At 36.7% G+C, this 288,358-nt stretch overlaps 2 protein-coding genes and 1 pseudogene across 6 annotated transcripts; 2 read left to right on the top strand and 1 right to left on the bottom strand.

Moving 5' to 3' along the window:
* Positions 1-52,759: 52,759 nt before the first annotated feature.
* DCAF12 (DDB1 and CUL4 associated factor 12) lies at positions 52,760-203,117 on the top strand. Of its 5 annotated transcripts, none has more exons than XR_012471338.1 (10): positions 56,034-56,250; positions 56,607-56,861; positions 147,752-147,958; positions 158,784-158,844; positions 164,420-164,613; positions 165,776-165,841; positions 169,686-169,848; positions 187,855-188,033; positions 188,529-189,047; positions 197,597-203,117. XR_012471338.1 is itself a non-coding variant. In XM_074200102.1 (10 exons), exons 2-10 carry the CDS (start codon positions 85,418-85,420, stop codon positions 188,685-188,687), a joined length of 1,209 nt encoding a protein of 402 aa, XP_074056203.1. In that variant the 5' UTR covers positions 56,774-56,861; positions 85,414-85,417; the 3' UTR covers positions 188,688-190,717. The 5 variants fall into 5 exon arrangements, 4 of the variants coding, with proteins under 4 accessions (XP_074056202.1, XP_074056201.1, XP_074056200.1 ...); XM_074200102.1 differs by lacking the exons at positions 56,034-56,250; positions 197,597-203,117 and adding exons at positions 85,414-85,464; positions 106,637-106,769 and having other exon boundaries at positions 56,774-56,861; positions 188,529-190,717; XM_074200101.1 differs by lacking the exons at positions 56,034-56,250; positions 197,597-203,117 and adding an exon at positions 52,760-52,852 and having other exon boundaries at positions 188,529-190,717.
* On the top strand, positions 153,150-154,896 carry LOC141497449 (elongation factor 1-alpha 1 pseudogene; annotated as a pseudogene).
* On the bottom strand, positions 156,659-157,290 carry DNAJA1 (DnaJ heat shock protein family (Hsp40) member A1). The gene is given in 6 exon segments (XM_074208567.1): positions 156,659-156,759; positions 156,762-156,819; positions 156,821-156,916; positions 156,918-157,147; positions 157,150-157,233; positions 157,236-157,290. Coding segments are annotated over 6 exon segments (624 nt in total).
* Positions 203,118-288,358: the final 85,241 nt, after the last annotated feature.

The following is a 288,358-nucleotide window of genomic DNA, read 5'->3' as shown; positions in this document are numbered from 1 at the left end:
CCAAAAAAAAAATGAAAAATTAGAAGAAAATGTGAAATATCTCATTGAAAAAACAACTGATATGGAAAACAGACTTAGGAAAGATAATTTAAAAATTATTGTAATACCTGAAAGTCATGATCAGGAAAAGAGCCTTGACATCATTTTCAAAGAATTACTACAGGAAAATTGCCCTGATATTCTAGAAGCAGAGGGCAAAATAGAAATGGAGAGAATCCACCAATCCCCCAAGAAAGAGATCCCAAAAACCAACCCCCAGGAATATTATAGCCAAGTTCCAGAACTCCCAAGTCAAAGAGAAAATATTACAAGCATCCAGAAGGACACAGTTCAAATATCATGGAGCTGCAGTCAGGATCACACAGGACTTAGCAGCAACTACATTGGAAGCTCATAAGGCTTGGAATATAATATACTAATGCAAGAATGAACTACCCAGAAAGACTGAATGTCCTCTTCCAGGGAAAAAGATGGACTTTCAATGAACCAGGGGAATTTCCAATGTTCCTTTTGGAATGGCCAGAGCTGAACAGAAGGTTTGATCTTCAGATACAGGACTCAGGTGAAGCATGGAGATTGGAGGGGGAGGGGGGAAATATGAGGGACATAATGAGGATGAACTGCATGTATAGAAAAATGATACTGATAATATTCATATGAACCATCTCAGTTAATAGAGCAGGTAGAGGGAGCTTTTATAGTTGAAGCACAGGAGAAAGCTGAATTCGAAGATAAAATATGGTGTAAAAATGGAGTCACTAGGGAAAAAAGCGAAATGGAATGGGAGAAAGAAAAAGGAGAGGGGGAATAGTCCAAGATATTTCACATAATAAGATTTTTTTTTATTACAATGAGCTATTGCAATGATATGGAAGTGGGGAGGCAAGGGGGAATGAGGGAACCTTTGCTCTCATCAGAGATGGCTAGGAGAGGAAACAGCAAATATACTCAATGGGGTATAAACATCTAGAGTAAGAAGGAGGGGGGAGCAGGGGGAAGGGGTGGGGATGTGAATAAAGGAGGAGAGGATGGACCATGGGGGGAGAGTGGTCAGATATAATACATTCTCTTTTTTACTTCTTGCAAGGGACTGGGATTGGATGGCCTGCCCAGGACCATAGGGCCAGGTGGATTCTGGGCCTAAGGGGTGGTATGGGGGCTCAGGGATTCTTGGCCCCAGGACCAGGGATCTATCTGCTGTGCCATTCAGCGACCCTACAGCAGAGTCAGAGTGAAAGGAGAGAGAAAATATAGTACATGGTGGTGGAGAAAAAAGAAAGGAGGGAGCTGTGATTAGCAATGGCAACATTGGAAAAATATGGAAGTAACTTTTGTGATGGACTTATCATAAAGAATGTGATCCACCCGTGACAGAGTTGTTGGTGTTGGAACAAAGACTGAAGCACATTTTTTGTTATTATTATTTGGGGGAGGGTGCAGGGCAAGTGGGGCTGGGTGGCCTGCCTGGGGCCACATAGGAGGGTGATCTTTGGGTGTCTGGGTCTGGATTTGGACCCGGGTGCTCCTGGCTCAAGGGCCAATGCTCTGTCTGCCACCCAGCCACCCCTACTATTATTACTATTTTATTTTATTTTGGGTCTTTTTTTTTCCTTCTTTTTGGTTTTTGCAGGGCAGTGGGGATCGGGTGGCTTGCATGTCACATGGCTGGGTGATTGTTGGGTTTACAAGGCTGGATATGGACTTGGGTGCTCATGGCTCCAGGGCTGGTGCTTCGTTCATTGCGCCACCTGGCCATACCTACAATTATTACTATTATTTTTTAATTTTAATTTTTTTTCTCTCCCCTTTACTTTTTTTGCCCAAGCAAGTCAATCTATATTCATGGGGGAGGGGTATTCACTATTTGTGACATTCTGCAATTGATTATTAGGTTTCTATGCCCTAGTACATGGTCAATTTTGTGTTAGTGCCATGTACTGCAGAAAAGAAAGTATATTCCTTTCTATCCCCAAGCAATTTCCTCAATCAGTCTATCATGTATGGTTTTGGGTTTTTTTTTTTTTTTTAGGATTTTGCAAGTCAATGGGGTTAAGTGGCTTGCCCAAGGTCACACAGCTAGGTAATTATTAAGTGTCTGAGGCTGGATTTGAACTCAGGTACTCCTGACTCCAGGACTGGTGTTCTATCCACTGTGCCACCTAGCCACCCCTATGTCTGGGTTTTCTAATAATCTATTTACCTCCTTAACTTCCTTCTTGTTTATTTTATGATTAGATTTATCTAAATCTGAGAGCAAGAGGTTGAGGTCTCCCACTAGTAGAGTGTTGCTGTTTATATCTTCCTGTAACTCCTTCAAATTCTCCTCTAAGAATCTGGATGCTATACCACTGGGTGCATACATTTTTAGTATTGAAATTACTTTATTGTCTATGGTACCTTTTAGGAGGATAAAGGTCCCTTCCTTATCTATTTTAATGATACCTATTTTTGCAGCTGCTTTGTCTGAGATAAGGATTGCTACCACTGCTTTTTTCACTTCGGCTGAAGCAAAATATATTTTGCTCCAACCTTTTACCTTTATTCTCTCTCTCTCTCTCTCTCTCTCAATATATATATATATAGATATATCTATAGATATCTATAGATATATCTATATCTATATATATCTATATCTATATATCTATATATCTGTATATCTATATCTATATATCTATATATCTATATATCTATATCTATATCTGTATATCTATATCTATATCTATATCTATATCTATCTATCTATATCTATATCTATATCTATATCTATATCTATATCTATATCTATATCTATATCTATATATATATATATATATATATATATATATATATATATATATATATATATATATATATATACATAAAATACCTGGGAGTCTACCTGCTAAGGAAGACTCAGAAACTTTTTGAAAACAATTCCAAAACACTTCTCAGATGTACAAAATCAGACATAAATAACTGGGCAAATATGAACTGCTCATGGATAGGTCAAGCAAATATAATAAAAATGATAATTTTACTAAAATTAAACTACTTGTTTAGTGCCCTATCAATCAAAATTCCAAAAAAATACTTTAATGTTTTAGAAAAAATTGTAAGTAAATTTATATGAAGAAATAAAGTCAAGAATCTCCAGGGATTTAATGTAAAAAAAAGTTTAAGAGAAGGTGGCTTAGCCCTACCAGATCTAAAATTATATTATAAAGCATCTGTCATAAAAACTGTCTGGTATTGGCTGAGAAGTAGAGTGGTAGATCAGTGAAATAGACTAGGTGCAATAGCAGGAAGTCATTATAGTAATCTGCTGTTTGATAAACCAAAAGAATCCAGCTATTAGTATAAAAAACTCTTTCTTCAATAAAAACTGCAGGGAAAATTGGAAGTTAGTATGACAGAAACTTGGATTAGACTAGCACCTCACACCCTATACCAAGATAAGATCAAAATAGATACAGACTCTAGACATAAAAAAAACAATATTATAAGCAAACTAGGAGATCAAGGAATAGTTTACCTGTCAGATCTTTGGAAAAGGAAGCAGTTTATGACCAAGGAAGAGATGAAGAACACCATTAAAAACAAACTGGACAATTTTGATTATATTAAATTAAAAAGCTTTTGCACAGACAAAACCACTGTAACCAAGATCAAAAGAAATGTAGTAAATTGGGAAACAATTTTTATGACTAGTATTTCTGACAAAGGACTCATTTCTAAAATATGCACTGAACTAAGTCAAATTAAAAAAAAAAAAGACAAGCCATTCCCCAATTGAAAAATGGTCAAAGGATATGCAAAGGCAATTTACAGATGAGGAAATCAAAGCAATCCTTGGTCATATGAAAAATAGCTCTAAATCACTAATTATTAGGGAAATGCAAATTAAAACATCTCTGAGGTATCACCTCATACCTCTCAGACTGGCCAATATGACCAGAAAGGTCAATGATCAATGATGGCAGGGATATGGGGAAATCTGGGACATTAATACCTTGTTGATGGAGCTATGAACTCATCCAACCTTTCTGGAGAGCAATTTGGAATTATGCCCAAAAGGCAGCAAAAAAAGTGCATACCCTTTGATCCAGCCATACCACTACTGGGTCTATACCCTGAAGAGACTATGAAAAAGTGTAAAAACATCACTTGTACAAAAATATTCATAGCAGCCCTGTTTCTGGTGGCAAAGAATTAGAAATCGAGTGAATGTCCATCAATTGGGGAATGGCTTAATAAACTGTGGTGTGTGTATACATACATACATATATATATATATATATATATATATATATATATATATATAATATAGGTACATATATATATATATATACACATATATATATACACATACATATATGTGTATTTGTGTGTGTGTGTGTGTGTGTGTGTGTGTGTATGTTTGTGTTATGGAACACTATTGTTTTAGTAGAAACCAGGAGGGATGGGAATTTAGGGAAGTCTGTAAAGATTTGCATGAACTGATGCTGAGTGAGATGAGCAGAACCAGAAAAATATTGTATACGCTAACAGCAACATGGGAGTGACAGTCAAACTTTATGGACTTGCTCACTCCAACAGTGCAACAATCAGGCACAATTTTGGGATATCTGCGATGGCGAGCGCCATCTATATCCAGAGAAAACATTGTGGAGTTTGAACAAAGAACAAAGATTAGGGGGGAAATTGAAAAATTCAAAATAAATAAAATGTCTATTAAAAAATTATCTCTAGGTGGCACAGTGGATAGAGTACTGGCCTTGGAGTCAGGAGTACCTGAATTCAAATCCAGCTTCAGATACTTAATAATTACCTAGTTGTGTGGCCTTGGGCAAGCTACTTAACCCCACTGCCTTGCAAAAATAAATTATCTCCCTAACCAAAGATACCTCTTTTTTTCTACTCCAATGTTATGATAATGTGATCTTATCTACTTAGGTCATCTATCATTTGAAGCTTGTTATGGCATATAGTATAACTTGTAGACTTGAACCTATTTTGTATTAAATTGATTTCCAGGTTTCTCAGTGTTTCTTGTCAAATAAGAAATATTCCTTCCCTGAGTAGTGTCTATTCTTGGGTTTATTGACTACTAGGTTACTGTGTTGGGTTACTTCCAGATCTCATTTATCTATGCTATTGCACTGGTCTACCTATTTTTTCTATTCTTTTTTTTAAACCTATATGATATCATTTTGACAGCTTCTTTAAAATATAAATTGATATCAGGTCTTATTAGATCTCTTTTATTCTTGCATCTTTTTTCATCATTTCCCTTGAACTTCTTGATTTCTTATTTTTCCAAATAAGTTTAGCTAATATTTTATCTAAAGTAGGATTTTGTTCATTTAATTGGTAAAATATCAAATCTTTAAATTAAGCAGTATTGTCATTTTACCATATTCCTATGACCTAACTATAAACAATCAATACCTCTCTGATATTTGGCTTCCTTTATTTCTAAAAGATTGTTTTATTGGTACAGCCATTCTAAAAAGTATTTTGAAATTATACTTAAAAAGCAAATAAACTGTGTATATTCTTTGAACCAGAAATACCATTATTAAGCCTAAATTCCAAAGAGACCAAAGATAGAGGAAAAGGACCAATATGTACAAAAACATTTAGAGTTCTTTTTTGTATTGGTAAATAATTTAAAATAGCATGATGTCCATCATGTGACAAATGACTGAATAAAGTATGGTATTTGAATGCTATAGGAAATACTATTATACTATAAAAATAATTAAAGGGACTGTTTCAGAGAAACCTATGTATACTTGGATGAACTGAGTGAAATGAGAACAAGAACATTTATATGATTTATATGTATTTTACAACAACATTGTAAAGTGAATAAGAACACTGATATATCCAATAATCAAAGATGAACCCAGAGGACTAAGGAGAAAGATTATTGCCTACTTCCTAACAAAGCAGTGATGGATTAAATTATTCAGAATGAACACATATTTTTGGATATGACCAATATGGGAATTTGCTTTGCTTGGGAATTAGTGCATGTTTGTTACAAAGATTTTGTTTTTCTTCTTCTTCACCCCACTCCCCCCAGATGGAGGGAAGTAAGAGGGAGAGAAAATAAATTTGAAATAAAAGTAAGTGATTTGAGTCTATCAATAAATCAGCATTCACTAAATTCCTACTATGTGCCAGGCACTATGATAGACTAGATATATAAAGACAAAAGTGAAGGTGTCCTATCCTCAAGGATATTATTTCTATCAGAGAAATAATATGTACAGATACAAGCATCCAAAATAGTTTTAATGCACATCTACCCAACCAAACTGTAATTGCATTTAGATAAATCCTGAAAGGAATATCTTAACTCCCAGATATTTTATGAATTTGAAATGATTTTGTGGACTCATTTTCTATCCTGCTGCTTTACTGATTATTGTTTTGATTAATTTTTTCATCCTTTTATTGGGGTACTCTAAGACAACATATTATCTGCTGAGATAAGTTTGCCTCTTCATTGACTATACTTATTCTTTCAATTTTTTTACAAATAAAATGCTATAACAGTTACTAAACAGTGGTTCACTGGAACCTATGACTGAAAGATAGCTCTGCATGGATATGCCACATTCAAGCAAAAATAAAGGCAAAAGCACACAGTAGCACTGTAATTATTTCTTTAATTTTTATTATTATTATGAATTTGAAATATTTCCTTATATACATACAGTTTCTCTAGCACTACACTTTTAGTATCAATCCTGTTATATTTTACCCATGTCTCAGGATACTCCTGTATTCTTTTCTCTGCCTTGATCTTGAACTCCAACCAATTGTGAGGGACGTTCTCTCATTTCAAGGGCCAGTTCTATTTAACCACTTATCATCAGATTAGCTTTTACAAAGGGTAATCTACTTCAAGACATAGAAAGAAAAAATATGCAGATATTTCCCACAGTACTTCAGGGTATAATCCCCCCATACCATATAAGTCTCAGGGGAGGGGAAGGGGATTACATTTTCAATTTAACATCTAAAAACTGAAAGCATCTTATACAGTGGTTGTAGATTTTTTTGCTTGCATTTCCCACTTCCTCCATGCTTGTTAACTTTGCGCTCATAGTTTCGCATTTGTTACCAGTATATTAGGTTTTGTTTTGCCTCGTTCTGAACAGAAATAGTTCAGAAATCATTTTCATACAGTGCTGAATTCAAGTTCAAAGTGATCCAGTTTGCAAAAGTGAATGGAAGGGGAGGCTAGGTGGCTCAGTGGATAGAGCACTGGCCCTGGAGTCAGGAGTGCCTGAGTTCAAATCCGGCCTCAGACACTTAATAATTACCTAGCTGTGTGGTCTTTGGCAAACCACTTAACCCCATTGCCTTGCAAAAAAACCTAAAAAAAAAAGTGAATGGAAATTGTGTTGCTGAACATAAGTTTGGACCTCCTCCAATGGAGAAAACAATCTGAGACTGGCAATGAGAACAAGAAAGCCTACTGAAAATGCCACTGCAGAAGAAGGCCATGAGAGAGAGGGAAGTCAGCAAAATGGCTTTGAGTTACAGAGGGAAGTGAAGATCTGGATTGAAGAGCAAGGACCATTGGAATTCCTGTGTCCTCAAAGATGGTTCAATAGGAGGCAAAAAGAATTGCTGATGAAAAAGAAGTGACTGATTTCAAAAGAAGACACAATTGGTGCTTCAGGTTCATGAAATGGAATGGACTAAGCATGTGTCCATGCACCAAACTTGCCAGAAAGATGCCTGAAAGCTATGAGCAGAAGGTCCTTGAATTTCATGATGAATAAAACTTGAATTCAAACTTTAATATATTCTTTTTCAAATTTCAGCTCCCCAAATTAAGGTATGTTTTATAAATAGGGAAATACAGTAGCATTGGTCCTATCAAATTAAAATCCAAAGACATGGTGAGCTCAATACTTCCTTCCTTGAGGCTTTCATCCTGTACTGGCTGTGACATTGACCTATATTCCTAGACTCCTTGATCCTTGTGAATTGAGCTCCCAGATCAAATCTCCAGTATTCACACCTGGAATGGAAAAGGATGAAGGAAAACAATAATAATGGTGAAAGGGAAGAGGAGAGGAAGATGGTATTGAGGCTATCACCGGTTTAACCTTATGATGAGTGAAGTCTCCTTCCCATTCATATGGGAATGCATGAAAAAGCATTATAGTGTTCAGTCAAGCAATTCTGAAGATGTATAATTTTAAAGATTTATGGAAAAAGACTATCCACAATCACATGGTAGCCAATGCACCAGCACAGGCATAATTTCTAAGCTTTGACTATTACTATCACCTCTCTGACAAGAGGTGAAAAGAATAATTCATTTTTAGTCTGGAGTCCTGATAGGTCGTTTTATTGATTATAATTTTTAAGTCTTTCACAAATTTTAGAGAGAAAACATGATAAATTGAGTAAGGAGTCAGTCTTGGCTTCAAGTTCTGCTTTTTAAAATATAATGGCTAGGGGCAGCTAGGTGGCACAGTGGATAAAGCACCGGCCCTGGAGTTAGGAATACCTGGGTTCAAATCCCGTCTCAGACACTGGATAATTACCTAGCCTTGTGGAGCTTGGGCAAGCCACTTAACCCCATTCGCCTTGCAAAAAGCCAAAAAAAAAAAAAAAAAACCCCAAAACAACAACAAAAAAATATAATGGCTAAATGACCCCAGGTCACACTAAAGATCTCATCAATACTGGTAATTCTCTAAGGCTATAAATTGCTTCATAAGGAAGAGTTCCGAGAAACTTGAGAATATTTGTATGACTTGATAATGTGGAGTGAAATGAGCACAATTGGGAGAACAATTTATTTAGGGGTTGCAACATTGCAAAGAAAGCAAATTTGAAAGACTAAAGAAACCTGATCAATTTAATGATCACTCATTGATTACAGAGTACCAGAAATGAAATAAACTATTCAATTTCTGAGAGGTGATGGAAATGAAATTAAGAATAAGAGAGACATTTTTGAATGATAAGTGGACTTTTATGTGAATTATAGGTCATGTTTTACACAAGGAACGGTTTTGTGTTTTGTTTTGGATGGTTGGATTCTTTTTCTGGATTTTTTTTTTTAAGTTTAGTGGGATAAGTTTTAGAAGATGATATAAAACAGCAAGTAATAGTGGTGAAACCTTACCAAAAAAAGCAAAATAAACAAACAAAAAATTCGCAGAAGAGGTAGTCAAAGAGGGATGAAAATAAGACAGCTTTGAAACTACCATGTCTCCTTTATTACACTATCAAATGTAGAATAGATTTGGAAAATTCTATGCAATCAGGTTTCCCTCTTTTAAAATTTTAATTAAATTTATTTTTGTAACATTTAAAATCTGTAACCACCTCCCTTCTTCTATCTCCATCCCATTTTAGAAGACCACCATTTCACATACATATACATGTGTATGCATATATGTAAAATCATATTATATATATTGCTATTCATCTGTCCTTTTTCTGAGGCAGATGGTAACTTCCTTCAAAGGACTTTTGTAATTGATTTGAATATAATTCTCAGTTCACTTATTGTTCACAATTATTCTTTTATCACTATTTGCTGTTACTGTATATAACATTCTCTTGGTTCTGCTCATTTCACTTTTCATCATTTCACTTTTCATTATTTTAATACATCTTTCCATGTTTTTTTTAAATCAACCTGCTTATCACTTTTTCTTTTTTAGGTTTTTGAAAGGCAAACAGGGTTAAGTAGCTTGCCCAAGGCCACACAGCTAGGAAATTATGAAGTGTCTGAGGCCGGATTTGAACTCGGGTACTCCTGACTCCAGGGCTGATGTTCTATCCACTGAGCCACCTAGCCGGCCCTGCTTATCACTTCTTATAGGACAAGAGTATTCCATCACAATCATATAACACAATTTGTTTAATTAATTAAAGGACACCCCCCTCAATTTCCAATTCTTTGGCATTACAAAGAAAACTGGTGCAAATATTTCAGAACAAATAGCTTCTATTCCTTATCCCCTGATCACCTTGAGAAACAGACCCATGTTTTTTGTTTTTGTATAAGGAAATGTTTGTGTTGCTATTTCTTAGGTATGGAATAACAAAAAAAAATTTTTTTAATTTTTAAAACAAGACTCTGTTAAGACTAAAATCAATTTGTGGTTCCAGAAGCAGAATACTATTATACTTATATCCTTATTTACTACCTCTAACATTCTGTCATTTTCTTTAATTTTTTTTCATCTTTGACCATCTGCTTTCTATGAGGGAGAATCTCATATTTGTTTACCTGGAATTTTGTTTATCATATGTGATTTGGAGAATTGTTTTCACTTGGTTATTGAGAACTTGCTGTTTTAACATTTGACCACATATATTGGGAAATGGCTCTTGTTCTCACATATTTCTCTTAATTCTCAAGGCAACCACAGATGAAACTCAAAATTCAATAAAACTAACAGCTTTTTCTCTCAAGTGCATCTTGGATAGCAGGACTTTATGAGAGAAATTTGCTGCAAAAGGTTTTTTTTTTCCTTTCATTATTCTAATTGCACTGCTTGGGGTGGCTAGGTGGCGCAGTGGATAGAGCACCGGCCCTGGAATCAGGAGTACCCGAGTTCAAATCCGACCTCAGACACTTCATAATTTCCTAGCTGTGTGGCCTTGGGCAAGCCACTTAACCCCATTGCCTTGCAAAAAAACAAAAACAAAAAACCCCAACTAAATTGCATTGCTTTTGTTTGTGAAAAAAATCTTGTTAATTTTATGCACTTTATCTCTTGTGATTTTTTTTTCTTTCCCTTGTTTGCTCAAGAACTCTCCCTATACATAGTTATAAAAAAATTTCTATCCTGTTTCTTTAATTTGTTTTTGTTATGAGCAATTATCTCTAGGTCTATATCTATTTGGAGTTAATTGTAGTAAATGGTGTGAAATGTTGATATGAACCTAATTGCTACTAACTTGTTTTTTAATTTACCCAGAAGTTTTTGTTGAATAATGAATAATGAATGAGTGAATTCTTATCCAAGTAAAAGGACAACTCTAGTTTTTTCCAACATTGTGGTACTAGACTAAATTACTTCTGGGTTTTGCTGCATAATCTGGTTTGACTTTTCCATTTTTTTAATCAGTATCAAATAGCTTTAAAGTTTTAAATTACTGCCTTGTAAAAATAGTTTGAGATCTTATCATGCTAGGTCCCCCCCCTTTTTTTTTTTTTTTTTAAGTTTTTGCAAGGCTTGCCCAAGGCCACACAGCTAGGTAATTATGAAGTGTCTGAAACCGGATTTGAACTCGGGTACTCCTGATTCCAGGGCCGGTGCTATATCCACTGTGCCACCTAGCCGCCCCTAGGCTAGGTCCCTTTCAATTCTACTTTTAAACATTATTTCCCTTGAGATTCTTGACTTTTTTTCCTCTAGATAAATTTAATCATAATTTTGTTTTCCTTTCCTGAAATAGTCCATTGGTAGTATGATTGTAAAACACTAAATCTGAAAAAGAATTTAAATGATATTATCATTTTTGTTATGTTGGCAGAGTCAAATCATAAGCAGTTAATCTCTCTCCAATTTTAAAAGACTTTACTTCTGGCAGGGGTGAGGAACCTACTGCTGGCAGACCATATTGATATGGCATTCCTCAAGGCAACCACAGGTGGAACTCAAAAATTCAATAAAACTCACAGCTTTTTAGGGGTGAATTAAATGTTGACCAAATAAAGCCTGGGAATGATGCTATAAATATGCAAATGACCTTGACAGAAAAAAAGTTCCTCACCCCTGCAAGTGTAAAGAGTGTTTTTATTTAAATTCCTAAAACTTCTGTATCTTCATAGATGAATTCTTTATATATAGATATTTTTAAAGGAATTCTTTTTAAAATTTATCTTCCTTCCAGGTATTGTTAGTAAAATACAGAAGGGCTGATGACTATTTATGATTTAATTTTATATCCTACGAAATTACTAAAATTAGTAATGATTTAGGTGAGAGTCAATTAACCAGAGTTCAAGAAATCATTTTGGGGCGGCTAGGTGGCGCAGTGGATAAAGCACCGGCCCTGGAGTCAGGAGTACCCGAGTTCAAATCCGTGTCTCAGACACTTCATAATTACCTAGCAGTGTGGCCTTGGGCAACTCACTTTAACCCCATAGCCTTGAAAAGAAACTAAAAAAAACAAAATTAATGATTTTGTTTCCTCTTTGTCAATGCTTATTTCCTCAAATTAATTTCTTTACTTATTACTAGGACAGCTAGGTGGAACAGTAGATAGAATGTCAGGCCTGGAGTCAGGGAACTGCTGCTTTTTTGTTCAATCTTTTCAATTGTTCCTAACTCTGTAACCTTATTTGAGGTGTTTCTGACAAAGTTATTGGAGTGTTTTTTGTTTTTGGCTTTTTTTTAGGTTTTTGCAAGGCAAATAGGGTTAAGTGACTTGCCCAAGACCACACAGATAGGTAATTATGAAGTATCTATGGTCGGATTTGAACTCGGGTACTCCTGACTCCAGGACCAGTGTTCTATCCACTGTGGCACCTAGCCACCCCCACCCCGATATTGGAGTGTTTTGTCATTTCCTTCTCCAACTCACTTTATAGATGAGGAAAATGAAGCAACCAGGGTTAAATGACTTGTCCAAGATTATTAGTAAGTGTCATAGGCCAGATTTGAAATCAGGAAGCTAAGTCTTTCTGAATCCAGATCTGGTGTGCTATCTACTTAATTACCTAACTGCTGAGTCAGAAAGACTTAATTTCAAATACTGCCTCACACACATACTAGCTGTGTTATCCTTGACAAATCACTTAAGATTTTGTCTCACTTCCTTATCTGTAAAATGAGCTGCAGAAAGAATTGACAAATCAGTTTAGTATCTTTGCCAAGGAAACTCCAGAAAAGGGATCACAAAAAGTTAAATATAATTGAAAAACAACCAAAAAAATTATTGAAAAACAATAACCAAATTGATCCTAAAACTATATCAAACAATAGAGGAAACAAATGGACATCTTTGTTTAATCCCTGATCCTTTTTGAAATACCTCTTCATTTTTCTAATAGAGACAATAATAGTTTTTGGTTTTAGATAATAATACTTATTTATCATATTGAGGAGAGGTGGATTTGTTCCTATGATTTTTTTTTTTAGATTTTTGCAAGGCAAATGGGGTTAAGTGGCTTGCCCAAGGCCACACAGCTAGGTAATTATTAAGCGTCTGAGACCGGATTTGAACCCAGGTACTCCTGATTCCAAGGTCGGTGCTTTTTTCCACTGTGCCACCAAGCCACCCCAGTTCCTATGATTTTTAATGTTTTTAACATAAAGGAATATTTCTTATTCAAAAACTTTTTTGATATCTATATAATCATGATTTTTGTTGTTTTTGCTACTAATTCATCCTATTATGTTTATAGTTTTCCTAATATTGACTTAACTTGCATTGATCTAAATTCAAGTTGATCATAATATATAATCTTTTAAATATGTTGTAACTTCTTTGCTAATATCTCATTAAATATTTTTAGATAAGTATTCATTAGCAATATTAGTCTATAGTTTTCTGCCTCTGCTTTATTTCTCCCTGGCTTACTTATCAGGAGTTATCTATTTGTCTCATAAAAGAAATTTTGTAAGCTTACTTCTTTGTTTATTTTTGGAAACAAATTGTATAATATTAAATTAATTGCTCTTTGAAGATTTAATAATTAACTTGTAAATATATCAGGTTCTACAGTTTTTTCTTTTAGAGTTCCTTTATGGATCATTCAATTTTCCTTTAGGAACTTGGGTTACATTTTCTTTTTCTTATTCATGATAATCTGAATATTTTATATTTTAGAAATATCAGTTTTGCTGCATAGGAATAATTTCTTATAATCTTTATTTCCTCATATTTTTTAATTTTCCTTTTATATTTCTAATGTGGCTATTTGATTTTTTTCTATCAGTTTAACTTATAGTTTACTTTTTCGATTTGTCTTTTTTAAATGTCTCCTAATTTTATTTATCAATTCAGTGATTTCTTTTGCTTTCAGCTTTGGTTATCTCTTCTTTGATTTCTTCAGAATTCGCATTTTTGCAGTTAATTGGAATTTTTATCTCTTGTTTTTCTAGATTGTTTTTGTAGGCTATCTGGTTCATTGATCTGTTTTTAACTTCTTCTTTTGTGGATTTTACCCAAAGAAACATTCTAGTTGACTCTCAAAAGTGTTGATACATTGTCTCATTGTTGTCTTTTTCTGTATTGAAATTGCTTCTTGTTCCTACAATTTGTTCTTTGATTCACATATTCTTTAAGTTTACATTATTAGGGGCAGCTAGGTGGTACAGTGGATAGAGCACTGGCCCTGGATTCAGGAGTACCTCAGTTCATATCCAACCTCAGACACTTAATAGTTGCCTAGCTGTGTGACTTTGGGCAAGTCACTTAACCCCATTGCCTTGAAACCCCCCCCAAAAAAAAGATTAAATTATTAAATCTCTATTTGAGTTTGATTTTTTTTTCCATCAAAGGTCTGTTATTGATTCTAAATCTTCTAAATCAAAATCTTTATGAAGGACATGTTTAATATTTTGCTTTTCTGCATTTGTTTATGTTTTTTAATGCCCTAACAAATGATCAGTTTTTCTAAAGTTCCATACTCAGTAGAGAAATAGAAATATATACATAAATATATATTAACATGTTCTTTTATATTCCTGTTCTATTATAAAGTTCTGACTTGGTTCATTTGCATAAGACTCTCTTCACTAGTGGAAAGAATGATTAGGCCATGTTTCCATGCTTGAGTGAGGAACAAAATTGTTGAGAGCTTAGGAGAAGAAATGATTCTTTTGATTCCAAGGATGTGGGAAATTATTAGGTTAATGATCTTGCCTAGGTTTAAAAGTAGTAGATGGGGTCCTGACTTCACTCTTTGTTTCTGCAGTCTGTTGGAATGCCTGTGTAGGTTCTCTTTTTCTGTTACTGTAGCTCAACTCTGATTTTTTTTTTGGTATGACCTCTCATGTACCTAGGCATATTTACATATCTATATTTATGTAAGCAACTTCTTTAGAGTATCACAAGACTCATTCAGCAATACTTTACCTATTTTTATTTCCTTTTAGCTTTTAACATTTATATATATATATATGTATATTAGTTTTTGCAAAACAATGGGTTAAGTGGCTTGCCCAAGGCCACACAGCTAGGTAATTATTATGTGTCTGAGGTCGGATTTGAACTCAGGTACTCCTGACTCCAGGGCCGGTGCTCTATCCACTGTGTCACCTAGCCGCCCCTAATATTTTTTAAAGTAAACAGAGAGTTGTTTTTAAAATAGAAAAATATGGGGGTGGCTAGGTGGCGTAGAGGGGCGGCTAGGTGGCGTAGTGGATAAAGCACCGGCTTTGGAGTCAGGAGTACCTGAGTTCAAATCCAGTCTCAGACACTTAATAATTACCTAGCTGTGTGGCCTTGGGCAAGCCACTTAACCCCATTTGCCTTGCAAAAACCTAAAAAAAAAAATAGAAAAATATGGTCAGAGCACTATGCTTCAATAGTTTTCCTTTATCACTCTGTCATTTAGAGATCAAAGGATTCTTGTTTAATTATTAATAATATTTCCACTTGGGTTATTAATGATGTTTCCACTATAGATGTGTAGAAATTGTCTCATTGAATTAAAGCCTTGATTAGTCATCACAAACTAAAAGTAAAGGTTCAGCTCAATAGTACAGCTAACCCAAATTCCTGGTTATCTCCAGCTAATGAGTTGCCCTGTTTTTATCCTCCCCAGTGGAAGTTTACATTCCTGAACTGACTAAAAGGACTTTGACATACACAAATGATTTCTAAAATAAACTTAATCATAACCAAAACAAAAACAAGCAAACAAACCTGGAAATACTGAATACTCAATGATAGGGGAATAGATTAACAAATTGTGGTTTGGCCCCCTTTATCTAAGGAGTAAAACTGAGATGGATAGACATAGGATGTAAGAAATTATTAGTGTATTCTGATCCAAAGACCACTGAGGGCAGTCCTGAAAAATACAGTTTTCCTGTCTCTTTGAATTGAAGGAGAGGAAGAATTGAAATTCATGAAAGATGAGGCACTTTGAGGGATGGTCAAGTGTTCAGAGATGGTATATAAAGGTCAGAGAGCTATCACTGGTCTCTACAACTGCTTCCTTGCCCAAAAGACTTCAGTCATGCTAAAATAGCTTCCACATCAAGTGGCTTCAGCCTCTGAAGGATAAGAGATCTCTCTGTGAAACATAAGGAAGAGAGGATGGGAGAAGGGGAAATCGCTGTTGTTTCTGCCCTAATTTGCTGCAAATGACAAAAGTGACATACCTTTTCTCCTCTCCTCCCTCTTCCTCCTAGGATAGCCTTCATCCCTTCCAAAGATTATTTGTATTTCTTTGAATTTTATGCTGCATTTCTGTCCACCTAGTCTCTAAAAGTGTGTATTAAGATAAAACTGGTTAACCCAATGAATTACTGCTCTATATGTATTTTATTTCATAGAATCATAGATTTAGAACTAGATGGGATCTTTTGCTAATCAAGTCCAGCCTCTCATTTTACAGATGAGGAAACTAAGACACAGAATGTGACTTAGTTAGATTCACAACTAATTAAGTACTGAAGCAGGATTTTAATTGAAGTCTTTCTGCCTCCAAGGGGTGGAGGAGGAGAAAGGAAGGGGAAGAAGAGATGTGAGGAAAGAGAAAAAAGAGATTTCATTTTCTTATTTGCTAAAAATTTTCATCAACTGGAAGCTTAGGACAAAACAGAAATTTTCAAAAATACTTATTTTTAAAGTTTCCCCAAATCAGGAAAAAGATGAATCTGGACAATCCTAGGCACAAATAAATTAGCAGTATTCTGGGAGGAGGCAACTTGGAAAATAGTGAGCTGAGTCACTTCCCTTAGAAGCAGTGGTCTCCATCTACTTTCCACCCCATTGTTCCCTTCAGAAGTAGGTTAAAAGGAACTCCCCCCCCCCCCCCCCCACTGAGAAACAGAGTAGAGGAGATTTAGTAAGGAAAAAGTCATGAGGTTGATAGTAGGAGGGAGCTGAGAAAGAATGGCTTTACCCATATAAAGGATAGGGGCCAGAGAGAAGCTCATGCTCTCCTTCAGTCAAACTCCATATCAGTAATTATTCATAGTTTATGGAATTAGGAATACATTCTTATACCATAAGTAATATGGCTATTATGGAAACTGAAGTTGGTTTAAAGACTTTGGAGCTTTTGATACATCCTAGGAGTAATAGGCAGCTATCGAACTTAATTGAGCTGGGGGGGGTGGTGGGCAGGAATAGTGGAGTGGTGAAGAAGATTAAATTTATGGTTTGAGAAGACTAGTTTGATAGCTGAGTGGAGAATGGATTGAAGTGGGGAGATACTTGAGGCAGGAAGATTAACCCAAAGACTATTTCAATAGTGCAGGCATGAGGTGATGAGGGTCTTCACCAACATGGTGGCATTGTCAGGAGAGACAAAGAGAGAACATTGGACATGAAATCAGAAAGACTTGATCAAGTCCAGCCTTAGTCAATAACTAGCTATCTGACCCCGCACTCATCACTTGGTATCTGTTTCAATTTCCTCATCTATAAAATGGAGATAGAAGCAATAGTACCTCTCTGTGAGGATAAAATTAGATTACATTTGTTAAGTGCTTTGCAAACCTTAAAGATATATGATGATTAACTATTAAGGAAGCAATAAGACTTGACAATATATAGAGAGTAAGAGTGTGAGGTTGCAAAACCTTTCTAGGGTGTACTCGGGAATGTCTTTACCAAGTCTCAGAAACCCTTTCATCTTAGAAGCTCACACAGTCCTGGAATCTACATTGGAAATGCCCTCTACCATAGTAATCTCTTCTGCTAATTGGATAATCCCTTCAAGAAGCTCCATTTAAGGAGGGTGCCCAGCTCAGCCACAACTTCATTCCTACCAGGTTGCACTCTAGGTTTTATCTACCATGCCCTTGTACCAGCTACCTTCTTCTTTCTTTCTTTTTTTTTTTTACTTCCTTTTATGTAATATACAATTTAAACTCCTAGACTTTCTATCTAGAGATAAACTTTCTGCTTGCACTTGATACAGTGTCTGGCACATAATAGGCACTTGTTAAATCTTGTGCATTATATTTACTGATAGTAATAGAGAAGTTCTGAAGACGGGAGAGGTTTTTGTTGGGGGGGAGGTAAAGAGTTCAATTTTGTATATGTTATTTTAATATGTTAATAAGACATGGAGTTCTAGTTGTCCAGTAAACAGAGTTGCAAGACTACAGGTGAGAAGAGATCTAGCAGGAACTAGATAAATAGGTCTGAGACTCATCTGCAATGGGGTGGAAATGATGCTTTTATGTATAGGAGCTGATGCAATCACCAAGGAAAAGAATTTAGAAGGAGAAAAGAAGAGGGTTCACAACAGTGACTTAGGTGATGGTAGTAAAGAGTAATTTTCTCTGACCCCTGATACAGATTGATGATTGTACAGGCAGGATCATCATCATCTTTGCTGTAGCCTGTTCCTGGAGATATTCCTGCTTATGTTTAACTTTTTTTGGGGGGGTTGGGTTTATTTTTAGGTTTTTGCAAGGCAAATGGGGTTAAGTGGCTTGCCCAAGGCCACACAGCTAGATAGTTATTAAGTGTATGAGGCGGGATCTGAACTCAGGTACTCCTGACTCCAAGGCTGGTGCTCTATCCACTGTGCCACCTAGCCGCCCCTTATGTTTAACTCTTAACAAAAGTTCTACAGTGAAGGGTAAACCCACCATATGGGAATGATGCTTTGGATCCAAGATTTGTCACTTCCAAAGGTGTGTCTTCTGGGTGAGTGGGGTGGGAGTAGAGAGTGAAGGGGGGGGGGGAGAAAGAGAGAGAGAGAGAGAGAGAGAGAGAGAGAGAGAGAGAGAGAGAGAACGAACCAAAAATTTAAGATCTTGGTTCTATTTGGTCATTCCTTCAAGGAGTTGTTAACATTGTTTGTTTTTCATATGTTTCAATTTTAGTTTTCTTACTTTAATACTGCCTATATTATCATGCTTCTACATCATTTTGTTTTAACCATGTTTTGATCTTGGTTTTTCCTACTGCTCCTCTTGTCCTGTTATCATCTTGCTTCTTGAATCCCCAAGGTCAGAATTGACCATTACCGGATCTTTAGATCACAAGTCATTTAAATGGCAGAAGATCTTCTAGAAGACCTTAAGGATCTAACAAAGGATAGAATGTTCTAGTAGTAAGATCATAAGCTATACCCCAATGACAGCTTAATTTTTCTTTAAAAGGTATTGAGGGGCAGCTAGGTGGTGCAGTGGATAGAGCACCAGCCTTGGAGTCAGGAGTACCTGAGTTCAGATCCTGCCTCATACACTTAATAATTACCTAGCTGTGTGACCTTGATCAAGCCACTTAACCCATTTGCCTTGCAAAATCCTAAAGAAAAAATAGCATGAAAAATATTATTTTTCAGGTTTAAATTTTCTCTCTCCACCCTCTCCCTCCATTGAGAAGGGGAAAAAATGCAATACTTATAATTCATATGAAGTTATATAAAACATTTTCACAATAGTCATGTTATTGGGGGGAGTAAGAAAAATAAAATGAAAAAATATCTTCACTTAGAGTTCATTAGTTCTCTCTCTGGAGGTGTATAGCATTTTTTGTCACAAGTCCTTTGGAACTGTTGTGGATAATTGTATTGATGAGAATAGCTAAATCTTTCACAGTTGATCATCTTTACAATAGTGCTATTACTGTGTACAATATTGTCCTGGTTCTGCTCATTTCACTTTGCTTCCACTCAAATAACTCTTTCCATATTTTTCTGATACTAACACAGACTATGCCCACCCAGTATTGTATTCCATCATAATCATATTCCACAACTTATTTAACCATGCCCATCATTATAGATCCTTTTCCTTTAATCTCTTTGGTATAGATATAATAACCAGTTTTTCTGAGTCAAAGGGCATGTACAATTTTGTAACCCTTTGAGAATAATTCCAATTGTTTTCCAGAATAGCTGCTCAACAATAGTGCAACAGTAAAGCTATTTTGTGTATTCCCTTCTGCATTTGTCAATTTCCCTTTTCAGGCACATTAACCAGTTTGATGATCTCATTCTCTTCTTGAGAGAGATCAGGAAAAATGATATGTATCCTAATCCTCTCTCCTCTCCAAATAAAGAAGTTATTTCCTTAGACATATATTTTTAAATGTGTTAAATCAATCTAATTCTAACCTCCTTTACCCTTCTAGGAGATAGGAAGAGAAGGAGCAGGCTCTTAGCCTACAGTTCTCTTTCTTGTTTACTTCAAAGGCTTATCTTATCTCAATCTTCCTTGGTGAGGGATGAACCAGATCCCAAATATCAATGCCACAATATTTCTATATATTTAGATAGCAACTATGATATATATATATACATAATACATATATGTTTGTATATGTTTACATGTGTGTCTGTGTATGTGTATATCTTAGAAATTCAATGACTAAGCTTGTATCTGGAGAATCATTTCTTTTTGGTTGAGAAGTGATGGAATACAAGTTACAAAGTTACATAAACTGTCACATGTAGATGCCAATAGTTTGTTTTGGTTAATTTTTTTTTTCCTTGTTAAAAGAAAGGGTTCTATAGAGGGATGGTTCCTTTGGAAGTGATAGAGGTATAAAAACCAAAAAAGTATATCTAGAATATAATGAATCTAATTATTTTTAGCATGTATTTGACTCATAGTTTCATGATCATCACCAAGGGTTCATTAGGACTCAATTATAAACGGGAATTAATCTATGAGGAAGTGGGAGAGTATAAATGATACTTACTAAACAAGTCATCAAGTGCCCTTGTTCTAAGTGTCACCTCTTCCACTGACCAGCTCAATAAAACCTTTGGGAAATTACTTCCCCTTTCTGATTATTTGTTTCTTTATTTCTAAATGAAACTATTGGGCTTGATGATCTCTGTTTTTCTCTGGTCTAATATTCTATGTGTCTATCTATGAATATCAATAACCTATATTTATTTAGCAATACATGATTCACAAAATTCTTTTCTCAAAATAGCCCTGAAAATTAAGTAATGTATGATTGTCTCCCTTTTTTTAGGTTTTTGCAAGGCAATGGGATTAAATGGTTTGCCCAAGGTCACACAGCTAGATAATTATTAAGTGTCTGAGGTCAGATTTGAACTCGGGTACTTCTGACTCGAGGGTGGGTGCTCTATCCACTGTGCCACCTAGCCACCCCTATTGTCTCCTTTTTTTTAATAGATGAAGAACTCTTTGAGGAACATATATTACAAGGTATTAGGAACTATAGCTTCATGATTCTGTGATCACTATTAAATCAGATCTCTGTGCTAGATGGGATATTTCTCAAACTCTTCATCTATTTCTTCTTTCTGTATAGATGGTTTGTTGTATAGTCCAATGATTTAATCAATTGTTTCTTCCTCCATTGATCTTCACCCTAATATCCTAACATGGTTCTACCTTCAGTTCCTGGGTATTATGAGATGAGTATACTCTTTTCCTAGAAAATGCAACCCCCCCCATAGTTTCAATAATACCTATGAGGTAAATTTTGCTTCTGTGTGTTCAGAACTCTATGACCTCTGTTGCCTTAAATTTCAGGCATCTGTATGTGTGGACATTTGAGATTATAGATGCTAATGAGCTTTTTCTTGGATTTTTTTTCTTGTGAATTTATGGATCTCTTAATTTAGCTATTCTCTATAATGTCTAGTTTTGTAGTTATAACAAGTAGATTTCTTATACCACTATCTTTTTAAAGATTGTTTCGATTTGTAAAATACTTGGTATACATGCTTTTAACCAGACATTGGGTTTTTTTGTTGTTTTTGCTTTTAATTTAAGGCAATGGGTTAAGTGACTTGCCCAAGGTCATACAGCTAGGCAATTATTAAAGTGTCAGGTCCTCCTGACTCCAGGACCAGTGCTCCATACACCCCATCCACCTAACTGCCCCTAATCAGACATTGTTAAGTATATTCTATAACTGATCAAGTATTCTTCATCCCTTGATTTTAATTTATAGTTCAGAAATTCAAATACCATTTTCACACATTGCCCTCTTAGCCAGCTGTTCTCTTCCTAAATCGAATTTTCTTTTCTATATTTTCTGCCTTGACTGAGAAAAACACAGCCTGTCCCTCTAAGGCCATCAATTGTTTGCCTAAGCCTCCGTAAGCTTTGTCAATGCTTTTGATGTTCCTTCTGCCCATATTATTTATGCCTATATAAATCACCAGAAGTGAGTAGTAGTTTATTTTAATGAAGTTCTAGTATATTCTTTTGCATATCTTGAACATATTCCCTGAAAAGACAACAGATCTCTCTATTACTGTGTTAGGGTCAATCAGTACAGGTACTCTAGTACCTGTGAACAGAGAATCTTTGTTTACTCTGACCCTTACTGAATGACTGCTCATCTGCCACCAGCATCTTTGAATCTATTAAATCATTCCTTAGAGGACAAGCAGCTGCTGCCCTCTCAGATCATCCAGCTTTCTCCTATTCAGCATGAGCTTCAGATTTGTCTTTGGGCTTTTTTTAGCTCTAAGTATATGCTTGTCCTTTTCCTTTCCTGCTTCACATAACATTCTTCCATGCTCTAGTCACCTAATGAAGGTCAAATTTCCTCTCTTCCATTTCAGATCCTAAAACACACACACACACACACACACACACACACACACACACACACACACACACAATAAAGTCCTGCTTCCTTGTATTATGACCTCTAGTTGCTCCCATTTGTTGCCTTAAATTGCAAGCATTTGTTGATGAATATTTGAGGTTGTAGGTGCTTTTGAGTCTTTTTTTACTATAAAAATTACTCTTGTTCTCTATAGTGATTAAAATTTGCAGCCTTTTTATTTTGAAAATCCTGAATATGTTTGTACTTCAACTCTCAGAAACTTTTAAAATCTTTTAGAGTCTAATAATAATAATGTCTTAATAATTTGAAAATCCAGTTCCTTTCTTTTCAATTAAATTTATTATGGACTTGTCAAATATCAACAAAAAAGAGGAAAAAAAGATTTATATGAAACATGAATCTTGTTATGTATAACTTGATTTTAAGATTTTATATATATATATATATATAACACACATGTATGTGTGTTTATATATGGGTATATATATATATATACACACACATATATATATATATATATGTATATATATATATATATATGGACATTTTAAAAAGATGGCTCAACTGTCCTCTTTTGTTTTTTCTGTTTTACTAATCTTTCTCTCTTCACCATTATAAAAAGAAAAGTCCTTGAAATAAACATACATGATGAAACAAAACAAAGTTCCAAATTGGCTGTGTCTGAAGATGTACATTTTGTTTTTCAGCTTGAGTCTTTCATCTCTCATTCAAGAAGTGGGTAGCATTTTTCATCAACAGTGCTATAAAATTATAGATGATCTTTATATTAATGAAATGTCTTAAGTCTTTCTGAACCAATGATTATTTATATTGTGTTATGGTCTGTAAATATTTACTATTTCTGCTTACAATAAATAAGAAAAATATTTACAATTTCTGCCTTTTAACATTTGTTTGCAATATCTCCATGCCCAAACATATGGTCAATTTTTGTAAAAGTTACAAGTGATGCTGAGGAATAAATACAGTCTTCATAATACATACATATATATATATATATAATGTGTGTGTATACATATGCATATGTACATATATATGTAAAGATATTTGTGAGTTAATTTGGCTAGTGAAGCTTTACTGCTCACAGTTGTTGAAATCAGCCTACAGTGGGAACATAGAAAGCAGTCACTTGACTGTGATAGAAATCTAACAATATGTACTCCCTGCTTTGAATGAGAGGCAGGGAGAAAAATAACCTGTCCCTCTAAAGTCATTAGTTGCTTGTCTAAACCTTCATAATCTTGATGTTCCCTCTGGCAGTATCACTTACATCCATATAAATCACCGGAAGTAGATAGTTGTCTATTTTGATAAAGTCTTGGTAAATTATTTAGTACATTTTGTAGGATTAAACTCTCTTGCAAAATAAATTATTCTTAGTTGAAAGAATTTATCTTTTGCCTTTTCAACTATCATATTTCAAGATTTTTTCTCCTATATAATAGTTTTACCAAGTTCAATGTGATCCTGACTGATTTCTTGAAACTTGAAATCGTTCTTTTTACTTTTTACAGGGTTTTTTTTTTACATAAAAGCACCAGCCCTGGAGTCAGTAGGACTCAAATCCAACCTCAGACACTTAATAATTGCCTAGTTGTGTGACCTTGGGCAAGTCACTTAACCCAACAATTAATAAATAATAAATTTTTTAAAAACTTATTAAAGGGTATTCTGCATATGTAAATGAGATGTCATTAGGATGAGAAAGGGGAATATTTACTTTTCTCAAGCCATATTCAAATTCAAGAGATAGTATGCCAGTATTTCCATTTATTATGGAAAGATCTAATGTCTATGGATTCAAGATCATCTTACTTTGTGGGAATTCTAGTATGATAATTGGTGGAGCAAGATTTCTTTCTTTTCCCTCTACTGATAGATCAATACTTTGTTCTCTTTTAGCACAGTATTTAATTAAAGAAGATGAATATATAAAGATTGAATATCCTTATATTAACTCAAGGATAACTAACAAAAAGTGTGTGTGTGTGTGTGTGTGTGTGTGTGTGTGTGTGTGTGTGTGTGTGTGTTTTATCTATCATCCCAAGAGCTAGAAGGCCATCTGGTTCAAGTTAAATAGTCATCTATCAAGTTACTGAGAAAAAAGGAAGAGACTATTTCGTTTGACTTTAGAGATGGAGCAAAAAGCAAGGAACAAATTTCCATTTAGAAGATACATGTGAATTAACTTGCAAATACCAGGAATATGAACATCAGATTCTTTCAAGAAAGGAATCAAAGGCCTGTTTTTTCCTTTGGGATTTTACATATGATGTGCTGTGTTTCTGTAGAAGAAGATGAATACCCTTAGACAAAGATCATAAGGAGGGAAAAAACCTTATCCATTAACATGACTATGAATTAATGTATATGTGTCTGTGTTTCATACAGAGGTAGTGTTAATTAATTTTCATTCTTCAGAGTGAGGAAAAATAGCATTTGCAATCTCAAATTTCTAAGCAAAAATATATCCTTAATCATAGAATAAGAAAGAGTTATAGAAAGTACAGAAAACAGACATTATCAAAAGTAGTGAACTTCTATATCACATGATCACCAATATACATGACTAGACTTTTTCTCTGATTCTCCCAACTTATCAAACCTTCCAGAATAGAAAATATGTACAAAAGATAAAGCAATTTCAACTGTCTCCATAGTCTAGGATACTAAGACTCCAAGCAAGATAAAAATTCAATGAATTATGAGCAGAAAAAGTTAATAATACCTAACCCTAAACAGATTCACACAACACCCTTCCAATCATCTACACTGCTGCAGTAGCAGAGCAGCACAAGCTGGCTCACAGGCTTTCAAAACCACCTAATTCTATTGCTCTCTCCTCCCAATGCTGAGGAAAACCAAAAGACAGCAGAGACTTGTTTTGAAATCACAACTTGGTAGTGTTCTGTACTACAATAGAAATAAGTAAGAGAAATGTTTTGAAATCCAGCCCCCAGAAAAATTACCATCAGAGAGGAGAGAGTCAAAAAATGAGCAGTAAAGGAAAATAAGGGGAAAAGTATGAAATTACCCAACATCTCAGGCTGTAGATAAAGCAGCCTTCAAGGGGAAAATTATGTTTTTGCATTCTGTAACACTAGCAAAATAGAAAATGAGATGATTGATGAACTTAATATGCATTTAAAAGTTAGGAAGCCAAAAATAAATCTTTAAAAAGCATAAGGAAGGAGTATTAAAAAGAAGAGGAGAATTGTGCCAAAAGAAATTATGAAGGAGACGATTTCACAAAAATTTAGGATGAAAAATGAAGTTAGCAGAACAAGTTAAACTATAAAATAACAGCAATGATTTAAAGACAAACTACTTTGAAAGACTTGGGAATTCTGAGCGCTATAACGACCAATGACGATAGATAACAGATTAAAATACATTTCATTTTCTTCTTTCTTTCTTTACTTTCATCTTTCCTTCCTTTCTTCCTTCCTTCCATATCTAATACAGTAGTTTGTTTTTCTTGACCAAACATATTTATAATGGTGTGGTTTTTCTTATCTTCTCAATGGATGGTGGAGGGAGGGTAGGAGGAAGAAATTTCAGAACCAGAGCAGGATGTCCCTCAATGGTTTAAAAAAGAATTGTAAAACCAGGAGTTATGACTTGCAAAGCAGAAATAATAGGAAGAGTAGAGAAACTTGAATCCACTGTGGCAAATCTCACCAGAGAAATTTAAAAAATAACAATTGATTGGGAATGCCAATACACAGAAGCCAAGGATAACCTGGAAGAAAAGAGTCAAAAAATATGAACTTAAAAGAATGTTCTCCACATAAGCAAAACATAATAATTTGGAAAATATGGGATATGTAGAAACATTATAGGTCTTCTAGAAGAACATAACAAATTAAAAACAAAACCTAGTCCACCATAATGCAGAAAAAAAATACAAGAAAACTGCTGAGAACTTCTGAACACAGAAAAAACAAAGTGTCAATCTAAAAATTTTTAGATTGTCTCCTGAAAAAAAATCCAGCACTGCAAATCATACGACACACTGATTAAATTTTAAAATTTTACTGAGAAACAAAAACTCAACAAGGGAACCAAAAACATAAACAAAAGGAGCTGCTGAAGGAAAAAAAAAACTCCTGGTTCTGATTGAAAGAAGAATTCTATAAAATATTAAGGGACAATTAGTGCCTATAATATATAAATTATACTCAAAATTGATAAAATCCCAATCAGGACCATTTATGGGACAAATATAGTCCTAATACTTAAGCCAGGGAAGGAATAAATGAAGAAGGAAAACTGTAGACTAGTATCATTAATAAATATTTAAAAATAAAATCCTCCCAAAGGCAAAGCAGATCTCAAACTGTATTACAAAGTAATAATCATGAAAATAATCTGATTCTGGCTAAGAAACAGAGTGGGGGATAGGTGATATAGATTATGTACACAGTACACAGTAGTAAATTACTATAGTAATCTAATGTTTGGTAAAGACAGAAATCCAAGTTTTTGGAACAGAAAACTCATTATTTGACAAAAATCTGATGAGAAAACTGGAAAGTAGTTTGGTAGGGAGACCAATATCTCATACCATTTATGAAAATAAAGTAAAAATGGGTACAAGATTTAGACATAAGGTGATATTGTGGACAAATTAGGAGAACATATAATAGCTTACCTGTCAAAGGGAATTACAAAATATAAAATGTATAGTTCTGATTATATATATTGATTATTGCACAAACAAAATCAATACAGCCAAGATTAGAAGGAAAGCAGAAAGCTATGGGGGGAAAATTTTTATAGCAAATATTCTTGATAAAGCCTTCATTACTCAAATACATTGAGAAATAAGCCATATTTATTAATAATAAAAGCAAAACCCTAATTGATAAATGGTCACAGATTATGAACAAGAAATCTTCAGAAGACAAAAACAATCATTAAAAAATACCCTAAATAGCTAATGATTAGAGATATGCAAATTAAAACAATTCTGAGGTGATACCTCACATCTATCAGATTGGCTAATATGATAGAAAAGGAAGATAACAAATGTTCCTTTTTGGAGTGTATGTTAGAAATTTGGAGTTCAATACAATCTTGATAAAGTTGTATATTGATCTAACCATTCTGGAGAGCAATTTGAAACTATACTCAAAAGGCTATAAAACTGGGCATACCCTTTCTTGAGCAGTACTAGATCTGGTATCTCAAAGATTAAAAAAACTGCAAAGTATAGGCATATAGGGACATTTTTTAAAACCATTAAAAGTATCTGTCTAAAATCTGTACCACATTCAGATCCTGATCGAACACTATATATATATGAAAATGGCCTATATGTACAAAAATATTTTTTGTAGTGGTGAAGAGTTGGAAATTGAGGAGATAAGCATCCTTTGGGAAATAACTGAACAAGTTGTGGCATATGATTGAGATGGAATATTATTATGCTATAAGAAATGATGAGCAGGATGTTCACTTACATGAATTAATGCAAAGTGAAGTGAGCAGAATCAAGAGAATACTGTTCACAGTAACAGCAATAGTGTATGCTGATCTCAGCAACACAATGGTCTAAGACAATTCCAAAGGACTCATCATGAAAAATGCTATTTCCTGAGGAAAAAAAAACTGAGAAGCTGAATACGGATAAAACACATGTTTAAAATTTTCTTTATTTTTCTTGCTTTTAAATCTGTATTGGCTTTCACAACATGAGTAATATAGAAAGATGTTTTGCATGAATACCTATATATAACCTATATCAAAATGCCTGCCTTCTCAAAGAATTAGGTGGGAGGGAAAGAAAGAAATTTGAACTCAAAGTTTTACAGAATCTCTATCAAAAAAATTTTACATATAATTGAAAATAATAAAATATTTAAGAATTTTTTAAAAATACTATCAAAGAGACTACAGCAATGTTTCAAGAAAAAATTCATTATGATCAAGTTGAATTCATAGTATAGATACAATGATGGTTCTCCATTAGGAAAATCATCAGTATGGTTAGTCATATAAATGAAAGAAACACTAAAAGTCACATGATTATATCATTGGATGCAGAAAAATCCAATAACCACACAATTGTGCTATTAAAAAAAACTACAGGGGGTGGAGCCAAGATGGCGACAAGAAGGGATCAAGTCTTAGGAGCTCTCTGATAAAACTCATAAATTAAGGACTCTAACTAAACTTTTGAGAGACAGAACCCACAAAGGGACCCAGTGAGGCAGTTCTCCTACTCAAGGTAACCTGGAAAAGAGCAGAAAGGCTCTGCTCCCCGGGGTCGGAGGGGCAGCCCACCAGAGGGGTGGCCCACCAGAGCAAAAGAACTTCAGCCTCAGGGAGGAAGCCCCAGGGTGCAGGGAGCTGCGGTTCACAACAGCGGGAGAGTCTCTTGAGCTGTACCCCAGGGAGCACCGAGCACAAAGTGGGGGAACAACGGGGGACCTCTGCCAGAGTGAGCATGTGGAGCCCAGCCCTCAGGGCACACAGCAAGCAGCTTGGTCTTTCTGCAGCCCTGATCCAGGAAACAGAAGCAGGCAGAGCCGGTAAGCAGGAGCACCCAGGGCATGAACCCATTGAACTGAGGGAGGGGAGTGAAGAGAGACTGCAGAGCTCTTTTGTCCTCTGCCTCTGGAACAGGACTCTGGGGCTCTGACCACATTCAGATCCTGATCGAACACTAGGCACCCCCATAGAACAGCAGTTGCCCCCACACCTCGGCACCGTGGCAGAGGGGGGGCGCTTATGGTCATTCACAGACCAGGAGGGAGGACAGAGCCTCACACACTGAGACCCTTGTGGGAGTGCCCCAAAAGCTCAAGAAACACCCCAAAACCAGGCCCAGGCTGGGAAAATGAGCAAGCAGAGAAACAAAAGGAAGACTATTGAGAAATATTTTGCAAATGAGCCCAAGAAGGATCAAAATACTCAGTCTGGAGATGAGGAAGCACAAGCTCCTGCATCTAAAGACTCCAAGAAAAACAGAAATTGGGCTCAGGCTATGACAGAGCTTAAAAAAGACATTGAAAATCAAATGAGGGAGTTGGAAGAAAAACTGGCAAAAGAGATGCAGGAAAAACATGAAAATGAAGTCAGCAGCTTAGTCAAGGAACTCCAAAAAAAATGCTGAAGAAAATAGCATGCTAAAAACCAGCTTAGGTCAAATGGATAAAACAGTTCACAAAGTTATTGAGGAGAAGAATGCTTTAAAAAGCAAAATTGGCCAAATGGAAAAAGAGATAAGAAAACTCTCTGAGGAGAACAAATCCTTCAGACAAAGAATAGAATTCAGGGAGATTGATGAATTTACCAGAAATCAGGAATCAATACTTCAAAACCAAAAAAATGAAAAATTAGAAGAAAATGTGAAATATCTCATTGAAAAAACAACTGATATGGAAAACAGACTTAGGAAAGATAATTTAAAAATTATTGTAATACCTGAAAGTCATGATCAGGAGAAGAGCCTTGACATCATTTTCAAAGAATTACTACAGGAAAATTGCCCTGATATTCTAGAAGCAGAGGGCAAAATAGAAATGGAGAGAATCCACCAATCCCCCCGAGAAAGAGATCCCAAAAAACCAACCCCTAGGAATATTATAGCCAAGTTCCAGAACTCCCAAGTCAAAGAGAAAATATTACAAGCAGCCAGAAGGACACAGTTCAAATATCGTGGAGCTGCAGTCAGGATCACACAGGACTTAGCAGCAACTACATTGGAAGCTCATAGAGAAAGGTAAAAGAGCTTAGAATGCAGCCAAGAATGAACTACCCAGCAAGGCTGAATGTCCTCTTCCAGGGAAAAAGATGGACTTTCAATGAACCAGGGGAATTTCAAATGTTACTTTTGGAATGGCCAGAACTGAACAGAAGGTTTGATCTTCAGATACAGGACTCAGGTGAAGCATGGAGATTGGAGGAGAGGGGGGAAATATGAGGGACTTAATGAGGATGAACTGCATGTATTCCTGCATAGAAAAATGACACTGATAATACTCATATGAACCTTCTCAGTTAATAGAACAGGTAGAGGGAGCTTTTATAGTTGAAGCACAGGAGAAAGCTGAATTTGAAGATAAAATATGGTGTAAAAATGGAGTCAATAGAAAAAAGGGAAATGGAATGGGAGGAAGAAAAAGGAGAGGGAGGGAATAGTCCAAGATATTTCACATAATAAGTTTTTTTTATTACAATGAGCTATTGCAATGATATGGAAGGGGGGAGGCAAGGGGGGATGAGGGAACCTTTGCTCTCATCAGAGATGGCTAGGAGAGGAAACAACAAATATACTCAATGGGGTATAGACATCTGGAGTAAGAAGGAGGGGGGAACAGGGGGAAGGGGTGGGGATGTGAATAAAGGAGAGGATAGACCATGGGGGGGAGAGTGGTCAGATATAACACATTTTCTTTTTTACTTCTTGCAAGAGGCTGGGATTGGAAGGCCTGCCCAGGACCATAGGGCCAGGTGGATTCTGGGCCTAAGGGGTGGTATGGGGGCTCAGGGCTTCTTGGCCCCAGGACCAGGGATCTGTCTGCTGTGCCACTCAGCGACCCTACAATAGAGTCAGAGTGAAAGGAGAGAGAAAATGTAGTACATAGTAGTGGAGAAATAAGAAAGGAGGGAGTTGCGATCAGCAATGACAACGTTGGAAAAATATGGAAGTAACTTTTGTGATGGACTTATCATAAAGAATGTGATCCACCTGTGACAGAGTTGTTGGTGTTGGAACAAAGACTGAAGCACATTTATTGTTATTATTATCTTGGGGAGGGTGCAGGGCAAGAAGGGCTGGGTGGCCTGCCTGGGGCCACATAGCAGGGAGATCTTTGGGTGTCTGGGGCCGGATTTGGACCCAGGTGCTCCTGGCTCAAGGGCCAATGCTCTATCTGCCACCCAGCCACCCCCTACTATTATTACTATTTTATTTTATTTTGGGTCTTTTTTTCCCCTTCTTTTTGATTTTTGCAGGGCAGTAGGGATCAGGTGGCTTGCATGTCACAAGGCTGGGTGATTGTTGGGTTTACAAGGCTGGATATGGGCTCGGGTGCTCGTGGCTCCAGGGCTGGTGCTTCATCCATTCCGCCACCTGGCCATACCTACAATTATTACTATTATTTTTTTTTATTTTAAGTTTTTTTCTCTCTCCCCTTTACTTTTTTCGCCCAAGCAAGTCTATCTATATTCATGGGGGGAAGGGGTATTTTGTTTACTTGTAAACAAGAATATTTTATTAATGTAAAAAACATTTGTACAAAATGAGAATAAAAAATAAATTTTAAAAAAAACTACAAAGTAGAGGCATCTTTAATACTATAAAAAGTATCTGTCTAAAATCAAAAGCAAGCCTAATATACAATGGAGATACACTAGAATCCTTTCCAATAAATATGGGTAAAATAAGCGTGACCACTATTATTTTATATAGTTCTCAAAATGTTAAAATGAGAAAAATTAAAATTATAAAGATAGGGAAAGAGAATATAAAACTATCCTTACTTGCTAATGACATGATGATAGAGAATCCTCAGGAATCAGAGAAGATGCTAATCAACACAATTAATAGTTTTCTTAATGTGTCAAGCTAGAAAGTAGAAGCTGAAACTGCATTTCTATGCAAAAATAGCAAAAGGCAGAGACAATGATAGAACAGAAATCTCATTCCAAATAGAGAATAAACAATTAACTCAGAGTTCAATTTACCAAAGCACCCAAAGACTTGTATAAAGTCAATCACAAAATTTACTTCTCTAAAAAAACAAAAAACAACTTTATTAGATGGAGAAATATTCAGTGTTCATGGCTGTGCTGTGCTAATATGATAAAAATGACAATACCACCAAGGTTAATTTATACTTTAAATGCTATACCATCAAATTATCAACAGAATACTTTATAGAACTCAAAAAATAATGACCAAAAAACATTTGGGAAAAATAGATCGAGAATAACAAAGGAAATTATGAATGTTATTTTATTTTTCCAATTACATGCAAAGATAGTTTTCAATATTCACCTTTTTTTAAGATTTTGAGTTTCAGATTTATTTTTAACTCTCTCCCTTCCCTTCCCTCTCCTCATGACAGTAAATAATCTGATATAGGTTATACATATACAATCACATTTAGCATATTTCTATGCTATATTGTAAAAGAAGAATTAGAACCAAAGAAAGAAAAAAGTCATGAGAAAGAGAAAAAACATAAAACAAGTTTTAAAAAGTGAAAATAATATACTTTGGCCTGCAATCAGGCTCCAGTTTTTTCTCTAGGTGTAAATGACATTTTCCATCACAAGTCTTTTAGAATTGTCCTTGATCACTAACTACTTAGAGGAGCTAAGTCCATCATAGTTGATCATCCATCATACAATGTTGTTCTTAACATGTACAGTGTTCTCCTGCTTCTTCTTACTTCACTTGACATCAGTTCAAGCAAATCTTTCCAGGCTTTTCTGAAGGCCTCCTACTCATGATTTCTTACAGAAAAATGGTTCTCCATCACATTCATATAGCACAACTTAGCCATTCCCTGATGGACTGGCATCCCCTCAATGTCCAATTCTTTGCCACTGTAAAAAAAACTGCTATAAATATTTTTTATATGTGGGTCTTTTCCCCTTTTTTATGATCCTTTTGGGAGACAGACCTGGTAGTGGTATTGCTGGATTTTTTTTTTTTTTTGCCTTTTGGGTATAGTACTAAATAGCTCTCCAGAATGGTTGGATCACTTCACAACTCCATAGTGTCTTGTTTTCCCACATTCCCTGAAATGCTGATCATTTTTCTTTTTTTGTCATTTTGCTCAATCTGATAGGTATGGGGTGAAACCTCATATTAATTTGAATTTCTCTAGTCAATTATTTTAAACATTTTATATGATGATGGATAACTTTAATATTTTCATTTGAAAATTGCCTCTTCATATTCTTTGCCCATTTATTAATTGTGAAATGGTTTCTTTGCTTATAAAATTTGCTCAGTTCTCTATATATTTTAGAAATGAGTCCTTTAACAGAAACATTAGCTATGAAAATTGTTTCCCAGCTTTATTCATTCCTTCTAATGTTGGTTTTATTTTTGCAAAACCCTTTTAATTTCATGTGATCAAAATTATACATTTTGTATTTTTGTAAGATTCTCGCTCTTTTATTTGGTCATAAATTCCTCCCTTTCCATAAATCTGACAGATTAAACTATTCCTCCTAAATGGTTCTTAGTATCACCCATTATGCCTAAAACAAGTACCCATTTCAACCTTACAGGGTATGAGATGTTGGTCTATTCATAGTTCCTAGTTTCTTTGCAACTTTCTAGTTTTCCCAGTAGTTTTTATCAAATAGTCAGTTCTTATCCCAGAAGCTGAAATATTTAGGTTTTGGGTTTTTTTTGACAATTTAACATTTTATTTGTTTTCCAATTATATACAATAGTAATATGTACCCATAATTTTTTGCAAGGCTCTGAATTCTACAATTTCCCCCCCCCCACAGAAGGCTGTCTGACAGTCTCTACATTGTTTCCATGCCATACATTGATGTAAATTGAATGTGCTATAAGAGTAAACATAAGAATATAGATAACCCCCCCACCAAGAAGATGAGAAACCTCAAGAAGAGAGAGAGAGAGAGAGAGAGAGAGAGAGAATTGTACTTCAATCTTTCAATCTGTTTTCAGATTTCAATGCCTCTGTCGTCTCTGGGGTGAGTTGCTTTCTTTATCATAAGTCCACCAGAGAGGTTGCTTCAATATTTTTTCCACAGTTGCCATTACTAGCTGTACCTCTACTCTTTTTCTCCCCACTCTCATTTATTCTATTCTCTCCGCTCCTTTCAGCCTGGCCCTGTCCAAAAGTTTGTTGAATCTGAGTACCTTCTCCCTTGATCTTCCCTCTCTTCTAATACCTATTCCCCCCCCTTCCCTCCCCCCATTGCCCCCATCCTGTCCCTTTCCTCCTATCCTTCTCCAGGGCAAGACAGATTTCCTTGCCCTATTAAGTGTGAATGTCATTTCCTCCCTGAGCCATTTCCAATGCGAATGAAGGCTCATTCATTCCACCTTGCTTCCGCCCCTCCCACTCCATTGAAAAAGCTTTTTCTTGACTCCTATGTGAAATCATTCAGCTTCTTCTTCATCTCTTTTTCCTTCCTGCTAGCATTTTCCCCATCGCCCATTGACTCCACCCATTTACCACATCATACCATTATGATCTGCTCCTTCCTATGTCCTTTCTATATATGCTCCTTCTTAACAGCCCTTTTAAATGAGAAAGTTCATATGAGTTATCAATATCTTCTTCCCGTGCAGGAATACAAACAGCTCAACGTCATCAAGTTCCTCCATTAGTCCCTTTCTTCCATTCCCTCCATGGTTCACCAGAGTCCTGTACCTGGAGATCAAACTTTCTGTTCAGCTCTGTTCATCTCAATAGGGAAGTTTGAAAGTCCCCTGTTTCACTGAAGATCCATCTTTTCCCCTGAAAGAGGATGTTCAGTTTTGCTGGGTAGTTGATTCTTGCTTGTAAACCAAGATCTTTTGCCTTCTGGACTATCATATTTCAATCCCTACAAACTCTTAATGTAGATGCTGCCAGATCCTGCGTAATCCTGACTGTGGAGCCTCGATAGTTGAATTTTGTTTCTGGCAGCTTTTAGAGTTTTCTCTTTAATTTGGGAGTTTTGGAATTTGGCTATAATATTCCTGGAAGTTTTTCTTTTGGGATCTCTTTCAGGCGGTAACCAGTGAATTCTCTCAATTTCTATTTTACCCTCAGCTTCTAGGATCTTAGGGCAATTTTTCTGTATATTTTTTTTTAGGTTTTTGCAAGGCAAACAGGGTTAAGTGGCTTGCCCAAGGCCACACAGCTAGCTAATTATTAAGTGTCTGAGACTGGATTTGAACCCAGGTACTCCTGACTCCAGGGCTGGTGCTTTATCCACTACATCACCTAGCCTGCCCCTGTATTATTTCTTAAAAAAAATGAAGTCTAGGCTCTCCTCCTGGTCATGGCTTTCAGATAGCCCAATAATTTTTAAATTATTTCTTCTGGACCTGTTTTCAAGGTCAGTTGTTTTTCCAATGAGATATTTCACATTTTCTTCTAATGTTTGCCTTTTTTGTAAAAGTTTTATTTCTTCCTGATTTCTTGCAAAGTCAGCAGCTTCCTTTAGTTCCATTCTGCATTTGAAGGAGTTATTTTCTTCAGAGAGATTTTTTTATCTCCTTTTTCAGCTGGCCAATTCTGCTTTTTGAGGCATTCTTCTCCTCATTTGCCTTTTGTTTTGCTTTTTCCATTAGGCCTAAACTGTTTTTTTTTACATATTTTTTTATTAAAGGTATTAAGTTTTACAATTTCCCCCCCAATCTTACTTCCCTCTCCCCACCCCCCATGGAAAGCAATCTGTCAGTCTTTACTTTGTTTCCATGTTGTACCTTGATCCAAATTGAATGTGATGAGAGAGAAATCATATCCTTAAGAAAGAGACAAAGAAATCTAAGAGATAACAAGATCAGACAATAAGATATCTATTTTTTTTCCCCTGAGTTAAGGGAATAGTCCTTGAACTTTGTTCAAACTCCATGACTCCACGGCTCTTTGTCTGGATACAGATGGCACTCTCCTTTGCAGACAGCCCAAAAGTGTTCCCAATTGTTGCACTGATGGAATGAGTGAGTCCTTCAAGGTTGAACATCACCCCCATGTTGCTGTTAGGATATACAGCATTTTTCTGCTTCTGCTCATCTCACTCAGCATCAGTTCATGCAAATACCTCCAGGCTTCCCTGAAATCCCATCCCTCCTGGTTTCTAATAGAACAATAGTGTTCCATGACATACATATACCACAGTTTGCTAAGCCATTCCCCAATTGAAGGACATTTACTTGATTTCCAATTCTTTGCCACCGCAAAAGGGGCTGCTATGAATATTTTTGTACAAATGATGTTTTTACCCGTTTTCATCATCTCTTCAGGGTATAGACCCAGTAGTGGTATTGCTGGGTCAAAGGGTATGCTCATTTTTATTGCCCTTTGAGTGTAGTTCCAAATAGCTCTCAGGAAAGGTTGGATGAGTTCACAGCTCCACCAACAGTGTAATAGTGTCCCAGATTTCCCACAACCTTTCCAACAATGATCATTATCCTTTCTGGTCATATTGGCCAGTCTGAGAGGTGTGAGGTGGTACCTCAGAGAAACTTTAATTTGCATTTCTCTTATATTTAATGATTTAGAGCAATTTTTCATATGGCTATGGATTGTTTTGATCTCCTCATCTGTAAATTGCCTTTGCATATCCTTTGACCATTTTTCAATTGGGGAATGGCTTTTCATTTTAAAACTATGACTCAGTTCTCTGCATATTTTAGAAATGAGTCCTTTGTCAGAATCTTTAGTTGTAAAGATTGTTTCCCAATTTACTACATTTCTTTTGATCTTGGTTACAGTGGTTTTATCTGTGCAAAAGCTTTTTAATTTAATGTAATTGAAATCATCTAGTTGGTTTCTGGTGATGTTTTCCAACTCTTCCTTAGTCATAAACTGCTCCCCTTTCCATAGATCTGACAGGTAAACTAGTCCTTGATCTACTAATTTGCTTATAGTATTTTTTTATGTCTAAATCCTGTAATCATTTGGATCTTATCTTGGTAAAGGGTGTTAGGTGTTGGTCTAATCTAAGTTTCTTCCATACTAACTTCCAATTTTCCCAGCAGTTTTTAATCAAAGAGAGAGTTTTTATCCCAATAGCTGGACTCTTTGGGTTTATCAAACAGCAGATTACTATAATTGTCTCCTGCTTTTGCACCTAGTCTATTCCACTGGTCCATCACTCTATTTCTTCACCAATTCCAAACAGTTTTGATGAATGATGCTTTATAATATAATTTTAGATCAGGTAGGGCTAAGCCCCCTTATTTTGCACTTTTTTCCATTAAGTTCCTGGAAATTCTTGACTTTGTATTTCTCCATATGAATTTACTTACCATTTTTTCTAACTCATTAAAGTAATTTTTTGGCCTTTTGATTGGTAGGGCACTAAACAAGTAGTTTAGTTTTGGTAGAATTGTCTTTTTATTATATTAGCTCTACCTATCCATGAGCAATTGATATTTCCCCAGTTATTTAAATCTTAATTTGTGTGAGAAGTGTTTTATAATTGTTTTCAAAAAGTTTCTGAGTCTGTCTTGGCAAATAGACTCCCAGGTATCCTAAACTGGTTTTTAACATATTATTTTCTTCAGTATTTTTTTTGTATGTCTTTCAACAAGCTTTTGTTTTAGTTTTAATGATTTTTCTATATCACTGTCATCTCTGCTCCCAATTTTTCCTCAACCTCCCTTAATTGCTTTTCAAAGTCTTTTTTGAGCTCATCCATAGTCTGAGCCCATTTTCTATTTCTCTTGGAGGTTTTTGGATACAAAAGCTTCCATTTTGTCATCATGTGAGTATGTGTTTTGATCTTCCATGGGACTAAAATAATTCTCTATGGGAAAAGTAATTCTTCTTTTTCTGCTGTTTACTCATTTCCTCAGCCCAAGACTAATTTACAGTACTCCAAGGTTTGGGGTTTTTTTGGGGGGGGGTAGACACCCCACTGAGACCTTTATTCCTCCAAGGTCTTATGCTCTCTAGCCTGTGCTTAGATATGTAGATCCCTCCACTACTTCCCTCTGCCCTGGGGCTATAAGGAGGGATCTAGCTTGGTTATTTAGTATGAAAGCCCAAACTGCAATATCTGAGTGTAGGCAAACAGCAGAGCCCTACCCCAGGAAGAGCACAGAAATCTCTGCAGACTTCCCTTACTGTCTCTGGAGGTGTAGGCTGCTTTCTCCCAATTCTCATTGCAGATTCTGTGCTCTTCATGCCATACTCATTCTGGTGGAGCAGAGTTCTTTCACTGCCCTTCATGCTGTTGCTTGGCTGGGCTGGGCTGGGCTGGGCTCGGCTGCACTGCAACATTTTTTCCAAGCCCCATTCCTGGTGAAACACACCTTTCCCGCAGAACTTCTAAATTATCTTGGACTGGGAAAATGTATCACTCAGTCTTTCTGTGGGTTCTGCCCCTCTAAATTTTGGCTAGAGCCCTCATTTGTTTGTTTTTGGGGGGAGTTTGAGGGGTCAGAGTTCCCAGGAAATGCTGCCTTCAGGAAGCCATCTTGGCTCCGCCCTGTGAGTATTTAAGGTTTATCAACAAGAGAATACTATACTCATTTTCTACTGTTTCTTTTGTAACCAATCTATTTAACTGATCTATCACTCTGTTTCTTAGCCAATACCAGACAGTTTTGATGACTGCTACCTTATAATATATTTTTAGATCTGGCTAGATCTTTGCATTTTTTTTTTCATTAATTCCCTTGATATTCCTGACCTTTTGTTCCTCCATATGAATATTGTTACTATTTTTCCTAGCTCTGTAAAGTTTAAGTTTTGGCAACTTGATCAGTATGGTACTGAATAAGTAATTTAATTTTTTAAAATTGTCATTTTATTATTTTAGCTCAGTCTACCCATGAGTGCTTGACATTTTTCCAATCTGACTTTATTTTTGTGTAAAGTCTTTTGTAAATGTGTTCATATGGTTTCTGGGTTTGTCTTGGCAGAAAACTTCAATCCGGGGAATTCATGAAAAGAGATAGAAATGAAGAGGGGAATAACTTCAATACCTGAAACTGTATAATTAATCAGGGGTTAGCAAAACAATCTCATAATGGTTAAAAAAAATAAAGGCAGATCAATGAAACAGATTAAACAAGGGAGAAATATAAATAATTGATCTCAAATCAGTGTTCTATAAAGTAGGAGATAAATTTCTTGAGAAAGAACTCTATTTGGTAAAAAAAAAAAAACTGCTGGGAAAACAACTGGAAAGCAATCTGGCAGACACTTGACTTAATACATTATATGATATTTACAATACATTCTAAATGCATATATGGTTTCAATATTAAAGACTGTACTATTAAAAAAATTAGAAGAGAAGCAGATTATATACCATTTGCAGCTATGAGTAGGAAATGTATTCTTAGTTTTTTTATTTAATACTTTATTTTCCCCAATTACATGTAAAAGAGAGAGAGAAAGAAAGAAGAAAGAAAAAGGAAAAAAGAAAGAGAGAGAAAGAAAGAGAAAGAGAAAGAAAGAAAGAAAGAAAGAGAGAGAGAGAAAGAGAGAAAGAAAGGGGAGAAAGAAAGGAAAGAGAGAGAGGAAGGAAGGAAGGAAGGAAGGAAGGAAGGAAGGAAGGAAGGAAGGAAGGAAGGAAGGGAGGGAGGGAGGGAGGGGGAGAGAGAGAGAGAGAGAGAGAGAGAGAGAGAGAGAGAGAGAGAGAGAGAGAGAGAGAGAGAGAGAGAGAGGAATGTGCTTTCATTTGTATTCAAACACTATCAGGTTTTTCTCTGGAGGCAGATAGCATTTCTAATCCTCTTGGATCATTGTATTGCTGAGAATAGCTAAGTCATTCACAGCTGTTCTTGATACAATACTGCGTATAATGTTCTAGTTCTGCTCATTCTGTATCAGTTCATGTAAGTATTTAGGAAACTTATTCTTAACCAAATAAAAGATAGAGACAATTACAAAAGACAAAATAGTTAATTTTTATAGCATCAAACCTTCGAATAGACAATATTAATATACTTAGGAAAATAAAGGAACTCATAAAATGGAAAAAAGATCTTTGATCTCAATTTCTCAGATAATGTTGGATATCCAAGATATATGAATAATTAACCAATATGTATCTAACCAGTAACCAATCCCTAATAAATAAATGATTAAAATATATGAATAAAGTGTTCTCAAAAGAAGAATTACAAAGTTTTGACAACCACATGAAAGAATTTCCATATCACTAATAACAGAAGTAATGAAAAATCAAAACTCTAAGGTTTCTCCTCACATCCTGAAAATTGGCAAAGATGACAAAAGATGGCAATAGTTAATGTTGGAGAAGTTGTGGGAACTTAGTTATATGGATTTATTTGAACTGGTGTAACCATTTTGGAAAGCAATTTGGAATTATCTAAATAAAGTGACTAAGATGTCCATACCCTTTGACCCAGAGATTCCATTGTCCCAAGAAAGTCTCTACAAACACCAAAATATTTATAACAGCACCTTTTGTAGTAGCAAAGAAAGGAAATATTCTTCAGTTGGGAAATGGGTAAACAAAGTGTGGGTACAGGGATGTATTAAAATATTGTTCTGTAACAAATGAAGAATGTGATCATTACAGGGAAGCATAATAATACCCACATGAACTGATGCAGATTGAGCCAAACAGAGCCAAGAAAATAATATTTACATTATCTAAAGTGACACAAATGGAAAAAACTAACCATATACTCAAACCAAGAGTGAATATATATGTATATATATAAAATAAAATTATATAAAAGAATCATAAAAGAAGAGTTATGAGAAAATACTCCCAATCTACCTCTTTGTAAAGGTAAGAGGACTATGGGTGTTGTTCATAGCACATGTTTTCAGATTGGATTTTTTTTTAGTTGTTTTTTTTTTGCAAGGCAAATGGGGTTATGTGGCTTGCCCAAGGCCACACAGCTAGGTAATTATTAAGTGTCTGAGACTGGATTTGAACCCAGGTACTCCTGACCCCAAGGCCAGTGCTTTATCCACTACGCCACCTAGCCGCCCCTTCAGATTGTTTTAATGTATTGATCAGTTGTGCTGCTTTTTCCTTTTTTTTTTTTAAAGATCAATAGAATCAGATTACTTGCTGTTTGGGGGGAGAGAGTAGGGAAGAAGAAAAATTTGGAACTCAAAATCTTACAGAAATGAAAATAGAAAAGTATCTTTACATGTAAGTATAAAAAAGAAAATACAAAGAAAAAGAAAAAAGATCAACAGCATAGGAAAAAATAGAATAGAAAATGACCATCTCATTCCCTACTGATATTTTTATTCATAAATATATTGTTGTTCTTTTAGAACTACAAAGTACATAGAAAATCATAACCAAAATGAGTTTCTGAAAGAAAGTGAAGGATTTGAAGATTTGGAATATGAGAAAAACAGTATATCCCAAGCAAATAAAGCATCAACTTCTTTCCATTTCTGGACACACATTCTGAAAAATGATTTGGGAAACTTGTAGAAGAGATGAGGAAGTACCTCCTTTTGGTAGAGAAGTGGACTTTCAATGCACAATGCTATATAGAGGATCAAAGCAGTATCACTCAGATTTGCTTAATTGTCTTTCTGTCTATTAAGGCATTATCCATTTGTGGGATAATGGAAGAAGGAGGTATATTCAAAAATGACTGTAATATAAAAACAAAAGATACCAATAACATATTTTCTCAATAGTTGAGTGAAATTAAAAAAAAAAGAGTTGTGACAAGGCAGGGACAACTGTGGTTTCTTTTAATGTTAGAGATTTGTTCAAGGGAAGAAGGGTTTTTGCCAAGTAGACTAAAGTAGTTTTTTTGTTTATTCATTTATTTCCCTAAATGGCAAAGAAACTGTCCTTGAGATTTGATTGATCTATCCCCAAATTGCCTAGGGCAAAAAACAAAACCAAAAAAATAAAAAAATAGGGCACCAGGATTCAGTGCTCTTTAGACCTGGCAGACATCCTACTACCATGACAGATGTCATACTCATCTGACCCAATTATACTCTGCTGACTCTTCCTGATGAAGATGAGAGGGGTTGTTTCTATCTGAACCTATGCTGCAATTCTTACTAAGGACTCTCTCTATGCTGTTAAGTAAATTTTTTTTTGTTAACTGTTGAACTGTAGACAAGAGTTTCATTTAAATTTGATCCTGACCCTGAACTCTTAAACTCAACTCTATCAGCCCTGACCTATAATATTGGGAAACAGACTTGGTAGTAGCATTTATGCTCCTAAGAAGATCGGGGCAGAATAGAGCTACTGACAGTGGAAACAGTGACAAGATGGTGAAAATGAGAAGAAGTGATTCCTTTCATAGGGAGTTCCTCAGATGAGAGAGTAGGGGTGAGATGGAAGCCAATATTTCCAGGCATGCCTGGAATGCACTCCCTCTTCACCTCTGACAGCTGGCTTTTCTGGCTTCTTTCAAGATTCAGCTCAAATCCTACCCACCCTCTTCTCAACTCCCCAAATCTTACCTTCTATCTATTATCTTCTAAGATTACCTTTTTTCTATTCTTCATATCTTGTGTGTGTGTGTGTGTATATATATATATATATATATATATATATATATATATATATATAGTTATTTGCATATTGACCTCCTCTTCAGAAAATGAGCACCTAGAGAAGTCAGAGACCCAGTTTTTGCCTTTCTTTGTATTCCCTGTGTATTAGACAGTATTTATTGACTTACTTGTATCCAAAGACACAAACTGATTCTGCCTAAGGATGAAGAGGCAAGCCAAATCTTGGTCTGACCCTGGTCCTGGGAGCCAGTCCTCTCAGTGCCAAAAGCAGTGGCTGTCCAAAGGACTCTATGTAGGACAAAGCACAGTGGGTAACATAATGTAGTCTGTTACAGAGAAAGGATAATGCTTCCCCAGGAATAGTGGTTCTTAGCTACTTCTTAACACAGTTTGCATCAGAAGGGAGGAGAGAAGGAGACAGTTAAGACAGGGGAAAGAGAGACAGTACTCCAGTCATTTACTTTTGCTGTAAAGTGTGGTTTCCCAAGCTTTTCAAAGGTTCTTGTTCACTGGAGGTAGGTAAGGGGGAACTTGGGATCAGGGGCTGCCCCTAGAAATACTGAAGGTACTCCCTACATCTGAATAATCCTTGACTTTCTGGGCTTCAGTTTTCTCATTTGAAAAATCAAAGTCAAGGACTGGGATCACAGGTAATATGTAAATTTAGAGTTGCAAGGGAAGAAAGTCCAGTCCTCATTTTGCTAATGAAGAATGTCCTAAAACAGGTGAAACAACTTGCCTGAGGTCACACATTTAAGGGATAGTTACAATAGTTCACATTGAGGGAGAAAGGCCCCTATTTTTTCCTAGCACCTAAAATAAATATTTCTTTGAATGTCCACTAAAAGCAAAGTGCTTTTGCTAAGGAGCTGTTTTTAGCATCATTTTCTACTCTGAAATTCCTCCTTCCCTACCAACTGCTAGTCCTGGGAGGTCAGATCAGGGACAGCTGCTTTGGAAGGACCAATGTGATGAAGGAGGTCAAATTTCAGCAACCCAAATGAAAAAGTACTGGATTGATAGTCAAGAGCCTTGGGTCCAGGTTTTTACATGAACATACACTAATTCTAGGTTAAGTCTCTAAGATTTTTCCTTCTAGAATACTCTTATTTTATTTTATTGTCTTATTCATGTTTTCATTCTTGTTCTCTTCAGCTTTGAACCCTTACTTGCAACCACAAAGTTAAGCACAACTGAGACAAAACCATCAGCATATGAAGCATTCTATAGGTGTAGCCCCTTCCTTTTGACTAAGATGTAATAGCTAGTCTTTACCTAAAGAGATTTAAGGTTTTCAACGTACTAGTCATATCCTTTAAGACTTTGTTTTAATCAGGTTAAGAATTCACTATAACTATAGGCCTTTGGATAGCATTTTGCCTTTTCAGGATTAGTTTGTACATAAGAAAATCAAAATAATTTCCCAAATAACTCATCACAAACTTTGTTTTCACTCTAGTGACTCAGTCGTATGATCAGTATGCTCTGCAGAAGTAAAGATAAGAAATCAAACTCCACCAGCCAAATTGGGTCTATACATAAACACACTGCTCTCAGATTAGGATTACTGGGGAGAGTGGAGGATGTTAAAAAATATTCTTCAGACATGTGGGTAGGATAGATATTCCCCCTCCAGTCCTTAAAGCAACCATGATTCTGAAACAAATGAGATATTTCCTTTTTTTGTTGTTGTTTGCCTGGTTGGAAAGAGATATTAGAAAGTCAAAAAATTCTCTACCTATTCTTGCTGATGTGAGCGTGGGTGGTGAAGGAGATAAACTGTGGGACTGGAAAAATGGGGAGTCAGTATTCGGATGGCTTTATAGCAAGGATTTGTACATCAAGGGCAGGGCATAGACAATTTCCTAGGAATTAGAGAAATAAAATCCTGTACATTTATTTATCCCTGTACACTCATACATCTCTAAATAGATATATGTAAACACAAGGAAGTTTTTCTTGAAGAATCCTTTTAGATAAAAGGTCAACTGGGTTCCTAATAAAAAAAGTATAGTCAATTCACCTACTTCAGAACTATGCCAGAGTTTTGTTTCCATTGAAGAATTTCTTTAATTCCCAACTCCACTTTCAAGAAATATGTTTTATCCATTCTCCTTCCTCTCCATGCAGCTATGGAAGTCAGCTGCCCAATATGTCACAGAGTGTGTCTGTATGTGTGTTTATGTGTATGTGTGTGTGTGTGTGTGCGTGCATACATATGTGTGAATTTAAGGTTAGGTCTCCCTAGCTTACCCTCAGCCTTCCCAATAACAAGTATTACAGGTATGCTCCACCACACCTGCAAAATTAGACCATGTAAAAATGAGGTGTCTGAAATCAAATCTTTTGGCCTAGGCTTACAGTTTCTCTCAAGTATGATAAATTTTGTGGTTTCCTCCTAAGAAGAAGCTTGGTCTACTAGAAAGAGTGCTGTGAGGAAGACCTGGGTTCAAATCCTGCCTTAGATGTTTAGTAGCGATTGTAACCTTAGGGAAATCACTTGATTTCTCTGCATCTCAGTTTCTATACTTGATGTCCTCTAAGATCTCTTCCAGATAGAAATCTGATTCCCATATTTAAAATATGGGGCTGGAACAAAGTCTGGGATTTTTTAAGTCTCTTTTAAGATACAATGACTTTAGGGGCAGCTAGGTGGTGCAGTGGATAAGGCACTGGCCCTTGGAGTCAGGAGTACCTGGGTTCAAATCTGGTCTCAGACACTTAATAATTACCTAGCTGTGTGGCCTTGGGCAAGCCACTTAACCCCATTTGCCTTGCAAAAAACTAAAAAAAAAAAAAGATACAATGACTTTAAAAAAGCAGAATTAGCAAAAAAAAAGTTTCAGATAAAGGTACAGTAAAGATAGATAGGAAATGGGAGAGCTAGGTGGTGCAGTAACTAGAATACCAAGCCTAGAATCAGAAGGCCCTGAGATCAAATTCAGCCTCAGATACTTGATAGCTTAGAGTGACCTTAGGCAAGTTACTTAACCCCATTACTTTACAAAAAAACAAAAACAAAAAAAACCAAACTAGATGTGATGAAAAGAAATAAGCAGTAAATTACATTATTTTTAAATTCTCCATATATATCAAATCAACATCAACACAAATACACACAGAGAGAAAAACACCCTAATAGCCTAGTAGCTAAATACTGAAAAGAAAAGCTAATTGAAACAGAAACAAATAGAAAGTAAAACAATAATAAAAAACAGGAAACCACAATGTATCTCTTTGAGAACTAGACAAATCTAATCGAAAGATAAACAAAAAAAGTTAAAGATATGAATAGAAACTTAAAAAATGAAAGCTAATAGAATTATTATCTGGCTATTAGTGAATAGAAACAGAATGTACTTCTTTAGCTATACATGGCACTTATACAAATATTGACAATATATTGGGATATAAAATCCTCATAAAAATGTGAAAAAGCAGAAATAATAAACATTGTTTTCTAATGAAAATGCAATCAAAATTATATTTAATGAAGTACCCTTAAGGAAAGAATTAGGAAAGAATTGAACACTAAATAATATAATTCTAAATGTAACTAAAGCAATTCTGAAGGGAAAATGTATATCTTTAAATGTTTTCATCATTGTAATAAAGAGTAATGAATGAAGTGTGCAATTTTTAAATTGTGAATGCTAAATCAAAAATGGCTAACTAAATAACAGAGTAAAACCTATTAAAATTAAAAAGAAATTAATGAAACTGAAAATATCAAGATCATTGAACTGATAAATGAAATGAGGATTTTTTAAAAAGAAGAACAACAAAAAAGATAAACAATTAGATGATCTGATTTATTTTAAAAAGGAAGAGGAAAAGCAAATTGGAGAATAAAGGAAATGATCAGAAATTATTTTGTTCAATTACATCCTAACAAAACTGATAACTTACAGAAAATATGTAAATGTTACAAAAATATAAAATACCTAGATTTTACCAAATAAGAAGTATTTTTTTTAACAACCACATCTACCAGTGGTCAAGCTAATATGATTTTAAAAATGACAATTTAATTTATTTATGACAATTTAATTTTACTAATTTAGTGCTGCACTAAACTACCAAAGGAATGTTTTATGAAACTAAAAAGATAATAAAATTTATATGATTAAAAAATCTCAATGGGGGGCAGCTAGGTGACGCAGTGGATAGAGCACTGGCCCTGGAGTCAGGAGTACCTGAGTTCAAATCCAACCTCAGACACTTAATATAATTACCTAGCTGTGTGACCTTGGCCAAGCCATTTAACCCCACTGCCTTGCAAAAAAAAAAAATCTCAAACATAAGGGGGGAAAAAATGGAAAGGAAGGGTATCTATCAGTCATAGATCTCAAACTGTACTACAAACTAGTATTCATTAAAATGATCTGATACTGGTTTAAACAATGAGAAGTCAATAAGTAGAACAGATTCCATTTACAACATACAGAAACAAACAAATACAGTAGTCAAGAGTTTGATAGATGCAAAGTCCCAAGTTACTGGGGGAATTACTCCCATTTTGATTAAACCTGCTGGGAAAACTGAACAGAAATCTGACAGGAGTTAGGGTCACATTACAAAGTTAAAAGAGCAAGGAAGAATTCCCTTTAGAGATCTATGAAAGCTAATGTTAAAATTAACAAGGAAAAATGAAACTAGGGGAAATTTTTTCCCAGAGAGCTACTCTGATAAAATTCTCATATCTAGAATACATAAGAAACTTATTCAAATTTATAACACCATTTATAGCCTTTCTCCAAAAAATAAATGGTCAAAGGAGATGAACAGTTTTCCTTTTTTATTATTTTATTTTTACAAATATGTGCTATGAAAGTTTTTCAATTTTCATCCATATGCATATGTATTTTTTAAGTTACACAATTCCTTCCACTTTCCCTTCCCACCCTCTTCCCCTCAGCAGCAAACAATCAAGTTAACATTGTACATACATTTGTGATAAACATGTTTACAGATTAGTCATTTTCAGTATGAGGAATTAGAAGGGAAAGAGATATATAAGAGATATTTTTTATAACATGTTTATCAGATTTTAAAGGAGTTTTCTCATTTAAAAATTTTTTTGGTTTAATTTTGTTTTGTTTTTCTTCCTCTGGATGGGGATAGCATTATCCATATCCAGTCTAATAGGGTTGTCCTAGTTCTTTTAACTGCTGAGAGGAGCTGCTTCCATCAAGGTTGATCTGCTAAAAATATTATTGATAATGTACATTGTTCTCTTAGTTCTGCTCCCTTCATTCAGGATCAGATTTTGTAGCTTATTTCATGCTTCTGTAGAATTCTACCATTTATGATTTCTTATAGAACAATAATATTCCATAGTATTCATGTACCACAACTTGTTTATCCATTCCCCAATTGATGGGTATCCTCTCAATTTCCTATTCTTTTCCACTACAAAAAGAGTTGCCATAAATATTTTGTAACATGTGGAACTTTTCCCATTTTTTATGATTTCTTCAGGATATAGGCCTAGAATTGGAATTTATGGGTTAAAGGGTATGAAAAGTTATTTTTGCTCTTTGGGCATAGTTCCATATTGTCTTCAGAATGGTTGGATCATTTCACAACTCCACTAGCAATGTATTAACAATCTTCTCACAATCTCTCCAACATTGATCATTTTCCATTTTTCTCATCTTAGTCAATCTGATAGTTGTGAGGTGATCCCTTACAGTTGTTTTAATTTTAATTTCTCTAATCAATAATGATTTGGAGCATTTTTTCATATAATTATATAGCTTTAATTTCTTCATTTGAAAAACTGTCTATTTATATCCTTTGACCATTTATCAACTGGGGAATGACTTGTAACCTTATAAATTTGGTGCAATTCTCTACATATTCTAGAAATTAGACCTTTATCAGAACTCTTAGTTGTGAAGATTGTTTCCAAGCTTTCTGCTTTCCTTCTGAATTTGGCAGCATTGATTTTACTAGTCAAAAACTTTTTAAATTTAGTCAAAATTATTCATTTTGCACTTTATAATATGCTCTATTTTTTTGTTTAGTCCTAAATTTGTCCTCTGTCCATAGTTCTGATAGAACAATTTCTTGGTCTATTAGTTTATCCATGGTGTCTACCTTTATGTCTAAATCCTGTACCCATTTTGACCTTATTTTCATCAAGGGTGTGAGATGTGGATTTATGCCTAGTTTTTGCCATGCTATTTTCCAGTTTTCCCAACAATTTTTGTCACATAGTGAGTTCTTATCCCAGAAGCAAATGTCTTTGGGTTTGTCAAACAGTAGTTTACTAGTTATTTACTACTGTTTCCTTTGAACCTATGCTAATCCACTGATCCATTCTATTTCTTAACAAGTACAGGACAGTTTTGATGACTGTCACTTTATAGAGTTGGTAGAGGCAGGCTGCTGGTGGAGGTAGGCCACCTTCCTTTAGATTTTTTTCACTAGTTCTCTTGCTATTCTTGACCTTTTGTTGATCCAGATGAATTTTGTGACTTTTTTTTAGGCTGGTAAAATAGTTATGTGATAGTTTAAGTGGTATGATACTGATAAGTAATTTAATTTGGGTAGAATTATCATTTTTATTACATTAGCCTGACCTAACCATGAGCAATTGACATTTTTTCCAGTTATTTAGATCTGACTTTATTTGGGTGAGAAGTGCTTTATAATTGTGTTCATGCAGTTTCCAGGTCTGTCTTGGAAGGTAGATTCCCAAGTATCTAATGTTGTCTATAGTTACTTTAAATAGAATTTCTCTTTCTATCTCTTGCTCTTGGGTTTTGTTGTTCATATATACAAATGATGATGATTTATGTAGGTTTATTTTATATCCTGCTACTTTGCTGAATTTGTTGTTTCAAGGAGTTTTTGAGATGATTTTCTTGGTTTCTCTAAGTATATCATCATATCATCCGCAGCGTGAAAGCTTTGTCTCCTCATTGCCAATTCTGATTCCTTCCATTCCTTTTTCCTTCTCTTATTGTTATAGCTAGCATTCATACTACTATATTGAATAGTTATGGTGATAATGGGCATCCTTGTTTCACTCTTGATTTTATTGGAAATGCTCTGAGTTTATCCCTATTACATATATTTGTCAATGTTTTTAAATAGATATTTATTATCTTAAGGAAAACTCCATTTATTCCTAAATTTTCTAGTGTTTTTAATAGGAATGAATGTTGTATTTTATCAAAGACTTTTTTTTTAGCATCTATCAAGATAATCATATGATTTCTGTTGGTTTTGCTATTGATATGTTCAATAACGTTCTGTTTTTCTAATATTGAATCATGCCTGCCTACCTGGTATAAATCCTAACTGATCATGGTATATTATCCTAGTAATAACTTGCTATAGTCTCATTGCTAATATTTTATTTAAGATTTTTGTATCAATATTCATTAGGGAGATTGGTCTATAATTTTGTCTGCTTTGGTTCCTCCTGGTTTAGGTATCAGTACCATATTGGTGTCATAAAAGGAATTTGGCAGAATTCCTTCTTCTCCTATTTTTTTAAAATAGTTTTTGTAGAATAGGAATAAATTGTTCCTTAAATGTTTGGTAGAATTCAGTTGTAAATTCATCTGGACTTGGAGACTTTTTCTTAGGGAATTTCTTGATGGTTTCTTCCATTTCTTTTTCTGAAATGGGGTTATTTCAGTATTTTATTTCCTCTTCTGTTAAACTGGGAAGTTTGTATTTTTGGTAAATATTCATTTCACTCAGATTATTCAATTTATTGGCAAACAGTTTGGCAAAGTAGATTCACATCATCTCTGATTTTCTCCTCATTGGTGGTTAGGAGCAGACAGTTTTTCAAAAGTATAAATACAAGTTATCAATAACCATAGGAAAAAATGCCCTAAATCACTCATAAATATAAATTGTAGCAATTTTGAAGCTCCATCTCACACTTATCAGATTGGCAAAGACAAAAGAGGAAAATGACAACTCTTGGAGGATGTGAGGTTGGGGGGAGGGCACAGAGGAAGAAGAAAATAATTACATTAGTGCCTTGTTGATGGAGCCCAGAATGGGTCCAGTCATTCTGGAAAGCAATCTGGAACTATGGTCCCCTCCAAATGACTAAATTCTGCATATTCTTTGAGCTAATTATATCACTACCATGCTTATATTCCCCAAAATAAAAAAAAAAATAAAAGGGCTTTTAATTTACAAAAATATTTATAGTGGTGGCCAGAATTGGGAACAAAGGGAGAGTTTTTCAATTGGCAAATGATTAGTCAAATTTTAGTATGTGGATATAATGCGATATTACTGTTCCATAAGAAATTATGAAATAGACTGTTACAGAGGAAACTGGGAAGACCTTTATAAATTAATGAGCAACTTAAGTAGGATTATGTTTTATACAATAATAATACAGAGAAAAAAACAATTTTGAAAGAATTTAGAGTTCTCATCAATACAAAACAACAAAAACCACAAGTCCAAAAGAATAAATATGAAACATGCTATTCACTACCTGCCAGAGAAGTGACAAACTTAAAATGCAGAGATTTATGTTTTGGGGTTTTTGACATGGCCAGTGTAGAAATTTGTTTTAACAGATTATGCATGTATATATTGAGGTTTCTTCCTTCCTTCCTTCCTTCCTTCCTTCCTTCCTTCCTTCCTTCCGGGACATTTAAAAAAATCAAGAGAAGTAATTTCTGGATAATTTAATTATTTTATTAATAAGGCTAGCATATTATTAATAAAAATATGTCAGTGGCGCTTTCAAATGGCAGCAGGCTCAAGGCTTATTTGTTTTTATATATGCTCAGAAATTTCTAAGAGTAGCAATCAACTCTGATTAGCAATTAATGAGACAATATCATGAAAGGTGGTCTATATTACAATGAGAGTTTGAGGGACTCTTGGATCACCCAAGTCTAGGTCAAGAAGACATCAATTTCCATATCACTTGTCTGACAAAAGAGAAAATTCATATTTTCTCAGACCTGTCTAAATAAACACAATGAACAGAAATGCACCCCTTAGCTCAAACTTAGAATTTTATTTTGTAATTAGAACTTAGCCAGGGTAACTCTCTGCCCAAGATTTCCCACACAGGTTGATTTCTGGATGAGAATGTAGAAAAAGGGTGAAAACTTGGTCCTGATTCAATAATTAGTTATTAATACAAGAAAGAAATAATCATTTCTCTCCTTTCTTTTTCTCCTTTATTTCTAAAAAGGAAAAACTAGAAACAACTTTGATGTCCATCCCCTGGGAACTGATTGATATGGTATATTCATGTAATAGGATATTATATAACCATAAAATATGAATGATATAAGCAAATATGGAAAGTCCTAAATGAATTAATATAAAATTAAAATTAAATGAAAATTTTAAAAAGCAGCATATATATGGACTCCAACAAAATAACAACAATAAAGCAAGTGAATCATTAATCAAAATAGGAAATGGAGCAAATTTTTAAAAATGTATTAAAATTCATGCTTCTTCCACCAATATGAATCTTAGCCTATCTGAGGCTATGTGTGATTCTTGTGCAGGAATTCCTATAAATCCTCCACAGAGGATCTACTGAAAATATTGAAGGCATTTCTGTAGGTCTTTGATTTTTAAATATACATGTACTATATTTTAGTATAATTTTTAAATAAAAATTATAAATTTTAAGATTTTATTTGGAGATTTACTTTATTTTGCTTTTATTACATTTAGTAATATTTGTTGTGAACATTAAATGTATACTAATAAAAGGAAAAATTCTAATTTGATTTTGTAAATTGAAAGCAGAGAAGATTAACACTGAACTGTTATCTATGATGTAGAGATACGTGCCTATGTTCATGGATTCTTGACAGCATTCCAAACTCTTTCAAGGTTATTGGACCATTCAATATGCTATACAGAGCATTGTGAGGCAAGACAGAACTAGAATGACAGGTTTAAAGAAGGAAGCTGAAGAACTCTTACCAGTCACTGTGTGCATGTCTCTGAGGGAAAACCCTGACCAAGTAAGACTGAGCTGCATTTTCTACCAGAGCTATACCAGAGGTAGAAATAGGGGTTGTGGTGGCAGACAGATAATCTCCATTTCCTGAGCTGGGAGAGTTAACTCTATCATCCATGTCTTATGGGATGGTAGATGCTCAGTCTAAGGGGGACCTTCACTAGGAAAGATAGTAGCTTGTCAGTCTGTTTTTTTAATTCATGTTAAAAAAAAACCCAAATTCATCATGTAGGCACTTTTCAAATGAGCAAACCAGCCTTCCTGAAGTATAAGGGGCCTGAAGCCTGAAGCTGGCAGTCAGGTAACTTTGTCACACCTAAGTGAGACCATTATGGCTATCACCAAAGGGCAAATAACTATTGACTCCTCGAATAACTTTTCTTTATAAGAGTCCCACCCCCACCCCCCATCTTTGATCTTTTCTTTTTTTGACAGAATGATTACTTTTGAACTGAAGCACAAATATAGGATCCTGATGATCCTTAAGAAAAAGAATTCCCTACTCCAGCTAACTAAAGTCGTAATAAGGATCAAATGACAGACATCTGAGTTAGAATAGATTTCTCCTTGTGGTGTGAAGACCCCATACTCCTTGCAACCTGCCCCCCACCTCAGATCTTGAGGTGATATTAGACTTTAGAGTCGTAGTAATGGAAGTTGTTGAAGGAGCACTCTCCAATACTGTCAGCTATCATAGTCTTCCCTCTCTATCCTCTCAAAACCACCCTTTCTCTCTCTGTCTCTGTCTCTCTCTCTCTCTCTCACATACACACACACACACACACACACACACACACACACACACACACACACAAACACATTCACAGACACAGAGTTCTTTCCCCAAAAGAAAGTATTTCTAATTGTGTCTTTGTAACTAAGATATTTAAAATTCATCAGTACCCCATTAAAATGGTTCAATAAGTCAATATTGAGCATCTATGCCATCCTAGGTCCTGAGAGGAATACAAAAATGCATGACATCGCTTTCGGAAGACTAGACACAATCCAGAGAGTTGATAATGATATAAGGGAATAAATATATGGCTAAATGCCAAAATAAGGAGTAAAATCAATGTAACAAATACAGAGGAGCCCTAATTTTGGCTAAACTAGTAAAGAAAGATGTCATGAAGGTAGTGGAAGCCGCACTGAGGCAAAGAATATGAGTAGGATTTGGGGAGTCAGAGAAGAAAAGGACTGACATTGTAGGTAAAAGGACCAAGATTAATAGAAGCAGTAGGACAGCAGGAGCAGGGAGTAGTGGTTTAGATGGCGGAATGCCCTGAGGAGAGTGGACCAGTTTATCATCTGTGAAAAGCCTTAGATTTTTTTTTTTTTTAGCAAGGGAATGACAAGAGATCCCTTCCAAAATTTCACTGAACTGCAGTTGGAATACAATTAAACATTTGTCACCATATCTAAAAGCTAAGGCATGAATTGTCAATAATAATAGATTTTCTTTTTTTACATTAATATTTACAAAGCACTTTGCTCATGGCAACCCTGAGATAGACAGTGCAAATATTATCCCCATTTTGCAGATGGGGGGAACAGAGGACGGAGGTGAAGGTTGGGATCCCAGATTCAATAACCATCAGAACAAGAACTGGAATCAGCATTCCCACCTCTGGGTCCAAAACTCTTCCCACTAGTCCAATTATCCAAAGGGCAAGTCCGATAGGAATTTGGGATGCTGTATAGGCAATGCCCTCAATGAGATGCCCGGGCATTGACTCTCCTGTGTGGCGTTCTTTGGAGTCATTACAGCCTAAATACCAGGTGATGTCACTCGGCAGCTTGCTGAACCCGTCTCATGGGATAGGAGGGTGTCGTGGGTGCTTCCTGCTGGATTGTGAAATTCCTTCAGGATGGGGACTGTCTCCTTTTTTTGGACCTGAGGTGCTGTGTTTTAAGCACCGTGGGTACCCATTGTTTACTGAAAGGATAAAGCAGCCCAGTGCTTCAGAACTTGGTGGCCAAGCAGGGGGTTCAGATCCCCACGATTACCATATCCCGTGTGCCTTTGGGTGTCTCTGGCCCTTTGAGATAAGGGCCTCCCAGGTCGGGCTTGGATCGGGGGGCCCTGCTGCCCCGAGTCGGGTCGGTGGGAGGCCGCCTTCGGGGTCATCTCATTAAGACCCGTGCGGTTACGTCACGGCGCGCCGGGATGCGGTGACGTAGCAGTTTCTTTTCGGAGACGATGACGTGGCGAGAAGTTTGAGTCTGGGTTGGTGGGGAGCGGCGGGGCGGGCAAGGCTTTGTCCGAAAGGGCCCTCTGAGGCCGGCCTTCCGCCGCGGGCCTAGCTGTGGCGCTTTGCCCCTTCGCTCTTCCCCTCCCTCGCTTCCCCCGGGGGGGGGGGGGCAGGAGGAGAGCAAAGCGGGGAAAGAGGGAGGAGGAGCAAGGAGGGCGAGGCTGCGGCCGGAAGGGGCGGGGCGGCTTCCAGGCAACTGCGTCCTCTGAGGCGGCCTTCCGGGAGGCGTCTCCATAGCGACGCTCCGCGAGGCGCGGCTGCGCAGTGGCGACGGGGTGACGGGGTGCCGGCGGGCGCGGGAGGGTGTTTTGGTGCCTGTCGCGCTCCGTCCTTTCCCCTGCCCCGGTCTCTCCGGCCGCTCGGTCCGGGCTTCCTCTCCCCCTCCCTCCCCCCCGCCCCAGGCCCCTCTCCTGCTCCCGCGTCTCCCCAGGCCCCCTCCCCCAGTATATGCCCCGCAGCGCGGCCGCCCCCCGCTTCCCCCGGTCCTGCCGCCCCATGTGGCTGCGGGGCCGCCGCGGCGTCTCCCACTATGGCCCGGAAAACAGTTAGCAGGAAGCGGAAAGCGCCCGCGGCGCCGGGGACCGGGAGCGGGACCCAGGGCCAGCAGGTAAGCGCGGAGGGGCGGCCCGAGGCCCGGGCCGCGGGCCGGGAGGGTGGGGGCGGGGGGCGGCGGGCCCGGCTGTCACCCGGGGCGGATCTGCCCTGCCCCCCGCGCCGGCCTCCGCAGCGACGTCAGCGATGGCCCCTCCGGCCCGCTGCCCGGAGCCGGCCATGGGGCTTCCGCGGGCCCGGCCTCGGCCGCCCCGCTGGGGGAGGGTGGCCGCCGCGGCCCGGGAGCCCGACTCGGGGCCCCGCCGCCCGACTCGGGGCCCCGCCGCGTCTCGTGTTTGTGTCGGACTCTTCGAACCCCCGCAACTGTCTGGAGCGCGGGGGCCGCGGCCGAGGGAGCAGGGGCTGCCCGGGCGCTGGGGAGGCCGAGGGGTCCGGGCGTCGAGGCTCGGCTCGCCTGCCCCTTTCTGGGCCACCCTGGGCCTGCCCGACCCTCCCGATGCTCCGTAGTGATTGCAAGCGCAGAGGGAGGAGGGGGCTGGACAGAGAGGGTGCCAGGGGACCCACCCCCGCCCTGCCCCCTCCCGTGGCTGAAAAGGTGCCCCCCCCATCCCTTCTCATTCAGTTCTGTCTCACTGGAAGATGATTGTAGACAGCCCTGGCCCTGTTCTGGAACGAGCTTGATGTCCGTCTGTCTGTCTGTCTCTTGATTTCCTGTTTTCCTTTGTTCTTCCACATCTGTGGTCCTTCCTTATCAATCTGTCTGTAAGCATTTTCAGTGACGCCATGAGTAAAACGGGGCCCCCTGGATTGAGTTTCTCCCTCTGTCGTGATCAGGGCAGATTACTTAAAAAAACTGTAGCTTAGATTATGAGTTTTCATTGATGTTTAGAGGACTTTTAATTCAGAAGGGCAGTGGCTGCAGTCTGTGATTTCTGATATTGCTTTCCACAGTTTGGCTGGGATCATTCACTAAACAAAAGGAAAAGACTCCCTCCAGTGAAGAGGTCCTTGGTCTACTACCTGAAAGGCAGAGAAGTCAGGTTGCAGAATGAGTCCAGTTACTACCGAGTGTTGCATGGTTATGCAGCACAGCACCTTCCCAGTCTCCTGAAGGAGAGAGAGTTTCACCTTGGGACCCTTAACAAAGTGTTTGCATCTCAGTGGCTGAATCACCGGCAAGTGGTGTGTGGCACAAAATGCAACACGGTAAGCAGGCAGCCTTGTTTCTTGTGGTTTCTGCAGCTGTATGGATGGACATTCATTTTCCTGTGATCTGTGTTAAAATGTAAGGTTCAAGGTAAACCAGAATATTTATTCCCCATTTCATTTTCTCCTGGCCTGCCCAGTTTGGAGATGGCCTCCAGTCTCAATACTTTTATTCCTTCTAATTTTTTCCCCAGGATATCTTGTCTGTTTGAATTTGGATTAGCTAAGGTCATTGTATAATAATAATAACACTTAACACATCTTACTGTGTTTATGATACACATATAACTTTTATGTGTGCTGTCTCATTTGATTCTCAAGATTCTCAACTTCTGTGAGGTTGGAAGGACAGAAGTGGTCTCTATTACATTAGAGATGAAAAAAACAACCAATCAACAGACATTAAGTACCTATTATTTTAGGTTTAATGCAGTGTTTAATCAGAAAACATTAAGTCCCTACTCTGTGCTAGGCACTGTGATAAGCAAGAGGGTACAAAGAAAGGCAAGAGATATACTACTCTCAAGGAGCTTGTATTCTAATGGACTATTGAGTTATGATGTGTGCTAGACACTGGAGATACAGGGATGGCAATGAAGTAATTATACTACCCTCAAGGAACACACTATGTTTCTCCAAAGCAATATAATTAAAGAGCAGAGTTACCTGGTCAAGAACTCTTGGTTTCTTGGTTCCTAGTGGTAATGCTCTTTTCAACAAGACCATGACTCAGGAAGAAAGGGGAAAAGTTAAGCAATATTTATTTAGCATGTAAAATGTGCCCTGTATACTGGTGGGTACTAATAAAACACACTGAAGGTTTCTTTTGAAATAAGGAAGGATAAGTTTAGATGGGAAAGAAGATAGTACTAGAAGATACTAGAAGGTAGGTTATAATAAGTAGTTTACTTTTATGAGAGATGCATTGGGAGGACAGGTGTATCTAGATTTGAGGTATTATTTATACTCCCTTTTATTTTTAGGGTTATGTAAACAGACAAATTTAATACTGGACTAGATGAAGGAGAGGAGAGGGTACCATGTGCCTAAGTGCCCTTGTCCTTTAAAAATATTTACAGCAAAGATTTAAATTTTTAGGGAAGGAAATAATACCATATCACTTAAAAGTTAACTGCCACTTCACCTCCTGTTGAATGTGACTCATCTTATATAAATACAACCAAACACAAATCTTTCAGAATTAATAAGCTTCTATAAAACACCCTCTTTGGTCATGCCTCCTTGGTTGCCTGCTAATAATAGTTGCCTTAAAATCATCTGTTGTCATTAGTAAAAGAAGGTGTCACATGTTTGAGAAAGTTAATTCATGTACTTCCCTTTTTGCCCTCTTAATTTTTCAAATTCTTTTGCTTTTTCAAAGCTACAGAATTGTATTTGGAAGTAACATTTAAAAAACTAAAAACAATTTCTTAACATTTAGGTTAGGATTTTAAAGTTGCAAAATACTTTACCTATACAATCCCATTTGATCCTCAGAAAAACTCGGTGAAATGAGTGATGTTATTATCCTTTATTATATAGAACAAATTACTTGATCTAAATATAGGTCTAGCATTTCATTTCTTTCTTATTACTTCTGACTTTCTGGCAGGGACATAAAGATGTGGGAGAGTCAGTTGTCTTCTATCAAAGTTATAGTCAGTAAGCATCTTTCCTTGTATCAGTATTAGAATCACAGGCTACATTCCTTCCCTTGTGCGTTAATTTCTTCACTTGTAAAATGAAGATAATGATGCCTTCCCCAGTCTTAGCCCATCTAATGCTGTGGTATGAAATTGAAGATTAAAAAGATTAAAAAGTACTTTGAATTTCCCTGTACCATATTTGATTTCCCTGTACCATATACATAAAATACTGTTGCTGGTGTTCTAAAATATGACCTCAAACAGTCCAGTATATCCTTAGCAAAGTGCTTGGCATCTAATAGGCACTTAATAAATAGCAAGTGTTATTGAAATTATATTTTCCTACTGAGAATTTGTCTTTAGAGGAAAAATCAAGAAAATAAGAACTCCTTTGCATAATGCTAGTATTTTGAGAGAGCAAGGGCAATTGGGAAAGAGTTTTATGTGTAGTACTACATTTTCAAAGTTATTTAGGTGTTTTACTTATGGAATTTTCCATTAGTGAAAAACTTAAGAGCTTTTACTTAAAATGGGCAAAATCCAGTGATTCAAAGAATAAGATGATACGTTAATATTTATCTGTGAGTTATGGAAATATTACAAGGTATGTATTTTATATCTTTTGACACTCTTCAGACAGTATCTGAGTACCACAAAGAATTTAAGTCAGAGGATTTTTAAGTTAGTTTTGGAACTAAGTAGCATTTAGATTTCTTTTTTTTTTAATTTTTTTTTAATTTTTTATTTGTTTTTATTTATTTTATTTATTTATGTTTTTGCAAGGCAAATGGGGTTAAAGTGGCTTGTCCAAGGCCATACAGCTAGGTAATTATTAAGTGTCTGAGGCTGGATTTGAACTCAGGTACTCCTGACTCCAGGGCCGGTGCTCTATCCACTGCGCCACCTAGCTGCCCCAGCATTTAGATTTCTAGTGGGACTCAGACTTATTCTGAATGAGTAAAAGTTTATGTTAGGTAAATGTTCTAGTACATGGAAAGTCCAACAATGGGATCAATTACATGTAAATTCCAACAATGGGATCACTGCATTGCCCACTAAGACTCCGAAAGCAAAATTTTAGAAGACTGATGAAGGGATATGCTTCCCATCTCTTGTAAGAGAGGTCATAGGCTAGAGGGTCAGAAAGAGGTACATTTATGGACATAGTATGTTATTTTTTGCTTGATTATATTAGTTAGAAGGGAGGACTTCTGATGGGGATAGCTGGGTGGAATTGGTAGGCACTTAGAATGGCACAAGAAAAAAAAACTCAGTGAAACATTTTTTAAAATACATAGAAGGGGGAGGGCAGCTAGGTGGCGCAATGGATAGAGCACCAGCCCTGGAGTCAGGAGGACCTGAGTTCAAATTATGCCTAGCTGTGTGACATTAGGCAAGTCACTTAACCTTATTGCTTAAAATAAATTAAAAAAAAAGAAAATGTCATAACATTTTTAAAAAATTACATGGTAGAGTGTGGGGGGTATTCAGAAAAGGACAGAGGCAAGCAGAAAAGTGTTACTATTTTGATAGCTTTGATATATCCTTTTAAAAACTTAACATCTTTTACAAATTATTTTAAAATTTTATTTTCATTTTCTGTATTAGCTATATTTTCTACTCCTCTTCCCCCTAAAAAAGGGAAAAATAAAAATAAAAATATGTTTCCATCTGCTCTCTGGATCTATCCCTTCTTTACCTGGAGATGGATATCATTTACATCATGAGCCCTTTGGAATAATGGTGAATCATTATGTTGATTATATTGATCAGAGTTACTAAGTCTTTCACAGTATATAGTAGTATATAGTTTATAGTATATTGTTCGTTATAGATTATTCTCCTGGTTGTTCATTTCATTTTGCATCACATCATTCAAGTCGTCCCAATTTTTCTGAAAACTATCCCCTGTATTATTTCTTACAACATAGTAGTATTTATCACATTTATGTGTCACAACTTGTTGAACCATTCCCTGATTGATGGACATCCCTTTAGTCTCCAATTCTTTGCTCCCTGTTCATATCCTTTGATCATTTATTATTTGGGCAGTAGCTCCAACTTAAAAACCTTAACCTCTTAACAGATTTAATTCCACATATAATTCTTTAAAATGTATAATTATTTTCTATATAATCCTTTTTACTCTTTGGAAATAGAAATTTTCATATTTGATATTTCTCAGATCTTATTTTTTGAAAAAAATAATGTTAAACCGTAGCAGAAGTTCAGTTTAATAAACAATCCTCTTCTCTATTATTTGTTTATAAAAATGTTCATATTTGTCAAGTTTTAATAAGAAAAAAATTTTAAGCAGCATCATGTGCTATAATTAATATTTGGTTTTCTGAACTGTGGTTGTTAGATTGATATTTTCCTGGTCAGTCATCTGTTAAGGTCTTTAACTCCTATGGAACCCCTGATCTCATTTCTTTTTTAAAAAACTTGAAAGTTGACCTGAGAATCAAGAGTAAAGATGAAATTAAAAAGTTACGTAGTTTATTTTTTCAGATAGAGTAAACTTGTTACAGTGAAAAGTAAGCTTGATTTGGAGTTAGAGAACCTAGGCTCCACTTCTGCCTCTGTCACAATATGTCTCTGAGCCTTGGGTTTTTTTTTTTGTTGTTGTTGTGGTTTTAGGTTTTTGCAAGGTAAACGGGGTTAAGTGGCTTCCCCAAGGCCACACAGCTAGGTAATTATTAAGTGTCTGAGACCGGATTTGAACCCAGGTACTCCTTCCTGACTCCAGGGCCGGTGCTTTATCCACTACGCCACCTAGCCGCCCCTCTGAGCCTTGTTTGTAAAAATAAGAGTTGGACTAGAGAAACTCTAAGATGCCTTTCTTTCACCATTAGAATTATGATCCTAAGAAGTAAAAAAGATTAGGAGCAACTTGATTTGGGGTAGGGAGGAGTAGGGAAGGAGGAATAAAAGATCTGCATCATAATATATCTGCTGAACTTTTTGCTATGTCCTGAAGATATCAAAAGTAGGCTAAAGAATTTCATTGGGAAACAAGATTGATTAAAGTAATGATTAATTAAATCAACTAAATCGACTGGTCAAGATGAAATTTTTTTCATTGCTTTCAATTATTCCATTTCTCTAAAGGAAATGGTATTTGGTATTTGGAAAACTGAATTTTTATCTTTAAAATAATAAAAATACTTAAAATTATATTACTGGTTTCTGATGAAATTCTTTTTTCATGGTGTACATTACCTTATTTATAATATCCATCCCAATGAGTTGGCAATTCTCTAACCTGTTTGATCCATAGGCAATTAGTTTGCAATCAGATTTGTTATTCGGTCCTTTTACAGAAATATCTTAGGAGTACTTTTATGGCTTCTAGATTTAACCTATTTTGTTCTGCTTTTAAAGGATTTTATTCTTGTTGAAAGTTTTGCTTTGGGGGTGGCTAGGTGGCACAATGGATAGAGCACCGGCCCTGGAGTCAGGAGTACCTGAGTTCAAATCCGGTCTCACACTTAAAAATTACCCAGCTGTATGGCCTTGGGCAAGTCACTTAACCCCACTGCCTTGCAAAAAAAAAGTTTTGCTTTGAAGTAGTTGTTAGAGACTTCATGTTCTTGGCATAATGATAACCTTACACATGTCACACCTTTATTTTCTTACCTAGAAAATGAAGGGGTGTAGTAAATGGTTTTTGACTTTCCTCCCAGCTTTAAGTATGGTATATATGATTAAATTCATTTCACTTGACCACCTAGACCAAATTTTCTTTAAATTGAGGGAGGAGGGGGCTGGACAGAGAGGATGCCAGGGGACCCACCCCCACCCTGCCTCCTCCCGTGGCTGAAAAGGTGCTCCCCCCCCCATCCCTTCTCATTCAATTCTGTCTTACTGGAAGATGATTGTAGACAGCCCTGGCCCTGTTCTGGAACGAGCTTGATGTCCGTCTGTCTGTCTCTCTTGATTTCCTGTTTTCCTTTGTTCTTCCACATCTGTGGTCCTTCCTTATCAATCTGTCTGTAAGCATTTTCAGTGACGCCATGAGTAAAACGGGGCCCCTGGATTGAGTTTCTCCCTCTGTCGTGATCAGGGCAGATTACTTAAAAAAACTGTAGCTTAGATTATGAGTTTTCATTGATGTTTATCGGATTTTCTTTAAATTTCTTTAAATTATGTTACATTATACACATTAGAAAGGATCAGAGGAAGATTTGGAGCTTGATAAATTTTGTGTAAGAATGAATAAGAAAGTAGGAATAGTCCTATGGTAATATGAAATGTTATATTCACTCTCCTGAGGACATAAGTGCCTATGCTAAAGGCTATCTGGGAACAGGGATCTTCATTTCTTCTGAAATAGAAGTGACAGGAGAAAGGACCAGGGAAAATATGTAAGTTTATTCATTCTATTACAGAGAAACATCTCTTTCCTTTCTGCACTTTAAACAGAATTTTCACCAAGGTTCATGTTCTGTCTACAGACTCAGTGGTCTTTCATGCAGGCATTGAGCTTTTTAAGCTTCACTTAAAACCAGGTCATTATTAAACTATTTGGAAAAACCAGTTAGGTTACATCAACTACATTGTTTTTATAGTTCCAGAATGGCCAAAAATCAAAGAAATATGGACATACCAAATTGGGTGGAGGCACTTAAACCTTTCTGGGACATTTCTTCCCTTCTAAGGTAGTGTCAGCTAGTGGCTGGGTCCTGTCTCCAGGTTTCACTGGACTGATGGAATCAGACCTTTTCCAGTAATTTGTAAAAATTTTTGATAACTTTTTCCACTTATTTGCTTTAAAAGAATTGTTACATGAGAAAATCCAGATAGATTATTTGGAGATGAGTCATATAGAAAATTTGGTCAGTCAGATCTGAGCTAAGCTATCATCTCTGCTATTTGCTTATTTTAATCTTGCTTTTAATGAGGCAGATTAAGTCATTTATAAGCATATGCAAATAGTGTCTAACACCATTAAATTTCTACTAAGTTATTTTTATTATGTAACTTCAATTATAATATTGTTGTGCTGAAACAAAGGTAGAATTCATATCTTTTCTGGCTTTGTTCTATTAGCCAATGACTTAATTTTTTTTTAACTCAGCAAACATTTACAGAGCATGTCCTATACTCAAAGCACCAAACTAGAAAGTAGATCTACTGAGATAAATAGTGACATTGTTCTTACCCTCTAGAGATTCATTTCAGCATACTTATCTTGTAAGTCTTGTGTGTGTGGGTATGTGTCTGATTGTTATACACCTATATACAAGTAGCCTGTAGGTTCAATTTTACAATTATGAATTGATCACTTTAACAAGAACAAGGAAATGATACAGTTTAGATAAGACACCTCTGCTTTCTGGAAGTTTAGTTATCTTATCACTTTGCCTTCATGAATTAAAGATGTATGAAGTACAGTTCCTTATGTCACATTGGTTGACCCAAACTATTTGCTTTGAAAAGGACTATCATTTGATGAATTTGTTTGACTTTCTCCAGTGCTGTTGGTGTGATTTGGGGGTGGGGGTGGGGGGTGGGGGGGATGTTTGTATATTCATTGAATTCTTTTCAGAGCGAGCCCTAATTTGGATTTTTTTTTGTTTTAAAAATTGTGATAACTTTATTTAATTGGTTTCTTTTGCAGATCTGTATATTTTATACATTTAAAAACATTATTCTGCAAAGAAGTTCAAATACTTTATCAGACTTCCAAAAAGCCCTTGACATAAACAAGTTTACTACCCATGCCTTAAATAAGTTAGTTAAATAAGCAGAGGCTGAAATTAATTCATAAGTCTTTTTTTATTTCCATAGTTGCATTTTTTTCTATTCTTCTGCACCATATCTTTTGGGAGATTTCTCAACCACTATTCATGTATATGTGCCTGAATTGATGCTCTTTCTATTCCATTTTGTTTACTTTTATTTCTTGTCACTTCCTCTTTAAGGGGAAGGATTCTAATTTAGAACTGCAACAATCTAGTCATACCCCTTCATCTAACAGATACAGATATAGATTGAGAGAGAATAGTAATCTGTTAGATAACACAGGAAGTCAGCCTCAGAGTTGGGATTCAAACCTAAAATTACTTTCTGCCTCCAGCACTAATAAGGGTTCTTTCGATTGTATCAATCCACCACTCCCCCCCCCCTCCCAACTCCTAGAACAGTACTTTACATGTGGTAGATATTTAATATTTTTGGTTGTCAACAGATGTATACTATGTAAAAGGACTTTTAGAATCCACTTCTTGAGTCTGAACTTTGTATGGATTTCCTTTCATCCCAGATTTTGAACAGATTGGAAGAATATCCTGCTATCAACTGTTGCTTCTTTTTTTGCAGGCATATCAGATTTTAAAAATATATCAATTAGATAATTTGCCCACCTTTTTCTTCTCTTTGCTCAGGTTTCCTCTTAGCTACTGAGAAGTAATAAAATTTGGTGTTTTCCTGTCATATTTATTTAGCTAGATTATTACAGGGCATTTTAAATGCTACAATAGTAGGATCAACACCAAGTAATTGGTAATTAGATTTCTCTAGTTACTTAGTGAGTTGATAGCCTTGCCTTAATATCCTGAAGCTTGGGAGGAATGATTGAGGAAATAAAAAAGGAAGCAAAGAATTCATTATTAAAATAACTATAATCCAGTAAACAGTTCTCATATGTTTAAAGATCATAGCATCTATATAAACAACTGTCCTTTAGTAATTTCTTCTCCTTGGGTTGGGTTTTCAGGGTTGTAGGTCCTCATCTGGGTATTGCTAGTAGTCAAGGGCCAACAAGGAAGATTAGGGTTTTATAAGATTAATATTCTCTTTTGCATTTAAAACAAAATGTCTCATCTTTAACCAATATTAACTGAGATAGAAAGCACAAAAACAGATGAATTTTCATGTGAATGAGTCTTTAGAACAACACTCCTATATTCTGATTTAAACGAAGTATTTGCAAGTTTGAAATGGTTGTTAAAGTTGCTTCAAAGCAAAATTATGCACATTTAGACCCAGAAGGAAAAACTCAGACCAAGTCTCTATCTTACTTAATTAAAGTTTCTTTTTGAAAAAATTGACATTTAATGATATATTACTCTTACATTTCTGAATATATATACTTTCACTCTCTCCTCTCCCCCAACCTCCTGAGGGCAAGCTATTCCTTGTAACCAAAGATTAAAAAAAAAAGATAAAGGAAGAAAGAAAGCAGTTGATTGAAACTAATCAATACAGCAGCAACTTACGTTACTTTAAAAAAAAATAGTAGGTGCTTGGAGAGAATAGTGTTACTGTTACACTGGTGGAAAATAAAGTTAGATCAGCTAGTTTGTAACTAAATATCATATTGACAATTTCAAGGGGGGGGCAACTAGTTGGTGCAGTGAATAGAGCACTGGCCCTGGAGTCAGGAGTCCCTGGGTTCAAATCTGGCCTCAGATACTTAATAATTACCTAGCTGTGTGGCCTTGGGCAAGCCACTTAACACCATTGCCTTTCAAAAAAAAAAACATTGGACTTGTGACAATTTCAAGGACAAAAGTCTGAAATATTTATAGAATGGAAATTTCCATATGACTAGCCTGCAAATATCACCAGTAATCCTTATTTAAGACTACCAAAGGAATAAAAACCTTAAGAGTATATTCAGTATATCACAGCCCCCAGAGTCATGGATTAAAAATTTGCCAGGCATTTCCTAGAGCACTGAAAAGTTAAGTGATTTGTCAGCCAGTATGTCAGAGGTGAGGTTTTAACCCTTCCTGACTTTGAAGCTAGCTCTTGCTCTACCTCACCATTATAATCTGCAGTTATTGGGGCAGGTAAGTGGCACAGTGGATAGAGTATGACTTTGGAGTCAGGAGATTGGATGCTCAAATCTGGCTCAGACACTCACTAGCTGTGTGACCTTGGGCAAATCACTTAACCCTGATTGCCTCTCATCCAGCGTCATCTCCAGTTGTTCTGATTCATATCTGGCCACTAGACCCCAGATGACTCTGGAGGGAAAAGTGAGACTGGTGACCAAGCACAGCACCCCCTCACTCAAATCCAATGCATTTGCTTGTTATAGCATCATGGTCTTTTTTGAAAATGAAGGAAAAAACAATAACCAAATTCAGAAAGCTTAACTTGTTGAGCAAGCAGCCTAGTTCTTCTGTCTTTTCCTTCCATAAGATTATGATTGCCCTTTTGGGGTAAACAGCACATTTGTAGTCTCTGACCATATTGTTACCTTTATTCTCTCTGCCCTCCATTTGCTCAGGTGGATCAGTTCTTATGCAAGTCCTGCATTTTCAATTGCCCCATCTACTGAAGACCCAGAAAAGTTCTCATCACCAAATTCTATGCTATTGTCCCACTGTCAAATGGTTCAATGCATATAGTTTCCATAGAAATAAAACTAAGGAAGATGCATTATCATTGTGTTGGGGGGTTTTTTTTTGCACCCAAAGAACTACTGGGATTTTTTTCACTTTTTTTTATTAACTGAAACCTATATGTGTTAAATTCCCATGACAAAATGTGAGTTGCTTGGGAGCAGGGGCTTACCTCACTTGTCTCAAACACTTTTTGTATCTTCAGCATTAAGCACAGGGTTTGGTGCATAGTAAACACTGCCATTCTTCACAAATACTTGAATTTGATTACTAGCTTTCCCCCCCAATTTAGTAAAACTCAATTGCGGCCTTAGTGATAAATGTAAATCTTCTAGTACTGAAAGTTCTGAATAATTTGATCCCTTTCTACTTTTCTTACACCTTTCTCCCCATACCCCAAACATTCTAGGATCCAGTGATACTAGTTCCATGCTATTCCTCCCATAAGATACCCTGTAGACTCAGGATTTCCTTGAAATACTCCAAAAGCTTGGAATACTCTCCCTAATCTTGTGTTTTGGCTTCCCTCTATTCCATCAGGTCCCAGGTAAAATCCTGTCCCTTACTAACAGCAACATTGTGTGATGATCAGCTACAATAGATTTAGCCCCTCTCAGTGGTTCAATGAACAAAGACATTTTAAGACTTGTGATAGAAAATGCCATTCACGTCCAGAGAAAGAACTATGGAATCTGAATGCAGACCACAGCTTATTATTTTCACTTTAAACATTTTTTTTTTATTTCTCATGGATTTTTTCCCTTTTGTTGTGATTCTTCTTTCACAATATAACCTATATGGAAGTACGTTAAACATGATTGTGTGTGTGTGTGTGTATACATACATACATATATATGTATACACACATACATATATGTATATATGTATATATATGTGCATATATATATATATCATATCAAATTACTGTCTTAGGAAGGTAAGGGGAGGGAAGGTAGAAAAATTGTGGAACTCAAAATCTTACCAAAATCATTGTTGAAAATTATGTTTATATGTAATTGGAAAAAATAAAATATATTTTAAAAAATAAAATCCTATCTTCTATTTAGAAGCCTTTCCTGATCCTCTTTAATGTTAGTTCCTTCCCCCTGTTGATACTCTTTCATTTGTTCTGTATGTATCTTGATTGTACATAGATGTCTTTTCCTCTTCCCCCAACTCATTATATAGTGAGCTCCTTAAGAACTGGAACTGTCTTGCTTTTGAATCCTCATTGCTTAGCACAGTTACTACATATAATAAGTACACAAGTGCTTAATTCATTTGTCACTGACTGACAGGAAGTCATGAGGTATGACACTGAATTCTTATAGTTTTGTTATGTTTTGAAGATCATAAGAAAAAAGAAAAAGGGAAGACTTTGTTAACCCACAATTAAGTTGTGAAAGTAGAACTCTATGTAAATGTGGAAGGTGTTGGGGGAGTAGGGTTACTTAAACTTTACTTTCATATAAACCTGTTAAAAGAGGGCAGACAAGGGATGGCTAGGTGGTTCAGTGGATACAGTACCAGCCCTGGAGTCAGGAGTACCTGAGTTCAAATCCGGCCTCAGACAATAATTACGTAGCTGTGTGGCCTTGGGCAAGCCACTTAACCCCACTGCCTTGCAAAAACTTAAAAAAAAAGGCAGATGGAACACACATACACACAAGAGTTTGATGTAGAAATATGTTCAACTCAAAAAGGACTACAGACAAGAATAACAAGAGGGAAAGGGAAATCTAAGAAGGATGAGTAGATTCAGGGAGATATTTACTTATAAGCCAACAAAACCTTAAACTTGGGGACAGGAGAGTGAGAAGGGTAAATGAAAAAAGATTAGTGACTTGAAACAAGTTATCTTGGAGAAAGAGTGAGAAGAAAATTATGAGAAAGTAGAAAGGAGGAAGATAAATGATAAATATGAATGGGATGAACTCACCCATAAAATAAAAGTTAGCAGACTGGGAATAGGGAAAGCCTGTGTAACCCTAGAATGTAGGTGCTTTTATTTTCCCCATTTTATAGTTGAGAAAACTCAGATAAACAGATTAAGTGATTTACCCAAAGTCATATGGCTCAAGTCTTCCTGATTGCTGACTTAGCACACTTTTTACTTCTGGGTAACCAGTACTTTTTATGAATTAGAAAGCAAAGTCCAGCAATATGTTGGAACACATTTGGTAAAGACTGGCAAATTGCCTTCTGTGTGGGGTGGGGGGAGGGAAGTAAGATTGGGGGAAAATTATAAAACTCAAAATAAATAAAATGTTTATAATTAAACAAAAAAGAAACACATTTGAAACAATAAATCACACAATTAAAAACAAAATTTATTATGATTTAGCTGAACACAAAGCTAGGATAGCAGTTATAATTTCAAATAAGGCAAAATAGCAGAAATGGAACTTAATTCAAAGACATAAAAGAGGGGAAAATCATTTAACAGAGACAAAAGTAACAATGACAGTGACCTGATTTCAATACTTAACATATATGCCCATTCATATAGCTTCTAAGTACTTAAAGAAAAATAATAAATATTTAAAGAAAAAATTAAATTATGAAGAAAAGCAGACAATAAGATTATAATAGTGGGAGATTCAATTTACTCCTTTCAGCCCTGATTAACTGTAACCAAACAAAGGAAAGATTTAAGGATCCAAATAGATTTTTATTTTAAGGTTTTTTTGCAAGGCAGATGGGGTTAAATGGTTTGCCCAAGGCCACACAGCTAGGTAATTATTAAGTGTCTGAGACCGGATTTGAACCCAGGTACTCCTGACTCCAGGGCCGGTGCTTTATCCACTACACCACCTAGCCACCCCTTGAACTTGAGTTTCTTCAAAGCTTTGGTCTTCTAGAAAGATTTTTAGTTTTACAATTTTTCCCCTATTCTTATTACCCTCCCTGCACCCCCCACAGAAGATAGTCTATTAGTCTTTACATTTTTTCCATGGTATACATTGATCTAAGTTGAATGTGATGAGAGAGAAATCATAGCCTTAAGGAAGAAAAATAAATGGAAATTGAAGGTCTTTGGTCTTTGTTCAACCTCCACAATTCTTTCTCTGGATACAGATGATATTCTACATTGCAGATACCCCCAAATTGTTCCTGATTGTTGTACTGAGGGAATGAGAAGTCTATCAAAGTTGATCATCACATGGGGTGGCTAGGTGGTGTAGTGCGGGGTGGCTAGGTGGCTCAGTGGATAGAGCATTGGCCTGGAGTCAAGAGTACCTGAGTTCAAATCTGGCCTCAGACACTTAATAATAATTACCTAGCTGTGTGGCCTAGGGCAAGCCACTTAACCCCACTGCCTTGCAAAAACTAAAAAAGAAAAAAAAAGTTGATCATCACCCCCATGTTGCTGTTAGGGTGTACAGTGTTTTTCTGGTTCTGCTCATCTCACTCAGCATCAGTTCATGCAAATTCTTTCATGCTTCCCTGAATTCCCATCCCTCCTGGTTTCTAATAGAACAATAATGTTCCATGACATACATATACCACATTTTGCTAAGTCATTCCCCAATTGAAGGACATTTACTTGATTTCCAATTCTTTGCCACCACAGGGCTGCTATGAATATTTTTGTACAAGTGATGTTTTTACCCTTTTTCATCATCTCTTCAGGGATAGACCCAGTAGTGGTATTGCTGTATCAAAAGGTATGCACATTTTTGTTGCTCTTTGGGCATAATTCCAAATTGCTCTCCAGAAAGGGTGGATGAATTTACAGCTCCACTAACAATTAATAGTATCCCAGATTTCCCACATCCCTTCCAACATTGATCATTGTCCTTTCAGGTCATATTGGCCTGTCTGAGAAGTGTGAGGTGGTACCTCAGAGATGCAAAGCTTTGGTCTTATAATCAGAAATGCTTAGAAATTCATAAAAGGTTTTTCCCTGTAGGATTATACTCGGTTTTGCTGATGATTAAATTATTCTTGGCCCATATTTATTACTTTCTAAAATATTGTATTCTGTATTCTCTGCTCCTTTATACTGTGTATGTCTTCCTGACTTGACTCTTCAGTACTTGAATTATTTCTTTCTCAATTCTTGCTGTATTTTTTCTTTAACCTAGAAGCTCCAGATTTTGGCTGTGACATTCCTGGGCATTTTCATTTTGGGGTTTCTTTCAGAATGTGACAATTAGATTCTGTTTTCACTTGCTCTCTGCTTCTAAGAGATGTATGCAGTTTTTGTTTTAAGCTTTCTTGAAATAGGATGCTAAGACTCTTCTTTTAGTCATGATGTTTAGATAGGCCAGTGATTTTTAATTTTTTTCCCTTAATCTATTTTTTATTAGATTTTTTTTGCAAGGCAAATGGGGTTAAGTGGCTTGCCTAAGGCCACACAGCTATGTAATTATTAAGTATCTGAGATCAGATTTGAACCCAGGTACTCCTGACTCCAGTGCAGGTGCTTTATCCACTATACCACCTAGCTGCCCCCCCTTTAATCTATTTTTAAGGTCACTTATTTTTCCTATAATAACATTTTATATTTTTCCCTTTTATTCAGACTTTTTACTTTGTCCAGTATTTCTTTTTGCCGCATAAAGTCCTAGGTCTCTTACTTGGTTTATTCTGTCTTTAGGTAGTTTGATGCTTGTGCAAGGTTTTATGCCCTTTGTGCAAGTTGTTAATTTTCCTTTCCAGTTCTTTCTTCCATAATTCTCATTTCTTTTCCAGTTTTTTTCCTCAAGCACACACATTTCACTTATATAAAGACGTTTTTGGACTATTTCATTAACTTTTACTTCATCTCTTCCTAGAATTCTAGTTGGTTTTGTATCCAAGCTCTGTTTTGCTCTGAAGCAATGCTTATAGATGTCTCGAAGTTTTTCTCTTATGCATTTGTGTCTTAAGTGTCCCTGCCTCTGCCACCATAATACCTCATTCTTCCAACTTCTTTACGGACTTCAGATTTGCGGCTGAGCTCCACAACACTCTAAGATCTCTTTATGAGATCTGAACTGATCCTGTTGCTATTTTCCTGGGGAATTTAGTCTAGTGTTTCAGGGATAGGATATTTACAAACTTTCAGTGCTACCAGTAAAAGTCTAATTGTTGCTCCCCTTATCTGAGCTCTTAAGCTCATAACCAGGATTTCAGTTTGTAAAAGCAGACTAATGCTACCCTAAGCCCCTATCAACCAGCTTGGAGGTTTTGCTGGTTCAGAACAGTAGGTTCCATGGCATTCCTGCCATAGTTATTCTTCTACAAACTGGTCTGGATGTTAGAAGTAAGATTCTACTTTATGTCTGAGGTCTGATGGCCTCTGAATTCCTCCTTTCTCAATATATTGTCCAGAGCCTCCTTATATAGCTTTTGCTGTGCTTAGGTCTCCTTCTCAGTCTGCCTTGGACTTTCAACTGGGTACTGCAGGGTAGGCAACAAAACTGTCAGTTGGCACCTATCTCCATTGCAGTTCACCTGTATGAATCTGGCATCTTTTGTGCTAATGTACAGTCTTTCTGTGCACTGGAGTGCTCTATATTCTGCTTTAGCCCAACTCTGCTTATCCCTAATATTTACAGAGCTCTCAACCTCTCCCTGTACCAACATGGACCTCACAAAGGTTTCCCTTCACTTTTTCTGGATTTCTCCAAGAGGATTCATCTGGCACATTTTATAGATATGTTTGGAGGACTTGTGCATGAGAGCTTAGCTGCATTGTTTCCATTTATTCCATCATCTTGACTTCCATAGTGCCTTTGGAGTACCAAAATGTTTGGAGAAAGTAAGAAAGGTCTCCAGCATGCTAGTTAGACCACCTGTGTCAAACTTTAGGAAAATATAAACAAGAGTTCCAAGACATTAGAAAAGAAGTTTAGGTAGGCATCACTGGGCTATGATCTATCTATTGGAGGGAACTCTCAAATCTGAGTTTATATATACATTTGAATATTTGAGAATATCTCTTTTCCCTTGTTTGGTCAAAGACTTTTCCATATACCTAATTGTAAATACTGTCACCTTATTCATGCATGTTTAAATGATTAAGCATTTAATAATAGTAATAATAATGATAGCCAACATTTATGTAGCACTTTAAAGTTTACTCAGCTCATACGTAATAATCTCATTTTTCCCCTTCTTGACAAGCATAGGAAATAGATTTATTTTCCCCATTTTAGAGAGGCAGACATAGATTAAATGACTTGCCTGGAAAATATGTCTGAGACAAGATTCAGACAAAAGTCTGACTTCAAGTCCATCATTCTCTCTACAATGCCATCTATTTTTTTCTTTTCTTATCTTTTTTTTTTTTGGAAGGGGGGTAGAATTTTTGTCAGGCAACAGGGTTAAGTGACTTGCCCAAGGTCACCCAATTAAGGAAGTATCAAGTGTCTGAGGCCGGATTTAAACTCAGGTCCTCCTGACTTCAGGGGTGATGCTCTATCCACTGCACCACCTAGCTGCCCCCTCACAATGCCATCTAGCTAACTTGAAAGTATTTTTTTTAGAGTTTATTGTGGTATATGGTATAAACCTAATTTTTGCCAGTTTATCAATAGTTTTGTTGAATAAATCATTCTTTACTCTGGTAGTTGGAAGCTTTGAGTTCATTAAAAACTCTGCTACTATGTTAAATTATGAACCTAATCTGTTCCATTTATTAACTTTTCTGTTTTTAACCAATACTAAATCATTACTTTGATAACTGCACTGTAGTAAGTATTATTCAAGATCTGGCAGTCTAAGTTTCTTTCCTTCTCACTCTTTTCCCCATTATTTTCTTTCAGATTCTTGAATTTTTCTTCCTCCAGATTATGTATTTTTTTTCCCTAGTTCTATAAAATAAGTAACTCTTTGGTGTTTTGGAAATCTATAAATTCCTTCTGTTGCCATCTTAATAAACTGACATGTTGCAACTATTATTAGTTGATATATTTCTTGTTAGACAATACCTGTTATATATAGTACACACTTAGTATTTATTGACTGACTGACCTCTCTAAATATTCACCTCTATATTCCCATTAAGAATGTTTTGTAATTGTATTCATGTAATTTTTATGGATGTTTTAGTATGTGAACTCCCAGATATTTATCTAATTCTGTATATTTTTTTTTCTATCTTTCCTGATGGATTTTATTGCTAGTATATGGAAAGCTGATGATTTGAGGTGTTTGTTTTATGTCCTGCTACTTTACTGAAGCGATTACATTAATTTTACTTGATTTTTTTTTGAGATTCTCTAAATTTCATCATCAGTAATAAAAGGCAATAATTTTCTTTTCTTCATTGCCTAGGATTATTTTCTTAATTTCTTTTTGACATATTTTAATAACTATCATTTTATAATTGTACAGAACACTAATGACAGTGGACATTCTTGCATTACACCTGTTCCTTTAAAAAAAGACTTCTAGTGTTTTTCCATTACAAATATGCTAATGCTAATATATAGATAGATATACTAATACTTAGTTTTAGATAGCAATTATTTCCTATACAAAGGTATAATTCATTTATTTAGCTTTAAAATATTTTCTAACATAAAAAGGCATTATATTTAGTCAAAAGGTCTTTTTCCTTCTAATACTCAGTGGTCTTTATTGTCTTTGTTATTAATATGACCTATTTTGTTTATATTTTTCTTAATAGTGACACAATTCTGCATCCCTGGCATAAATCATCCTACTCTTAAGTATAAACTTTTTGTTTGCTAATATTTTATTTGATTTTTTTTAGATTAGTACTGATTAGAGAAAATGGATCTTTAGTTTTTTTGTTTTCTCTCTCACCAGTTTATGTCTCATAACCTTATTTGTTCATAAAAAGAATTTAGTAGAATTCCTTTTTTCCTATTACTTTAAGCATTTATATACTAGTGAAATTAATTGTGCTTTGAATGTGTAATAGAATTCACTTATAAATATGTTTAACCTAGGGGAATTGCTTTATGATTTCTTTAATATCTTTTTCTGAAGTTAGGTTTTAAAAAGTCTTTATTTTCTTCTTTTTCTCTGAGGATTTTATTTTATAAATATTAATCAATTATTCATTGGACTTATTGGCAAATAATTAGGCAAAATTATTTCTAATTTGCCTTTTTTTAAAATTTTTTATAACTTTTGTTTTAATATCATCAGAATTTATCCCAACATCCTTGCTCTCTCTCCCAGGCAGAGGAGTATTTCATATTCCAAATGTTATTTTTTAAAAAGACAAACAAAGGGGCGGCTAGGTGGTGCAGTGGATAAAACACCAGCCCTGGCATCAGGAGTACCTCGGTTCAAATCCAGTCTCAGACACTTAATAATTGCCTAGCTGTGTGGCCTTGGGCAAGCCACTTAACCCCATTTGCCTTGCAAAAAAAAAAAAAAACCTAAAAGACAAACAAAAAAGAAAATAAAGTGGAAAAAATCAGCACAACTGAGCAAGATATTGGAAAAAGTTCAAATAAAACATATAATATACAACAAAATATGGGAACCTCCATCTCCTCAAAAGGGGTGGGAGTATCCTCTCATATTTCTTTATTTGAGCCATTCTTGTTCTTTACAATTTTAGTATATCCACTTTTGATTTTTTTGGTGTATATTTCTTTCCATACACATTGTCATAATTATTGTATATATCATTTTCTTGGCTCTTCTTCACTTTGTATTATTTCATAAAGATCTTCTTATGCTTCTTAGTAGTCATCATTTCTTTTTTTCCCAGTGATTTATTTATTTTCACATTACCACAATTGTCTTGTTGTAAAAGTAACCATAATCCCCCTTGACCCCAAAATAATAGTGAAACCTCAAGAAAAATAAAGTGAGAGGAAAAAAAATGTAATTTGTGTTCAATCCCATCAGCAGTCTCTCTGGGATGGGATGCATGCTTTATCATAAGTCCATCAGAGAAGTTGCTTCAATATTTTTTCCCACAGTTGCTATTGCTAGATATATATCTCCCTCTATTCTATTCCTCCCCATCCCCATTTTTTTCTCTTCTCTCTCTCCTTTCACCCTGTCCCTCCTCAAAAGTGTATTGTATCTGACTATCCTCTCCCACAATGTTCCTCTCTTCTATCACTTACATCCCCCTTCCCCTCCCCATCCCCTTTCTCCCATCCCTTTCTTCTCCTTTTTCTTCTAGGGCAAGATAGATTTCTAAACCCAATAGAATATCTATGTTATTTCCTCTCTGAGCCACTTCCAATGAGAATGAAGGCTCACTCATTCCCCCTGCACCTTCCCCCTTCTACTCCATTGCAAAAGATTTTTCTTCACTCTTTTATATGAAATATCTTAGGGGCGGCTAGGTGGCGCAGTGGATAAACCACCAGCCTTGGAGTCAGGAGTACCTGGGTTCAAATCTGGTCTCAGACACTTAATAATTACCTAGCTGTGTGGCCTTGGGCAAGCCACTTAACCCCATTTGCCTTGCAAAAAAAGAAAAGAAAAGAAATATCTTAGCTCCTTCTACTTCTCCTTTCCCTTTCTTCCAGTACATACCTTTTTCACCTATTGAATCCCTCTTTGTAATATACCTTTATATTCAGGTCCCTCCTGTGCCTTGTCTATATAAATGCTCCTTCTCATTGCTCTAATAAATGAGAAGATTCATATGAATTTTCAAGATCTTCTTCCTATGCAGGAATACATGCATTTCAGCATCATTAAATTCCTCATAATTTGCCCTTACCATCCACACACTCTATGCTTCACTTCAGTCCTATACTTGAAGGTCAACCTTTCTGTTCAGTTCTGGTCATTTTAACCATTTTAACAGGAAAGTTTGAAAGTTCCCCTATTTCATTGAATGTCCATCTTTTCCCCTTGAAAAGGATGTTCAGTTTTTCTGGATAGTTGATTCTCAGTTGTAATTCAAGCTCTTTTGCCTTCAGGAATATATTCTTTTTTTTCTATTAACATTTTATTTGTTTTCCAATTATAACAATAGTAGTTTCTACCTATCATTTTTTTGTAAGGTTTTGAATTTTACAATTTTCCCCCACCCTCCCTTCCCTCCCCCCCACCATAGAAGGCAGTCTGATAGTCTTTACATTATTTCCATGCTATATACATTGATCAAAATTGAATGTGTTTTAAGAGTAAACATAACCCCCCCCAAGAAGATGAGAAACCTCAAGAATAGTGAGAGAGAGAAAAAAATGCACTGCAGTCTATGTTCAGATTCCAATGGCTCTGTCTCAGAGGTAAGTTGCTTTCTTTGTCATAAGTCCACCAGAGAAGTTGCTTCAATATTTTCCCCACAGTTGCTATTACTAGCTGTACCTCCACTCTATTTCTCCCCACACTCATTTATTCTATTCTCTCTCTCCTTTCATCCTGGTCCTATCTAAAAGTGTATTGTACCTCAGTACCCTCTCCCTTGATCTTCCCTCTCTTCTATCACCTATTCCCCTCCTTCTCTACCCCCATTCCCCCTTATCCCATCCCTTTCTTCTCATTTTTCTCTAGGATAAGATAGATTTCCTCACCCTATTAAGTGTGTATGTTGTTTGCTCTCTGAGCCATTTTTGATGAGAATGAAGGCTCACTCATTCCCCTCTTGCCTTCCCCCTTTCCACTCCACAGAAAAAAGATTTTCTTGACTCTTATGTGAAATTTCTTAGCTTCTTCATCTCATTTCCCTTCCTCCACATACTTTCCTTTATCACCCATTGACTCCATCTTTTATATTATACCATTATATTCCGCTCCCTCCTATGTCCTGTCTATATATGCTCCTTCTAACAGCTCTTATAAATGAGAAAATTCATATGAGTTAACAGTATCTTCTTCCCATGCAGGAATACAAACAGTTCAATATCATTAAATTCCTCATAGTTAGTCCTTCTCTTCTACCCCCCACTCTATTGTTCACCAGAGTCCTGTACTTGGAGATCAAACTTTCTGTTCGGCTCTGGTTGTTTCAGTGGGAAAGTTTGAAAGTCCCCTGTTTCATTGAAAGTCCATCTTTTCCCCTGAAAGAGAGTTTTCAGGTTTGCTGGGTAGTTGATTCTTGGTTGTAAACCAAGATCTTTTGCCTTCCAGAATATCATATTCCAGTCCCTATGAGCCCTTAATGTAGATGCTGCCAGATCCTGTGTAATCCTGATTATGGAGCCACAGTAGTTGAATTGTTCCATTCTGCATTTGAAGGAGTTATTTCCTTCAGAGAGCTTTTTTATCTCCTTTTCCAGCTGGTCAATTCTGCTTTTTAAGGCATTCTCCTCATTTCTCTTTTGTTTTGCTTTTTTCATTTGGCCTAAACTGGTTTTTAACATATTTTTTTCTTCAGTATTTTTTTGTATTTCTTTCACCAAGGTGTTGATTTGGTTTTCAAAGTCTTTTTTGAACTCATCCATAGTCTGAGACCATTTTTCTATTTCTCTTGGAGGTTTTTGCATACAGAAGCTTTGAATTTATTGTCATCTGAGTATGTTTTGATCTTCCATGGGACTAAAGTAATTCTTTATAGTCAGATTCTTCTTTTTCTGTTGTTTACTCATTTCCTCAGCCCAAGACTAATTTATAGCACTTCCAAGGCTTTGGGTTTTTTGTTTTTTTTTTTTGAGGGGACACCCCACTGGGACCTTTGTTCCTCCAAGATCTTATGGTCGCTTGCCTGTGCTTTGATATGTAGATGACCACCTCACTTCCCTGGAGATGAAAGTAGGAGTCCTGCTTGATTATCTTAGTATGGAAGCCCAAACTGCAACCTGGATCTGAGTGTAGGCAAACAGCAGAGTCCTACCTCGAGGAAGAGCAGAGAGATTCTGCAGTCTTCCATGTCCCCTTTACTATCTGTGGGCTTTGCTCTGGGGGTGCAGGCTGCTTTCTCCAGATTCTTGCTGCACCTGCAGCCAGTGCTCCCTTACTCCACACTCATTCTGGTGTAGCAGAATTCTCTCCCCGCCCCTTCAAGCTGTTCCAGGGCTGTGCTGCAACGAGGGCTTTTTCCAACTCCCATTCCTGGTGAAACACACCTTTTCCATGGAACTTCTAATTTATCTTGGACTGAGAAAATGTATCACTCAGTCTTGCTGTGGGTTCTGCCCTTCTAAATTTTGGCTAGAATCATAATTTGTTGGCTTTTGGAGTTTTGGGGGGAAGGGTTCCCCAGGAAATGCTGCCTTCACACTGCCATCTTGGCTCCGCCTACATTCCAAAGACAATTCTCCAGGAATATAATATTCTAAGCCCTATGAGCCCTTAATGTAGAAACTGCCAAATCCTATATAATCCTGACTGTGGTGCTACAGGAATTAAATTTTCTGGCTGCTTGTAATATTATCTCTTTAACTAAGGGTTTTGGAATTTGGCTATAATATTCCTAGGAGTTTTTATTTTGTGATCTCTTTCAGGAGTAATCAGTGAATTCCCTCAATTTCTATTTTTGTCCTCTGGTTCTAGGATATCAGGTCAATTTTGCTGGATTACTGAAAAATGAGGTCAAGGCTCTTTTCCTGGTATGGGTACCCAATTTTTTTTTATTATTGATCATATATTTCTTTTTTTTTAAGAAAGATTTTATTTATTTTGATTTTTTTCAATTTTTCCCCTAATCTTGCTTCCCTCCTCCCACCCCCCACAGAAGGCAGTCTGTTAGTCTTTACATTGTTTCCATGCTATACATTGATCTAAATTCAATGTGATGAGAGCGAAATCATATCATTAGGGAAGAAAAATGAAATATAAGAGATAACAAAATTACATAATAAGATAACAGGTTTTTTTCCTAAATTAAAGGTAATAGTTGTTGGTGGAGCTGTGAACTCATCCATCCTTTCTGGAGAGCAATTTGGAACTATGCCCAAAAGGGCAACAAAAATGTGCATACCTTTGGTCCAGCAATTATTATTATCCAGCAATCCAGGACTATTATTACGTTTAGGAAAAAACCCTGATATCTTATATTCTGATGTTGCTGTCTCTTATATCTTATGTTTCTTCCTTAAGGATATGATTTCTCTCTCATCACATTCAATTTGGATCATTGTATACCATGGAAACAATGTAAAGACTGGCAAATTGCCTTCTATGGGGGGTGGGGTGAGAGAAGTAAGATTGGGGAGGAATTGTAAAACTCAAAATAAATAAAATCTTTAAAAAACAAACAAAACCCCAAAAACAATAAATTAAAGGTAATAGTCTTTGGTCTTTGTTCAAACTCCACAATTCCTTCTCTGGATACAAATGATATTCTCCATTGTAGATACCCCCAAATTATCCCTCATTGTTACACTAATGAAATGAGCAAGTCTATCCAGGTTGATCATCACCCCCATGTTCCTGTTAGGGTGTACAATGTTTTTCTGGTTCTGCTCATCTCACTCAGCATCAGTTCATTCAAATCCTTCCAGGCTTCCCTGAATTCCCATCCCTCCTGGTTTCTAATAGAACAGTAATGTTCCATGACATACATGTACCACAATTTGCTAAGCCATTCCCCAATTGAAAGACATTCACTTAATTTCCAATTGTTTACCAATACAAACAGAGCTGCTATGAATATTTTTGTACAAGTGATGTTCTCACCCTTTTTCATAATCTCTTCAGGGTATAGACTCAATAGTGAAATTTTGGATCAAAGTGTATGCACATTTTTGTTGCCCTGTGGGCATAATTCTAAATTGCTCTCCAGAAAGATTGGATGAGTTCACAGCTCCACCAACAATGTCTTAGTGTCCCAGATTTCCCACATCCGTTCCAACATTGATCATTGTCCTTTCTGGTAATATTGGCCAGTCTGAGAGGTGTGCGGTTGTACCCAATTTTTAAATCATCTCTCCTGGATCTCTTTTTCAGGTAAACTGTTTTTCTAATGAGATAGTTCATTTTTTCTTCAGGTTTTTCATTCTCTTGGTTTTGTTTTATTGTCTCTTGTTTTTTTTTAATTTATTAAGGCAGTGGGGTTAAGTGACTTGCCCAAGGTCATACAGCTAGGTAATTATTAAGTGTCTGAGATCAGATTTGAATTCAGGTCCTCCTCCAGGGCCTGTGCTCTATCCACTGCACCAACTAGCTGCTTCTCCCTTTTTTTGATGTTTTATTGTTTCTTGATTTCTCACAAAGTTATTGTTTTCCTTTAATTCCATTTTACATTTGAAGGAATTATCTTCTTCAGAGAGCTTTCTTTTCTCCTTTTTTATCTTCCCAATTCTGCTTTTTAAGGTATTATTGTCTTCATTTTCTTCTTGTTCTCTTTTTGGACTGCTTTTTTCCATTTGACCTAAAACTGGTTTTTAACATGTTATTTTCTTCAGTATTTTTTTATGTCTCCTTCTCCAAGCTATTGACTTGGTTTTCATGATTTTCCTGCATAACTCTCATTTCTCTTCCCAATTTTTCTCTACTTTCATTACTTGCTTTTCAACATCTTTTTTGAGTTCTTTCATAGCTTGAGACCAGTTCCTATTTTTGTGGAGGCTTTTGATACAGGAGCTTTGACTTTGTCATCTTCTGAGTGTATATTTTGATCCTCCATGGAACTAAAGTAATTTTCTATGATCAGATTCTTTTTTTTCCTGTTGTTTACTCATTTCCACAAGCCTATGACCTGATTTTAACTTACTTCCATACAGAGCCTTATGAGAGTCTCTGACTGCTCTCTTGGACTGCATGATCACAAGCACTCTCTGTCCTAAGCTGAGGGGAAGGTCCCTGCTCCTCTACAGTAGTATGGGGGCCCAGACTGTAACCTGGATCTGAGTATGGGGAAAGCAGCAGAGTCGTGCCCCTGGGATAGCAGAGAGACCTCTGCAGTATTTTCTTACTGACTTACCTTCCATTGGCTGAGTGCTCTGGAAGCAGCTGTTGGATGGCTCCACAGGTTCCTGGGGAGGGGCTGCCCCAAGGCCTGAGCTGGCCTGGGTTCCGTGCTCACTCTAATGGGGCAAAGTTTTCACACTGACCTTCCAGGTTGTCCTTGGGTTGGGAGGTCTGGAAACTGCTTCCTCTTGCCATGGACCCAGATACCCCACAGACTGGAAGGCTGGAGCTACGGCATGGCATGGCTGTGGGCTCTAGCTGCACTGTAGGTCTTTCCAGCCTGGTTCTAGTGAAATAGACCTTTCCCTCAAATCTCTCAAGTTGTCTTGGGCTGGAAAATTGTTTCACTCAGGCTTTTCTGTGTGTTCTGCCACTCTAGAATTTGTTTAGAGTCATTATTTTATGACATTTAGAGTTTTCTAGGGAAGAGTTTTTGGGAATTCTTGTGTCCTCGCTGCTCTCTTGGCTCTGCCTGTGTCATCTTCATTCTAGGCAAGAAAATATATCTGTTCCTCAAGCCATGGGCATCTACATTGTTTCCAATTCTCTGCTGTCACAAGAAGTCCTCCTATTATTATTTAAGTGTAATATAGATATTTTTATCTTATCAATAACTTCCTTGAGATATAAGTCTAGCAATGAAGTCTCTGAGTCAAAGAGTATGGACATTTAGGTAATTTATTTACATAATTCCAAATTGCTTTACAAAAGGGTGTTTCTATTTCACAACTCCACTAACATTGTGTTTAGTATGTTTTGGACAACCTCTGCAACTATAGCCATCTTTTGTCATCTTAGCTCATTGTTTGAGTTTGAGGTGAAACCCAGGAATATTTTGCTTTACATTTCTCTTATTAGTATTAGTGATTTGGAACATTCTTTTATGTGGTTGTTAATACTTGGCAATTCTACTTTGAAGACTTTTTGCTCAGATGCTTTAAACTATTTGTCTATTGAGAAATGTCTGTTTAGTGATATGAGTTTTTATATGGGTGTGAATTGTTTATATATCTTTTATATGAAATCCTTATTCAGTAAATTTGACAAAGATTTTTTCATTAAAACTATTTCCTTTTTCTTAATGTATTAATGTTTTCTGTGCAAAAGCTTTTTAGTTGAAAATAATCAAAGTTATCTGTCTTATCCTTTGTAATTCTCTGTCCCATGTTTGGCTAAGAACATATCTATCACAAGATGCGCATGAAATATATGGTGTTTTTCTTGATTTTTTTTTTTAGTGCAAGTTTTAATATCAATCATAGTTGTAGGGGCAGCTAGGTGGCGCCGTGGATAGAGTGGATAGAGCCCTGAAGTCAGGAGTACCAGAGTTCAAATCTGACCTCAGATACTAAATAATTAACTAGCTATGTGGCTTTGGGAAAGCCACTTAACCCCATTGCTTTGCAAAAACCTAAAAAAAAAAAATCATAGGTATACATAGAAGGGTTTTAGGTGGGACAGATCAGTGGCACAGTGGATAGAGCACCAGGTCTGAAGTCAAGAGGACCTGAGTTCAAATCTGTCCTCAGACACATAATTACTTATCTGTGTGACATTGGGCAAGTCACTTAATCCCATTGCCTTGCCAAAAAAACAAACAAAAATGTTGTGGAATTTGGTAAAAGGTATTGGTTTTATCCCTAATTTCTACCAGATTACTTTTCAGTTTTCATAGAAATTTTTATACAAAGAGAGAATTTATTTATTTATTTATTTTTTGCTTCATTGATCCCTGGGCTGTTCAGTGCCATTGCTTCTGATTTTCTTTTCTTCATTGAGCTACCTGTCTTTCTTTACCCAACACTGGATGGTTTTGATGACCTACTTTGTTATAAAGTTTGAGGTCTGGAAGTGCCATTCTTTTTTCAGCCTTATCTCTTCTCATACTTTGCCTTTATATTCTAGATCTTTTATTTTTTTAACTGAATTTTTCTTATTATTTTATCCAGTTCTATAAAGTGACCCTTTGCAAGTTTGTTATAGCATCAAAAACATAAATAAATTTTGGTAGCATTGTAATTTTGCCCCACCATTAAATACTTCTCTATTTAAATTGGTCTTTATTTCTTTAAGGAGCACTTTGCAGCTGACTCTATTGAAATCTATTGCATTTTTTTGGTAGATTGATTTTCAGGTACTTTATGAGTTTTTAGTTATTTGGAATGGAATTTAGTTATTTGGAATGGAATTTCCCTTTTTATTAGTCTTTTAGTTATTTTTTTATTATTTAGAAATCAATTGATTTTTGACAATTTACTTTGTAGTCTGCAACTTTGCTAAAGCTGTTAATTTTTTCAATTGTTATTTCTACTAATTCCCTACAGTTTTCTAAGTATACCACTGTATTTTCTATAATGAAGGGTTAATTTATCTCTTCTCTACCTGTCTTTGTGGATTTAATTTCTTCCTCTTGTTTTATTGTTTCTCTTAGCATTTCTAGAACTTTATCAAATAATACTGGTGTTATGGAAAATACCCACTGATAGATATTGCTGCCCATCAAAATTATCATCAGACAGATATCTTAGAAACATAACCTAAGTTTTCATTAAACATAAGCATAGACCCAGATTGTTAATGAACCCTTAGATCCATTTAGAGGGGTACATAACTTATATAGTTTTCAAATACCGACTAATGAGCCTGAGATGGCTGTGGATACTTCAATAAAAAAAGAAGGTTGGTTCTCTCTGGTGTACCTTATTGTAGCTAAGAAATAGTGACTGAGAGTCTTCAGGTAATTTTGGCAAAAGATAAGAAAGTACCTCAGCCAACTATAAGATCTTTTCAACAAAAGTAGGAGCTCTAAATAGTAAGGGGTAACAAAAAGGAATCAAAAACTTCTTTGACACTGGGGAAAAAGTGAGCATCCTTGCTTTAGGATCATTATTTATTGTCAAAGTTTATGGTTGTTTATAACTCTTATTTTTAGTTTTAGATTGATACTTTTTTATATTTTATAAAAGATCTCTGCCTATATTTGATTGGATTTTAGCACGAATGAGTATTATACTTCATCAAAGTCATTTTAGTCATTTACTAAGATAATCACAAGGTCTGTATTTTTGTTTTTAATTATGATTTGTTGATTGTTTTCCTAATTTGAGCTGTCCTTGCATCCTTAATATGAATCCTCTGTTTTCTTAAAATTTTAGAATGATATTAGTGATGTTGGTCAATAGTGCTACTTAATTTTATCCTTCCCTGATTTAGGTATTATAACTGCAATTGTCTTAAAAGGATTTTGGTAGAAATCTTTATCAGTTTTTGAGATTAATTCATGTAATATAGGTACTGGTTGTTCTTTAAATGTTTGACAGAATTCTCCTGGGAATTCATTAGAATAAGATTTTTAATTTGGTAGTTTCTTTAGATATTTCTTTCTTTATTCTGTTTTCTTTTTTGAAATTGTGCTATTTAAGATCTCAATTTGATTTTCTATCAGTTTGAGTATTTAATATTTTTAGTTACTCCTTATTTTGTGTTTTCTGTTTTGTCAGCATCTGTGTATAATAGGGTTTATTTCTTTTGGTTTTATTGCTATTTTACTTTGAATATTTACTATTTTGTTGATTTGATTTCCCTCTTAAAAATCAGATTAACCAAAGATTTTTTGATTTTTTATTAATCTTTACAAAGAACACATTTTCAGGTTCATTTCTATGGGATTTTTTCTAGTTTCTCAATTTATCTTCTACATTTTAACATTTCCTCTTTTGTACTTATTTTAGGTTTGCTTATTTATTGACTATTCAATTTTTTAACTGCACACTCAGTTCATTAATCTTCTTTTTCTATTTTGTTAATGTATGTTTGTAGGGATATGATTTTTCCTCTGAGGACTGCTTTAGCTGAATCCCAGAAATTTTGGTATGTTTTTTCATCATTATAATTTCTTTCACATAAGTAATTACTTCTTTGACATATTCATTATTTAGGATTCCATTGTTAAAAACATCATTTGGATCTGTATCTTTTGTTTGTGGTCCCTGAATTGATTACTAGTTTATTGTCTGTAAAGTAAATGTTTACTATGTCTGCCTTTTGTTTTCAATATCTCTGTGCTTAAATATATGATCAGTTTTTGTCAGAGTTCATGTGGTTCTGAGAGACATGTATATTTTTAAAATATAAATTTACTTTTAATTTATTTTGAAATCCTAATTTAAGAAAATATCCATTAGTTTGCCCTCTGAGTAGATCAACACTCTTATCTGGATGTGGATGACATGTTTCATCATGAGTCTTCTTATGATGGATCATTATATTGATCAATTACCTAAGCATTTCACAGTTGATTATCTTTATGATATTTCTGTTATTGTGTAAATTGTTCTTCTGGTTTTGATCACCTCATTTTATGATAGTTCATTCATGTAAGTCTTCTCAAATTTTTCAGAAGTCATCCTCTCCAGTAGTATTCAGTCCTATTTATATACTATAACTGGTTAAGCCATTCCCCAAATGACAGATATTCCCTCAGTTTCTAATTCATTATCACTACAAAAAGAGCTGCTATATATGATTTTTTTGTACAAATGGTTCTTTTTCATCTTTCTCTGACCTCTTTGGAATAAAGCTCAACCCCTCCCCCCTGCCAGCAGTATTGTTGGATCAAAATTTATGAACAGTTGACTTAGCTTTGCGGAGTTAGTTCCAAATTGTTTTCACAACTGTTTGTACTAGTTAAAACTCCACAAATAGTGCATTCATGTTTCTGTTTTCCCACTTCCACTACAACATTTGTCATTTTCCTTTTTAGTTATCTTAGCCAGTCTGATGAGTGTTAGGTGGCACTTTAGTTGCTTTAACTTGCATTTCTCTAATTATTAGAGATTGTAAAGCATTTATATGGATATTGAGTATTGGAGTTCTTCCTCTGAAAACTAACTGTATTCATATCTTTTGATTATTCAAGAATGGCTTTTATTCTTGCAAATTTGAATCACTTTTCTATATCTAGGAGTGAGACCTTTATTAAAGAAATTTGTCACAAAGGTTTTCCCTCCCCAGTTTTCTATTCTATTGTCTAAGTCCAGTTATAGTTTTGTAGTATAGTTTAGGATCTGGTAATGCTAGATCTCCTTCCTTTCCATTTTCCTCCCCTTTTATTCCCTTGGTATTCTTGACCTTTCCTTCTTTCTTTTATTATTTTTCCTAATTCTCTAAAGTTATTCTTTGGTAACTTGATTGGCATGGTGATAAACAAGTAAATTAATATTTTAACTTACATTATAGTATATCATTCTGGCCTACTGTCAATCAATCTGTCTCTGTCTCCCTCTTTTGTTTGTTTGTGTGGGGTAATGGGTTAAGTGACTTGCCCAAAATCACACAGCTAGTAAATATCAAGTATCTGAGGTGGGATTTGGACTAAAGTTCTCCTGACTTCATGGCTGGTGGTCTATCCACTGCTCTACCTAGCAGCCCCTTCAATTAATATTTCTAATGTGATTTAGATCTATTTTTATTCATGTGCAGAATTTTTATGATTGTGTTCATATAGTTCCTTTGGCAGGTAGACTCCCAAGAGAAAAACATATTCTTTAGCAGTCCCATTTAGAAAATGCCATTAGCTTTTATTTCTCTCAGTTTTATATTTTCCTTTTTTAAAAAATCTTTTCATTCAACTTAAGAGAGGAATATTGAAATCTCTAAGTCTGCATTTTTGCGGTTGAGTTAATATTTCCTTTACTAACTTAAATGCTATGGCTTGTGGACCAAGTTTAATGTTGAAGTCAGTTTCTTATTTGTGATACTTTTGGCATAGGCGCCCTGGCTATGCCTTTTTGAAGAAGATTTTCTTTTCCCTCATTCTCTTCATTATTTATTTTCCTTTTCTTGCTAATTTAGACTTCGATTCTTTGATTCATGACTTCAATTTTTGTGACAGTAACATTCCTAGAAAAACAGCACAAAAGTAAACATGGATCTTGATATGTTGTAAACCTTTGGGAAAATAACGGGTTAGGTTTCAAGGATCACCAAAAACTATCATTCACTAGAGATTGATGAAAAAATATCCTTTTGAGCATACAATTTTTGAAACAAAACTTTAATTCTAGTAATATGGACTTGGCTTAACATAGTAACCATGTAATAACTCATAAAATGTAGGGAAGAGGAAAGGCAATGCCAGATGGGAGGAAGGGGCAGGGTAGCAATGTCAGGAGAACCCAAAGATATAAAGGGAAAGGAACAATTTGTTCTCTCTAATCTTTAATTCAGCAAACTGGGGAAGAGTAGGGGAAGAAGGGAGGAAACATTTGCCTTTCAGGGAATCTGAAGCTTGGAAGTAGTTTCTTGCTTCACAGAACACTAGTGACAGTGCTGGAAGAAATAGCTGGGTTACCACAATCTCATTTCCCCAGAAATTTAGCCACTTGTCTGTTTTTTCATCTCCCTCATCTCATACATGAGAGATTATGGATTTCTATGATGGTATCACTTTTACAAATACTTTCCTCCCTTTTGCTGATATAAACTTACATATATTGAGCCTCTCATTTTTTTCCTACTGCACAATGTCCATGGTTGCCAACATGAAAATGAAAATGAGATTACTAATAAAATCATGTAAATGCTTAAAGATGCAATAATTAAAGACTTGAACATTGAGAATTAACCATATTTAGTTCTTTATTCTCTGTATTTCCTCTTGAAATTAAAATTTTTAAGGCACCTATTTTGGGTTCTCTCTAACAGTTTCTGTTATTGTCTTGTTCTTGTCTCTGGCTCCTTTTTTTTTTTTCTATTTTCACTTTAAGAGATACCAGTTCCAGCAGGTGACAAAGAGCATGTTGTCCCCCATGGTAGAATTATTTCTGTGTTCCTAATTGTGCAGTTCATTAATGACCTTTTCCCACATCCACTCCAAATCTGTAGGTAAAATTTTAAGAAGTTTAGTCAATAATGTTTCAGGCTTTTTTTTTTCTGCACCTCTTCTCTTTGACTTGTGCTTTCAACTGTGTTTCTTTTTTAAAAAAGTCTTTTCATGGTCTCTCTCCTTATTTTGTTGTTGTTGTCCTTTGTTGTTATCTTGGTATACCCTTCTTATATTTCTGTTGAGAAGCAAAAATCTCATATCACATGAAAAGAGGTACAAGTCACCTTTTATAGTAGAGGGAAAAAAATGGAGAATGTGAGCATTAATTATATCTTACTTTCAATAGATTGGGCTTAAAGAGGGAATAGCATATACTCCCCAATTAAGTTTAGAAATTATCTTGACCTAGAGAGAAATAGAAGGGGCTGATAGAAGGGAGGGCAAATATAGAAGGGAAAAGAAGAGAGGAAGGCTAATAGAAGGAAGGGAAGATCGAGGGAGGTAGCAGTCAGATGCAAAATACTGGTGAGGAAAGAAATAGGAAAAAAAAGTATAAATGCAAGAAGATAGGATGGAGCATAATACAGTTAGTAATCAAAATGGTGAATGTGAATGGGATGAACAGTGGATAATAGTGGATTAAACAGACTCCTACAATATGTTGTTTACACAAAACAAATTTGAAACAGATACATACAGAATAAAAGTAAAAGACTGGAGCAGAATATATTGTTTCAGTTGAAGTAAAAAAAGGCAGGAATAGCAATCTTGATCTCTCACAAAGAAAAAGAAATAAAAAGACTTTAGAGAGATAAGGAAACTAAAGAAGAGGTTAATAAAATCAAAAGTAAAAACCTAATAAATAAAAGTAAAGTTGGTTTTTATTGGAAAAAAACAATAATTAAACTTTTGGTTAATTTGATATAAAAAAGGAAAGAGAAAAAATCAAATTACCAGTATGAAAAATTCAAAAGGTGAACTTACCACCAATGAAGAGGAAATTAAAGCAATAATTTGGAGCTATTTTTGCCTAATTATATACCAAGAAATCTGACAATCTAAGCAAAATGTTTGAATACAAGTTGCCCAAATTAGCAGAAATGGGAATAAAACACTTAACCTCATTTTCAGAAAAAGAAATAGAACAAGGCATTGATCAACTCCCTAAAGAGTTCTCTAGGACCAGATGAATTTATAAGTGAATTCTTTCAAACACTTAAAGAACAATTAATTCCAATACTGAATAAACTAGTTGGAGAATCAAAAATTTCTTCAGATCTGGTATCTTAAGAGTATTGTAGGTGGGGCAGCTAGGTGGCACAGTGGATAGAGCATCAGTCCTGGAGTCAGACATTTAATAATCACCTAGCTGTATTACCTTGAGCAAGTCACTCAACCCCATTGCCTTAAATTTTTTTTAAAAAGTGTTTTAAACTCTTTTTCATTGTTTGTACATCAGTCTTTTTTCATTTATGATTAGGCTTACATTTGTAGGATTGGTCATTTTGTACTTAAGTGCTCTTCTAAAAATATACTATTCCGTCCTGCATTTTTTTTTAGGGTTTTTTTTTTTTTTTTGCAAGGTAATGAATGGGGTTAAGTGGCTTGCCCAAGGCCACACAGCTAGGTAATTTTTAAGTGTCTGAGACTGGATTTGAACTCAGGTTCGATACTCTATCCGCTGTGCCACCTAGCTGCCCCTGTCCTGCATTTTTTTTTTAGCAAGTACTGAATAGTTTTGTGATAATTTCATTTCTTTTCCTTGTATTTGAATACTTTTGTCTTGTTGGCTTGTAGAAGTTTTACTTCCTAATAAGCAGTTTCTTGGAGTTCAGCCTTGCAGTTTTTTTTCCCTAGAGGTTGTTTATGGATTCTTTAGATTAGCTTAAATTTTCTTTTTTTTTAATTGTATGAACAGTTCTCTTATATTACTTTTTGCATTACAGTATTCAGGTTTTTGAACTTCTATTCTTCTGGGAGACCTAAATAGGCTGATCCTTCTAAGCATAGTTTCCTTAAAGTCAATTTGTTCTGCTCATATGGAGAACATTCTTTTAATACTGTTTTTGTTTTTATTATGCTTCTCTTCTTCCATATTATCTTTCACTTTGTGTATTTACATTCCTAATAAGTTATCCTTTTTTGTTTCTTTGGTGACTTGTCAATGCGGGCTCAATTTTTTTCTATTTTTACCACTACTTCTGTCAGTACAGGCTTTAAATTCTGATTTTACAATTCACATTTCTCTTTTAAATCATTCAAGAATGTCCTGTGGTTTCATTCTGTTTTGGGAATGTACAGGATCTTTAATCTGATCAGATATTGATTCATTTTCCTTTGTCTTGCTATATTTATTTGTAGATACCTAACTTTTTTTTTTACACTAGTGTTGGAGTCTATGCTTCTTCTGCTGCTGATGTATTCCTTGTTGATTTATCCATTTGTACTCATAGAGTTTTCTTACTCCTGTGATTTTTTTGGTTGTTTTTGCAAGACATTAATATAATGGTGATAGCGGGAGGTGAAGACTAGCAAAGAACTTTTTGGAGCAGGTAATACTTAAGCTGAGTCTTTTTTTAATTATTTAAGGCAGTGGGGTTAAGTGACTTGCCCACAGTCACATAGCTAGGTGATTATTGTCTGAAGCCAAATTTGAACTCTGGTCCTCCTGACTGCAGGGCCAGTACTCTATCACTGCACCACCATCTTCCCCCCCCCCCCCCTTTATCTTATTCATTTTCAGATTCCCTCCTCTCTAATGATGATTTTTATGAGGGCTGGATCTTAAAGCATCTCTACATTTTCCCAAGCTGGCATTATATAGTTCCTTATCCCAGGTCTCTGCCCCCATATGACTTGGGGACAAAAGTGGTCCTAGGTGGATGCTTGATGTTCCTTTTCTCAGGCTTAATGGAATGCTCATAGTCCATGATACATGTTCCCTCTGTTCCTTAATTCTCTGTCTCAACAGCACCAAGTGCTGCCACATGTGCCTTAGAAAATTTCTGTTTTTGAATTTGAATTCTCTGAAATACTGGGAGAATGAAGGGTGTTGAGTCCTGGACATAGGTCTTTCCCCCTTTTCCTCCATCTCTACTCTCTTAGAGAACTCTTGTGCATTACAAAATACTACCGAAGGGGGTGGCTAGGTGGCGCAGTGGATAAAGCACGGGCCCTGGAGTCAGGAGTACCTGGGTTCAAATCAGGTCTCAGACACTTAATAATTACCTAGCTGTGTGGCCTTGGGCAAGCCACTTAACCCCATTTGCCTTGTAAAAACCTAAAAACAAAACAACAACAAAAAATACTACTGAAGCCTAAGCAAATTTTTGCTGATTGTAGTTCATTTAAGAGGAAGGATCTAGGAGTGGATTTGAGATCTGTTATAAGTCTTGAGTTGGCTTTTGCAGCCCTGCTGTCTATATGAGGGGCAATGAGGGAGGAAGACCTGGCCTTCTCTGCTGTTAGTTCAGGTTTTTATCGTGTGTGTGTGTGTGTGTTGTATCTTAGACCACAGAGACAATAGAAATTCTTTTGCATCTGTTAATTCATATTTTAGAAAAGTTATAGTTATCCTGAGAATTCTTTGTCTTGTTTGGTTCTCTGTCTTGTTAATCATCTACAATTGCCTTTATTTCTACTTCATTTGCTGTTATTTCATTTGCTTTTCCCTTCTTTTGGAGGGCAGTAATTAATGGTTTGTGTATTAATTTTTAATCTTCTAACTTTATCTATTAATTCAATGTTATTTTGTTTTCATTTGTATATATGTATTTTTAGAATGGGGGGGTTATGGTTTTGGTTTCATTTTTCTAGGGTTTTTTAAACTTTTTTCTTTGTTTCCAGTTTATTGATCTCTTTTTTTGATATATTTTAATTTTTTCCAATTACATTTTAAAACTTTTAAAAAAGTTTTGAGTTCCAAATTCTATCTCCTTTCCCTTCCTTGAGACAGTAAGGAATCTGATATAGTTTATATATGTGCAATCATGTAAAATATTTCCATATTAGTCATTTTGTATGAGAAGATTAAAAAAGATAAGGTGAAAATAGCATGTATCAGTCTGTATTCAGATAATATCAGTTCTTTCTCTGGAGACAAATAGTGTGCTTCATTAGTCCTTTGGGATTATTTTAGATTATAGTGAAGTCATTCCTAATTCTTTATCATATAATATTGCTGTTACTATGTACAATGGTCTCCTGGTTCTGTGTACTTCACTTTGCATCAGTTCATATAAGTCTTTTCAGATTTTTCTGAAATCATCCAGTTTGTCATTTCATGTTAGCATAATGATAATTCCATCACAATCATACACTACATCTGGTCTCATCATTCCCCAGTTGATGGGCATCCTCTTGATTTCCATTTCTTAGTCACACGAAAAGAACTGCTATAAATATTTCTCTTTTGGATATTGTTGGAATATAGACCCTTGAAACATTGCTGAATCAAAGGGTATGCACAATTTTTATAACCTTTTAAGGATAGTCCTGAATGGTTCAATCAGTTCACAACTATACCAGCAGTGCCTTAGTGTCCCAGTTTTCTCATACCCACTACAACACTTATCATTTTCCCTTTTTGTTAATATTTATTAATATTACTATTAATATCCTATGAGGATAGGTGTGAGGTGGTACCCCAGAATTGTTTTAATTTGCATTTCTCTACTCAGTAGTGATTTAAAGCATTTTTCATAAGACTAAAGGATAATTTTGGTTTCTTTATCTGAAAACTATCTGTTCATATCCTTTAACCATTTATCAATTGGGGAATGACTTGTGGTTTGATAAACTTTATGTTTGAAAAAGAGACCTTTATCAAAGATAACTTCTTTCAAAAATTTTCCCCGTTTTCTGCTTTCTTTTTAATTTTGTTTGCATTGTTTTTGTGTAAAACCTTTTTAAGTTTAAACAATCAAAATTAATCTATTTTACATTTTGTAATACTCTCTATATTTTCTTTGGTCCTAAATTTTTCTTTTATCCATAGATCTGACAAATAAATTATTCTACGCTCTCCTAATTTGCTTATAACAATCATGTGCACATTTTGACTGTATCTTGGTATATAGTATAAAATGTTGGTAATTTTCCACTGTAATGTTTTTCAGTTTTCCCAGCAGTTATACCAGATAATCAGTTTTTGTTCCAAATTCTTGGATCTTTGCATTTATCTCTATATTAGATATATATTTTGGTCATTAACTATAATGTAATATGTACCTAATCTATTCCATTATATCTATATTTTTACTGTATTTCTTAGTATCAAAGTGTTTTGATAATTACCACTTTATATTATCTGATCTTTGGAGATCAGATATGTTACCAGATCTTTTTTTCATTATTCCCTTGATATACTTGACCTTTTCTTCTTCCAAATGAGTTTTGATATTTTTCTAGCTCTATAATTTTTTGGCAACTTCATTGGTATGGCACTAAATAGATTAATTTAGGTAAAATTGTCATTTTTTATTATATTGATTTGGCCTATCTTTGAGTAATTGGTTTTTCTCCAGTTGTTTAGATCTGATTGTATTTACATAAAAAGAATTTTGTAATTGTGTTCATATAGTTCCTGAGTTTCTCTTGGCAGGTAGTCTCCCAAGTATTTTATATTATCTAGATTTATTTCAGATGGAATTTCTCTATCTCTTGATGCTGAATTTTGTTGACAATATATAGAAATGCTGATTATTTATATGGGTAATACATTTTCTTTAAAAAGTATCCCGGAGGGGCAGCTAGGTGGCACAGTAGATAGAGCACTAGCCCTGGAGTCAGGAGTACCTGAGTTCAAATCCAGCCTCAGACACTTAATAATTACCTAGCTATGTGGCCTTGGACAAGCCACTTAACCCCATTTGCCTTGCAAAAACTGAAAAAAAAAAAACTAAAAAAAGTATCCCAGAAGCTTTGGAATTTGTCATTTTCCTATGATTTTTCATGCAATTAAGGAATGATTGCCATATCATCCTGTCCATTCAAATCTGGTTGAGTTTTTTTTTTTTTAATGTGGTACTATTCAACTATGTTTAGTACCTTCTCAGTCTTTTCTCAAAGAAAAAAAAATATAGGGGTATGTGTGTGTGTGTGTGTGTACTATATAGATGTAAGATAAAGGCCTGTTTACACATATGCATGTTTTACTTATTCAAAGTCCTGCTTCTCTCATTCCTTATTCCTGAATTGTTTTATAACATTTTTCATCATCCTCATTTTTGCTCCCCACTTCGCATTGAAGTCACTGAGTATTAAAATAGATGTTGATTTAATTTTGAGAAAGTTCTTCAGATGATCATCTACTTTTCCCCCCTTTTAGTCTTAAGATCACCAAACATCCCATCTTTCTCATGTTTTTGGACAAATAATAAAACTGATTCTATCAAATTTTTTATCTGAGTTACTGAAGAAAGTCTGTCATTTGATTTCCTTTTCCATCACTGTGTTGAAAGGAAAATTCTTCATTTGAACTCTTCACCCTGATTAATGACAAAGGGCAATTAAAGGACAATGAATTAAAAGTTTGTAATTAATATGTCAAGGTAACTGCACGTTGACTGACTGATGACTGGAGATCAGCCAGCTCTTCAAGGCAGGGACAACCTTTATGGGTAACTTTTAAAAAAAATTCAGATAGGTGCACCTCAGCAAAAGTGGTTGGACCTTTGCATCTCAATTTCTCTCCAAGGTAGCAAAAACATGACAATTTGCAGCTAGAGGTACATGACAAAGAGTAAGTAATACAAAGAGCTGCAGACTTGATCTTCCCCCCAACAGCAGGGCTGGGAACAATGGGATACTGAGTCAACGTAACTTACAACTCCCCTATTTGGTACTAATTTTACATACACAATATATATGCTTCAGTACCACATTGAACCTCAACTTCATCCTGACTTCTGCTCCTGATTGTGTCAAATTCATGATTATAAACTAGGGGACTTAAATTCTCACAGTAGGAAACAAGTATCACACATGTAGTCCCATGTGTCCATCAATGTCACAAAACTAAAGTCATAATCTCATGTATCCCCCAAGGAGACAAGTCTTGTTAAATAGGCCCTAAATGTAAACTAAAATATATACAGCCCAAACCACTTAGAGGTTTTAAACCATGTAATAATTTTAGAATGGAGATTTACATAACACCAAAGTCATAAAACTCAGTAAACATAAATACCACGAAAACAGAAGATAATAGTAAGACAATAATGAGCATCAATTTCAGATAAAAGCAGTCTTCCTTGTAACATGAAAACTCTTTCACAAAATTTAGTTACCCAGCACATTTCATCTTGTGTCCCAGATACCTGGTCTCTTTACAGTGGATTTCCTTCTTTGCCTCCAATTTACCTGTAGATTCCTAGATGATTCTAGGAAAATCTTTTGCAAAAAAGATCTCAATACATTAAGTTAATCATCCTTCTCCATTTTCTTTTTCTAATAACTAGGTCTTTTGGTGAAAACCAGTTCAAGCTTCATGTTCCTGGTTTTATTATCAATAGAGCCATAAAAACATCAAATTTAGGAAGCCATTATTCATTTGAAACTTTAGAAATTTCAGTCATCACATTCTACTTGCTATTTCTATCTTCTATATAATTATCAGTGCATCTTTAGAGCAGAAATGTACACATCAGTAACATCACCAAGAAAACTCAGTAAACATAAATGAAACAGAAGTCTTAAATGTAACTTCTACAACTTATCATAACATGTATAAGACCTTTTAAGAACTTAGCATTGGGGGTGGCTAGGTGGCGAAGTGGATAGAGCACTGGCCTTGGAGTCAGGAGTACCTGAGTTCAAATCTGGCCTCAGACACTTAATAATTACCTAGCTGTGTGGCCTTGGGCAAGCCACTTAACCCCATCTGCCTTGCAAAAAAACTAAAAAAACAAACAAAAAAAAGAACTTACATCGGAACATGACTAAAGTGTATATATTCCATTAGACAAATTTGAAATAGAAATCATTTCATATTATTCTTAAAACTTTCTATTAATTAACACTTCTATTAATCTCCCCCTTAGAAGTAGGAGATACTTTAAGAACTTAATACTATATATGAATACAGTTAGCAATACCCATAGAAAAAAGATGCTTTTCATCCCTAGGTTCAACATTAAACAAATGAGCTTGCTTTTAGATTCTTAAGAGCAATAACTAAACTTAGAATGGGATGTGTAAATAAAATAAATCTCAAATTATAAAGTTTTGTATATAGAAAACATGTTCAGTTATTAAACATTCAAATAGATATAAAAGTAGACAACTGCTTTCAGAAGCCCCTTAAACAATGGAAATATCTTAGTATTGTTCTGTCACAATTTTGTAAGAAATCATGAGCAGATGGATTTCAGAAAAATCTGGAAAGATTTAGATGAGTTGATGATGCAGAGTGAAGTGAATAGAACCAGAAAATATTGTATGCATTAACAGCAACATTGTATGAAGACTTAGTTCTTTGCAGCAGTACAGTGGTTAAAGACAATTCTAAAAGACTCATGATGAAAAATGTCAACCACATCTAGAGAAATATATGAAGTCTAAATGTAAATCAAAGCAGACTCCTTTACACTTTTTAAATTTGTGTCATTTTTTTTCCTTTCCCTCTTGTCCTTATTCTTTCTTTTACAACTTGACTAATCTGGAAATACATTTAACATAATTGTACATGTATAACCTATATCAGATTATTCACTGTCTGAGAGCTGGTGGGGGAGGGAAGGAGAAGGGAAAACATGGAACTCAAAATCTCATAAAAGATGAATGTTGAAAACTATCTTTACATGTAATCGGAAAAAAATAAACATAAATATAACAACTGAAATATCTTTAAGATGACTCTTAGTAGTTTGCATGCAAAACCTAAGTAAAATCAGATTTTTCCATTAAAGTAATACAAGGTGACTCTAAAGTTATTCTCTACTAAGGTAACTGACTATACTGAACTTCTTTTCTTTGAAACAAAAACAGAAATTCCTGACTTTAACTTCACAATTTAATAGTTTATGTTTTTGTTTAACAAACTTCTTTCCTTTGTTTAATTTTACCCATATCATTCTGAAAGAACTACTTTAGGAGCAAAGCCTTAAATATATGATATGTTAAAGTACTAATTTAACTCTTTGTTTAAGCCTTGGAATGACTACAAATTTAGATCAAAACAGCCAGATCATTCCCACTTGTAGCTTATTATAGTAATATAAATGCTTTATACCAATATTATTCAGTATTGATTCAGAATTGCAATAAATCAGATTCAGTACTGTAATAACAAACTTCTACTATTTACATTCCATGATAATAAAAATAAGGGTGCAGAATGATCCTTAGCTCTTTTTGAATTCATGTAAGAGCCATAGTTAAATTTTACAGCCAATCATAACAAGTCCCACTTCCATTTACAAGGTACCAAATCAAGTGGGAAATATTCCTGTTTAAAAGGTACAAAATGGGAACACAGTGGGAAAAATAAGTCGACTGGATTGGCTGTGTTGTACCCTCAACCTTTTCCTAATATAAAAATTCCACTTGGAATTGTTCCCAGTTCTGGGCAGCACATGTTCCCCCTTGAATGATGGACTATTGTTTGCCTTATAATACAGCCAATCATCCATGAAATCATAATTCAGAATATTGGATTACAGTTACATGGGATTTCACCTCAAATACCAAGTTTCACTAAACATAGCTTAGTCCTGTTATTTCTCTTCTCATAGTGATATGTGTTGGTCTTTTAAAAACTTACTCAATATCTTTTTCTTCCTTTTGTCTACCAGAATCTAAACTCAGCCAGGTATAAAATATTTCACTAGAATTCAAGAAAATAATCACATTCTGGATTCCCACATTGAGAATACATGATAGTTGACTCAAACACTTAGAAAAACAACACTGATCAATTGCTGTAAATCTCCATATTAACAGATATATCTATCTCTAAAGGTATTTTGTTTTCACCCCTTAAAAGGAAATAAATTTTTAGGAATGGAGTTTGTTAATACTAGGTTGTTTCAAGATGTACATAATCTCCACAAATGAAAGACAAATAACCTTAAAAAGAACACTCCTCCTTTATACACGAATTCCATAACACAGCAAGCTCTTGCACAGAGGTTGCTAAGACCTTATGACCAGATGGTCCCAAGAAAACGTGAGAAAGGAAAGTTTATAAAATATATTTTTATTCCTTTTTCCACACAGCAATTGAGTATCTTCCCTTTTAAAATAACTATATAATTGATTGGGGTTAAACCCATTTTAACCCCAAAGAACAATCTTATGATTTTCATAAGTGATAGCCAAATAATTTTAGGTAAAACTTCTTCTTAAATACAAGCAAATCTGCAAATTCATATTTTCTTAAATTACATAGAACACTTGGTCATCAGTGCTGATAAAATAAGTTTTCAAACATTTTTCCATCTTCTTTTAAAAGTTCAATTCATAATCTAGCAACATTCAGATTATAAGATAAGTATATCTATTTAAGGCCATGGGGTCAAGTGACTTGCCCAAGATTACACAGGCAATTAAGTGTCTGGATTTGAACTCTTTCCTCCTGACTCCAAGGCTGGTACTCTATCCACTGTGCCACCTAGCTGCCCTGAGAAGCATATCTGATACAGTAGTTTACCAAGCCCCATATAAAGTTATCAAGTTTGAAGGAATTACACATTATTAAATAATAACAAGATTTATGTAGTGATTGCTCTGTGCCATGCACAATGTTAAGCATTTTACAATCAAAAAATTGATTCTCACAACAACCCTGGGAGGGTGAGAGCTATTATTTCCCCTTACAAATTTAGTAAACTCAGATAAACAGAAAGTTACTTGCTTATGATTATACATTTAATGTCTTAATGTAGTTTATTAGGGTTTAATTTATTAAAATTATCTTCATAGGAAAACACACTTAGGCCACATTCTTATTTCCTTCAGGAAATATTTCAATCAGATCAAAGCCAGATTTATAATCGCTAATGGAAACATTTAAATATTAATTCATCCGAAGTCCATTTACTATTAGCACTTCAAAAGAGAGATTATTATCCATAAAGTCATTAAAAAATAAAAGATGAGGTGACAATTCCCAGCTTCCTACCTTTTTGACCATTTTCTCAATTAGTTGGGTCAATTCTTAGTCTGCCTTTTTTTATTTTTTTTAATTTTATTTATTTTGAGTTTTACAATTTTCCCCCTAATCTTACTTCCCTCCCCCACCCCCCTCAGAAGGCAATTTGCCAATCTTTACATTGTTTCCATAGTATACACTGATCCAAATTGAATGTGATGAGATAGAAATCATATCCTTAAGGAAGAAATCATATCCTTAAGGAAGAAACATAAAGTATAAGAGAAAGCAAGATCAGACAATAAGATATTTAATAGTCCTTGGATTTTGTTCAAACTCCACAGTTCTTTCTCTGGATACAGATGGTATTCTCCATTGCAGACAGCCCAGAATTGTCCCTGATCATTGTACTGATGGAAAGAACAAGTCCATCAAGGTTGATCATCACTCCTATGTTGCTGTTAGGATGTACAGTGTTTTTCTGGTTCTGCTCATCTCACTCAGCATCAGTTCATACAAATCCCTCCAGGCTTCCCTGAAATCCCGTCCCTCCTGGTTTCTAATAAAACAATAGTGTTCCATGACATACATATACCATAGTTTGCTAAGTCATTCTCCAATTGAAGGACATTTACTTGATTTCCAATTCTTTGCCACCACAGGGCTGCTATGAATATTTTTGTACAAGTTGTTTTTACCCTTTTTCATCATCTCTTCAGGGATAGACCCAGTAGTGGTATTGCTGGATCAAAGGCTATGCACATTTTTGTTGCTCTTTGGGCATAATTCAAAATTGCTCTCCAGAAAGGTTGGATGAGTTCACAGCTCCACCAACAATGTAATAAGTGTCCCAGATTTCCCACAACCCTTCCAACCATATGACCATTATCCTTTCTGGTCATATTGACCAGTCTGAGAGGTGTGAGATGGTACCTCAGAGAAGCTTTAGTTTGCATTTCTCTAATAAGTAATGATTTAGAGCAATTTTTCATGTTAGTCTTTTTTTTTTAACCTATCTTTGAGACTTTCAAGATAAGGAACTCCTGAAAATATTCAGATTCTAATTCCTTTCCCCCTTGAATTTCAAATTGCATATCACAAATAATGACAAAGTTTCCCATATTCTAACTGAATGAAATCAAAACCCTTTCTCATTCCTCTTTCCAAAATCCTTTTACTCAGATCACACAATTTTCCTTAACTTTCTACAGATTGCTTCTCTTTAAATACCTTAAGTATCACCTGCTTCCTTTTCAACTTAGTTTATTAAAAGAAAAAAAAACTGCACCTGTCTTGTTTCTTTCACATCTTGATTCAGAATGTCCCTTGCTAATCACATCTCAGACTACATCTTTAATATACAGGTTTCTTATATTTCTCTTTTCTGTCATGTCTGCCTCTCCACCTTTGACCACATTCAGAAAAGTGAAAGAAAACAGAATCCCTTTTTTAAAAAGAGTATTGAAAGTTCTACTCCCATGTTTCCAAAAATACCAAGTTCCCTTCTCTCTCCCCCTCATTGTGAATATCTATCCCCATTATCCAAAACCAATCTGGACTCAGGCCATGTTGGATTTTGAGGTAGGCGATTTCTCTGTTGGCTGGGACGATAAAGGATCTCTCCTCCGCACCTCTAGAGGTTTTTTCTTAAATCTTTCTTTCCATTCTTCTCTCATTTTTCACCCTGATTTTTTTTTTTTAAATATGTGGAGTAATAGTTGTTCAAAAGCCCTCTCTACAGCACTGAAAAATCCCATAATGCAGGCTTAGGCTTTAGACCTACAAATTAAGTTTAAAATATTCATTTTAACTAAAATAATGATCCTTTTTCTGGCATATGTGTATATAAAATATGTGTAATATATATTTGTGTGTGTGTGTGTGCATACACACACACACACACACACACACATTTTTTCGTCTTAAAATTTTACTACCATGCCTCATGTCTCAGTTATGGACATAACTAGCAGGATTTTAGAAAGCTCTTATAGTTTGATTCTTTGCTGCATCTATGAATATTGCTATTCCCATGAAAATGCATACAAGGCTTTTATTCACCTGCTTTATAATAGGCTGTATTTTTCCTTTTGTCTTCTTTTCTCTGTGTATGAATGCACACACATACACACAGTTATCAAAATTGAAATTTTGGAACCTATTTATCATTCCCCATCCTGAGCTCTGGACAGTTAGTTATATTCTCTGCTGTTTCACTACTTAACTTATTGGGGGTGGGGGGCAGAGCTTCACTACAGCCTGCTTTCAGCCTGAATGCCAGCTTTTGAGGCAAGAGAAGGCCTTCCCAAGTTAAAGCCAAGAATGGAAAAAACCCTTAAAAAAACCCCCAAAGTCCAGGCAGTTGAAAAGAAAAATCTTCATTTGGGCATTTCACCTTGATTAATGGGGCAAATCTCACTACAAAGAGAATTAAAAGGAGTTTATTATAAATATATCAAGGTAGCAACACATTGACTGCCTTGATCACTGGAGTTCAACTTAACCATGGCTTCAAAGGATAGGGGTGAAGGCAGCTTTTCTAAATAATTTTTTAAAAATCCAGATAGGCCTACCTCAGCAAAAGAGACTGGACCTTGCATCTCAGTTCCTCCCCAAGGTAGCAAGAATGTGACAGAGTAGTAGGTAATATAAACAATTGCAGTCTTAACTCCTTCTCCAGCAGATTCCTGCCCCCCCCAAAATGGATTGATAAGCAGGGCTGGGAACAATAGGATACTAAGTCAATACAACTTTCTATACCTGCTGCCAATAACATTCTTTGAAATGTTTTCCTTTGCTCTCTGAGCTTACCTTCTCCAAGGAGCAGTTGAACTGCAGAAGGAATTCATTTGAACAGCTTTGATAAAGCAATCTGATGACAAGAGTCAAGATTGAGGCCCCATGAATTTAGCCAGAGGGTTTCCCTACTTAAACTATTTGGCCCTTTTTCTCTTTTTTTTTTCCTCCTTTGCCCTATTTGTGGTCAAACAGGTTTATTCTAAAACAAGAATAGATGAAAGCAGTGAAATTCAGGTTCTCTAAAGTCAGGATAGGGGGTGATAAGCATATCTTTGTTAATACATGGAAGGTTCTGTTATTTATTTGTTTTTTTTTCTTTCAGCTAGCTAGTTAAATATCTTTTTTTTTTTTTTTGCAAGGCCACACAGCTAGGTAATTATTATGTGTCTGAAGTTGGATTTGAACTCAGGTACTCCTGACTCCAGGGCCAGTGCTCTATCCACTGTGCCGCCTAGCTGCCCCTAACTAGTTAAATTAAAACATTCTTCCTTTGGAAGTAAATTTTTTTGTTGTTTTCAGTCTCTGGTAAGAATATTTATCCATCACCCTAATAGTATTCAAATAAATTAGGAGGAAGTGTCAGCAAGAATTTATTAAATGACTATTAAATTAAGTGATTATATTAAATGTTGTGTTACGGGACTAAACAATGGGGATATTGTGAAAGTCCCTGTTCTCTGGGAGCTCACAACAATGAAGTTAGACAACATGCAAACAACTAAGGACAGTTCTCCCTTTAAATTTGCATTATGCAAATTTGATTTTGTTAAGAACTCTGAAAGAAATCATATTTTAAAAAAAACTGTGTTTACTATACTGTACCTTGGTCTCCTCTCTCTATATGTGATGCTTCATAGCGCCCCCCCATCCCCTAAAAAACCTTAAAAATTCTAAAATAAAAATCAACCAACCTTCAAAAGAAAGCAAACAAATGGATGGCATAGTATCCCTTACCACCAGATCAGAGAGATCTTTGCCACACCCACCAATGTTTCAATGCCCTTGTCTATCCATGTTCCTGGGACCCCCCTCAACCCCCCCACCCATCTGTCCCTACATGCTGTTTTCTATTTCCATTATGTAAAAATCACTTTAAGTAGCAATTTACAGCAAGAATTATATGTATGTACAAACCAGATATTTACAAGATAAATTGGTGATAATCAATAGGTAGAAGTCAGGAAGTAGATATGGGGTGATTGTCAGTGAAGTTGCCCAGATTCTAGAAAAAGAGTATCTTATGAGAGAAATAGCAAGGAAGTCAGTATCACTAGATCATGGTGGGGAGCACACAGGGGATTAAGGTAGAGGGCCAGAGGGATCCAATTTGTGAAGAATTTAAAATACAAAACAGAAGATTTTATATTTTATCCTGGGGATGATTGGGAACCACTGAAATTTATTAAATGGGAAGGGGTGGCTTGATATGGTATGTTTGTGCTTTTACAAAATTAATTTGACAAGGAAGTGGAGGACAGAGTGGAATTGGAGAGAAGGGGGTATTTTAATAGTCCAGGCATGAATTGATAAAGGCTTGTTGTGGCAATGTCAGATGAGAGAAAGGGTAACATATAAGAACTATGGTTGGATATGGGAGTAGGTTGCAAGTCTAGGTGACTGGGAAGATAATGGGGCCCATAACAGTAAAAAGGAAATTCAGGGGAAAAGATTGTGATTTCAGATTTGAACATGTTGAGTTCAAGATGTCTTTAAGACATGCAGTTTGAGATGTCTAAATAAGTAGCTGGAAAAGGGAGTCTAGAGATCAGCAGAGAGGTTAAGGGCTTTTTAAGTAGAACTGAAATTGAATCCATGGGAAGTGATAAGACTACAAAGTGAAAGAGAACAGAGAAAGAAAAGAAGGCCCAGGGCTGGGCAGAGCCCTGTAGGTTTCCCATCCTTTGCAGGCATGATCTGGTTGAACATCCAACAAAGGAGATGAAGAATGATCAGACAGAAGGAGAATTGGCATGGAGTGGTGTCTCAGAAACCTAAAGAGAAGGAATATCAAAAAGAAGAGTAATTTATAGTGCCATAGGCTACAGAGAGGATTGGAAAAAAGCCATTAGATCTAGCAATTAAGAGATCATTGGTAACTTTGAAGAGTCTGAGTGTTGAAGTCTGAAATAAGATTATAGATAGTTGAAAAGAAATTGAGGGGAAAAGAAGGGGGGAATTGATTGTATAGACTGTCTTCTTAAGAAGTTGAGCCACAAAAGGGAGAAGCTAGCTAGCAGAGATAGAAAGATAAAAGAAGAGTTTATGAAAAAAGAGAATGAAAAGAATTAGGAGTGAAGTTAGTGTATGGTGGAAGTAATTGAAGCGGGGAACCAGCCCAGACAAGATCAGTAATAGAATAAGAGGACAAGGAATTCAAGAGGAGAATGTAACTTATTCTAGAGGGGCCTCACTTTTCTCCTATATTTGTGAACTTATTCACCTAGGGGTTAAATTGAGGAAAGGAGAAAGCAGCAAGTGGTAGTTAGTGCATGACCTGGGCAAAGAAGTGAGGGGTTGAGGGTTGAGAGGGCCCAGTGAAAATGAGAGGTTCTGAGAAAGATGGAGAAGTAGAATGACAACATATTATGATCAGATAAGAAAATTTCAGAGATCCTAACCATGGAAGTGGTAGATGGCAAGACTAAGGGTATGGTTATTTTTGTGTGTAAATAAGGTGAATTGGAGAGTTAGTCCATATGAAATAAGTTAAAGAATTGTGAAGTTGAGATGTTTGCCACAATATCAATATGTATGTTGAGGTCCTCTAGCAGGAGGATTAGCAATTGGAAAAGTAAGAAAGCCTGAGAGCCAGGCACTGAATTTTAAAATATAGAGTGGCCAAGGGACCTCTAAGCAAAAGATAACAGAATTTTGATTAGTTAGTAAATATGGATTGAGTGAATCTCAAAGGAGGAATTTGGGGGGATTGGGAAGCAAGAAGTATTCCAGTTCCTCCTCTTAACCAGAACATGGGGGGAATGAATGAAAGTCAGGGTTGGAAAGGGTGTCCAAGGAAGCACTGTCATCAGAAGGGAGCCACATGTTAGTGAGAATCTGAAGATGGAAAGAGTAGAAAAGAAAAAGATAAATATGTTAGTTAACAATGAAGCTACTCCAGAGAATACTGTGGAAGGAGTGAGTAGCTTTAGAGGGGGATCTTGTAGGAATTTTGGTTGAAGGGAATGGGAATAAAGAATTGGAAAGTGAGGAGGCAGGGAACAGCATATTAATGATATCGGTTCGAAATCAATGAGCTAGGGGCGGCTAGGTGGCTGGAGTCAGACTGGTGCTTTATCCACTGCACCACCTAGCTGCCCCAGAAGTCAAGTTTTAATAATTTGATATTTAGTTCAGTATTTAGCACAGAACAAGTTGAAAGTCTCTTAGGGAAAGCAGGATGAGTTTTAAAATAGTAACAGATAGTTACTTAAACCTAGAAGTGTTAGATATTTTTACTGTGGTGGTGGTTATATTGTGTTAAGTAACACTTAAGTAACAGATGACTAGAAGTTAGGATCTGCTATTTTCCCGGGGAGTGCACCCAGGGGCCAGGAATTACAGGTAAAGCCTCAGAGGAGGAGGCTATTAGGAGCTAGTCTGGGAATGAGGCAGGACCTTTGATAAAGATATCTTCAACTATGGGAGGACTTTTCTCAGGTTTGCTTTTCTATATCACAAGGCTCTTCTTAGGCATACCTTATCACAAGGTCAAATGGGTAGAAAGCAAGAGGATTTTCCCCAAGTTTGTATTTTTATATTTCAAGGCCTCTCTCTCAGGCATAAGTTCAAATACTAAATTATAATTTACCCCATCAGTATGACTGGATGAGAATTTGTTCATCATTGAGGAATGAATTCAGGTTGATTATCAAGATCTCTAGAGTTTTTGTCCTTAGGGTGAATTCTCTCAGGGAGAGAATTTTTAGGCAACTCAGGTGAGGGGACTATTTGAAATAGGAGCTGAAAGAATGGCATTTCACCCCTTTTCCTAATGCTTTTTCTTTCCTTAATCCAGAGGCGCATGGTGTGAGATGGAATGGTGTTTCTCTACTTCCTCTGAAAGGCAGTCAGCAATGGTATTTCTCCTTTTCCATAGACGGCAGGAGATCTGGCAAGAGACTTGTCAGGGTTTCTCCCATTATGTAAAAGATATATTTGACAAAATGATGTTTCTCTACTTCCTCAGGAAGGCAGGGAAATATGGTGATGGAATGGTGTTTCCATTCCTAAAGAAGGAGACCTTGCATGATGTAGTGGCATTTCTCTCCTTACCCCAAAGGCAGGAGACTGGTGTACAATGTAATAATGTTTCTTCACTTCCCCAGGAAGGCTGAAGCCTGGACAAGAGACCAGAAGAGATGGAATGGTCATTCTCTTCTTCCTACAGAAGACAGGAGATTGGTGCATGATGAAATTAACACTGAGAGGTTAAGGGACCTGCCCAAGGTCACACAAAGAGTATGTGCCAGAAATTGTACTTGAATCAGTGTGTTCCTGATGCCAAGGCTAGTTCATACACAATATAACAACCACTACAGTAACAATATTTAACATTTCTAGGTTTAAGATTTTCAAAGCACTTTACAAATATCTCATTTTATAAACTGAACATATATAACCTATATCAAATTGTTTACTACCAGGGAGAGGGAGGGAAGAGAGAGGGTGGTAGAAAAATGTGGAACTCAAAAGCTTCCAAAAGAATGAATGTTGAAAAATACCTTTGCATATAATTGATGTGAACCCTAAAATTGTGGTAATCTTAAAAACAGAGTTAAAATGACATAACTGAAAAATATGGATTAGACATGAAGTTTGTATTCTCTAATCTTACCCAAAACCTACAGTGGAAGCCATTTTGAGGTAATGACCACATACTACTGGGAAAGAAACTGTACTTTTTATCATTTGAGAATAGGGAAAGTAATCAGTCTCCTTAGTGACCTAAACATAAAAGTGCACAATATCATTTCCCAAGACAGCTCAACAAAAATTATTGTCTTTGTCTCTTGTCTGTTCCTGGGAGGATGGTCTCCTTACATCTTCAGCATTGTTCTCCTAGATTTGTGATTATCGCAGGAGGAAACCTTTGGAATCTTAATTGTTTTAACTAGGGAGTTAGGTATTCTGATATAAAGTTAGTATTCTCTAAAGGGAATTAATCTTCTCTCACAATATAGTTATGAGAAATTATTTTTTAATAAACCCCCCTTTGATCACAACTAAAGAGGTGTAGAAAAAATGAGGAGCATCTTAGAGGAAGAGATAGCATCTTTTAGAAACCTAGGGTCAATAGAAGAATGGGCAAGCAACAAATATGAGGCCAATCTAAAAAGGGGGCATAAGGATGGATGATGCATTTATAGAATTAAGGGAAAGGCTAAGAGATCAAAAGTCAAAGGGGGTAGTCCCCTTAAATTAAATACCAGCACAAATAAAAGGAAAAGGGGAAAAATAAACAATAACACTCTTCTGAAGACATCTGTAATTGTGGTTCATTTCTAATTTCTTCTGGAGAAGTCTTATATCCTTTTACATCTCTAGAGTTTATCAATAACCAGGCTTTTCTAAGACTTTAAGCTCACTTATAGATAACTTCCTGTCTTGTACTAGGAAATAAAATTCTGGAACTTTTTTTACCTTGGGCAATTTACATTGTTACAAATAGAAATCAACCTAGTTTTGTTTATGATATCTTATTCCTTTTAATCATTTATACCCCCATTTGGAGTATGCTATTCCATGTAACAAAAAGAACTTAAAGATCTATTGAATAAAGTTTGAGCTTGTAACATAAAGCATTTAATGACAATTTTAGAACAGAGTATCAAGTGATTTTTCAAATAAAGTTTTAACCTTTTGTTAATATTTAAAATGAATAACTGAATAATTTATTTTTCTCTTTAAAATATTTTAAAATAGACTATAGCAACATGTGGCTGACAACAGATGCCAAGGCTATATATATTAACCTACCTGGCTGTTAATTAGAACATGACTTAAATGTAGGCCAAATGACATAAATTTCTATAACCCATTTTAATTACCTGACTTGATATAGCAATTTAAATACCATAAAGACCAGGGACATCAAAAAAAGGAAAATTCCTTTTTTATTTGAAGTCCATTTCCAGGAAGAGGTCATATATATTTTAGCCAAATGCCCTAAGTCAGATTTTAAATCTGCCAGGTGAGCCATTTTCCAAATATCACATTTTGGAAACTGAGTCAGAAAAGAATCCAACTTCAGATCTTCCTGAGTAGTTGCCCTTTCAAATCTTATCCTATCACCTGCAGTGTCCTACCCCCCACACACACAATGTCCTACCCCCCCCCCCCCATTGAGTTTCTGGCATTGATAAACCATGCACTACCCCCACCTTCATATTTCTTTGATATCTGGATTTCAGATTCAGAAGGTCAACAATTTCATATAATTAGATATTTTAGCTCTAAACTTTATAGTCTAAAAGATCAGAAAATACCACATAGTGATTATAACCTTAAGAGTGGAAACAATAAGAAAAACATCACAGAAAAATCACAAAATACCAAGATCACTATTATGCACTTTAAAACTTAAAAACAAAAAAACCCCTTAAAAACCTTTCAAGTTAATACTCTGTCTCTCTCTATGTATATGTATGTATACACACACACACACACACACACACACACACACATTTTAGTAATGCACAGAATATCAACTCATATATGGTTATCTAATTAAAAGGTGATTGTATAGCTTTAATACATTTCTTAATTTATGTAGTTCTGTTCTTTTTCCCTTCAGAATTAAATTCTGGATTAAATCAAACCAGATCCTTAACTCCTGATACATATATTTCTCTTTTTTCTCCCTATAAAACAAAACAAAAAACTTTTCTTTCTGCAGTTTCTAACTGAAAAACAAAATCAGAATAGAATTTTCAGATTCCATTCTTTATTCTGAAACCAAACACTTGATTATCTCATGATGCTAGGAGTCAATTTTAAACCATTTCAAATATGAATGCATCCTAGACCATTTCAAGTCTGGGTTCCACATTACCAGGTTTTCATTAATTATTATTATATTTTAATATATATGAACACATCATATTTTCTTAAAACTTATACCTTCTTCACATGCTTAAGACCATCTTTCCAGTTAAATATACCTCTCTTAAGGTCTTAGAAAACCATTTTTTCCCTAAGCTATTGTTTATAGGGAACGGGAAGGTGCCACCACAAAGATCAAGGTTCTTGGAAGTGACAAAACTCACAATTAGCTTGGGAGGAATGAAAGCTCAGAATTTTTTATTTACTTAAGGATAGGCTGAAAAACAAAAGTCTAGGTGAGAATGCCTAAGGGAAAGAGAAAGGAATGACTGGACTCAGATTCCAGTGAGTGATTCAGTCTTAGAGGGGAATATGGGCCAAACTTTTATAGTCTTGCTCATTTCCTGTGCAGGAAGAGTCAGGGAAAAGCAGGTTAAAAGGTCCAACTCCTCTCCTAAGTGGGGTTAGGCACCCACTTTGGAGTATTGAGAGGCAGGAAACCTGAAGGAGGGGTAAAGGGATGAACTGAAATTGTTCTTGGTGAATTTACCTTTAATAATGAAGTTACATTGAACAACAACTGGAGGGAATCTGCCTCTTGATTGGGACCCATGCTGCCGAGGGAGCCCCCAGAAAACATCAGATGGGCACAAACAATATTTTCCTAATATTGAAAAAAAAGATATATTTCTCATTCAATATATCCCCACCCAGGCAATTTTAGGTCCCCGAATTCTTTCGGGAATTGGGGCATGATTCTCTTCTTGAACTTCTTCCGGGCTAAAAGGGGACACCGATCTAGCCCTGCCTGTCAAGGCCCATTTGAGGGGAAATGTAGGGCAAGAGGAACTTGACTGGGACAGCAATCTTCCAAAGGCTGTGAGGCTGTTATTTGAGATGCACAGCTTCTAGCCTGGGGGAGACAAGTCTCGGAAAAAAAACTTAAAGTAAACAAAACCAAAGAGAGTCACTTAACAGAGGTCCAATAAAGAGAAAATCCAAGAGCTCTATGGAGAACAAAAATCATATTCCATGAAACCAATCCTGAATCAGAATGTTTTCATAAGAACATAGATTCCAAAACAACATGGATTCATTAATGATTACCATATCAAATTGAGTTGTATCCAAAAGCTCAAGAATGGAATAGATACATTGGATAATCATTTTATAATCCAATAAGTGATTTGCAGTAAATTTTTCATGTTTTTAACTTTAGCCATGTTTAGAATGAACAAAAAACCCCTAGCTGAAGAATGGATCTCTATTTTAAGACCAAAGGCCATCCTTCTGATACAACTAGTTATGTTGATAATTCTTTTCTTAAAAAAACTTGTTGTGATAAAGAATTATATCCCAATATCACAATTCATAAAAAGGCCAAGATTAAATATTTGCTTGCTGTTAAGGATTTAGAGGATGATAGATCAAATGGTTCACACTCTTATATTTGATAAATGAGGACCTGACATGATTATAGTGATTTGCTATAAAGAGCATACAGGGACATAAAAGAACATGTTCCTTTATGTATTTTGAGGTCTGTTCCAAGTAGAGGCCATATAGACAGCTCATTGCAATGAGCAGGCTCCAAGTCTGCCAGATGAGGCATTCTTTTAAGGGAATCCTTTCTCTACTAATGCTGATGGCATTTTCCTTTAAAGGCCACTCCACTTGCATTATTAAATGTCAAAGCCCTTAGGGCACATTGGTGTCTTTTTGTTTAACATACCTGATGTCAGACAAACCAACAGTAGCAGTATATATTGTAATAGAGCAGTTTCCTGTAATCAGAACTTCAAGTGACTTTTCTGAATAATCAGTGTGCCCTGTAGTGATTATAATCAATATAAGGGGGCAGCTAGGTATCGTAGTGGATAAAGCACTGGCCCTGGAGTCAGGAGTACCTGGGTTCAAATCCGGTCTCAGACACTTAATAATTACCTAGCTGTGTGGCCTTGGGCAAGCCACTTAACCCCATTTGCCTTGCAAAAACCAAAAAAAAAAAAAGTTGATTGCATAACTGATAAAAGCTTAAAAACTTAAAAAGATAAAGGAGACTGTACCTTCTTATTCCTAGTAGGCTGACTACTCTTCAAACCCCTCACACTAATACAATTTTATCAAGTAAGTTGTTATCTCTTCCTGGACTTTTAAAAGCATTTGAAATCAGGATGAGTTTTCCAACTTCCTGACCACTGTCTTTCTGAGTTTGGGGTTTTTTTTAGGTTAAGTGTCTGAGGCCGGATTTGAACTCAGGTACCCCAGACTCCAGGGCAGGTGCTCTATCCACTGCCACCTAGCCGAATTTTCAATTAACACAGGGGGAAGAAGTCATCCACAATCCTGACTTCTTAACCTAATGGCAAAGTAGACACGGACAGATAGCCTGAGAAGAGAACTTAACCCTTATTACCGGGAGCCAAGAAAATGAATATTATTTTAAACAAGAGCAATAACAACTAAATGGCTTTACAATCAAGTAGAGATGTAACAAGTCACTCAGTCCAATTAAGAAAAATTTCAAATAGATACATTTTCCCCTTTCTTATTTTCAAATAATAAATATTAAGTTACACTCTAGTCAGGTATATATATGTGTGTGTGTGTGTGTGTGTATACACACACACACACACACATAAATGCATGCAAGAAAATAAGTTTCACAAACTTTCTGGATCAAAAAGACCTAGAAAAATTGTTGACAATATATTCTCTGACATCTACAGTTTATATACCAAACCTTTACAACCTAATGGTAAAATTATTAGATGAAACTTCATTCTGTTTGTTGTTAACAGCCCAATTTTAAATTCCCAGAAGTTTAGTTTGAATCTTATTAAAAAGCTTTAGATTATCTTATATAGAGAATATAGACAGTATAACTCATATTTCAAAACCTTATATCATAGACCTCCAAGCCAATGCTCAAAGTCCCAGAGTCTCATTAAGTAAAATAAGTCAGACACGATTTATAGCAATATTAAATTCACATTACAATAAATTAACTTACAGATGAAAATATTTCACAAAAAATATTTATCACAAATCTTCCAAAGACCACTTTCTGTTGTTTAATGTAAGATTTTTATACACACCTATACTTTCAAATATTAGCCTCTATACTTCAAAGGGGGGGGTGGGGGTGGAGACAGCTTTTCTAAGCCAGAGAGGAGCATATGATTGAGCTGAACTTTGAAGGAGCCCATTAAATTAAGTAAAATTTACCAACCCAGGTGGCTTGAATTTTGAAGCAGTTACATTTAATTAAAGGGATGAATATAAAGAGACCATTCTGTCTTGTTTTGCAGCTAACTAGGTGTGACTTGGCTTTAGAAAACTTCCTAGATATTTATCTCAAACCCTTTTCCTTAGTTTAAACCTGATTTACTAACTTAATTGCAAAGGGAAAGTTTATCTTTGTAGTTTCTAACTGAAGCCAAATTGTTTATACTATTAAAATTCTCTAGTAAGAAGCCAGATCCTGAGTTCTTAAAACGATGACATCCTAACTCAGATGGTAATCTATTATTGCTGATTAATTTAAAATTTTTTTAAAACAAATCCAAGACCCAAATAAAAAGGAGTAATAAATATTTCAGAACTTTCATTTCATTTAGACTGGGCTAGAAATGAACTTATTTTTCCCAAATATTGTCAAATAGTTTTATATAATTTATTATTCTAAGTTATCATGTTCACTTTCATGATGCTAGGAACTCAGTCCACCTCAAGTAGAAGCACATCCTAAACCATTTCAGATCTGGGTTGCCCACTTCAGAAAGGTTTCATTACTTATCCTTTGAATTATATACTAGTACAAGCACAGTTGCATATAGTACATATACATATAGAGACACAGTTGTCAGTAGAACAAAGATTGGTTCATATATATATATATATATATACACACACACACACACACACACATATTTACATACATAGACATTTATTATTACTATTATTAAATCTTGCTAATTAGGACTGGTCAAAAAATCATTCTAGGGTCAATTATAATTTGAGGAACCTCATAATATATATAAAGATTTTAAATCAGTAATTAAAAATTCTTGATGTAGTTAAATGCATTAACACCTTGCACAAAAATTCAAATCAACTATCTATTAACAGAAATAATAATAATGTCACTATTCTTATAGCATATACTTCTATGTTTCGCATTTTAAACATGGCTTTATGCTAATTAAGTACTAGGATTTGCAAGTGTAGCAATAGGATTTAGCTTTACCCCATTTCATATTAGAACACAATGTAATTAAGCTCAAATCTGGATTCCCCAATCGAAGAAAGAGTCCATAAATTAACTTTGTATAATCAGTTACCATATAGTTCTTTTAATTTATTTTTTAAAAACAGAATTTCCTCTTTCAGCTAATTAATGACAAGCTGTTAAAGTATAAAAAACCTTTTTGACATTCATAGGTTTTAGGGTCAGGCTGGCTGCCCACCCACCCCCCTTCCCAAGGACGTGGCCCTCCTCCAGCTTAAACTCCTACCTGGGAGATGGGGCTGAGCAGCCACTTGGGTAGACCTGGGAAAAGCTATCCCCCCAAACAAGGAGGAATGTTTGGTACTTTTTCCTCAGACCGTTTTGGCACTAGGGAGGGTTTGAAGAATTTACCCTAAAGTATAGGAAAAGTGTAACCAGAATATTTTTTCAGCTGGTGCAAGGATTAGCAGCTTCTGGGGTTCTGAGGCATGCCACCCTTCACTTCGCCAGAGAATTTAGTAAAAAGAAAGGCTCCATTCCTCCTCCCTCAGAGAGAGAGAGAGAGAGAGAGAGAGAGTACAATGCAGACTGACACCCACAAAGCTTTGCTGATGAGACTCTCTCCTAGGAAACTACAGTCACTGGATGAAGCCAACCAATGGTGCCTAGACTGCTAGAGTCCACAAGAGATGCCAGGAAGCTGCTTCTCTGACAGGGGAGGGTAAAGAAGGCAGAACAGATTAGCCAAATTAAATCAGGGAAGGAGATAGGTAAGCAATTTGGCAAATCCAGAGACTGGGGAGAGAAACTAGAAAGATAAAAGAAGCTTTTTTATAACCATTCACCAGCCATAGTGGGGAAAAAAGGGGAGAATTGCTGCAATGCTCCCTAGATTAATGCAGTGGATAGGATGGCTGGGAAGGAAAACCCATCTCAAGTTCTGATTGTTGACTGCCTTTTAACATATGTGTCAATTCTAATAATGCCCTCTTCCTAAGACCAAAATAAAGATAAATAATAAAAACTATACATTTGGTCTATTTGCAGCTTTCTACCAACTTGTGAGATCAGACTGCTAGCCTCACACCTCCTGGTGATACTCACACTGCATGGTCCTCAGAGTTGAGCCATGGAAACTCAGAAACACAAAATTCATTAATTGGGTGATCACCCAAAAGGCATCCCCCTTTCGGTGATCTGTTATCCCCACAAACCAACACCAAATCCCGCCCCTCCCCCAGTGGTGGGGTGGGGTGGGGTGGGGGATGTTGAGAAGGAGGCCCATTAAGTTAAATTTGGTCTGATCTGAAAGATATGGTCATGACTAAGGGGTCCCTTACCTTCTAGAAGTCCAAGCAAGTACAGGGCCAGATTCATGTCTCTCTTTTGGTCACCTATATGTTGACTGGGAATGAATGGGTGGTGCTGCCACAAAAGGTGGGAATCTTGGAAGTGATTAGCCCTTAAGTTGTTAAAGCTCAGGATTTTTTACTTCACTAACCTGCAAAGTTCACAGATTAAACTTTTTCCTGGAGACAGTAAATTGGTTAAGGATAGGCTGAAAAACAAAGGTCTAGATGAGAATACCTAAGGAGAAAGAAGAGAAAGGAAAACAGCCATAAGAAATGACTAGAACTCAGACTCCAGTGTGTAATTCCCTCGTGGAGGGGAATGTAGGCCAAACTTTTATAGTTTTACCAGCTTCCTGTGCAGGGAAGAGTCAGAGAAAAGCGGTTAAAGGGGAACCCCACCCCACTCTATGTGGCTAGGATCAGGTACCTATTTTGGAAGATTGAGAGGCACGAAGCAGGAGGAGGGGTAGAGGGATGAGCTAGGGTTGCTCTTATCTTGGCAAATTAACCATGAAGTTATATTGAACAGCTGGAGGGAATCAGAACTGATTGGAGCCCAAGCTGCCAAGGGAATTCCCAGAAACCATCAGACAGGCATAATCAATATTTTCCTAATATTAAAAAAAATCAGACATTTCTCCTTCAACATTATCATAACTTCATTTTCCTCTTAACCTTTCCTATTCTCTTCCCAAGTCTTTCAAGATCCACTTTATAAGTTTAATCTTTGTTTTAATTTGCTGTCTGTTTAACCATATTTTAGATTATTTTTATTTCAAATGAACAGTCCCTTTTTTATCAATATGGTTTTAACAATTCTTATTCTTACAGTGAAACAAATTAAATATTTTAAACTTATCTATCATATTAAATTTTTCCTTGTTATAACTCTTATATCCCCTGAGCTATTCCCAATTCAGCAACAAAATATTTTCAAGTTAATTTCTCAATTTATGGAGAGAAGGCATTTCTTTTACAGTTTAAAATATAGGTTTTAAAAATGTATTTGTTTCATATATAATTTGGATAAAAATTATAAATGTCTGCAAGCATACCATTGTATCAACAGAACATTTTATAGAAAATAATCCATAACTTGTAACATTTAAAATACTCAAACCTAAATATTTCTAATTTTTTTTTTAAATAAACTTTTTGTTCAGAATAGCAGCTAGCCTGTGCTATCATTTTAGATTTAGAGAGAATCAGAGTTGAGGAATGTAGGAGAGAAAACCTCCAAAGTGAAAGCTACCGAGAGATAGGCTGTGCAGCCACTTTATTAGAACAAAGTTTAAGAATTGCACGGACCACTTTAAATAAGGAAAACCAAGACTTTTTTTTTATTCTAAGAGAAATGTATTTTTCCCTTCATTTTACTGTTAAAAGAAAAAAAATCAAAGAAGAAAAATTACCACTCTCATTTCAGAGAAAGAGAGACAAGAGGCCACAGCTAAAGAAATTCAAATAGACACAAATAGCAATCACTCAGCTAGGAAACTCACAGCTAGGAAAGGGGAAAGGGACTTCAGTCATTTGCTAGAGAGAGACAGACAGACAGAGAGAGAGACAGATCCAATTTGAAAAGGGAAATTGGCCAATCAGAACACACAGACATAATGGTAAGCCTGAGCAGACAAAGATAGCTGTATGTCTGTACCACATAGAACACACATTTTAAAACAAAAACTGATAAATCACATAAATCAACTCAGAGTACCTTAAACCAGAGTGACCCCAAACTCCAAGGAAAACACATTATTCTCTCACTAGAAGGTCCCCAAAATACAACACAGAAGAGGCAACAGGGTGCCAGACAAGCCCTTACATTCCTCAGAAATGGCACAGAAATCAAGTAAATGCTTGGTCCTTTCAAAAAAGAAATGCTACACTTAGATGTAGGGACAAGTTTTCAGCACTCATCTCCGCCAGGAAACAAAGACAATCCACCACAATCGATAATCCCTAACAAACCAGAGATAAAATCCAGAGAATATCTAATTTCCAAATAAAACAGTTGAGTTGAAAAAAAGGTAGCCTCACCTTATTCCAAGACCAGTTTTGGCTAGGCTCAAAACTGTCCTAACTTATTTTTAGGGATCCTATATCTAGTATTGTTAAAAGTTAGTCTATCCCATTTCCAAGTTAAAATTATCTAAATTCACATTTGTCAACTAAAACACTAGTTTGGAATAGAACTGAGATTTTAGAAGTTAGAAATTTTTTTCCTCCCAAGGAGCACATCTGCCTTAAGACTGAGGACCTACTTTGCAGATCTCTTTCCTTCATGTATGTCTGAGTCCATACAAAGGCCTTTCCCTCTTCAAAATTCCTTGTCCATCATAGTACCAAAAACTGTGAACCCTAAAATTTTAAAATCCTTAAAACTACATAGATTAGACATGAAGTTTTATTCTCTTAAGATTTTACCCAAAACCTATAGGTGGAGGTCATTCTGAGGTAATGACCCATAGTACCGTGAAAGAAATTGAACTTTATACCATTTGGGAATAGGGAAAATAATCTCCTTAGTGGCCTAAACGTAGTAGTTGTATAATATTACTACCAAAGATGGCTCCATAAAGATTATCATCTTTGTTTCTTGTCTCTTCCTGGGAGGATGATATCCTTACATCCTCAACACTGTTCACCTAGATTTGTGATTAGCACAGGATGGAACTTTGGAATCTTAATTTATAAACTAGGGAGCAAGGTGATCTGAAATCTAGTATTCTCTAAAGGAAATTAATCTTCTATCACAGTATAGTTATGAGAAATTCTTTCACATTGGAAAAAATAGAAAGGAAAAGGAAAGAAAAAAAAAGCAAATATCTCATTTTGTCCTCATAATAAAAGTAAAGTAGGTGCTATTATTATGCCCATTTTGCAAATGAAGAAACTGAGTGAATTGCCTATTGTCAAACAGCTAGTAAGACATTTAGGAAAGTTCAACAAAATAACTTTTGAGCCAGTTTTTTCCATTAATTAAGTGATGATTTGAACTGCCTACATCCCTACATTCTTTTGTCTTCAGTGACTTATTCTTCCTGCTCCTCAGTTTTCTGAAGTGTCAACTAAGGTTACTAATTGCCAGTGATTTCCTCAGTCTACTTCCAATTCCTACCCTGCAATCTTTTCCTGAGTTCTTCTATTTTCAAGTGCCATAAGTTATTAGCTCTAATATTTTGACCCCACAATTGACTATAGAATTCAAGAACCATGAGATATAATTTTGGAGGTAGCCAATGTGTTGCTTGACTACATATACTTGTAACATGGGTCTTGCTCTTATTTTTTGTTCTTCATTCTCGTTTAGATGGGACAAGAGGGAGAGAAAGCAGATAATTAGCCTCTCCTTTACCTATAATGAGATCTCTTATCTAACAGAAAGGAATATACTTAATCTTCTGTCCTCTGAAATCATCTTTTTTAAAATATGAGTTTAGATGTCTTTTAGTGTTGTTTTCAGTTCCATTATTTTATTCAAATCAAGTACTTACTGTGTGCCACCCACTTCTATTAAGCCCTGGAGGTACAGAAAAAGGCAAAAAAAATTCCCAGTTCTCCTGGAACTCAATAGCAATGGTGAGGAGACTACATGAAAACAACTATATTACAAATAAGATGTAGTCAGAATAAATTGGAACTAATCTTGTATATGTTGAAATTGTTTGGAGTATTTTGTGATTGGGTTTTGCCTTTTTCACTCAAGATAAAAGTGAAATTGTCATTTATAAATCTAATTCAACTACTGCCTGACACAGAAATTTTTGCCATCCCATTTTCAACTATGCTTATTCAGAGTGGTAGCCCCTGCTCTGAGAACTTGTCATATTGGTACCAACTCAAGTGATCTACAAACCTTAGCCTCCTCTTGATTACAGAAGTGTGTCTTCAAGCCCAGTCCTATTTTCTTTCCAGTGTTTATACAAATCTTATTGTATTTCTGTGAACACTTCATGTGTTATGGAGAACATTATGTTGCTCTTGTATTTCATTTATTTGCCCAAGTACTTGATCACATTATTGGCAAGATATTAGGGTGTTTGTTTTCTATAAACCTATGTAACCCAAAATTCTTAGAAATTATGTAATTGTAAAAGCAAATGTTAAGCAAAGCCATTTGTTAAAGCCTTTTAATATTTCATACATTGTTATAAGAACAGTAGGGTAGAAGTAGCAATTAACATGTCGTGCATGTATATGTATACACACACACACACACACACACACACACACACACACACACTCATAATGAAATAAAATGAACCAAAATTCTTCAGAGAGAAATCTGTACTCACCTAAGATTGTAAAAAAAAATAATGCACAAAATTCCAAAATAATTCAAAAAGGTATTTAAACAATTGTAACATCACATATGCACAGAAATATACACAAATGCATATACATATGAACACAACCTTGTGAGATTGGTACTATTATTTTATCTCCATTTTACAGATGAGAAACAAACAAAAAGAGTTAAGTGACTTGCAGGGTCTTACAACTAATAAATGTTAGAAGCTAGATTTGATTTGATCATCCTGACTTCAAGCCCAGTGCTCTATCCTAGTATTACCTAACTGTTCACAAAAGGAGAGGGTAAATAGTCTTTGCAATAAACCAGTTCCCAAAGGCACTTATACAGAAAATATATAATCATATTGGGTTCACAACTGATCAGCTGTTAACGTTTTGTTGTATTTCTGGATATTTTGTTGAGTGTCAAGGGGAAGGAGACAGACTCTCTAATCTTCTCTCTCATTGACTTCAGGAAATAAGGTGAACTCTGTTTTTTTGTTAGTCATACAGAAGAACTAGAATGAAAAATAATGTAAGATATCTTTAAAAGGAGGATGAAGAAGCCTTTTCTCCCTCTTGTATGGGACAAATGCCATTTAAATAAATTTCGGAGATCTTAAGATATGAAGAGAAGGCTTCATTCATTTCTCCAGAAACGGGCCACAATCAATTAGAGAGATTGAGGCCAAAGACAAAGGCCCAAGAATCACATTTATCCTAACTCGATACCCCCCCCCAACTGACCCACCCTCATTAATGAGGAATGTGGTCTTACAAGCTAAACACGAAAACTATCCTAGGGAAAGGGGCATGGAATTCAAAGAAAACAAACTAATCTAGGGAAAAGAGCATAAAATTCAAACTGAAACCAGATTATCTCTTTAGTCCCAGGAATTGAATGATTCTCCAAACATCCACAGATAAGATGAAGTCAGTTGACTCTTCACCAGTATCCCAGAAGTTTGCTTTGTCAAGGGAGGAGGGGGGCACATAGTTAACCAAATTCAATCTATAATATTTTACTGAAGAAATCTCAAAACTTTATCCCACACAATCCCTCTTTTATTTTGATGAGATTTCTTCACATTTCTGAGTTGGCCGTTAAGTCTAAATAACAACTCCCTGATCACCTCCTTACTTCCCAGGGACCCTTTTAGATAAGCCCTATAATCATGATAATAGGTACATTTCCAAAGTTGCTATACTTCCTTCCACTGCAAGTTTTTATACAAAAGTCTTTAGAAAGGTCTTTCTGGCTCCAAAATTGATCAAACTAAATTCCTGATTTTGTGTGATTGGATTAACCCCAAGAATACCTAATATACCTAATGATCCTTAAATTATTTTTCTTGCAAATGGCCATTTCCGCACTTTCCTTGCAAGTCCATACTAACTCACAATCAGTTTTCCTTAAAAAATGCCCCAGTTTGCACATCTTTACAAAGGATCCAGTTAGCATCATTAATCTCACATGAGTCTGAGGCCACCTATCTCTAAGTTGTACAATCCAGAATATATGCACCCTGCTTCTGGACATATTCAGACATATTCTACTCCCCAGGTAAATATTCTGGTCAGTTAGTTATAAACAATAGTCACTCTGAACTGACTCAATCATATGCCACTGGTGTTTCTCTCCTCTGGATGAGAATCCTGTGCCACAGTGCACCTCTGACCAGGGACTGAGAATCTAGGTCAGACCCAGGGGTACTGCCAACCACTAATCTCTCTTTCTCCCTCAATAGAGAACATTTTCATCCTGCCTCCCCTCTCCCTTTCCATAAGGAGAAGGGCATAAGTAGGGGTGTCACACTTACAGAGTCAAGGGAAAGTTACAGATAAACAATGTACACATAGGTGAGAGATGGAGGAGATGGAACTGGTTCAGTGTCTCTCCTCTCCTCTCTTCTCTTCTCTTCTCTTTCTGTTCTCCTCTCCCTTGGAGGCATCCATTGTCCTTCAGCATCCTCTGAATCTGTTCCAAAAAGTCCTCTCCAGCTCTGGTGACTACGTGTCTTCTGGTAAAGAAACTGCTTAACATCTTAATTCAGTTCAAAACACGTTTTCCATCACAAAACAATGAGATTCTGGAGCTTATTACAATTTACATTTTGCCTTACTGCCATATTGACACACATACTTCACTTTGGACACTTTTAATTTCCATTAGTATTTTACTACATGAGCAAACTCACAAGCTTGTAACACACATTCAACAGTCATCTTTGTTCTAAGAGTACCCACATCTGGTTTAAAATAAAACAATTTTAACCTTTGTTCCCATTACAATGACTCTTAACATCCTTAACCAGAATGATTTTTTTCCAAATATTCCCATATTTTCCTTTTCCTAGTGTACTTATCTAACTCACATTCCTTCTCTTACTAGAATTGGAAACTGTAATTATCCTAAGAATTTCCCATTCTTCTCTTTACCTAAATATCCCCTCTAACACAAATACTAAGGAAACTTAATTCCTATCTTAGTATGTAGCTGATAGCAGGTGTCAGAGCCAGATACCTAACCTATCTCTGGCTATTAGATCCAATTCACCTAAAACCTTTTTAATTTGCTTAGTAACTTACTATAAAGATCCAGGACATTAAAGGAAAATTCCTTTATAGATACAAGTATTGAATATCAGTGTTCAGGCAGGTCACGTGGGTAAGTCAAATGTCTTAGGTCAAATTTATTCTTCCAGGTAAAATATTATCCAAATGTCATTTTGGGGAAATCAAGTCAAAGGGGTCCAACCTCAGCCATACTGAGAAACTGCCCCTTCGACTGCCCCCCCCGTCACCTGACATCCTTGACCCATTGGCTTCCTTGGCTCCAAGAACATAACATTTTACCCAGTAGCATTTCTTTTTTTTGACCATCCTGGTATCTGACATAAGAGAAAATCAATTAAAAATCCTATGATCTAAAATAGTTGTTTTACCTAGTTAGAAATTCCAGTGAATACAATTCACTAAATTCCAATTATAATCTTAATGGAGTCTCAATTAATGTAACCCCTACCTAAAGCTCTGAGTATCCTTCCTGGGTCTTTGCCTAAAACCAGGTAGTCTAACTATAACTGGCCCTACAGGCCTGTCTCCTACCTCTTACTAGAGACATCCCTTTGTCTGAAATCATATCTACTCTATCTGTATATAAAGATGGTATATCAGATTCCCCTTGGCTAGAGAAACAACCTTCTAGTCTGTTGTATCTTACAATAAATAAATGCCTCCTTTGTCCAAGAGAATGCATAGAGAAATATCAAATTATCTTGTGTTTATCTTTCTTATATTATATAGTGCTTTTACTCGAAATCAAACAACTACTGCTTTGGAATATACATATAGATCTAAAATATTCCCAATTCATATACATATATATATATATAATATAGTTAGAAACTTCTATACATAAATTTGTTTACCTACTAGCCATCCTCAGCATACAAATGGTTATTTTTTGTTTTGGCAAGGCAATTGGGGTTAAATGATTTGCCCAAGGTCACACAGTTAGACAATCACTAAGTATCTGAGGCCTGACCTGAACCCAGGTCTCCTGACTCCAGGGCCAGCGCTCTAACCACTGAGCCACCCAGCAGCCCCCTAACATACAAATTACTTTTCAGTATTCTTTAAAACCATTAAAACATCTTAGGTAGCTTTAAATTTCCAACATACGTTATTATTTTCATTATAACAGAATAGCAATAAGAGTAACAGAATAACACACAATATTACTAGATTTTTTTTAAAGCAATCCTTCCATTATTACATTATTTATGAACCCACAGATCTATCCCAGAAAGGGTCATATTTTTTCATATTTTCCTTATTGCCCTTCAAAGCAATCACATTAATCCCAGGCTTTAGCAATACAGTATTTAAATAACATACTCAAAATAGATAGCTAAATACTGCCAATATAATCTCCTCACGGTTACAAAAGAATCACATAACTGATAAAAACATCTTATTCATCAATAAGTTACCTTACAATAAGGCCCACCATTGCAATTTGTTCAGAGCCCACATCAGCTGTCTGCAGTAAGAGAGAAGTCCACATTCTTGACTTCTTTGAAATTAAACATACATTGTTAATATACATTAAACATTAAGATTCTTATTCCTTTAGAACAATAGCAAAATGAATATCCCATGTTCTTTACACTTTTGTCTCTTAACCCAAACTCTCAGAATCCAATCTCATGCATGATACATTTAAAACCTCAATGTAATTACAACTCAACTAGCTTTCCAACAGTTTAGTTTGATAAAAAAACTTTAGAGTACCTTATACAGAGAATCCAGCACTCACATTCCAAAAGCTCTATCCAAAATAAAAACAAAATTGTTAGCATTATTCAACATTAAAATCAATTAGAGTTTTTTTTTCCCAAACGAAATCAGTAAACATCCCTGATAACCTAGGTATTTCTCTTTTTAGTTAACCTAGTATGACTTTTCTTAACCCAAAGGTGTTACAATAGAGTTTTAAAATCCCAAACTCCTTGCAAAAGTTACAATAGTGTTAAAACAGTTTAATCCCAAACTAATTTAACAATCTAGGTCATTTAATTCCTCCCATTCTGTACAGATTTTGTCAGAATGTCACAACACTAGTATCCCTCTTTTAAAACCCTCAGAATGCTTTCCAAAACTAGTTCAGAAACTTTAAAAACAATTCGAGTTATCACTCAGGCCACATGGCCAGCAGATATTCATTAAACGTGATTTCCTTTCAATAAAGGAGTCTCAAGCTCTGGAGCTTAGATATTTTTTTTCCAATCACATATCCCACCTATGAAAGGATCTCTTTCCCTTTAAGGTCTCTCCTGTCTATCCCCTCTCCCTCCACGGGAAGGTAGGCTCTCAGGTGGACTCAGTCTAGGGTTCAAGTCTTAACAGGATGGTGGATGGGATTGAGACTACCACGTGTCCAACCCACCACCCTTTCCCCCAACCTAGGGAGAAAGCATAGAATCTTTCCCAGACACTGGTAAAGATAAAAAAAAAACCTTTCCTCCTAAAACTTCTCAGTGTTCCCCTTAAAGGTTCTTTCTTCTCTTAAACTCTTCTAAACTCTCCCCAAACCACAGCTTTTCTCTTTAAGAAACCCCCACCCTTCCCTTAACTCTGTACAGCTACCACTGGCCTAGTGAGGGAGGGGCTGATTTCCATGTGGAGGGGGGGGGCCTGCACAACCACTTTCTTCTCCTCTTACAATGATTTCTAAGCCAATTCACAATGTTCCCAAAAGCCATCTTTGGTATACAAAGTCAAACCTGCTCAAACCTTCTGTCTACATGCTTCAACTCATTTCCATACTTACTTCCTTTTCATTATCTCCTCTTGACTTTAATTCATACTATTCTGAACTAGAATCACATAGCTTATACAGCGATACAAACCACAGATATGATTCCATCCCCAGCTTTTAATAGTGAGCATTTCTTGATTATAACTGCTAAAACCCTGGAAAAGGCAGTCATCCCAAAATCCTTTAGCCTAATCAGAATATTCCCTGTTCCCCCCTCCCTTTCTTCAAATAGAGTAAAGCTGAATAACTTTTATAGAGGGACAATCCTTTCTGGGGTGGGGTGGGCAGTTGATCTTCTATTCTTAAATCCTTACATGTCCCATAATTTTCTGTAATAACCAACATTACCAGAATCTAAACTGATAAACTCCTGAAGCTTTGTTACCATTATCATTCTGGGAAAAGATTAACTATTTAGTTTCCCCTATAATGGCATATCTTGGTAACCACATTATATACTTTAGGATTAACCTGACTCTCTAACAACCTCTCTTTTTTTTTTCAAATTAAAATAGCATTTCTTTCTATGATAATATTCACTATCTCTTTCCTGTTTCTTCTTATTTCAAAATAAGGTCCCTTTGAACATTTATTTTACTAATTCTTTCTGAAGTAATTTTCTCTCTCTCTTAGTCCTTTTTCTAAAAGAGAGTGGGGGGAAAAACATTCTAGCACCACAGAATCATGGAGAAATGGGAAGAGAAGGGAACATAAACAGGGAAGGGGGGCCCCTTCTCATAATGGTAGAATAACAGGGTGAGTAGTTTGGCCTCCATAATCCATTCCTTTTTTTAATCAAAATAAAAATCCCTCTTTAAGTGCTCAAGAGACAACCTAGGAGAGAGGAGGGAGGTATCATATTATCTATTGTAACACAGGCAGAAAGCAGGCTCAAGGGAAGAGCCAGAGAGTTACATAAATACTGCCTAAAAATCCAAAACAAAATGAGGCTACCCAAGGAGCTCTTTAGGGGAACTTGAAAACTCCTCCTTTCCCTGTTTAACAAATCACACAAGTAAATAGACAGTCTAAACACATAAAGACAGACAAGGCACAAACACAGACCACACAAAATGCAACAGAATTTTCCAAACTGAATTTCAAAACACAGGCCAGTGGCAAATTCCTGACATCTCAGGAATGCAGAGGCTCTCCCTCCCAAAGGCAGACCAAATTCATTACAATACTTAATCATTTTCTTCTTACTTTCCTTTATATTTTAGTCTTATTTACCTGATTTGCCACAGGGGAAGGCTTAGGACAGGGTACTTCCCATTTTAAATATTGACAGAGACCTCTCAGGATCAAGTGCCCTTAGATCCAAGTCCCTTACACCCAAACCAGAAGGGGTCACCCCTAACCCTCAGTCACCCAAATGGACCCTCCAGGAATCTAGTGCCCTCAGATTCCAAGGTCAGGCTTACTGTCTTTTGGGTCTCTATGCATAGAGTTTTAAAGACTGTTCTTTGTCCTCACTGACTCAAGGTTTCTGCCGTGCACTTGCTGTTCTCTTCCTACGGAGTCTCTCCGCTTTGGGTCATTTGCACAGAGAGGAACCCAAGGCTTCCCAGAAAATGACATACTACCAGAATTTGTGGCAGCAGCATTGTTTTGCCAAGTCCTGAGAAGCCAAGGTCCCCAATGGGCATGCTATCCTGGAGGAACCCCCAAACTGTGTGGGACAAATGCCACTTTATTAAATTTCAGAGATCTGTCAAGGTATGAAGAGAAGGCTTTATTCATTTCTCGAGAAATGGGCCATAATCAATTAGAGAGATTGAGGCCAAAGAAAAAGGCCCAAGAATCACATTTATCCTAACTCGATACCCCCCCCAACTGACCCACCCTCATTAATGAGGAATGTGGTCTTACAATCTAAACATGAAAACTATCCTAGGGAAAGGGGCATAGAATTCAAAGAAAACAAACTAATCTAGGGAAAAGAGCATAAAATTCAAACTGAAACCAGATTATCTCTTTAGTCCCAGGAATTGAATGATTCTCCAGACATCCACAGATAAGATGAAGTCAGTTGACTCTTCAACAGTATCCCAGAAGTTTGCTTTGTCAAGGGAGGAGTGGCACATAGTTAACCAAATTCAATTTATAATATTTTTACTGAAGAAATCTCAAAACTTCATCCCATACACTCTTCTACTGACATATAACATAGAGAATAAATACAAGGCTAAAAAAAAACATGAGCGAGCGAGAACTTTAACACTTAATGATACTATTTAGTCTTCTGTTTTCTCCATGACCCATCCCCAACCACTCCAATAATGCATTCTTATCTTCTTGTCTTATATTCTTTGATGAGGGGGAAGGGGATCACGAGGGAAATGGTGAAAGGTGGGGAGAGAGGTGAGGGGGAATTCTCAGACCAGGTTTCTCTCACTTCTCTCACTCTGAGACTGTACCTCTACACCTTTCCCTAAAAGAAATAACCAGAGTGAAAAGAACTTTCCCAGAGTGAAAAGAACTTACCCAACTAAAGAAAGACAGATTATAAATTCAGCTGGGGCCACTCTTAGTTCATTAGGCCCACATACTCTATACCCTGCAAAAGGACCCTGATACTACTCATCCTTGGGAAAACTGCAGCTATTGAAAAATATTTTCATAGAATGTGGAGGTACATTCAAAACAAACAACTAGAAATACTGATACAACAGAGTACAGTGAACAAATAAACTGTGAAGGAAAATGATCAAAAATCCCTCTAAGAGTCAAAGAGAATACTGCAGACTCAGCTACAATAGAAGGAAGGAAGGAAAGAAGGAAGGAGGGTGAGTGAGTGAATGAAACTCCAAAAAGGCTCAAAAAAGATATTGAAACTATTAAATGAATATATTAGATAAGAATGGATGAGAAATCAACTCTTAAAACAAAATTTGAAAAAACAATTTAGAAACTGCAATACACATTCTAGAATAGAATGTGCAATAGAAAATTAAAGGGGAAAAATTGATTTGTAACTCAAACATACAGAAATGGAAGAAAATTTGGTCAAAGAGAAGGAAAAATACATGACTTTTATTTTTAAATTACAAAAATTGATCCTAGTATCCATTTTCCCTTCCTGAGTCATCCCATATAGCAAAGGATTTTTAAAGAAAAAAAAGTGAAAATTAAATCAGCAAAACAGATAAATTGGAAAAAGTCTGAAAATATATGCCTCCTAACCTCTCTGTAAAAGAGATTATATTAATCCTCATATCTCTTGAGATCATGCTTGTTCTTTGTAATTTTATAGCATTTGTTTTTAATTGTTCTCTGGTTTTGGTTCTTTCCATTGAGTTTTTATAGTATTAGTATACATTGTTTTCTCCATTCTGCTTACTTCACTCTCATCTGTTTATGCAAGTCTTCCCCTGCTTTTGGGAATTATTCATATTTGTCATTTCTTAAAACACAGTAGTATATATTCTGTATCATAATTTGTTTAGTCATTGCTCATTCAAAAGGCACCTACTTTGTTTCCAGTTCTTTACTACCTCAAAAAGTGTTGCTATAAATATTTTGATTGGATATTTGAATTACAATTAAATAACAAACCAAGGTAAATGACCTTGAAGATAGTAAAACACAGATAACTTTGTAAATATAATATTTTATTTCTTCTCCAATTATATGTAAAAATGAGGGGCGGCTAGGTGGTGTAGTGGATAAAGCACTGGCCTTGGAGTCAGGAGGACCTGAGTTCAAATCAGGTCTCAGACACTTAATAATTACCTAGCTGTGTGGCCTTGGGAAAGCCACTTAACCCCATTTGCCTTGCAAAAAACTTAAAAAAAAAGGAAGTATATGTAAAAATGATTTTTAACATTCATTGTACTGTTTTTGTTTTGAATACTAAATTCTGTTCTTCCTTCTCTCCCTTTTCCCTTCATTCCAGTAAGCAATGTAATATAGGCTATACATGTGCGATTATTTAAACATTTCCATTAATCATTTTGTGGAAGAAAACTCAATTTTGTAAAAAAGAAAGTGAAAACTATATGATTTAATCTGTATTCAGACTAAATTTGGGATTTATCGAGGCATTGAAATACTGAGAATAATGAAGTCATTCACAGTTGTTCACCTCACAATATTCATGTTTATGTATACAATATTCCCCTGGTTCTGCTCACATCACATTGAATCAGTTCATGTAAATCTTTCCAGATTTTTCTGAAATCATTCTTCTTGTCATTTCTTATACACAATAATAGCACAGAGATAACTTAAAGAATATAACAAGTCAGTGTGTATATCATTCTATAGGAAAAAAATACAAGGAAACTTGCAAAAAAGCTTTTTAAAACAGGAAAAAAAAGTCACCAAGCATGAGATAAGCAGTTACTTTATATAAAGCCAAGCAGAGTAATTCCTGATCTCATGAACTCACATTCTAAAAGCTAATATACAGGCAAATTGGAGTTTATCTCAAGGGGAAAGCAATAAGGGGAGTGGGAGAATAAGGTAGGGGATACCAGACTAGGATACAGAAAATGAGATTTTACCAGAGAGCTGAAGGAAGCCAAAAATGCCAAGAGTTGGAGACAAGGGAAAACACTCACAGTGAAAAGGCACAGTAATATATGAGATGAAATTAAGAAGACCAGCATCACTGATCATAGAAAATGGGAAAGAGGAGAGGGCATAAGAAGACTGAAAAGATAGAAAGGAGCCAGGTAGTGAAGAACTTTTAAAGCCAAACATTTTATATTTATTCCTGGTGGCAACAGGAAACCATTGGAGTTTATTGAGTTGGAAAAGGGATGTGATCAGATCTTTATTTTAGGAAGATTATGGGGAATTGTAATGGACTAGAGTAGTGGGGAGAGATTTGTGATAAGGATGTCAACCAGAAGGCTATTAAAGGTAGTCCAGGTTTGAGATGATGAGGGGTTTATGGCTATGTGAAAGGAAGAATGAGATGAATTTAAAATATTACAGAAATTGAAAGGACAGAGTTTGACAACAGATTGGATATTTGGGGTGAGTGCAAATGAAGAGTCAAGGATGATGCCCAAAGGAGGAAAAGATGGTCAAATGTGTTTGGAATTTATAAGTAGGCAGTAGACAACAAAAATTGATTAGGATGATAGGGGAGGAATTCTGGAGAAATTGAAATGGAGTAGGATCAACAAGCGTGCACATAGTGAAGCTTGCCTTGGCAAAGGAAAAGGGCCATTTTTTCACGTGACAAGAAGATAAGAGGAAAAGATAGATGAGATGAGTAAAGGAGAAGTGCTTGGTGATGACTTTAGTTTTATAGTATGAAGCCAAACTCTTAGCCATGGGAGTGGAGAAAGGGAATAACATGATAGGTTCGAAAAGATGGAAAGGTTTGGTAAGTAGGTGTAACAAATATGTGATGAACCTAGTCAGCACAGTTGTTTTTCTCCAATTCTGTTGAGCAGCATGTGAGTAAAGACAGTGGATGGTTGGAGTAATCTAAGGTTGAAGTTTAGCAAAGAATGATCAATGATAGGAACTCAACTTTAGAGATTAAGTGCATTGAGAGAGGGAAGAGAAGAGAGAGTAGCTATTTTTCAGTAATGATGGCTTGGGGGGGGGACAAGGAAAATGGGATTAGAAGTCAATGTAAGGACAAAGGATAGGGTCAGAGATTGAAAGAGGGACAGATAGAATGAAAAATAAGATTAGATAAAGGAATTTTAGAGTTCGTTATTTTGGAAATAGAATACTTGTTTGTAATGGCAAAATCAAGGTTATGGTCATCTCTGTGTGGTTAAAGTATTATAAAGAAGTATGTAATAGAAAATGAGAAACTAGAGAAACAGAGAAGTTAGCTATTTGAGAGAGCAGATGTGTGTTAAATTAAATTGTATGAGTTGGAAGGAAGTTTGAAGAAAATGATCATGAAACTAGGCACTGAACTTAATAAAGAAAGGAAAGAAAAAGAGTAGCCATGGGCTTGGTAGATAATAGCTACCAGAATCTTGATTAGGTGATAAATATGGATTGATTGAACCCCAAAGATAGGTATATGGAATGATAGTGGCAGAGGGACAGCCTGAAAGTGGCAATAATGGTAAATCAAGAAGCACAAGTGAAAGTGTAATCAGAGACAAGTGTCAAGATAGAAAACTAGAAGTACAACTTACCTCCTTCACTAAATCTCCACAAAAAATCTAGAAAATACACCAGATTTAATTCTGATCTGGGAAACCAAGAAAAAGTCACAGTGATGATTTTTCCAGTCCAAAGCAGCTTAGGGAGACAAGGAGAAAAGTCTGTAGATTGGGGTGCAGTTTGACCAGGAGGTTAACTTATGTGCCAGTGCTCACAAACCAAAAGAAAGCCATTTATTAGGGCACAAAATACCTCATCAAAAACCTATCTCATGGGGCAGCTACATGGTGCAGTGGATACAGCACCGGCCCTGGAGTCAGGAGTACCTGAGTTCAAATCCATCCTCAGACACTTAATAATTACCTAGCTGTGTGAGTTTGGGCAAGTCACTAATCCCATTTGCCTTGCAAAAACTAAAAAAAACCTATCTCAGTCAACTAGGTAAGGGTGTAGTAACAACAGCCATCTAGCAGTTAGGTCACCTTTTACCCAATTCCCAGGTAAACTAGAAGGGACATCTCCAAATAAGAGTGACGAAAAATAGTGATTGTGAGTGGATCCAAATTGTGTACTTATTATAAACCAGTTCAGAAGCTAAGAGTAGTTGTATGATTATGATCCTAGAACCCTCTGTTCCAGAAAAATAGTTTGCAGTAGAATAACTAGGGCAGGAATCCTGTACCAAAAGGATTCAGTCACTTTAAACATGCAGGGTCTCCTACTGAACATAGCTGAGTCCTGTAGCTGTCTATTTATTGAAATTGCTAATTAAAGACAAGCTAACAGATCCAAACCTAGGTGAGGCACTTGATCCGGAGGACTGAGCAGACTTCACTCCAATCATATCACTTTGAGAGCACTGAACATTTGTAGGCCCCCAGCCTCATCTATGAAAACAAGAAGGTAAGATGACAGAAAGACTCATTTCAGACATTCCCTCTAGAAGTATATTAATATAAAGTCCAAAGTCGAGAAGTAGGCAGAAAGAGAATGAGAAAACAAATTTATTTTGCCCATAAAAGCCATATTAGTGACAGAGCAGCTCAAAGCACAAACAGAAAAAGATAAAGCTTCTACAGGCAAAAATCTCAAGGTAAAGCAAGTGATTTGGGGTTTGTTTTTTAAGAGTTAAAAAGAGGGGCAGCTAGGTGGCGTAGTGGATAAAGCACCGGCCCTGGAGTCAGGAGTACCTGGGTTCAAATCAGGTCTTCAGACACTTAATAATTACCTAGCTGTGTGGCCTTGGGCAAGCCACTTAACCCTGTTTGCCTTGCAAAAACCTAAAAAGAAAAAAAAGTTAAAAAGAGGCTTTGAAAACCAAATGAATAGTAGATTTAAAAAATGGGAAAAGAAATGAGAGCTATGGAAGGAAGATACATAAAAGAATTAATAGCTTAGAACAAGAGGTACAAATCTTCCCCAAGCAATTAAAAGCTTACTGAAAATTAGGATGTATTAAATAGAAAATAATGAATATATGAAACATTAAGAATGTCCCAATATAGTCAAAAGATTGGAAAACTGGGAGAAAATATATGAACCCAGGAAAAAAAACTGACCTAGAAAAGAAATCAAGGAGAGGAAATTTAAGAATCTGTACTACCTGAGAGCAATCATCATCATCAACAAAATGACCCAAGATATTACATTTCAAAAAATCATAAAAGAAAACTGCCTAGATCTCTTAGAACTAGAGGACAAACTAGAAATGGAATAAACCAACCATTAGTTTTGGGAAGAAAAAATAAGAAAAAAATTCCCAGAAATAATACATCCAAAATCTAGAGCTTTTCCAAGACAAAATATTGCAAGCTGCCCAAAAGAAAGTATTCAAGGACTAAGGAGTCGGGCAGAATAGGAGGGAAAGAGTATTTAAATAGCACTATATTCCAGACACAGTGTTAAGTACAAATCTCAAATTCATCCTCACAACAACTCTGTGAGGTAGATACTTTTATCTCCATTGTACAATTGAGGAGCCTGAGGCTAACAGGTTATGTTACTTACCTATGGTCACACATCAGTATGTTGAAACCAAGTTTGAACTCGCGTCTTATCAGTTCCAGGAACAGTGCTTTATTCCTCTATACCACCTAGCTACTTTTGATTTAAAAATGACAACACAAAATTTAACAACCATTACATGTGGAGAGGTTGAAATATGTTATTCCAGAAGGCAAAGGATACAATAACTTTGCCAGGAAAACTAAGTGTAAAAAATAGTGTATGGGAAAAATCAGTTTAGAGTAGAAAATTTGATATAGGGGCGGCTAGGTGGCATAGTGGATGAAGCACCGACCCTGGAGTCAGGAGTACCTGGGTTCAAATCCGGTCTCACACTTAATAATTACCCAGCTGTGTGGCCTTGGGCAAGCCACTTAACCCCATTTGCCTTGCAAAAACCTAAAAAAAAAATTGATATAAAAAGCATAAAGAAAGATAAAATAGGAGTGAACAATCATAAGTGATTAAAAAAATGTTCTCTTTATATTATGTGGAGGTGGTACTTTTTAGCCTTTCAGAACTCTTATCAACATCAGAGTCATAAAGAGAAGCAAACAGAAGACCCAGAAATGTGTTTACATTTTTATGATGTGGAAAGTAGAAATTGAGAGGAAGAGGACTACATCTGGAGAAGAGGGAAGGGAGAGGAAGAATGGGGAAAATCATCTTACATAGAAATGGGTGTACTTACATAAAAAGTTTTACTTACAGGTACAAGAACTTACAAGTACAACTAGGAGAATTGAATATGTTAGGAGGGCTGACACTTGAATCTTACATACATATATACATATAGTTTTGAGTACAAAAACCACATTTTGGGGCGGCTAGGTGGCACAGTGTGGATAAAGCACTGGCCCTGGAATCAGAAGTACCTGGGTTCAAATCCGGTCTCAGACACTTATTACCTAGCTGTGTGGCCTTGGGCAAGCAACTTAACCCCATTTGCCTTGCAAAAAACAAAAACAAAAAAACCCCCCCTAAAAACCAGATTTTATCCAACAGGGAAACAAGTGAGGAAAATGTTGAGGGAAATGAAAGAAATAAAAAGGATAGATTTGAGGAGGGAGGGCATACTTTTAAAGAGAGGACAGAAAACAAAGAAAAGGAAAAATATGAAAATAGGATAGATTAACATTTAAAATCATAACTTTGTGAATAAGATGAATTCAAAATGGAAGAGGGTACTGAATGGATTAAAAACCAGAATCTTAACAAGTTATATACAAAACCTATACTTGAAACAGAAAGATACACATGGAATTAAAATAAGGGACTAGAGTAAAATCTGTTACACTTCAATTGACATTAAGGTAATTTTGATCTCAGATTCAGCTACAGCAAAAATAGAAAAGAGGAAGGAAAAGAAATAAGCATATTTATGCTAGGCCATGTATTAAGTAAGCACTCTTTTTTTTTTAGGGTTTTTGGTTTGTTTTTTTTTTGCAAGGCAAATACGGGTTAAGTGGCTTGCCCAAGGCCACACAGCTAGGCATTTTCTAAGTGTCTGAGACCGGATTTGAACCCAGTTACTCCTGACTCCAAGGCCGGTGCTTTATCCACTACGCCACCTAGCCACCCAAGTAAGCACTCTTAACAAATATTTCACTTCACAATCCTCTGAAGTTACTATTTTTCACTTGTTTGCAGTCAGGCCCAACTTTTCATGATGCCTTTTGGAGTTTCTTGGCAAAACTACTAGATAGTTTGCCATTCCATTTCTTTCCTCCAGCTCATTTTTACAAATGAGGAAACTAAGGCAAACAGAGTTCAATGACTTGCCCAGTGTCACTCAGCTAGTAAGTATCTGAGGCCAAATTTGAACTCAGGAGAATGAGTCTTCCCAATTTCCAGGTCTGATTCCAGGTCTGGCACATTATCTACTATGTCACCTATTATCTCCTATTATCTCCTAACTGAAGAGACAAATAGAAAAATGGCATTTTGTTAATTATAAATACTAAACGTTTATGCACCAAATAACATAACATTTAAATTCTTAAAGTAAAAAATAAAATAAAGGCAGAAATGGATAGTAAACTGTAATACCAAGGGAATTCAATTTGCTTCTCAAAGACTAAATAAATCTAATGCACATAATTAAACAAAAAATTGAAAGACATGAGTAAAAACTTTAGAAAAACTAGATAACTTCTGGAAAGTGTTGAATGGAATCAAATGACTTATCATTTGTTCATAGTGTCTTCACAAAAATTGACCACAGAAATGCAGAAAAGCTGAAATATTTAAATGTATCTTCTATCTACCATAATGAAATAAAAACTACATTCAGTAAATGGCCTTTGACAAAAGATTAAAAATTAATTGGATATTAAAAGTTAATCCTAAAGAATGGGTAGGTTACTGACCTCAGACACTTGCTATTTATTTGCTGTGTGACTTTAATCCAAGTCACTTAACTGCATTGCCACACCAAAAACAAACAAAACAAAAGAAATAGAATGGGCAGGTGAAAAAAACAAATCTTTTTTTTCTTTTTTAATTTATTTTTATTAAAGATATTATTTGAGTTTTACAATTTTCCCCCCAATCTTGCTTCCCTCCCCCCACCCCACCCCACGGAAAGCACTCTGTCAGTCTTTACTTTGTTTCCATGTTGTACCTTGATCCAAATTGGGTGTGATGAGAGAGAAATCATATCCTAAAAGAAGAGAATAGAAGTCTCAGAGGTAACAAGATCAGACAATAAGATATCTGGGGTTTTTTTTCCTAAATTAAAGGGAATAGTCCTTGCACTTTGTTCAAATTCCACAGCTCCTTATCTGGATACAGGTGGCACTCTCCTTTGCAGACAGCCCAATATTGTTCCCGATTGTTGCACTGATGGAATGAGCAAGTCCTTCAAGGTTGAACATCACTCCCATATTGCTGTTTGGATGTACAGTGTTTTTCTGGTTCTGCTCATCTCACTCAGCATCAGTTCATGCAAATCCCTCCAGGCTTCCCTGAAATCCCATCCCTCCTGGTTTCTAATAGAATAATAGTGTTCCATGACATACAAATACCACAGTTCGCTAAGCCATTCCCCAATTGAAGAACATTTACTTGATTTCCAATTCTTTGCCACCACAAACAAGGCTGCTATAAATATTTTTGTACAAGTAATGTTTTTACCCTTTTTCATCATCTCTTCAGGGTATAGACCCAGTAGTGGTATTGCTGGGTCAAAGGGTATGCACATTTTTGTTGCCCTTTGGGCATAGTTCCAAATAGCTCTCCAGAAGGTTGAATGGGTTCACAGCTCCACCAACAGTGTAGTAGTGTCCCAGATTTCCCACAACTCTTCCAACAATGATCATTATCCTTCCTGGTCATATTGGCCAATTTGAGAGGTGTGAGGTGGTACCTCAGAGCTTTTGCATTTCTCTAATAATTAATGATTTAGAGCATTTTTTCATATGGCTATGGATTGCTTTGATCTCCTCATCTGTAAATTGCCTTTGCATATCCTTTGGAAAAAACAAATCTTAAAAACAGCCATTAGTAAAGATGGTGAGAACTGTATAACATTGCTTTGGCAGCATGTTATTAATGTGTAGGGGGGCAGCATATCTTTAAGCACTTCATTAATAAAACAAGAACAGACCAATAAAAGGTTCATACAACTAAAGAAAATTAGAAAGCCAGTAAATTAAACCTCTCCCCTAATTAAATACCAAGCTAAAAATCCTGAAAAATCAAAGGAGAGATTGACATTGAAAGGAAAAATAGGGGTTGCTAAGTGGCTCAGTGGATAGAACACTGGCCCTGGAGTCAGGAGGACCTGAGTTCAAATTTGACCCCAGACACTTAATAATTGCCTAGCTGTGTGGCCTTGGGCAAGCCACTTAACCCCATTCCCTTGCAAAAAAAATAAATAAAACCCTAAAAAAAGCCTTTTAAAAAAAGAAAGAAAAAATTAATAAAACTAGTAGCTTTTTTAGTAGGAGAGAAGGACAATAAAAGAGAATGCCATTAACTAATTTGATTTTGGTTTTTTTAGAGAAGAAAACCAGATTATCAATGTCAAAAGTGGAAAAGTTTGGGGCGGCTAGGTGGTGCAGTGGATAAAGCACTGGCCCTGGAGTCAGGAGTACCTGGCTTCAAATCCGGTCACAGACACTTAATAATTATCTAGCTGTGTGGCCTTGGGCAAGCCACTTAACCCTATTTGCCTTACAAAAACCTAAAAAAAAAAAAAAAAAAGGTGGAAAAGGTTAAAAAAAATTTAAAAAATAAATTTAAAAAAAGTGAAAAAAGGCAAATTCACAACAAATTAATAAGTAGAGAAGCATTTGCAAAATTAGAAATTTCACAGATTAATAGAACAAGAAAAAAACTAAATAATCTTAGAAAAATGATCTCTCAATGGGGAGTTAGAGAATGAGGTTTGCATAATGATAGCTGGTAATTCAGAATCAACAGAACTGGGAGACTGATGGAGTGAGTATGAACCATTAAGGACTAACTACAAGCAGATTATTAGTGACTGGAGAGAAGGACTTTGAAGAATGAAGTTGACCTGTTCAGAACTCTCCATTGATGTCAAGCCTGTTGGCAGGGAGGATGCTGATTCTTTTAAGACCCACAAAGATCAAGCCAAGTGCAGCTGTGGGGTTTGGACAAGAGGCAAGAGCTGTCAGGGTGAGACAGGTCTGAGATAGGAACAACTGTGGAAAACTGAGGTCTTGAAACAAAGAGGCCATGGGAAAGAAGCTTATATCTGAGGTAGGCAAAGTGCTCCTTGAGAAGTCTTAGGAATTTAAACAGAAATCAAAGGGTGGCAGGTTAAATAATGACTAGGTACAGTGTTTTCCTAGAAGTTTCAGGAAGAAAGAGGCCACTGCCTTTAGGGGTAGGAAAAAGAGGAGGAGAGGAAATGTACTATGAAACTAAGGCAAATTCACCTTTCCCTGGGAGGTCTCAGGGTTTGGCCCCAAGTTATGAGAAATCAGAAGGAATTAAGATATTCCAAAAAGCTAAGAAACCCAGACTACAACTCCAAATAACATATCCTTCAAAATTGAACATCATTATCAATGAAGAAAAATGGAAATTTTATGAGAAAAGGAGGCAGGTAAAACAATTTGAGGGAGCAAATTTAAGTCATCCTGCCAAAATATAAGAGATGAAACAACTCAACTTGCAAACATAGAAATAAAAACTATAATTATCAATAAAAGATTAATGAAGTAAATTCTTTTGTAGGTTCTTTTAAAATAAATTATATAAAAAGCTTGAGAAAAGAGAAATCAAAAAGGATGTAAAGGACTAAAGATTTAGTTGGAACTTAAAAGAATGAGTTTTATGGAAAAAAATAAAACTATTCAACGGACTAAATCCCATTACTCCCTTTAAATTACTCATTATCTTTTGTCAAATGTGATTAACATAGTTTCAAGAAAGGGGAGAAGGCAGATGAAAGTCAGATATATATATATAGCTCTCTTCCCCATTGACTTATTTTAAGAAATTGCCACAGCCACCCTCTACCAGCAAAAAGATTATAATTCTCTGAAATGTCAGATGATAATTAATATTTTTAGCAATAAAATATTTTTAATTAAGATCTGTACATTATTATATTAGACATAATAATATTGTACACTTACTAGTCTACAATATAATATAAATAGAACTTTTATATGTATTGAGAATTCAAAAGTTTCATGACTTGTTTTCTGGAACAGAACCCACAGTATTTTTGAAGAATGTGTGTACAAGAAACATCTAAATATAAAAGCATATGAAATAAAAATAATAGCATAAAAAGTATTGTTATTTTTAAAAAGCAAAAATTGAAAACATCAGATCAGGGACTTACTGTTTTGTGGTATCATGGAAGCCTTTGGCATCTGTTGAAATCTATGGATCAGAATAATATATTTTTTAGTGCATGGTATTGTAAAGGAAATCAAAAAGGCTGAAATACAGCTTTCAAATGTTTTAAGACATCAATTTCATGAATCCCTAGAACTCCTGTATTAAGCAAAGCAAAAATAAAAATACATATAAATATATGATATCTTTTTAATCAGAACCTTAAAGAATATCTTATTCTAATCACATAGTCTTATTAGGCAAAAATAGATCATGGCCTAAAGCATGGAGAAATTTTAAACTAATGTAAAAAAGCTAAGCACAATTACATTTAAAAACTATAACAAAAATTCTTATCATAGTTTTTTCAGTCATTCTCTCATAATCATCTACCTTTTTTCTATTCTGCTACCATAAAAAGTTATGCTATGAATTTTTTTTAATATGAGACCTTTGTGTTCTGTCTTCGATGCCATCAGAGGAGTTCCTGTTTTGTAACTGCTCTTGTGTGATTCCAAATTATTTTCCAAAATGGTTGTATCAATTCATACCTCTGCTAATAGTATACATGCCTCTACTTCAACAAGCCATATGCTTGTTTTTTGTTTGTTTTGTTTGTTTTACTTTTTTGGTTTTTGCAAGGCAATGGAGTTAGGTGACTTGCCCAAGATCACACAGCTAAGTAATTATTAAGTCTCTGAGGTCAGACTTAAACTCAGGTCCTCCTGACACCAGGGCTGGTGCTCTATCTACTGCGCCACCTAGCTGCCCCTCTATGCTTCCTTTTTTAAAAAGTTTTTATTAATGTCTTTTTTTTTTAAGTCATAGTTATCCTTGGTATTCCCTTTCCTCAGAGAGCCATCCTATATAAGAAATAATATTTTTAAAGACAAAAAAAGAAATGGAAAAAAATCTAATCAATACATTGAAAAATTTCAAAAACATTCTTTGTAACCCCTGTGGACTTGCCACTTCCACAAAAAAGGTGGATTAGGAACATCCTGTCATATTTCTTCATTTGATTCATGTTTGATCTTTATAATTTTGTTTTATGCACTTTTTATTTTTGTGTGTGCAATTGTTTTATTTACATAATTATTATATATATTGTTTCCTTGACTCTGCTTTCATCACCCTTATCAGTTCATATAGAACTCTTCCATGCTTTTATATGTGCATCATAGACTTCATTTTTTACAAAACAATAGTATTCCATTACATTCATAATCCATGATTTGCTTAGCCATTTCCAAATTTTTGCTATCACAAAAAGTACTGCTACAAATAATGTTGGTCTATATGGAGACTTTCTTCTTATTAGTGATTTTGTGAGGGGTATAAGCTCAACAATGTAGTCTTTTGTTTGAAAGGTATGGACAACTTAGTCACTTTAATTGTATAATGCCAAATTTGCTTTCCAAAATAATTATACTTTTTCATCTTTTTTTGTCATTTTTAGACTGTATGGCAAAATCTCAAGTTTGTTTTGATATGCATTTCTCTTATTAATCATTTGGAACATTCTCTCCTTTTGGGGGGGGCAGGGCTTGTTCTATTGATTTTGTATTTTATTTTATTTTATTCCCCCCCCCTCCCGTCCCTGGTTATATACGAAAACAAGTTTAAACATTCATTTCCAAAACCTTTAGTTCCAAATTCTCTCCCTTCCTCCCACGCTTTTCCCTCGCTTTGAGAAAGCAAGTTACTTGATATAGTTAAAAATGTGTAATCATATAAAAGTAAAAAGTTATAAAAGTAAACATAACTCCCACACCAGAAAAAGAGAAACCTCAAGAAAAATAAAGTGGAATAAAAAATGTTTAAATCTATATTTCAGACATCATCAGCTCTGTCTTCAGGATGGATAATATTCTTTATCATAAATCCTTCAGAGTTCTCTTTTTACAGTATAGCTGAGAAAAGGTAGGGTATTCCCAGATGATCATTCAGCAATAAAGCTGTTACTTTGTATTTAGTACATTTCCCATTGCATCTGCTCATATAAGTATTTTACTGAGAACATCCTATTCATCATTTCCCATAACAGAACAGCATTTCATCTCAATCACATACCACAATTTGTGAAATACTCTTTTATGTGGTTTAAAATTCTTTGTAATTCTTTTGAGATTTTTTTTTCTCTTTCAACCTCTTTTCTTCCTAGATGTATTAATTGTTTTTATGTAGAAGCTTTTCAATTTCAGGGTTTTGTTTTGTTTTTGCAAGGCAAATGGGGGTTAAGTGGCTTGCCCAAGGCCACACAGCTAGGTAATTATTAAGTGTCCTGAGGCTGGATTTGAACTCAGGTACTCCTGACTCCAGGGCCAGTACTCTATCCACTGCACCACCTAGCTGCTCCAGCTTTTCAATTTCATAAAGCTAAATTTATCTATTTTACCTTTTGTAATTGTCTCTCTTTCTTGTTTGGAACCATATCTTCCTTATCCCTCATTCACTTCTCCATTAAAACTTCCCTGAGTTTAACTCCATCTGCCTTGAGATATTCTAATTACTCTAGCAAAGTGAGAGAGACTCATTTCTTAACATATAGTTGTTATATTTTTTCTGATTGGACAGTAAATTTCTTGAGGTTTGGAGCCTAGTATTCCCTTTTCTTTTTATCTCTTAGAATCCCTTCCCTCTTTCTAACTCAGTGCTTATTCTTGTGCTAAGCTTTTTTAAAATTTTTAACATTTTATTTGTTTTCCAGTTAATATACAATAGTAATAGATACCCATCATTTTTTGCAAGGCTCTGAATTCTACAATTGTCCCTCCCTCCTCCCTTCACCCCCACCAGAAGGCTGTCTGACAGTCTCTACATTGTTTCTATACCATACATTGATGTAAATTGAATGTTATAAGAGTAAACATAAGAATAAGCATAAAAGCCCCTCCCTACCCAAGAAGATAGGAAACCTCAAGAATAGAGAGACAGAAAAAAAATGTACTTCAGTCTGTCTTCAGATTCCAATGACTCTGTCTCTGGGGTGAGTTGCTTTCTTTATCATAAGTCCACCCGGAGAAGTTGCTTCAATATTTTTCCCTCAGTTGCTATTACTAGCTGTACCTCCACTCTATTTTCCCACTCTCATTTATTCTATTCTCTCTTTCCTTTCATCTTGGCCCTGTCCAAAACTGTATTGCAACTGAGTACCCTCTCCCTCTATCTTTCCTCTCATATCACCTATTCCCCCCTTCCCTACCCACATTCCCCCTCATCCTGTCCCTTTCCTCCCATCCTTCTCCAGGGCAAGACAGATTTCCTCACCCTATTAAGTGTGTATGTCATTTCCTACCTGAGCCATTTTTGATGAAAATGAAGGCTCACTCATTCCCCCTTGCCTTCCCCCCCTCCACTCCATTGAAAAAGCTTTTTTTTTTTTTGACTCTTATGTGAAATTTCTCAGCTTCTTCTTCATCTCCTTTTCCTTCCTCCCAGGACTTTTCCCCCATCACCCATTGACTCCATCCCTTTACCACATCATACCATTATATTTTGCTCCTTCCTATGTCCTGTCTATATATGCTCTTTCTAGCAGCTCTTATAAATGAGAAAGTTCATATGAGTTATCAATATCTTCTTCCTGTACAGAACAGTTCAAAATCATCAAGTTCCTCATAGTTAGTTCATCTCTTCCAGTCCCTCTCTGGTTCACCAGAGTCCTGTACTTGGAGATCAAACTTTCTGTTCGGCTCTGGTTGTTTCAGTGGGAAAGTTTGAAAGTCCCCTGTTTCATTGAAAGTCCATCTTTTCCCCTGAAAGAGAGTTTTCAGGTTTGCTGGGTAGTTGATTCTTGGTTGTAAACCAAGATCTTTTGCCTTCTGGAATATCATATTCCAATCCCTACAAGCCCTTAATGTATATGCTGTGCCAGATCCTGTGTAATCTTGACTGGAATCTCAGTAGTTGAATTGCCTGTTTCTGATAGCTTTTAGAATTTTCTCTTTTATTTGGGAGTTTGGGAATTTGGGTATAATATTCCTGGAAGTTTTTCTTTTGGGATCCTTTTCATGGGGTAACTGGTGAATTCTTTCAATTTCTATTTTACCCTCAGCTTCTAGGATCTCAGGGCAATTTTGCTGTATTATTTCTTGAAAAATGAAGTCTAGGCTCTTCTCTTGGTCATGGCTTTCAGATAGTCCAATAATTTTTAAATTTTTTCTTCTGGATCTGATTTCAAGGTCAGTTGTTTTTCTAATGAGATATTTTACATTTTCTTCTAATTTTTGGCTTTTTTTGGTTTTTGCAAGGCAAATGGGGTTAAAGTGGCTTGCCCAAGGTCACACAGCTAGGTGATTATTAAGTGTCTGAGCCTGAATTTGAACCCAGGTACTCCTGACTCCAGGGCGTGTGCTCTTTCTACTGTACCATCTAGCCGTCCCTAATTTTTGGCTTTTTTGGAAGAGTTTTATTTCTTCCTGCTTGCTTGCAAAGTCATCAGCTTCCTTTAGTTCCATTTTGCATTTAAAGGAGTTATTTTCTTCAGAGAGATTTTTTTATACCCTTTTCTAGCTGGCCAGTTCTGCTTTTTAAGGCATTCTTCTCATTTGCCTTTTGTTTTGCTTTTTCCATTAGGCCTAAACTGGTTTTTAACATATTTTTTTTGTATATCTGTCACCAAGCTTTTGATTTGGTTTTCATGATTTTTCTGCATTGCTCTCATTTCTCCTCCCAATTTTTCCTCCACCTCCCTTAATTGTTTTTCAGAGTCTTTTTTGAGCTCATCCATAGTCTGAGCCCATTTTATATTTCTTTTGGAGGTTTTGGATACAGAAGCTTCTATTTTGTCATCTGAGTATGTGTTTTGATCTTCCATTGGACTAAAGTAATCCTCTAGGGTCAGAGTCTTCTTTTTCTGTTGTTTACTCATTCCTCAGTCCATGGCTAATTGACAGCACTTCCAAGACTTTGGAGTTGGGTTTTTTTTTTTTGAGGGGGGATACCCCACTGGGACCTTTATTCCTCCAAGGTCTTATGCTCTCTAGCCTGTGCTTTGATATGTAGATGACCACAGCACTGCCCTCTGCCCTGGGGCTAATAGGCTTTATCCAGCTATCTTAGTATGGAAGCCTGAACTGCAACCTGGGTCTGAGTGTAGGCAAACAGCAGGGACCTACCCCAGGGAGAGCAAAGAAATCACTGCAGGCTTCCCATACTGTGTGTGTGGGGGGGCAGGGGGTGTGTGTTGCAGGCTGCTTTCTCCTGATTCTCACTACAGGTTCTGTAGCCATGCTCAATGCTCCTCACTCCACACTCACCCATGTGCAGCAGAGTTCTCTCTCTGCCCCTTCAAGCTGTTGCTGGTGATCTCTGGGCTGGGCTGGGCTGGGCTGCACCACAGCTTTTTTCCCAACCCCTGGTCCTGGCGAAGCACACCTTTCCTGCAAAAGTTCTAAGTTATCTTGGACTGGGAAAATGTATCACTCAGTCTTTCTGTGGGTTCTGCCCCCTCTAAATTTTGGCTATAGCCCTCATTTATTTGTTTTTTGGGGGAGTTTGGGGGTTCAGAGTTCCCAGGAAATGCTGCCTTCATGCTGCCATCTTGGCTCCACCTCTTGTGCTAAGCTTTAGGAATATAAATACAAATAGAGTTCTTTCCTTCAGAGCTTATGTGATTTGGAGATAATGCATAAAAAAATAAGCTAAAAGAAGAGGAGGGGATTTGATTTGCAGTGGGGGAAGAGAAAGGAAAATGTAATAATCAAGAATGAAATCTGGAGCGTAATGAAAAGAAAATGTGGCTGTTTGGAAGTGTTCTTTCTCTAAAATAGTAGTTCTGGAGCAATCAACTATTTAGAGCAGGGGACAGGGAACAACTAACCCCACTGGTCATTTGGTCTGTCACTGCCATGATAACCTCAGGCAGGATCGAAATTCAATAAATGTAGGAGCTTTTTAGGGGTAAATTAATTAAATGTTTAACCAGATATAGCAGGTGAACGATATAAATATCCAAATGAACTTTGGCAGAAAAAAAAAAGATTCCCTACCCCAATTTAGGTGAAAGGGAAACAGGGGCAGAGTGAGAAAGTTGCAGAGTCAGAGTGATTTACCAATCATAATAGATTGGCATAATAGAGAAAGTTCAGAGTCTGGAGAGAAATGAACCTCCAGGAATCTTTACTGGATCTTCCATAAAGAATTCAGAGCACATTTTGTTTTCTATCTCTCTTTGTATTTTGTAATAAATGTTACAGTTTTCTACATGTATGTCATATCCTATCTCCTCAGTCCCTAGGATAGGTAGAATTTAAGTATGTTTGAATTAGTTCTCGCCTTCCACTTTTGTCTTTTCATATGAAAGGAAGAGGCAGGTGGTGCTAGCTCAGTGAATAGACCACTGACTTTGGAATCAGAAGGACTGGAATTCAAATCCAGTCTCAGACACTTGACTCTTAATGAGCTGTGACAAGTTGCTTAGACCTGTTTGCCTTGCATCCAGAGTCACGTCTAGTCATCCTGATTTATATCTGGCCAGTGGACCCAGATGGCTCTGGAGGTATGAGAGTGGTGACTTAACACAGCACCCTCTCAACTCAAATCCAATTTATGTGCTTGTCATGGCATCTCCTCCCTGATGTCATGGTCTTCTTTGAAAATGAAGAGGGCAAGGGGCGGCTAGGTGGCATAGTGGATAGAGCACCGGCCCTGGAGTCAGGAGTACTCTGGGTTCAAATCCGGTCTCAGACACTTAATAATAACCTAGCTGTGTGGCCTTGGGCAAGCCACTTAACCCTGTTTGCCTTGCAAAAAAAAAATGAAGAGGGCAGCTAGGTGGTGCAGTGGATAGAGCCCCAGCCCTGGAGTCAGAAGTACCTAGGTTCAAATGCAGCCTCAGACATTTAATAATTACCTGGCTGTGTGATCTTGGGAGTGTCACTTAATCCCATTGCCTTAAATAAATAAATTTTTTTGTTTGTTTTTTGGGGGTTTATTTTGTTTCTTAGATTTTTGCAAGGCAATGGGGCTAAGTGGTTTGCCCATGGCCACACAGCCAGGTAATTATTAAGTGTCTGAGGCCAGATTTGAACTCAGGTACTCCTGACTCTAGGGCCTGCACTCTATCCACTGTATCATCACCTAGCTGCCCCCAAATAAAATTTTTTTAAAGTTTTAAAAATTTTAAAAAAATAAATGTAGTAAATTGGAGAACAATTTAAAAAAAAAGAAAATGAAGGATAAACATTATTATATTAAAGGAACCCAGTAATTGGTAGCTACCAAGTATTTTGTTTTATGTTTATTTGTCAATAGGATCTTTCCTAGGTTTTGAGGCCATTTCTTTGACTTGAAACAAGGTTCCTTTGCCTACTCCTAGAGTTTTCTGGAATATACCATGTCTGGGGCTTAGCAGTATTTGTTTCTCTCCTCCTGGCTCTAAATGAAGAAATGCCAACTTTGATGAGTGAATGTGGAAAAATTGAAGTGGGGCAAAGGAAGAGAAGAAAACATCCTAGATCTAGCATCTATATAATTGAAACCCTTAGTCATTCAGAAGATAACAGTGAATTTAATAAATGTGGATTATTTTGGAATATGCTGTCATTCCTTCTTCCCTCTAATGAAAATATAAATTGAGCAGAGAGATTAGAATCTACATATGAAACAGAATTGATATGTTGTATAGGCTTTCACTTTGTGACTTATTCCATTGCCATTCAACTTGATCTTGGATGTGATTTTTTAAAAAATATCCTTCTAGTGCAGGGGTATCCAAAACTTTAATTCTTCTGGGATGCATGGTCCAACAAGAGCTTGTCATGGGTCACATATCGAATTTAATAAATATTAACATCATTAATAATATCAAATATAATCATTAATGTTTATATTATACTAGTATAGTATTTAATATTAATAATTAAATTGTTTGCCTTTTTAATATTATATAAATAGTACTATTGGTTCTATTCATTTCACTTTACCACAGTCCATGTAAATCTTTCCATATTTCTCTAAAATTACTCCATTCGTTCAAATTAAAGCATCTCTGAGGTACCACCTCACACCTCTCAGACTGGCCAATGTGACCAGAAAGGATAATGATCATTGTTGGAAGGGTTGTGGGAAATCTGGGACACTACTACACTGTTGGTGGAGCTGTGAACCCATTCAACCCTTCTGGAGAGCTATTTGGAACTATGCCCAAAGGGCAACAAAAATGTGCATACCCTTTGACCCAGCAATACCACTACTGGGTCTATACCCTGAAAAGATGATAAAAAGGGGTAAAAACATCACTTGTACAAAAATATTCAAAGCAACCCTGTTTGTGGTGGCAAAAAATTGGAAATCAAGTAAATGTACTTCGATTGGGGAATGACTTAACAAACTGCGGTGTATGTATGTCATGGAACTGTATTGTTCTATTAGAAACCAGGAGGATCAGGAATTCAAGGAAGTCTGGAGGGATTTGCATGAACTGATACTGAGAGAGATGAGCAGAACCAGAAAAACATTGTACACCCTAACAGTAACATGGGAGTGATGATCAACCTTGATGGACTTGCTCATTCCATCAGTGCAACAATCAGGGACAATTTGGGGCTGTCTGTAATGGAGAATACCATCTGTATCCAAAGAAACAACTGTGGAGTTTGAACAAAGACCAAGGACTCTATTACCTTTAATTTAGGAAAAAACCTGATACCTTATTGTCTGATTTTGCTATCTCTTACACTTTGTTTCTTCCTTAAGGATATGATTTCTCATCACATTCAATTTGGATCAATGTATACCATGGAAACAATGTAAAGACTGGCAAATTGCCTTCTGTGGGTGTGGAAGGAGGGAAGTAAGATTAGAGGAAAAATTGTAAAACTCAAAATAAATAAAACCGGGGCACCTAGGTGGCACAGTGGATGAAGCACCGGCCCTGGAGTCAGGAGTACCTGGGTTCAAATCCGGTCTCAGACACATAATAATTACCCAGCTGTGTGGCCTTGGGCAGGCGATTTAACCCCATTTGCCTTGTAAAAAAAAAAAAGAAATAAATAAATAAAACCTTTTTTAAAAATTAAAAAATAAAAATAAAATTACTCCATTCATAATTTGTTTAACTACTCTCTAATTGAGGGGCATTCCTTTGGTTTCCAGTTTGGGGTTTTTTTTTGGTAATAACAAAAAGACCCATTATAAATATTTTTGTGTCATTATGATATATAAAAGCATTTCACTTGGTAGGTCTTTATGATATAGCTATAACCCTGTAACTACAACCCTGAAATAAAATGATACATTTCTTTTTCTTCTTGATAATTCTTTTATTTTTTTTTTCTTTCAGTTGTTTGTGGTCGATGTCCAGACAGGCCAGATCACCAAGATTCCCATTTTAAAAGATCGAGAACCTGGAGTGGTGACCCAGCAGGGCTGTGGTATCCATGCCATCGAGCTGAACCCCTCAAGAACTCTGCTGGCCACTGGAGGAGACAACCCAAACAGCCTTGCGATCTATCGGCTGCCTACATTAGATCCTGTGTGTGTTGGAGATGTAAGTTGCTTCTAAATGTTGCTGTGGATAGATCTTGGGAAGAGGTAATAACTATTATTTTGATCATCTGTTTGAGATTTCCCTAGACCTTCACATCAGAGTTGGACTTAACAATCCTGGATGATGATTGGTATACCTGGTTTAAAATATCTGCAAGAATATGGAAATGAATTATATATGTGTGATAATACTAAGGTCTTGTTTGCTCCAGAAGATTTAGAAAACAAGCTCCCTTGTGTGTGGTTCAAAATAGGAAAGTCACATAATGAAGGATTTAAAGAAGATTTTATAAGGTATTTCTGTGGCATGGACCCCAATCTGGTATTTTGTTCATCTTCCCTTCCCCTTCCTCCTTCCCGCTAAGGCCAGTATTAGAAATGAGCACTGTTTACTTAGAGTGGACATAGAAAAGTCAGCAAGCCCAGGTTCCTACTAAAAACCAGCAACAAAAACACAATATTTTTATTTTAAGGAAATTTAATTTATTTATTTTGAAATTTGCAATTTTTCCCCTAATCTCACTTCCCTCCCCAATCCCCCACAGAAGTCAGTCTGTTAGCCTTTACATTGTTTCCATGGTCCACAGTGATGTAAATTGAATGTGATGTGAAAAATCATATCCTTAAGGAAAAAAAAATAAAGTATAAGAGATAGCAAAATTACATAAGATAACAGGTTTTTTTAAAAAATTAAAGGTTATAGTCTTTGGTCTTTGTTCAAACTCCACAATTCTTTCTCTGGATACAAATGGTATTCTCTATCACAGATACCCCAAAATTGTGACTGGTTGTTGCACTGATGGAATGAGCAAGTTCATTAAGGTTGATCATCACCCCCAACAAAAAACATAATCTTATATAATTCTTTGGGGGGGGGGGGGGAGTTTCAGGATGATATTGAACAGTAATATACTGGGGTAGCACTGTTAGTTATATGCTAGCACAAGCTATTTAATAGACAAGGTATACTCTTTTAATGAGGGATAGATAATAAAATCTAGAGTTACCACATTTACTCACAAACTTTAGTGTCTCCTTGGAAATTCCTACCAAAATATGTATGAGATGAAGATGTATCCAACTTCTCAATCCATGATTTTAGAGAAATTTCTTTCCTACTTTCAGATGGACAAATTTTCCAAGCATTGGGGAGAATTTAATATCTCTTAAATACTTTTAAGTTAAAAATATTTTCTGTTTTTTAATTTGGCATTATTAATCAATGCTTATTTCCTAGAATTTGGAATTTGCTCAAAGTAGCAACTTTTATTTATATTAGAATTGTTGCTAGTGGAGTTTAACAAAAGTGTAATCTGAGACAATTCTTGGAGAAAGATAACACTTGGGGCGGAGCCAAGATGGCAGGATGAAGGCAGCATATCCCAGGAACTCCTTCCCCCCAAAACTCCAAAAGCCATCAAATTATGACTCTAACCAAAATTTAGAGGGGCAGAACCCATAGAAAGACGGAGTGATATATTGTCCCAGTCCAAGTTAACTTAGAAGCTCCACAGGAAAGGTGTGTTTCATCAGGCCTCAGAGTTGGAAAAAAAGCCCCAGCCACAGCACAGCCCAGCACAGCCCAGGGATCACTGGGAACAGCTTGAAGGGGCAGTGAGAGAACTCTGCTATACCAGAATGAGTGTGGAGTGAGGAGCACTGGCTGTAGAACCTGCAGCAAGAATCAGGAGAAACCAGCCTGCACCTCCAGAGCACAGCCCACAGATGGTAAAGGGGTCAGGGGAGACTGCAGAAATCCCTCTGCTCTCCCTGGGGCAGGCCTCTGCTGTTTACGCACACTCAGATCCAACTTGCAGTTTGGCCTTCCATACTAAGATAGCAGGGATCCTCCTCACAGCTCCAGGGCAGAGGGGAATGCCTGTGGTCATCTACATATCAAACCATAGGCAAGAGAGCATAAGACCTTGGAGGAATAAAGGTTCCAATGGGATGTCCCAAAAGAAACCCCAACTTGGAAGTGCTGTAAATTAGTCTTGGGCTGAGAAAATGAGTAAACAGAAAAAAGATTAATCTGACCATAGAAAATTACTGTAGCCTCATGGAATATCAAAACACATACTCAGATGAGGACAAAATCAAAACTTCTGTATCCAAAACCTCCAAGAGAAACAGAAAATGGGCTCGGACTACAGATGAGCTTAAAAAAGAGTTTGAAAAGTAATTAAGGGAGGTGGAAGAAAAATTGGGAGGAGAAATGCAGAAAATCATGAAAACCAAATCAGCATCTTAGTGAAAGAAATACAAAAAATACTGAAGAAAATAATATGTTAAAAACCAGTTTAGGGGGGCAGCTAGGTGGCGCAGTGGATAAAGCACCAGCCCTGGAGTCAGGAGTACCTAGGTTCAAATCTAGGCTCAGATACTTAATAATTACCTAACTGTGTGGCCTTGGGCAAGCCACTTAACCCCATTTGCCTTGCAGAAACCTAAAAAAAAAAAAAAAAACAGGACAAATATAAAAAGCAAAACAAAAGATAAATGAGGAGAAGAATGCCTTAAAAAGCAGAATTGGCCAGCTGGAAAAGGAGATAAAAAAAACTCTCTGAAGAAAATAACTCCTTAAAGTGCAGAATAGAACTAAAGGAGGCTGCTGACTTTGCAAGAAATCAGGAAGAAATAAAACTCTTCCAAAAAGGCCAAAAGTTAGAAGAAAATGTGAAATATCTCAATGGAAAAACAACCAAACTAAAACGAGAACCAGAGGAAATAATTTAAAAATTACTGGACTGCCTTAAAGTCATGACCAGGAAAAGAGCCTAGACTTCATTTTTCAAGAAATAATACAGCAAAATTGCCCTGAGATCCTAGAAGCAGAGGGTAAAATAGAAATTGAGGGAATTTACCGATAACCTCCTGAAAAAGATACCAAAAGAAAAACTTCCAGGAATATTATAGCCAAATTCTAAAACTCCCAAGTCAAAGAGAAAAATTCTAAAAGCTGCCAGAAACAAACAAGTCAACTGCCATGGCTCCATAGTCAGGATTACACAGGATCTGGCAGCATCTACAATAAGGGTTCATAGGGATTGGAATATGATATTCTGGAAGGCAAAGATCTTGGTTTACAACTGAGAATCAAACTACCCAGCAAAACTGAACATTCTCTTTCAGGGGAAAAGATGGACTTTCAATAAAACGGGACTTTCAAACTTTCCTATTTAAACAACCAGAGCTGAACAGAAAGTTTGATTTCTAAGTACAGGACTCTGACTCTGATGATCCATAGAGGGGGTAGAAGAGAAGGACTAACTATTAGGAACTTAATGATATTTAACTGTTTGTATTCCTGCATGGGAAGAAGATACTGATAACTCATATGAACTTTCTCATTTATAAAAGCTGTTAGAAGGAGCATAAATAGACAGGGCATAGGAAGGAGTGGAATATAATGGTATACTATAGTAAAAAGATGTAGTCAGTGGGCAATAAAGGAAAGTACCGGAAGGAAGAGAAAGGAGAGAAAGAAGGGGCTAAGAGTCAATAAAAAGCTTTTTCAATGGAGTAGAACAGGGAAGGTGAAGGGGAATGAGTGAGACTTCATTCTCACCAGAAATGGCTCAGAGGGTGGCTAGGTGGCACAGTGGATAGAACACCAGCCCTGGAGTCAGGAGTACCTGAGTTCAAACCGGCCTCAGACACTTAATAATTGCCTAGCTATGTGACTTTGGACAAGCCACTTAACCCCATTGCCTTGCAAAAAAAAATAAAGAAATGGCTCAGAGATAAAATAACATAGACACTTAATAGGGTATAGAAATCTATCTAACCCTAGAGAAAAATGAGAAGAGAGGGATGGGATAAGGGGGAATGGGGGGGGGGGCGGGGGAAGGGGGGAAATGGATGATAGAAGAGAGGGAAGATTGTGGGAGAGGGTACTCAAATACATCCCACTTTTGGACAGGGCTAGGATGAAAGGAAGGAGAGAGAGAGAGAGAGAGAGAATGAATGAGAATAGAATACATGAGAGTGGGGTTGAGGGAAATGCAGCTAGTAATAGCAACTGGGAAAAATATTGAAGCAACTTCTCTGCTTTATGATAAAGAAGGCAACTCACCCCAGAGACAGAGCCATTGGAATATGAACATAGATTGAAGTACATTTTTTTCTCACTGTTCTTGAGGTTTCTCATCTTCTTGGAGGAGAGGGTGGGTTTATGTTTACTCTTATAACAAAATTATTGTAATAATATAAAATAAATAAACCAAAATCCTACTTGAAAAAAAAAAGAAAGATAACACTTATTAGCAGGGGCACTGCTATTAACAAAGGGGTCATTATCTGGCTTCCATTTATGCCAAAGACCCCAAGCAAAAGGACAGTTTACCCTTATATAGATTTTGAGAAGTAAGATACAAAGAACAGAACAGAGTAGATATTATATAGTTGAGGATAGCATGATTGGTTTTAGAGTTAAGAAGCAAGGAACAATATGATTGGTTAGAAGTTTGATAATGGGGCCTTGCAAAAAACACCTCCATGAAGGATAGCTGTACAGTTGGGGTGTAAAACTATTATTAGACCCAGCTCCCTTTTGTTCACATACATCTCCCAGGTCAACTAAATTCCTTGGGGCACAAAATAAATTGATGATTAGCAAGAGAGCTGGATTTTTACACTTAATCTTTTACAGACCAGCCAGATCATGAAGTTTAAAGACAAAGAAATGACCTAACCATTTATAGGACAAAAGCAATTAAAGAACATAATTAATTGTAAATAGGATCAATAAGAAAATGATATATAGGATCTAGCTTAATCTCTGAATAATCCAAAATCAGTTGATTTTTAGTTTACATAGAGCTCAGGCTATAGAATTTTAATTTCCTCTTTTCTTTGAGGAACCATAATGTAATAGCAAGAACTTGTCTGAATGAATGTTGAAATATGTTTGAAACATAACCCTAAGTATTCATTTATTACCCAATTTTGGATCTTTTGTATTTTAACACAGATTACTTCTTCAATTAATTCCATGATTTTGTTTTCTACTTCATTTAGTAGGAATTTATCTGTTTCAGTTTCAGAGAGTGTTGATATGACTGCTATTAGTATTTTGGGGTTAAGTATAGAATTTGTTCTTCATACCATTCATTACTTTGTAGGCTTAGCATATCTCCTCCTTTTTTGTTACATATTGAAAAATCTAAAGGTTTTAGGTTCTTCTTAAAAATTCATCCAGCTCCTTTTTCACAACGGGTTTGCCGCCAGAACACAGGTGTTGTGAAAACCATCGCTAAACCTCCACAAAAATGGGCAAGGAAAAGACTCACATTAACATTGTCGTCATTGGACACGTAGACTCTGGCAAGTCCACTACGACTGGCCACCTCATCTACAAATGTGGTGATATAGATAAAAGAACCATTGAGAAGTTCGAGAAGGAGGCTGCTGAGATGGGAAAGGGCTCCTTCAAATATGCCTGGGTCTTGGATAAGCTGAAGACTGAATGTAAGCATGGTATCACTATTGATATCTCCCTGTGGAAATTTGAGACCAGCAAGCATTACGTGACCATTATCAATGCTCCAGGACACAGAGACTTTATCAAGAGCATGATTACAGGCACATCTCAGGCCGACTGTGCCGTCCTGATTGTTGCTGCTGTTGTTGGTGAATTTGAAGCTGGTATCTCAAAGAATTGGCAGACCCGTGAGCATGCCCTTCTGGCCTACACACTAGGTGTAAAACAACTGATTGTTGGTGTAAACAAAATGGATTCCACTGAGCCCCCTTACAGCCAGAAGAGATATGAGGAAATTGTCAAGGAAGTCAGCACCTACATTAAGAAAATTGGCTACAACCCTGACACAGTAGCCTTTGTGCCAATTTCAGGTTGGAATGGTGACAACATGCTGGAGCCAAGCTCTAATATGCCTTGGTTCAAGGGATGGAAAGTCACTCATAGGATGGTAATGCTAACGGAACTACACTGCTCAAAGCCTTGGATTGCATCCTGCCTCCAACTCGCCCAACTGACAAGCCCCTCCGTCTACCCCTCCAAGATGTCTACAAGATTGGCAGTATTGGTACTTTACCTGTTGGCAGAGTGGAAACTGGTGTTCTAAAACCAGGAATGGTGGTCACTTTTGCCCCAGTCAATGTTACAACTGAAGTGAAGTCTGTTGAAATGCACCATGAAGCTTTGAGCGAAGCTCTGCCTGGGGATAACATTGGTTTCAATGTCAAGAACATGTCTGTCAAAGATGTACCGTGGTAATGTGGCTGGTGATAGCAAGAATGATCCACCAATGGAAGCAGCTGGCTTCACTTCACAGGTCATTATCCTGAACCATCCAGGCCAAATCAGTGCTGGCTATGCACCTGTTCTGGATTGTCACACTGCTCACATTGCTTGCAAGTTTGCTGAGCTGAAGGAGAAGATTGATCGTCGTTCTGGTAAGAAGCTGGAAGATGGCCCTAAATTCCTGAAATCTGGTGATGCTGCCATCGTTGACATGGTTCCAGGCAAGCCCATGTGTGTGAAGAGCTTCTCTGATTATCCTCCTCTGGGTCGTTTTGCTGTCTGTGATATGAGGCAGACTGTTGCAGTTGGTGTCATCAAGGAAGTTGACAAGAAGGCTGCTGGAGCTGGCAAGGTCACAAAATCTGCCCAGAAGGCTAAATGAATATTTTGTACAACACCTGCCACCCCAGTCTTAATCAGTGGTGGAAGAACGGTCTCAGAACTGTTTGTCTCAATTGGCCATTTAAGTTTAATAGTAAAAGATGGGTTAATGATTACAATGCATCGTAAAAGCTTCAGGAGGAAAGGAATGTTTTTGTGGACCATTTGTTTCGTGGCAGTTTTAAGTTATTAGTTTTTAAAATCAGCAATTTTTAAATGGAAACAACTTGACCAAAAAATCTGTCACAGAATTTTGAGACCATTAAAACAGTTTAATGCGAAAAAAAAAATTCATCCAGCTCTCCATCCCTTGAAATATGGACTTTCTCAAACTCTGTTAATATGGCAGCAGTATAAACTATATATTGCATTCAAAGTTCAGGTGAATTCTGATTTTGTTTTAGGGGAGAATTCTGTCTCCAAGCTTTCCTAATAGTGCCCAGCATTTCATTGTCTAAAAGAATTAAACTTTTGTTCTGCTGAGAATTTGGCAAAATATAACTTAGCTCCATTCAAGTTCTTTTTGTAGTAAGTTCATTTTGGGGGAGGCTAGGTGGCACAATGGATAGAGTACTTCCCCTGGAGTCAGGAGTACCTGAGTTCAAATCCAGCCTCAGACACTTTAATAATTATCTAGCGGTGTAGCCTTGGACAAGCCACTTAACCCCATTGCCTTGTAAAAACTAAAAAAATTAAATAAATAATGAACAAATTTTTTAAAAATTCATTTTGAATTTAAATTCAAAGACAAAAAATTCCAATTATTCAGTATAATTCAAAGATAGAATTCAATATAAAACCATGTATCTCCATTTCACACTATTTATTTTTTAAAAATTATAATAAATACTATATATATGTGTATATATATGGTTATATATAATTTTCAAAGCTACCTTGTTTTTCCAAGCTTTCTACTGAGTTTTCTTTTGTTCTCTGCTGTACACTTTTTATTTTTTCTCCCTCTTTCCTCACAAGTCACCATCAGACATGTATATATGTATATGTATATATATTTACATAATATATATTTCATATATATATGTAAAATCATACTGTGCATACTTGTATTTATCAGTTCTTTCTCTGAAGGTAGACAGTACCTTTCCTCATAGTTCCTTTATAATTGATTTTAGTATTTATAAGGTTCAAAATAACTTAATCATACACATGTTCTTTGAGCAATATTGCTGTTACTGTATACAGTGTTCTCTTGGTTCTGCTCGTTGCACTTTTCAATATTTTCTTCAAGTCTTTCCATGTTTTTCTAAAATTAGCCAGCTCATCATTTATTATGGCACAGTCCCATCACAATCATATACCACAACTTCTTTAACCATTTCTCAATTGATGGACATCCCCTCAGTTTCCAGTACTTTGCCACCATAAAGAGATCTACTCTAAATATTTTAGAACATATAAGTTCTTTTCCTTTTTCCCTGATCACCTTAGAAAATAGACCTAATTGTAGTATTGTCAAAAGGTATAGATAATTTAATAACACTTTTAGAATAATTTTTGATTGTTCTCCAAAATGGTTGGATCAGTTCACAGTTCCACCAACTGTATTTTAGTGCCCCAATTTTTCCATATTCCCTCCAACATTTGTTATTTTCCCCTTTTATCATTTTAGCTAGTCCAATAGGTGTGAGTTCTATTCAAATTCACACATGGATCTATTTCTGTGCCCTCAAAATGCAGTTATCAATCTAAGCAACTACATAAATACTTTGAAACAAAAGTGCAAAACAAAAAAAATGCTTAGGGGGCTTCTTTAACATAGGAAATAATTAACATTGTTAAACTCTCTTATACTCTGAACATCTTAAATTGCAAAGTCAGCATTTTATATTACTGATTTTTATTAATTAAAATGAACTAACAAAACATGACTATTCAAATATTTCAACAAAAGTAATAGCAAGTACTATGTATATAAATATGTTGTAATCCTTCACTCAATCATTATTGCATACAACAGCCATCATTCCATAATGTTCACTGACTCCTATAAAAAGTTTGACACAGAGCACCACTTCTTCATCTTCATTATCTTTATAAATACCACCATTTGTACCCATTGTAATATCATCTTTCTTGAGATTAGTCAAAGTTCATCAATTCTACTTGATCCATTTCTTCTGTCTCCTCTAGTTTCTTTCAAGAAATAACTTTTCCAACAAAGATTGCTTATCTGGTTAAAGGAAACCATTTTTATGGGAAATTTACCTTAAATTCAGTTATTAGAATCCCTCTTTCATAACATCAGCAATAAATCAGGATGCTTTCATTTAGCACTCATTTAATTTTTTTCATATTTGACATTATTACCAGAGTAAGAATGAATGACTATAGTTCTGTTGTCAAAAGTTGACAGTGATTTCTGAAAGCCTCACAGTGCTTCAACCAGTAGGATATTCATCCATGTGAGAAGGTCCTGAGGGATACTGTCTCAAGTCTACTTGGATACTGGACAACTTCTCTATAGAATGTTAATCTTCTGACCATCTTTCATGGCTTTGTCATTATGAACTTCCAGAATCGTTTTTCTTGAAAAATTTGCCATCCACTATAGCATTTAAATTTTTTTTTAGGACTGATTTGTTCCCCATAGACTTGGTATTCCACATAATTGATTAAATTTGTTGAGCCATTTTAGGTCTTAACTGATGAATTCTTATTTGCATTCTAGTACCTCTGCCTTTGAGACAGAATTCTACAGCTATTTTCCTACCACCCCCTCCTTCACATTGATCATAAATGAAATTCTTTTACAAAGCCAATTTTCTTGTTCCATTTTATAAATTTGTTATATTATTTATATTTATTGCTTTATTATATAAATCTTCTAACTGGCAACTGATGAACATGTTTACCTTTGCCTTCTTACACATCCTCCAAAAAGCATATCAAGTATCTTGATTAAAGAAACAGAGACACTACCAGAAACACGTTCTCTGATGGCTTGTTCTCCATTTTTATCATTTAAGTCTTTTTTCTTTGAATCAGAAAGCACTTCATAAGCTGAGAATTCTGTTTGAACTTTTCTCCTTCATTTGCATTCTTACATAGGTGGATATATGCCTTTTTAGTTCTTCCTGGGAGGCATTAGGTTTTTACCCCTACCCCCCCCAAAAAAATATCACATTTTCTTCCCCATGGTAGCTGAGATGCTGAGGGTGTGCCACTGTCAAAATGCCAATGTTTGGAGGATGAAATGGTCTGCCCATGAATCATTTGTAGTTTGGGGTAAGCAAATGCAAAAAACGAAGGCTAAGATGGAGTACGTTCTTTTGCATGGAACAAGGGCAACTGCAGTTCTTTCCTCCACTTCTCACAGACTTTTTGAAAAGTTCCCCATCCCAACCTATTTAAAACAATAACTTGATGCTCTGAAAGTTCTGGAATCAGAAATCAGAATCTAGAAACAGTATTAGAAACCCAAAGGAAGGAAGGATGATTCTTGGTCATGCAGAGATGTCAGAATTGAGAGGGGATAATAGCTTTTATTAGCAACCCTGCTATTTTTAACTTTGCTTATCCCAATGGATAAAAGATCCATATATTAGGTAAATTTTGGATTTTAAATAAACATAGTATTAATAAAATTGAAAATAATTACTAATGTGATAGTCAAGATCAGTGGTGTCAAACTTAAATAAAAATTGATTCCTGTGGGCCACATATGGCTTAGAAAACCACAAATTACCTTTGTCCTTATTGTTTATTTGTTTTGTTAAACATTTTCCAGTTACGTTTTAGTTTTGTGAACATCACGCCTCTGATAGAGATAAATGACTAATTTGAATGATGAGACTAGAGGCATTGTATTTTGTTTTCTTTTGGTTTTGCTTGGGAAACAAACAGTGCTTCTGAAAATATGTAAGGGAGAATCAGGTAAGGGCTTGAGATAAGTGCCAGCTGAACTCATTTACTGATTCCCAGAGAGCTCCATTTACTTAAGAGAATTGATTTTCTCTCACTTCAGGAGAAAAACCAAAGATATTTGTATCAGCCTCCATTGGTTAGAATATTATTACATTTATCACTTTTATAAATGTGTTTTGGGATAGACTACTGCTGCCATTGATTTGTAGACTTGCTTTTGTTGACTCAAGGAATCAATGTGAGAAATCTCATCTTCTCAATGATTTTCTTTTCTTCTCTCCCCTTCTTCAAGGATGGACACAAGGACTGGATATTCTCTATTGCATGGATCAGTGATACCATGGCAGTTTCTGGTAATGTTATCATATTGATAGATGATTTTCAGTGTTGTAGGATCTTTTGGAACTTTCTGGTTAAGAGATCCTTGTCACACAATTGACAAAAAATACAGAATCAGGGGCAGCTAGGTGGCACAGTGAATAGAGCACTGGAGTCAGGAGTACCTGAGTTCAAATCCGACCTCAGACACTTAATAATTACCTAGCTGTGTGGCCTTAGGCAAGCCACTTAACTCTATTGACTTGCAAAAAAAACTTAAAAAAATACAGAATCAAGAATGCTTGATTCAAAAGGGTTTAGAAGTCTAAATAAAGTTAACAGGATAGATTATGGTACATTCTCCTTAGAGTCATTTTTGAATAGTATTTTCATTGCTAGAGGGAAGCAGAGAACATAGGAAAGGGAGCCAGAAGATTTAGTAAATCAACAAGTTCTTCAACTAGTCTACTGTGTACCAAGTACCATAGGATACAAATACAATGAGTGAAACAATCCCTTTTACAAGGAACTTACATTCTAATAGCTACAAGAACTTATGTCAGTATACACAGAAAAAAATGTAAAAGTAATAAATACAAATAAATATAAACTAGCTAAAAGCAAGATGATTTGAGAGGGTGGCACTAGCAGCTGAGGGGAGTAAAGGAAAGTTCCATGCAGAAGATGGTGCTTGGTTGCATCTTGAAGGGAGGACAGGATTCTCTGAGGTAAAGATGTTACCTGTGAGGAACAGAGAAAAGAACAGCTTGGCTGGAGATCAGAACATGGGATTGGCAAGGAGAAAAGAAAAAGGTACAGTGAGGTTGGAAAGAAAATTCCCTCTGGAGGATCAACTCTTTACTCTTTTCCTGGTTATTTGACAAGATTTTTATTTCAGGAAGCCGCATGATCTTTTTGTTTGTTTGTTTTTTGTTTTTTGCAAGGCATTGTGACTTGTCCAAGTTCACACAGCTAGGTAATTATTAAGTGTCTGAGGCCACATTTTAACTCAGGTCATCCTAACTCCAGGGCTGGTGCTCTATCCACTGTGCCACCTAGCTGCCCTTTCACCGTGCCACCTAGCTGCCCCCTGCAGGGTTTTTTAAAGTGGATTTAAATATAGGAGAGAATCCAAGGCTAGGTGATTTTCAGGATCTAGCATTTGAAGGAAGTTGTACTTATAGAAAAAATGTTTTAGTCAAATATTTATTTAATTTTGCCAGCAGAAAACAAAAGAAAATAAAGGATCCCCAGAACTTTATCTTTTTGTGAACATTCCCACATTTTTTTTTTTGGCCAAGAGTAACATTTTCATTTGGGCTTGGCAGTAACCACTGAGCAAGTTCTATACTAAATTGCTAAGAAGTATAAGGCACAAATCCAAGAATGCTCTGTTCCCTTTGGGATTCTAATTAAGGCTAGAACCTGCAGAGTTTTTGAGACCCCCCCCCCACATTTTTTCTTAAATATCATTTGACTTCCTGTGTCTTTTCCAAGCCTAGGTGCTGTGGTGAGGATAGTGACATCTAAGAATGGTACTTAAGGTAACAGGGAGGTGAGATTCATTGTCTTCATCCCTAAAGAAAGAAAGTACCATGAAGCTTATTTAGGATGCTGCCTGAATATTAGATTTACATTTTAAGTCTTCTCAGCTCCTCATTCTCCCTCATCCAATCAACTTCCAAGTTTTCTTGATTCTATCCCCAAAATATTTTTCACATCTATCCTGTTCTCTCTAATCACCAGCTCACCATCTTTGTTCAAGCCCTCACCTGGACTTAATAGTCTTTGTCTCAAGTCTCTCCCCACTCAAATATATCCTCTATACAACTGCTGGAGTGATTTTCCTAAAGCACTGGTCTGACCATGCTGCCCTCTCCTTTACTCAATTAACTCCAGTAACTCTCTCTTAACTCCCTTTAGCATTAACCTTTGTTTGGCATTTAAGACCCTTCAAAATCTAATTCCATTTCTACATTTCCAACCTTTATTATACGTGACTACATGAACCTAATCTCTATACATATTAGTGCCTTCCCTCCCCAAAATTATTTTACAAGTATTTTATTTTTACTTAATATGTGTTTGGGTTGTATCCCTCATGAAATAGAATGTAACACCCTTAAGACAAGCACCATTTGTAGACACAAAGACAAAAGGCAACAACTAGAAACAGTATGGTCATGTGGCAATATTACCATATATTAAATTTTTGTCGCCTGATAGATTGAAGTGCCTAGACATTAGGATACTGTGCTAGACACTAAGAATACAAATATAAAAATTAAATATTCTTTGACCTCAAGAACTTTCTATCCTCTTGGAGGTTCTATTTGTAGGCAGTTGAATAAAAGCATCTTGTTTTGAGATCTCTAACTGTGGGGGTTGAGAACACCTTTTTATAGGTAAATGGTCCTTGAGTTAGTCTTTAAATGAATATAAAGAATCAAAGAGAAGAGAGGCAAGGAGCAGGGGAATACATTCCATGCCTGGGGAATAGACTATAACAAGGCATGGAAACAGGAGATGGCATGCAGGATTTATAGAGTATGTCATAGGCCTTTTAAGTTGGAACATACAGTTAAGGGAGGGGAATAATATGAAATTCATCTAGAAAAATAGGTTGGAGCCAAATTCTAGAGGATTTTTTAAAATGGCAAGCTGAGGAGACTGCCAGATAAAGAAAATGCCAATAAGTAGTAGGAGACAAAATAGACCCGAGCCATAAAAAGACTATTTTGACAGCTACATTTGGATAGATTTGAGTAGGGATTTGAAAGACTAGAACAAGTTACTAGTTAGGCTATTTTGCAAAAGTCCTGGCAAAGGTCTGAACTAAGGTTCAGATGATGTGCATGTAGAGAAGGGGGCGTATGTGGGATGACTAGGTGGTGAAGTGGATAGAGCACTAGCCCTGGAGTCAGGAGTACCTGAGTTCAAATCCAGTGTCAGATACTTAATAATTACCTAACTGTATGGCCTTGGGCAAGCCACTTAACCCCATTGCCTTGCAAAAAAAAAAGAGAGAGAGAGAGAGAGAAGGGGGTGTATTGTGATGAATGTAGGAATAAACTCCTCCACAATGCTTGGCAACTCAATATACCTGGAGATGAAGAAGGGAGAGTCAAAGTTAAATCTGAGGTTATGAAAGCAGGTTGGTGGAAGGATGATAAACACCTATTACAGAAAAAGGAAAGCCTTGGAGGAGGGTCCAATTTTTAGTAAGGAACATAATGAATTCAGTTTGGGTCATGTTGAGTTTGAGATGCCATCATCTAATTAGAAATGTTTAGCAGGCAATTGATTATGCAAGATTGGTATTTGGGAGAGAGGTTCAGTTTGGATGTATAGTTTGATGAATCATCTGAGTAGAGCTGATGAGATGAACAAGAGAAATTATATAGAAAGAAGGAAATCTTTGGATTTCCTGAATCTTTCCTGGATCTTTGGAGACACCAAAGTTTAAAAGAATAAATGGAAGATAGCAACAAAGAAGACTGAAAAAGAATAGACAAGGAAAAAGAGAATGATTCACTTTAACCATTTCAAGTATAGCAAGAACCACATTGGAAGGTATTTTATAACCTTGTAATGAGGCAAATCCATAGCACCAATCTCATTCATTTACCCCACTGATAACCACAAAGGGATTTGAGTGAGAATGAATGAATGTGTATCCATCCCAGCAACTGGAAAAATAATATAAACTAAATGATCTTTTAATGGGGAGTCATAAATGACCCCTTTCTAAAATGAAAAGGACAGTACCTTTCAAGGCAGTAAAGATGGGGATGTTAATAACTCCATGAGAGTTTTGAATAGGAAAAGGTAAGTCCAGCTGACTGAACTGGATTTGGCTGTGCTAAGTTAAAAATTTATAAGAAAATTTATTCTTTGAAATAACAGCCTTTTATTTCAAAAGCAATTTCTTAGTGCAGTTTTTAAAATGTAAGATATTTTGTTATCCCCAAATATCAAGCAGCTCATACTTATTATACATTTACATATTATTGTTTACAAGGCTTTTTTCTTAACAATGGCCCTGTTAGGTGACTAGTACTTGAAGTACCATGTCCTCTATATAAAGAGGAACTTGAGGATCACAGAGGTTGTAACTTGGACCTAATCATATGTCTCAGTCAGGATTCAGACCAAGGTGTGGTGACTCAAAACTGATTGCTTTTCTTTGCTACCTATAATTAGAGACTCTCAAAATGAAAATGAATCATAGCTTCTCTTGGGTCTCCTTATCATTTAGAGCAATGGTTTCTCACCTCCCTCAGACACTATTTCTTTCCTTCTCTATCCCATCTCTATCTGGCTTTTCTCTTCCACATCAACTTTGTGTTTTATAGGATTCCTGTTCTCAGGGCTGTCAGAACTGAGACCTTTAGCATTGATCCCTACCATGAATTCATGTGTATGAGGCTCAGACATATTTGTTTTTCTCTCTTAGGTGGAACAACATAGCCGTTTATAAGAATTAACATAGAGCACTGGCCTTGGAGTCAGGAGTACCTAAGTTCAAATTCAGCCTCAGACACTTAATAATTGCCTAGCTGTGTGGCCTTGGGCAAGCTGCTTAACCCCATTGCCTTGCAAAAACTAAAAGGAAAAAAAAAGAATTAACATAGACTTGGGGCTTGAAGGAAAAAGTCAGGAGATCAGGCCTGTATAACAACATAAATTAAAGACACTTCCCCCCCCTGTAGCCCTCAACTAGTCCTATTTCAGAACTGAATTCTTGGGTATACTCTTTTTTTTTTTTTTAAGGTTCTTGGTATACTCTTAATAGGCTATTGGTGAATGTGAGAAGGGACAAAGGATTTTCAGCTGTAAGATATTTTAGAGGCTAATGAATCCAACACAAATTGATGCACAGAGTTGACTTGCTCAGGGTCCCAGAACTGGGGAGTATTTGAGGTGTGATTTGAACCCAGGTATTCCGGGTTTGTTCAGATGTTCAGCATCCTATCCACTAAATCACAAAATCTTTAAGAGTAGAGAGCATTGGTGTGGGATTAGGAAGCTGCTCTAATTTTCTGCAAAACTGATTTGGGGGGGGGGGGTGGCTAGGTGGTGTAGTGGATAAAGCACCTGCCCTGGAGTCAGGAGTACTTGGGTTCAAATCCGGTTTCAGATACTTAATAATTACCTCGCTGTGTGGCCTTGGGCAAGCCACTTAACCCCCTTTGCCTTACAAAATAAAAACTAAAAAAAAAAACTGGGTGGTTGTGGCTAGGTGGTGCAGTGGATACCTCAGATACTTAATAATTACCTAACTGTGTGGCCTTGGGCAAGCCACTTAACCCCATTACCCTTGCAAAAAAAAACAACTAAAAAAACTGATTTAAGGAGGGACAGCTAGGAGGCACAGTAGATAGAGCACCAGCCCTGGAGTCAGGAGGACATGAGTTCAAATCTAGTTTCAGACATTTAATAATTACTTAGCTGTGTGACTTTGGGGAGGTCACTTAACCCCATTGCCTTAAATAAAATAATTTTTTTTTAAAAAACTGATTTAAGAAAACTCATTGTTTTATTATATGGAAGAGGAAGATTGGTCAATGCTTTGTGTTTTTCCAAACTGAATACTTCTTTCTTTTGCAGGCTCACGAGATGGTTCTATGGGGCTTTGGGAAGTGACAGAAGACGTGTTGTCCAAAAGTGATGCCAGGCATAATGTATCTCGGGTCCCTGTATATGCTCACATCACACACAGAGCCCTAAAAGACATCCCTAAGGAGAACACTAATCCTGACAATTGCAAGGTCCGGGCTCTGGCCTTTAACAATAAAAACAAAGTAAGTAGACTTTCCTGTGCTTGCATGCTCTGTGTGTGCAGGGGTCTAAGGAGCGTCCACAAGGGCCAGAGGAGACAAACCACAGGAAGATATCAGTGCTACTGGGGAATTTGATTCTTGGAACCTGCTTTTACTTTTACTGTTATACTGTTTAGATATTTAGGAAATAGTTTCTTTATCCTTGAGCTTTCAGTAATCAAGGCTGGAAGTACCTTTTCCATTATGAAGATACATCTACATATTGGGCTTGAATCCGTACTAATTAAGCAACTTGACTCTTTCTGGATTTCCAACAATGCCCAATTTGATTCTCTTCTCCCTAAAATGGAGAGAAATATTTGCCAGGAACAATAACAAGGTTGTGAGTCCAGCCTTCAAGTGAACTTGAAGATGAAGACAAGTCAGCAAATAAGACTTGTATTGGTACCTCTCTTTTTTCCCCAGTTTCTGGCCTAGATATTTTATATTTGGTTTGTACCTGTTTTCCAAGTGTTATATGGCCTTGTTTATGTACATGCACAAGTACACACTTGTTTTGTTGATTATTTATTTATCTAGTGTGAACATAGACTCTTGTATAGACTCATGATATAGTGTATTCTAGTACAAATTTTCACATTAATATTTTATTATTACTATGACTCTAAAAGCAATCACTTGCCTTATTTTGGGTCATAGTAATGATCATAATAGTAGGGTCATAGTCTCCAATGTTTTACATTCCAAACTATTATTATTATGACTCATATTGCTAAAGAACTTTAAAATTTATATGTTTTTACCCTACCAACTCTTAGAGGTAGTGCTAGTATATTATTGTACATATAGTATATTATTAGATATATAATTATTATTATTATCCTTATTTTCCAAATAAGAATACTGAGACTAAGAGGTAAAGGCACTTTGTACATAGTCACAGATTTATGATTCAGTTCTATTTTTTCTTGACTTCTCTAAGCCCAGCCCTTTTTTTTCTCTTATACCCAATTGCCACTCCAGAGTGAAGCAAGGATCTTAATGGAATGAGTTAGTGGAAGGACCAGAATTAGAAATCATGGTTGCATAGTTCTAGGCACCACCCACAAAGTTCTGCCTTTAATGGCAATAGGATATTAATTGTTGTAAAGGTATCTCTAACCTGCTTCTCTTTTTCTTCCAGGAGCTTGGAGCAGTATCCCTGGATGGCTATTTTCATCTTTGGAAAGCAGAACATACACTATCCAAGGTATGATCACAGTACTTCCTTTGTGACTTTATGTGAAAATTAGTTAACCTTTTTCCTTGTCTTCTAATCAGTTCTGAGATGTAAAGTATAGAAAACTTGGGTGCTTTTTTTGCCTACAACTAAGCTTAAGGAAATTATAGAAATTTAACTCATAAATCATTAAAATCCAGTGTTTCCTTCTTTTTTTGAGACTCCTAGTTATTCAAATGGCTCAGTTAGAAGATAATATTACATTCAGCAAAACGATTACAACAAGTTATCACTGGGATAATACATTATGATCAAGTAGGATTTATCCCAGGAATGCAGGGTTGCTTCAATATTAGGAAAACTGTTAGTATACTCAATTATATCAACAACAAACCTATCAGAAATTATATGATCATCAATAGATGCTGAAAAAAGCTTTTGACAAAATATAGCACCTGTTCCTACTAAAAACACTAGAGAGTGTAGGAATAAATGGACTGTTCCTTAGATAATTAGCAGTATCTATCTGAAACCATCAACAAGCATTATATTCAATGGGGAGAGGCTAGAGGCATTCCCAGTAAGATAAGGGGTGAAACAAGGGTGCCCATTATCACCACTACTATTCAATATCATATTAGAAATGTTAGCTTCAGCAATTAGAGAAGAAAAAGAAATTGAAGGAATTAGAATTGGAAAGGAAGAGACAAAACTCTCACTCTTTGCAGATGACATGATGGTCTACCTAGAGAATCCCAAGAAATCATCCAAAAAACTACTGGAAACAATTAGCAATTTTATCCAAGTTGGAGGTTATAAAATAAACCCTCATAAATCCTCAACTTTTCTATATATTTCTATCAAGATACAGCAGGAAGAGCTAGAAAAAGAAATCCCATTCAAAGTAACCTCAGACAATATAAAATACCTGGGAGTCTATTTGCCAAGACAGATTCAGAAACTTTTTGAAAACAATTATAAAACACTTCTCACACAAATTAAATCAGATTTAAATAACTGGGCAAATATCAACTGACCATGGATAGGTAGAGCTAATATAATAAAAATGACAATTCTACCAAAACTAAATTACCTGTTTAGTGCCCTACCAATCAAAATTCCAAAAAATTAACTTTAATGAGTTAAAAAAAAGTTATAAGTAAATTCATATGGAGAAATACAAAGTCAAGAATTTCCAGGAATTTAATGGAAAAAAGTGCAAAAGAAGGGGGCTTAGCCCTAACTGATCTAAAATTATATTATAAAGCATCAGTCATCAAAACTGTTTGGTATTGGCTAAGAAATAGAGTAGTGGACAGTGGAATAGACTAGGAGCAAAAGCAGGAAATGATTATAGTAATCTGCTGTTTGATAAACTCAAAGAGTCCAGCTATTGGGATAAAAACTCTCTCTCTTTGATAAAAACTGCTGGGAAAATTGAAAGTTAGTATGGAAGAAACTTAGATTAGTCCAACACCTCACACCCTTTACCAAGATAAGATCCAAATGGTTACAGGATTTAGACATAAAAAAACAATACTATTAGCAAATTAGAAGATCAAGGACTAGTTTACCTGTCAGATCTATGGAAAGGGGAGCAGTTTATGACTAAGGAAGAGATGGAGAACATCACCAAAAACAAACTAGATGATTTCGATTATATTAAAAAGCTTTTGTACAGATAAAACCATTGTAACCAATATCAAAAGAAATGTAGTAAATTGGGAAACAATCTTTACAACTAATGATCCTGACAAAGGACTCATTTCTAAAATATACAGAGAACTGAGTCATATTTTTAAACCAAAAGCCATTCCCCAATTGACAAATGGTCAAAGGATATGCAAAGGCAATTTACAGATGAGGAGATCAAAGTAATCCATAGCTATATGAAAGATTGCTCTAAATCATTAATTATTAGAGAAATGCAAATTAAAGCTTCTCTGAGGCACCACCTCACACCTCTCAGACTGGCTAATATGACCAGAAAGGATAATGATTATTGTTGGAAAGGTTGTGGGAAATCTGGGACACTATTAGTGGAGCTGTGAATTCATCCAACCTTTCTGGAGAGAAATTTGGAACTACACCCAAAGGGCAACAAAAATGAGCATACCCTTTGACCCAGCAATAGCACTACTGGGTCTATACCCTGAAGAGCTGATGAAAAAGGGTAAAAATATCACTTGTACAAAAATATTCATAGCAGCCCTGTTTGTGGTGGCAAAGAATTGGAAATTGAGTGAATGTCCATCAATTGAGGAATGGCTTGACAAATTGTGGTATATGTATGTCATGGAACACTATTGTTCTATTAGAAACCAGGAAGGATGGGATTTCAGGGAAGCCTGGAGGGATTTGCATGAACTGATGCTGAGTGAGATGAGCAGAAGCAGAAAAACACTGTACACCCTAACAGCAACATGGGGGTGATGATCAACCTTGATGGACTTGCTCATTCCATCAGTGCAACTACCAGTGACAATTTGGGGCTGTCTGCATTGGAGAATACCATCTGTATCCAGATAAAGAGCCATGGAGTTTGAACAAAGTTCAAGGACTATTCCCTTTAATTTAGAAAAAAAAACAACAGATATCTTATTGTCTGATCTTGTTATCTCTTATACTTTTTGTTTCTTTCTTAAGGATGTGGTTTCTCTTTCATCACACTCAATTTGGATCAAAGTACAACATGGAAACAAAAAGATTGACAGATTGGTTTCTGTGGAGAGTGGGGGAGGGAAGTAAGATTGGGAGAAAAATTGTAAAACTCAAATAAAAATCTTTAATAAAAAATGCTGTAAAAAAAGAAGATAACATTACAAAAAGTTTCATTGCTGTTTCCTTTTAAATAGTCACCTTAGCCTATTTAAGTGTTTATAAATACCTTATACTAACCATAATTTAACTACTTGATTAAGGCGTTGAAGCCAAATAAAATTTTTAGCCATTGGCAAGTGAAATCATGAATAAAGATTTTTCATTTCTGAAATGATCATAAAAGACAATGGGAAGATGAAATCAGTTTACATGCAATTTTTCTAGAATGTATTAAATCCAGTTCACTTATATTTGAAAGTGTTTTCCCCATAAGCCCATAATCAGACATTCTTTGCTGCTTGCAAGATCTGTGTTGTAAATATTTCTGAAAGCCCTTTTTCTCATAGAAAGATTTTGTTCTTCAAGAGGCTAACATAGCAGGGCAACTAGGTGGCACAGTGGGTAGAGCACCTGTCCTGGAGTCAAGACAGCCTGAGACACTTAACAATTACCTGCGTGAACTTGAGCAAGTCATTTAACCCCATTGCCTTGCCAAAAAAAAAAGATGCTAACACAATGCTTCACATACCCCTTCTCAGTAAAAATTTGTCATGTAGATGAATGAATGAATCTGATAAAATTCCAGTGAATTTATTATTGGAGGGTAAAATGGATTAAAATATGCTCCCACCTATACACTGCCCTTTTGGTTTGCTTTCTGTAGTCTAACCTATCCTAACAGTTCTGTTGAATGTAATGATTTGGTAAAGGTAATGAGTGCTACATTATCCCATTATGAAGAGAAAGGTGACTCTGTTTAAGTAGGAAAGCAGTTTCCTCTAAACTATCCTCTGATTCTTTGGTTTTAAGGTTTATCTTCTTTCCAGCCTTATTCTCACCAACATTCAACTATTTAATTAATCACACACTTTTTCTTCTGACATCTCTGAGGATTTCTTCTCTATTATACACAAGAAAGAGTTTTTACAGGTTTATTTTATTGATGGTTTATATTTTTACCTATTGATCATCTTGGTCTTTGAAGGTATTAGGGATAGGGATTGCCTGCCATTTCCTTGTATCATATGCTCATCCTCTTTCTGTTGGTTTTCAGCTCCTGTCAATCAAGCTGCCATACTGTCGTGAGAATGTGTGTCTGGCCTATGGCCATGAGTGGTCTGTGTATGCAGTGGGCTCCCAAGCTCATGTTTCCTTCTTGGACCCACGACAACCGTCACACAATGTCAAATCAGTCTGCTCCAGAGAACGAGGCAGTGGTGAGAACCCCAGTGTGGGCATGCTTGCTTTCCCCACAATATGCATACATATATGATCTTACATAATCCTTCTTACTCTCTATCTTATTTGGTAAACATAGACATAAGGCCAAGAGACATCTAGGCAGAAATGTTGCAGGTATGTTTTGAGTTAGCAAGTTTATGAAATACAATTAATTATTCTTTGTGGGAAAAATAAGTGGATTTTTTTTGTATATATTGTTTATATTTTCTTCAACAAGGAGAGAACTGTTCCTAAATATCATAAATAAGTTGTATTCAAAGCCATATTCAGAGTCATGTTGTAAACTAGCAATCAATAAGTGTGTTGTTTCAGTATTAGTTCTCAGAGACCCAATAGCATTGATCAATCCTTAACTAAGACAATAGCTTTTTTTTGTACCTGTGATTTCATTGTTTAGTAAGTGACCTAGAGAGGAAAATTTCTATATCAATACAAATCCATAACTACTCTGCTTTGGGCATTGAGAGGTTGAATGTCAGCAGTTAGTATGTTTGTCAGAGGTGGACTTGACCTTCGTTCTTCCTCACTCTGAAGGCAGTTCTCTCCTTTATGCCACATTTTCTCTTTTGCTCAGCAAATAACCTCAGTTTCAGTGAAGAATAGCCAAATTCTCCCCTTCCTCACTCCCTACCATTTCTGTCTTTATCTTTTAGCCTCACTCTATTATTCTCATTCTTTCCCCTTTCCTAATGTAATATATTTTAGAAACAATAATAATAATAATAATAGAATACTACTGTACATTTACATAGTATTTTGCAGCTCTCAAAACATTTTTACAAATGTTGTCTCATTTGGTCTTTATAACAACTCTATATGAGGTAAGTTGTTTTAGATGTTAGTAGTTTGGTTTTTTTTTTTTTACAAAAACACTCAGTTTATTTATTTCTTTGTTTATTTTTTATTTTTTTATTAAAGATTTTATTTGAGTTTTACAATTTTTCCCCCCAGTCTTACTTCCCTCCCCCCACCCTCTTACAGAAAGCAATCTGTCAGTCTTTACTTTGTTTCCATGTTGTACATTCATCCAAATTGAGTGTGATGAGAGAGAAATCATATCCTTAAGGAAGAAACAAAATGTCTTAGAGATAACAAGATCAGACAATAAGATCTGTTTTTTTTCTAAATTAAAGGGAATAGTCCTTGAACTTTGTTCAAACTCCACGATTCTTTATTTGGATACAGATGGCATTCTCCATTGCAGACAGCCCAAAATTTTCCCTGATTGTTGCACTGATGGAATGAGCGAGTCCATCAAGGTTGAACATCACCCCCATGTTGCTGTTAGGGTGTACAGTGTTTTTCTGCTTCTGCTCATCTCACTCAGCATCAGTTCATGCAAATCCCTCCAGACTTCCCTGAAATCCCATCCCTCCTGGTTTCTAATAGAACAATAGTGTTCCATGGCATACATATACCAGTTTGCTAAGCCATTCCCCAATTGAAGGACATTTACTTGATTTCCAATTCTTTGCCACCACAAACAGAGCTGCTATGAATATTTTTGTACAAGTGATATTTTTACCCTTAATAGTGTTCCATGGCATACATATACCACAGTTTGCTAAGCCATTCCCCAATTGAAGGACATTTACTTGATTTCCAATTCTTTGCCACCACAAACAGGGCTGCTATGAATATTTTTGTACAAGTGATGTTTTTACCCTTTTTCATAGATGTTAGTAGTTTTATAGACACGGAAGCCAAGGTTCAGAGAATCTCACCAGCACTACCCCATAGTCCACATAGATGACTACTGAAAATGAATCTCAGGGACTGAAATAACTTGCAGAAGTCCTCCCAAAGTCGTCTCAGTGATTCTGAAAGAACACAGAAAGGGAGGATTGGGGAGTGTGGGTGGGAGTAAGAGGCTGCCAGGGGAATGGAGACATGCAAATATTGTCCTGATGTGTGAAAACTGAAAGAAGATGGATACTTCAAATCATCAGCCAGAGTATTTGGTATTAATTTAGGAAAAATTCTAAAACAAGATACTAAAAAGACAATTTTTCAACTCTTAGGGAACAGATGATCAACCTGCATGGGTTCATTAAGAACTAGGGATGCCATACTAAACCCATTTCCTTTTTTGATAGGGTTACTATACTAGTTGATCAGGGGAATGCAGTGGACAGAGTAGATGTGGACTTCAGCAAGGCATTTGACTCATTCTCTCATGATATCCTTGTGGACAAGATGGAGAGATGTATACTAGATGATAGTTCAGTTAGGTGGATTCAGAATAAGTTTATTAAGTGGACTCAAAGAATATATTTCTATGTGTGTGTGTGTGTGTATGTGTGTGTATATATGTGTGTGTTTGTGTGTATATATATATATGTGTGTGTGTATATATATATATATTCAGGAGATTGATGTCTTTCTGAACAGTGATTCGTATTACAGTTCCCTACCCCAAGGATCTGCCTCTGTCCCTGTTCCTCATCATTGACTTGTATGCCAGCATATTTATAAACAACTTCAGATGACATGAAATTGATAGAGATAGTTAAATAAATTGAATTAAATTGAGATACAAAGAGATTGGGATAGTGAAGATATTAAAATTAAACTTAGTAGGGATGAATGTAAAGTCCTGAATTTATATTTTTTAAAGATCAAACACTGGATATTCATGTGAAAAACACCTGGGCAGTTTAATGTATTGTAAACTCTATATGAATCAGCACTATAGTGGCAGCAGAAAGAGGTTAATGTATCTTAGACTAAATTCATAAAAGGTGGTACATCCAGATCTAGGGAGGTAATAGTCCTTTTGTACTCTGGCCTTGTCAAACTACATCTGGAGTGTTCTCTACTATTCTGGGTACCACATTTGGAAGGGATAGCAACAAACAGGGGGACAACCAGAATGCTAAGGGCACTTGAAGCTCTTCCATATGAGAATGAAATGAAGGAACTGGGGAAGAGAAAGAAAGACAGAGAAGACAGTGATAACTCTTTTCAAGTACTTTGAAGACCTGGCTTCTGGAAAGGAGATTGGATTTGATTTTTTTACTCCAGAAGACAGAATTAGTTTCAGTAGTAAGAAGTTAGTAGAGTCACAAACTTACAAAGAATTAGAGCTACCCAAACTTGGAATAGGTAAGTGGAGAGTAATTAATCTTTTGATCTCTACAAAACTAAAAGCAAAATCTATATGACCAATTTTGAGCAATGTTAAAGATGGGATTGATAATATGGGCAAAAGTTGGAATACAGTATAATCTCCTAACTCAGTAGTCTGAGACCCTTGTGATCTTTTTACTGATTTAGGGATACTACAGGATATGTTGTCTCAGAATGTGATTTCTCTCCATGATATTGATAAAGTTTAAGAATGTACTACAAAAAACATGATACCAAAGGTGATTGTGGGGAGAAAGCCCTAACTTACTGTAGGGACCATAGGATATGATCTATGTTCAGAGAACTTAACTATGGGAAACATAACATAAGGATAATTATTTCTTTCCAAAAAAAATATTCATTTAACAGTTGGGAGTCCCCCAGGAAGCAGTACTTAACCATTTTCACAAATGTGCTGGAAAATGGAATACATGTTGAAATTTCTAAGATCACAGATGATACTTGACTCTTTCAGATAATGAAAATGGTGAATATACTAGGAAAACAGCAGGGAGAGCTATCAAAGCTTTGTGAGTAGACAGAAAAGTGGCAGATGAACTTCAGTGTGGACAAGAGTAAGGTAATACAAGTATGTAAGAAAGATACCATGGCATTGGGGAAAGAGCAGTGTCTCTGAAGGCTGACTATTATTACTTGTATAATCTTGGGTCAGTCACCTCCTTGGGGCCTCAGGTTCCTCATCTGATAAAATGAGGGGGTTAGACTCCATAGCCTTTCTGGTCTTTTTTAGCTCTAGACCTGTGATATGTGTGACCTAAAAGGAAAATAACCTAAATTGTATGTGTTGGCACAGTACCTGACTAATAGCTCAGGCTCAGGTTCTGATCTTGCCTTTGTGGCATTAAGGCCTTAGGAATATAGCCCTTCCCTTATTTCTAATTCCCTTCCTTAAAGTAAATAAGCATGACAGTACAGTTTCAGGTTTCTTAAAGACAACTGGAAACTTTTATTAAAGATAAATAGTTACAGGTTCAGAACATAGGTCTGAAATTTGAATACAAGGAATAATCAGACTTGAAAATAGTAGTCCCTATTTTCCCTCAGTCTGAACTTGACCTAAATTCCTATTTAATGCCAATTTAATTCAATCCCATGGTCACTTATTAAATACCCCGAGAATCCAAAAATTTAAAATAGCCCCCTTTCTCAAGGAGCTTATGGTATTATATATATATATACACACACGCACGCACAAATAATTACCATATGTGGTAGAATGTGATAAGAGAAAGGACAATATCTAAACATAGTTCTGTGAGTTAATTTAAAGAAAGATCAGAAGAAAATATCAGTCTAAAACTTAATGGAGGCCTTGATGCTGGATCTTAAAAGAATAGAAATATTTCTATATGTATCACATCTATTGTATTATACTCTAGATATAGAATGTATATGCAGGTATGTAGCAGCTAGTATATAGCAAGCAAGATGTAAAATAAGTAGTAGCCCAGTTTATTAAAAAAGTAGATTGTGGGGCAGCTAGGTGGTGCAGTGGATAGATCACTAGTCCTGGAGTCAGGAGTACCTGAGTTCAAATCCAGCCTGAGACACTTAATAATTACCTAGCTGTGTGGCCTTGGGCAATCCACTTAACCTCATTGCCTTGCAAAAAAAAAAAGTAGATTGCAGGGATAGTAGGTTGAAACTAGGCTGGGAATAATTTTAAATGGTAGGCTCAGATTACTTTTTGAAAAGGTAAATTGCATAGATCTAGGTAATAGAAAGATTGAGTAACTATATGAGGAAAAGCTTAGAGAAGGGAGGAAACCAGAGCAGGAAAGTCAGCTAGGAACCTATTACAATAATTCATAGTGAAAGACCCTAAATAAGGTGATAAGAATGAATATGAGGGGGCAGCTAGGTGGTGTAGTGGAAAGAGCAGGGCCCTGGAGTCAGGAGTACCTGAGTTAAAATGCAGCCTCAGACAATAATTACTGTGTGGCCTTAGGCAAGCCACTTAAGCCCATTGCGTTGCAAAAGAAAAAAACTAAAAACTTAAAAAAAAAAGAATGAATATGAGTAAAGGAGATGGTTGTTAGAAATATTATGGAGATAAAAGAAATAACACTTGTCTACTTGTTGAATGTAAAAGATAAAGGGGAAGGAATAAAATATGAATCTAATGTTTTAATCTTGTCTAACTAGAAGGATAGTGGCACGTCTACATAAAAGGAGATTGAGAAGATGGGTAGGTTTTAAGGGAAAGATGCTAAGTTCAGTTCTGAATCTGTTGATTTGAGGTCCTGAGGTCTTGGTAGGACCAAGTGATGATTTTCCTCAGGAACTCAGAAATACAATTCCAAGAGATTAAGGTATTGATTTGAAGAATTAACTATAAAGGATAAATCCATGACACAAGATATCAAGACTTAGAAATCAAGGGAAGGAAGACCAACTAAGACCAGAATCAGAATATTTGAAGAAGTTCCAGGAAGAATCAGGGTTACAGAAGACCAAAGAGAGTGTTTTTAAAAAAAAGGAAATTGATCAGAAATGTCAAATTCTGAAGAATAGTCAAGGGTAGGCCTTAGAAAAGGCCACTGGAATTGGAATTAATAAAATCATTGGAAAACTTGAAGAGGTTAGTATCAATTATGTGGTTAATTGGGAAGCCAAATTGTAAGAATTTGAAAGTGAATAAGAGGGGAAGTCAAACCCTCATTTGTATAGGCAACTCTTTCTACTAGTTTAGTTAAATGGAGGAAAATATAATATAGAGTAATAATTTGACAATAATAATTTGGGTTGAAAAGATGTTTTATTTTTAAAATAGATTATCCTGGAGAAAAGGGACTAGGAGAAATTGGTGGGATGTAAGGGTGTAAGGAGGAAGAAGGACTTTGAGGTGTTAATAGGTCAAAAGAACACAATTCAATGGAAATTGGAACAAAGTACAGTTTGAGATTGAACTGGTCCACCTTCTCCCCTAAGACCATATACCAAAGGGAAAGAAAATAGAGAAGGTTGTCCAGGATGAAGATGGTGAGATGAGGGAACTCAGGATCAAGTCACTTAGTCACTAAGGTCATAGAGTAGAGTAGAAGGCTAGAGGAAAAAATTGGGAATAGCTATTGTAAGAATGAGTAGAGTTGATGTGAGAGGAATAAAAATAGCACATAGCAGTTCTGAGAGAGTGTGTATAGTGGACAAAAGGCCAACTTGGGATTCAGGAAAACTCTTGTCTCAGACACTTTTTCCTGTGTTACTTTAGAAAGGTCCTCTGAACCTCAGTTTGCTTCTCTTAAAAATTAGGTAAGAGTATTTCTTCTAAAGGATTGTTGTGAGGATCAAATGAAATAACAGATATATACATATATATATATATATATATATATATATATATATAAATATATAGTTTCGTAAACTTTGAAACATCATATAAATTTAGCTGTTATCATTCTTATGTTTATCTTTAAAAGTGAATTTCTAATGGACCTAATCAAGAAAGAGGTTTCTTAATTTCTTTCGTAGTGACTCAGGAAAAGATGGAAAGAGTGAGCTAGCTTTGGATATTAATAAGCCAGGAAGAGATGAAGGACACTGGAGCAAGGAATTCTAGAATAGAAGGCAATGCTTTATGGAAACAGCTGAATAGAGGCCTGACAAATGAGAAATAAATTCAGAAGGGTTTTGGACAAATGCTGTGAAGAGGACAGAGAACAGATTCAGGAAAGAGCTACTGGAAGAGGTAGAAGAGGTAGAAGAGATAATGATCAGAGAAGGAACTTTAATTAAAGTTCAGGATCTTGAAGTGTGTGGCAACTGAGATGGGGTGAAGCTAGAAATCATGGGTGCCTAATGTTACCATCATCAGCACAAATTGATTATCATCACTTAGTGACTAAAGAGAATAACAAGAGTTAGAGTGGAGAGGAAAATCTTTAATTGTGCGATAAAGTTATAAAAGAAAGTTGAAAGGTATTCTGAAGTTCAATAAAAGTTTTTTTTTGTTATTGTTTAGTTGTTTTCAGTTGTTTCCAACACTTTGTGACCCCATTTGGAGTTTTCTTGGCAAAGATAGTTTGCCAAATAGTTTGTCATTTTCTTCTCCAGCTCATTTTACAGATGAGAAAACTGAAGTAAATAGGGTTAAGTGACTTTCCCAGAGTCACATAGCTAGAAAGTGTGTGAGGCTAAATTCAAACTCAGAAAGTCTTTCTGATTCTAGGCCCTAGGGGATTAATCATATTATAGGGAAGAGATCAATGGGATCTTTGGAAGGAAGCCAAACTTCCACTAGTGTTTAATGTTTGGGCTAATCTGCAAGGTGAAAGATTCAAAGAAGGGGAAGTTTATTCATAGAATGGAGTGCAGGGATAGAGGAAATGTAAATCTGTGAGATGAGGCTAAGAAAATTTGCATTTTTAAATGCCAGAATAGTCGTCTTCTGAAGCGCAAAGGTTCTTATTTTGTGGTCACAGAGTAGTAGTAACATGTAGTAGAGAAAACTTAAGGCCTCAACTGGACAATACTATACAAGGGGAACAGTTTTCAAACTGCTCATTGGCACATACAAATGTCTTATATTAGCTCTGGTTGAATCCAATTTGCCCAATTCCCCAGACCTCACCCTCCCACCCTGACTGATATCACCTACTTCTAGCTGTCAGAAATACTGTTTGTAATTTTGTAATCCTATTCTTTGAATGAAAAACATTTTCTTTCTCTGTCCTCTATTCCTCCCCCGTTAGAATCCATTCCTTTTTTTAAATTTTGGTTTTTTCAATCTTAAGTTTTAGTCTTTGTGGAAAACAAGACTTCTTATATTTTTCACAAACCAATATATGCAATATATGTACAGAAGATATCAACATAATCATGCAAATGATTGTAGTGGATGGTAGTTTATAAGATGTACATCAGAATTAGCCCAGGAAGGGAATCCATAATTGTTGATGTCTCAGAAGACTTCAGCCCTGTGTATTGATAACAACAAAAAAAAAAAGGTGACTGCAAAAGGTTTTAATCCTAGATGTTGGGTATTATCAGAAAAGAATTTAGAATCAGAACCACAAGTGGCAATTTTTCCTTGTGCCAAACTTCTGTATATAATATAATAACTCACGTAGTAGGGATGCAAAAGGCTTTTCTCCAAGCTATCCTATGAGGTACAATCCCCTTTTTTTTTAGATTTTTTTTTTTCAAGGCAATGGGGTTAAGTGGCTTGCCCAAAGCCGCACAGCTAGGTAATTATTAAGTGTCTGAGTCAATCCATTTGAACTCAGGTCCTCCTGACTCCAGGGCCAGTGCTCTATCCACTGCGCCACCTAGCTGCCCTATAATCCCTATTTTAAAAATACTGAATCTAAAACTAAGATAGATTATGAACCTCTCAGGAATGCATAGCTAGTTAGTTTTAGAATCAGAATTTGAACTTAGGCTGTCTTCTGATTTTAAGCCTACCATTTTTTCTATACTATATTTACCTTATTCATTCAAATTTAGATTACTATGATCTCTTCCAGGTATCATTCAGTCAAAGTTGGATTGTAAAGAGTTCCAAAAAGATTGTTTAAAATAATTCAGGCAGTGGAATAGCTGCCTTTTGAGGACAACCTATAAAAATACTTCATCCTGGAAAAATGAAGGCCATGAACTTTCATCAAAACCTAAAAGTAGTTGATACTCTTGGAAGACAGAATTCAAAAAGATCTCAACAAACTCAAACAACTAACCAGAACTAATAAAATGAAGTTAAAGAGAGAGGGCAGCTAAGTGGCACAGTGGAATAGAGCACTGGATAGAGCATGGGCCTTGGATTCAGTCAGACCTGAATTCAAATCCAACCTCAGACACGTAATAATTAACCTAGTGACCTCGGGCTAGTTACTTAACTCCATTGCCTCACAAATACAAATAAATAAATAAATGGATGAATGAATAAATAAATAAGTGAAGTTAACAGGAGTATCAAGTCTTGCTTGCACTTAGTTTTTTAAAAATCAGCAGCACAAGTTGAGTCCTGTGGAAAGACCTCATAGTTAACCACAGTCTCGATATGAGCAACCAATATAGCATAAATTAAAAAAAACAGTAATAAAAGTTTAATTATCTTTTTCAGGAAGGTAATAGTTCAATCACATGCTGTGGGAGTTAGATGGATTCTGGATTATTGTTTATTCTGAGTGACATATTTTAATAATGACATTGACAAATTAGAGGAGAGACTGGATGATAAAGGGTATGCAAAAATGTCATGAGAAACAAGGAAAATGTTTGGCTAGGAGTGGGAAAAATTTAGAACAGCCACTGCCTTAAATATTTGAAGACTGCCATGGGAAAGGAGAAACTTATTATACTGTTCACTATAGAAGGAAGCAGGGAGGAGGGATATCCTAGAAATAAGTTTGCACTAAGTACCTACCGTGTGAAAGCAATGTGCATTTTACAGCTATCTATTTGATCCTTACAACAATCCTGGCAGATAAGCTCTGTTATTAACCTCATCTTACAATTGAGGAAGCAGAGTGACTTACCCAGTGCCATACAGTTAGTGTCCGAGGCCAAGTGAACTCAGGTCTTCCAGAATCATCCTAGCACTCTATTCACTGTGCCACCTAGCTGCCCACCTGGAGGTTAGTCAATAGATATTGCAAAGAAACTTGATTTAAGCAAAATAGTTGTGCAAAAGTGTTTAAGCTGTCCCATAACAAGGTAATAATGTATGTAAAGCATTTTGCAAACTATAAAGCACCATATAAAAGTTATTATTACCATCATTTTAAAATATTATCTAACATTCCCACGCAATTTAGAATAATCACTTTGTTCATAGAGGAGACTTCTTCCAGTTTGTTCCATTTTTTTTTTTTTGCAAGCAGTGGGGTTAAGTGACTTGCCCAAGATCACATAGCTAAGTAATTATTGTGGTTCTGAGGTCAAATTTGATCTCAGATTTGAACCCCTGACTCCAGGGTCTGTGCTTTATCCACTGAACCACCTAGCTATTCCCTAATTTGTTCCATTTTTTTATAGTTTTGCCAATTACTAGAAACTGTATTGGTCCAATACAGAACTGAAGTCATCTGCCTGTGGCTTCCACCTGTTGATCCTATTCTAGCCTCTGAAATAATGCAGAATAATGCCTCTTTCAATAGTTATTCAAATAATTGAGAACAGCTATCCTGTCCCACTTAATGTCTTTTCTTCAGGCTAAATAGCTCAATTTTCCAAACTGTTCTTCATTTAATATAATTTCAAGACTTCTTACCTCAAATGAGACCTCAGTGCTAGCTGCAATATCTTACAGTAAACTCTTTTCATATTCTTCAAAATCTATCTCCCTCCCTTATGCATCTCTCATGTTCAAGTTGTTTTCTCCATTTAAAAATTTTTCTCTATGTTAACTTTTCCTCTGTGTCTAAGAATACTTTGTTCCCAAGGTGAATCCTTTCCTGTGTACACATCCTTCTTGTTTTTCAGACTGCTATAAGCGTCTTTTTTTGTTGGATCCCATTCAATCTGACTCCATATAAACTACCCTCAAAATCGGCCATCAGAGACCTCAGTTCACTCCAACAGCCTTTTTCTTATTATACATTCTCCTTTCCATTGCATTTAAAACTACTAATCTTCCTTTGTCTCTTAAAACTTTTTTCTTTGGTTTCTAACAGTGTTATCCTGAATCTTGTCTTCCCTTTTTAAGCTTCTATAACTTTTTAGCTGGCTTCTTTTCCTCATGTCCTATAAATATGAGTGTCAGGATCCTGTCTTCTCTATCTTAATTTCATTCGTACCCATGACTTCAATTATTGCCCCCTCAGTAGATGATTCTTACAATAGATAAAATAAATCTCATCACTAAACCATCTTCCAAGTTTTAGTCTCACATTTTCAAAGTACATTTCTACCTTCAATATCCATCTAACATCTGAAATTCATCCTTTTTAAAGCTGTCAGTGGAATCACCATTTTCTGTAACCCAAGGTGAAAACCTGAAAGTTCTCTTAGACTTGACCCATTCCCTTGCTTCTTTTCTTTCCCTTCATCACTTCTATATATTCCTTTCTATTCATAGCTATAGTTTACCTCATTATTGTACATCCATACAGTAGCTTCCTAACTAGTTTTCCTCTTTTCACTTTCTCCCCACTTCTAGTTAGTATATTATGCAAATACCAAATAAAACTACTACTCAAATTATGTCACTCTCTTGCACAAAACCCTGCCTTTCCTTTCTGTTGTCTAAATTAAAGTCCTGATACCCTCACTTAATATTTAGGGGTTTATACAGAATATTTACAAACCTCTTTTTCTAGCCTTGTCTCCTGCCTCTTCTCTATTTTTACCATTTACTATAATCAACCTGGACCCCCCTTTTCCAAAACATCTTTTTTAATTTCTTCAATTCTGTCTTTTATCTTGTGCAATTTCATCTATATGATATGCCATCACCTCCTATCTCTAGCTGCCAAAATCCGTCCTTCGGGGTCTAGTTCAAATATTATAACCTGGGGCTGCTAGGTGGCACAGTGGATAGAGCACCAGCCCTGGAGTCAGGAGGACCTAAGTTCGAATTTAACCTCGGCCACATAATACTTAACCCTAGCTGTGTGACTTTGGGCATGTCACTTAACCCCATTGCTTTGTAAAAACAAAAAAATGTTATATCTTCCTAGCAGCCTCCTTTGGGGGGGGGGCTTTCCGTAAGGCAAAGGAGTTAAGTGACTTGCCCAAGGTCATATAGCTAAGTAATATTAAGTATCTGAGGCCAGATTTGAATTCAGGTTCTCCTGCTTCCTAGACTGATACTCTATGCACCACCTAGCTACCTCTAGAAGCCTTTGTAAACTGATAAACTCATCTTGAAGTATTCTCCCCATTCTAAGCTATAGTACTTTATAGTCACAATTAATAGCACTTACTAAGTATTGTCTTTTAGTCATTTATGTTCATTTATTTTCTTCCTTGTGGTCACAGTAATAGACTAGCTATACAGAGAGCTGACTTGCTGGATGATCAATTCTTTAGCCATAACAACTCATGAAACTAGATTGTAAATTTCTTAAGGTCAGGAAACATGACATTTTCTATCTTTATATCCCACCAGTACTAAATTCTTAGTATAATCTCTTGTACATGATTGCATTCTTTAAATAGGTGTTGAATGAATGAATGTAATATAAGATGAGGTGTGACAGTGATGTCATTTTTAGGGTTTTTTTTTTAAAAGAAATACTCAATTTATCTAGGTGAGAGTTGTCTTTCTTTGTTGGTTCTTTGGAAGGTCAAAGGCTTAGTGTTATTGCCCTTGCTCAAGACCTTTCTGGGATTTCTCTGAAAACTGATTTCAGAGTTATCCTTCTGAATAACTTCAGTAGCAGCAAATCTACATTCTCTGAAAATGTGGTCGGTTTTTAATTAATATTGTGAGTCACCTATAGTCTAACTTGTTGTATGAAGTAGGGAACTGAGCTAGAAAATATTTTTTATTGCCAAAAAAAGTCCTAATAATAATAATTATAATAATTTCTGATTTTGTTGCCTGTTTTGTAAGCAGATCTGTAGGCATTTCCCAAAGAGAAGTTCCAAAATATGTTATGACTAAGTGGGAGCATTAATGGAATAGATGTATATATGATTAGCCTTCTAGGATCATGGGTTTGAAAATGCATAAGCTCTGTTTTTAGAAATCATTCTCATTAGTTTATATTCACATCTCTCTAGAAACATAATGGCAATATAATTTTGTAACAAGTAAAAATCAGTTTTATGTAGTGAACAGAGTAAATGGAGAATTCATAAACTTGAAAGGTTATTCAAAATGGAACCATACATAGGTTTAAGAAGAGCTTAGGTCTGTCATCCACCATTCAACCTATAAATTAATAAGGAAAGTTAAAGGTGTACCTGGAACTTTTAGTTTGAGATCTTTTTTTTAAATTTTTTTATTTTTGTAAAAGTAATTTTTTATACATTACTAAAATATTCTTGTCTAACAGTAAACATAATACCCCTTCCAAAAAAAATATAGACCCTCATGAGAAATAAAGTAATAGAAAGAGGAAAAAAATGTGCTTCAGTCTGTGTTCCGACACCACCTGCTCTGTGTCAGGCGAATCACATTCTTTATGATAAGTCCATCATGAAAGCTACTTCCATATTTTTGTACCGTTGCCATTACTGATCGCAACTCCCTCCATCCATACCTAACCACTACCACATACTATATTTTCTCTCTCCTTTCACTCTGTCCCTCTTCTAAAATGTGCTATAGGGGTAGCTGTGTGGTGCAGCGGATTGATCACCAGCCCTGGGGCCAAGAAGGCCCCAAGCCCAAATACCACCCCTGAGACCCAGTAATCACCTGGCCCCATGGTCCTGGATAAGCCACCCCTTGCAAGGAGTAAAAAAGAAAATGTGCTATATCTGACCACTCTCCCCCACGATCCACCATCTCCTCCATCACTCACATCCCCCCCTTCCCCCTTTTCCCCTTTTCTCCTTTTTACTCTAGATCTCTATACCCCACTGAGTATATATGCTGTTTCTTCTCCAAGCCACCTCTGATGATAGTGAAGGTTCCCTCATTCCCTGCCTTCCCCCCTTCCATATCATTGCAATAGCTCATTGCAATAAAAATGTATCTTTTATATGAAATATCTTAGCCTATTCCGCCTCTCCTTGCTCTCACTCCCAGTGCATTTTCCTTTTAGCCATTGACTCTATTTTTACAATATATTATATATTCAAACTCAGCTCTCTCCTGTGCCTTGTTTACATATGCTCCTTCTAACTGCTTAATAAATGAGAAGGTTCATATGAGTATTATCAGTATCATGTTTCTATGCAGGAACACTTCATTATTAAGTCCCTCATATTTTACCTTTCTGTTCAGCTCTGGCCATTTTAACAGGAACAATTGATAGTGCCCTGGTTTGTTGAAAGTCCATCATTTTTCTATGCAGGAATACATGCAGTTCATTATTATTAAGTCCCTCATATTTTCCCCTTCTCCTCCACTCTATGCTTCACCTGAGTCCTGTATTTGAAGATCAAACTTTCTGTTCAGCTCTGGCCATTTTAACAGGAACAATTGAAATTTCCCTGGTTCATTGAAAGTCCATCTTTTCTCCTGGAAGAAGATGTTCACTTTTGCTGGGTAGTTGATTCTCAGTTGCATTCCAAACTCTTTTGGCTTCTGGAATATTATATTCTAAGTCCTATGAGCCCTTAATGTAGTTGCTGCTAAGTCCTGTGTGATCCTGACTGCAGCTCCACAATATTTGACTTGTATCCTCTTGGCTGCTTATAAAATTTTCTCTTTGATTTGGGAGTTCTGGAACTTGGCTATAATATTCCTGGGGGTTGTTTCTTTTGGATCTCTTTCCAAGATGGGGGAGGGGGAATCGGTGAATTCTCTCAATTTCTGTTTTGCCCTTTGCTTCTAGGATATCTGGGCAATTTTCCTGTAGGAATTCTTTAAAAATAATGTCAAGAATTTTTTCCTGATCATGACTTTCAGGTATCCCAATAATTTAAGTTTCTTGAATCTGTTTTCCAGATCAGTTGTTTTTTCAATGAGATGTTTCACATTTTCTTCTAATTTTTCATTCTTTTGATTTTGAAGTATTGTGTCTTGACTTCTCGTAAAATCAGCAGCTTCCTTCTGTTACATTCTACATTTGAAGGATTTGTTTTCCTCAGAGAGCTTTCTTATCTCTTTTTCCATCTGGCCAATTCTGCTTTTTAAAGCATTCTTCTCCTCAATAACTTTTTGAACTGTTTTATCCATTTGACCTATGCTGGTTTTTAGCATGTTATTTTCTTCAGCATTTTTTGGATCTCCTTGACTAAGCTGCTGACTTCTTTTTCATGTTTTTCCTGCATCTCTCTCATTTCTTTTCCCAATTTTTCTTCTATCTCCCTTACATGATTTTCAAAATCTTTTTTGAGCTCTGTCATAGCCTGAGCTCAACTTCTGTTTTTCTTGGAGCCTTTAGATGCAGGAGCTTGTACTTCCTCATCTTCAAATTGAGTATTTTGATCCTTCTTGGGATCACAGGCAAAGTATTTCTCAATGGTGTTCCTCTTTTGTCTCTATTTACTCATTTCCCCAGCCTTTGCCTGGTTTGGGGGTGCTTCCTGAGCTTTTGAGTATTATTCGGGCACACCCCCCCAACAAGGATCTCAGTGTGTGAGGCTCTGACTGCCCACCTAGTCTGTGAATGACCATAAGTGCACCCCTCTGCCACGAGGCTGAGGTGGAGTGGGGGCCCTAGACTGCGATCAGGATCTGAATGTTGTCAGAACCCCAGAGTACCATTCCAGGTACAGAGAACAGACCTTGGAAGTCTCCCCTACCTTCAGTGGGCTGTGCACTCAGGGTTTAGTTGCCTGGAGGCTCCTGCTTGCAGGCTCCACGCCTGCTTCCCTTTCCTGGATCTGGGCTGACCTTGCTGACTACCCTAACGTCCCTGAGGGCCTGGGCTTCACACTTGCTCTGGCAGAGGTTCCCTGCTGGTCTCCCAAGTAGTGCCCAGTGCTCCCCAGGGTGTAAGTCAGGAAACTGCCCCTGCTGCTGCAGCTCCCAGGCACCTTGGTGCTGCCTCCGGGAGGCTAAAGTTTCTTCACTCTGGCTGGCCACCACTCTAACCCCATTGAACAGAGCCTTTCCACTATTTTCCAGGTTACCTTGGTCTGGAGAATTGCCTAGCTGGATCTTTCTTTGGGTTCTGACTCAAAAATTTAGTTAGAGTCATAATTTTAAGGTTTTTGAAATATTATGGAGAGGCTCTTCTTCTGTCACCATCTTGGCTACGCCCCCCTGAGATATTTTTTATTTGTTTTTTATTATATTTATTTTATTTTTGTACAAATGATGTTTTTAAATACATTACTAAAATATTCTTGTTTAAGAGTAAACATAATTCCCCTTCCCCCCAAAAAATATAGACCCTCATGAGGGATAAAGGAAAGGAAAGAAGAAAAATTTTAAATTTAAATTAAAAAAGTAATAATAATAATAGGGGCAGCTAGGTGGCACAGTGGACGGAGAACTGGCCCTGCAGTCAGGAGCATCCGAGCTCAAATCTGGCCCCAGACACCCAACAATCACCTGTGAGACCCTGAGCAAGCCACCCCAACCCCATTGCCCTGCAAAAACCAAAAAAAAAAAATTAATAATAAAATAATAATAACAATAATAATAATAATAATAGGGGCAACCAGGTGTTGCAGTGGACAGGGCACCAGTCCTAGAGTCAGGAGCACCCAGGTTCAAACCCATCTTCAGACACCCAGCAATCACCCAGCTGTCTGGCCCTTGGCAACCCCATCTGCCCCGCAAACCCCCTCCCCCCAAAAATAATAATAATAATAAAATGTGTTTCAGTCTGTGCTCCAACACCACCAGCTCTGTTGCGGGTGGATCACATTCTTTATAAGTCCATCACAAAAGCTACTGACATATTTTTCCACCTTTGCCATTGCTGATCGAAACTCCCTCCATTCACCCTTCCCCACTACCATACTATATTTTCCATCTCCTTTCACTGTGTCCCTCTTCTTAAATCTGCTGTAGGGTAGCTGAGTGGCAGCAGATTGATCACCAGCCCTGGGGCCAAGAGGTCCCAAGCCCACATACCACTCCTAAGGCCCAGCAGCCACCTGGCCCTGTGGTACCGGACAGGCCATCCAACCCCAACCCCTTGCAAGAAGTTAAAAAGAAAATGTGTTATATCTGACCACTCTCCCCCACAATCCACCCTCTCCTCCATCATTCACATCCCCCCTTCCCCTTGTCCCCTTCTCTCCATTTGACCTATGCTAGTTTTTAATATGTTATTTTTCTTCAGCATTTTTGTGGATCTCCTTGACTCATTTCCCTAGTCTGTGCCTGGTTTTGGGGTGCTTCCTGAGCTTTTGAGTATTATTGGGACATACACCTCCACAAGATCTCCGTGTCTCCATGTGTGAAGCTCTGTCTTCCCTCCTGGTCTGTGAATGACCACAAGCGCTCCCTCTGCCAAGGGGCTGAGGTGGGGTGGGGGGCTGCTGTTCTATGGGGGGCCTAGACTGTGATCAGGATCTGAATATGGTCAGGGCCCCAGAGTCCTGTTCCAGGTACAGAGAACAGACCTCAGAAGTCTCTTCACTCCCCTAACTTAGGTATGCTGAGCACTCAAGGGTTAGTCGCCTGGGGCCTCCTGCTTACTGGCTCCGCCTGCTTCCTGTTCCTGGATCTGGGCTGCTTGCTGAGTGCCCTGAGGGCTGGGCTTCATGGGCTCACTCTGGCAGAGGTGCCCCCCCAATCTTACAAATTATGCCCCATGCTCCCCAGAATGTAGGTCAGGAAAGTGCCCCCTGCTGCCATGAGCTGGGGCTCCCAGACACCCTGGGACTACCTCAGGAGGCTAAAATTCCTTCACTCTGGCAGGCCGACCCACTAACCCTGGAACGGAGCCTTTCCACTATTTTCTAGGTCAGCTTGGGCTGGAGAATTGCCTCACTGGATCCCTCTATAGGATCTGTCTCTCAAAAATTTAGTTAATTGTTATTTTATAAGTTTTGTAATATTATAGAGAGAGAGCACCTAAGAGAGGCTTTTCTCCTATCAACATCTTGACTCCACCCCCCTCCCCAGATCTTTTTAAAAAAATTTTCCCTCACCATTCTCTTTGACATAATATTCCTTGGTTTCCCACTAGAAACATCATCTGATCTCAAGGCTGACCTTTAGACTGACTCAATGGCACCTCCTGATGATTCTAGAAGATTATATTATAAGGTTCAGATTTGATACAAGAGGCAGTGTTATAGGCTTTCAGGGATATGTTTGAAGATGACTCCATCTCTCTTTCTCTAATCATTCTTCTCTCCCCTGGCCCCAGGCATCCGTTCAGTGAGCTTCTATGAGCACATCATCACTGTGGGCACCGGGCAGGGATCCCTGTTGTTTTATGACATCCGGGCCCAAAGGTTTTTAGAAGAAAAGCACTTATCCTGCTACGGGTCCAAGCCCAAACTTGCAGGGGAGAATCTGAAGCTGACCACCGGCAAAGGCTGGCTGGTGAGTGAACCTTCCTTTGTTAGGCAGGAGCTGGGGAGCTCTGATTGGCCTGGGCGGGAAAGAGACCTGGACAGCATCAGGAAAAATGCTCCTTCACTTCTAGAAATGTGGGAGCAAAAAGAGGAGAGAGCCATAATATCACATCTTTAATCTTTGATTTACCTTTACATAAATGTGATCAGGGAAGGGGGGAATTACTGCCTCCATTTTATAGATATGTGAAAGATTAAATCTCAGAGGATTAAATATTTTACCAGGGGCGGGCAAACACCATTAAATCTGAGAGAAAGAGACTATGCAAACTGTTGTAAAGTACTGATATGTTGGCCCATCATTTTAGAATAGGGTTTACAAATCCTGTGTCGAGTATTCTTCTGAGGCCAAGTTTCCGTGCTCCGGTTTTGAATGCAAGATGATATATCTTCTGTGACTTTACTTTCCTTACCAAGGTATCAAGGAGCTAACAGACCCTTTTTCTCCTCCTTTTCCCAACAGAATCATGATGAAACTTGGAGGAATTATTTTTCAGACATTGATTTCTTCCCCAATGCTGTTTACACCCACTGCTACGACTCGTCTGGAACGAAACTCTTTGTGGCAGGAGGTCCCCTCCCTTCAGGGCTCCATGGGAACTATGCCGGGCTCTGGAGCTAATGAATAACTCTTCTGAAATGCAGAGATTTACACTAACTTCCATCTTCAGTTTCCTTGTTTCTTTTCATTTTTCAATTGTGTGATGCCCTTGTCTTATTGGAACACTAGAATTTGCTTTTGACTTGGGCATTTGACACAGGCTCCGTACGTTGGTCTAAAGTGGCTTTTTCTTTTTTCCCCCTTTTGGCAATCAGAATTTTGCTTTACTACTTTTTTTTTGGCTTTTTATTTGCTTCTTACCCAAAGGATTTTTTGTTAATCCCATATTGTATTTCCTTTTTAAGTGACACACACTTTCCCCTATTTGGCTTCTGCTTTAGGCTGACACAGTCATATTCATCCCTACTTTGCTGTTGTGAGGTAGGATTCCTTTATACTTATGTGGTTGCTGTCAGACTTTCTGTGAAAGTTTGGGGGCTGTGTGTGTGTGTGTGGGTATGTGTGGGTGTGTGTATGGGGGTGTGTGCACACAGGTACTGTGTGTGTCATTGAAATTACATGGAGTGAGGATTACTTGTAATTAAAATATTTATAAAAGAAACTACTTTATCCACAGAGTCCAGCTTTGGGACTGGTTTTATCTTATTTTTTAAAGTACACGTCTATTGACACTGTATACAAAAACAGAAAAAAAAACCCATCACCCAGAAAAACCATTGAGAAAGATTGCAAGTATCCCCTTGGGCCCTATATTAAGGGTCTCCTTCCTAGGGCTCCCCTAGCACCTAGGACTTCCAGGGTCCAAGAGGGGGGGGTAATGCTCCCTTTACTTTCCCTTCCCTTTTTTCCTATGACTCCCTGAGGAAAAGTCTTCTGCCCATGTATCCCTTCCCATTCCCTTGGTCTGCCCTTCTTTAGAATGTCAAGGCCTCTGATGGAGCTTTTAGAAAAGGAGTAGAAATTCAAGTACTGGATTATGCCAGATTGCCCAGCTCTCCTCTTCCTTCCCCCTCCAAAAAAAAAAAATGAAAAATATAACATACAGATTGGAGGCATCAGAGAAACCTCAGTTTCTCTTTGGCTTTGGGGAAACTCCTAGTTCCTTTTTCCTTCCCTTTTCTGATTATCCTGATGAATTTGGTTTGGTTTGGTTTGGTTTTCCCTTCAGAAGCAAGTTCAGTCTGGGGATGGGGGCTGAGTATCTGTGTGTAGTGTGTACCTAGTGTGTTTCCTATTAGTCTGTTGGTGTGGTGGGAGGGTGTTGGCCCCAGAGCCCCATGGCTGAGGTCTTCTCTCTGGATGCTCCTCATCCTTGCTGGCACAGGACTGGCCAGCAGTGTTGTGCATGTTGTAGCAGCATTGATGTAATTAATTAGTAAATAGGAATACTCTTCCTATTCCATTCCCCACCTTAATAATTTGTATGTTTGGGCTTCAAGTTTTTTTGACCATAGCAGTGACAAATATGCCAGAGAATCCTATTGTTCCCTGCTCTTATACTCATCATGTTGCAAACAATGAATTTTTCCTTGATTTGATGATTTCCTTTTCCTTTGAGCACTTACTCCAATGAGCTGCCAGAAGCACTTCCTTGGAAATCAGAGCTGTCATATCCCTCTTCTCCCTAAACCATCAAGTTGATGAGGGGAGGCTGCAGAGATGCTCTGTGCCCAGGGAGCTTGAAGGTGAAGTTATGTGCTTAAAAGTCAGCACTGACTTCATGACATAATAGAGATATGGTTGTGGAATTCTCACTTTCTAACCTAGAGAAATAGGTGCTATCAACAGGGAATTAATTAAGCAAAATGCTAGATGCTACATACAAATCTTTAACTGTCCTAATTTGTTTTTTCTCCTAGTATTAAACTACAGGCTGTAGATTACTTAGTTCTCAAAGAACTTCTATCACTTTAAAGGAAAAAAAAATACTTGTAACAAAAAAAAAGAAAAAAGATCAAGTACGGTATTTTGTACTGTTGCCTGACCCTCTTCTGTGATGGGTAATGCATTTGATTGTTTGGGATTTTCTGTTTTAAAAATGTAGCACTTGACTTTTGCCAAGAAAAAAAATAAATATTATTCCAGTGCAACATGGTGTGAGAGAGTGTGTATGAAACCAAGGTCCAGGGTGGGAAGGTGGGAGGGCCTCTTTAGGAAAAGAGATAGATTCTCTCCAGTCTATACTATTAGAATTAGTATACATGTCCAGTTTGCGCCATAGGGGGCTGGAATAGGTATGTAATGGTGGCACATGAGACCTCATAGTACCAGTCAGGCCAAAGGTATCTAGTCTATCCCTACTTAGAATCACTTAGTTTTTCACCCAGAAATGCCTGAACTGTATTCACTGTAAACTAATGACCCAAAGTCCAATTTATCATAGATACTTTGTAGAAAGAAGCTTTATTTAATAGATTAGGAAAACCTGTCAGGATTCCTAGTGAAGAAGAGGAAATGCAGGGACTAGGAAGGAGGATTCTAAAGGAAAACTTTCCCACCATCCCTACCCTGTATTTCCTGAAGCATTCAGAATAGAATTGAAATGCAAAATTCAGAGCCCAGAGCAGATATCTTTTTTTTTTTAGGTTTTTGCAAGGCAGTGGGGTTAAGTGGCTTGCCCAAGACCACAAGGCTAGGTAATTATTAAGTGTCTGAGGTTGGATTTGAACTCAGGTACTCCTGACTTCAGGACTGGTGCTCTATCCACTGAGCAACTTAGCTGCCCCCGATATCTTTTTAAAATAAACTTTTATTCATGTATTTTATTTTTATATCACCTGGATTTTCCCTCTCTGTAATATCCTCTCCCTTCCCACTGTCAGTAATAGAAAAAAAAATTTTTAAGAAAGAGAAAGAAGAAAAAAAAATCAAAATAAATCAAAACATGGGAATAATCTGCCCTTAGAAGCTATGTTATATATCTATGGACCCCCAATCTCTTCAGAATGAGATGGGGGGATTCTCCTATCTCTTCTCTGGGGCAAACCCTGTTCTTTCTAATTCTGAAGCATTCAGTTTTGATTATTTTGTGGTAACTATTCTTTCTCTTCATTTCCATGGTTGTATGCATATGTAAATTTCCTGACCCTGCTTAATTCATATGAATTAGTTTCATGTAAATCTTATTTATGCTTCTCTGTATTCAGCATGCCTGTCATTGCTTATAAAGCAGTAATGCATGTTCCACTATTTGCTTAGCCAATACTCAGTGAGTTTCTACTTTGTTCCTACTTTCTACCAGAAGAAGTAGTGCTTTAAATATTTTGTTGTATAGGAAGTGACAGTGAACTAGACTGAGACCAGTCACATAAGCCCCATAAAGATGTTACTTGCCAACTGGAAAAAGATTTTCATATTGAAATCCTAGTCCCTTTTGACCCAAAGGATCATCTGACTCCATGGGGGACAGAAAGGTGAGGGGCTTTGGACCCACAAACCTGCTTTAAAAGAGTATATAGAACAAGAAATATGATTAAAACAATTAGAACCTACTGAAGCAAACTTTTAGCTCATCTACTTATGTAGAAGGCATAAGGGAAATGATCAAGTTATATGGGGTCCATTGGCATCAGTGGACAGTGGGCCTGGGCAACCACTGTATTTATACTATAATGCTTCTTAATATGTGCAATCTGTCCAAAGTTGTACAAAACGAGATGCTAATCAAAGCATAGACTCCTCCTTGATTGTAGTTTGGGAAGATCAAGGACATGGCCATTCTGGAATACCACACAGGCAACAAAATGTATTTCTTGCTATAGCAGGTGGATGGTATACAGAGCAAGATTTTTCCAGGTGCTTAACAGTGAGAAAGGATTAAGGACAACTTTATGGAGATCTAAACTTGGATATGACTGTGTTCTTCTAATACTTTGAAGTCAAGGCTGACATGGTCACATTTTTTCCCCAAGGTCTTGTCATTGGTTTGGTAACTCCCACTCATTCCTTACAAGAACACCATTCCAGCCAAACTGGTTTACACACTGTCCCTGAAACAGTTTGAGATTTCCTGCCTTCACAAGAGGAAAGAACCTTCATTGCCAAATCCCAGAAAAGAGAGAAAGAATGCAGGAGAGGAGGGTAACCAACAGTGTCATGCCATACAGAGTTCAAGAGGAATGAGGAAAGACCATAAGAGGTCTGGTAACCTTTGAGAAAACAAAAGGCATACTATCCTTCAAATTTTCTACAAACTACCATTGCCAGTTCCTTCAACATATCCTCAAAAGACATTATTTTGACACCTATATCCATCCTGGATGTGTTTTTCATTATGTACTTGCTATAATGTGTTCAAAACTGAACCTAGTACTATAGATGATGTCTGACCAGGGATACTTTGTTCTGTATATAGACCTCCTAATGTAATCCAAAGTTAAAATAACTATTTTTTGGACCATGAATCTTGTCATTTCTGTCTCCCTAATATTTTTCACATCTTTCCTTTCCTATTAATCACACAGCCACATAATCACTTTTGTTCAGGTCCTCATCCCTTCTCATGTGGATTTATTGCAATCATCTCCTGAGTGGTCACTGCTTCACATCTGTCTGCACACTGTAATAAATCCTCCACATAGCTATGAATGTAATTTTCCTAAAGTTTTAGTCCAACCATGTCATTGCCTCACTCAGTAAATTCCTATGGCTCCTTATTTCCTCTAGGATCAAAAATAACTTCTCACTCTTTTAAGAACCTACCTTTATATCCTTAAGTATTTCTCCCCTTTCCTCATTAACACTAGCCTTGATGTTTCACGTAATACATATTGATTTACTGAAGAAATAGGTAGGTCTCTTTCAGATCTCTGCCCATAAGACTGGAAAGAAAATTCAGGTAATCTTGAGGAAGAACACTGAATAGCCCTTGACCAATGTCTGCCACAAGAATAATGGGGAAAAAAAGCACAAACAGCAATGATAACATGCTTCTGAGGACTGGGCCATCTGGTCTACCAGGATTGTCTTTATTAAGGATAGCAACTTTATTCAGCCATAAAATAAAAGTAAACATTGCAAAATAATAAAAAGACAAATATCGCCTCAAAGATGGCATATGAGAAGACACACCCATCCCACCTATATGCAGAGGGTATAGATTCATTAGTTTGTTGCATTACACATATTTTCAGACTTTTTCTGCATGTTAATTTTGCTTATTTCTTTTTTATCTTTGAAAATTGTTATATGGAATGACTGTGAAAGATACTGAAGAAAATTTTGGTGCTCTTTAAAAAAAAATTTTAATGTTGTATAATTGCAAAGAACTAGCAGTGGTCCAAAGAAGAGGGATGAGAAGATATCCTTTCCTCCACTTTTTACAGAGGTGGGAGGCCCACAGGTGTGGCACATTCAAATATTTTCAAATTTTTTTCTTCAGTTTTACTAATTTTCTGTTTTTTTCTCTTAAAAATATTCACTATTACATAAGATAATTCTTTGAGAAGAAGAAGAAAGTGGGATACTAAGTGAAATCTTGGTGAGGAAAACAAAATATTTTTATAAGGACCTCCAGGGTGGACATCAGACTTCCAGGATGCCATTAGTCCTTGCTCTGATCAATTTTATCCACTTCACATGCTATTACTACATCTATAAGTTTTTTCTCAGTCTTTAAGGCATAGTGCTAAAAATTCAAACGTACAAATTCACATTTATCTCAAGTTGATGCATGAGGACAATTTACTTTCATTTAACTTATGCAGATTTCTTAGATTTTGTTTGTTTGTTTTTAAGACCATTAGCAAAAAAGAACAAAAAAAAACCTTACAAAACCTTGCAATCTCCCAGTCAAAAACTTCAAACAATTCTACAGTGTCATTGGAGTCCTGACCCTTTCCCATTGTGATAACAACCCTATTCAGAAGTAAAGCAGTCATAAGTTGCCTTATTCTGATATCCAGCCATCCAAATGCCCAAGCAACCATGCATTCTGCATCACCCTTTCCCATCTTCAATCACAAAGTCATTCTAAGTTCTCTTGCAGATTTAATACATGTTTTGGGGTCAAGTCTAACTCAGGACAATCCAATGTTCAGGCTTGGGTTTGGAACACAACAAAATACTCATAAACCATACAATATTTAATATTTTACTTCATTAAATGGAGATTCAATACAGAAATTATATTGATTCAAATGGTGCAGTTCCCCTCTGCCTCTCCTTTTGACATGATGGCAGCATCTGATCAGAAAGATGTTCATTAGCCCTAAGAAATGCTCATAAGCAAGTCCTATTCTCCAGGAAATCACATAAATGGCTTGAGTTTTAAGTTCACTAAACCAAGTCTCAAGATTTTCTCTGCCTTTTTAAGGAGAACATCCAGGCTAAATGAAACAAATACTGCTCCTTCACACTCACAAATGGCTTCTCTTACCAGGCCCTGATGAATTGTATCCTAGGATGCTGAAAGGACTGGTAGGTATGATTAATGAAACCTAGTCTTAGGACACTGAAAGATCATGGAGGGGCAGCTCGATATAAGTGTTGCAGTAGATATAACACTGGCCCTGAAATTAGAAGGACCTGAGGTGAAATCTAGCTCAGATATAATACTTACTTAGCTATGTGACCTTGGGCAAGTCATTTAACCCTATTTCCTTGCAAAAATAAAAGTCTTGAAATAGGATTGGAGAAGGGAAAAAAATTTTTTAAGCTTGTTTTAGGGTTGGGTTTTGTTTGGTTTTTTTTTTGCAAGATGATATAAGTTCTTTTTAAGGAATGATTAGTGAATATCTTGGAAAAAGGAACAGTATTCACAAAGCCAGCAAGCCTTCATCAGAACGATTCATATCGATTCATATCATTTCACTTTTCAATGGGCTATGGATGATTAATGGAGTGCTATAAAAATAGTTTATTTGAATTTTAGAAAAGTATTTGACAAAGTAATTTATACTATATGGTGTGGACAAAATTGAAAGATATGTTGAACTTAAAACAGATTGAATGACTGGACCTTAAAAATAAATCATTTGGAGTTTAAGATCAACTTAGAAGATGGTCTCCAATGTAGTATTTCCAAGAATTTGTGCTTGACCCTTTACTATTTACCAATTTTTGTCAATAACTCAGAAATGGAAATGACATTAGATTTGCTGGTGATATGAAACTGGGATGGAAAGTCAATAAATAACAGTGGATGACAGAGAGGGGATTCAAAAAGATATAGACATGCTCAAGCACTGGACGAAATCTAATAATCTGAAATCCAATAAGGATAAATGTTAAATTGACTTCAGAAGTACAAAATGCGAAAGGGTAACTAGATAGTCAACAGTCAAAAAGATCTGGTTGTCTTGATGCGGTACAAGCTCAGTAAGTCAAATTAATGCAACAGCAGGGGGGAAAAGCTAATATAACCTTCAGCTACATTAAAGAAGACTCCTCTTTCAAGACCAGGAAGATGATAGTTTTGTTCTACTCTACCCAGATTAGATCCCTTCTGGAATGTTGTGTATATGCTCAGGGTCGCATTTCAGGAAGGACATTGATAAGTTAGAAAGCATCCAGAGAAAGGCAATCAAAATCAAGAACTTTAAGGTCATGGTGTTTGAAGTTCTGTTCAAAGAATGGGGGATGTTTACCTGAAGAAAAGACTCCAAGGGAAGGGAACAAGTATTAGTCACCTACTATGGACCAGGCCATGATAAGCACTTTAAAAACATCTCATTTAATCCTCACAATCCTGTGAGGTAGGTACTGCTGTTTTTCTCATTTTATAACTGAGGAAACTGAGGCAGACAATGACATAGCTCAAAATCACACAACTAATGACAGCTCAAAATCACACAACTAACGTCCATGACTGGATTTCAAATTAGGTTTTCCTGACTCTAGATCTAGCTCTCTATCTACTGTAGCACATGGCTGACTCTTTGTTAGCAAAAGTGACATGTACTGTTAGTTCCAAGAACAATTATTAAATGTTCAGTTATTTCTTTTAAGAAAAGCCTCAATGAGGGAGCAATCAGGGGATCAAAATGATTGTCCCGGCAGCATAGCCCATGCTTTTCTGATTCATTAATTTACCTTCTTCTTTCCCACTACTCAACATCTTCATCTATTGAAATATTATCCAGCCTAAAGTGTCAACTCAAATGCCACCTCTACCATAAAGTCTTCCATAGCTGTACATGTGAGATCAAGAGCTGAGACACATACAATTTGAGCTCATTTACTCCAGCCTCCTTTAACAGACAAGGGAATCTTTCCCAAGAAAGTTAATGACTTGTCTGAGATGACCCAGGATGAGGTTGCAGAGAGAGGATTTACAGTCACATTTTCCAGCTACCCATCCAGTGTTGTCTCCAGAACACCAGTCTGCCAATGACTGTGCTCTTGAGGCAAGTACATAGATCTGGAGCTGAAGGCAGCTGCTTCATAGTTATCTGGGGACAGGACAGAGAAAGGAAAGCAACTAGACACATATTTTAAACATCTTTTAAAAGCATAGACAGTTTCACATTTTATGAAACAAAAATAATGATTTTGCAGTATTAAGTTTCATGTCCTCCAGAGAAAGCTTAAAACCTCCAGGACACAATAACAGATCAAATAATACAATTTTTAGACCTCTTCAGGATTTCCACAGTCCTTTGTTCTGACTTTACTCAAACCCTTGCCACAACCAGCTTTTGTGTTCTATTTATCCTATTCCTGATTATAAGCACCTTAAGGGAAGGAGTCCTATCATAAATTTCTGTATCCCCCACCAGCACCTATAATAATGACTCAAATATAGCAAAGATTCAGATAATATTTGTCTAATATTGAATGAATGGATGGATGGATGAATGAATGAATGAATGAATGAAACAGTGGTCATCCAGCCTCTGCTTTCTAATAGTAAAAATTTATTAAATCACAAATTTTTCTGGGTATTGTATTTAAAAAGTCAAATTGAACTGAATTGCAAATTTCGCAAGAAAAAGAACCATAGATTTATATTTATTTTTTATCCTCTCCAGGGTTCCTAGTGCAGGGCTCTGCACACAAGGGGATACTGTCCATGCTAAGGATTTCAAAGGACTCTTTATGGTATCACTGAAAACATTACTGTCCTCATATGAGAGGAGAAAACTGAGATGGTTGAGAATTACCAGAGGGAATCAGAATCTAAAACAGAGACCTGAGACTACTGACACTATTTCTGTTCCAGGCATAGGCTGATTTCCCTCCTAGAAGAAAAAGTGAAGAGCCCTGAGGAACATCTTTTTATCCTCCAGATTATCAGGAACGATGAAATGTTCCTTTAAAAAAGCCAAACACACAAAAAAACAGAAGCAGGCTTCATACAGAGGAAAAGAACCTGAAACTTCAGAGGGGAAACTTGACCCTTGTCAGGAAGCTGGAGAGTCAAAAGATATGATCCTACAGTGGCAAGAGGAGGAAAGAAAGGACAACTGTACCTTGGACCTTAAAAGAGACTGAAGAGAGACTTCCTGAAGAGGGAGAACTGAGTACTCTAAGGAGGAAGCAATTGCTTGATCTCCAAGGACTGATGAAGAAAAGCCACAGAAGCTATCAGGTGAGAGATTATTCACTAAAAGTCAGAATGCCTTTAGTGGTTGTTGTCTCCACCCAGGGGTACAGAGGCAGCTATTTGTTGAACTGATAACAATAAGATAGGTCTCTTGTCTTCCTGGGTCATAGTTCCAAGAAGTAGCTGAAAACCTCCCAAGACTTGTCAAAAATGGATGATTACCACCCAATTTTGGTGGTTTGCTTCCTGATTCTTCAGTTTACTCCTTTCCTATCACCTACTCTTCCACGCCACCTCATCTTCACAGATGGTTAAACACTTGACCTTGTCATTATCACAATTGTTCCACTTCCATGTTCATGAGCTTTGAAATTCCTTTATCTGATCATAGTCTAATGTCAGTCCACCTTTCCCTCTGCCTTACAACCCCTTATCCTGCTCTTCATCCTCACCTTGAACTTGGTTTTTTTCCAAACCAGGAGGCATGCAGTAGTTATCCTCTCTTCCCTTCCCCAACTTGGCCCCCAGGTGAACCAGTTCACTTCTACTCTCTCCTTCTAAGTCCTTGGACCACTTATCCTATCACTAATCTTACCCTGCTGACCCTTAGCCTTAGATTACCCCCACCATCAATTGCCTTTGTTTCAGCTCCCTTACTGCTGAACAGAGCAGGAGAAAATCACAAAACTGGGCTGCCTAAGTTCTCTACAAATTTGTTACATAATCTTAAATAATTAATTGATTCACTATCTCACTCATCCCAATGGTTCTTCCAAACCTTTTCATCCTTCTCAAATTTCCCTTGGTTCTCCCTTCACCCTTGATTTCATCCTCTCAGATGAAAACCTTGCCTTATGTAACACTGAAAAAAAAATGAGATCTTTCACCAAGTTTCCTCTTCCCTCTTCCTCCTATCACATCATTCATATGCCTTCTGCCAATATCTCATCTTTCACCCCTATGTTACATAAAGAGGTAGACTTTCACCTTGAGAAAGCAAGCTTTTCCATATGAACAAGTGATCCAATTCCATCCTGTCTTTTCCAGTAGATGAAAGTCCCATGTGCCATCCATACTCTCATTAATATTCCTCATTATGTCTATTGGTTGCTTCTCTTCTGCCCACAAACATATTCACATCTCCCTTAACTTCAGAAAAGCCTCACCTGATCTTCCCATCTAAGAGGTGTGCTGGAGCTAGCTCCTATTGATTCATAATTGTTAAATTTTCAGTGGGAACTTCTACACCTCAGAAATTGGCAAACACTACAAAATCAGATCTTAAGTCATTATTTTGTTGATTGTACTTAAGAAAGTGATGAAGAAAATAATAATTATGAAGATTCAATTTTAAAGGGTGTTGTCTTTTCAGAGCACTGGTTATTAAAAATTTACCAGCATACCACTGCCTCTGTCCCTGGTAGTTTTCAGCTTATATCTCGCCTCCTCTTTGTGGCTAAATTCTTCAAAAAGGGATCTACAATTGGTGCCTCCACTTCCCTTCCTCTTACTTCTAAGCCCTTTGCAATCTAGTTTTTTACCTCATTATTCAACTGAAACTGCCTTCTTCAAAGCTACCAATGATCTCTTAATTGCCTAATCTAATGGCCTTTTCTCAATGATCATTTTTCTTGACCACTCTAACTTTTGACACTATTAATTCCCCTCTTTTTCACACTCCTTTCTAGGTTCTTTCCTTATTCTCTTACTTGTCTGACCATTCCTCAGCCTTCTTTGCTGGATCTTCATCCAGCTACCCACTAATCATAGACGTTTTCCAAGGCCTTATCATTTTCTCCCTCTCTACTCTTTTTCATCTGCTTCCATGGATTCAATTATCATCTCTAAGCAGATGATTATCGGATCTATTTCTCCAGCCCTAACCTCTCTCCTGACCTCCAGTTACATATCCACCTGCCTAGACATTCCATATTGGATGTCCCATAAATATCTTAAATTTACCATGTCCAAAATAGAACTTATTATATTCCCCTTCAGCCTATACTCTTCCTTCTTCCTAACTTCCCTGTTAACTAAGGCACCACTTTTCTCCCACTAATTCAAGTTTGAAACTTTAAAAGCATCTTCAACTCCTCAATTGCCTCTGTTGCCAAAAACTGTCAATTCTACCTTTGTAACATCTCTCTTATATACCTTCTCTCCTCTGAAACTGCCACCATCCTGCTGCGGGCCCTCATCACCTCATGCCTCAACTATTGTAATTGCTTGTTGGTTGATCCCCCTGCTTCCAATCTCTTCCCACTCTAGTTCATCTTCCCCTTAGCTGTTAATGTGATCTTCGTAAAACATATATCTGACCATATTGTACCCCTTTTCAGTAAACTCCAGTGGCTCTCTCTTAACCTCCAGGATCAAAAACAAAATCCTCTGACTTCTAAATCTCTTCCTAACCTGGACCCCTCCAACAATTCTCTTCTCCTTATTCTGTGACCCAATGACAGTGGCCTTCTTGCTGAAGCTCAAACAAGGGACTACATCCCCTAAGCCAGGTCATTTTCACCAGCTGTCCTCCATTCCTGGAATGCTCTCCCTCATTATCTCTGCCTCCTGGATTCCCTGGATTCCTTCAAGTCTCAGCTAATATCCACCTTTGCAAGAAGTCTTCCCTGTTCTTCCTCAATGCCAGTGCCTTCCCTCTAGGATTATCTTAAATTTATTGCATCTATTTCCTGTTTGTATGTAGTTGTTTGCATGTCATCTCCCCTCATTAGTAGTGAGCTCTCTGAGGGTAAGGACTGTTTTTGTCTTTGTTTATATCCCTAGTGCATAGCCCAGCGCCTGGCTATGCCATAATATATGCTCACTGACTTAACTTGATGAGCATCCCCTCTTAGATTCTAGTTCATTGCTTTAGCATGCCAGTATAATGACAGATCCCCATCCTCTGAGCACATAAAATGACTGCATCTCTCCACCACTCTAACATTCTTTCTCTGCTGGACTGAGCTCTATCAACAGGTAAAGTTCATTAGAATATGTGGAGTGGAAAAGAAAGAAAGGGAAAGAGGAAGGGTAGACCTTAATGACCAAGGGGAAAGTAAGACCAGTTAAACTAAGGTTGTTAAAGTTGCCTTCAGAACTTGTACTAGCCCTCCTCTCCCAAATGAGACACAACTTCCTGGTATTTTGCTGTTGCAAATGGATCTCCTGTCTGATTTCCCAGCAGAGAAACTTAATTTTCTTCCTGGCATAGACACACCTTAGTAGAGCTGGAGCCAGCCCAGTTCAGACTTTTCCAAACCAGTCTAGCCCTGCAGACCTAGGTCCCTCCCAGTTGGGAGGTGGTAACAGGAATGGTAAAGTGAAGAAAGAGGAGGATACTGGGTTAGGACTCAAGGATGGGGAGGAATGGGGGAGGACAGTCTTCTTTCCTGCTTAGAAATCCATGCTGAAATTTACTGAAAACCAGACAGTGAAGTCCTGAGGGACTTGCTCCACCCAGTTCATGAGGAGTAGGATTGTGAACTCTTCAAGTCCATCAGCTCTGCCTCTCTTGGAAGTGAACTTCTTGGGGAAAACTGCTATGGAGAAGCCTCCTCAGTAAATCTGAGCCCACTCTTCCCAGTGACCAAGTTGGCTTGGAGAGAATGGACCTTTGGGTGCTGGGGGAAAATATTTGTATTTCTGTTCTTGGTATTTCTTTACAGTGATTGACAGTGTTAAATGCTGCAGCAATTATCTCTTTAATAAACTATTTGATGTTCATTGGTTAAGAAGAATTGGGACACTCATCATTGATCCTAACCATGAGTAGAACACACATGAATGGTGACTTGAGCCATTAGTACTAGGGGAAAACCTCCAGCCCCTCAGGGGTGACCATAGAAATCTGATGGGCAAGTACAGGCAATCTAACTCTGAAAGAGTGAGCTCCAGAGTATTACTATCTATACATTCATGAAGGTCAACCTTTGAAAGGGTATTAGAAGGGAACTTACAAGCCTCCACAAACCACAGTCAACCATGGATGATGTCTTTACTATTTCTCTGTTAATTGTTCTGAGGCTTTAAAAAATAAGAGAGAAGAATAAAAGTATTACCCTCCTGTAGAAAGGAGGAAGAAGTGGAGCTTAACTATTATAATTGGTGTGCATGAGAATATACAAATAGAGGCAGGCATCAGATAATTTCATTCTTAACCAAATTGGACATGGGAAAGTTGAACATTCCCAAATATTATATAAATATATTAAACTTAACAGGGAAACAAACAGTGATGGAGATGGAAGTAGGTTCAGAGAGAGAGGGTGGTACTAGGGAGGGAATTATTGCAAGCACAATAAACTTACCGATACTGAAGGAGGATTAAAAGGGGAAAAAAGAAAAGAACTGGAATCTAATGGGATGCTTTGGACATTGGACAGTTAGAAGGATGATTAAACAAATCATTATATATGAACTGAATGGAATATTATTGTGCCATAAGAAATGACAAATGATATGATTGCAGATGGGTAGTATGAACTGATTCAGAGTGAAGTGAGGAAAACCTAGAGAACAATTTATACATGGACAACATTGTAAAGAAAACAACTTTGAAGTATTTAAGAATCCTGATGAATGTACTGGCCAACCATATCATTAGATGAACTGTGATGAAGCATACATGTTGTCCATGATGGAGAGGTGATGAATTCAAGGTGCAGGGGGAAAAAAACACTTATTAGAACATGGCTGCTATATGCATTAATTTTTTTTGTCTATGCTTATTTGATATAAGGATTGCTTTTTTCTTTCAATTTTTAATTTGGAGAAGCTTGGGAGAAAATTATTTTAACTTTTTTAAGTTTACAGAAGGGAAAAGGAAAGTTTAGAAGGAAGCACAAACAGGCAGGACAATAATTTGTGAAAATATTCTTAGATGTATTTATATATCTAATATATATGGTTGGGGAGGGATACTGGGAGAATTTAGATGATAAAAAGCAAAAGGTATCAATAAAAATTTATTTAAAAAAGAATGTGTGAAATTTATTTTAAAAATAAATAGTGTGAAATGAAATTATAGCTTCATGTACAGTCTTCTTTTTGTATGTATTTTGCTATGTATCTGGCTGGAAATGTGGGAGGTTTGGGTGTTTAAATTAAAAAATAAAAGTTAAATTAAAAAATTAATGTCATAAAGTGGACAGTGGGGAGACACATGGTGATTATGAGCAATCTGTGACATAGCCAGTGAGAAACTCCACAGAACAGGAGTCATCCTGAAATTTTATAAGTGGAGGAAAAGATAGGCTGTCAGTTAATAAACATTAAGCGCACACTTGTATACCAGGCGCAGTGTTAAGCACTAAGGATACAATTATAAAAACAAACTCTTGCCTTCATGGAGCTTACAACTGAATTGGAGAAGATAGTACAAATACAGAAGCTGAAAAGCAGAGGATGGAGATGTTTGCAGAAGCTGGTCAGGTGGAAATGAAGAGACTGCTAGACTTGGCAACCTCCTAAATAGTAGATGTCGAGAGGACTCTTTGTTTTCTTCTCCAAACTGAGGGGCAGAGGGTAATGAATATCATGAAGACCTGTCTTGTAGTGACTATATGGGAGGACATGGATATGAGACACAATATGAGCAGCCATGGGAATGCCCTGCTGCCTACTCAATATCATTGAAGGGTACTTCTCAATCAGTGAGATTGTAGACATTGTGCATATTGTTCTCCTGGTCCTGCTTCCTTCATTCACTATCAGTTTGTATAAGTCTTCTTATTTTTCTCTGAATCCATCCTCTATGACACTATAATCTTCAGTTACATTCATAGACCATAATTTGGTCTAAACATTTGTTTCCTGTTAGGAAGGAAGGAAGGGTGTGGGATAAAAATCCACTTTAAAAAAATATAGAGGGGCAGTTAGGTGGTGCAGTGGATAGAGCACTGGCCCTGGAGTCAGGAGTACCTGAGTTCAAATTCTACCTCAGACATTTAATAATTACCTAGCTGTGTGACCTTGGGCAAGCCACTTAACCCCATTGCCTTGCAAAAATATATATATAAAGAGAGACTCCTCTGAACAAAAAAGAAAGTTTATTTTGGCTTTTCTCCAGAAAAGGGCATACTCCAAGTCTCATAAAGGTAGTGAAGATCAAGTAGCTGCCCCAAATTGACAGTCAAGCCAAGATTATATGGCCTAACACGATCCCTACTCATCCCTATTGTCCCCTCTCTGTTGACTCATTGGTTAGTCACACTTGTGAAAATCTACCCCAGCAACAAAGAAAGGAATGAAAGATTTTCATAAAATATTACCTTATCATCTAATCTTCAAGATTATAACTATTTTATTGAAGTAACAGTCTACTTATCATCAAACAAGAGGAGTCTTATGAGCTTCATTGGAATGCAAGGTCTTTCTCATGGGAACAGTCTACTGTTCTCCCAGTTAAGATAGTTTTATCATCAAATAGGTGACTAACTAAAAATGCAAGGTCTGTCTGGAAATAGTCTACAATTTCCCCCACTAACAGAATCAGGAGGGTACCTGGCTTGGAGTGCAAGGTCTCTCTCCCTCTTTCTTTTAAGAATAATAGTCTGGGGGCGGCTAGGTGGCCCAGTGGATAAAGCACCAGCCCTGGAGTCAGGAGTACCTGGGTTCAAATCTGGTCTCAGATACTTAATAATTACTTAGCTGTGTGGCCTTGGGCAAGCCACTTAACCCCATTTGCCTTGCAAAGAAAAACCCTAAGAATAATAGTCTGTCTTTGTTTTAATGATTTTTAACCCAGAGAGGACTTCACTAGAAATATTAACTTTTTTTTTTAGGTTGTTTTTTTTTTTGCAAGGCAAATGGGGTTAAGTGGCTTGCCCAAGGCCACACAGCTAGGTAATTATTAAGTGTCTGAGACCAGATTTGAACCCAGGTACTCCTGACTCCAGGACCTGTGCTTTATCCACTGCACCACCTAGCCACCCTGAAATATTAACTCTTAAGAGGGAATATCTCAATCCCTTCTCTTTTTTCCCTAAATATATATATATATATATGTATATATGTTTATATGTATATATATATATATATATATATATAAAATATATATTTGGCATCTGAAGTCTTCTCACACTATCCTTGATACTCTCTCAGGTTCTGTTCGTTCTCTTCCTGTCCACTTGGGACCCATCTTCTTGGAACCCTGAACAAACAACCCATACACACATATAGACACAATGGAGGAAGATGAACTCATCCGATTTCTCTCTCTTTTCCACTGGAGATATTCAATATCTTTCTGTATCTGAAGAGTCCCTTCCAGTCTCCAATTTGAATGACTTGTTGAGATTTCCTCTTCTGGTAAAGGAACTTCTTAACACAACATCTTATCAGATAGATTGATAAGATTGATATTTTCATCATTACACCATAAAATTCACATTTTGCCTTAGTTTAACAAAAATATAACTTCCATAATTTTTCACTTCACAAGTAAATATGTTGAAAATTATCAAGTTAACTTGAGTTTATAACATTTACATTAGATGACCATCTTTGTACAGTGTCCAGCAAGCAACATACAAATAGTCTTAATCTCTGCCTCTTCATTAAAATATTAACTCAAGTATCCTTAACTAAAATAAATTCTTCCTTCTTCCCAAAATGCCTCTCTTAACTAAACTGAAGGTGATTCTTCTTCTGATATACTCAAATGACTTATATGCCCTTCTCAAAGTAGAACTTGAAACTGCTACTGCACAGAAGTGCATCTTGAGATTATATAACTTTCTTTATTCTTCTTAATTAAATATCCTTTTTCCTAGCATGAAATAAAATAAAATCAAAGAATCTTAATTCTTCTCAAAACACAGAACTAAGTTAAAACCACATACTGGCCTATCTAGCTATTAAACTCACTTGACCTAAAATTTCTATATCAGATTGACTTTTAGTGATTTATTATAAAGATCTAGGACATCAAAGGAAAATTCCTTTATAGGTATAATTTTGAGTATCAGTTTCCAGGCAGAGGTCATGTGCCTTAAGTCAAATTTTATATTTATCCGGTAAGACATTATTCAAATGTCACATTTGGGGAAGTCAAGTCAAAAGGGTCCAACCTCCGGTTGCACTAAAAAGTTGCCCCTTCAGCTTTTTCCTCCCAATACACCTATCACCTGGTAGTGTCCATGCCTCCTTTGGGCTTCCAGACTGCAAGAGAACATTGATTCAACAGCACTTCCTTTGCTGATCAAACCTTATCTTAGACACAAAACAAAAGCCAATTAAAAGTCCCATGATCTAAAATAGAAATTCTATCTAATTAGATCTTCACATGAATCCACTTCACAAGGACTAAATGCTAATTCTAATCTGAATGGGGGGGGGGCACAATCAATCAGCCCCCTTCCCTACACATATATAACCTATATCTACTCTGAGTGTCCCTGTTATCAGAATATATTAAGTAAAGACATTCTAAACATTCAAAAACCAGTCAAGTTCCTCCAGCATCTGGAGTATTCCTTTCCATACCAAAAAAAAAACAACTTATTTACAAATATGTTTCATAATTCAGTTAGAAGGTCTATCCTCCTTGTGGCACTAACTTCTAATCTGCAGGCCCACATCCCTTTATCTGAAATCATATTTGTTTTACTTTTGGACAAAGATGGTATATTAGAGGCCTCTCAGTTAACCTGCTGTATTACAATAAATAAACATCTCCTTTGGCTAGGAGATTATTCTAAGAATTCTCACATAACAATTAGCCAGAGATTGTCACACAAAAAATCATAAATTATTATCATTATTTTTCTTTCCCTGTTGCTCAGGTACTTTTTACTTCAAAGCAAACAACCACAACTTTGAGATTATAAATATAAATATAAATATATAATATATCTACACATATTACAATAAAAATTCCAATTAACACACACATATATTTATATAATTGGCAAGTTCTTATGCAAACAATTCTCTATAATAAACCTGTTTGATTATTAGCCATGTTTGAAATACAAATTGTTACTTCTCAGAATTCATTCAACCCATTAGACTATCTTAAGGGTCTCTAAATTTAACAAAACAGTAATAAGTGTAACACATTAAGAACTAGATTTCACAAAATAATCTTTCCATTATTACATTTAAACCTGGACCTATAGTTCTAGAGAAAGGTCTAACACATCTTTTAAAAATTTCAGGGAACCCAGAGGGTCATAATAATTTCCCTCATTATCCCTACAAAGCAATCAATCATTAATTCCAGGATTGACGACATTACATTAAAAGAGTTTATATTTCCAAAGGTAGATCACGTTTGATAACACCCTTCAACATTTATTCATTGATAAATCATCTAATTACAGTTATATAATTGTAAATTTCCTAATCATTTTCCAAAGCCCCTCACATTTAAACATTATTGGAAAAGGTATCTTGCAGTTCAGCTATACCTCCCAGTCTCTTATAAACTATCTTTCTGAATCTGCATTTAAAGTGGGGGAAGAAATTTACAATTTTACTTCTTTAAAATTTAAGCATTAAATTCTTTGAAGATTTATTTATTCTTATTTTTGTACAAATGATTTTTTATACATTACTAAAATATTCTTTTTTAAGAGTAAACATAATACCCCCTCCCCCCAAAAAAATATAGACCCACATGAGCGATAAAGTAAAGGAAAGAGGAAAAAAATTAAAATTAAATAGTAATAATAATAAATAATAGGTGCAGATAGGTGGCACAGTGGATGGAGCACCAGTCCTGGAGCCAGGAGCACACGAGCCAAAATCCAGCCCCAAACACCCAACAATCACACAGCTGTATGAACCCAGGCAAGTCATCCCAACCCCATTACCCTGCAAAAACAACAACAAAAAAAGACCCAAAATAAAATAAAATGATAATAGTAATAATAATAGTAGGCGCAGACAGGTGGTGTAGCAGAGCACCGGCCCTGAAGCTAGGAGCACCAGGGTCCAAATCCAGCCTCAGACACCCAACAATCACCCAGTTATGTGACCCCAGGCAAGCCACCCAGCCCCATTTGCTCTGCAAACCCCCTCCCCCCAAAAAATAATAATAATAATGATAATAATAATAATAAATGTGCTACAGTCTGTGTTCCAACACCTCCAGCTCTGTCATGGGTGGATCACATTCTTTATGATAAGTCCATCACAAAAGCTACTTACATATTTTTCCACCTTTGCCATTGCTGATCACAACTCCCTCTATTCATACTTCTCCACTACCATATAGGATATTTTCTCTCTCCTTTCACTCTGTCCCTCTTCTTAAATGTGCTGTAGGGTAGCTGAGTGGCGCAGCAGACAGATCCCTTTTCCTGGGACCAAGAGGCCCGGAGCTGACATACCACCCCTTAGGCCCAGCATTCACCCAGCTAGCCCTATGGTCCTGGACAGGTCATCTAATCTCAACCCCTTGCAAGAAGTAAAATAGAAAATGTGTTATATCAGACCACTCCCCCCCACCATGGTCCATCCTGTCCTCCATCACTCACATCCAACCCCTTCTCCAGTCCCCCTTCTCTCCTTCTTACTCTAGGATGGCTATACCCCATTGAATATATATATATATATATATATATATATATATATATATATATATATATATATGCTGTTCCCTTTCCTAGCCTCCTCTGATGAGAGTGAAGATTCCCTCACACCCCCTTGCCTTCCCCCTTCCATATCATTGCAATAGCTCATTGTAATAAAAAAAAATCTTATATGAAATAACTTAGCCTATTCCACTTCTTTTTCTTTCTCCCATTACATTTTCCTTCTAGCCATTAACTTCATTTTTACATTATATTATGTCTTCAGCTCTCTCCTGTGCTTCATCTATAAAAGCTCCTTCTACCTGCTCTGTTAAATAAGATTCATATGAGTATTATCAGTATCATTTTTCTATGCAGGAATATATGTAATTCATCATTATTAAATCCCTCATACTTTCCCCTTCTACTCCACTCTCTATGCTTTACCTGAGTCCTGTATTTGAAGACCAAACTTTCTGTTCAGCTCTGGCCATTCCAACAGGAACATTTGAAATTCCCCTGGTTCATTGAAAGTCCATCTTTTTCCCTGGAAGAGGACATTCAGTTTTGCTGGGTAGTTGATTCTCAATTGCATTCTGAGCTCTTTTGCAGTCCAGAATATTATACTCCAAGCCCTAAGAGCTTTTAATGTAGTTGCTGCTAAGTCCTGTATGATCCTGATTGGAACTCCACGATATTTGAATTGTGTCCTTCTGGCTGCTTGTAATATTTTCTCTTTAACTTGGGAGTTCTGGAACTTGGCTACAATGTTCCTGGGGGTTGTTTTTTTTGGATCTCTTTCTCGGGGAGATTGGTGGATTCTCTCAATTTTACCTCTGCTTCTAGGTCTGGGCAATTTTCCTGTAGTAATTCTTTGAAAATGATGTCAAGGCTCTTTTCCTGATCATGACTTTCAGGTATTCCAATAATTTTTAAATTATCACTCCTGAATCTGTTTTCCAAATCAATTGTTCTTTTTTTCAATGAGATGTTTCACATTTTCTTCTAATTTTTCATTCTTTTGGTTTTTAAGTACTGTATCTTGATTTCTCATAAAATCAGCAGCCTCCCTCAGTTCCATTCTACACCTGAAGGATTTGTTTTCCTCAGAGAGCTTTCTTATCTCTTTTTCCATCTGGCCAATTCTATTTTTTAAAGCATTCTTCTCCTCAATAACTTTTTCAACTGTTTTATCCATTCCTATGCTACTTTTTAACATGTTATTTTCTTCAGCTTTTTTTTTTTTGGATCTCTCTGACTATGCTGCTGACTTCTTTTCCATGTTTTTTTTTGCATCTCTCTCATTTCTTTTCCCATTTTTTTCTATCTCCCTCACTTGATTTTCAGTCTTTTTTGAGCTCTCTCACAGCCTGAGCCCAATTTCTGTTTTTCTTGGAGTCTTTAGATGCAGGAGCCTGTACTTCATCTTCAGATTGAGTGTTTTAATCCTTCTTGGTCTCATAGGCAAAGTATTTCTCAATAGTGTTCCTCTTTTTTCTCTGTTTACTCATTTCCCCAGCCTGTGTCTGGTGTTGGGGTGCTTCCTGAGCTTTTGCATATTTTTGGAACACCCCCTCACAAGGATTTTAGTGTGTGAAGCTCTATTCTCCCTCCTGGTCTGTGAATGACCATAAGCACACCCCTCTGACACAGGGCTGAGGTGTGGGGGGGGGCTGCAGTTCTATGGGGGGCCTAGACTGCGATCAGGATCTGAGGGTTGGGCTTCACACACTAGCTCTGGCAGAGGTCCCCCACTGACCCCCCAAGTTGTGCCCGGTGCTCCTCAGGGTATAGATCAGGAACCTGCCCCTGCTGCCATGAGCCATGGCTCCCAGTGCTCTGGGGCTGCTCCAGGAGGCTGAAGTTCCTTCACTCTGGCAGCTGCCCCTCTAACCCCATGGAACGGAGTCTTTCCACTTTCTTCCAGGTTACCTTGGGCTGGAGAATTGCCTCACTGGATCCCTCTGTGGGTTCTGTTTCTTGAAAGTTCAGTTAGAGTCCTTAGTTTATAAGTTTGGAAATATTGGAGAGAGAGAGCACCTAAGAGAAGATCCTCTCCTGTCACCATCTTGGCTCTGTCCCTAAACATTAAATTCTTACCCTACATGAAACAAAGTTTTCATGCTGACATCTCATTCTCTTAAAGCAAAACAAAACAATAGGTTCTCTTAAAGTTAACCTTATAATTAAGTATCTTTTACATACAAACTTCTTCTAAATTTGTGCTTTGTAAGCTTATTTATCTCTTCTTCCAAATACACTTCTATTTTCAAAACATAGAAAATAAGATTCTCCATGAATTTAGTCTTATACATATGACAATTTCAAAAGCCCAATGTACACTTTTTAACCATGCCAGTGTTACATTTACTTTTATGATTTCTTCTTCTTAAATAACAGATACTAAATAAGCTACATAGATCTTACATATAGATATTCCCTATTATAAACATGAGGTGAAAAAAAAAGCCTTTTTACAAATTCTCTGGGCCAAAAAAGACCTTGAGAGATATAACCTGTTGGCAAGGCATTCTCTAGTTTTCTCATAACAAATCTTTACAAATGTTATAGGCGAAACTTCAATTTAGTCATTGTTCATTATTATAACACAATTTTAAATTCTCAAAAAAAGTTGTTTAAAATCTATTCTTATACAAAGTTTATTAATTATTCACTATATACTTCAATTTCATGTATATTCCTTTTACTCCCTAGAATTTTGCAACACAGAAAAATTCTTAAGACCAGTTGTTGCTAAAAATCCCTTTTTATAATTACAAGATTTTCTTTATACTTCTTTTAAATTCCAAAAGTCATATTCAAAATAACCTCAAATCATTTTCTTTTTCAAAGTCTAAAAAAAAGTTTGCAAATTCTTTTTATCTTTTTATCAGTGTAATTCCAACTTCCCAATGCTCTAACTTACAAGAGTTTTCTATCCTTACTGACCAACATTTCTTAATATTAGAACATTTTATGTCCTGGGGATTGGAAATGCCCCTCAATTTTAGATACTAAAGTAATATGTACTAATTCTTTACCTTTGCTGCTTATCCTTACTCACCCAAATTTTATCCAGTTACATGAACTATACCCCAAACATATTTTGAATAGGTGTTTCCCAATTCCCCTTGTTTAATAATTCTAAAGCTTGATTAAGAGCACATAACTCACAGTCTATACTGACAATAGTTTTGGCAGACTTGCAGCCTACACCAAGGCCATTCTGTCCCTATCTATTACAGCATTTCCAGTAATTCTTTTTTCTCCTATGACTCTGGAAGAGCCATAAAACATTAAAATAAAAAAAAACATTTTTTTACAAACTCCTTAATTCAGTTTACATATATTTTCAGATTACTTTGTACAAAAGATTAGCACATTATAAAATCAATAATAACATAATAAAAAATTAACACTTACCTACCAATTGCTTTCATATCACACTTTTCATCTTATTGGCTTTATCACTTTCCCAATCAATTCACTGCCAGATATTGCAAAAGTGACATTTTAATGCAATTTTCAGGTTACCCAGTCTCATTTAAATATATATCTCCATTTGAACTTTTAGCTTTTTATACTTCCATTTTTTTTCCAGAGTGATTAAAATGTTTTTATCAAGATATCTTTGTTTTGTTTTTGTTTTTGCAAGGCAAATAGAGTTAAGTGGCTTATCCAAAGCCACACAGCTAGGTAATTATTAAGTGCCTGAGACCAGATTTGAACCCAGGTACTCCTGACTCCATGGCTCGTGCTTTATCCACTATGCCACCTAGCCGCCCCTTTATCAAGATATCTTAACAAAATAGCACACCTCCCTCATGGTAGGAGAGAGAGACAGGGAAATCCCCACATACAAGCTCTTTTATGCACTTTGAAAAATTTTATTCCTGCCCCTTCATTCCAACCATAGGCTGGGGTAACAAATTTAATTGATACATTGGTTCCTATATATTTCCCCACCCTGCTCATTATACTTTTTATTTATTTACTTATTTTTTATTTATTATTATTTTGTACAAATAATTTTTATACATTACCTAAATATTCTTTTTTAAGAGTAAACATAATACCTCCCCCCAAAAAATATAAACCTGCATGATCGAAAAAATAAAGGGGAGAGAAAAAAGTTAAAATTTAAATTAAAAAAAATAATAATAACTGTAAGTATGACCAGGTGGCGCAATGGACGGAGCACCGACCCTGGAGCCAGGAGCACCCAAGCCCAAATCCACCCCCAGATGCCCAACAATCACCCAGCTGTGTGATCCCAGGCAAGCCACCCCAACCCCATTGCCCTACAAAAAACAAAAAACAAAAGACCCCCCCAAAATAAAATAGTAATAATAATAATAATAATAATAATAATAATAATAGAAGGGGCGGCTTGGGTGGCAGACACATCACTGGCCCTTGAGCGAGGAGCACCCGGGTCCAAATCCAGCCTCAGACACCCAACAATCACCCAGCTGTGTGGCCCCAGACAGGCCACCCAGCCCCATTTGCCCTGCAACCCCCCCCCCCAAAAAAATAATAATAATAATAAAAATGTGCTTCAGTCTGTGTTCCAACACCACCAGCTCTGTCATGGGTGGATCACATTCTTGATAAGTCCATCACAAAAGTTACTTCCATATTTTCCACCATTGCCATTGCTCATTGCAACTCCCTCCATTCATACTTCTCTACTACCATGAACTACATTTTCTCTCTCCTTTCACTCTGTCTCTGCTGTAGTGTAGCTGAGGGCGCAGCAGACAGATCCCTGGTCCTGGGGCCAAGAGGCCCCGAGCCCACATACCAAACCCTTAGGCCCAGCATCCAATCCGGTCCTATGGTCCTGGATAGGCCATCCAATCCCAGTCCCTTGCAAGAAGAAAGCATTCTGGAAACATAGAGTCACAGGGAAGAAGCAGGGAAGAGAAAAAGTCAACAGCATTTTATCATTTTCTGCACTTTTCCCTTTTTACTTTGGATTTCTTCCCCATTATTGTCTAGACCCTAGAGCTCTCAGCTGGCACTTCCAGACCCTTCTGCCTTGTCCCTACAGCCTAAAGCACTTGGATTTCTTTGGAATCTCTCCCTGCAAATTGTATTAATTGCTTGGGAGTATTTCCACCCTTGCCCTTTTTTTTTTTTTGCTCTTATCAGATCAACCTGCAGATTTGATGTGGGAGCGACAAGGGTTTGTCATCCAGGGCTAGACCTGGGCTTGTGTACACAAACTTATGGACCATGGTGCCATCCCTGGGTCTTCTCCTGTGGTGGGGCCCATCTCCTAGTAGTATTGCCTCCAGAGGTCCTCTGGCTTTCAGTTTTACTCAAGCTAAGTCTCTCTTCAGGAGTCTTTGCTAACTCCTCAAGGGATCTGCCTGGGCACTAAATCACAAGCTGCTGACAATTTCCAGCATGGTGCCTGCTTGTGTGTGTGTCCAAGAGAGTCTTAAGAAGGGGGTTAATTCCTGGCCAGGGAACCAAATTGTGGGATAAAAATCCACTTTAAAAAAAATGTAGAGACTTCTCTGAACAAAAAAGAAAGTTTATTTTGGCTTTTCTCCAGAAAAGGGCACACTCCAAGTCTCACAAAGGAAGTGAAGATCAAGGAGCTGCCCTGAATTGACAGTCAAGCAAGATTATATGGCCTAATACATCACCTCCTCCTTCCTATCACCCTTCTGTGTCGACTTAGTCTTCAGAGTTACATTCTACTTGTGAAAATCTACCCCAACAACAAAGAAACAAATGAAAGGTTTTCATAAAATATTACCTCACAACCCAGATGGTGGGAATAACCTCCAGGATTATAACTTTTTTGGGGGGGGGAGTTTTTTTTATTTTTTAAATATTTCTTTTTGTTCTCTCTTAAAGACTTTATTTATTTTGGGTTTTACAATTTTTCCTCTAATCTTATTTCCTTCCCCCCCCCACCAAAGGCAGTTTGCCAGTCTTTATATTTTTTCCATGGTATACATTGATCCAAACTAAATGTTATGAGAGAGAAATCATATCCTTAAGGAAGAAAGATAAACTGTAAGAGACAGCAAGATCAGACAATATGATATCAGTTTTTTTTTCTAAATTAAAGTTAGTAGTCCTTGGTCTTTGTTTAAACTCCACAGTTGTTTCTCTACATACAGATGGCATTCTCTATCACAGACAGCCCTAAATTGCCCCTTGATTGTTATACTGATGGAATGAGCAAGTCCAGCATGGTTGATCATCACCCCCCATGTTGCTGTTAGGGTGTACAATGTTTTTCTGGTTCTGCTCATCTCGCTCAGCATCAATTCATGCAAATCCCTCCAGACTTCCTTAAATCCTTGTCCCTCCTGGTTTCTAATAGAACAATAGTGTTCCATGACATACATATGCCACAGTTTGCTAAGCCATTCCCCAATTGAAGGAATTTACTTGATTTCCAATTCTTTGCCACCACAAAGGAGTCTTATGAGCTTAGTTGGATTGCAAGGTTTTTCTCATGGGAACAGTCTACTGTTCTCCCAGTTGAGATAGTTTTTATCATCCAATAGGTGACTAAAAATGCAAGGTCTCTCTGGAAATAGTCCACTATTTCCCCTGCTAACAGAATTGGAAGGGTACCTGGCTTGGAATGAAAGATCTCTCTCCCTCTTTCTTCTAAAAATAGTCTAATAATAATAGTCTGTCTTTGTTTTATTGATTTTTAACCCTGAGAGGACTTCACTAGGAATATTAACTCTTAAGAGGGAATATCCCATTTAGAAGGAAGAAAAGAAGGAAGGAAGGAAGGAAGGAAGGAAGGAAGGAAAAATGTTATTATGAATATTTAAGAATATTTAACTTCCTGTTAATATGAGATTGGGGAGGCTTAAGAGTATTATTAGGGGATTGTTAGGTGGCTCAGTGGATAGAACTGGAGTCAGGAGGACCTGAGTTCAAATTTGACCTCAGATACTTAATAATTACCTAGCTGTGTGGCCTTGGGTAAGCCACTCAAACAATTACCTTGCAAAAGCCTTAAAAAAAAAAAAGAATATTATTAGCAGTTTAAAGACTTTTCTTGCAAAATTCCAAATTATTTTCCAGGATTGGAATATCTTTATCATATCTTTATCATATCTTTATCTTCAGCACTGTTAGTGTCCTAAGTGCCTATGAAGAATTTATTCCCTTACTTCCTCAGCATCTTCATGAAATTTTCTTCACTCACTCAACTTAACATTGACCTTTTTTCCTTCTAAAGCCTACAATCTTTGTTTTAGGCATTTAAAACTATTATCCTGAGCAGTCCATAGACTACATCAGACAGCCAAAGCAGCCCACAACAAAAAAAGAATGAGAAACTCCTTGCTCTAAAGGGCCCTTTTGAACATACTGCTTTAGTAGCCACTTCATGATCAAAAGTAACAATGTGTCTTCCTGCCTTCTTTCTTTTGATGTAGACTTGTAGACTTGAAGGGGATTAGTCTAATTGAAAAAGAATAAGAGAAAAATACACCACCACCACCACCACCCCACCCCCCACCCCCGTTAGACTGTGACCGGCCAAAGAACAGAATGATGCTAACTAAAGCTTCCTTTGTGACCTGGAAGAACAAGATCCTTAATCATGACCTTATTAGCTTCTGCGTGTTCTTAACAAAACTACCATACCACAGTGTCAGAAATTGACTAATTGACTAATTGACTAAATTGTAATTGGGTAGGAATTTAGCATTCTGATAAAAAATGTGGTTAGGTTAGACAGGACCTTACTAGCTCTAGAGTCAATTGTTAGATTTTCATTATGAACATTTATAGCTTGGCAAACACTACAAATCAGTTTGATCTATTCATTTGTTGATTGTCTAGATTCAAGAAAGTGATGGAGGAAATGCAAATGATGCAAATTAAACTTTGTGTTTCCATACTATTCATTCCACATGCCCCCAAAGCTGGTTGTTAAATATTTATCATGGTACCCTTGTCAAGCAATTTCTTCTCAAGCTACTTTCTAGAAATGCAAAACTCTGGTATCTGGTAACATCTTCCCATTTATAGGGTTGGTCATCCAGAGAATGACTCCTCTGTGGGTTTGCATTCCCTAAAGCTCATGAGTCTCTTGTAACCTTAACATAATTTGTTAAAAACAAAAGATAAAATGTCTTGGCCACAGACAAAAATAGCAATGAAACATTTGCCTCATAAATCTAGAATTCCCTTTCTCACAATACACACATCAGTGGGAAGAGTGAACACTCATAAGGAATACATCTTGAGATATATATATATATATATATATATATATATATATAATATATATGCAAGGAATAGATATAGCCAGGGTTCGTGATGTAAAGAGAGAGTAAGGAGCACATGTAACCAGAGCCTAGGTGCAGCATCTGCTCATTCTGTATGAATTGATGTCTTTACTGGTGTCAAGATGATACTCCCACCAGGCCTAATCTCTCTGTTCTCATAAGCCTCAGGTATCCTGGTTTCTCTCTTCCCAAGGGCCTTTGTACCCTGAGGTAAATCCTCCACTCAAATGAATTTGTCTTTAAAAGTTGATTTTGGTACTCCTTCCATGCTGCTTCAGGATCTCTACTTGCCCAAGATAACAGTGAAGCCAAGAAAGTGATCTGGAAGGGGGAGGCTAGATGGCTCAGTGGATAGAGCATTGGCCCTGGAGTCAGGAGTACCTGGGTTCAAATCCAGCCTCAGACACTTAATAATTACTTAGCTGTGGCCTTGGGCAAGCTACTTAACTCCATTTGCCCTGCAAAAAATCCTTAAAAAAAAGTGATCTGGAGAATACGGTGGGTTTTCCCTCTGATCCCTCTTCTTCTTCTCAGATTGGGAATTTTCTCAGTCCATTAGGTTGGGTACTTCCTCTTCTCTGCTATCAACTCCAGCCCAAAATAATTGATTTCACTCAATTTTAAGTACTCAGAGAATAGTATTCTAGCTTCATTTGATCACTGAAAATAAAACCAGTTTTTACAAATGAACATTTACTTCAAAGAAATAAGCATACAAATATTTTCCCTAAGATGCCAGGGACGTAAGACCTACCCCCCAGCCCAACTCCTATAGCGCCTCAGTCTCAGGGTTGAGAATGTAACCAGGCTTGCAGCTTAGCTCAGTTCCTTATAGCACTGGTTGTGCCAGATTCTACTAGGTTCAGAATTAAAACCATGCTCCTTGGGGCTTCAGTGTCAAGCTGACCACAATATCAAATCTACATTCCTCCATTCCCAGATCCTCATAGTTCAAAGACTCCACTCCCCACACTCTATAATGGAAAAAAATAGAAATGAAAAGACTGAAGCCCTATCCCATTTCTTTTTTTTTCTTTTTAGTTTTTGCAAGGCAGTTATTAAGTGTTAATTATTAAGAGGTCAGATTTGAACTCAGGCCCTCCTGACTCCAGGGCCAGTGCTCTATGCACTGCATGACCTAGTTGCCCCCCAGCCTATTTCTTGGGCCATTAACTTAAGTGAAGGTTAGGGGTCTTCCCCCTTTCCTATGCTGTGCATCAAAAAAGTTCTTCAACCTCAGAGCCTAATGCAGCAAAAGAGGCCTGAGGGTGCTTAGTCATCTAAAGATGCAGACAGTTCTGACTGTGCAGCCAAAGGAAAAAGCTTGCTCTCATCCCATCCATGTGTTGGTGGGTGTTGGTTCTTTATTTTCACAGAGGACCAGGAACATCACTGGCTCTGATGACTTGTGCATAAACTGGATTTAAGTGAGACAAAAATTGTACAAAATCATAAACTTCTCTCTTCCTGAGTCACTGAAGTCCAATGATGAGGTGAAAGTCAGGATTGTGAACAATAGCCCAGGAAACAGTGAATGACCTTGGCATTTTGGATGCCTGACCAGACTCTAAGCCCTCCACAGTTGCCTTCTTGGCATTTGGAAAAAATTATTCTCATCTGCTCATTCTTCTAGGGAATGTCTCATTCTTCTTGGGGTAGACATACCCCTAATCCACCACAGGTTGGAGGCCTGTCAGTAACCCCCCAACTGGTTGAGCCCATGTGTGAGATGATTTATGCAGGTGTGGCTAGTGTCTATGCTACAGCTTCCCAGAGCCACCAGTAGTCTTCCATGTGAGTGACACCATCTAAGGACTGGGAGATGTCAAACCCCCTTAACTAAAGAACCAGGCAATAAAGGACTCTCTAGATGATACTAAAAAATATCCATGGAGTTCATAAATGATTAAGTTGTAGCTTTTCCAGTCCCTAATAACCAGACTATCCCAGATTCCTCCCCACTCTCCATTCAGATTAATCTTAAAAAAAAATTTCCATCCAAAGCTACCCTTGATATTCAGAGTAACTTGATGTCATAAGGATAACAATTATCAGGAAAAATAAGAAAGAATTTATTGTGTTTCAGAGCTGATCTTTTGGCTTGGTAGAAACCCAAGCACCTAATTACAGAATAGGGGTCAAAGCTGTAACTAAGAGAGAAGGACCAGGGATGTATCCCAAGGAATTAAAATGAAGAGGTGTTTTCAGCTCATATTCTAGTAGGTGGAAATAACTAACTTTAGCTAAGGAGAATAGGAAAAAAATTAAAAGTATCAGATGGTACTCTTCCTCTTCACAACAGGTGAACACAGGTTAGCTTTTCTCCTAAGCACACACCTTCTATCCTCCCTTGGTGTCCTGAGGAACCTGGTGATACATGGATACACAGGTATAAGCTGCTCTTTGGTGAATATAAGACTTGCCTTGATTACAAAGTCAGAATTTTAAAATGCTAATAATACTTATTAACTGAGCTCAGAGATGGGTGTTTAAAGTACAACCCATTAAATAATGTTCAAAGCTATAATTAATGTCTCTGCCACTGAAAGAAAACAAACTTAAACTATTTCATAAAAATAAACTTTACTCATGGCTACATCTCCCCACTAGAAAGAAGTATAAGATTCTGTAGAGGGAGGAGTGGAGGTTAGAGTTTGGCTTTTTGCCAATGGAAAAAATATATATATATATATATACATATATATTATTATTATTATTATTATTATTATTAAGATCATTACTATATAGTTCAAGCCTGTGCCTAGGTAAAGAAAGACCTGGGGTTGGAAAGAACCCTATGTTACCCAAGCTCTGGTTTAATCCCCATGTGACCTAATTATTTTCCTTTGCTGAGTCTTTAGTTGAAGGTTATCAGCCAATTTTTTTCCAAATAGTGTACTTTTTGATGGATTTGAGAGTCAGGTGACTTGATGTAAGGGCTGGGAGAAAGACCCTCCACTGAACCAGAAATTTCACCATTAGCCCATCATCTTCTTCTTAACTAAAGAACTGGTGACTCAGAAGTAATAGAAATGAAGTAATTTCATTAATGGAATAAATTCAATAATGTCATGAATACAAAATCAATAAGTAATTTAAAAGATCTCATTAACTAACACCCAGCTAGGGGAAGAAGTGGGGTTGGGGGAGCCAATGGATTTGCAAATGAATTCCATCAAACATTCAAGGTATAATTAGCTCCGATTTGTGTTCTCATAAATAAGGAAAGATGAATATCATCCTGAAGAGACAATAATCTGGAATTTCCCTAAAACAATAATTCTTAATGGGAAGCCTTAAGAGTTTCTGATTCATCATAGATTTAAAGGCTATTGATTCTATATTGATAACCTCCCTATTTAAAGATGAGAAAACTGAGACCCAAAGAAGTTAAATGACTTGCTCAGAAAAGCAAGTATCTGAGGCAAGATTTAAACTCAGCTCTTGACTTCAAGTCCAGAGATGATACTTTAGCAGAGAGTTATTGATGATAGCAAGAAGTAAATATGAAGAGGGGGAGTATTCCAGACATGGGAAACAATCTTACAAAGGCTGAAGCAAATAATAACATGTTGTCTATGAGGAATAGCTAATAGGATAATTTGGCTAAAATGAGTGTTCAAGGATAAGTTGTGTGTAATCAGCCTGGAAAGGTTGGAGTCAGCTTTAATGCCAAACAAAGGACTTGTGTTTTATACTAAAGATAAGAAGGAACTAATAAAGCGTTTTGAGAAAAGGAATAATATGGCCAGATCTGTGCTTTCATATCAGTTTTGTATCTATGTGGATGACAGGTTGAATAAGGAGAGCCTGAGTGGGGGAAACCTAATTAGGAGGCAATTGCAAATAGGGTGAGAAGTAGTAAAGGCTTGAATTAGGGTAGTAATGGTGTAAGTAGAAAGGAGATAAATGTAAGAAATTGTGACATTAACAAGATTTGGCAACTGGCCAAAATACAAGGGATAAGTGAAAATGAAGAATGGAGCATAACTTAATCTGGTAACCAAACCTGAGTAACCAAAAGAATGGCAGCATCTTCCATTGGAATAAGAAAGTTAAGAAAATATATGGGGGAGCAGCTAGGTGACACAATAGATAGAGCACCATTCCTGTAGTCAGGAGGACCTGAGTTCAAATTCTACCTCAGATACTTAATAATGGCCTAGCTGTGTGACCCTGGGTAAGTCACTCTTAACCTAGAAGAAGCCAGGTGAGAGGGAGGACCGGTGGTCTCAGGGTTCTTAGACTTATCTGACTGTAGGTATTTATTATTGGTGGTGACATGACTAGCAGGCCTGCTCTCTATTGGGTTGCTCCATTCAATGAAGACTGAGTTGAAAGTAGGATTCGTGTTGTATGAGACACTATTAATTCCTGGGATTCTGAGGCTCAGGTTTCAGTACAGCTTCTACCAGACTATGAGAGGAGACTTTCTTCTAGAAGCTATAGTCCAGGGAAACAAAACCTTATAAAGATTCAAACTGGCAACTTCTTCTGCAAGGTCTGCAGCCTTCACCTTCTGAGCTACTTGAAAACCTAGAAAATAAAGTTCTCACTATGAAAGTCATCAACCCTGTCAAATAGTTCACTATTCAAAGCTGATATGGGTTTATTAATATTGGTGACATCAAAGATGAATTGTTACTATCTACCTGAATGCTGTAAGCTGAGACTATGGAACCTTGCCAGTCAACTTGAAGTTGAAACTTCCTATATGTGCTATTTCCTCTATTTGAAGGTGAGTTCTTTTAGAATGGGAATTGCCTTGTTTTTGCATTTGTGAACCCAGCACTTTATAAAGTGCTTTTATTCTTCCTTTATTATTTTCCTGGCTACATTCCTGATTCCCCAGACTTATTTCTCCATTTCCTAGTAGCCTTTTCATCAATAAGCAAAGGAAAGTGTGGTTGAAAATGGAGTTGGGGGGAGAGAAAGGTCAAAAATTGACTGCAAAAGACAAAGTAATCCTCAGAAAATAAAGAATGACCTTTAGAAGGATCTGGACATTAGAGGGGTGTTTACTAAATCCTCTATAATTTGGCATCAACTTTTGAATTTGGAAGTATCAAAAGAAGTCCAATTTTTTTTATAAATGTTAGTATTAATTTGGTTAAAAAAGTGCTTTTTAGGGGCAGCTAGGTGGTGTAGTAGAAAAAGCATTGACCCTGGAGTCAGGAGTACCTGGGGTCAAATCCGGTCTCAGACACTCAATAATTATCTAGCTGTGTGGCCTTGAGCAAGCCACTTAACCCCATTTGCCTTGCAAAAACCTAAAAAAAAGTGCTTTTTATACAGTGCAAAGAATGGAGTACTGAAGATGAAAAAAAAGATGTTTTACTACAAAATTCACTTTTTTTTTTCATTAGTGAATAAGTACAGGTGATACTATACAACATAGGCATTTCAACAAGAGGAAAATTATTCAAAAATAATGTTTTGGAGATGCTTGTTTTCAGCAGGCCTGGAAGTTTTTTTTTCTTAGTAAGAGTGATGATGAATTATGATAAATATTTTGATATAATTGTAAAGGAGAGTTTGTCAATAGATATTCTATCCATTGAGCAAGCTCAATGTTTTACTTTTGTAAGATCTCACAAGATCCTATACCAAAAGAAGGAAGACAGAGACTATCTCGTCCCAGATTTAGGCCTTGAAGGTCACATGCTCACTGACTTCTAGGTGGTTCTGGGTCAGAGAAGGTTTTTCCTTCCCAAAATTTACAACAGTTCATCTTTCTTAAAAGAGGTCAAATTGCTTCCAGTGCGAGTGTTTGGTTCCCACACTTGGACCTGGCTCAGCAACCAATCAAAAAAAAAAAAATGACCTCACCACACAGTAAACAGAAAAGAAACAATTGTGAAATACCCAGATACACTCAGACTCAGGGGAATAGGCCCCTTCCATTACATAACCAAGAATTGTTCTTATGCATCATTTATTTAGAGGATCACAGCAAGCAAAACACTATATATGTTCAACAAATGTGACTCTCATTTACTGATTCCCCAGAGATAAGCAGAATTTTTCAATAATTATTAAAATTTCCAAATGGAGGAATAATACAACAAAATTTTTTCCCATGTCAAATCATTAAGGATTAAGAAATTTAATCAAGAGATGGTCATATTAATTTCTAAATTATACAGAGAACTGAGTCAAATTTTCAAAAAAACAAGCCATTCCCCAATTGACAAATAGTCAAAGGATATGCAAATTTACAGCTGAGGAGATCAAAGCAATCTGTAGTTATATGAAAAATTGCTCCAAATCATTACTGAGTAGATAAATGCAAATTAAAGCATCTCTGAGATACTACCTCATACTCTCTGAGACTGGCCAATATGACCAGAAAGGACAATGATCAATGTTGGAAGGGTTGTGGGGAAATCTGGAACTCTAATACATTGTTGGTGGAGCTGTGAACTCATCCAACCTTTCTGGAGAGAAATTTGGAATTATGCCCAAAGGACAATAAAAATGTGCATACCCTTTGATCCAGCATTACCACTACTGGGTCTATCCCTGAAGAGATGATGAAAAAGGGTAAAAACATCACTTGTACAAAAATATTCATAGCAGCTCTGTTTGTGGTGGAAAAGAATTGGAAATTAAGTGAATGTCCTCCAGTTGGGGAATGGCTTAACAAACTGTGGTATATGTATGTCATGGAACACTATTGTTCTATTAGAAACCAGGAGGGATGGGAATTCAGGGAAGCCTGGAAAGATTTGCATGAACTGATGCTGAGTGAGATGAGCAGAACCAGAAAAGCATTGTACGCTCTAATAGCAACAACATGGGGGTGATGATCAACCTTGATGGACTTGCTCATTCCATCAGTGCAACAACAAGGAACAATTTTGAGCTATCTGCAATGGAGAAGGCCATCTGTATCCCGGGAAAGACTTGTGGAGTTTAAACAAAGACCAAAGACTATTACCTTCAATTTAGGAAAAAACCCATTATCTTATTGTGTAATTTTGCTATCTCTTATGATTTATTTTTCTTCCTTAAGGATATGATTTATCTCCCATCACATTCAACTTAGATCAATGTATATACCATAGAAACAATGTAAAGACTAACAGAATGCCTTCTGTGAGGAGGGTGGGGGAGGAAGCAAGAATGGGGGAAAAATTGTAAAACTCAAAAATAAATAAAAATCTTTCTAAAAAACAGATGGTCATAAATATGCATCAGTGGCTTGGGAATTTATCAAACATAAAGCCTATTGAAAACCTATATACTGATTAATATGGATTTATGTTTAGCATGGTTATACATGTATAGCTTATATTAGATTGCTTTCTGTCAGGGGGAGGGGAGAGGAAAGGGGACAGAGGGAGGGAGATGAAAAATATAAAACTCAAACCTTGCAAAAAATAATTATTGAAAACTACCATTATATGCAGTTGATAAAATAAATAAATAAATAAAATATTTAGTAATGAAAAAAGAAAGAAAGCCTATGTACAATAATCAAGCTAGACCTGGGAAAATGGGCTGTTCAATGAAAGTGGTCTAATCTAATATAATAAAAACATGGTTACACCTCTTTAGTAATTTCTTGCAGCAGAATAATAAGTATTATATTCATATACCACAATTTTGGTGATTATGTTATCAAAAAGTTAATCAAGAGGACCAACTATCAGTTCTTATGTGATTTTCTCACATAAACAGTTTTTACAGAATAACTTAAAAGAAAAAGATTCTCTCAGGAGAGCTAAATATTATTCTTAGGTCAAGAATAGACTTATTGGCTCCTAGTCACAATCAATAAATGGTCACTGAATCCTTCTTTGCAGTGATTAATTGCATTTCTATTCTGCTGTATCCTGTTGTCTGGCAAGTAATGGTTTTTATATCTTCTTATATAGCTGGTCCCTATATCCTATTATGCACTGATATAGCTTATATATGTATTCTACTATTCATCACTAAAAAAACTGTTGATTTATGAATGTATCTATTTGGCTATTCAAAGAGGGTCTCCATGATATAAAATGTTTAGTGCTGATCTTATGAAAATATATTTCTCTAAGGAAGGAAAAGAGAGTAAAAGAAAGGAATAAGCAGTTTATGTGCTACTCTGCTAGGTGCTCCCTCACTCTCTCTCTCTCTCCTCTCTCCATATATATTATATGGATATGTATGATTTCATTTCATTAATGGGTCTGTCATAAGGCTCCACCAGAAAGGACAGGAAGGCTGCTCGGTTCTTACGCTCATTGTTCAGCAGGCTTGTTCCCTCCTCCCAAGTCAGGAAATCTTAGGAGCAGAATTGGTTACAAGAGTTAATAGGTCTTGAATGCCTGGGTAACTTTTCTCTTCCATCTCCATGAAACCTTGTGATGAGTATGTCACATAGTTCTTTTCCCCAAACCAGAAGAAAACTGTCTACCTATACAGTTATCTCTATAAAATCTTTATGAATCTAATGAAAATGGTCTATGCCTATATGCCTATATAAACTTGATTAAAACATGAGAAAATAAGAGGATTTTGAAAATTTGAAAAATTTGAAAAAACCCACATCATTTAAAATAACACTTAAGAACACTTATGAATAATTATATATGCAATCTTATATTTGCTATTTACCATTCGTTAAGAGAGCTGTGTACTTTCGTTTTAGTAATGTTATTTAGTCATTACTAAAATTTCATTTAGTAATGTCATATTGACACAAGAGAATTGCTAACATGGCCTTTTTTTATGCATATTGTTCTTTTGGTTTTGCTTTCTTCACTTTGATTTACTGCCATTTGTCATCTCATATTTCCTTGAATTCTTCATATTTATAGTTCCCTAAAGACCATTTTAGTTCTATAATCACAACTTAATTGTTATTCTTCAATAATTGTTCACTTATATATAGCTCATAGAATCATAGATACAGAGCTAGAAGGATACTCAAAGGTCATATAATTCCATACTCACCTATGACAGGTGTCATGCTATCTGCCCTTTCTCCACATTCACTTCTTCCCCAACATGCTCTGTTATTCTGAGGAACAGATGGAAGCTTTGTGGAAGCTTACAATAATGAATGACTTATGGGCTTTCAGGGAGACATGATGAAGAGTTCCCCATTAGTATGCTGAACCAGAATTCAGTGGACATATGAAAGGAAAAACTTGCCTTCAGAGCAAAAAGAATGATCCTGAGCAGCATCCACAGAATCTAATTGAGGAAACAGAAGCTATCATATCTTCCGCTTGGACCCATATGATCATGAACATACATGTCCTGTCAAGATAAGCCTGTATATGGGATGGAATTGCCTCTTTTTGTGTTTTTTTTTCTTAAATAGGAGACCTTGTGAGTTTCTGAAGTTCTGGAAGTTTGTGGTTCCATAATGGCAGGAATAGCAGCATTGGGGTGTTACTATTGGGTAGCAGTGGCAGCCTGCAAAGAAACTATTTGCTTTGGACAAAGTGGTCCCAGGAAAAAACTAACCTCAATTGAAGACTCTGCCAAAAGACTTTTGTCAGTACTTTGATGAAATTTATGTAGCAGCCTTTAAAACTGTCCTGTCTTGATAAAAATTGTAATAATGATTCTATGTTCATTACTGAATCCAGTCACTGAATGGAGATTGCCTCAGACAACTGAGACCTGGGAAAGAACTTAGATTAAAGAGACCAGGGTTTCCCATTGCATCTGGGGCCATCTCTCCAGTCATCCTGACCTATATCTTCTCACTAGATTTAGGTGTCTCTAGAGTGAGGTTAATGTCTTTGCATAGCTCTGCCTCACATTCAATTCCCTTAAAAGTCAAGACATCACCCTTTTGAAGTCATTGATCCTCCTCCAGAACAAAGGACAAATAGCAACAGAACAATAACAACAGTGTTAATTGTTCTGTTACCATGTGTTGTGAGCCTTTTAGATTTAGCATTGGTTTTTGTATTGAAATTGTATTATACCTACTCATATTAGGCATTGAATATTTCATTTACTTTCCCTTTGAGGAAACCAGACATGAGTTATAACTTTTGGAAATAACATCACACATGGGACATGGAGGTTGGAATTTTATTGACTTGACAAGTATGAGAATCAGGGGAGAGCCTAACCTCTTAAGAACAGTGAAGCAAGTCCACAAACCCAATGAAGCCAGAGCTAGGCGCTGAACTGGAAATGGGGCAGGTTGTTGCCAGGCCCTCTACTCCCAGCAGCAGAACTTCTATACTAGATATTGCTAAGTAAATGGGGTGCAGAAAATTAAAATGACTTGTAGGTTGTCACACAGATAGTAAATATCAGAAGCAGAATTTAAGTTTAAGTCTTCTAATACACAAATCAGTGCTCTTTTCAGGGAACCACATTTTTTAAAAATAATATAATTTGTTTCCATCTTTTTGAAGTTAAAAATAATGCTACTTTAAATATTTTTACATAGATAAGTCTTTTCAAGAATGTCCTTAGACTATAAAACAAAGAAAGATTAGTGGGTTGAATGGCATGAACTTTTTGGGGAATGTTTACTATATTATATGTTTCCCAACCAGTTTGAACAATTAACAAGTTCACTTGTAAAAGATTAGCATATCTGTTTCCCCATAACTCTGTTAATCTTAAGTCTTACATTTCTTCAAATTTGTTGAGTGTAAGATATTTGCCTTAATTGGATTACTAGCAATTTTGAACTTTTTTTTTAGTATGACTGTTTACTATATGTTGTGTTTCTTCTTTAGAAAACTGACTATTCATGTCCTTTGACACCTTATCTCCTGAAGAATGATTCTTACTTCTTAATATTAGGCTTTTATCTGTGAAACAATGTAAAATTCTATCTCAACTTCCCACTTTTTAGGGCAATCCATTTATAATCAGGATTGTAATTATTAAAGTTGGTTTTTCTTCCACTAATGTAAATGTGGGTATAAATGAAGATGAAAAAAAATTTTAAGTATAATTCAAGTCTAATGAGAGACTGAAAACTATGGACTGTGTACACAAAAACTGGATGTTCATACATAATGAATATTTACTTTTTTAAGAATGAGGGTGGGGGACAGCTAGGTGGTGTAGTGGATAAAGCACTGGCCTTGGAGTCAGGAATACTTGGGTTCAAATCCAGTCTCAGACACTTAATAATTACCTAGCTGTGTGGCCTTGGGCAAGCCACTTAACCCCATTTGCCTTGCAAAAACCTAAAAAAAAAAAAAGAATGAGGGTGGGGCAGCTAGGTGCACAGTGGATAGAGCACTGGCCCTGGAATCAGGAGGACTTGAGTTCAAATCCAGCCTCAGACACTTAATAATTACCTAGCTGTTGGGCAAATCACTTAATCCCATTACCTTGTAAAGACTACAAAAATTTTTTTTTAATTTTTTAAAAAAAGATGGGAAAGTGAAAGGTCAGAGAAAAACTCAAATCTCCAACATAAACCCTAAGAAATATCAGAAAAGGAATTCACAGGCAGTTAGGTGGCACAGTGGATAGACTACTGGCTTTGGAGTCAGGAAGACCTCAGTTCAAATCCAACCTCAGATACCTAATAGCTACCTAGTTGTGTGGCCTTGGGCAAGTCACTAAATCCCATTTGCCTTGCAAAAACCAAAAAAAGAAAAGGAATTCACAAAGATAGAGCAATGATAAACAAAAGCAAAAAAAGAAATAAAAATCAAGCACTTCCACTCAATCCAAAAATGCACAAAAATGTGGCAGAATGGGGGGGGGGCAGGAGAGGGAGAAGGCTTAGGATGTCAACAAACATTTAATAAGTGTTTACTATGTCATAAAAAATATGATAAATTCCAGGGACACACACACACAAAAAAGTGTTTGCTTGTTTTTAAAAGCACAGTCCCTAACCTCAAGGAGTTTAAATCTAATGGAGGGGAAGTATGTGCAAAACAAGCATATACAAGCAGACACAAAACAGATTTTAAAATCTGAAAGGAGAAAGGTATTTTAAGCTATTGGGTCCAGGAAAGACTTCCTGAGAGGTGGAATTTGAACTCAATCTTGAAAAAATCCAGGAAATATAACAGAGGTATCAGGGTAAAGCATTCAAAGCATAGTGACAACCAGTGTTCCAAGGTATAGAAGTGGAAAATGGAGTGTTATTGTAGAAAAGCATAGTTGGACTGCAGAGTACATGGAGAGAAGGATAAAAAGCTAGGAAAAGGTCAAGGTAGGAAAAGTGTTGAATGCCAAACATATTTCAAATCTGATTCTCAATATGCTAGGTAGGCACTAATCAGGCCAAACCTACACTTTAGAAAAAAAAAAATCTTGACAACTTGTTAGGGAAAGATGGAATAGGAAGAGGCTTGAGGTAAGGAGAGGCCATATACCAAAGTGATGGCAATATAAGTGAACACAAAGCTGTCTTCCTAAAGTGATTTTTCCTAATATGAAGGAGTGACCACATCGATCTCCCCTTCTAGGATTTGATATACAATCTTCTGTCATGACTTTATTTATTTATTTATTTGTTTGTTTGTTTGTTTTTTAGGTTTTTGCGAGGCAAACAGGGTTAAGTGGCTTGCCCCAGATCACACAGCTAGGTAATTATTAAGTGTCTGAGACAGGATTTGAACCCAAGTACTCCTGACTTCAGGGCCAGTGCTTTATCCACCACGCCACCTAGCCACCCCTGTCATGACTTTTTAAATTGTCCATACCTGATCCTTTCCTATATTACCAATTTTCTTATACCTTATTCTTTGCTATTCTTTGAACATCTCCTTATTCCATGTATTTTCACTGATTTCTCTCCATGTCTAGAATTCTCTCCCTCTTCATCTCCACAGAGCTTTGCTGGTTTCCTTCAAGTCTCAGTTAAAGTCTCAACTTCTGCAAGAACTCTCTCTCTCAATTCTCTCTAAATTTTAGTACCTACCTTCTGAAATTATCTTCAGTTTATCTTGTATATATTTGGTTTATGCATAGTTGATTTCATGCTGTTTTTAGACTGTGAGCTCCTTGAGAGCAGAGTCTGTTTTTTGCTTTCTTCCCCAAGCATTTATAACTTTGTCTGGCACAAATGTAGTGTCAAAATATCTTGAGATCCCCTGTTTTCCAGAGTTAAAACTCAGTAAAAGACTAGGTCCTGAGTTTGGCATAGCAATAAACTATGTGTGCTCTGGATGACCTCATCCTTGGACAAAGTGTATTGTTTGGACAAATACCAGGAGTTCCCTGAAGGATTTAGTTTCCCTACTTCCCAGGACCATCCATCACATGTTCACAATCCCTGTTCCTTATACTGTACCCATGTACCTGGCACAGAACACTGATTCTGTACCACACAGAGTAATAATGACCCCCAAGACAATGACTATTTCCACAGGACCCAAGAATGCCTGTATTGTCCTAAGAAATGTTATGAGAGCTGGCTCAAGATCTATGAATAATTGGGTTATGGGCCAAGCCCTTTCATATACATATATATATATATGTATACATATATATGTATATATGTATGTGTGTGTGTGTGTGTGTGTATGACTCCACTCCAGTCTCAATAGCATTAGCATTAAACCCTCCTTCTTAGAGAGTGAGGGAGGATTCTGCCTTCTGCTGGCAGGGGTCATTTTCCTCAATCTAAAATTAATTCAACTTCTGTTTGTGTCCTGATTCTTTAGCTGGTCTCTCTGTTTTAGTTCAAGCCACCCACAGGTAAGCGATCAATTCCAATGTGGTTGACAGTGGGTATTCAATAAATGCTAGTTGACTGACTGACTGAACACCAGTAGCTGGGAAATTGAAGACACTTCTTAGCCCAGGCCTGTCAAAATAGAGTTGAGAAGACAAAACCAATTTTCTCAGGCCACTAACCAAGAAAACAGAACCTAGCTGGGTGCTCCTTCAATTACTGAAAGACACAGAAGGTGACAGAGCCAACTCTGTGCACAGACATTCAATATGAGGGTCTTTGTAAAAAATGTGACACCATTATTATCTCCAATACCTGCTTAGGGCATGGCCAGGATCACAGTAAGAGGTGGAATCATCTCCTGATTAGTAATGATGTAAGAAGAGGAGATACAATCTAGTCAAGACTAGAACCTGCACTAGACCACTGGAAGATTGAAACAGAATCCAAGAATTGAAGAAGAGGCAGAGACCTAACACCAGGCACCTCATTCAGAATTGTAGAAACAGCAGTAACCATAAGGATAGGACAAAACCTACAGAGTGCTATAGGGAATTGGCCCAAGCTCAATGTCCCACTTCAAGGACTTGGCTTAGAAATATGAACAAGGCAAAGAAAAAGATGAAGAAATACTATGATTAAGTGAGGCTCAAGAGATAAACCAAGAGGGGAGGCTAGATGGCAGAGATAGAGCACCTTCCCTGGAGTCAGGAGTACCTGAGTTCAAACCTAGCCTCAGACACTTAATAATTACCTAGCTTTGTGGCCATGGGCAAGCCACTTAACCCCATTGCTTAAAAAAGCCAAGAGATAAACCAAGAAAACATGATTCACCTCACATCAAAAGAAAAAACTAATTGCCCACAAGAAACACAAAAATAGGTAAAATTTGAAATTTGAGCTCTAGAGGGCAAAAAAGGGAAGTACATCAAATGGCTTAGAACAGAAATTGGAAAATATTACCTAATTTTATGACCTGAAAATGGCAGTCAAAACCCAATGGCAATCAAAACTGTGTATACTTTGATCCAGCAATACCACTACTAGGTCATTAAAAAAGAGCAATACCACAGAGATCATTAAAAAAAGGGAAAGGGCCCACATGTACAGAAATGTTTATAGCAATTCTTTTTATAGTGGCAAAGAATTGAATATCAAAAGGATGCCCATCAATTGAGGAATGATTGCACAAGTTTCAGTATAAAATGCAATGGAATACTACTGAGCCATAAGAAATGATGAACAGACAGATTTCAGATAAATAAAGAAAGACTTACATGAACTGGGGGGCAGAGCCAAGATGGCAGGATGAAGGCAGGAATTCCTGGAAACTCGTTCCCCAAAAAACTCCAAAAGTCATCAAATTATGTCTCTAGCCAAAAATATAGAGGGGAAGAACCCACAGAAAGACTGAGTGATACAATTTCCCAGTCCAAGACAACTTAGAAGTTCCACAAGAAAGGTCTGTTCTACCAGTACCAGGGGTTGGAAAAAGCCACAGTACAGCCACAGCCCCAGCTGCAGCACAGCACAGCCAGGCTGGGCACTTGGGTCCATGGCAGAGGGGGTGGTTTCTAGACCTCTTGGCCCAAGGATCACAGGAATAGACTTACGGGGTGGTGAGAAAACTCTGACGCACCAGAGTGAATGCGGAGTGGTGCAGTCTTAGAGTATCCCTGCAGTAAGAACTTGCAGCAGGAGTCAACAGAGCCACCCAGCACATCCAGAGCTCTCAGTCCATAGATGGTAAAGGGGTTGGGGTAGACTACAGAAATCTTTCTGCTCTCCCTGGGGCTGTTTGCCCATACTTAGATCCAGGTTGGAATCTGAGCCCTCACAACACCATAGTTGAGCAGGGACCCCCCCTCACAGCTCCAGGGAAGAGGGGAGGGCCTGTGGACAACCATATACCAGAACACAAGCAAGAGAATAGTTAGAGCCTCTCATAAGTCCTTGGAGGAATTAAGGTCCCTGTTGGTTGTCCTAAACCACCCCCCCACCCACCCAAAGCCTTGGAAGTGTAGTAAATCAGTCATGGACTGAGGAAATGAGCAAACAACAGAAAAAGAAGAACCTGACCATAGAAAATTACTTTGGTACCATGGAAGATCAAAATACATACTCAAATGATGACAAAATAGAAACTTCTGTATCCAAGGCCTCCAAGAGAAATAGAAAATGGGCTCAGGATATGGATGAGCTCAAAAAAAGACTTTGAAAAGCAATTTAAGGGAGGTAGAGGAAAAATTGGGAGGAGAAATGAGAGTAATGCATATAAATCATGAAAACCAAGTCAACAGCTTGGTGAAAGAAATGCAAAAACGTCCTGAAGAAGATAACATATTAAAAACCAGTTTTAAGCCAAATGGAAAAAGCAACATAAAAGGCAAATAAGGAAAAGAATGCTTTAAAAAGCAGAATCAGCCAACTGGAAAAGGAGATAAAAAAGCTCTCTGAAGAAAATAATTACTTCAAATATAGAATGGAACTAAAGGAAGCTGATGAGTTTGTGAGAATTCAGGAAAAAATAAAACTATATGAAAAAATTAGGAGAAAATGTGAACTATCTCATTGGAAAAATGACTGACCTTGAAAACAGATTCAGGAGAGATAATTTAAAAATAATTGGCCTAGGGCAGCTAGATGGCACAGTGGATAGAGCACCGGCACTGGAGTCAGGAATACCTGATTTCAAATCCGGCCTCAGACACTTAATAATTAACTAGTTGTGTGGCCTTGGGCAACCCACTTAATCCTATTTGCCTTGCAAAAAAAAACAAAACAAAAACAAAAACCTAAAGAAAAAATTATTCAGCTACCTGAAAGTCATGACCAGGAAAAATAACCTAGACTTCATATTTCAAGAAATAATACAGCAAAATTGCCCTGAGATCCTAGAAGCAGAGGATAAATTAGAAATTGAGGAAATTCATCAGTCACCTCCTGAAAGAGATCCCGAAAGAAAAACTTTGAAGAATATTATAGCCAAACTCCAAAACTCCCAAGTCAAAGAGAAAATACTAAAAGCTTCCAGAAACAAGCAATTCAACTACTGTGGCTCTATAGTCAGGAATACACAGGATCTGGCAGCATCTAAATTAAGGGCTCATAGAGCTTGGATTATGATAATCCAGAAGGCAAAAGATCTTGGTTTACAACCAAGAATCAACTACTCAGCAAAACTGAACATCCTCTTTCAGGGGAAAAGATGGATTTTCAATGAAACAGGGGACTTTCAAACTTTCTTATTGAAACAACCAGAGCTGAATAGAAAGTTTGATCTTTAAGTACAGGACTCAGGAGAACCATAGAGGGGGTGAATGAGAAGGACTAATTATGAGGAACTTAATGATGTTAAACTGCTTGCATTCCTGCATGGGAAGAAGATACCCATAACTCATATGAACTTTCTCATTTATAAGAGCAGTTAGAAGGAGCATATATAGACAAGACACAGAAAGGAGTTGAATATAAAATGGTATAATGTAATAAAAAGATGAAGTCAATGAGTGACAAAGGAAAGTACTAGGAAGAAGGGTCTAAGATATTTCACATAAGAGTCAAGAAAAAGCTTTTACAATGGAGTGGAATGGGGGAAGGCAAGGGGTAATGAGTGAGCTTTCATTCTCATCAGAAATCGCTCAGAAAGGAAATAACATACACACTTAATAGGGTATAGAAATCTATCTTACCCTAGAGAAAAATGAGGGGAAAGGGTTGGGATAAGGGGGAATGGTGGGGGGGGGAATGGAAGGGGGGAGTAGGTGATAGAAGAAAGGGAAGATCATGGGAGAGCGTACTCAGATACGACACACTTCTGAGCAAGGACAGGGTGAAAGGAGAGAGAGAATGGATTAGATAAGAGTGGGGAGGAATAGAGTGGAGGGAAGTACAGCTAGTGATAGCAACTGTGGGAAAAATATTGAAGCAACTTCTCTGGTGGTTATGATGGGGAAGGAAACTCATCCCAGAGACAGAGCCATTGGAATCTGAACACAGACTGAAGTACACTTTTTTCTCTTTCTCACTACTCTTGAGGTTTCTCATCTCTTTTTGGAAGAGGGGGTTATGATTACTCTCAAAACAAGATTATTGTAATAATATAAAATAAATAAATAACAACAGCAACAAAAAAGACTTACATGAACTGATGCTGATTGAAGTGATTAGAACAGAAGAACACTGTACATAGTATATGTGACACTGTGCAGTGATCAAGTATGATAGACTTAGCTCTTCAAAGCAATACAATGATCCAAGACAATTCCAAAAGACTTGTGAAGGAAAAGGATATCCACATGCAGAGAAAGAATTGATGGAATCTTAATACAGATTGAAGTTTACTATTTTCCTTTTCTTTATTTTCTTCACTTTTTTTGTTTTTTTCTTTTACAACATAAGTAATGTGGAAATATGTTTGGAGATGATTGCACATGTATAATCTATATCAGATTGCTTGTTGTCTTAGGGAGGAGGATAGGGAGGCAGAAAAAAAATTGGAACTCAAAATTTTATTTTAAAAAATGAATGTTGAAAAAATATTAAAGCAAACTCAAAAGATGTATTTAAAAGAAATATTAGGGCGGCTAGGTGGTGCAGTGGATAAAGCACCGGCCCTGGAGCCAGGAGTACCTGTGTTCAAATCCGGTCTCAGACACTTAATAATTACCTAGCTGTGGGGCCTTGGGCAAGCCACTTAACCCCAGGTTGCCTTGAAAAAAAAACATTAAAAAAAAAACAAAAAGCATAAAAAAAGAAATATTAGGTATCCTACTGTTAAAAGCAATAGGAGATAATTTAAAAATCATTAGAGCTCCTAAAAACATGATCAAAAAACTAATTCTGATGCCATATTTCAACATAAAAGGAAACTACCTAGCTTTATTAGAAATAGAAGATAAAGTGAAAATAGAAATAGTTCGCAAATTATCTCCTGAAAGAAACATATAAAGAAATATCAAATTCATGTAAGATTATAACTACAATGAGATAATATACTTAAATTCCTGGTATGTAGCTAATGTCGTTCTTAAGGAAAATTTTACATCTCCAAATATTTTCATCAAAAAAAGAGAAAATCAACAAATTGGGTGTGCAACTGGAAAAAAAAATAGAAGAGCAACAAATTAAAATCTCCCAATCAAGGTGCAAAAAAGATATCCTAGAACCCTAGGAGAATGGCTATGGACAATGCTATCTCCATCCAGAATAAGAAAAACAAAACAAAACTAAACTAAACTGAATAAAAATCCCATAGAATCTGAATGAACATTACATATACTTTTTTAAAAATTTCTCTTAAGTATTCCTTTCTTATCTCATGGTTTTCTTTCTTTTTTTATTAATCCTAATTCCTCTTACCAAAATTTACTAATCTGCAAACATATTAAACACAAATGCGTATGTCCAACATTCACCTCACTATTTACCGCTGAGGGGATGAGGGTGGGAAGGGAGGGTGGAAGAAAATTATGTAACTTAAAAATATGCATATGCATGTGGATGAATGTTGAAAAACTTTCATAACAATTAAAAAGAAAAATTGAAAAAAAAAGAAAAAATCCTAATGGTCAAAAGAGAAATTTTAAAAATTGAATACAAAACAAAAAAGTCACTGAATCAATAAATATAACTAGGAATTGCTTTTTTAAAAAAAAGTATTAGTCATGTTAGAATAGAAAACAGACTCAAAGAAGAGAAAACATGAAAAAATACAGAAAATAAAAAAAATTGTATGATTCAAACCGCATTCAGACTTTATCAGTTCCTTCTCTGGAACTGAATTGCATTTTTCATGAGTCCTTTGGAATAGTCTTGGATCACTGTATTGATGAGAATAGCTAAGTCATTCACAGATGATTATCAATTAATGCCATTAATATGTACTATGTCCTACTAGTTCTCTTCATTTCATTTTGCATCTTTCCAGGTTTTTTGGTGTTATAAATGAATGAAAAGAAAAACCTGCTAGAGTGAGAGAAAATTGCACATTTTATTCATGAACTTTGCAAGATACACTTTACAAGGTACTAGTACTTCACCTAGGGGTGAAGCACAAACTAGTCTTCAAAGTCAGGTAATTTATGGTCTTCAGAAACTCTTTCCCCTCCCTCTTGGATGTTCATAGGCTCTCAGAATTTGAGTTACAATCTAAGAGGTCCAACCATTCCATGACATGCCCCTAATTTGATCCCCCCATATCATCTGATGCATGATATGCTAAAGAACCCCAATTGTCACAGGGGTGTGGGGGTTATTATTTAATTACCTAGCAAACTCAGTAGCATTAGGTCAAGATCTCTAGGTCACTCTTTTTTTTTTAGGTTTTTTTTTTTGCAAGGCAAATGGGGTTAAGTGGCTTGCCCAAGGCCACACAGCTAGGTAATTATTAAGTGTCTGATGCTGGATTTGAACTCAGGTACTCCTGACTCCAAGGACAGTGCTTTATCCACTACGCCACCTAGCTGCCCCTCTAGGTCACTCTTGACAGGTTGAGAACCGGTTTGGGGTTTGTTATCCCTGGAATGGGATTAGGAAAACTCTTCCAGTCTTATGATTGGGCCATTCCCCCTCTGTAATGGATTCCCTAAGGGCTCCCCTCAACACCCTGTGAAGACCAACACCCTACATTTCTCACATTTGGGAATCACCCTGTTCATCATTTCTGATAGCACAGTAATATTCCATTATAATTATATGTCATATTATAATCATATGTTCAGTCATTATTCAATTGATGGACATCCCTCACTTTCATATTCTGTTACTACAAAAAAGCTGCTATAAATATAAATATTCCCCTAATCTTTGTAAAATCTCTTTGGGATACAGAAATAGTAATGATATTGCTGGATGAAAGGATATACTGTTTTATGACCCTTTGGACATCATTCCAAATTGCCCTCCAAAATGGTTAGATCAGTTCACAACTCCACAACAGTATATTAGTGAAGAGCTTTTTTAAAAATAAAAAAGCAGGGGCAGCTAGGTGGCACAGTGAATAGAACACCAGACCTGGAGTCAGGATTACCTGAGTTCAAATCCGGCCTCATACACTTCTAATTACCTAGCTGTGTGGGCTTGGGCAAGCCACTTAACCCCATTGCCTTGCAAAAAATAAAAAAATAAAAATAAAAATAAAAAAGCAGTAAAATAAACCACTAATTAATGATTTTTTTTCAAAAAGAAGAAAACCAAAGTACTGTAATAAATTTTAGAAAATATCAAATTTTTTAGAAAGGGGAATTTACAGTCAATAAAGATGAAACAAAAAATGTTATTAGGAACATTTTGCCCCTTGTGATTCAATAAAACTAGCAAAATGAAGCAGATTGTAAGAGATTGTTGAGGGTCACAAAGAGATCATTGCATGACTGGGAATGACCTAGGGGTCCTCTTGCCCAGGTTCACCCATGGCCTAATTTTCTGGGTAGGTTCTCTGGATCTTCTTATCTGTTCCTCCTATTTGGCACTTCCTAGAGTATGGTGTGTAAACACTAAACCAGTGATAGCATCGTCCTATGAGAAGTACTAGCCTGAGAAAGTAAACTTTATCACCTGCTGTCCACTAATACAAAGGAATTTGTTTGATTTGCTAATTGGAGAACTCCACATTAATTGAGGGTAAACCAGGGACTAAGAGGATATTTAAACTCTGGCATTTTGTACAATAAACAGAGAACCTGTCATCTTTGTCTCCCACCTTTTCTTACTCTGAAAATATTAGTTATGGGTAATAGATAAGTTAGCCAGCAGGCACCCAACAGTAGATGAATATGACAAAAAAGTAAAGTGCCTCAATTAACAGAATAATAAATAAAGGATTTAGATAACCAATCTCAAAAAAAGAAACCTGAAAAACTCTAAGTGGGCTTTTGGGTTATATGAACAACAAAATGAAGGACTAGATATTTTCTTTGAGATCCATGACTGCTCAAACCTTTGGTGAGGAATGAAGGGCATTGTTGATCTTCACAGGGTGTGGAGGGGGGCCCCTTTGAAATCCATTACAAAGGGGGAAATAGCCCCAGTCAATCACAAAATTGGGAAAGTTCTCCTAATCCCATTCCAAAAATGACAAACTAGATTAGAAGAAACTAGTCCTTAACTGGTCAAGAGTAACCTAGTCTTGACCTTCACCTTTGCATATGCTCAAAGAGATCTATCTGTTCTTGTTCATTAGTATAATGAGCAGGGTGGGGAAACATATAGGAACCAATGTATCAATTAGATTTGTGACCCCAGCCTATGATTGGCATGAATGGGGCAGGAACAAAATCTTTCCAAGTGCATAAAAGAGCTTGTATGTTGGAATTTCCCCACCCCTCTCTCCCATCATGAGAGAGGTGTGCCATTTTGTTACTATCTTAATAAAAACCATTTTAATCACTCTGGACTAAGTATTCTCCAGCCATTTATAATACCTTTCCAAAATAGAAATAATGAGCAAAGATAAAGCATCATGTACAACTCAAAATATCCAAAAGAAAGTTAAAAATACAAACATCACTCACTATTTGACAAAAACTACTGAGAAAAGTAGAAAATAGTTTGATAAAAATTAGGCATAGACCCACATCTCACCCCTATCATTTATACCAAAATAAGGTCGAAATGGATTCAGAATTTAGACATAAAAGGTGATACCATAGACCAATTAAGAGAACAAGAAATACTCTATCTGTCAGATCTATGGAAAGAGGAGAAATTTATGACTAAACAAGAGATAGAGAACATTATAAATTACAAAATGAATGATTTCAACTATATTAGTTTTTGCACAAACAATGCATCAAGATTAGAAGGAATGCAGAAAGCTGGGAAACAATTTTCACAGCTAGTGTTTCCAATTAAGAACGCATTTCCAAAGAATATAAAGAATGAATCACATTTATAAGAGTATGGGGCGGCTAGGTGGCGCAGTGCATAAAGCACCAGCCCTGGAGTCAAGAGTACTTGGGTTCAAAATCCAGTCTCAGACACTTAATAATTACCTAGCTGTGTGGCCTTGGGCAAGCCACTTAACCCCATTTGCCTTGCAAAAACCTAAAAAAAAAAAAAAAATCATGAGCAACTAAACTTTAGAAAATCGTGCATGAACTAATGCTGAGTGAAATGAGTAGAATCAAAAGACCACTATACATATTAACAGCAACATTATGAGATGATCAACTAGACGCACTCAACAGTTCAGTGATAAAGGACAATATTGAGAAATCTGACATGGAAAATACCATCCACATCCAGAGGAAAAACTATGGAGTCTGAATGCAGAACAAATCATAGTATGTTTACTGTTTAAAACTTCTATTATGCTTTTTCTTTGTTATTCATGGTTTTTTCCTCCTTAGTTCTAATTTCTCCTTCACAACACAAGTAAACATGATTGTACATGTTCAATTTATTTCAGATTATTTGCTGCCATGGGGAGAGGTAAAGGAAGGTTAGTGGTAGAAAAATGTGATACTCATAAACTTGAAAATAAATGGATGTTGAAAACTACCTTTGCATGTAATTGGAAAAATAAAATAATAAAGAAATATTTAAAAAACTATCAGAGGATAGGAAAAAAAGACAACACACCAAATCCATAACTCATCCTGAGCTCAGTTAACATCACTTCCTCTTCTCTTTACTCTTCCAGCAGCAAAGCTGCAGAGGCAAACCAAGGACAGTGTATAAGCTTATTTTTTAAAAATCCCACACATTGGTTTCCCCCTCCTGCCCCGCCACCCCTTTCCAGTGTTCTGCAGACCCTAGTTGTAGGCTGTAAAAGTTTTCCCTAGCTGCAACAGATAGCCAGTCGAACAGCAGTTGTTTAGAAAAAGCAAATGCCTTCCAGGGTCCACAACCTATAGCAATAGCATTATAAAGCTCTGAATGACCAGTGCCAGGCCAAAGAGCTAAGGAAGAGAGGGAGCTGTGCAACACTCCACTAAATCTGAGGGAAAGAGTAGAACATCCAGCTGGGGTCACTTCCAACCACCCCAAAGCCATCTGAGCAGAAACTAGAATGGCTGACCATGAATTTTCCAGCATGGGAGAAGACTGAAATACTTCCAAGTTCCATCCCCCAAGGAAACCACAATCAGAGAAGAGGGAGTCAAAAAGCAAAGAGCTGGAAATGAAGGAGGAGAAAGACTGAAATTATGAAAGATTCAGAAAGAAAAAAACTCAAAAACCTTGAACATGAACAGATAAATCAACAAGGAAAATAGTAACAATAGAAGGAAATATAGTCTCCAGATCTACTAAATGAATTCAAGCATTTGTGAATACTATTAAAGAAAAGTATTTAACACTTGATAGACCCCATAGAATTTGAGAATTCAGAACTACAAAACACTGTTCCTGAGTGATTCAAAAGAGAAATGAAAATATGGGAACAGAATTTATAGCTTGCAAAGTAAAATAATGGCAGAATAGAAACACTCAGAAATATAACAAAAGAGAGAACAATAGATTGGAAATACTAATACATAGAAGTAAAGAATAATCCAGAAGAAAAGCAATAAATAAAAGAATTTGCTTAATATGCAGAGCAAAACATACTGATTTCAGATTCAGGATGGACAGACAACTTAAGGTTCATAGATCTCCCAGATGAGCATGACAGGACAAAAAAAAAAAACTAACAACATAATGCAGGAAATAATAGTAGAAAATACCCTAGAATTTGTGTAAGTTAAATAGTAAGTAAATAGTAGGTTAAATAATAATTATTCACAAATTTGCCTCCGAAAATGAGATTGCAAACACCAAGATATATGTGATCAAATCCAGCTTTTCAATTCAAAAGCAAGTTCTGCAAGTAATCAGGATACTTTTAAATTAAAGGAAAGAAAATTTGAATAATGCAAAATTATTTTGCACCCACTAGAAAATGTAGGAGGGGAAAGAATAATGTGTTCTAAAAAGCAATGGAGTTCCATATGCGACCCGGGGTGACCTCTCTGCAAAGGTGAACTTAATCATGCATGAAAAAAAATGAACATTCATTAATAAAGAGGTATTTGAAACATTTTAAGGAAAAAATCAGAACTAAAAACATTATATAGTTCTCACATATTCCCCACTCAGACAAAATTTAACAGTGTAAAAGATTACAAAATTTGTTGCCAATTACAATGTTCCTTTTGTCCATAACTCCCTGCATCTAGATCAGATCAAAGATAGGCTACATCAGGGCTGTCCAAAATCCGACAAACCCTCAGGTCACATGTGACCAGCAGTGAGATTTTATGCAGCCCGCCTGTGGGTTTTAATTTTCTTTTTTTTATTAGACTGTTTTATTTTTAAATTTATTTTTATTAAAGATATTATTTGAGTTTTACAATTTTCCCCCCAATCTTACTTCCCTCACCCGCCCCCACAGAAAGCAATCTGTTTCCATGTTGTACATTGATCCAAACTGAGTGTGATGAGAAAATCATATCCTTAAGGAAGAGACAAAAAAAGTCTAAGAAATAACAAGATCCGGCAATAAGATATCTGGTTTTTTTCCCAGAAATTAAATAGTCCTTGAACTTTGTTCAAACTCCACGGCTCTTTATCTGGATACAGATGGCACTCTCCTTTGCAGACAGCGGTTTTAATTTTTTTTTTTTTTAGGTTTCTGCAAGGCAATGGGGTTAAGTGGCTTGCCCAAGGCCACACAGCTAGGTAATTATTAAGTGTCTGAGGCCGAATTTGAACTCAGGCACTCCTGACTCCAGGGCCGGTGCTCTCTATCCACTGTGCCGCCTAGCCACCCCGCTTTTAATTTTCACAAGCAAAAAAATAAAATAATAATTTGCATGGAATGTATGTATTTGATTTTTTAATTCCATCACTAATACATAATCTTTATGATATTAATTTTCTCTGGTGTTTTCAAGCAGTATTACAAATGGAACACATCACACAGAATTTTCAATCAATCTCTGGGATGCATTCTGTCCGTATAATGCAGGCTAGTCAGTATGCACCTACCTTCATACTGTTATGTTGTCGCTTTGTTGTTTTGTGTTTGCTTTTGCACTTTGAGCCTTTGCCTGTCTTATTGATGACACTTGTTCTTCCACTTTTGAAGAAATTAAAAATAGACTACAAATTAACTTTTATATTAGTGTGCTATATTTATTGTTTTAGGTTCTGGATAGCACATAATCAGGAATAAGTGGGGCATGGTCCTCTCTGAAATCTGCAATAATTGGCATTGTTATGGGATTGAAGTACAATGGAAAAAGTGAATCCATGGGACAAGTTCTACAAGGCAATGGGAGAAAGCACCTAGAAGGGAGAAACTAGATTGGATATTCTGGAAGCTCTGATTATATGAGGGAATTCAAAGAAAAGGGAGAAGATCAGATAATTATAGGGGTCATGAATCAGAAAATGAGGGTCTAGAGTAGACATAAGGAGAGGATGGATAAGGAAGAGAGTGAGAGAAATCCTTTCTTGGAAAGGTATAATAAAATGAAACTTTAAAAAACTAATGAACACTCTGGTGCCAAGATGTCAGGGAGGCAGGAACTCAGCTGGGTCCTACCATCCAAATTTCCATCCAAACAATTTTGAAAAAATGCCCTGGAGCCAGTTTTGGAATAGTGAAACAGTTTGGTAGTCCTGGGTAGCTTGGAGTGTCAGCAGGAAAGGTTTATATCACTAGGGTGATAGAGCAATAGATGAACAAGAAAATTACCAGATCACACTCTGAAAGTCAGCCCAAGGACAAGTCAACATCAAGGTCCTGAGCCCCTGCACAAGTCAGCATTGAGATCCCATTCTCAGGGGCAGCTAGGTAGCACAATGAATGGAACAACAGCCCTGGAGTTGGGACCACCTAAGCTCAAATCTGACCATAGACAATTACTAATTACCTAGCTGCAAGTCACTTAACCCCATTGCCTTTCAAAACAAAAAAACAAAAACAGAGACCTTATCCTCAAAGTTAGACAGAGGTGAGGTCCCACCCTAATATAGGCCACTAGTGAGGTCCCACCCCTGGTGTACCCTATGGAGGACGCCCCATGACCTCCAGTGTAAGCCAGCATCAAGGACTTGAGCTCTAGCACAAGGAGTGTTGGGATAATACCCTCTCCACTCAGGAATATTAGCTCAAATTTTACATAGAGTAAAAAGTCACAAAAGAAGCTTAAAAATGAGCAAAAAGTTCCACCACAACAATAACAATAAAAAACAGACTATAGAAAGTTACTATGGTGACAGGGAGGATCAAGGCCCCAAATTAGAAGAGGATAATAATGTTAAAACAGCAACATGTGAAGCCAGAAAGAAAAATGTGTGACCCGCAAAAAACTGGAAAAGGAAAAGCTCCCAAAAGATTTTCTAAATCAGAGAGGTAGAAGAAAAACTGGGAAAAGTAATGAGAGTGATGCAAAAAGAATTAAGAAAAAAGAGTCAACAGCTTGGTAAAGGAAGCATAAAATTTGGAAAAATTCATATAAAGCTTCACTGAAGTTATTTTTTACAAATTCTTTAAAACTGGAATAGGACAGGGTGGCTAGGTGGCGCAGCGGATACAGCACCACCCTGGAGTCAGGAGTACCTGGGTTCAAATCCGGTATCAGACACTTAATAATTACCTAGCTCTGTGGCCTTGGGCAAGCCACTTAACCCCATTTGCTTTGCAAAAACCTAAAAAAAAAAACTGGAATAGGACAAATGGAAAAAAAAGGTACAAAAATTCATGAAGAAAACTTATTTTTTTTTAGGATTTTGCAAGGCAAATGGGGTTAAGTAGCTTGCCCAAGGCCACACAGCTAGGTAATTATTAAGTGTCTGAGACCGTATTTGACTTCAGGTACTCCTGACTCCAAGACCAGTGCTCTATCCACTGCGCCACCTAGGCGCCCCTAGAAAACAACTTCTTAATAAGTAGAAATAGCCAAATAGAAAAAGAATACAAAAGCTCACTAAAGAAAAGAATTTCTTAAAATCTAGAACTGAGCAAGTTTAAGCTAATGATTCCATGAAACATCAAGAAAAGATAAAGTAAAATCAAAGGAATGAAAAAAGAAAAGAAAATGTGAAGATTCTCTTTAGAAAAATAGATGAGGGGGGCGGCTAGGTGGCGCAGTGGATAGAGCACCGGCCCTGGAGTCAGGAGTACCTGGGTTCAAATCTGGTCTCAGACACTTAATAATTACCTAGCTGTGTGGACTTGAGCAAGCCACTTAACCCCATTGCCTTGCAAAAAAAAAAAAATCTAAAAAAAAAGATAAGGAAGGAAATTACAACTTGCTAAAGTTACCGTAGACAATGAAGTAATATCAATATTAAACATATGTGCAACAAATAGCATAGTTTCTAAATTTTTAAAGAAATTAAATGAGTTATAGAAGGAAATAGATAGTAGATCTATACTAGTGGGGAGCTCAACTTTTCCATCTCAGAACTAGACAACTTTAACCAATAAATGAATAAAAGAGAAGTTAAGGAGATGAATAGAATTTTAGAAAAGTTAGATGTGATAGACCTCTGGAGAAATTTAATGGGAATAGAAAGGAAAACACCTTTCCCCCCATGTTACATAAAAATTGACCATGTATTATGGCATAAAAACCTCATAATCAAATGCAGATAGCAAAAATGTTAAATAGATATTTCTCAGATCATGATGCAATAAAAATTACATAAAATAAAGGGCAAATATGTATTATGCATATACACACACTTATAAATGCACAAACACACACACTATACACACACACACACACACACACACACACACACACACACACACACAATGAAAAGGCAGAAATTTTTGATACATCCCTTACAGACCATAACACATGTGGGAAATAAAATTGTCCTGCCCACAAAAAAAGAGACACACTGTTGGGAGCCAGGGTCTCTAAGCTGTTTGACACAGTTGTGGCAAGAAGACTCAAGGCAGTCACACTGCCTGATGGAACAACATTTATTCCATGTATACCCATATTTATAGGTCTATTATTGATTGCAAAACTTACTCATCTTAACAGTGGAATGATTATAAAGGAAGGATTTCAGAGAAAATCCTTGAATAAAACAGATTGTGAACTCTGTCCAAATTTAACAAGACTGCCTCTCCCTGAGACATACAAAAGGCTTCAACATTATGAAATCTTTGGAAGATACAGCACTGGGAGTTCTAAGGAGATGTCAGAATATATACAGGGAAACCAGATACAAGATGGGTCAGATAGAATTACAGGGAAATTAACAGTTTTGACCCCCTTATCATACACAGGAATATATGATAAAGATGGTGAGAGAATAGTTAGTATAGGTAACCAACATGTGAACCCTAATAGCCTTAGTTTATTGGGAAAGAATAAAATGTCATAGAAACCATAGAGTCTGCCAACAACGGCTGAAAGGAAAATTGGTTATTGAAGGAGTCAACGGATGGGTGGACAAACATAACTACCCTAACTATAGGTTGTCAAGGGAGCATATCGAAAAACACTACATATGCGGCACAAAAACATAGAAGCATTCCATTAAACAAATTATATCAAAGATTATTCTAAGGAAAGTTCTGTTTAATTAATAATTTTACTATGCAGCAACAAACTAGGCAACAAGCAAGGTTGTGGTCATCACGGTCTGAGCAGGGACAAGAAAATTAATTACATGATTGATAATCACACTTATAATCACTACATGATCAAACTTGTAAACATATGAACTATATGATTAATGATGAAAATTGTACACTTTTGTAACCAAGGAAATGATTTTAGTTTGCTTGTTTCATATGATTTTGAGACTATAAAAATAAATCTAAGCAGCTGACAGTCAGTCAACCTGCTCCTGCCTTTACCCACTTGTTGACTCAACTCATTTCGCCGACTCTATCCCTCCTGTCAGGTTCCAAGAACCCCGCGGAGGCTGGACCCCTGCAGCAGACCTCTGAGCCAATGATATTTTATTAATGGTGCCCTCTAATGAAGTAGACCTCAGATCTTTCACACAATTTTGTTTTTCCTAGAGTTTGATATCAAAAATATGCAAAAAAGGCAATTTGAAATCCAAAAATCTCATTAGATGATAGATTTTGCTCTTGAGGGCCAAAACTGACATTAGCAGGAGATCATGACATCATAGATTGGGTGAAGCATGGGACATCACTGATTAGATATAATAAAAGAGTCATAAAATAAATAGACTACTTCTTAGATTAAGAAGAAGATGGTACAGACTTATACATCCTGATTAGATGGCCATAAGATAGTCACTTGCTTGGTACAGAGGTACAACAATCAATTGGAAGATTTTCCATGTAGTTGAATCACCTCCACTACCCAAGACTTGGACACCAAAACAAAGAAAAATAAGGATGAAGGTTCTCCAAATAGCTTCCTATGATTGTCTAAGTGATCTTACCATCTGAATTTCACAGCTGTACCAAATATACAGAGTTTAGAATCATCAGATTGATTGATTCTAATTAGAATTTGAGTAGGGGTCTTCATAAAATTAACTTTCTCACACAATAAAAATATTCATTGAATCAGGGTCCTCAAAAGATACAAACCCTAGGGGACAACTAGGTCGTGTAGTGGATAGAGCACCAGCCCTGGAGTCAGGAGTACCTGAGTTTAAATCCGACCTGAGACACTTGATAATTACTGCAACCTTGGGCAAGTCACTTAACTCCATTGCCTTGAAAAAAAAAACCCAAAATTATGTGCAATGGCAATACACTGGAACTTTTTCCTCTAACTATAACAGTGAAGCAAGGATTTCTATTTGATACAGTTCTAGAAATGCTAACATCAGCAATAAAACAACAAAAAATATTAAAGTATAAGGATAGCTAAAGCATAAAATTATCCCTTTTTGCTGATGATCTTATTTTTTTTTACTTGGAAAAGTTTAAGGAAGCAGCAAAAATACCATTTGAAACAAAAACTTCAACAAAGTTGCATGCTTTAAAATAAATCCTCAAAAAATCAATGACATTTTAATTTAATAATAGCAAAACATAAGAAATAATAAAGAGGTTCCCATTCTATATAACTACAAAATACATGAAATATCTAGAGATCAACTTGCCAAAGCATACTAAACACTTCTCTAGATTCAATTACAAAGTGCCCATTAAAAAAATAAAGAACAGTATAAAACACTGGAGGCATATTCAGTGCTCATGGCTAGGCTGTGCCAAATAAATCAAAACTCTACCAAAATAAATGACAACACTACCAAAATTAATCTATGCTTTTAATATCATAGTAATCAAATTATCAAGGAAATAATTACAGGAATTGCTAAAATAAAAACAAAAGATTTAAATTATCATGGGAAATGATTTTTTAAAAGTAGGAATGGAGGAATACCACTTATAGACCTCAAAAATATTATAAAACAGTAGTCATCCAAATCATCTGATATTATTTAAAAAATAAAGAAATTCTTTGCCACCACAAACAGGGCTGCTATGAATATTTTTGTAAATAGCCTAGCAAGGATAATTCAGAAATAATAGGACTCTATTAGATAAAGTGGAAAACAAAAATTGAAAAGGAAAAAACTCTTCATCTGATAAAAACTATTGGAAAAACTGAAAAGGAATCTGGCAGAAATTAAGTTTAGACTACCATCTTATATCACATGTCACAATACAGTCTAAATGGAAATATCTTAACATTAATGAACAGACTATAAAATAATTACAAGTATTATAGAAGATGTATACTTTTTTGGGGGGAGCAATTTTTTATTTTCAATTTTGTCTCAAATTCACATCCATATTCAAGTATTTCACAAAAGTTGATTAAATACCAAATGTATTTGGACATCTGTTCTTATTGTTGCTTGGGGAAAAGTAAAATGCCAATCAGTTTTATGAAGAAAACTATCGAGGGGGTGGAGCCAAGATGGCAATGAGAGAGGATCATCTCTTAGGTGCTCTCTCATGAAACTTGTAAACTAGGGATTCTAGCTGAATTTTTGAGGGACAGAGCCCAGGGAGGGACCCAGTGAGGCATTTCTCCTGCTCAGGGTGACCTGGAAAAGAGCAGAAAGGCTCTGCTCCCCGGGGTTGGAGGGGTGGCCACCAGGGGGGTGGCCCACCAGAGTGAATGAACTTCAGCTTCCCAGAGGCAGCCCCAGGGCGCTCGGAGCTGTGGCTCATAGCATCATGGGGAGTTTCCTAATCTACACCTAGGGAAGTACCTGGCACAACTTGGGGGAATGGGGGACCTCTTCCAGAGTAAGCACGTGAAGCCCAGCCCTTAGGGCACACAGCAAGCAGCTTAGCCAAGGCAGTCCAGATCCAGGAACCAGAAGCAGGCAGAGCCAGTAAGCAGGAGCCCCTAGGGCATGAGCCCATTGAACCTAGGGAGGGGAGTGAAGAGAGACTGTGGAGCTCTGTCTTCTGTCCCTGGAACAGGACCATGGGGTTCTGACCACATTCATATCCTGATTGTAGTCTAGGACCACAGTAGAACAGCAGGGCCCCCCCACCTCAGCCCCATGGTAGAGGGGGGCGCTTATGGTCATTCACAGACCAGGAAGGAAGACAGAGCCTCACACACTGAGATCCTTGTGGGAGTGTCCCAAAAGCTCAGGAAGCACCCCAAAACCAGGCCCAGGCTGGGAAACTGAGTAAGCAGAGAAACAAGAGGAACACCATTGAGAAATATTTTGCCTGTGAGCCCAGGAGGGATCAAGGCACTCGGTCTGAGGAAGACGAAGCACAGGCTCCTGCATCTGAAGATTCCAAGAAGAACAGAAATTGGGCTCAGGCTATGGCAGAGCTCAAAAAAGACTTTGAATATCAAATGAGCGAGTTAGAAGAAAAACTGGGAAAAGAAATGAGAGAGATGCAGGAAAAACATGAAAATGAAGTCAGCAGCTTAGTCAGGAAATCCAAGAAAATGCTGAAGAAAATAGCATGCTAAAAACCAGCTTAGTTCAAGTGGATGGAACAGTTCAAAAAGTTATTGAGGAAAGAAAGCTTTGAAAAGCAGAGTTGGCCAGATGGAAAAAGAGATAGGAAAGCTCTCTGAGGAAAACAAATCCTTCAGACAAAGAATGGAACTCAGGGAGATTGCTGAATTTGCAAGAAATCATGGCTCAATACTTCAAAGCCAAAGGAATGAAAAATGAGACGAAAGTGTGGAACATCTCATTGAGAAAACAACTGATATGGAAAACAGATTTAGGAAAGATAATTTAAAAATTGTTGGAATACCTGAAGGTCATGATGAAGAGAGGAGCCTTGACATCACTTTCAAAGAATTACTACAGGAAAATTGCCCTGATATCCTAGAAGCAGAGGGCAAAATAGAAATGGAGAGAATCCACTGATCACCCCCCGAGAAAGAGATCCCCAAAAAACAACCCCCAGGAATATTATAGCCAAGTTCTAGAACTCCTAAGTCAAAGAGAAAATATTACAAGCAGCCAGAAGGACACAATTCAAATACCGTGGAGCTGCAATCAGGATCTTATAGGACTTAGCAGCAACTACATTAAAAGCTCGTAGGGCTTGGAATATAATATACTGGAAGGCAAAAGAGCATGGAATGCAACCAAGAATCAACTACCCAGTGGAGCTGAATGTCCTCTTCCAGGGAAAAAGATGGACTTTCAATGAACCAGGGGAATTTCAGGTATTCCTGTTGGAGTGGCCAGAGCTGAACAGAAGGTTTGATCTTCAAATACAGGACTCAGGTGAAGCATAGAGACTGGAGAAGAGGAAAATATGAAGAACTTAATGATGATGAACTGTATGTATTCCTGTACAGAAAAATGACACTGATAATATTCATATGAACCTTCTCAATTAACAGAGCAGGTAGAAGGAGATTTTATAGATGGAGCACAGGAGAAAGCTGAATTTGAAGATAAAATATGGTGTAAAAATGGAGCCAATAGAAAAAAATGGAGATGTAGTGGGAGAGAGAAGAAGGAGAGGGGGGAATAGGCCAAGATATTTCATATAATAAGATTTTTCTTTATTACAATGAATGAGCTATTGCAATGATATCGAGGGGGGAAGGCAAGGGGGAATGAGGGAATCTTCGCTCTCATCAGAGGTGGCTAGGAGGAAACAGCATATATATACTCAATGGGGTATAGATATCTGGAGTAAGAAGGAGAGAAGGAGGTGCAGCTAGGTGGGGCAGTGGATAAAGCACTGGCCCTGGAATCAGGAGTACCTGGGTTCAAATCTGGTCTTAGACACTTAATAATTACCTAGCTGTGTGGCCTTGGGCAAGCCACTTAACCCCATTTGCATTGCAAAAACCTAAAAATGAAAAAAAAAGGAAAGAGGGAGAGAATGGGGGAAGGGATGGGGATATGAGTGATGGAGGAGAGGATGGACCATGGGGGGAGAGTGGTCAGATATAACATATTTTCTTTTGGCCTCTTGGCCACAGGGCCAGGGATCTGTCTGCTGCACCACTAAGCTACCTTACAGCAGAGTCAGAGTGAAAGGAGACTGAAAATATAGTACATGATAGTGGAGAAATACGAAAGGAGGGAGTTGTGATCAGCAACCGCAATGGTGGAAAGGTATGGAAGTAACTTTTGTGATGGACTTATCATGGAGAATGTGATCCACCTGCGACAGAGTTGGTTGTGTTGGAACACAGACTGAAGCACATTTTTTATTATTATTATTTGGGAGGGGGTGCAGGGCAAATGGGGCTGGGTGGCCTGCCTGGGGCTGCATAGCAGGGTGCTTGTTGGGTATTTGAGGCTGGATTTGGACCCAGGTGCTCTTGGCTCAAGGGCCAGTGCTCTGTCCACCACCCAGTCACTCCTATTATTATTACTATTTTATTTTATTTTGGGTCTTTTTTTTTTGTTTTTTTGCAGGGCAGTGGGCTTGGGGTAGCTTCATGTCACACAGCTGGGTGATTGTTGGGTGTATGGGGCCAGATATGGGCTCGGGTGCTCCTGGCTCCAGGGCTGGTGCTCTATCCACTGTGCCACCTGGCCATATCTACAATTATTACTATTATTTTTTAAATTTAAATTTTGATTTTTTTCTCTCCCCTTTACTTTATCACTGAAGTGAGTCTATTTTTGGGGGGGGAGGGGGTATTTTGTTTACTCTTAAACAAGAATATTTTATTAATGTATAAAAACATTATTTGTACAAAATGAGAATAAATAAAAATTAAATTAAAAAATGATTAGTAAAAAATACACAAACAAAAGAAAAAAATTAAAAAAGAAAACTATCAACACAGAAGGAGCTATCACTTTTGTATAAACTGAAGATATATTCTTTTTTAAATTTATTTTTATTAAAGATATTTGAGTTTTACAATTTTCCCCCATCTTACTTCCCTCCCCCCACCCCACCCCCACTGAAAGCAATCTGTCAGTCTTTTTTTTTTTAGATTTTTCAAGGCAATGGGATTAAGTGGCTTGCCCAAGGCCACATGGCTAGGTAATTATTAAGTGTCTGAGGTTGGATTTGAACCCAGGTACTCCTGACTCCAAGGCCGGTGCGCCACCTAGCCACCCCTATCTGTCAGTCTTTACTTTATTTCCATGTTGTACATTGATCCAAATTGAGTGTGATGAGAGAGAAATCATATCCTTAAGGAAGAGACAAAAAGTCTAAGAAAAAGCAAGATCCAACAATAAGATATGTTTTTTTTTCTAAATTAAAGGGAATAGTCCTTGAACTTTGTTCAAATTCCACTTTATCTGGATACAGATGGCACTCTCCTTTGCAGACAATCCAAAATTGTCCCAGATTATTGCACTGATGGAATGAGTGAGTCCTTCAAGGTTGAACATCACCCCCATGTTGTTGTTAGGGTGTACAATGTTTTTCTGGTTCTGCTCATCTCACTCAGCATCAACTCATGGAAATCCCTCCAGGCTTCCCTGAAATCCCATCCCTCCTGGTTTCTAATAGAACAATAGTGTTCCATGACATACATATAACACAGTTTGCTAAACCATTCCCCAGTTGAAGGACATTTACTTGATTTCCAATTCTTTGCCACCACAAACAGGGCTGCTATGAATATTTTTGTACAAGTGATGTTTTTACCATTTTTCATCATCTCTTCAGGGTATAGACCCAGTAGTGCTATTGCTGGGTCAAAGGGTATGCTCATTTTTGTTGCCCTTTGGGCGTAGTTCCAAATTTCTCTTCAGAAAGGTTGGATGAGTTCACAGCTCCACCAACAGTGTAATAGTGTCCCAGATTCCCACAACCCTTCCAACAATGATCATTATCCTTTCTGGTCATATTGGCCAGTCTGAGAGGTGTGAGGTGGTGCCTCAGAGAAGCTTTAATTTGCATTTCTCTAATAATTAATGATTTAGAGCAATTTTTATATGGCTATGGATTGCTTTGATTTCCTCATCTGTAAATTGCTTTAGCATATCCTTTGACCATTTGCCAATTGGGGAATGGCTTTTTGTTTTAAAAATATGACTCAGTTCTCTGTATATTTTAGAAATGAGTCCTTTGTCAGAATCATTAGTTGTAAAGATTGTTTCCCAATTTACTACATTTCTTTTGATCTTAGTTACAGTGGTTTTATCTGTGTAAAAGCTTTTTAATTTAATGTAATTGAAATCATCTAGTTGGTTTTTGGTGATGTTCTCCAATGCTTCCTTAGTCATAAACTGCTCCCCTTTCCATAGATCTGACAGGCAAACCAGTCCTTGATCTTCTAATTTGCTTATTGTATTGTTTTTTATGTCTAAATCCTGTAACCATTTGGATCTTATCTTGGTAAAGGGTGTTAGGTGTTGGTCTAATCTAAGTTTTTTCCATACTAGCTTCCAATCTTCCCAGCAGTTTTTATCAAAGAGAGAGTTTTTATACCAGTAGTTGGACTCTTTGGGTTTATCAAACAGCAGATTATTATAATCGTCTCCTGCTTTTGTACCTAGTCTATTCCACTGGTCTATCACTCTGTTATTTAGCCAGTACCAAACAGTTTTGATGACTGATGCTTTATAATATAATTTTAGATCAGTTAGGGCTAAGCCCCCTTCTTTTGTACTTTTATTCATTAAGTTCTTGGAAATTCTTGACTTTTTATTTCTCCATATGAATTTACTTACAATTTTTTCTAACTCATTAAAGTAATTTTTTGGTATTTTGATTGGTAGAGCATTAACAGGTAGTTTAGTTTTGGTAGAATTGTCATTTTTATTATATTAGCTCTACCTATCCATGAGCAATTGATAATTGCCCAGTTATTTAAATCTGATTTAATTTGTATGAGAAGTGTTTTATAATTGTTTTCAAAAAGTTTCTGAGCCTGTCTTGGCAAATAGACTCCCAAGTATTTTATATTGTCTGAGGTTACTTTGAATGGGATTTCTTTTTCTAGCTCTTCCTGCTGTATCTTGATAGAAATATATAGAAAAGTTGAGGATTTATGAGGGTTTATTTTATAACCTCCAACTTTGATAAAATTGCTAATTGTTTCCAGTAGTTTTTTGGATGATTTCTTGGGATTCTCTAGGTAGACCATCATGTCATCTGCAAAGAGTGAGAGTTTTGTCTCTTCCTTTCCAATTCTAATTCCTTCAATTTCTTTTTCTTCTCTAATTGCTGAAGCTAACGTTAGAAGATAATTCTTAACCAAATAAGAGAAAGAGACAATTACAAAAGATAAAATATAATTTTAACTCAATACATGTATATCATGACAAAGTGTCCTTAGCTCTGTTTTATTTCTGGTAAGTCAAGTTTTTGGATCAACCAACCATGCAGCAAAAATTCCATCATGTTAGACTCAGGATTAATCTGGCAGGAACTTTTTTTCACAAGAAAGCAACATACTGAGTGAAGAGGTTCTTACCTTTGACTGTCTCAAGGTCATTCATTCACTTTTCCCAGAAGCATATATCCATATCTACAATCATTCAGGATCTCACTTCATTCCCTCAGAGCAACTTAAGACATTTTCCTCGAATTGTGGATTACTGACTTAATAATCCATCATGTTCCTATACTTGAAATGGAAACTCAGAACATTAACGATTATGGTCTCAAGAGATTTTAATAGCAAGTTTCACCAATCACAGCTTAGGGTTGGTTATTATTATTCTCTTAGCATTGCAATAAGCAATAAAAGTTTACCAAGACATATTCATACAAAAGATTTCACTTGACAACCGTTACTTGTTTGCTTTTTTCTTTTTCTTCTTGTTTAAACTTATATTGATATTTTAAATGAATCAATCATAAGAAAATACTTCTATATTATAAAAAGTATGTAAATTATCAAGAAACCAATTCATTGTTTAGAAATTTTACAATCCTAACAAATTCTTTTCCAGGACTAATCAGATATTACAACCTTGTCCAAACAGTTTCAAACAAGTCTTTGTAAATTTAAACAAGGAGAATCTACAAGGTCTTTTCTTTTTATATTTTCCCTCATAAAAATCAACCAATTTTTTTCACAATAATTTTTCCAGTCTTTATGAGTCTCATCCCTCAAATAAGAGGTAGAATTTTCCTCAAGTTATATTTTGGGAGTCTTCAGGAGGGTTCAGTCTCATTCCTCCTGGTCCCTTAAATAATTTTCTTGAAGAAGCAAGACAATTATTAAAGTTCAAATCCATCATAATCTATTACAAAAATGAGTAAGAGACTCATATAATATATAGCAAAATTTCTAATTTCAAGATATACACTAATTTAAAAGTTATTTCAGTACTTGACTAATCAATCCATGAGGCTCTCCAAGTATCCAATTTGATGTTCTAATGAAACTCATTTACATTTTGGTTCTTTCCTTGTGTAACCAAAATTTTCTTTTATTCAATATTTTATTTTTCTCTTTTGAGATAAATATTAACATTCATTTTCCAAAATTTTTGAATTCTGTCCTTCCTTTCTCTCTCCCTTACCTCCCCATTCCTTGAGACAGTAAGCAATTTTAAATAGATTATACATGTTCAATCATGCAACACATATTACCATATTAGTTATGTTTTAAGGGAAGTCACAGATGCAAAGGGGGGAACCACATATACACAGAAAAATACAAAAAGTGAATAATAATATGCTTCAAACTGCTTTCAGACTCCATCAGTCTTTCCTATAGAGGCATATAGTATTTTTCATCATGAGTCCATTGAAACTATCTAGAATTCTTGTATTACTGAGATTAGCCAAGTCATTGACAGTTGATCATTATTTAGCATTGCTCTTAGTGTGTATAATGTTCTCCTGGTTCTTCTCATTTCATTTTGCATCAGTTCCATATAAAATTCTTTCTTGGTTTTTCTGAAATCAGCCTGCTCTTTATTTCTTATGGCACAATAAATAAAATTCCATTACAATCACATATTACAACTTGTTCAATAATTTCCCAATTTATAGGAATCCCCAAATTTCCAATCCTTTGTCACTACAAAAAAAAGTTATATGAATATTTTTATACAGATTGGTCCTACCCACACACTTTAAAAAGATCAATTTGGGATACAGACTATACACACTATAGTGGTATTGCTGGCTCAAAGAGTATGTAGCTTTATAGCCCATTGCTCTCCAGAATAATGGATTAGTTCACAACTCCAAAAATGTATTAATGTCTTGATTTTCTGACACCCCATCCAACATTTCTTATTTTCTTTTTCTCTCATTTTTAGCCAGTCTGATAGGTGTGAAGTGGTACCTCAGGGTTGTTTTTATTTTCATGTTTCTAATCAATAGTTATTTAGAGCATTTTTATATGACTATAGATAGTTTTGATTTCTTTAATTGAAAACTGCCTGCTTATATCTTTTGACCATCCATCAGTTGGGGAATGATTTGTATGCAGTCTTATAAATTTGACTTAGTTCTCTAAATATTTGAGAAATAATGACTTTATCAGAGATAGCTGCTATAAAGATTTCCCAGCTTTCTGCTTTCCTTCTAATCTTGGTTGCATTGGTTTTGTTTGTGCAAAGGTTTTAAAATTTAATATAATCAAAATTAGTTCATTTTATATCAAGTAATGCTCTATATTTCTGGTAATTCATTCCTCCCTTCATCATAGATCTGACAGATAAACTATTCCTTGCTTTCCTAATTTACTTATGGTATTACCTTTATGTTTATATCATATACCCATTTTGATCTTAGCTTGTTATATGGTGTAAGATATTGATCTATACCTGGTTTCTCTGATAATAATAAGCAAGCAGTTTGTAAGTACCAGATCTAAATATTTTTCTTCTTTCCTTTGAAACTTCACTGAGACTGACCATGCCCCCTTGCCCCTTTATAGTCAGTGAAATGAACTTCTTCTCTAGCTGTAAAATAATTAATTTGTCATGGCGGGGGGACTCTTAATTTCCTTAAAATAAATTCTAAAGAATGTTTACTCAAAATTTTCAATAAAAAATATTTTGTATTATTATAAAAACACCAAAACCACAATTTAGATATATACACAGTAGACAATTTATATTTTAGACTTAAATTCAGTTTCTAATTAGTTTATAATGTAAAAACATTATATGGTTTGAAAAGGAAAAAAATCCCTTACTTCTACTTACTTACTTCTACATTCCTAGAATGTAGCCATAATTTAGGAATGCAAGAGAAAAGAAGAATCTAATAAAATATAGAGTAACAGATTTGCTGATGAGTGGAATATTCTCAATAAAACCTTCTTAGGGTTAATATGCCTAGTGAAGTCCTCAGGGTTAAGAAACATTAAGACAAGAACAAATTACAATTCTTAGACTACTCCTAGAAAGACCTTGCATTCTAAGTCACCTATCTTATAATAAAACTATTTTTATTAATGGGAGAACAGTAGACTATTCCCAAGGAAAAACCTTGCATTCGAAAGAAGCTCATAAGCCTCCTTTTGTTTGGTGATAAGTACTGACTAGGATAGGAGACTATTCTTAGAAGATCTTGTATACTCAGACATTATTTCATTTACATAAATGAAACTATTCTATTCTTCTCATTATTACTGGGTAGATTTTTTTTGCCTGAAGACTCTAACTCTGAAAATTGGGTTGGAGGAGAAGGGGCTAGGGAGGGGGCCATATAATCTTGCTTGACTGTCAATTTGGGACAGCTCTTTGATCTTCACTACCTTTGTGAGACTTGGAGTGTACCCTTCTCTGGAGAAAAGCAAATAAAAACTTTCTTTTGTTCATACCAATCCCTGAAGATTTTGTTCAGTGTATTTTTATCACGCACACTGACAAGATTTTTTTCTCCTAAGCTCCAAACACACAATTGAAGACACACAGACGCTGAAAGAAACACAAACACAGCTCTCTGATAAAACTTGAAACTAAGGACTCCAACTATACTTTCAAAAGACAGAACCCACAAAGGGACCCAGAGAGGCAGTTCTCCTACTCAAGGTAACCAGGAAAAGAGCAGAAAGTCTCTGCTCCCCAGGGTCGGAGGGGCGGCCTGCCAGAGGGGTGGCCGGCCAGAGCAAAAGAACTTCAGCCTCCCATAGGCAGCCCTAGGGTGCTGGGAGCCTTGGCTCACAGCAGCAGGGGAGTCTCCTGAGCTGCACCCCGGGGAGCACTGGGCACAAAGTGAGGGAACAGCGGGGTACCTCTGCCAAAGCGAGCACGTGGAGCGCAGCCCTCAGGGCACACAGCAAGCAGCTTGGCCAGCACAGCCCAGATCCAGAAAAAAGAGGCAGGCAGAGCCGGTAAGCAGGAGGCTCCAGGGCATGAGCCCATTGAGCTGAGGGAGGAGAGTGAAGAGAGATTGCAGAGCTCTGTCCTCTGCCCCTGGAACAGGACTCTGGGGTTCTAACCACATTCAGATCCTGATCGCAGTCTAGGCCCCCCCATAGAACAGCAGGGCCACCCCACCTCAGCCCCGTGGCAGAGGGGGGTGCATATGGTCATTCACAGACCAAGAGAGAAGACAGAGCCTCACACACTAAGACCCTTGTGGGAGTGTCCCAAAAGCTCAGGAAGCACCCCAAAACCAGGCTCAGGCTGGGAAAATGAGCAAGCTGAGAAACAAGAGGAAGACCACTGAGAAATATTTTGCATATGAGCCCAAGAAGGATCAAAATACTCAGTCTGAAGATGAGGAAGCACAAGCTCCTACATCTAAAGACTCCAAGAAAAACAGAAATTGGGCTCAGGCTATGACAGAGCTCAAAAAAGACTTTGAAAATCAAATGAGGGAGTTACAAGAAAAACTGGGAAAAGAAATGAGAGAGATGGAGGAAAACATGAAAATGAAGTCAGCAGCTTAGTCAAGGAAATCCAAAAAAATGCTGAAGAAAATAGCATGCTAAAAACCAGCTTAGGTCAAATGGATAAAACAGTTCAAAAAGTTATTGAGGAGAAGAATGCTTTAAAAAGCAAAATTGGCCAAATGAAAAAAGAGATAAGAAAACTCTCTGAGGAGAACAAATCCTTCAGACAAAGAATAGAATTCAGGGAGATTGATGAATTTACCAGAAATCAGAAATCAATACTTCAAAATCAAAATAAAGAAAAATTAGAAGAAAATGTGAAATATCTCATTGAAAAACTAACTGATATGGAAAACAAACTTAGGAAAGATAATTTAAAAATTATTGGAATACCTGAAAGTCATGATCAGGAAAAGAGCCTTGACATCATTTTCAAAGAATTACTACAGGAAAATTGCCCTGATATTCTAGAAGCAGAGGGCAAAATAGAAATGGAGAGAATCCACCAATCCGCCTGAGAAAGAGATCCCAAAAAACCAACCCCTAGGAATATTATAGCCAGGTTCCAGAACTCCCAAGTCAAAGAGAAAATATTATAAGCAGCCAGAAGGACACAGTTCAAATATCGTGGACTTAGCAGCAGCTACATTGGAAGCTCGTAGGACTTGGAATATAATATACCGGAAGGCAAAAGAGCTTAGAATGCAGCCAACAATGAACTACCTAGCAAGGATGAATGTGCTCTTCCAGGGAAAAAGATGGACTTTCAATGAACCAGGGGAATTTCAAATGTTCCTTTTGGAATGGCCAGAGCTGAACAGAAGGTTTGATCTTCAGATACAGGACTCAGGTGAAGCATGGAGATTGGAGGAGAAAGGGAAAATATGAGGGACTTAATGATGATGAACTGCATGTATTCCTGCATAGAAAAATGACACTGATAATACTCATATGAACCTTTTCAGTTAACAGAGCAGGTAGAGGGAGCTTTTATAGTTGAAGTACAGGAGAAAGCTGAATTTGAAGATAAAATATGGTATAAAAATGAAGTCAATGGAAAAAAGGGAAATGTAATGGGAGAAAGAAAAAGGAGAGAGGGAATAGGCCAAGATATTTCAGATAAGATTTTTTTTTTATTACAATGAGCTATTGCAATGATATGGAAGGGGGGAGGCAAGGGGGAATGAGGTAACCTTTGCTCTCATCAGAGGTGGCTAGGAGAGGAAACAGCATATATACTCAATGGGGTATAGACATCTGGAGTAAGAAGGAGGGGGGAGCAGGGGGAAGGTGTGGGGATGTGAATAAAGGAGGAGAGGATGGACCATGGGGGGAGAGTGGTCAGATATAACACATTTTCTTTTTTTACTTCTTGCAAGGGGCTGGGATTGGATGGCCTATCCGGGACCATAGGGCCAGGAGGATGCTGGGCCTAAGGGATGGTATGGGGCCTCAGGGCCTCTTGGCCCCAGGGCTGGGGATCTGTCTGCTGGGCCACTCAGGTACCCTACAGCAGAGTCAGAGTGAAAGGAGAGAGAAAATATAGTACATGGTAGTGGAGAAATAAGAAAGGCGGGAGTTGCAATCAGCAATGGCAATGTTGGAAAAATATGGAAGTAACTTTTGTGATGGGCTAATCATAAAGAATATGATCCACCCATGACAGAGTTCTTGGTTTTGGAACAAAGACTGAAGCACATTTTTTATTATTATTATTTGGGGGAGGGTGCAGGGCAAATGGGGTTGGGTGGCCTGCCTGGGGCCACATGGCAGGGTGATCTTTAAGTGTCTGAGGCCCGATTTGGACCCGGGTGCTCCTGGCTCAAGGGCCAATGCTCTGTCCGCTATCCAGCCACCCCTACTATTATTACTATTTTATTTTATTTTGGGTCTTTTTTTTCCTTCTTTTTGGTTTTTGCAGGGCAGTGGGGATCAGGTGGCTTGGATGTCACACAGCTGGGTGATTGTTGGGTCTACGGGGCTGGATGTGGGCTCGGGTGCTCGTGGCTCCAGGGCTGGTGCTTCATCCATTGTGCCACCTGGCCATACCCACAATTATTACTATTATTTTTTTTATTTTAATTTTTTTCTCTGCCCTTTACTTTATTACTCAAGCAAGTCTATATTCATGAGGGTGAGGGGATATTTTGTTTACTCTTAAACAAGAATATTTTATTAATGTATAAAAAACTTTGTATAAAATGAGAATAAAAAAATAAAAGAAAGAAAAAATAAAGTAAAAAAAAATTCAAAAAAAAAAAGAAACACAAACACAGATAGAGAAAAACACAGAAGCAGCTGAACAGACAGTGGCTCCAATATTTCCTTTCTAGTGCCTCTTTCAGTTATCAACTTTTTGAATATTTATTCTTCCTTCCTTGATAATGAGCAAAACTCACAAGTATATAATTAGGTTCATGCATAGTAACTCACACATCCTCTATGAAGATTGAGGCTCATCAGTATGACATACATCATATGTACAGGGAGGGGAACATATTAAGGAGTGGTATTGGATGGGTATATCAATTAGATTGTACCACTGATGATTCAATCCAGTGGCTGGCTGGGAGGGGAGGAGAAAGCTTTTCAACTCTATATAAGACTAGACATTGTCACAATTCAGGGCTTTTTTACACTGTGGGGATTACCCATCCCTGCAGGGATGTTAATAAAAACTATTCAATCACTATAGGTTAAGTTTTATTATTATGAGCCATTTAAAATACACACACACACACACACACACACACACACACACACACACACACACACACAAACAACCTTAGGAAATTATCATCCCTTAAAACTGAACCTGTATTGTTTCTTGCATAGCCTGATCTGGCACTTCTTTAATAATCCTATCCCAAATAAGCTTCAGGGGCAGCTAGGTGGTGCAGTAGATAGAGCATCGGCCCTGAGTCAGGAGGATCTGCGTTCAAATTCAGTCTCAGATACTTACTAATTACCTATCTGTGTGACCTTGGGCAAGTCACTTAACCCCATTGCCTTGCCAAAATAACCCAAATAAGCTTCACTTCACTGAGTATTTCTTTCTTTGTATTTCTTTTGCTTGCTCTCTTGATGAAGAGGAAATATTAAGAAAGAATATTATTGGTGCACCTAGGTGGCACCAGTCTTAGAGTCAAGAGGACCTGAGTTCAAATTTTACCTCAAACACTTAAAAATTACCTATCTCTGTGACTTTGGGCAAGTCACTTAACCCCATTACCTTGCAAAAAAAAAGGAAAGAAGGGGCAGAGGTGAGATGGAGACAAGTGAGGATTGTGTCTTAGGTGCTCTCTTTTAAAACTTATAAACTAAGGACTCTAACTACATTTTCAAGAGACAGAACCCACAGAGGAATATTGAAGCAGTTCTCCAACCTAAGGTAACCTGCAAAAATGTGGAAAGGCTCCACTCCCTGGGGTTGGAGGGGTGGCCCACCCAGAGTGAAGGAACGTCAGCCTCCTGGAGGCAGCCCCAGGGTGCTGGGAGCTGTGGCTCATAGCAGAGGGCAGTTGCCTGACCTAAACCCCAGGGAGCACAGGGCACAATTTGGAAGATCAGTGGGGGTACCTCTGCCAGAGTGAGCACATGAAATCCAGCCCTCAGGGCACACAGTGAACAGCATGGCAGTGGCATCCCAGATCCAGGAACAGGAAGCAGTTAGCAGGAGCCCCCAGGGCATGAGTGCTGAGCCTAGGGAGGGGAGTGAAGAGAGAGACTGCAGAGCTCTGTTCATTGCCCCTGGAACAGGACACTCAGGCTCTGACCACATTCAGATCCTGATCACAGTCTAGGCCCACCATAGAACAGCAGGACCCCCCCCCCACCTCAGCCCCGTGGCAGAGGAGTGCGCTTGTGGTCATTCACACACCAGGAGGGAAGACAGAACCTCACACATGGGAGATCCTTGTGGAGGTGTCCCACTAATACTCAAAAGCTCAGGAAGCACCCCAAAACCAGGCACAGGCTGGGGAAATGAGTAAAAAGAGAAAAGAGAGGAACACCATCAAGAAATACTTTGCCTGTGATCCCAAGAAGGATCAAAACACTCAATCTGAAGATGAGGAAGTACAAGCTCCTGCATCTAAAAACTCCAAGAAAAACAGAAATTGGACTTAGGCTATGACAGAGCTCAAAAAAGACTTTGAAAATCAAGTGAGGGAGATAGAAGAAAATTGGGAAAAGAAATGAGAGAGATACAGGAAAAACATGAAAATGAAGTCAGCAGCTTAGTCAAGGAGATCCAAAAAATGCTGAAGAAAATAGCATGTTTTTATTTATTTTTTATTTTTTTAGGTTTTTGCAAGGCAAACAGGGTTAAGTGGCTTGCCCAAGGCCACACAGCTAGGTAATTATTAAGTATCTGAGATGGGATTTGAACCCAGGTACTCCTGACTCCAAGGCCAGTGCTTTATCCACTATGCCACCTAGCCACCCCAAAAATAGCATGTTAAAAACCAGCTTAGGTCAAATGGATAAAACAGTTCAAAAAAGTTATTGAGGAGAAGAATGCTTTAAAAAACCAGAACTGGCCAGATGGAAAAAGAGATAAGAAAGCTCTTTGAGGAAAACAAAACCTTCAGATAAAGAATAGAACTGAAGGAGGTTGCTGATTTTACAAGAAATTGGGACACAATACTTCAAAACCAAAAGAATGAAAAATTAGAAGAAAACGTGAAACATCTTATTGAAAAAACAACTGATATGGAAAACAGATTGAGGAAAGATAATTTAAAAATTATTGGAATACCTGAAAGTCATGACCAGGAAAAGAGCCTTGACATCATTTTCAAAGAATTACTACAGGAAAATTGTCCCGATATCCTAGAAGCAGAGGGCAAAAGAGAAATGGAGAGAATCCACTGATCCGCCCGAGAAAGAGATCTCAAAAAACTAACCCCTAGGAATATTATAGCCAAGTTCCAGAACTCCCAAGTCAAAGAGAAAATATTATAAGCAGCCAGAAGAACACAGTTCAAATATCGTGGAGCTGCAGTCAGGATCACACAGGACTTAGCAGCAACTACATTGGAAGCTCGTAGGACTTGGAATACAATATACCAGAAGTCAAAAGAGCTTAGAACGCAGCCACGAATGAACTAGCCAGCAAGGCTGAATGTCCTCTTCCAGGGAAAAAGATGGACTTTCAATGAACCAGGGGAATTTCAAATGTTCCTTTTTGGAATGGCCAGAGCTGAACAGAAGGTTTGATCTTCAGATACAGGACTCAGGTGAAGCATGGCGATTGGAGGAGAGGGGGAAATATGAGGGACTTAATGAGGATGAATTGCATGTATTCCTGCATAGAAAAATGACACTGATAATACTCATATGAACCTTCTCAGTTAATAGAGCAGGTCGAGGGAGCTTTTATAGCTGAAGCACAGGAGAAAGCTGAATTCGAAGATAAAATATGGTGTAAAAAATGCAGTCAATAGAAAAATAGGGAAATGGAATGGGAGAAAGAAAAAGGAGAGAGGGAATAGTCAAAGATATTTCACATAATAAGATTTTTTTTATTACAATGAGCTATTGCAATGATATGGAAGGGGGAGGCAAGGGGGAATGAGGGAACCTTTGCTCTCATCAGAGATGGCTAGGAGAGGAAACAGCAAATATACTCAATGGGGTATAGACATCTGGAGTAAGAAGGAGGGGGGAGCAGGGGGAAGGGGGGGATGTAAATAAAGGAGGAGAGGATGGACCATGGGGGGAGAGTAGTCAGATATAACACATTTTCTTTTTTACTTCTTGCAAGGGGCTGGGATTGGATGGCCTGCCCTGGACCATAGGGCCAGGTGGATTCTGGGCCTAAGGGGTGGTATGGGGGCTCAGGGCCAGAGATCTGTCTGCTGCGCCACTCAGCCACCCTATAGCAGAGTCAGAGTGAAAGGAGAGAGAAACTATAGTACATGGTAGTGGAGAAATAAGAAAGGAGGGAGTTGCAATCAGCAATGGCAACGTTGGAAAAATATGGAAGTAACTTTTGTGATGGTCTTATCATAAAGAATGTGATCCACCAGTGACAGAGTTGATAGTGTTGGAACAAAGACTGAATCACATTTTTTGTTATTATTTGGGGGAGGGTGCAGGGCAAGTGGGGCTGGGTGGCCTGCCTGGGGCCACATAGCAGGATGATCTTTGGGTGTCTGGGGCCGGATTTGGACCCAGGTGCTCCTGGCTCAAGGGCCAATGCTCTTTCTGCCACCCAGCCACCCCTACTATTATTACTATTTTATTTTATTTTGGGTCTTTTTTTTTTCTTCTTTTTGGTTTTTGCAGGGCAGTGGAGATCGGGTGGCTTGCATGTCACATGGCTGGGTGATTGTTGGGTTTACAAGGCTGGATATGGACTTGGGTGCTCATGGCTCCAGGGCTGGTGCTTCGTCCATTGCGCCACCTGGCCATACCTACAATTATTACTATTTTTTTTTCTCTCCCCTTTACTTTTTTTGCCCAAGCAAGTCAATCTATATTCATGGAGGAAGGGGTATTTTGTTTACTTGTAAACAAGAATATTTTATTAATGTAGAAAAACATTTGTACAAAATGAGAATAAAAAATAAATAAAAAAACAACTGAGGTCTGATAGTAAGACTCTTGCTTGAATATTTTCTAAGAAGATACTATGGATTATTGTAGGGCATTTTTATGAAGATTGTGAAAATATAATAATAAGTATTATTATTATAACCTAATATAGATACAGATTTTGGTAGCACAGTATAGTGGATTGAATGCTATACTTGAAGTCTTGAAGATCATACTACTGCTCTGATTGCTCAGTCCTCTATCTTCAACCCTTAGCACAGTGATTGTAAAATATTAAACATTTTCAAATTAAATAATTCCTCATATCTAATCCTTACCTAGAATCTGAAGTATTTCATACTCCAAAACAAGTCTTTCATGCCTCTTCTTTTCCTTAATTCAAACTATGATTAAAGAATCATTCAATCTGATTAAATTTATCAAGGTGCTAGGTGTTACAGTGGAAATGAAATCCATTGGAACTGAAGTCAGGAAGTTAAGAGCTGAGTTCAAAATCCTACTGTAGATACCAGCTGCGCAACCCTGGGCAAGTCACTTGACCTCTATCTCAGTTTCCACATTTCTAAAGTTGGGATAAAAATAATATTTCAAATCTGGCTTCAGACCCTTACTATCTGTGTGACCCCAGGCTCAACACTTAACCCTGTTTGCCTTAGTTCCTTCTTTATAAAATGAGCTGAAGGAAAGGGCAAACCACTCCAGCATTTTTACCAAAACACAATAGAAGGGTTAGATAGGACTGAAAAATGCCTGAGCACAAAATATATATACCTCCTAGGATTGTCCTGAGGAATGAGATAATAATTAATTATGAAATGCAATCATTTAACTTCAGTTTCCTCATGTGCAAAATGGAAATAATAACACCCACTCCCATAGATATTATGAAGAGAAAATTGTCATATTTCCATATGACAATGGGGATGAGGTGGGAAATATCCAGATAAGCAATTGAATCCTTGCTCCTCATCTTCATTGTGCTAGGACAATGTGGACCTTCTTGCTAACTGTTCAGTGACTTTGGGAATACCTCATTTTTCCCTAAACCTGAAACTTGAACTAATAGAGTATTGGCATGGCCCCATATCTGGACAAAAATGGAATGCACTGTCTTAGGAATGAAGAAATGCATGGAGCAAGCACCTACTCTACACTATATAACACACAGTGCATTACAGAACAGTTTTTAACCCCATTTTTATAGTTGAGGAAACTGAAGCAGACATATATTAAGCAAATTGTCCAGCTAGTTAATGCTACATTATAGCAAGTGTCTGAGGTAGGATTTGAACTCTGGGTTTTACTGACTCACTCCTAATAATTGTCTACTGTACCACTTATCTGCTTTAGGGGATAGGCTTCTTGTCATTGAAAGGAGTTGGTCCTTCGTTTTGAAGAGGACCATGACATCAGGGAAATGATGCTTTGACATGCAAATGAATTGGATTTAAGCGAGTGGGTGCTGTGCAAAGTCACCAGCCTCACCTTCTCCTCCTGAACCATCTGGGTCCAGTGACCAGATATGGATTAGGATGATTAGAAATGGTCCTAGCTGCAATGGGAGGACTAAGATCTTTAATACGTCTGAGTTTGAGCACTGGAGGTAGACACATCCTAGATAACTACTTGTTGGGATATTGTAGAGTATCCTTTTCAGATACTAGTTGAATTCTGAGATATTTGTGATCCTTTCTAACTCAAAGATTCTGAGATTCTTTATGATGTGATGATTCCTCTTATCCTTCCTAGGGGTACTTACATTTAAAACAATTGATTGGGGGTGGCTAGGTGAAGCAGTGGATAGAGCACCAGCCCTGAAGTCAGGAATACCTGAGTTTAATTCTGGCCTCAGACACTTAAATTACCTAGCTGTGTGGCCTTGGGCAAGCCACTTAACTCCATTTGCCTTGCAAAAAAAAAAAAAAAACAAACCTAAAAAAAAAAAGAAAAAACCAATTGATTGGTAGATCCTTAAGGTAGATACTTAATATGTGTTGAGTTAATCTTTCCAATTAAATTTTATTTTCAAATAAAGATCATTCTTTTTTTCTCTCCCACTTCCTCTTTTACTCCCCCTACTTAAGAAAGCAAAAAAAAAAAAAAGCAAAACCCCTGCTACAATAACGTATAGGTCAATAAAACAAAATTTCTCATTGGTCATGTCTAAAAAATGTTTCAATCTATGCTCCTAAGGTATCTCCTCTCTGTTAGGAGTTGGCATCATGTTTCATCCTGAGTCCTTCAGCACTGTGGTTGATTGGAGTTCCCAAGCATCCTTTTGTTCTTTTCTTTTTTAAAAATGTTTTGTTTTAATTAGTCAGGATCTGCTTTGTCATCCTCCCACCACATTGAGAACACAGGAAAACCAAAACTCATTACAAACATGTATAATCAATCAAAGCAAGATTTCACATTGTGTCCTAAAAAATTTATTCCATTTTGCCTTCCGATTCTTTCACCTCTTGATCAGTAAAAAGTATCTCTATAGTATGTTTCATCATTAGATCTCTGGAATTGTTATTATACTGATAAAAGTTCAGCATAATAGAATTTTATCACATTTACATACCACAACTTGTTCATGCATTTAATCAATCAATAACAATTATCATTCATCTACTATGTGTCAGACACTATGCCAAATAATATGGATACTAAAAGAGGGAATCTTAATTTATGGGCACCCTCTCAGATTCCTATCCTTTGCCATCACAAAAGAACTATAAATATTTTTGTGCAGTTATTTCCTGGTCATCTTGAAAGGGATTAATATATTTCAGGTTTGTATAAGAAATTAAATGGGAATTTGGGATGAGTTTTGTGGAAGCTATAGATAACACACAGAGCCTATGATCAAATACTTAACACAAATTTTACATTAAGGTACTGTAAATACCCATAAAAGAAAAAATAAAAAATCCAGACTTCTTCTCTGATAAAAATTTTATATGGATTTTTCCAAATCCTAGGGATGCCTTGCCCCTAACCCCTGTGATGTGGAAGGCATAACCATACATTCTTAGTTTGTTTTTCAGTCCCTACCTTAATCCACCTTCCCTTTAATTTCCCTTCCTCCTCTCCTTTCTTCCTATTTAATTACTGAGTGAAATATATTTCTGTACCCAACTGTGTGTATTTTCTTTCTCTCTTTTGACCAGTTTAGATAAGAAGTTCAAGTGTCGATCACCACTCCCATTCTTTTTTTGTATAGATACCTAGTTGTGCAAACTCAGTATGAAATATTTCCTAACCTTTCTTTCTCTTTCAATTCAATGCATTCCTCTTCCTTTCCCCCAGCTTCTTTTCCTAACATTATGAAGACATAACAGATCCACTCTGAGAGATGATAGGGTCCAGCTCATCTCTCCATATTTGAATGTAAATAGTTCTTTATCATTGTTCATTCATGTTTTACTTTTTATGTTGCTCTTCACTCCTGTGTCAGACTATTTCTGTAGTTCTGATTTTTATCAGAAATGATCAGAAGTCCTTTATTTTATGAAAGATCCATTCCTCACTTCCAGAATGATACTTATTTTTACTGGATAAGTTTATTCTTGACTTACGTTCATATTTTTTGCCTTCTGGAAATTTTCAGAAATGAGTGAACTCCACTGACTCCATCTTTTGACTCAATTCTGGATCTAGCTCAGTTCCCTTTCTATTTATTTATGAATCTAGTCCAATTTTTATTTTGTGAAAAAAAAACTTTATTCAGTTATGGGAACTGAGAGAAAACCTTATTGCATTGTTTATACCTGGACCTATGTGACTAGGAAATTGGATCACTTCTATCTATTGTTTAGAAACTTTTTTTTTTTAGGTTTTTGCAAGGCAAACAGGGTTAAGTGGCTTGCCCAAGGCCACACAGCTAGGTAATTATTAAGTGTCTGAGACAGGATTTGAACCCAGTACTCCTGACTCCAGGGCCGGTGCTTTATCCACTATGCCACCTAGCCACCCCTGCTTAGAGACTCTTAACTAAGGATCTAGGTTATGCTGACAAGAAGTCAGTCAGATTTGAAGATTGATGCAAGAAGTTTTCTCACAGTTGTATATCTCAAGCAACGCCTATGTTTTCTCTGAAAACTAGCCTCATATTGGTCAATTTGTATAAACGGTTTCCATGTTTGTTGATTGAATATAGATATTTAGTAAGGAATGGGACTATCTTTTCTGATTCCAGGGAATTGTATGTGTTTTTGCTTTCCCTCCCAAGTTGGAAAGTGTCTAATCTTTCTTCCCATTAGAAATCAGATTGCCTGACCTTGTATTCTGGTTTATATTCTCTTAATTCTTTTGTTTTAAAAAAATCTGTCTCCCCCTGTATTCAGGCTTCAGTGCCTATTTTATACTTTTGTAAATATTTATTATTATTATCATTAAGGTTATCAGTCCTCCCATGCCCTAGGTCTATATCCAGAAGAAATTATAAAAAAATGGGAAAGTCCTACATGTTCCAAAATATTCATGGCTGTTCTTTTTTTTATTGGCAAAGAATTGGAAATTGAGGAGATGCCCATCATTTGGGGAATGGCTAAACAAGTTATGATAAATGAATATTATGGAATACTGTTGTTCTATAAGGAATAATAAATGGTCAGATTCTAGAGAATCATGGAATGATTTATGGGACCTGATGCTGAGCAGAAGGGAAGAGAACCAAGAGAACACATAAACAGCAACATTATGAGATGAATAACCTTAATAGAAGCAGCTCTTCTCTTGGCAGTCCAGAGAGCTAGGACAAATGTATTTGACTGGCTATGGACCGTATTATCTCCATCCAGAGGAAGAAAAACAAAACAAAACAAAATAAAACAAAACACACATACACACACACACATACACACACAAAACAACCATTCCAAATCTGATGAACACTTTATAAAAATGATCTCTTATGTATCTCTTTCCCTTAATCCTAATTCCTCATGCCAAAAATTACTAATTTGTAAATATGTTTATCAAAATATGTATGTGCAATGCTAACCTGACTATTTGTCACTGAAGGGAAGAGGGTGAGAAGGAAGGGTGGAAGGAAATTTTTTAACTTGGAAATATGCATGTGTCTATGGATGAAAATAAGTAAATAAAATTTTTAAAAGGTTATCAGTTCAATTAGCATTTAACTGAACAAAATATTTTCTCATTTTTTCTTTATTTTTCCCTTGTTTTGAATTTTCCTTTTCCCTTTTTATATTTGAAAATTTGGCTTCATTTTGTTGGGGAATCAATTTTAATTGTTCTACTTTTTAAAAAAAGAACTTTTAGTTTTATTAATCAATTCAATTTTTTGATTTTTCTCCAATTTAATTTTTTCTTCTTTGATTTTTGGATTTCTATTTTTATGTTTATTGGGGTTTTTGAATCATTGCCTTTCTAGTTTTTTAGTTGCAGATATCAAGTTGTTAATTCTGTATTCTGTTGATGTTTGAGAAATATACCTTTTCTTTCATTTAAAAATTTAAATATTTTTAAATTCAGAATTATTTTTTCTAAATGAACAATTCCATATCTGTAGAAGAAAAAAAGTTGTCTGTGGAACTGTATTTAATGATACTACTTTAGGAAAAAGTATGTGATAAATTCAACAGTACTTTTAAAATTGTCTTCTTACTTGTGCTTCTTTTCCTTTTTCTCTTTTCTATCTAGTAAAACTTTTGATAGCACTTTTTAATTTTTGTATCCCTACTGATTACATCATACTCACCTGGGATAAGGGGAAGAGGGGAGAAGAAGGGGAAAAGAGGGAGAAACTTGTAACAAGTAAGCACGGTTAAGCAAAACAAATCCACATAATGTCCTTGTCCAAAAAGATGTCTTTTTTTTTGCAGCTTAGGTCTACTACCTGTATTAGGAGGGAGATAATATATTCATCATGTAGTGTCTAATCTTGGTCATTATGGGGATCAGAGGACTTTAAGAAGTTTTTTTTTTTAATTTATGGTGTTGTGCTTGTATAACTTGTTCTGGTTGTTCTCATTTTACTTACCATTGGTTCATACTTACCAGGATTAATTCTTGTGACACAATAATATTGTATTATGTTGTTTGTGGCAATTTGCTCAGTCATTACCCAACCAACCCCCTTTTATTCTTGTTATTTTCTTATGTTTTCCTCCCTCTTGATTTCCCTTCAGGATTAGGGAGTTTGTTTTGCTTGCATCTGTTTTCTTTCCCCAGTGAGCGTTATTCTGAAGTGAAAAACTCAGGAGTAGCCTTGGAGTTGTAAAGCTCAGAATTTTTATTTTACAAGTCTGCAAAGTTCACAGATTAAATTTTTTCTGGAGAGACAATAAGTTGCTTGAGGACAGGCTGAAAAACAATGATCTAGGTTGATGGAAAGCGAGAAAGGAAAACAGCCATAAGGGATGGCCAGACTCAGGCTCCAATGAGTCTTGTTTCCAGGCTACTGTAGGCCAAACTTACTAGCTTTTCCCACTCCCTGTGCAGAGAAAAGTCAGGGAAAAGCAGGTAAAAGGGGGACCTATACCATCTGCAAGATTGGAGTCAAGCACTCATTTTGGAAGACTTGTGAAGCAGGAAGCTGGAAGAAGGGTAGTCAGATGAATTGAGCTTGCTTGTATCTTGGCAAATTTACATTTAAGAATAAAATTACATTGAACTGTAGAAGGGAATTTACATCTGATTAGGACCCTGCTGCCTCAGAAAACATCAGACTGGCACAAATAACATTTTCTTAATATTAAAAACTATACAGCTATTTCTCCTTCAACAAAAAAGACCCGTCATTTTCTCCTAGTTTTGCTAGACTTCCTTAAGATATCTAGCCCTTATTATTGCTTGATTTATTAACTTCTTTACTTGTTACTTTAGTAGCCATTGTAGTATGCAATAAACTATCCCTTTATCTCCAATCAAGAGCCAGTGCTCTATCCTCTGCATCCTCTGCTCCACTTGCTGCCCAGGAACACTTTTGAGGAGGGACAAGGTGAGAGAGAGAATAAAATAAATGGAAATGGGGAGGAATGGAATAAGGGGAATACAATTAGCAATAGCAACTGTGGGGAAAAAAATGGGAGCAACTTCTCTGATGGAGTTGAGATAAAGAATGTAATCCATTCCAGAGACAGAGCTGATGGAATCCTAACACAGACTGAAGTACAATTTTTTTATTTTTCTCTCACTTTATTTCTAGTAAGGTTTTTCTATTTTTGTGAGGGGGGAAAGGGGGATTATGTTTGCTCTTAAAACAAGACTATTTTAGTAATGTGTAATTAAATAAATAGATAAATAAATTTTTTAAAAAGAGTCAATGTGTGGAACTCATTCTGGACTTTCAAAAGAATTTGGTAACAACTTTTCCTGGATATCTACCTCTTCTAAGGATGTTTATCATTCTTCATCTCTCTGATGTGGCTATAATGGGAAAGGGAGGCATAGAGAAAAGAGTGCATGGAGAGGGACAGAGAGAAGAGAGTGAGAGAGAGAGAGAGAGAAAGGAGAGAGTTAGAGAGCGAGAACTAGAGCGAGAGCGAGAGTGAGAGCGAGAGCGAGAGCGAGAGCGAGAGCGAGAGCGAGAGCGAGAGAGAGAGAGAGAGAGAGAGAGAGAGAGAGAAATTTCCTGTTTTTTGCCTGGACACTAACCTCTATCTCAGCAAAAAGCATTCCTAGCACCTTGTCTATCTCCATGTTTTTTTGTTCTTTGTCCTATGACAATAAAGGTAATTGCCATTTCAAAGTCTGTCTTAATAGTGCCTAAAGTTGGGGGGGTGGCTAGGTGGCATAGTGGATAAAGCACTGGCCTTGGAGTCAGGAGTATCTGGGTTCAAGTCTGGTCTCAGACACTTAATAATTACCTAGCTGTGTAGCTACTTAACTCCATTTGCCTTGCAAAAACCTAAAAAAAAAAGTGCCTAAAGTCTCTTGCTTGCCTCCCTAGACTATAAATCTCCCAGTAAGCAATACAAACAACCAAGGCTGCATGAAACAAACTTGTCAAAGAATAATCTAATGAATGTTCTCCATGCTCCCCAAACTCAATCCAGGAGGGCTACCAACTCAGGATTATCAATTACACCAACTGTAAGAAGTCAACCATCCTGAGGGATGGTCCCATTGTAATGAGAGTTAATTGTGATACCAAAGAAAAAGAGATTCATGTGGATGCCAAAGGAAAATGTAGTTGGCTTAATGTTTGAACAAAACATGAAAGAATTCATGCAAAAGACGAACCTAGAAGAAATTTTAGGGATAAAAAAAATTTTATTTAAGTATTGCTTTAAAAAATAGAGATACTTCTCTGAGCAAAAAAAAAAAAGTTTAATTTGGCTTTTCTCCAGAAAAGGGCACACTCCAAGTCTCACAAAGGTAGTGAAGATCTAGAAACTGCCCAGAATTGACAGTCAAGCAAGATTATATGGCCTAACACAATCCCCTCCTCCTCCCTATCATCCCTTTCTGTTGACTCATTGGTTAGTCTTCAGAGTTACATTCTACTTGTGAAAATCTACCCCAGCAACAAAGAAAAGAATGAAAGGTTTTCATAAAATATTACCTCACCATTCAGATGGCGAGAATAACTTTAAGGATTATAGCTATTTTATTGAAATAATATAACTTGTCTTGGAATGCAAGGTCTAGGAACAGTCTACTATCCTCCCATTTAGTACTTATCATCAAACAAGGAGAGGGTTATAAGCTTCTTTGGAATGCAAGGTTTTTCTCATGGGGAAAAAGTCTACTATCCTTCTAGTAGTCAGTAAAAGTTAGGAGAGGGAGGCACCTGTTTGGAATACAAGAAATAGGTTAAGAATAATAGTTATTCTTTCCTTAATATTTCTTAACCCTGAGAAGACTTCACTAGGAATAGTAACCCTGAAATGGTTTAATTGGGAATATTCCACTCACTGTGATTAGCAGAAGCTATGGAGAAGAAAACTAAAGGCAGGAAATCACAGAGTAACCTAAACAACCTAAGCAGACTAAATCATCATGACAGGTTGAACAGTAAGAAAAGGTATAGGGATGTGAGAGGTTATTAATTTCCCAAAGGGAAAAAAAACACTCAACTAAGGAGTGAGTGAGCTTTTTAAGAAAGATATAGGGAGGGGTGGCTAGGTGTCACAGTGGATAGAGCGCTGGCCCTGGAGTCAGGAGTACCTGAGTTCAAATTCAGTCTCAGACACTTAATAATTACCTAGCTGTGTGGCCTTGGGCAAGCCACTTAACCCCATGCCTTGCAAAAACCTAAAAAAAAAAAAGATATAGGGAGAAATAGGTGGGAGCAGATGGCTCAGAGAGAGATGAGGTAATTAGGAATATGTACAGTAGTTGAAAGGTGGTAGATCAGAATTGATTCTTTCAGGTAGATTGAGGCTTTTGTGCTTAGGGACAGGATTCAGGTGAGTCCCTGCCAGAGAGTGGCAAGATACTTCACTTGAAGTTCATTGACCTCATCTCAATAATTGAACAATAGGATGAGGATAGGAGAAGATACATGGTCAATATAGAGGGTACAGATTAATAACTATAAAACATTTTTCTCTAATATTCCCCCTACTTCAATGCCAGTTTAGTAGTAAATAAATTTTATTAAAGGGAGTATACTCTCAAGGCAGTCCTGAGTTGGAGTAAGGAAAAATGGTAGGTCCTCATGCCACCCCCAGTTAGCCCAGATAGAAACAGAACAAAGAAGGCATAGTGCCAGGGATGATCCAGGATCACATACGTGTCCCCATGATACTTGAGGTTATGTTCTCATACTTTTGTTCCCACCTACATCCAGAGACCAATATCCCAATGCAAAGAATTTAAATAAAATTTTAGTAAGAAGTCTCCAGGATTATATCACAATATTTTAATCATGACACCATGACACAGCTAAATATTTATTTATGCAGGGCTAAGCCTAATATTTAATCAATATTAGGAAACCTATTAATATAACTGGCCATATTAATAAGAATACAAATATCTTATGATCACATGAATAGATAAAAAACATCTGACAAGATAAAGCATCCAATCCTATTTTTAACAAACTTAGAAATATAGGAATAAATAAATCTTTCCTTAATATGATAAATAGTATCTATCTCATGATTCTAAACCACTCTGGAGATTCTTGAGATATTTCACATTCTCTTTTACTACTGTAGATACATTTCATCCCTCTTCTGTAGATTTTTTTTATTCATCGAATTCCAATTCAGCAAACATTTATAAAATCAAAGATTGGGTTAGTGCTGAATGATAGGGATATAATTAACAAAAAGAAAGGCAGGCCCTGTGCACAAGGCCCCTGCCACTTAGAGGGGTAGAAAATTCACAAAAGGAGTAAAGGGAAGAGGGGAATGGACACCAGGAAGGATTCAGCTTTGAGGCGTTTTGTTTCATGGAGTAGAAACCTGGCAGGGTAACCAATGCAAAGAGGAATGATCTGAAAGTGCTGTTTCTGAAGTCTACAAAAGAAGACAGTAGTGGAATTTTGGTACTCCATCTTCTAGTCCTCGGTATAGAGGGGAGAGGAGGCTGAGGAGGGCAGAATCAATAAGGTTTGCATAGCAGCTTAGTGGTGAGTTTAAAAGTAATGAGTATCCTGGAAGCACCTCTTATTGGTGGAACTGAATCTAGGCAGGACAACAGATGGTAAAGTGATATATTGAATAAACACAATGAATCAATTGTTGTAGTTACTGTGTATATGTGTATGTTGTTTTGTTGACTCTGCTTGATGCCAGGTTGGAGGGCAGTTGGATGTTTCTGTTTCAGTGTGTGTGTGTGTGTGTGTGTGTGTGTGTCTGCTGGAGTTTCTCAATCATGAATGAATTCACACAGCTCTCTGATGGAGAAGTTTAAGATTATAAAGTTTATTTAAAAGTTACTTCAAATGGTTACAAGTAACAGAGAAATTTTCTTATGGAAAGTTATAGAGTTCCTTAAGTAACAGGAAAACGGAAAAGAACAGTTGCCATGATAACTGGGCTGGATCATTGGAGGGGCTGAATCAGCATGGTAAAGATCTGGACTTTTTGAAAGAATTGTTGTGGGAAGAGTTGAGGAGGGGGTTAGGGCAGAGCTAGGAAGGAATTAGGAGTAGCCTGACCACTGCACATGTCTCCAGAGGTTAACTTTGATTCAGGGTTGTATTTAGAGCTATAACTTGGTGCTGCTAGGAATTTCAGTACCTTGAAGTTAACTTGGAGGCACAAGTTTAAACAAGATACAGGACTAGTTGTCAGAGTCTGTAAGCACAAAATCAACACAAAGAATGGAGAAGGCTTAATGATTTTAAAGACTAACTTTCAATACAGTGCCTGATTGGTATAGGGGTGGTTAGCTGGGTAGGGGATGTCTTATTAGGTATATTCCTTGATAATGGGAGTTTATCTTGTCAGTACAAAGGCAATACAGAATGGAAAGGATAACAATACAAAAGGAAAAAGATTATATTTGTTGCTTATAAAGAAAGGAAAAAAGTTATAATATTTTTCTTTCTGTCAGTTCATATAGATCTTTCCATCCATTCTGTTCACTCATTTCTTTGAGCTTTTGTTCATTTTACTATTGGAATCTCCCCTCCCCCCAGCCACCAGGGTTTCTCAGTCCTGCCCTGCAAGGCTTGGGAATGCAGGTTTTGGAAAGAAAATAGAGATTTATTAAAGGAAGTTACAGGGGGTGCCTAGGTGGCACAGTGGATAGAGCACTGGCCCTGGAGTCAGGAGTACCTGAGTTCAAATCCAGCCTCAGAAACTTAATAATAACCTAGCTGTGTGGCCTTTGGCAAGCCATTTAACCCCCATTGCCTTGCAAAAACATTTAAAAAAAAGGAATTACAGCATTTTAAGTAAGCGTTAAGTAAGAGTTAAAGAGAAGACCTTGTGGATTGCTGATTGAATTATTGAATTGGGCATGCTAGCTAACCAGAGTTCAGCAGGAGACTGGAAGGTAAGAGGATGAGGTCCTCCCTCAGCTCACCTTAAATGCTCTGCTAGAGTCCATGGGAAGGGGGTGGTGACCTGGGAGTTATCCAAGTCCCTCACTGGAGAGTTTGCCTTTTGGGGGAGGGGTTTCTTTTGGGTGGTCTTACAGGACCTGTACTCCCTGGCTGCCCCACCAAAAAAACAATGCAATCCAAATCAGCTTGAAGGTCAGGTCCTCTTGTGTGGAAGGACTAAAGAAGATTCCCTTTACAATGCAAACAAACAAAGTTTGTCTCCAACTGATCTCCTCACTTCCATGCCCAAGTTGCTGTATCATCCAGGCTTTTTATTGTGTTTTTGTTTATTTGGCATATTTTGCATGATTTTGAGATTAAATCTGGAGCTGAATTTAGTTATGAAACAACTCCCCAATATTTCTCCAGGTCCCTGTCTTATAGTCCTAGTACTGCTCCCTGACTAAGTCTCTGAAGGACTTTCCAGCAGGTTCTATCAAGTTTGAAAAGCTTTGGATATAGTCATGATGACAGATAACTATATTTCTCTAAAAATAAGATCTAGCATGATTTTTTTTTCAGGATACTGGTAATATAAGCCCTAAATAAGCTCAAATTAAGATCATCAGTCTGATAAAAGTATTTTGTACATCTGCTGCAACATATGACAAGATGTATTGAATTATAAAATAATAATTTCAATTTATAAATATATATAAACAATATTATTAACATTAATGCTTAAAATAAATGATAATATATATTATAATTATTTGTAAATACTCAACCTGTGCCTTATAGAGGAGAGGTAAAAGCCTATGTAAGCAGATGAATTGGAAATTTATTGCTAAATGAACAATGAGAGTAAAAACACAACTCAAGAATAACTTGTACACTTGAGAACATCTGAATGGATGTGATTTAATACTGCCACTTGTTTTGTGAGGTGACCAAAGAGGTCTATAACAATGTTTGTTCTTCATTTTCCAACAGGACCAGGACCATCAAGGGAGGTGATGTCATGACTAGCACTTGAATTGAATTTGAATGAGGTCCTAAGACTCATGGTCTCCTCCAGAACTGTCTGCATTCCAATGGCCAGATATGAATCAGGACAACTGCAGATGGTCCAGTATGGGACAATCAGGATTAAGTGACTTGCCCAAGGTCACACAACTTGTAAATGGCAAGTGTCTGAGGCCAGATTTGAATTCCTATTCTCCTGAATCCAAGACCAGTGCTCTATCCACTTAGCCACCTAGCTGCCCCACCACTAGTCTCAGATTCAGCCAGCACTCACCTCACTAAAGATGTGAAGAATTTTCTTGCAGAGAGAATAGATTAAATAATGACTCCCAGAAATGGCTGTCTATCTCCAATTTCTTGATATTGTTATAAACAAGCCATTCAAGGACATTTATCCATGGAAATCAAAGACTACATTGAAAACAGAATGGACAGAATTCAGTGTGGAAACTTTGTGAAGCCTAGCCTGAAAAAGGTGTGACTTGAATAAAGAGTATAAAAAAATCACTGACAGCTGTGTTTCCCCTGCACCAGCAGGCTACATAGACAAGAAGTGCTCATTTGGGGAGAGCTCTGTTGCTGGACATGAGAGATTGGGGCCAATGGTTCCAGAGGAAATGGAATGGCAAGTAATTCAGGTTGGAACTGGACTTCAGGGTCTGGAGAGATTTGAAGATGTTCCAGAAGAAGATTACATGATTGTATTTGAATAAATGAAGAGTTTTGTACCTGAATAAATAAATGTAGATACATAAAAAAAGACATCCCCTGAAAATAAACTCTGATGCATCATTTGGAACAAAAATGAATATGTCCCACTCTTATTTTCAGGGAACTATAATCTGTATCTGTCATCAGAAGAACATTAAATATACTATAACTTTTAGTAAAGTACCTAGCCCCTCCCAGGTAAAAGACAAACCCATACCAATAAAACAGTTGATCCCTGCCTTAGCCTGAAGGGATTATATATGCATACTCCTAATTACCTCAACTCTGCTTTTTGAGCTAAAACCCCTAATTAACATACCTCTTGTTACCTCACCTCTGCTCTTTGTGCTATGGTCCCTCATATCCCCTCCCCTTTAAAAGCTCAGCTCATTCCTCAGTGGAGCTGCTCACTTTCCTTTTGGAGGGTAGCCCCTCTCTTCTGGGATCATCATCCCCAAAACTCTTTCCCCTCTCTACTAATTATCTTGTCTTTTACTTATGCTGTGAAGCTAGCCCACTCTGGGGGATTGTGATTCCTCAAACTCTTACTACTATTGAAACTCAGTATCTTGCTACTTTTCCAAAGAACCTATGGTGTGAACTTTTATAAGTAAAAACTTACTTCAAAACTGATCAACCTGTGAATTAAAATTTAAGCCTTTCTTACCTCCCTGAATCTGAGAGATTGATGAGTTTTTTTTCACAAAATCAAATCCACATAGATTGATTTTTAAGGCCCCTACCCCCATTTCTCCCATCTTCACATAAAGTTTGATTTTGCTCAGTCATGGAAGTAGTACTTTGGATTAAATTCAAGTTCAATTTGGTAGTAAATTCTGAATCTACCACAATCTAACCAATAAATGCACAGAAACTAGAATTTAACTTGCAACCCTATCAGCACTTGACCCAAGACTTTTCACCTTATGGATGCTTAATAAATATTTTGTCAAATAAATGAAGTCTCCCTTACCATTTCTATTGCTTTGGTCTTTATTGTTAACCTCTGACCAGAACAAATTAAGAGTCTCCTAAATATATTTGTACCTCTGCCAATCTTCCTAATATCTATATATAATTGAGTGTATTCTGTTTACCCCAATAACAAATCCCATTTTTATCAAGGGTCACTGGATGTGCCAACATACTGAAGAGGGAAGATTCATATTGCTTTTGTGGAAGTCTTTATCATAACTGCAAAGGCACTTCTTTTAATGGAATATCTGATTTCCAGTTCCTCTGCCCCATCCTAAATGATGATGCAGGGAAAAGATATAGAGAATTATGAATGTAAGTAGAAACAGAATCTGTCAGTTAAATTTTGCAAAATGGGTGAAGGTTTCCTGCTTTTGAGATGTAAATTGACTAGTAGAATTATGAATATAGCAGAAACAAAATCTGTAATCTTAAAGGCTGTTAAATCTTGTTAAATTGGATGGAGGTCCCCCACTCTTGAGAAGTAAATCGACTACCATTGTTTCATTGTTTAATGAAAAATTTGTATCCTGATCTCTTCAAGCTTCAACCCTCTACCTAATTTCAGACCTGTAAGGGGGAAGGGAATTCACTTTTTGCCCTCTGGATAAGAGGCAAGACAATAAAAATCTGGATTGGACCTACACTCTGGGCCAGTAGTCTCTGACTCTCTGGCCCAGTCAACTCTGCTTGACTGTTCTTTTAATCTCTATCTCCCTTCTAGCCTATCACTTTCTTTTGGGTTGTAACTTCTTTTAATGAATCTTTATTTTCTTTCCATACCTGTATTCCCAGGTCTGAATTGTGATTCCTCACAGGCAGTATCAAACTCAATCTAGCAGCTCATAGGTAGCTTTTCAGATCCTGCTTCTGATAGTCAAATTATCTACTATTCCAGTACACCATTTGTGGGATTTGGTTCTTGAGCTAAACCTTCACCCACAGCTGCATGAGAAATATTGATAAATGTTTAATTTAACCTAATTCTATTTTGTTCCTTCTAAAGGTCAAACTCTGGAAGTTAATGTTATTCCTTATTAGGACAAATTCTGAAGGTTAATGAATATTTAATTAAATTATTATTATTATTTTAAGGTCAGACTCATGTAGGTCCTCAATTCCTACAACAGATATCTGCTCAAAAGCCTCATAAGGATTCCTAGTTCTTTCTGAGTAAAATGTTAACTTTTTAATCCAGGTCTTTTTCAACATGGCTATGTTTAGCCCATCTCACCTCCGACATTCAAGCTTAATGTTCTATCTGATCTCTGCCTACCCCCACCCCCATGTATTTTCTTATTTTGGGGGGTTTTAACCAGTGAAAAGGGAACAATGACTTTGATGGTAATGAAAAGAATGCTAGCAATGCACTGCTTATACCTTTTATTATCAGTGTTTTTATACCTTCTTACCGAATAGATGAACTCTAGACAGAGAAATATTGTAATCTTTTCCCTTTTTTTTTTAATATTGTTACAATACTTTCCTTACAAACAAATCCCTATAAGCAAGGAATGTACCTAGTAAACAGACACTGTTAAAATGATATTTTGAAACTATTAAACTGTCCCTATATTGACTCTATACTAGTCTCCCTATGTAATTCTGTATAAATTAATGTCTCCAAGTTATCACTCCAGACAGTAGTTATACATCATAAATTCCTTGAAACTACCTTGGGGTTTGTTTGCATTTGGCTTTTTAAAATTTTTTTGCATTTTGTATTTGCAAAGTAATGGGATTAAGTGACTTGCCCAGGGTCACACAGTTAAGTAAATATTACTGATCTAAAGTTGGATTTGAACAAGGCTGGTGCTCCATCTACCTAGGCTACCTTATGTTAACAAAGACCCTTATTTCCAGTCAAGATGATGTCTTCAGCTGAAGTATTGTAAATTTTTAACTTTAAGAACTTAAAGATAATCTAAAACTGTATCCTCTTCCAGACTTCCATAGGAATCTTAAATCATGCAGTAAGATTCATTAGTCCTTCTCTAGTGCTGCCCTGCCCCTGTCCCTAACTCCTTTCACATTTTTATAACTCCACCTGATCCATCCCCAAAGAGATTCTTGAAAAAGCCTATTTCTTTGAGCTGAGGAGTCCATGTTGATCCCAGCCCAGTCACCCATATTGTGGCTGTTCCCTTTTCTCTTTCCCACTTTTTTTGGCTTTGTTTTTTAGGTTTTTTGCAAGACAAATGGGGTTAAGTGGCTTGCCCAGGGCCACACAGCTAGGTAATTATTAAGTGTCTGAGACTGGATTTGAACCCAGGTACTCCGGGCTCCAGGGCTAGTGCTTTATCCACTGCGCCACCTAGCCGCCCCTCTTTCCCACTTCTTAACCGTCTTTGATGTTTTCACCAGCCCATCTTGTAACTGTTTCTTCTTTGCTCAAACTTTACTAGCTTCTTAAATTTCTTAAAACTCACTTTCTTTACTTTGCTGCTTCCCTAAAGAACTGTGAATTAACTTGTAACTCTTTGCAATAACCATGAATTAAAATTTATGCCTTTTCTTACCTTCCTGAGTCAGACAGCCTTGTGATTTCTTCACTGATAAATGGACTCAGAGCAATTCTCCCTGGCACCAACATGGGGCTGGGGGGGGGGGGTTCATGAAGGCATTTGGCATCATTACCTTGTCAAAAACTTTTATATGTTTTGCAAAGTGAAAGGTGAAAAAAATAAGGAAGGAGAGAAATCTTTCTGGTCACAAATGATAATGGGTGGCTCAGTGACTTTGAGAATGTTGAAGAAACAGCTAATCACTTTTCAATCCATAGAAGTAAACTGGAAACCCTCTGTGGAAATGAATAAAGAAGTATTTTACAGCAGCAGTCTAATAAAATGAAGATTACAACTACGAGGTGAGTAAAAACAAACAAAAAGACTAATGAACTGAATAGTTTTCAGCAATGTGTTTCTGTGGGGTTTCTATCAAAGTGCAAGCAGTCTAGGAAATTTGAAACTAAAATATCACTTCACTGAAGTAGTAGAAAGCAGCAAAGTAAAGTAAAGCGGAGTGTTAGGGATCCTTGAGGACCACAGTTATGAAATGACAAAGGTAATGGTTTAAAGATCCTCTTGGGCTCTTGTTGTTTTGCAAACATACTGGTTTAGTTTCTCAAGAGACCAGCATGACCCAAATCCCTTTGCTTTTCCATGAGATCATCATGACCCAGCTCCTTTGTATCTCCTGACATTGATCAAGAATCACATTATAGCAAGAGCAATGAATTATGCGTAAGAATGTATAACTGTTTAACCAATGTGTAATGATCCAACCAATATGTAATCTTTAATATGATTGGTGCTTAAGCTGGTAGCATGAGTTGTCCACGAGTATGGAAGTAAACTAGGATATAAGCTGCTGTGTGACCCTAATAAAACTTGGAGCTTTACCATCTCTGCCTCCCTGTCTCATTCACTGCAAGCTGAGAACAGTCCTCTGTTGGCCAGAGGACTCAAGTAGCCAGTGCACCTAACAGTGGAGAAGCTTGAGATAAATTGCTATATTGTATTGTGGTTTTGGATCTAGAACAGGGACTCTGAGGGTAGATTTTTAGGAATGTATGGTAAAGAGGTAGCTTTGGGACAGAATGAAGGCTATGGAAGCATAGGACTTCAGAAGAAGCAAATGTTGAAATATTAAAAATTTCCTTTTTAATTTTTATAGAAATATTTGTTGTTCAGTCATGTCTGATTCTTTATGACCCAAGTTGTTTTGTTGTTATTATTATTGTTTGCAGAGATCCTGGGGTGGTTTACCATTTCCCTTTTCATCTAATTTTACAGATGGAAAATAGAGGCAGGCAAGATTAGGTGACTTGCCCAGGGTCACACAGCTATTTAGTGTCTGAGGCTAGATTTTCTTGACGCCAGGCCCAGCACTCTTATGCATAAGATCATCTAACTGCACCAGAGAATACAGTGGTAGCTTAATGCTCATGCTTTTTGCCTTCAAAACTTGTCAAACCCGTTACTTGATGCATTTTGATGAAGAAAAAAATGCTTCAGCACTTTAGACTTGTTCAAGACTTGTTAAGACCTTGTATAAGTCATGATGCCACCCTGTATGTGGCTTGCTCACCACCTGGGCATCCCTTTTTTGAAATGAAACAAGAGGTCCACCATCAGTCTCATGACAGCTCACAAAGCCTAAGGACACTTGCTCATTGTTTGGGTCTTAAGTGGAAATTGGATCAGAGTGAATGTAAATAGCATTTTTTTCTATTTTGACCAGAAATTCTGAGAGTCTCCCCTCCCAAACTGATTTTTTTTAGCTTCATTTTTTATTTACTTGCTTTAATCACTGAGAAGACATGAGGGTCTAGCCCTTCCAGTATAATTTTTTTTTCTGACTATGTGAAAAAAGCTAGTCTTTACCTCATTTCTCTCTTCCCTAGCCTTAATCACTGAATGGGCTTTTCCTCAGACATACTGTGACCTGGGAAAAATCTTAGCTTTAAAAGGCCAAGGTATCCCACAGTATCCAAGGCCATTTTCAGTTGTCTTGATTCATATCTGGCCACTGGACCCATATGGCTCCAGAGGGGAAAGTGAAACTGGTGACTTTGTACACCATTCTCTCACTTAAAATCTAATTCATCTGCATGTCACATCATATCACATCGTGTCATGACCTCCCTTATGTCATGGTACTCTTTCAAGAGAAGAACAAAAAAACAACCCATTATCCCAGTGTTGCTGGAGTAAGGGACAGCTGTGGTTGGTTTGACTTGACTCAGGCAAGTAAGGACTTAGACCTTAATTCACCAATTGCACAAATAGTTTACAAGTTACTACAGAAAGTTCACAAATTAGGTTCTTTGGACTACTACTAACTAAAGGGAAAGAAAGACTAATGGGCTGGTTGATTAGCCCATTACTGAAGGAAGTAAACCATTGATCCCTAATAAGACAGAGTAGGCCATGTGGAAATCAAGTTTAGGTGATAAGTTTAAGCAAAAAGAGACAGTAGAAGGGTGATAATCAACTTAAGAAAGTAAAAAAGGGAAAGGAAAAGAAATAGTGCCTGGGTTTAGATCAACATTGAGTAGCATGATGCTGGGACCACATTGGTCTAGATGAATGGAGCTGGGATTACACGAATCCCAGCCAGTATAAAGGAAGGAGAAAAGAAATCAGAGCAGCCAGGCTGGAAAATGAATAGGAAGAGAGAATGAGGAGGAAGTGATGACTCCTTAAATATACACTCTGTGATAGGTGGACCAAGGGCAGCATTCAGGTATAGGTATAAGTGTGATTTTCCACTGCACATGCCACAGGGGTGGTCCTCAATTATTGGTCAATGCCCAACATAAAGTACTCTATCCAGTGCTCATGCCTAGAGTTTATTACCCACTAAGCATCCTTGGTGTCTCTTGATATTGGACATATTACTGCCATAAGGGTGTGACCAAGGTCAGACACTCACCAAACCAATACAGAACAATACAGTATAGAAAATGTCACAAGATTTGTTTCCAACACAAAAATATCACAATATTTCTCTGTCCCCAGAACTCCCCTGCTACACCAGGAACTCCCCTCAGTACAGATAAAGTGAAATTAAATTTTATTTTTATGTAATTGCTTTTTTTATCCATGTCTATTCAATTTTAATATTCTGTATTACAAAACAATCTTATTACTTAATATCTGCCCAGTAAAATGTGAAAGTTTTGGGTAATTTTCATGAATTATTTCTAATTACATTATTTCTTATAAAAAATGTGTTCCCCAAATTGGCAATTATGTCACTTCAAGAATTCAGAAACAAATTAACAAGGATTTTGAGGTATCACTGTAATCTAGACTCAAAGCCTTTTCCACAGATCCTTCGATTTTATTTTTTGTTTTGCATTTAATAAGTTATTTCATGGTTACTGTTTAGGAAAATTGCATGTTATCAGAAGTAATATTTTATTATAAAAAATTCTATGTAGAAAAGTATATTTCAGTCATTTCTAGTGAAAGATTACAGTTTTTGGTGATGGGTCAGGAAGCTTAGAATTAAAATCTAGTCTCAGATTTCCTAGATGTGTGACTCTCAGCAAGTCACATACCTCTGTTTGCATTAGTTTCTTTAACTGCAAAAGGGGAGATAATAACAGTACCTATATCCCGGAGTTGTTTTATTTGTAATATTTGTGAAGCATAGCAGGCACTTTTTTAAAAAATGCTTGTTTCCTTCCATCCTATTCTTCACTGGGAAAAGAATATAGTATTCATTGTAGGGAGAAAATTCTTTTTTGATCCTTGAAATAAGTAGTCATGGTAAGAATGAAATGGTGATTTTTTAAAAATTAGATCACTATTTTAAAATTTCAATCCCAAATTATATTTTAACATGCTATGGTTTTTATTCTGCAAGTTTTCTATAAAAGTGACTGCATACCCTCTAAGGGTATGTCCAAAGGGATGGGGAAAACTATGTCAGTTTGGACAGCTCTCTCTCTAGGCTAATAATACTTGACTCTAGGATAAAATTATTTTCTGGCAGATTTATGGCTAAAACACAGAATATTAATATAAATGTTTTTTAACTGGTGAAATGGTTTAAGAGATGCTCTAATATCAAAACCAAGGCAATTTTCTTTCCAGTATATCCTAAAGGTAAAGAAAGAGTCAGTCCCTGACATGTATGAAAGAGTACAGAAAAATTTTCCTTTAGTTTATGAAGATTAAATAGAGAATAGGGCTGGTCTTGGGGAATAAGCAAAACTGGATTCAAGTCAGTCCTAGATGTATAGTAGTTGTGACCATAAAAAAAATTGTTAAAATTTGGTCTCAGATACTTTATAGCTATGTGACTCTAGACAAGTCACTCAACCCCCTTTTGGCTCAGTTTCCTCATATGTAAAATGAGTTGGAGAAGTAAATGGCAATCACTCCAGTGTCTTAGCCAAGAAAACCCAAAGTCCTCGGGCATTTAAGACTTCTTTAGATTTATATCAGTATGATGATGATGATGATGTTATTTTGAGTACTATACTCAAATAAACTACAAAACTCTATGAAGGAAGATGTTTATCTATCTCCAGAGAAAGAACTGATAGAAGTGTGTACAGTGTGGTTTTATATACATATATGCAAACACATATCTAGAGTGGATTGGGTCAGGAAGGAAAAGTATACAGAGAACAAAAGAAAACTTAGAAGGAAACACAGAAAAGCAAGTAATTTGTAAACAACATGTATTTATTACATAAGTTTTCAAAAAAGTAAACTGGAGATTCATGTTTTCTTATTGATTTCTCTCTTTGGGTTGTTCTGTGTAAATGGAAGGTTTTGTTTCTCTTTAAATTCAAAAATAAAACATTTTTTTTAAAGTTTTGTATCAGTGGGTTATACTTCCTCTCCAGATAAAATCACAATGGGTTTTTTTTAAAGTATGTTTTATATCTCTTACACGTTTCTTCCTTAAGGATATAATTTCTTTCTCATCACACTCAATTTGGATCAATGTACAACATGGAAACAATGGAAAGACTGACAAATTGCTTTTTGTGGGGGGTGGGGGAGGGAAGTAAGATTAGGGGAAAAATTGTAAAACTCAAAATAAAGAAAATCTTTAATTCCATAAAAAGGTATGCTTTATTGATTTCTCCATTGGCCTGAACTAAGTAAAAAAAGGGAAAGGAAAAGGAAAAGAAATAGTGCCTGGGCTTAGATCAACATAGAGTAGCATGATGCTGGGACCACATTGGTCTACATGAATGGAGCTGGGATGTTCTGCATGACCTTGGAGCTCACTGCACTGAACAGGACCTGAGGATATAGTTCAGGCTGCAGAACAACAAAGATGTTTAGCCAGTGTCTTAGAACACCTTCACAGTGACTGAAATCTATTGATATTCTAGGTTCTAGTACTGGGGGGCATAGTTTTAAAATACAGGATGTTCCCAAAGTCTGAGTGCAGTTCTGATAAGATCAAAACCTGGAAACATCTAGTATTTCAATACTAGCATTTCAATACTGATTACTTTAAGCACTTAACAATGAGAGGGGGTTCCAAAAACTGGCAAAGAGGCCCATGATTTAAAAAAAAGGTGAAAGCTCTGTAATAGAAAAAAAAAACTGTAATAGTAGTGGGTAAAACGTACTGGCTACCCGGGAGGGTTCCATCAAGGGTCCCTTAAAAAAATTGAAAAATTCTACTAATCCTCCAAGATCATGCCATTCTTCTCTATGAAGTTTTCCCAGTCGAAATAACCTCTCCTTCCTCTAAATATCTTTTATTTGTTCACATGAAATATGTGAAATGACTGGTTGCTGATGGATTGACTTATTTTTGAGTTATCTGTGCATCTCCTGTCACGTAAAACTGGGAGGGTTACATGTGTTCTTAATTGGTGGCATTTAATTCACCGTTCACCCAGTCAGGTCTTCGGTATAATCCTCTGGAGCCCCGGGGAACGGAGGAATGATCCCGATTTGCATCTGGAACCAGTTTAGAGGGAATTCCGAACTTCCAGTCGGTGGGAGTGGAGGAGGCGAAGGGGAGCCTGGGTGGGCCAAAGGGGT

The sequence above is a fragment of the Macrotis lagotis genome, chromosome X, assembly GCF_037893015.1.
Source record: "Macrotis lagotis isolate mMagLag1 chromosome X, bilby.v1.9.chrom.fasta, whole genome shotgun sequence".
Lineage (NCBI taxonomy): Eukaryota > Metazoa > Chordata > Mammalia > Peramelemorphia > Peramelidae > Macrotis > Macrotis lagotis.
This window is presented reverse-complemented; position numbering and strand designations above follow the sequence as displayed.

Excerpts from the sequence above, each read along its gene's own strand:
- DCAF12 (XM_074200099.1), top strand. The coding sequence starts at position 56,152 with ATGCTCCGTAGTGATTGCAAGCGCAGAGGGAGGAGGGGGCTGGACAGA. Across the intron at positions 147,959-158,783 it reads ATCCTGTGTGTGTTGGAGAT|GATGGACACAAGGACTGGAT; the intron begins GTAAGTTGCTTC and ends CCCTTCTTCAAG. Across the intron at positions 188,034-188,528 it reads CCACCGGCAAAGGCTGGCTG|AATCATGATGAAACTTGGAG; the intron begins GTGAGTGAACCT and ends TTTTCCCAACAG.